Source organism: Rhineura floridana, chromosome 6 (genome assembly GCF_030035675.1).
Source record: "Rhineura floridana isolate rRhiFlo1 chromosome 6, rRhiFlo1.hap2, whole genome shotgun sequence".
NCBI lineage: Eukaryota > Metazoa > Chordata > Lepidosauria > Squamata > Rhineuridae > Rhineura > Rhineura floridana.
Window position 1 is genome coordinate 6,057,021 of NC_084485.1, and position 288,358 is coordinate 6,345,378.

The 288,358-nt window shown below is 45.4% G+C and overlaps 4 protein-coding genes and 2 long non-coding RNA genes across 18 annotated transcripts in view; 4 read left to right on the forward strand and 2 right to left on the reverse strand.

The window, feature by feature from the left end:
- Positions 1-60,651: 60,651 nt before the first annotated feature.
- Positions 60,652-130,331, reverse strand: LOC133386993 (histone-lysine N-methyltransferase EHMT2-like). Of its 6 annotated transcripts, none has more exons than XM_061630870.1 (21): positions 129,987-130,331; positions 127,183-127,328; positions 124,674-124,788; positions 117,493-117,522; positions 116,172-116,317; positions 91,041-91,184; positions 89,130-89,359; positions 86,256-86,338; positions 79,726-79,853; positions 77,584-77,706; positions 76,497-76,598; positions 75,472-75,576; positions 73,534-73,688; positions 73,280-73,420; positions 71,220-71,364; positions 68,940-69,017; positions 67,122-67,237; positions 65,708-65,794; positions 65,421-65,499; positions 63,448-63,623; positions 60,652-62,794 (listed from the first exon to the last, which is right to left on the reverse strand). In XM_061630870.1, the coding sequence occupies exons 2-21, from the start codon at positions 127,258-127,260 to the stop codon at positions 62,623-62,625; spliced, it is 2,433 nt and encodes an 810-aa protein (XP_061486854.1). In that variant the 5' UTR covers positions 127,261-127,328; positions 129,987-130,331; the 3' UTR covers positions 60,652-62,622. The 6 variants fall into 6 exon arrangements, with proteins under 6 accessions (XP_061486854.1, XP_061486853.1, XP_061486855.1 ...); XM_061630869.1 differs by lacking the exon at positions 129,987-130,331 and adding an exon at positions 129,141-129,672; XM_061630873.1 differs by lacking the exon at positions 129,987-130,331 and adding an exon at positions 129,141-129,678 and having other exon boundaries at positions 62,705-62,794; positions 63,423-63,623.
- On the forward strand, positions 129,025-135,126 carry LOC133386994 (uncharacterized). Of its 2 annotated transcripts, none has more exons than XR_009763329.1 (4): positions 129,025-129,173; positions 131,386-131,468; positions 132,873-133,011; positions 133,968-135,126. It is a non-coding gene; the product is annotated as an uncharacterized LOC133386994 (long non-coding RNA). The 2 variants fall into 2 exon arrangements; XR_009763330.1 differs by lacking the exon at positions 129,025-129,173 and adding an exon at positions 130,033-130,386.
- Positions 135,127-138,762: 3,636 nt separating this feature from the next.
- LOC133386996 (uncharacterized) lies at positions 138,763-172,857 on the reverse strand. Of its 5 annotated transcripts, none has more exons than XR_009763331.1 (3): positions 172,073-172,857; positions 160,664-160,808; positions 138,763-139,223 (listed from the first exon to the last, which is right to left on the reverse strand). It is a non-coding gene; the product is annotated as an uncharacterized LOC133386996 (long non-coding RNA). The 5 variants fall into 5 exon arrangements; XR_009763332.1 differs by having other exon boundaries at positions 172,140-172,855; XR_009763335.1 differs by lacking the exon at positions 172,073-172,857 and adding an exon at positions 171,929-172,063.
- Positions 172,269-222,490, forward strand: LOC133386995 (sodium-dependent lysophosphatidylcholine symporter 1-like). Of its 2 annotated transcripts, none has more exons than XM_061630877.1 (14): positions 172,269-172,683; positions 180,938-181,057; positions 181,655-181,779; positions 183,089-183,221; positions 186,109-186,187; positions 187,735-187,889; positions 188,496-188,586; positions 194,930-195,051; positions 195,768-195,851; positions 196,801-196,884; positions 201,454-201,563; positions 216,475-216,618; positions 217,758-217,934; positions 220,712-222,490. In XM_061630877.1, the coding sequence occupies exons 1-14, from the start codon at positions 172,567-172,569 to the stop codon at positions 220,755-220,757; spliced, it is 1,587 nt and encodes a 528-aa protein (XP_061486861.1). In that variant the 5' UTR covers positions 172,269-172,566; the 3' UTR covers positions 220,758-222,490. The 2 variants fall into 2 exon arrangements, with proteins under 2 accessions (XP_061486861.1, XP_061486860.1); XM_061630876.1 differs by having other exon boundaries at positions 172,321-172,683; positions 220,715-222,490.
- Positions 222,491-235,005: 12,515 nt separating this feature from the next.
- FKBP1A (FKBP prolyl isomerase 1A) lies at positions 235,006-257,275 on the forward strand. Of its 2 annotated transcripts, XM_061630200.1 has the most exons (5): positions 235,006-235,129; positions 235,258-235,305; positions 254,382-254,494; positions 255,424-255,588; positions 256,249-257,275. In XM_061630200.1, the coding sequence occupies exons 1-4, from the start codon at positions 235,093-235,095 to the stop codon at positions 255,550-255,552; spliced, it is 327 nt and encodes a 108-aa protein (XP_061486184.1). In that variant the 5' UTR covers positions 235,006-235,092; the 3' UTR covers positions 255,553-255,588; positions 256,249-257,275. The 2 variants fall into 2 exon arrangements, with proteins under 2 accessions (XP_061486184.1, XP_061486186.1); XM_061630202.1 differs by lacking the exon at positions 235,258-235,305.
- Positions 257,276-282,853: 25,578 nt separating this feature from the next.
- The window catches only part of SDCBP2 (syndecan binding protein 2), a 26,248-nt gene continuing 20,743 nt past the window's right edge, over positions 282,854-288,358 (forward strand). The window contains exon 1 of the mRNA XM_061630879.1: positions 282,854-282,954. The gene's annotated coding sequence lies outside the window, so the exon portion shown is untranslated. The remainder of the gene's footprint in view (positions 282,955-288,358) is intronic.

Genomic DNA, 288,358 nt, shown 5'->3' on the forward strand with positions numbered 1-288,358 from the left:
CACGAGGTCTGATGCATCTGTAGCCACGATGAATGGTTGCTCATAGTCTGTTGCTATTAATATGGGTCCTTGGCACAAGGCTTGCTTCAGCAGATCAAAAGCCTTCTGACATTCATCCGTCCATACCACATGCTCAGAACACTTTTCCTTTGTCAATTCATGCAAGGGGGTTGCGATTTTCCCAAAATTTTTTCACAAACTTCCTATAAAAACCAGCCACACCTAGAAATGCCCTAACTTGCTTTTTGGTTAAGGGGATAGGCCACGCTTGTATTGCCTCCACCTTGCTCCATAAGGGGGTGATTTTCCCACTCCCCACCTTATGTCCTAAATAGACCACCTCCTTCAACCCAAACTGGCATTTCTTCGCTTTTATTGTGAGGCCTGCCTTTCTTAATGCCTCTAATACTGTTGTCAGGTGTTGGACATGCTCAGGCACCAACTTGCTAAAAATGGCCACGTCATCGATATAGGCCACTACAGACTTCCCAGAAGGAGTGCTGGCTGGTGATTGTCTCTGAGTGAGCTCTATCTCAGAGGAAGCTTATTTCAGTGAAAAGCCAGTCAAGAGGAATTTTTGACTGGCGTAAATGTTCTCCAAGATAAAAGGGGAACCGAAGAGATTATCCATGGAACTCCGTCGAGCTGTAGATTGCTAGATTTGATCAGGAATCCCCCTGAGATAAGGCATTTCTAGCAGCGGAAGACAGAGTCTGGATTTCCAACAGGCTGTGCTGAAAGTAAGCGAGACGTTTTTTTCTTTCTCTTTTAAAAACGTTTTTAACGAGCTAGCCTCCTTCTGTCTAAATCTTATCAACTAACTTAAATTACTATCGTAAAAGAGACTTGTTTACGAATCGGCAACTCAGAAACTTGGGTGAGTCACAATTTTTTCGTATTATACAAAGCTAACGAAGAAGGGAGCAATTCAAAGAACCTGCTTTATTTTTTATGACAAAAAGCTGGCTTAGAGCTGGAATTACAAAGATTAAACAGATAAGAGGCAACTTATTAGATAAGATGATTTGATTATTTGAAGGAAATATATCTGAGAATATTTTTTTTTATTTTTTTATTTTGGATTAATTTTTTTTTTTGAACGAATCTGCTGTTTGTGTATCTTACTAACTGCTGGATGCTGAGAACTGGATTTGTTTTACATTCCTGAATGTGCTGGAGATAAGAACTGTGTTGGTTAAACAGGCCTGGAATATTAACTTTTTTGTTGCTGGGAGAAAAGAAACTGTTTGCCTCTACATTGGCTAATAATAGAAAAGGTTTTTTTTTTTCAAGAATGACAACTAAGAAAGCAGCCAAAGTTTTGGAGCGAAGAGTTTCAATTGATACACAGGAAGGGATGGACATGTTCCAGAAAATTATGGAGGGATTTAGTGATTTTAAACAAGAGATGAAACAGGACAGACAACAACTTAAAGATGAATTTTGCAATATGAAAAAGGATTTTAAAGATTTACAAGATCATATTAAAACAGAAGTGGGTGAGATTAAAAATAACATTGGGCATTTAACACAGGATGTAAAAAATGTTAAAGATAAGGTGCAAACCTTAGAGATTAGAATAGATATTACAAATATGGAATTGGAAAAAAATTTGGACTATATTGCTGTTATGGAACTTAGAGATAAAGAACATTGCTTGAGATTCCGTGCAATTCCTGAGGAAACAGGTGAAGATATCAGAGAGAAAATTGTTAATGTTTTGGCAAAATCCTTCGACAGGAACGAAGATCAGATGGAATTTGAAATAGACAAAGTTTATAGAATTAATTCCAGATATGCAACAATAAAAAAAATCCCAAGAGATGTGCTTGTTCATTTTTTAAAAAAGAGGACCAGAGATATGGTTTTGCAACATCATTTTAACAATGTCTTCAAAATTGACGGTAAAGAAATACAGGTGATGAAGGAAATTCCTGTTAGGCTTCTACGTAAGAGAAAAGATTACGCTTTCTTCACAGAAAAACTTAAACAATGTAAAATTCAATTTAGATGGGATGTTCCAGAGGGAGTGATTTTTACATTTAGACAACAGAAGTATCAATTAAATACTGTTCAAAAAGCAAGGGATTTCTTGAGAAAAGCTTCAAAAGACATGGAAGAAGATAAACTCAAAGATATGGATATAATTCCTGGGAAACAAAGTCAACAGAAACAGGTAGAGGAAGAAAAGGATGATGATGGATCAAAGGGAGCAACAGGCACAGACTTTTCTAAAATACATGCTTAAAAATGGATTACAAATATCTAACTTGGAATATAAATGAAGCTAATTCGTCGCAGAAGAGAAAGTATTTCATTATTTGAAAAAATTAAAATTGGATATAATTTGTTTACAAGAAACTCATATTAAGAAGAAAGATTCTAAATATTTAATTTGTAAAAATTTGGGTGAAGAATTTATTTCGGCAGGATTAAAAAAAAATGGTGTGGCTCTTTATTGTCTCCTAAATTGATATTATTGGATGATAGTGGCAGATTTGTGGGAGTTGAAATCACCATTCAGGGTACAAAAATTTTGATAGTGGGCATTTATGTTCCTAATGAAGATAAAACAAGGTTTTATACTGGACTTATGGAAAAATTATCAGAGTTTGCATATGATCATTGGTGTGTCATGGGTGATTGGAATGGGGTAATTTCACCAAAAATGGATAGACTTTCTGAGAAAAATATTAAAGAGACACAGGGCAAACTGCCGAAGATCTGTTTCGAATTGATGGAAAATTTAGAATTGGTGGATGCTTGGAGATATATAAATGACAATGCAAAGGAATTTACTTACTTTTCAGAAAGACATAAAACATTTTCGAGGATTGATATGATTTGGATGTCTAAAAATTTAGTGAAAGATATTTCCAAGATGGATGTGTTACCAAAAACCCTTTCGGATCATAATCCAGTGATATTGACTTTTAAAAAAAAAAATCTTGGATTTAGATGGAGACTAAATGAATCTTTATTACAGAATGATAAAATAGTGCAGGAATGTAAGAAGAAATTAAAAGAGTTTTTTGAACACAATTTACATAAAGGAACAGATGAAAATATTGTTTGGGATACAAGTAAAGCATTTATGAGGGGATATTTTATTAAATGTAATTCTGAATTAAAAAAGAAGAAACAACAGAAAATGCAATTGATCTTGGAAGAAATAAACAAAAAGAGGAAGAATTGAAAAAGAATCCAACTAAAGCTTCTACTGTAAATCAAATTAAAATGTTACAGAAACAAGTGTCAATGTTGACAGTTAGAGAAATTGAAAGGAAATTAAATTTTGCTAAACAAAGGACTTTTGAATTTGCAAATAAACCGGGGAAATTGCTAGCATATAAATTAAGAAAAGAACGACCAAAAAAATCTTATTTTAAAGATACAAGAAGGAGATGAGATGTTGACAGACAATTTAAAAATCCAAAGGGTTTTCCATCAATATTATTCAACTTTGTACAAGTGTCAGGAAATTCCCTCAGAAAAAATAGAAGAGTATATATCCAAACAGAATTTGCCTAAAATTACAGATCTTCAGAAACAAGCTATTAATGGTCCTATTACGTCAAGAGAAATATCTGAGGCTATAAGTAAAATTAAATTAGGAAAGGCGCCAGGACCGGATGGACTATCAGCAATGTATTACAAATGCTTGGAGGAGGAACTTTTACCACCTTTACAGTATACAATGAATTCTATTTTACAAGAGGGGAAGATACCGGATAGTTGGAAAAATGCCAATATAACATTAATACCTAAAGAGGAGCAGGATTTAACTAAAACAAAAAATTATCGGCCAATATCTTTACTGAATAATGACTATACAATTTTTACAATGATTTTGGCTGAAAGAATGAAAATAATATTGCAACAATTTATTCAGGAAGATCAAGCGGGGTTTTTACCTAAAAGACAATTACGTGATAACGTCAGGAATGTTTTGAATGTGTTGGAATATCTAGAACAACGAAATGACATACAAGCTGCTTTGATTTTCTTGGATGCTGAGAAAGCATTTGATAATTTGAATTGGAAATTTATGTTTAAGGTTCTAGAGCAAATGGACTTTGGAGATAATTTTATAAAATGGATCAGATCGATTTATACATCACAGAAGGCACAGATAATTGTCAATGGGGATTTAACGGACTCATGTGAAATACAAAAGGGTACAAGACAGGGATGTCCATTGTCCCCCCTTCTATTTATTCTGGTTTTAGAAGTGCTGCTTAGAGACATAAGGCAAGACAAAAGGATTTCGGGAATAAAGATAAAAAAAGAGGAATATAAATTGAGAGCATTTGCTGATGACTTGATAATTGTATTAGAAAATCCCTTGGAAGGAATCAAAGTATTGATGGATAAATTAGAAGAATTTGGACCATTAGCAGGATTTAAGATCAATAATCAAAAAATGAAGTTGTTGGTGAAAAATTTATCTTTAAGAGATCAAAAAGAGTTAATGGAGAAGATAGATTTTAAAATAAAAGAAAAGGTGAAATATTTAGGTATCATTATGACAAATAAAAATTCAAAGTTGTTTCATAATAATTATGAAAAACTATGGACAGAGATTAAGAAAGATTTGTTAAAATGGGATAAATTACAGTTGTCATTAATGGGCAGAATATCTGTAATAAAAATGAATGTATTGCCGGGAATGATGTTTCTATTTCAAACAATACCTGTCATATCCTCTGATCTACCTTTCAAACAATGGCAAAAAGATATTTCTAAATTTGTTTGGCAGGGGAAAAAACCAAGAGTTAAATTTAAATTATTACAAGACGCCAAAGAAAGAGGAGGGCTGGGATTACCAAATTTGAGACTTTATTTTGCTGCTTGTTGCTTAGTCTGGATAAAGGAATGGATTCTATTGAGGAATAAAAGATTATTGGATTTGGAGGGTCACAACCTGAAGTGGGATGGCATGGATATCTATGGTATGATAAAGTGAAAGTTAATGTGGATTTTAATAATCATTTTATAAGACGTCCTTTGTTGAATATATGGAATAAATACAAAACAAGGTTTTTTTCGAAAATACCACTATGTGTTTCAAGTCAAGAAGCATTTTATAGAAGAGAAATGGCTGGAAAAGAGAAATGGTTAACTTACCAAGAACTATTAGAAAATGTGCATGGTGAACATATAATGAAAGAGAGAGAACAACTAATAAAGGAAGGATATAGTTCACAATGGTTTGCCTATTTACAATTGTTAGAAAGATTTAAAATGGACAAGAAAATGTATGGGTTTGAAATAAATAAATCTGATTTTGAAATAGGTTTGTGTACAAATGATGAATGCATAATTGCAAAAATGTATAAATTTTTATTAAAAATGGACATGGAAGAAGAACAAGTAAAAGAGTGTATGGTTAAGTGGGCAAAAAATTTTGGTTATAATATACAAATGGATCAATGGGAAAATATGTGGAAAAAAGGTTTGAAATTTACATTATGCTATAATCTTAAAGAATTTTTTTATAAAATGATGTATCGTTGGTATATGACTCCAGAAAAGTTGTCAAAAATGTATAGTAATGTTTCTAATGTTTGTTGGAAATGTAAACAACAAGAAGGATCTTTTTATCATATGTGGTGGCTGTGTAAAAAGGCAAAATCATTTTGGGCACAGATAGGTAGGAAGATGCAAAAAATTCTAAAGATAAATATTCAGTCAAAACCAGAACTTTTTTTATTGGGTTTTATGGATAAACAAAAGGAAAAGAAATATGGAAGAATAATATTGTATATGATCACGGCAGCAAGATTATTATATGCACAAAAGTGGAAAATGGAATCAACACCAACAACGGAAGAATGGCTATTGAAATTAATGGATTTAGTAGAAATGGACAAATTGACATGTCTACTTAGAGAAAAATCGACAGACACATTTCTTAAGGAATGGAAGCCTCTTTTAGACTTTTTGTTGAAAGATCAAAATAAAATGATGATACTGGGATTTGACGATTAATTAAGATAGACTTTGGAATAAAGTGAATTTCGTATGTTTTAGGAGACAGGTTTGATATATATTATATACTTATAGCTGATCTGTAACAAATCGGAAGTCAAGTTTTTCTTTTTCTTTTATTTTTTTCTGTTGTATTGTTTTTGTTGTATTTGTATTTGTTTTTATAAAAATTTGAATAATAAAAAAATTATTATAAAAAAATAAAATAAAATAAAAGATATAGGCCACTGCAAAATCTGATATGCCTCGCAACACAGTATTGATTAGCCTCTGAAATGAACTTGGTGAGTTCCTTAGTCCCATGGGTAAGGTCACAAACTCATATAACCCATCTGGTGTACTGAAGGCAGTTTTGGCTCTGGATTGCTCGTCTAGTTCCATTTGCCAAAATCCTTTACAGAGATCTAGTGTAGAGATAATGGTTGCTGCCCCCAATAACTCTAACATAGTGTCTACCGTAGGCATAGGATACACATCTGGGACAGTAATTTTATTGATTAGCCGATAATCAATGCAAAACCTTGTCGTTCCATCTTTTTTCGGAACCAGGACAATACTTGAGGCCCAGGGACTGATGGATTCCCTGATCACTCCTAATTCCAGCATATCTTCCACCTCCTTTTTGATCTCACTCAAAACTTTCCCATTCACACGGTATGGCATAGATCTGATTGGGGCATGATCTCCAGTATCAATGGAATGTTTGGCTATACTGGTTCGGCCAGGTTTATTACTAAAGAGATTCCCATAGTTTTTCAACACTCTCAGAATCTCTTCTCTTACTTCCTCCTGCACCTCCTCTGACCATTCCACTTGATCTACCCCTCCTTTGTCTTTGCTTTCCTGTACCAAATCTGGAAGTTCAGGCCCACTTCCCTCAGGGAATAAGGTAATTTGCAACACCTGTGCATCCCTGGTATGGTAAGGCTTTAACATATTTACATGAACCACTTTGCTTTTGTTTAATTGGTCTGTGGTGATTACATATGTCACTGTGTCAAGCCTTTCTCTGATGGTATATGGTCCTTCCCAGCTAGCCTGTAATTTGTCATGTTTCCTGGGTATGAACACCATAACCATATCTCCCACATCATACACACGTTCCCTGGCTGTTCTGTCATACCAGTAACTTTGCTTCTGCTGTGCTTGACTCAAATTCTCTTTCACTACTTCCATCATTGATGTTAATTTATTGCGGAATTCCAATACAAAATCTACTACAGATGTTTTGTACTCTCCCAGGGTTCCTTCCCATGAATTTTTTAACAGTTCCAAAGGTCCCCTCACTTTTCTAGTGAACATCAGTTCAAAGGGTGAGAAGCCTGTTGACTCTTGAGGGACTTCTCTGTATGCAAATAAGAAGCATCCCAAACGTTCATCCCAGTCTTGTGGGTGATAAGAACATAAGAATATAAGAACATAAGAAGAGCCTGCTGGATCAGGCCAGTGGCCCATCTAGTCCAGCATCGCCCGTCGTTTAGATAGTTTGGTAGACAGTGCTGGGAAGGAGTCAGTGGTCATGGTGCACGTTGGCACCAACGACATGGGGAAATGCAGCCGTGAGGTCCTGGAAGCAAAATTTAGGTTGCTAGGTAGGATGCTGAAAGCCAGGACCTCCAAGGTGGCTTTCTCTGAAATGCTACCGGTTCCACGCGCAGGACCAGCCAGACAGGCACAGCTTCGCAGTCTCAATGCGTGGATGAGACGATGGTGTCGGGTGGAAGGGTTTGGATTTGTTAGGCACTGAGGAACATTTTGGGACAAGCCGGGCCTGTACAAAAGGGACGGGCTCCACGTGAACCAGAATGGAACCAGACTGCTGGCAATAAAAATTAAAAAGGTGGCAGAGCAGCTTTTAAACTGACTGAGGGGGGAAACCCGACAGGAGCTGAGGAAGGTCCGGTTCGGAATAAACCTCCCCCCTGGGATAAAAACCAAAGAAATGATGAAATTTTAAAAGGGGTAGGCCTAGAAGTAGGCATTGTGAGAGCAGGGGCACGGGATATAAATTCAGAAGAGCAAAATTACCACAGGCCTAACCACAAGTGCCAAAGACACTTGAAGAGAGACACTGCTTACAAGTGCCTGTACGCTAATGCTAGGAGCCTGCGAACCAAGATGGGAGAACTGGAGTGCTTGGTCTTAGAGGAGAGCATTGATATAGTGAGCATAACGGAGACCTGGTGGAATGGAGAAAACCAGTGGGATACGGTTATCCCTGGATATAAACTATATCGGAAGGACAGGGAAGGACGTATTGGTGGCGGAGTCGCTCTATACGTGAAAGAAGGCATTGAATCCAGCAAGCTCAAAACCCCAAAAGAGGTGGACTCCTCCACAGAATCGTTGTGGGTGGTGATACCATGCCCCAGGAGGGACTTAATTCTGGGAACGATCTATCGTCCCCCTGATCAAAATGCTCAGGGAGACCTTGAGATGAGATATGAAATTGAGGAAGCATCCAAACTAGGAAATGTGGTAGTAATGGGTGACTTCAACTACCCGGACATAGACTGGCTGCATATGTGTTCCAGTCATGACAAAGAAGCAAAGTTTCTAGATATTCTAAATGACTATTCCCTAGACCAGTTGGTCATGGAACCGACCAGAGGGACGGCAACCCTGGACTTAATCTTCAGTGGGGACCGGGACCTGGTGCAAGATGTAAGTGTTGTTGAACCGATTGGGAGCAGTGACCATTGTGCTATTAAATTAAACATACATGTAACTGGCCAATTGCCAAGAAAATCCAACACGGTCACATTTGACTTCAAAAGAGGAAACTTCACAAAAATGAGGGGATTGGTAAAAAGAAAGCTGATAAACAAAGTCCAGAGGGTCACATCACTCGAAAATGCTTGGAAGTTGTTTAAAAACACTATATTAGAAGCTCAACTGGAGTGCATACCGCAGATCAGAAAAGGTACCGCCAGGGCCAAGAAGATGCCAGCATGGTTAACGAGCAAAGTCAAGGAAGCTCTTAGAGGCAAAAAGTCTTCCTTCAAAAAATGGAAGTCTTGTCCGAATGAAGAAAATAAAAAAGAACACAAACTCTGGCAAAAGAAATGCAAGAAGACAATAAGGGATGCTAAAAAAGAATTTGAGGAGCACATTGCAACTCCCTTACGAGGAAAGGTTGCAGCATTTGGGGCTTTTTAGTTTAGAGAAAAGGCGGGTCAGAGGAGACATGATAGAAGTGTATAAAATTATGCATGGCATTGAGAAAGTGGATAGAGAAAAGTTCTTCTCCCTCTCTCATAATACTAGAACTCGTGGACATTCAAAGAAGCTGAATGTTGGAAGATTCAGGACAGACAAAAGGAAGTACTTCTTTACTCAGCGCATCGTTAAACTATGGAATTTGCTCCCACAAGATGCAGTAATGGCCACCAGCTTGGATGGCTTTAAAAGAAGATTAGACAAATTCATGGAGGACAGGGCTATCGATGGCTACTAGCCATGATGGCTGTGCTCTGCCACCCTAGTCAGAGGCAGCATGCTTCTGAAAACCAGTTGCTGGAAGCCTCAGGAGGGGAGAGTGTTCTTGCACTCGGGTCCTGCTTGCAGGCTTCCCCCAGGCACCTGGTTGGCCACTGTGAGAACATAAGAACATAAGAAGAGCCTGCTGGATCAGGCCAGTGGCCCATCTAGTCCAGCATCCTGTTCTTATCCTGTTACCCTTGATCATTCTGGTTGCCCTCTTCTGAACCTTTTCCAACTCTATAATATCCTTTTTGAGATGAGGCGACCAGAACTGTACACAGTATTCCAAATGCGGTCGCACCATAGATTTATACAACGGCATTATGATATCGGCTGTTTTATTTTCAATACCTTTCCTAATTATCGCTAGCATGGAATTTGCCTTTTTCACAGCTGCCGCACACTGGGTCGACATTTTCATCGTGCTGTCCACTACAACCCCGAGGTCTCTCTCCTGGTCGGTCACCGCCAGTTCAGACCCCATGAGCGTATATGTGAAATTAAGATTTTTTGCTCCAATATGCATAATTTTACACTTGTTTATATTGAATTGCATTTGCCATTTTTCTGCCCATTGTCGTCAGCAAACTTGGCCACTTCACTGCTCACTCCTAATTCTAGGTCATTAATGAACAAGTTGAAAAGTACAGGTCCCAATACTGATCCTTGAGGGACTCCACTTTCTACAGCCCTCCATTGGGAGAACTGTCCGTTGATTCCTACTCTCTGCTTTCTGCTTCTTAACCAATTTCTTATCCTCAAGAGGACCTCTCCTCTTATTCCATGACTGCTAAGCTTCCTCAGAAGCCTTTGGTGAGGTACCTTGTCAAACGCTTTTTGAAAGTCTAAGTACACTATGTCCACTGGATCACCTCTATCTGTATGCTTGTTGACACTCTCAAAGAATTCTAATAGGTTACTGAGACAGGACTTTCCCTTGCAGAAGCCATGCTGGCTCTGCTTCAGCAAGGCTTGTTCTTCTATGTGCTTAGTTAATCTAGCTTTAATAATACTTTCTACCAGTTTTCCAGGGACAGAAGTTAAGCTAACTGGCCTGTAATTTCCTGGATCCCCTTTGGATCCCTTTTTGAAGATTGGCGTTACATTGGCCACTTTCCAGTCCTCAGGCACGGAGGAGGACCCAAGGGACAAGTTACATATTTTAGTTAGCAAATCAGCAATTTCACCTTTGAGTTCTTTGAGAACTCTTGGGTGGATGCCATCCAGGCCCGGTGATTTGCCAGTTTTTATATTGTCCATTAAGCCTAGAACTTCCTCTCTCGTTACCACTATTTGTCTCAGTTCTTCACAATCCCTTCCTGCAAATGTTAGTTCAGGTTCAGGGATCTGCCCTATATCTTCCACTGTGAAGACAGATGCAAAAAATTCATTTAGCTTCTCTGCAATCTCCTTATCGTTCTTTAGTACACCTTTGACTCCCTTATCATCCAAGGGTCCAATCACCTCCCTAGATGGTCTCCTGCTTTGAATGTATTTATATAATTTTTTGTTGTTGGTTTTTATGTTCTTAGCAATGTGCTCCTCAAATTCTTTTTTAGCATCCCTTATTGTCTTCTTGCATTTCTTTTGCCAGAGTTTGTGTTCTTTTTTATTTTCTTCATTCGGACAAGACTTCCATTTTCTGAAGGAAGACTTTTTGCCTCTAAGAGCTTCCTTGACTTTGCTCGTTAACCTTGCTGGCATCTTCTTGGCCCTGGCGGTACCTTTTCTGATCTGTGGTATGCACTCCAGTTGAGCTTCTAATATAGTGTTTTTAAACAACTTCCAAGCATTTTCAAGTGATGTGACCCTCTGGACTTTGTTTTTCAGCTTTCTTTTTACCAATCCCCTCATTTTTGTGAAGTTTCCTCTTTTGAAGTCAAATGTGACCGTGTTGGATTTTCTTGGCAATTGGCCATTTACATTTGTCATTAATTTTATTCAAATTTTCCAACAAAACAAACAAACAAACAAAAAACAAATTAAACAATAAAATAAAATATTGACTTCCGATTTGTCGCAGATCAGTTATAGGTCTATGATATATAACAAACCTGTCTCTTAATATATTACAAAATCACTTTCCTCCAGTAGTTATCTTAATTAATCATCAAATCTCATTAACATCACTTTATTCTTTCCGCAAAAAGTCAAAGAGAGGTTTCCACTCCTTGAGAAATATATCCATCGATTTTTCTTCAAATAAACATGTCAATTAATCCATCTCATCAAGTCTACTAGGACCAATAATTTCAATAGCCATTTTTCCATTATCAGTGTTAATTCCATCTTCCAACTTCCATCCTTGCACCCATAATAATCTTGCTGTCATAGTCATATAGTAAGAGTCTGATGGGAATTTCCTTCATCACAAATATTTCCTTGCCATCAATTCTGAATGTGTTGCTGAAATATTGTTGTAAAGTCATATCTCTGTTCCTCTTTTTTATGAAATGCACTAGCACATCTCTTGAGAGTTTTTCCATTGTCACATATCTGGAATTAATTCTATAAATTTTCTCTATTTCAAGTTCCATCAAATCATTCCAGTCCAGAAATTCCATCGAAACATTGATAGCTTTATCTCTGATATCTTCATCAATTTCTCCAGGGACAACGGCGAATTCCAAACAGTAATCTTTATCACCAGGATCCACAAACTCCAAATATTTTTCCAGTTCCACACTTGATAAATCTGTTCCAATCTCCAGGACTTGCATCCTCCCTTCAATTTTTGCCATAAAGTCCAAATCTTTTTCCAATTCCACATTTGATATATCTGATCCAATCTCCAGAATTTGCTCCTTCCCTTTAATTTCTTTTTCATATTCTATTGCTTGTCCATCTGCTTCTTTTCTCATATAATCCTTTATTTCTTTCAACTCCTGTTTCACTTTACCAAATTCAGTTGCCATCTCTTGTCTACTCTGTCCCAGTTCTTGTTTCGTTATCTTAATCTCATCCATTATCTTCTGAAACATATCCAGAGGGGAAAACCCTTCCAGGGGTACATCCAGGGCCTCTGCCACTTCTTTTATTGTCATTCTTAAAGCCAAAAAAACCCCCTTCAAATTTCCAATATAGCCACAATTCCCAAGCAAAGAGTAATTTGCTTCTTTTTCCAGCAATAAGGGAGTTAATATTCCAGGCCTGTTGACATCTGGCCAGCACAGTTCTTATCTCCCGCACGTCCAAGAATGCAAAACAAATTTGGTTCACAGCGCCAAACAATTAGTAACATACACGAACAGCAGATTCGTCTAAAGAAAGTAGTCCAAGAAAAAGTAGTCCCAGACATATATCAATCAAATAATCATCTAAATCAGATTTTCTCTTCGGATAAGTTGCCCCTCATCCGTTTTAATCTTTATAGTTTCCAAATTCAGGCCTGCTTTTTGCCATAAAAAATAAGATAAGCTTTTAAAATTTTCGTTCCTCCTCCTTAATTCCTTGTATAAAAGAGAGAAGTGTAACTCACCCAGGTATCTTAATTGCTGATTCTTAAACAAATCCCTTTTACTGTAGTAATTTAAGCCAAATGATAAGATTAGACAGAAGAAAGCTCGCCCGTTGTGGATCGTTTAAAAGAAAAAACGTCTCGCTTTTTTTCAGCCGAGCTTGCTGGAAGTCCTAACTCCGTCCTCAGCTACTAGGTATGCCTTCCTTTCCCAGGGAATTCCTGATCAATTCCAGCCACCGACAGCCCAACAAAGTTTCTGTGGATAATCTATTCGGTTCACCCTTGCCTGGGAGAACATTTACACCAGTCAAAGTTCCCTTTTGACAGATTTTAAACTGAAAAAAGCTTCCTCTGAGACAGAGCCCTCTCAGAGGCAGCCACAGGCGGAGCAATCTTCTGGGAAGTCCGCAATTGGCCATTTACATGTATGTTTAATTTAATAGCACAATGGTCACTGCTCCCAATCGGTTCAACAACACTTACATCTCGCACCAGGTCCCGGTCCCCACTGAGGATTAAGTCCAGGGTTGCCGTCCCTCTGGTCAGTTCCATGACCAACTGGTCTAGGGGATAGTCATTTAGAATATCTAGAAATGTTGCTTCTTTGTCATGACTGGAACACATATGCGGCCAGTCTATGTCCGGGTAGTTGAAGTCACCCATTACTACCACATTTCCTAGTTTGGATGCTTCCTCAATTTCATATCTCATCTCCAGATCTCCCTGAGCATTTTGATCAGGGGGACGATAGATCGTTCCCAGTATTAAATCCCTCCTGGGGCATGGTCAGAGCTTGGAAGATTACTTTTAAAAAGTAATAAATTACAGTTACAATTACTTGGCCCAAAAAAGTAGTAATTACCATTACAATTACAATTGCTCTGAAAGTAACTGATTACTTTTTCTCAAAAGTAATCACTACAGTTACATTTCAGTTACTTTTTAAAAAAAACTCCTACAAAGTGCTGGCCTTGGCTGCTGCACATCTAAGTAGCCTAAAGCAATATTAAAAATAAACACACACACACACACACAGGGGATAGTAGAATAAAAAAAATTATCCATAAGATTAACAGAATGGCATAACAGAATCTTACATCCCCCCACCCTGACCTCACATTTCAGGGTAGTTGGGTTGATCCAGTGGGCTGTTACCCCAAAGAGGGAGAGAGCAGAGACAAAGGTGTCTCCTCTCTCTCAGACAGTCGAAGAAGAGAAGAGGGGGAAAGGGTGGAAGGAGGAAGGACAGATAAGCTTCCCTAAGCATATCAGTCTGCAAGGGAAGGAAGTCAGGCAGAGCATCACAGGTAAAGGCAGGCAAGCCTAGCCAGGAGTTTTATCTAAGAATTATGGCTTCTAAGAGCTGGTTGTTGGGAGAGCAAGAAAAGTTATCTCTTGGAAGCAAGCTTTGTTGTTGTTATTATGTGCCTTCAGGTCAATTATGACTTATGGCGACCCTATGAATCAGTGACCTCTAAGAGCATCTGTCATGAACCACCCTGTTCAGATCTTGTAAGTTCAGGGCTGTGGCTTCCTTTAGGGAATCAATCCATCTCTTGTTTGGCCTTCCTCTTTTTCTACTCCCTTCTGTTTTCCCCAGCATTATTGTCTTTTTTAGTGAAACATGTCTTCTCATTATGTGTCCAAAGTATGATAACCTCAGTTTCACCATTTTAGCTTCTAGTGACAGTTCTGGTTTAATTTATTCAAACACCCAATTATTTGTCTTTTTTGCAGTCCGTGGTATGCAAAATGTGTGTGTTGTACCAACCTTTCAGTAACAGTTCCACAAAGAATTTTCTGAAGCTTGCTTTCTTTCTTTTGACAGATGCTCATTCACTTGAAGTGATTTTTTTTAGTCAATAGATTCCTACAAGTCTGAACAGAAGTGAGAAATCAATACATCTTATTGTCAAATTAACATTGTCACAAGGTCTTCAGCTGCAGTTTCCCATAATAAAACCTCCATATGAGGAGGGCGTGGAATGAGTTTCTCCTATGAAATACTAATTTTATTTAGCGGAGAATAGACTTAAGCTCAAAGTTCTCTTGCTGAATAGCATCTTAGATCCAGGCAGCAGTGTGTGGGTTTGTCTCTAGCTTCGCAAAAATGCTAGTCATGGTAGTTGGAGGGAAAGAGGTGCAGGTAAGGGTAGAAACAAAGCAGAACTAATCTTAATGATTTTAAGACAGCAAGTGCTAATGACTTACACCTCAGGGTGCTGAAGGCACAGGCAGTGGAAATATCTAAACTGTTAGCAACTATATTTGAACATCTGTGGAAGACAGTATAAATCTCCGATGACTGTGAAAGAATGAACAATATATTTTTTCAAGAACAAGATTTGGTGATTTACAAATCAATGCATATAACTCATTTGGAAAGTAGTTTGAAAAACTGTTTTAAGAAACCTAATCATTAGCTTATAGAGGGAAAACAGACAATCACTAGAAACTCAGGGAGGTTTGAAATAGTTACAACTTGCTTTGGAAACATTGACACATCATGTACACACTGATCTTTCCCTATATTCTTTCCTTATGACTTACATCTTTAAAAATGTATTTCTGACCAGTCTCAGGGCATGGTCTGAGATCACATGATGCAACAACCTGAACTGAAAGTAAGCCTGGGGTCTGGTCACTGCCTGAATGGGAATCGTTTGTGAGATCACTGAAAATATTTTTAAAGCTATTACAGGATAAGCTTGCTGTATATTTTAAAGACCTCTGGAACTGTTATCTAAAGTGGCACCCTTGCTTTTCCCATTTTGGTCCAGCCAAAACTCTCTGGAGATGGAGCCAGGAGCTACGCCCATGAACAAAATTCTAGTTTGGGACTGAAACAACCTATTGGGCATATTGAAGATGACTTTGTTGAGTGGGTGGGAGTTTGTTGATAGCTTGAGTCTTCAGACAGAGATTCTGGCTTCATACACAGACTTGATTTGTCATGCATTACAAAAGTCTTTTTAGCTTGTGGGAGTGACAAGAGTTTTGACAGCACAATCCTGTGCATGCTACTCAGATATAAATCCCACTGAGTCCAATCCTGTATATAAGATTCAGCCTAACTACACAAACCTTGGAAATCAGTCTTGTTTTCTCCAGTGGGTCTTACTTCCTAGAAAGTGTGTTTAGGATTGCAGCCTGAGCGTAACTATTCAAACAGCTAACTGGCCAAGTGCACAAAATTCTTCGCAACATCATCAAGCTGATCTTACTGATGAATGCGGGTGTTGTGTTGGAACCAGAAAATGTGGGGGAACACTCTTGATCTTAGCTTTCAAAGCAGACACATGAAAAGGTAAATGCAGAAAATCCTCATATTACATGTTCCCCAATTTGTCAAGTCATGGAATTTGCCAACAAGAATGGAAGCCACTTGAGTGTCTTTAGAAGGTATTTGCCCAGTTCATGGGTGTGTGTATGGATGATACCCAATGCTGATGACACTCAGGTAGACCTATTGAAATCAGTGGACTTAAGGAACTTACATCTATTCACACACAGACACACACAGACAGACACGTGTTTGTAACATCCAACATACAAACACACATACCCTGATTAAAAGTCTGCCTTCCTTATCAACAAAGGTCAACTTGGGTCAAGTTGTATCACTAAAAGAATATGATTCCGCTTCCACACACACAGAGCCACCCACCCACATCAGTAAAAAAAAAAATCCATCTGTGAACAGGGGTGTACAAGAACTAGGATGGAGCGGACTCCTTGGCACACCCACAGACCGACCACCTGCCTTGTGGCGGAGACTGCGCGGGGTGGTGGCTGTCTGCGTGTGTTCCCTCGCCCGAGAAGAGAGAAAGGCGCACTCTGGCACAGCAGCCGTGAGGCAAGCCGCCGTGGGAAGCTCTGACTGGGCGAGCTGGGGAGTGGAGGGAAAGCATTGCCGTCGGCCGCTGTTTGCTCGGCCAGCAAAAGACTCTGCGGAGGAGCGTTACGCAGCTCTACATGCCTGGGAGCCGCAGCGGGACAAGGCACAGCCGGCTTGGGTTGTTCGAGGCGCGTGTTTCGGCAGCAACAGAAAGTAGTTGACGCGCACCACGAGGGGATACAGCATGAAGGCTGGTGCCCCAGGGCGCCCTCCTCAGCCTTCCTGAGAAAGAAGGGGAACGGCGGCGGCGGCTCCAAGAGGAAGTGCGGCGCGGTGGTGGCGGAGGGGCGCGCGGTGGCAGGGGCGGGAGCAGAACATGCGGTGGGGATGGCAGGAGCTGCGGGGGTATGAGCAGTGGGGGGGCGGCAGGACGCATGGGGCACACGCGCACACGCACACGCACCATCCTCACTCACCTCCACAGCTCTCTTCCCCTCCATTCTGCTGCTGCCTTCTGCGTCCATTTTTTCTCTCTCCGGCACTCCACAACCTCCTCCCTCGTTCCTCCTAACACAGAGCACGAGGGAAGAGTGATGCTGCGGAGACCTCCAGTGTGAGGCACATGTCTTCTGTCCACCAATCACATGAGCAGAAGACTTCCTCTTCCTCTCGCCCCTAGTAACATCCAAATATAACGTCAGAAACGTTACAGTTACTGCTAAAAAGTAGAGAAATTGCTAGTCGTTCTATTACTAGCAAAATGTAGTGAAGTTACGCCCTCGTTACTTAAAAAAGGAATGAATTACAAGTAACTCGTTATTTTTAACGAGTTACTTCCAAGCTCTGGGCCTGATCTATATTTGCAAATCAGAGCCACACATCGGATCAGGGGGGGGATGTCCTTGCGCAGCCCTAGTTTAAACACCATCTATTACCAACAGCACTCAAGGCATTGCACAGTCCTCCTTGCAGTCACCTCTACAACTTCCTGCACCCTCAGACAGAGGTGCCAGGTAGCCATGACTACTAACAGCCTGTCTGCATTTCTTGGCACAGACCACCTACATGGTGGTTTGTTGCAGAGAGCAGAAGAGACCATTGTAAAACTGAGGAGCATGGATTGCTGCCCCAAGTTGCAAACGTCTTTTATTTATAAAAGTATTTAAATGCTACTGCCGTCACAAAACATCAGGGCAGTGTACAGCAACATAAAAACATGATGAAAGATGGCGACCAAGACGGATGTTCAAGTAGGAGCTCCGTACTCTATCCTTTAAAATTACTATCTGTCGCCTACAGTTTACCATCTCCCATCTCCCACTGTACCTGTGCTGCCGATGTTATTGTCTGCTGGTACGAGGCTGGCTGTGTGTGTGGCCGTTGTTGGCTTTTGCCGTGTGGCTGCGTGGGGTTGCCGTGCTTCTTCCTGCAGCCTCCGGCGCCGCGGTCTCGGGTGTTGCCGCTCTGCCGTTGTGGCCGGGCATGGGCGGCGCCGCGCTCCCCTGGATACTTCCTGGATTGTTGCGGCTGGGCTGCGGCTACTGCCTGTTGTCGTGGCGGACGGCCGCACCGTGCCCTTCCTGGACTGCCATCGTCGCCCGGGCACGAGTGCTGCTGTGCTGCTGCTCCGGTGGGACCGCCGCCGTTTTGTTGTTCCTGGGCCGTTGGCTGCTGAGGCCAGACGTGCTGAGCGGGGTTGCGGCACTGCAGCCTTGGATCGCCATTGGATTCGGACGCCCCGCCCTTGCCTGGTGCCTGGTGCGGGGCTGCAGTCCTTGTGCCGTCTCGAGCCGCTGCTGTCCTATGCTACGGCTGTTGTTGCTGTCGTTTGCCATCTGCTGGAATGTGGCCACTATTGCAGTCTGGACTTTAGGCTCTTGCTTATTGACTGGAGTTGATGCCGCTTTTTACTATCAGCTGCTGTATCATTGCGGTCGCCAGCCTTCGTGGCTGTGGGCCTTGACTGTGAATTATTACAACCTTGACTGTACTCCACTTGTAAGCCCTGCCTGTGAGCACCATTTATGAACTGCCCTGCTATTGCATAGGACTGTCTTCTTATTATTGCCACCATTACCAATACCAGGACCACTGTGCTGATTTATGTTGATTGTGTGGATGTATGGATGTGTGGATGTATGGATGTGATGGAAATTGTATTGATTTTAATTTTAATTTTATTTTTAATTAATTTAACAGTCTCAGAGTGTTATAGAGGCGGGTCTCCGGTTATTATTGTTTTAGGGTGGGTGGCCTGTCTGACCGGCGGTCCGGAATAGGGGCATGTGTAAGTCAGGGGTGTGTGTGACAGGGAGGCTGAGGGGCCAAACCATAGAAAGAGTGGGCGGCAGACGCTGGAGTGGTACTGAGGGCAGACCATGCCAGATTAGGGGAACACGGGATAGATGCTTAGTACCCATCCCATGTTCCGGGTCTGTCCAAAACCAGACGATAACTGGGGGATGCAGAATTCCTACCGACCTTCGACTGTTGTTGTGTAATGCCAGGTCTGTAGTACAAAAAACATCACACATCCATGATATAATCTTGGATGGACAGGCAGACCTGGCATGTATTACGGAGACCTGGTTGGATGAGGCCTGAGCTCCCATTCTTGAGGCCATGTGTCCACCGGGTTTCCGTTATGCACAGCAGCCGAGGGTGGGAAGGCGGGGAGGGGGTGTGGCAGTCATCTATTGGGAGTCTTTAGTTTTTACCAGACCTCCTCTACTTAGGACTAAGTTTGTTGATTGCATGTACTGGAGGTTGCGCCCGAAGGGCAGTTTGGGGATCCTGCTGGTGTACCGCCCACCCCGCTGCACAGCAGACTTCCTGGCCGAGGTGCTAGAGGTGGTCTCAGCTGTACGGGCGTTGTCCCCAGAATTATTGGTGCTGGGTGACTTCAACGTGCATGCCAAGACCACTCTCACTGGGGCCCCTCGGGATTTCCTGGAAACCATGGCTTCCTGGGAACTGCACCTTAGTAATATTGGGCCCACCCATGTAGCCGGTCATGCTCTCGACCTTATGTTTGTCCTGAGAGGGGAGGGAAGTGCTCTGAAGTTGGGGGTGGTCTCTTCCACCCCTGTGTCATGGTCAGATCACTACCTGGTAAACATAGACTTCTTGATGCCTCACACCCTCCGCAGGGGTAAAGGACCTATTAGAATGGTCCGCCCCAGACGCCTGATGGATCCAGAAGGATTCCTGACTGCGCTTGGGGAATTGGAACCTGCTGAAGGCCGCTCGGTCGATACCCTGGTGTTGGAGTGGAATGAAGAGATCACCAGGGCTCTGGACCAGGTGGCACTGAAACATCCTCTCCCCCTGAACAGAACTCAGTTAGCACCATGGTACACACCACGATTGCGAAATCTGAGACAGGAGGTGAGATGACTAGAACGCCGGTGGCGGAAATCCCATTCCGAAGATGTCCGGACACAGGTTAGAGCAGCAGTAACTGCCTACCAAGTGGCAATAAAGGCAGAAAAGAAGAAGTTCTTTGCTGCCTCTATTGCGTCAGCAGAGTGCTGTCCCAGGAGGTTGTTCCAAGTGGTCCGAAGCCTGGTCGGTCCAGTTGCTCAGGGACCCTTGGAACAGTCCAAGGCCTCCTGTGACAAATTAGCAAAGCACTTTGCTGACAAAATCGAACATTTACGGAGCTCGATCCCGTACGCCGTGGATGCAGTGAATGAATCAGAGTTGGCCAGTTGCAAGCCAGTCAAGTGGGATCGATTTCGGCCTCTCCCTTCTGAGGATGTGGACAAGGTGCTCTCGACTGTGAAGCCTACCACCTGTCTAAATGATCCTTGTCCATTGTGGCTCCTCGTGAGCTGCAAAGAGAAACTGGGCGAGGGGATCAAGGCGGTGGTCAATGCATCCTTGAAGGAGGGTGTAATGCCATTAGCCCTCAAGGAGGCAATTGTAAAGCCCATCTTAAAGAAGTCCTCCTTGGATCCCCAGGTTTTGAATAACTTTCGCCCAATTTACCATTCTTGGGCAAGGTCATTGAGCGAGTGGTGGCTAATCAGTTGTCGACACACTTGGATGAAACGGATTATTTGGATCCATACCAATCGGGTTTCAGGACTGGACATGGAACTGAAACAGCCTTGGTCGCTCTGGTTGATGATATGAGGAGGGCATTAGATAGGGGAGAATTCACCTTTCTTGTCCTCCTCGATCTCTCAGCGGCTTTTGACACTGTTGACCACAGTATCCTTCTACATCGCCTGGAGGGATTGGGAATAGGAGACACTGTATTACGGTGGTTCCATTCCTTTCTCTCCGATAGGCATCAACAGGTAGCATTGGGGGAGGAGGTTTCAGACCCTTGGCCTCTCGATTGTGGTGTGCCACAGGGCTCTATCCTCTCTCCCATGCTATTTAATATCTATATGAAGCCGCTGGGGGCAATCATTAGGAGATTTGGGCTGCAGTGTCACCAATATGCGGATGACACTCAGCTCTATCTCTCGTTTAAATCTTCGCCAGAGTTGGCTGTGGAGACCATGTCCAAGTGCCTGGAATCCGTGAGTGGATGGATGGGAAGGAACAGGTTGAAGTTGAATCCCGATAAGACTGAGGTGCTGCTTGTGGGAGACAAGGGAAGGTTGGGAGATGTTGACCTGATGTTCAATGGGGTGAGATTGCCCCTAAAGGACCAGGTCCGCAGCCTTGGGGTTGTACTTGATTCCAAGCTGTCCATGGAGGCTCAGATTTCGGCAGTGAGCCAGGCAGCTTGGTATCAATTACACCTCATTCGTAGGCTGCAACCCTACCTCCCTGTTCATCAGCTCCCACTGGTAGTACATGCCCTGGTCACCTCTCGTTTAGACTACTGTAATGCGCTCTACGTGGGGTTACCCTTGAAAACGGTCCGGAAACTACAACTTATACAAAATGCTGCAGCTCGACTACTCACAAATTGTCGCCGCCGGGAACATATCACCCCAGTGTTGTTCGATCTACACTGGCTTCCAGTTATTTTCCGGGCTCAATTCAAGGTGTTGGTATTAACATTTAAATCCCTATACGGTTTCAGCCCAGTTTACCTGATGGAGCGCCTCCAGCGCCACCAATTATGCCGCCCGACAAGATCAGCCACTCAGGGCCTTCTCTCAGTCCCACCAACTAAAACAGCTAGGTTGGTGGGGACTAGGGAGAGGGCATTTTCAGTGGCGGCCCCCACTCTCTGGAACTCCCTCCCGTATGATCTTCGGCATGCCCCTTCCCTGAATGTATTCTGCAAAGCCTTGAAGACCTGGCTCTTCAGACAGGCCTTTGGGACTTCCAGGGAGGGTTAATTTTTTAGGACTAATCACCTATTACTCTGAACTGTTATTGTTCTTTATTCATGGTTTTACTGTTATATGTATTTTATGTGTATTTTATTGTGATGCATTTATTGCAACTAAATTGTACGTCGCCTAGAGTGGCCATAGGCCAGAGAGGCGACATATAAATTAAATTATTGTTATTATTATTTAAAAGCTATACAAAATCATTTTCAGCCCAAAACACCTTTGCATGCTGGGTGCTTTGTGTGCCTTCTAACATGGAATTAATATCTGAGCGAAGAGGACGCACAGAGGATAAGGAGGCATGGGCAAAGGCTGCAGGGATTTTGGAATGGGATATGCAGGGTGATTCCCTGCAGATGAAACCATCGCCTCCAACAAAGCCTTTCACCTAATATTTGGTCCAAGCAGCCTGCAGTCCCTGCTGACCTCTGCAGCTGAAACCGTTGCTGCTCAGCTTATCCAACTTAGAATCATAGAAACCCAGAATAGTAGAGTTGGAAAGGGCCGTTAAGGTAAATTCAGTCCCTTGCTCAATGCATGAATCCAATTTAAAGCCTCCCCAACAGGGGGCTGTCCAGCTTCTGGGATAATTACTCGGTTTGAATGTTTTATGGAAGTTTTCTTATTTTATGCTGCGTTATTGTAGACCACTTTAAGGGCTGACAGTACACCACATCTTGATAGGTCTAAATGAAGAGATGAAAGACTGTCTGTTTTCATGCTCTGTTTAAAAGAAAGCAAGGGCAACATTTCCAGGGCTGGTGCTGGCAGACTGTGAATGGCCTCTCAAGTTGCAAGGAACCCCCCCCCGGGGGGCAGCCCTTACGGGCACCCCTTCCCCAACCCGGCTGCCCTGCCCTACCAGCTGCCGTCCCCCTTGAGTGGACAGTTTGGGCTGTACAGAATTTCTTCTAGGGTCTGGTAACCCCCCACTCCCCGTTGGGCATCTGGGTGAAAGAGAGTCTCAGGGCTGCAGGGGAGGGGGTGGAGGAGGGAGCTGGGAGGCTCCTTAAGGGGGGGAGATGCCCCAGATTGCAGTCCCAGCCAGTGAAGGGAGTGAAAAGGCTGGAGCAATACCAAGGGAGACCGTCACCCCGTCAGGAGGTGGCCCGTATTCAGCTGACCCTGTCAGGATCCCCCATCACAACAGCCACCATCAGGGAACAGAGCTTCCCTTTTCCCTCCTCTTAAAAACCAATCCTACTTTTAGTGAGAAGTGCAAGTAATGGTGGTAGACTGCAGCTGGATGGAGAGGTGGTGTGCTTTTCTCTGGCTGAGGAGTCTGCGTAATAACAGATGGACAAAGTAAATAAAATGAAAGAAAAAAGAGAGAGAAGGACTTGGTACAATGAGTGAAATATTGAGGGCAGGGATCATATGGCGTATGGGTGGTGTAAGGGACAGAGGTAGTTTTGGGTGGGAAGTGGAGCTTCCATATACAGAAGCAGTGTACAAGATTCCTGGACAGGAAGGGATTTCCAGGGCTTGGGAGACACCTGAGTGGGGGGGTATTGCAGATTGCAGCTGCAGTAGCTGAAGGGAGAGAAGAGTCTGGAACAATAGCAAGGGAGACCCTCACTCCATACGGAGGTGGCCCGTGTTCAGCTTGACCCTTCAGGATCCCCCATCACAACATCCACCAAGTTTATGTAATAACCAGTGGACAAAGCAAATGAAACAGAAGAAAAAAGGCCTTGGTACAATGAGTGAAATCTTGTCACTGGGGATCATATTGTAGGTGGGTGCCATCTGTGACAGTAGTACTTCTGGGTGGAAAGTGGAGCTTCCTTATACAGAAGCAGTATACCAGACTTAGTGTGTTAAATGATCTCAATTTGATTCCTAGAAAGAAAGGGAATTCCGGGGGGGGGAGTTGTATCTCTGAGAGTAAAAGCACCTCTGTGCAAAGTCACTTTCATTCTAGTGGATCTAGTGTCAAGCCCTAAGTGCAGGGCTGTTTATTTTATTTATTTTATTTATTTCTTAAACTTATATACTGCCCGACTAGCAATAGCTCTCTGGGCGGTTAACATAAAATACAATAAAATTACAGAATCTGATACAACAAGCATATAAAAACTACACAATCTAAAACCAAGTTACAAACATTTAACTAAGATTAAAATGCCTCAGAGAAGAGAAAGGTTTTAACTTGGCGCCGAAAAGATGATAGTGTTGGCGCCAAGCGTACCTCCTCGGGGAGACTGTTCCACAATTCGGGGGCCGCCACTGAGAAGGCCCTAGATCTCATCACCACCCTCCGGGCCTCCCTATGCGTCGGGACCCGGAGGAGGGCCTTCGTAGTAGACCGTAGTGTACGAGCCGGTTCGTATCGGGAGAGGCATTCCGACAGATATCGTGGTCCCGCGCCGTATAAGGCTTTATAGGTTAACACCAACACTTTGAATCTGGCCCGGAAGCGTATTGGAAGCCAGTGCAGGCGAGCCAGCACAGGTGTTATATGCTCAGACCGCTTAGTTCTTGTTAGCAGTCTGGCCGCCGCATTTTGCACTAGCTGTAGCTTCCGAACCGTCTTCAAAGGTAGCCCTACGTAAAGCGCATTGCAGTAGTCCAAATGCGAGGTTACCAGAGCATGTACTACTGATGTAAGATCCTCCTTACTCAGGTAGGGACGTAGCTGGGCTACCAACCGAAGTTGGTAGAACGCATTCCGTGCCACCGAGGCTACATGAGCCTCAAGTGACAGGGAAGAGTCTAAAATGACTCCCAGACTACGAACCTGTTCCTTTAGGGAGAGTGTAACCCCGTCCAGGACAGGGTATATATCCACCATCTGACCAGAAAAACCATCCACCAACAGCATCTCAGTCTTATCAGGATTGAGTCTCAGCTTGTTAGTTCTCATCCAGTCCATTGTCGCGTCCAGGCAACAGTTCAGCACATTGACCGCCTCACCTGAGGAAGATGAAAAGGAGAAGTAGAGCTGCGTGTCATCAGCGTACTGGTGACAACGCACTCCAAAACTCCTGATGACCGCACCCAACAGCTTCCTATAGATGTTAAAAAGCATGGGAGACAAGACCGAACCTTGCGGGACCCCATATTGGAGAACCCACGGGGTCGAGCAATGTTCCCCAAGCACTACCTTCTGGAGATGGCCCGCCAAGTAGGAGCGGAACCACTGCCACGCATTGCCTCCAACTCCCAACTCCGCAAGCCTCTCCAGAGGATACCATGGTCGATGGTATCAAAAGCCGCTGAGAGATCAAGGAGAATCAACAGAGTTACACTCCCTCTGTCTCCGTCCCGACATAGGTCATCAAACAGGGCGACCAAGGCTGTCTCAGTGCCAAAACCAGGCCTGAAGCCCGATTGAAATGGATCTAGATAATCGGTTTCATCCAAAAGCGTCTGGAGCTGGTCAGCAACCACACGTTCCAGGATCTTGCCGAGATATGGGACATTTGCCACTGGTCTGTAGCTGCTGAAATCCTCTGGGTCCAGGGAAGGCTTTTTCAGGAGTGGTCTCACTGCTGCCTCCTTCAGACAGCCAGGGACCACTCCCTCTCGCAAGGAGGCATTTATCACTTCCCTGGCCCAGCCAACTGTTCCCTCCTTGCCAGTTTTTATTAGCCAAGAGGGGCAAGGATCTAGTACCAAAGTGGTTGCACGTACGTGTCCAAGCACCTTGTCCACGTCCTCGAACTGAACCGACTGAAACTCATCCAACAAAACATGACAAGACTGTGCTCCAGACACCTCGCTAGGCTTAACTGCTATAAAATGGGAGTCTAGGTCCCGGCGAATGCATAAGATCTTATGCTGGAAGTGCTCAGCGAACTCATTACAGCAGGCCACTGATGTATCTACCGTGTCCTGTAGGCCTAGATGGAGTAGCCCTTGGACGACTCTAAAAAGCTCCGCTGGGCGGGAGAGAGATGACTTAATAGTGGCTGTGAAATGTTGTTTTTTCGCCGCCCTCACCGCTCCTACATACAGCTTAATGGAAGCACGAACCAGCGCATAATTGCATTCATTGGGAGTTCATCTCCATCTCCACTCAAGCCGCCTCCTATCTTGTTTCATCGCTTTAGATGCCCAGTATGTAATAATAAAGAGAAATTTCAGAATGAAATGTTGAGAATGGGCATACATATTCCAGAAAAGTAAGTAATTCTCAAAATGTTTGTTGCATTTTTAAGACTATATGGTATACAGATTTACAGTTATGCTGTATACCACTGTACCACTGTACATTTACTAGAAAAGCAGGATATAAATTGTTAATTTTTATGTTCTGAAATGTCTAGTGTTGCCTGGTATCGTTTTACTGTTAAGCTATGATTTTTTTATTGGTTTATATAGGGTATTGGGAATCTCCAGCCTGTGGGACTAATTAAAGCCAGCATAGTCCCAGTTTGGGCCATAAGGCCTTCTTCCCCAAACTACAAAACATATGTGATGTCAGGTGTGGGGCAGGTAGACACACACACACACCCAAAGCAGGAAAATGCCATTCTAGGTGTTTGCAATTTGGGGTCTGACAGCAACCAAGGGGGTCAGCAGGTAGGGGCAAGGGGGTGTCCCCCCTGGAAGTCTGAATGTAATGGTGGGTTGGATGAGTTGCCAATTAATGACCTGTACTAACAACTCATAGGCCCTACACTCCCTAAAATATTTCTGCGGACACTTCTGAGCACCCCTGTCCCCCCATTATTTTCACAGCACTGTAATTTTTGGAAACCAAAACATCTTTCCCTGATGAAAATCTTTACTGTTTCCCTTTTCAGCAAGACGCGAGGGATGACTTTTTCAGGTTCTGCCCCATACGCAGCTGCGAGGAAGCCTGGGCGGGGGGGCCAGGACACCCTCCCCTTTTCCAAGGATGCTGCGGCCTGTCCAATTGGATTGAGTGAATTGCAGGAGAAGCCCTGTGGGGAGGTGGGAGGGAGGAGGGAGCCCTGGGGCTGGGATTTGGGGGAAGTTCTGTGGATCTGGCAAGGAGGAGGACTCTGCAGGTATCTGGAAAGACTAGTGGCCAGGGAAGTCAAGCCCTGCATCTGTGGCTGGAGCAGCCACCCTGAAGTCTCTGGAGAAATGACTTTGTCTCTTCTGCTCTCTTCTCAGGACATCCTTGACAGATTCCAGAAATTCGTGGACCCCCCCAATAGTGAAAATGTCCCTGGAGACTATTTATGAACTCAGGTATATTGCGGGGGGGGGTAGATGGGGGTAGATTGTTATTCAACAGTAACTGGGTTTTGCCATTGTGGGGAAAGGGGTGTTCTGGGGGGCCAGGGAAAATCCAAATCAGCAGGTTGCTCTGGCCAAGTCTCTGAGGGGACCAGGGGGTTTAATGCTTCCAGGCCAGCTGACTCTTCCCAGTCTCTGCCCCTTCCTTGTGGAGGGGGAGCCAGGTAAATAAATAAATAGTTTTCTTCAGTATCACTTCCTTATATCCATTGATAATAATATGCTACCTTTCCCCCTCTTATTTACAAATCTTATCCTGCCCTGAATCTATGGCTGCACCTGACTGAAAATGGTGTTCACCTTCAGGATCTGGAGGACACCTTTAAATTGATGCTGAGGGGCCTGCTATCAGAGGCCCCAACTCTCAAGGCTTTTTCTGTCATGTTGGAAGTAAGGATGCTGCCAGCCACGAGGGAATGTCTCATTTAGGCAGGTGTTGGCAGGGAGAACAAGTGAGGGATCTCCCTCTCCGAGCATACCAACTTGGTATCTACTGCAGTGGTGGGCATCTGGTATCTGGTGGTGACAGTGGTGGTGAGGACATTGACAATAACGTGGTAACCCACTTCATACAAGAATTCAAGCACAAGCGTGATATTACGGACAACAAATTCGCAGTCCAGAGGCTCTGCACATATTATCATATTATAATGCAGGGTACTAGACAATTAACAGAAGGGGAGAAACTAATATTAAGTATGGAGGGAATGGCAAAGGGGGTGATTTCAAAATTGCATAGATTTTTGGTAAATGAGGATATGGGTTCCAACTCAATTTTAAAACCAGTATGGGAATCAGACCTGAAAGGCCAGATTGAAGAAGAGGACTGGAATGATATGTGGACAATATTCCCATATAGATCTCTTTCAACTTCCTATAGAGAAACAGCCCGAAAAGTAATACAAAAATGGTATTTAACCCCCCCCCCGTATTTAGCATGGAGCTCTAAAAATAGCACACAAAATGTCTCATTTCGGCAGGTGCTGGCAGGGGGAACAAGCGAGGGATCTCCCTCTCCGAGCGGAACAGACTCCATGGCGGGGGCTGCCAGTCTGTGTCAGTGGCCCAGATCAGCCGCTTGATTCTGAGTTGCTCTTTCCCTCCAGAGGAGCTGAGTTTTTACATCATGTCGGAGCAAGAGGAGGAAGAGGATCTGGCTGCCAGCAGCATCAAATGGCTGCTGGCGTACGCCATGAGGCTGCCCAACCTGACTGTAAGTATGTCACCTTTTTTCATCTATTTTGACTATTTATATCCTCCTTTATGGCCCTGAGAAGCTCTCAGAGCAGTTTAAAAACATGCTGACCAGAAAAAAGACATTCACGGCTTCTGTCAGGAACAGAATATCCTGGTCTTCCTTTGGGGCCAGGATGACTCAGGCGCCATTTCTTGCCCTCTTCCTTGGGGTTGCCCTTTGCCCTCCGCCTACTAGGCAGCAGAGCCCACAGAGGTCCCTTGAGGCAAGGGAGTGAGCTGAGCAGCCTGACTTTCCTTAGTTCTGAGGCAGCATTCCCTTTCCTCTGCAGGTGGAGTCCATCCAAGATGCCCTCCCTGCTCTTGCTCTGCCCCAAAAAGAGAGAAGGGAAGATCAATCAATCAATCAATAACGTTTATTGCGGTCACAGACCAAACATATCAATTAGTCATTCCAACATAGAAATTGTTAAAAAACAATTATTTTACAGCAATTTAATACAAGTTAAAATATTATCATATACAGGGTATCAATTTTTTATCCCTACTCAGATTTACTTGGGAAAAAAGAGTTTTAACCAAGCAGAGATAGATGGCCATCAAACATGTGTACAGAGTAAGTATGAATCTCCTTGTGCATAAGCTCTAAGGCCTTTGCAATATTAACAAATCGGATATTAAAAGAATAAAATAAGTCATGGCAAATCTCTAAACGGCCTAATTTCCCTAATTAAAACAAAACCATTAGTGTTATAATGAAATCTTAGTCAGCCAGTTAAAATTATCAACAAACATAAATACAGAAGTAGCACATAGGTAAACTGTTAAATACAAGTTAAAACATTATCACCATCAGGATATCAAATTTTTCCTACACTGAATAGCTGAGGCACAGTATTTCGCAATTTTTTCAGTGATTTTAGGAAAGCGATCAGATAATAAAAGTTCCACATAATAACTGTCACTTTTTCCGGGAAACGAATCCAAAATAGGGGTGATTATTTTGATTCTGATAATACTATAAAACGGACAATGTAGCAGAACATGTGCAACTGTTTCTATTTCATCAGTGCCACATGGGCATTTTCTTTCAGCTAAAGGGATTTTTTTATACTTGCCCTCTAAGACTGCAGATGGTAGTATATTGAATCTAGCTAAAGTGAAGGCTCTACGCCATTTAGGTATCGTCAGGTTTGAAAGATAAGACATCGGTATTAGGGGTTTTATATTATATCTGTGATGTCTTATCAGCATCAAGTGATGTTGATAATCTATATCTTTGATCTGTTGGATGATAATTGTTTTGGCCTTTTCATAACCCAAATCTAGAATTATTTGAGTTGAAAAACCTAATGATGATATTTTATTTAATATCATCTGTGTCCAAGTAGATTGGAAATTATCACTTAATGTGTGTGGTGCCAGACCTACTGGATTAAACAGAAGTTTCAGCCAAAAAATAATTCTATAACTCCAGATACGGGATTCTATTGAAGGTAATCCTACTTCTAGTCTTATAATAAAATTTGGAATACACCGGGAAACTGACAAAATCGATCTTAAGAAAGAATTTTGAACTGCCTCAAGTGAAGCAAAGTTTTGACAGGTATTAGCTTGCATACCATATGTCAGCTGTGGAATTACTTTCGCCACAAATATTTTAATGGCAGCAGATATAATTTGACCCCCTTTGCTATAAAAAAAGGATAGCAGAGCCTTCGATGTTCTCATCGCTTTTAGGATAATCATTTTTATATGTAATTTCCAAGATCTGGATGATTGTAAAGTTATACCTAAATATTTAAATGCAGATACTTGTTCTATTAGTCGACCATTTAGCCGCCAAAGGTGTATGGATGGTCTATTATTTTTCGTAAAGATCATGACTTTTGTTTTGTCGTGATTGATTGTAAGATGTTCCTTACCACAAAAATGTGCTACATTAGATAGTAATCGTTTTAAACCAATAGGGGTTTGGGATATTAGAACTAGATCATCTGCATATAATAGAATAAATCTAGGTGCTTCCGCTAATATTGGAGGATGAGAAGGAATTACTGCTAAAGAATTAACTATTGTATTTATATAAATGTTAAACAAAAGTGGGGCCAATATGCATCCTTGCTTTACACCCTTATGGGTACGTATAGGATTCGTTAAATGACCTTTATTATTACACCTAACTCAAAGGTAAGTGTTTTCATAAAGGCCTCTCATCAATGATAGTAAACGCAAATCTAGTTTTTCCCATAATTTGGCTCTAGATATCGAATCAAAAGCCGTCTTAAGATCGATAAATGCGGCATAAAGAGAGCCCTTTGTTCTTTTGGTGTATTTCTCTGTTAGATGTTGTAAAACCAGGACGTGATCTGTAGTTGAACGACACGTCCTGAAACCTGCTTGCTCTTCAGCCAGAATATGTTCATTTTCAGTCCAATCTATTAATTTATTATATAAATGGGCAGCGTACAGTTTGCTAATTACACTTAATAGACTTATTGGTCTAAAATTGGCTGGATCGGATGTGACACCTTTTTTATAGATTGGGACAATTATTGCCATACCCCAAGAGAAGGGAAGATCTCTATCCTGGAGCCGCAGAATGAGGCCACTGACCTCACTTTCCAAATGAAATCCGTGATCTGTAGCCTGGGGATGGGTCACCTCATCGATGTACCACACTTGCCTCAGGCCATTCATCGGCCAATTTGGGGTCTGACAGCAACCAAGGGGGTCAGCAGGTAGGGGCAAGGGGGTGTCCCCCCGGAAGTCTGAATGTAATGGTGGGTTGGATGAGTTGCCAATTAATGACCTGTACTAACAATTCATAGGCCCTACACTCCCTAAAATATTTCTGCAGACACTTCTGAGCACCCCTGTCCCCCCATTATTTTCACAGCACTGTAATTTTTGGAAACCAAAACATCTTTCCCTGATGAAAATCTTTACTGTTTCCCTTTTCAGCAAGACGCAAGGGATGACTTTTTCAGGTTCTGCCCCGTACACAGCTGCGAGGAAGCCTGGGTGGGGGGGCCAGGACACCCTCCCCTTTTCCAAGGATGCTGCGGCCCGTGCGATTGGGTTGAGTGAGTTGCAGGAGAAGCCCTGTGGGGAGGTGGGAGGGAGGAGGGAGCCCTGGGGCTGGGATTTGGGGGAAGTTCTGTGGGTCTGGCAAGGAGGACTCTGCAGGTATCTGGAAAGACCAGTGGCCAGGGAAGTCAAGCCCTGCATCTGTGGCTGGAGCAGCCACTCTGAAGTCTCTGGAGAAATGACTTTGTCCCTTCTGCTCTCTTCTCAGGACATCCTTGACAGATTCCAGAAATTCCTGGAGCCACCCCCCCATAGTGAAAATGTCCCTGGAGACTATTTATGAACTCAGGTATATTGCGGGGGGGTACATGGGGGTAGATTGTTATTCAACAGTAACTGGGTTTTGCCATTGTGGGGAAAGGGGTGTTCTGGGGGGCCAGGGAAAATCCAAGTCAGCAGCTTCCTCTGGCCAAGTCTCTGAGGGGACCAGGGGCTTTAATGTTTCCAGGCCAGCTGACTCCTCCCAGTCTCCGCCCTTTCCTTGTGGAGGGGAAGCCCCTAAAGGGCAGGACTCTGGCTTGGCAGCTACAACTTGATGGGTCCCTGGCTGGCTGGCATGGGGAGGGGGTAGGGTTGCCAGATCTCTGGTTTTCTGCCGGAGTCTCTGGGAAAAGGGGGCCGTCTCCGGCCTCCGGCCATAGTTTCTTTGAAGACGTTGATCTCCGGCTTTTGAGTGTCTCCCTCAGGCACACATGCGTGATTGACACACGCATGCGTGACGGCTGTGGCTGGCCGCCTTCCCGCCCTTTCTCATTGAGGCAGGGACCACTGGAGAGACAGGAGGTGGACTTGAGGCGCTGCTGTAGTCATTTGAGGAAGGTGTAGCTGCCGCCCCTGCAGCCCCCCGCCGAGTAGCAGCCCCTGCCCGCTCCCGCCGCCTACACAAGTACAGGTGAGGGTGATGAGTGGAGGCAAGCGATGGCAGCCTGCTGGCCCACGTCTCCTGGGCCGCGTCCGCTACGACGTGGGCCCCTTCGTGGAGTAGTCTCCCCTGGAGGGACCGCCCCCAGCAGCAGCACCGGGTGTCCAGTTGACTGCTCATGCTGTGGGCCGATTGCCCTCCTCTGCAAACAACGACGTGCCACTCGCACGCAAACCACTCACACACAGCAATACAACACACACACAAAGGCTCACAGCCAAGCATACACATATAAGAGACTCTAGCAGGCCCATGCCCCAAACAGACTGGAGTATCTCCTACTCCTTCTCCCACCTCTCACCTGGGAGGGGCCCGGTTCTATACGAGAGCAAACTCTCATGCATGTCTCTCTCTCTCTCTCTGTGTGTGTTAAGGATGAGCGAGAATGTAGATTGTGTTCACATTGCAAGCAGAATTTATCAAATGCACAATTTCTGAAACATTATGAAAACCAAAACACAGCCATCCTCAGAAATTCGCACATCCTCGGATTTTGTGACACAGTTCGCCAACCAAACAATGTTTACAAAAATGCATCTACTAGGGGGAAGTGCGCATAAAAATGAATATATGAGTGAAAATAACATTAAAAATTATTATGTGATGAGACATTGCTTGCAAAGATTAGTGTACATTAGTCACAACCCCAAATCCTGACAAGTAGCCACTGATAGCACTGGTGGCGAACACAAACGTCAACCTCACACGGGAGGCAAGCTCAGTTGTAGCAGTGAATCAGCGGCTCCGCTCCCCTTCTCCACCTCAGCAGGTTTTGTTTGGCTTGCAAATGGCTCACGGGGTTGTTGTGATGACAACAAGTTTGCCTCCTTGGAGTACTGCAAGCTGGCCTCCAACGTCTCATGTTCCAATAGTCTGCCTCCCCTGATTCAGACGTTATGGAGAAATGAAGTTTTGATGCCCCCAAACTCTTAATGACTTCTCCCAATGGCTACAGATAGATACTGAAGAACTCTCTGGGCAAGACCGTGCCTTGCAGCACACCATAGCAGGAAGATCACGGGGCCAAAATGCCATGCTCGAGATGTAGCCCTGCAGGTAGCAAAGGAATCCCTGTAAAGCAATACCCCCAGAACCCAGTCTAGGAGGATTCTATGGTTAATGGTATCAAAAGCCACTGAGAGATCGAGGAGCAGGACTTCCACTCCCCCTGCCCAGCTCTCGGCACCAGGAGGATGACTAAGACACAGGTCAAGTGCCTCAGAGGATAGTGCAGCCTGCTGGGGTCAGATGGGCACTGGCGAAACACCGTTGCTGTGAATCCAAGCACAGAGCTGGTGTTATGGCCCCCTCAGCTCCACAGCGGAGGCCTTTCTGTGACGCATCAGATTTTTTTTGCAGCAGGGGGAGTAATGCTGAATGCAGTTGACTGGAGCCTGGGGCTAAGCCATGTCTAACAAGCATTTCTTTATTTTCAGTGCATTTCTGGACAGAGACGGGGAGAATGTAAGCTCTGCCATTTTTCTGAATATATTCCGCAGCATATTTGGATTCATTGATGTGGCTCTTCCTCCTCACAATCCCTTGCCAAGAAGGGATGGCGATCCCCCTGGGTCTAGGAGGGGAGCTGCGCCGGAGGGAGTCTGTGGGTTGTATTCCAGGCTAGTCCTACTCAGTGTAGCTCCACTGAAATTGCAGGACGTGACTAACTCTGATGGCCCTTCTCTGAATAGAACTTAGTTGGATGCAACCCTATGTCTTGCCCCAGCAACCAGTGAATTTGTGGTCAAGCAGAGATTTGAACTCAGGATTTCAGGGGCTCTTAGCTCTCTAATACCCTACATCCATTCAGTCTAAGGTTTTGTTCTCATGTAATGTCAGGATAGAGAGCCAATGTGGTGTAGTGGTTAAGGTGCTGGACTACAACCTGGGAGACCAGGGTTCAAATCCACACACAGCCATGAAGCTCCCTGGGTGACCTTGGGCCAGTCACTGCCTCTCAGCCTCAGAGGAAGGCAATGGTAAACCCCCTCTGAATACCGCTTACCATGAAATTCCTAGGGTTGCCACAACTTGCGATCGACTTGAAGGCAGTCCATTTCCTTTCCAGTGTCAGGGTATGCAGCAGTTGCCAGTTACCTTCTGGACCCAGTTCCATGGGTCCTCCTGCCTAGCGCAAAGAGTTGCTCTCCCTAACTATATTTTTATTCATTGATTCAGTTTATATCCTGCTGTTCCTCTTAAGGAACTCAGAGCAGCAAAGAACATGTGTGATAAAACCAGATAGGGCTGGTGCCACTGGATGGCAAGGTCCGGCTTATACCAGGGCCCCACAACTAACGAATGGGAGGGGGTATATGACAAAAGGGTTGCCCACCTCTCTGGAGCAAAGTGTCTTGGGATGGGCCTTCACGCCAACTTACCATACAAGCCACATTGATCACAGTGCTTCAGATATGTTGCTTTCAACGCTGCTCCTTTGCATTGCTGATTGCATCTCTTCTCCTAGAGGCACATTCTGGGATATTAAGCATATGAAGCAGTGGAAACGCTGGAGAAAGTGCTGGATATGAAGAGCCCTTTTCCAATGCTGGGTAAGAGTTCTGGGGTGTTGGGGTCACTCACACTTTGCTATATCTGCAGCCCTGATGGTCCCGTCAGGTTCCCTTCTGAGTCATCCCTTTAGGCTCAAACGGCAAAGCTTGAAACACAGAAGAAATGGTTGAGTAACGTGAACTAGGCCAGCCATCTCCACAAGCCATCTCCACAGGTTACTCACGTGTGGGAATGCAGGAAGGTGCCTTACGTCAGAGCAACGGTCCATCTCTCTCAGTATCGTCTACACCAGTGATTCTCAAACGGTGCGCCCAGGCACACTGGTGCGCCCTAAGAGGTGGCTAGGTGTGCCTCAAATATTATGAAAGTATATTTTAAAAATGAGAAGAAACCCATTTGTATAGGGTAAGTAATAGTTTTCTATAGTTTATTTTTATTCATAGTTTAAAATATATTAATATATTTTTAATTTTGTACACGAAGTGCACCAGAAATTTTTTATATGTTTTACAGTGCACCGCAAACCAAAAAAGTTTGAGAACCACTGGTCTACACTGACTGGCAGCGGCTCTTCTGGGACCTTCTGCATGCCAAGTGGATGTTCTGTCACAGCCCTTCCCCATTTTTTGCACTGACTGTGGAGCTGGGGCGTGTTTTTAGCCCCACCCCTGGCATTGCAACATCTTCCTGGAATAACCACGTGTAGTGCATGATTGTCTGTGCAGAAATCCCAACGTGCAAGCTCCTGTGGTTGTGTAGGGATTTTGCACGATGAGGACACCCGCGTGGGTGGACTTTCTGCAGAAATATCAGTCAGCCTCAGAACGTCTTAATTTCAATAGTACAAAATGCTTCACAACCATTTCCATGATTGCCCTCCCAAAGGTCCTGTGAGGTAGGCTAGGACAGAGCAGGAAAGAGTCACGCACTGAAGGCCTCCAGATCAGCGTTACAATTTAAGGAGACTTTGCATTTCAGCTTCCTGTACAAAATGGTTTTGAAGCTACGTCTGCCACATTCAAAGCAGATATTTTCTCCACTACAGTCCATGGGACTGCCCTGGAATGTGGGTTCATTTGGACACAAGCAGGAGCCAGCTGCAGCCTGAATTGTTTAAGTTCTGTTTAAGCCTAAATGTAAGCCTTTACATTTAGGGCTCCTGCCAGGAGGAAGGGCGAGATATAAATCAAATAATAAATAAATAAATAAGCCTTTAGCTGCCCCCACTCCTGCTTAGTACAGTCAGGCTCTCTGGTAGAGCACCTCCTGGTGGCAATATAGAAGCACCAACGTTAGAGAGCTAGGGAAATGATGGTAGCCCCCCCATCCATTTCTCCTGAAACTGGCCTGGGGGAACATGAGCCAGCCAGAACCAGATGCCTCCTGTTGGCCCAAGTGCATGGTTTCTGTGCTTCCTCGCTTCAGATTATCTGCAGCAGGAGCTCCCGTTGCCACTGGTTGCAGGCATTGGTGAAGAGGTTGACATGGAAAAGGAGTGCTATGAGGTAAGCCCTTGGCGTGGTTCACGACAGTCCAGGATGCAGGTTTTGAGCTTTGTAGCCCTGGGGCCCTAAGGTGGGGCACAGCCCAGGGGCGACAGCAGATGCTTTTCATAGGACTTTCTGGACAAAGTCTCAGAGCACAGGAAGTCCCTGCCCCAATTCAGCTCAGCAGACACACCAGGGATAAAGTGTGTTTGAATTAGGCATGGACAAGAATTTGATTCAGTTCACATTTAAAGCTGAATTTATCAAATCTGTGCTTCCTGAAAGAACATGAGAAGTGAAAACCAGCCATCCTTCAAAATTTGCACTTATCTGAATTTTGCAAGGCAATTCTCCAGCTACACAATGTTTGCAAAAATGAGGGGAAGAGTGCATGAAAATGAATATATGTGAAAAACATATACAAAAATGTATTACATTAAGAGGGATTGCTTGCAAAAATGTGTGCGTTAGTCAAAATTGCACACAAGAATGTGTTTATTAAGAGAAATTTGCACTACAATGCTGGAGAATTTTCATAAGGATTTAAACACACACACACACACACACACATACACACACAAGCAATGGCCTCAGCTGTGGCCAGGCAAGGGGACCCTGGACAGCTCAGGCTGGAGACCCCATAAGAGCAGAGTCCAGATGTTGTTCCAGTGGCAGGCATCCTCAGTCTGACGCTTACATGGAAGCCGCAGGTCTATCGTGGGGTCCAGCTCCACTTTGGCTGAGATGAGTCTCCTCATTCAATGGGGCCAGCACATTTCTGATGTAGCTCTCAGAGGGTAGGGATGATGCACCTTTCCCAGCCCGAGGGCCAAATTCCCTCATGGCTAACATTCACCAGGGGGTGGGGAGGATGATTATACTGGCGGTGGTGGGTGGAACCAGGACCAAAACAAGCCTAGGGATGGATATGACTCTTAACTTCATGCAGTCGGCTGCATTCCAGCCATGCAAAAGTCAGGTTTTTTTCCACCTATCCATCATGCTCACCTCTCCACCCAGGCAAGCCAAAGGCATGATTACAATTCAACGGACCATTCCAGCCAGAGAAAAAGCACTCAAGGAGGGCGTGAAGGCTGCAGAGAAATCGGGGAGGATGAGAATTTAGGACAGCCCTTGGGATCCAGAGGTGGGAGGCAGTGGAGGGAGGTCAGCTTGGCAGGGGCCAAGAAGACGAACTGGAGGAGACAAAGCTTTGGTGGTGGGAAGTGACGTCCCGCTGCAGGGGTTGGGAGGCACATTTTCAACTTCTTCTTTTTCTTCCAATAAAGGAATACCTTTTGCTAGCTTTAATTCCAAAGTAAGATGCCCTCCGGAGCCCTGCGTGAAAACCAAGCGGCCAGAATGGTCTCTTACCTTTTCCTTCACTTTTGGGTTCAGCTCCTCCTATTGCACCAATTACCGGCAAGACAAAAATGGCATGAAAAGTCCCTCCTTCAGCCTTGGAGTGACTAGGATTTCTATAGCAAAGTAACATGCTAAGATTCAAATTGCTTTGAACCTTTGAGTTGTGGCAAGATGCAATGGGCATGATCCACACTTGGACTCCTTGTGCGCAGGCCGCTTTGCAACAGATGGAAGCCATGCACGGACTCCAGCATGCTCCTGGTGCAGCAGCCATTGGTTTAATTGGAGCTTGCTTGGAGGTGCTGTCAAGGGAGCTGTGCCTAAAGGGGAAAAAGTTGCATCTTCTTTTGTATCTGTCTCCGTTGATGGATGAACTGAGCCCAGAGCTCTTCTGATGGGCGTCCTCCAGCCCTACAACCTTCAATCAGCAGATGCCAACCCAGGAAAATAGATTGTGTCTCTCGCTGCCTTGCCTCCATGTCTCTTTCATCTTCTTCGAGATTAGGGTGGGCATAGCAACACTTAGCAATGCTGACATTTTTTGTAACCAATTATTGATATTAGCCCCTCATGAAGGTTTGCTTTAAGAAAGGCCTCTGTGTTAATAAATGTTTGGCTTCCTCTGCACTTGTACAGATATATCTTCCTGTTTCTCCCAAAATTACTTCCAGAGAGGGAGGCCCCAGTGCCTGCCAGGAAAGGTCTTCACTGGCAGGCACCAAGACCTGTTACTGTATGTTCATGTGCCATGTGCATGCAGGTCTTGGCCTGTGTCTTGAGGTCAGGGTCCACACACACTGCAGGACAAGTTCCACTGATGTAGGCGTAGAGAGGGGAATGCAGGCACGATAAAGATGTGTGTTCCTTGCATCTCTTCTCCTAGAGGCACATTCTGGGATATGAAGCATATGAAGTATGTGGGAATGCAGGAAAGTGCTTTATGTCAGGGCAAACCACAACACTTGTTTTAAAGAAAAAACACAGAAGAAATGGTTGAGTAACATGAACTAGGCCAGCCATCTCCACAAGCCATCTCCACAAGTTACTCACATGTGGGAATGCAGGAAGGTGCTTTATGTCAGAACAACGGTCCATCTCAGTATCGTCTACACTGACTGGCAGCGACTCTCCAGGGGACCTTCTGCATGCAAAGTGGATGTTCTATCACAGCCCTTCCCCCATTTTTGGAGGTGGGGCGTGTTTTTAGCCCCACCCCTGTGTCCGCCGTAGCACCAGGGCAATCTCAACATCTGGCAGAAGATTCCTGGTTCTTTTGCCCTTTCCTCATAGCGATTCTCTCTCAGCCATATTATATCAACCTTGCAGCTTCTCTTTCATCTTCTCAACATTTTTGAATGGTGGCGCCCTGTGCATAGCATGTCACTGCATGTTGTATGTTAGCTCCATTATGGCTTATTCACGGGGTGCTCGAATGGGTTTCAGATGTGGTCAATCCATCTCTGTGTGATGCCTTAAAGAGGCAGCGGTGTGTCCACTTCTTAAAAAGCCCACACTGGACCCAATGGAGTGTAAGAACTATTGACTAGTCATCAACAACTCTAGTCTTTCTTGGCAAAGCTGATGGAGAAGGTCGTTGTAGAGCAACTGAAGGTTTGCCTGGATTAGACTGATTATCTAGATCCATTACAATCTGGACTCAAACCCAGTTTTGGAACAGAATCAGCCTTGGTCACCTTAATGGATGACCTTTATTGTGAGAGAGACGGTGGAGTGCGACCCTGCTACTTCTGCTCGATCTCTCAGCGGCATTTGATACCATTGACCGTGGTATCCTCCTGGACCGACTCGGTGGGATGGGTGCTGGAGGCACTGCATTTTGGTGGTTCCGCTCCTACCTTCAGGGTTCGGTCCAGAGAGTAACACTGGGTGAGTGTTCCTCGCCCCTCTGGCCCTTGTGCTATGGGGTTCCGCAGGGTACTATTCTCTCCCTAGTGCTATTCAACATCTATATAAAGCCATTGGGATCAGTCATTAGGAGTTTTGGAGCAAGGTGTCAGCAATATGCTGATGACATGTAGCTCTATTTCTCCATAACATCTGACTCAGGAGAGGCTGTGAATGCTCTAGATCAGTGTCTGAATGCTGTAGTGGACTGGATGAGGGCCAATAAACTGCTTGAATCCTGGGAAGACGGGGGCTCTTTGGGTAGGTGGTTCCCATGTCTGGGAGATAGGCAGGTTGCCTGTTCTGGATGGGGTCGCACTCCCTCTGAAGGACCAAGTCCGTAGCCTAGGGGTACTCCTGGATTCATCTTTGTCACCAGAGGCCCATGTATCCTCTGTGGCTAGGAGTGCCTTTTTCCAACTTTGGTTCGTCAGCTACAGCAATTCCTGGGCAAGGATAGCCTGACCTCTGTAGTCCAAGCATTGGATTACTGCAATGAGCTTTATGTGGAGCTGCCCTTGCCCTGTTTCAGAAGCTCCAGCTGTTGCAAAATGTGACGGCCAGATTGCTGATGGGAGCACATGGCTGGCAACAAAACATCTGCACTGGCTGCCCATTCACTACCAAGCCAGGTTCAAGGTCCTTGTATTAATTTACAAAGCCCTGAACAGCTGTCTTGCCCAAGCCAGTTGAAGTCAGATGCAAACGCAAAGGTGTGCTTTTCATGAATCAGCTTACAAGTTACACAGGATTCATCATCTCTACACTGTATAACTAGGCATGACTACACAGAGCTAACACATTGCAGAAATCAGGTATGTCCCCTTACAACCCTTAAGTAAATGTGTGTGTGGGGGGGCTGATTCTACTTGCATATGAAAGGTGTCACGGGGGGGAGTGTGCGTACATGTGAGCATTCCTCCTCAGTGGGACAGTAGGAATCCTTTGAGCTTGCCGGCACAGTAGCCTACAAGGCAAGATGAGGGCACCAGAGATGTTTCAGCGAGGTGGTCCTCCTCAGGAGGAAGGGTGCACAGCAGTGACAGTGGGCTGAGGTGGGGGGGCTGAAGGGAAGGTGAACAGGCTGCCTCTTGATTGGGTAGCACCTCATCAGTTGCAATTGGAGTTACGGGGGCAGAGCTGTCATGGTCAGTGGCACCAAAACCTTCGGCCTCAACCCCTCTCAATGCAAGCCACTGGGTGTTGGGCTGGTGACCAGTAGGCATTACTGTCTCTAGTTGTTTTCCATGAAGCCTGCAAGTTTGAAGACGTAACTATGGTTAAGGGGGAGTTATGTCTATGCCCTGTCTGGGAATGGACTGCCAGGGCCGTTACTATGGTAGCCATCTGATAGCGACTGGGAAAGTTCTAACAGAGTCTGTGTGTTGTTATCTTCTGAATTATGCCTCTGAGCTGAGAGGCTGTCTTTTGTGTTTATCTATGGAGAGAGATGTACCAGATGGGACGTGACTGAAGAATCTCTACATGTATTTACTCTTAAGCCTCTGGCCTTAATGTCTTTCAATAAAGACTCTTAACATGCTCTGAAGAAGTTTCTTGCTCAACTTAACTCCAACGTAATGTATGCTGTTTCACACAACAACGCACACATGCCAACAGTGGTAGCAGAGGATGGTTGCGCTCCACAGCGCATTACACGGGAGTAAGTTGCTGGTCTGAACGGCAGACGGAGTTCCAGAGAGGGCAGCTTGATTGATTGAACCAGACGGAGGTGAGCAACATGGCTGTAAACCTGTCTGGGGGAGGCTTGCCGATGGAACGGCTTAATGAAAAGAATTATGGCAGCTGGAAGCCGAGGATGCGGGCTTTGCTGATAAAAGAAGATTTATGGGACACAATAGATGGACCCATTCCGGTGGTACTGACTGCGACTTGGACGCGTAGAGATCAGAAGGCGCAGGCTTTTATACTTCTGGCTCTATCTGACTCTCAACTGCTACACGTGAGAGATGTTACAAACGCCAAGGAGATGTGGGACCGGTTGGAAGGCATTCATGTGCAACAGACCGCGGGATCTAGATTGTGTTTGGCACGGAAGCTTTATCAAATGCACTTCACGGGTGAGTGCGACATGAGTGAGCATCTCACGGAATTCAGACGCCTGTTTGCTGAGTTGACAGACCGAGGCGTCGAACACTCTGAACTTCAGAAGACCTATCTGATTCTGGCTTCACTTGATGGGACTTGGAATAATATGGTCATGGCTTTCGAAGCCATGTCTGACGGAGATTTGAACGTTGCGTTTATTGAGGAAAAATTGACCCAAGAATGGCAGCGGAGACAGGAGGCGAAAAGAGCCGAGTCGATGGAGGCTGTCAGGAGGCCAGAGGTGAAACATGCCGTGCTGAAGGATAATAAACAGGAGCAGCAACAGAGGCTGAAGGCTTGTTTTGTTTGTGGAGATTGACGACATCTCCAGCGGGATTGTCCAGTCAAGCGAAACTCCAGGGACGGAGGCTTGAAGCAGGGAAGTGTGAACTTTGTTTGTAAACAGAACTCTCAAGATTTACGACCTGTGAACTGGTTGCTCGACAGCGGAGCAAGCCATATATTAATTAAAGACAGACGTTTGTTTTACGTTTCAGAAGAAGTGAAAGACTTTGTTTTACTTGCTGATGGATCGCGAAAGAACGTTGAAGCTCGTGGTCTGGTGAAATTTGACAAGCTTGGCATAATGTCAGACTGTTTGTTTGTTCCGGAATTGGCTCATAATATTTTATCAGTTAGCAAACTGGTGAGTTGTAATTATTCAATTTTGTTCCACAAAGACCAATGTTTTATAATGAGGGGAGATGAAGTGTGCATGCAGGGAAGTCTTAATGATTCACAGTTTGTAATAAAGAGCAGTCAAGCAGGGTGTGCTGTGTTAAATGCTGAGGCACAGGTACATCAGGGCTGCGTCCATGAATGGCATCAAAGGCTGGGGCATGCAAACCTTGACACGATAAAGAAAACCCCTTTACACAGTGAAGGCATGTGTTTAAGAGACTGTGGACAGATAATGGATTGTGATTCTTGTCATCAAGCTAAAATGACTATTGCACCAATAAACCGGGAGGCTGAGAGAACCACAACAGCTCCCTACCAGCTAGTACATGTTGATTTAGCAGGGCCAATAAATGCTTCACGAGGAGGTGAGAAATTCTACATGGTACTGGTAGATGATTTTTCAAGATTTTGTCATGTTTTTCTGTTAAAGCATAAAAGTGAAGCTGAGCAGAAGCTGAAACTGTTCATTAAGAGAATCGAAACTCAACACTTGGTCACGGTGGGGGCTATACGCTCGGACCAACGTGGGGAATTTACGAGTAAAGCATTGAGTGACTTTCTGGAGAGTAAGGGAATAAACCAGAATTTCACTGCTCCACACAGCCCGTTTTCCAATGGAACTGCTGAGAGAAAAAATAGGGTGCTTGGGGAAGCAATGAGAGCCATGCTGCTGGATTGCAGTTTAGGGAATTCTTTCTGGGCAGAAGCAATTCTTTATGCGAATTACATTCACAACAGGGTGTTACACAGTGCTATTGGAATGTCTCCTTATGAGAAACTTACTGGCAGAAAGCCTAGAATACAACACATTCAAAAATTCGGGGCAAGGTGCTGGATCCACATTCCACAGGGAAAAAGGAGGGGCAAGCTTGCGCCCAGAGCACAGCAAGGTTTTGTTTTGGGATTTCAGAATGCATATTACAGAGTTTGGTGTCCAGAAACACAGCAGTTAATTCTGAGCAGAAGCATTAAAGTCTCAGAAAAGCCTTGGGATCAAAGGGAGACAGTCCTTCTTACAGGAACAAATGACACACAAACACAAACACAATCACAGAAATTTAAGCCAGATGTTGACATTAAAGTGGAAGGCACACAAATACCTCTCAGAGATGCTTTGAATGAGCTCATTTGTGGAAAACGCAGATCAAAGAAACGAAAAGCAGAGGAAATGGATGATCCTGAGCACGCGGTGCCAAGCACAAGCACAAATGGGGGGGCAGAGAGAGCCGAAGCTCTGGTTCCTTTAAGACGCTCCACGAGAGCGAATTTAGGCAAACCGCCTGACAGATTTACTGTGGGATTAATAACAAGTCCTGGAATGAATAAAGTTGTAGACATGGATCCTGAGACATTTTATTTGACATGTGTTGAACCAAAGTTTGAGTGAATAAAGTTTTGAACTGTACTGAGATGTAATTTTGAACTGTACTGAACTGAAATTGTATGATGCAATGTACTGAAATGTATTGCAAGAGGTATTGTAGAAATGTATGACTGTATGATTATGTATTATGGAGATGTATTGCATGTGTATTTTGCCCATGTCCTGTTCTGGCTCCTCCTCTTCTTCCTCATCACTTCAAGACCGTTCCACAGAACTCATGACAACAACTTAGGTCCAGAGTATCAGCTCCATCATTGAGATTTTCTGCAGGAGCGGCTTTGGTCAACCCCCAAGTTGGCAGGCATCGTCTGTTTTAAGTGCCTGCTGAAAACATTTTTATATGCTTATGCAGGGCATTTAAGAAGATGCCTTTTTACAATAGTCAACCTTTGTTTTTATTGTTTTTTAAATTGTTTTCACAGCACGCTTTGATGTTTTTAAAAAATGAAATAAAAATGGAAATGTACTGCCTTCAAGTTGATGGCGACTTATGGCGACCCTCTGAATAGGGTTTTCATGAGGCTGAGAGGCAGTGACTGGCCCAAGGTCACCCAGGGAGCTTCATGGCTGTGTGGGGATTCGAACCGTGGCCTCTCAGGTCATAGTCCAGCACCTTAACCACTACACCACACTGAAATAGCGGTTTACAAATATATTTATAAATAAATAAAAATTATCTATGAAACCCCAAATCTGGTTCCCTCTCCCCCCCTCCAAAGAAAACCCCTCTGTGCCAGGTTCTGTGCTTTCACTGACAGGTATGCACTTACACATCAAATTAGGGCTTATAATTAATGCCTCCCCCCATCAATTTTGTCAGATCCCCAAACCCGTGCCAAGTTTTTTACTAGCTCTGTTCTACGTTGTGTAGAATTCCTGGGTTTGTGCTGCCACCACAAGCATGCAGCAAATGCGCACTCTGGTGACTCCTAGTGACCACCCAAAAAGCCAATGCTCAAATCTGTGCCAAGTTTTGTACTAGTTTTGTGCTGCTTGATGCCACAAACCCCTAGTTTGCAATGTTCCACCTACAAGTGTGCAGCAGGCATACCTGTGGTGACTCCTACAATCCTGCAAGGTTGATTTGGGGGAAATTAACTGCGAACCTCAATTTAGCATAGGTGCAGGGAGAAAATCTGATTTGGATGTTTGTAGTTAATGGTTGTGAACTTGGACAAGGCATGTGAAATTCCCTGACAGAGGGTTGGATGACTGAGGGCTTAAGCTGTAAGGTTAGCGAGAGGCCAGGAGATCTCCCAGCTAAGGCTGTCCAAGCAAGTAGCATTATTAGACTTCAAGGATGCACTCCAATCAACTCCCCCTTTTCCCTAAAGCAAAGCAAAGACTGGGAGGAGAGACTGACAAGATCGTCTCTTCAAACTAGGCAATTCTACATGGATCTGCAGACACAACGATGACAGCAGCGCTTAGAAACTAAGGTTCCTCACTGCTGCCCTTTGCTCCCAAGCCAGGCCCACGCCTTCCCTTTCTAATGCGATGTCCCAGGCTGGTTGCTGCACCTGGGCAGTGCCGCTGCATGTCCTGGGCCACAAGAAGGGAGCTTATTGAGGTGTGGGACTCTCACTTACTGAATCAACCTCACAGTGAGCAGTTAAGTTTAGGGTATGTGCAGGAAACAAGAGGCAGGTAAGCAAGCAGGACTTCTGGTGCCAGCCTGAATAAAAGGAACTAGTAACTTCAGCATAACTCATTTGGTTTTAGTGCAAAGTGTCTTACTCTGCTCACTGTTACTGCCCCCCACTGCCACCCTTATGAGGCAGGTCATCGTGCCCATTTTAGCAATGGGAAAACTGAGGCAGATAGCAAGTAACAGAGCCCAAGGCTCTTCAACCTTGGGTCCCCAGATGTTGTCAGACTACAACTCCCATCAATGCCAGCCAGCCTAGCCAATGGCCAAGGATTATGGGAGCTGTAGTCCAGCAACTTCTGGGGAACCAAAGTTGAAGAACAGTGGCCGAAGGCATTAGTGGTCGAGAAGTGGAGTGACTGAAGACCTGCCTAAGCCCACATCAATCCGTTGGGCTGCTGAGAGGGTCAACTCAGACTGTTCTCCCCGTCCTCATGGCTGACTATCAAGGGAAGGGACTTCTTGGTAGTGGACCAGAACTAGATTCTACATTGATGCAGCCTGTAGAATTTGTCTTGGTGAAGAACTCGGGTCAACTTGGCAAAGAATCTGATGACATTTGCCCACCAGCACTAGGTCTGTGCAGTCCAAAAATATTTTACTGGTCCAGTAATATTACAAAATACTTGTAATATTTTCATACATATTACACTATAATAAAAACATCACACATACTTTTGAAACAATTTATTCACTCCACCTCTTTCCATCCACACACAGGGCACTGCAACATCAAACTGGCCAGACAGACCAGTGCCCAGAGCTTGGAAGATTACTTTTAAAAAGTAATAAATTACAGTTACAATTGCTTGGCCCAAAAAAGTAGTAATTACCGTTACAATTACAATTGCTCTGAAGGTAACTGACTACTTTACTTTTTCTCAAAAGTAATCACTACCATTACATTTCAGTTACTTTTTTTAAAAAACTCCTACAAAGTGCTGGCCTTGGCTGCTGCACATCTAAGAAGCCTAAAACAATATTAAAAATAAACACACACACACAGGGGGTAGTAGAATAAAAAACATTATACATAAGATTAACATAATGGCATAACAGAATCTCACATCCCCCCAAGCAATGAAGATACCCCAACTCTTGAAATCAAATTTTACACTTGAAATGCTTTTATAATATGTTTCTGTTATGTCTCAAAAGAACAAGATGCTCAAAGAGCATGTCAGACAAATGTCTTTTTACAGTCATTACGTTGTCACCAGTACTGAACAGGCGTTCTACTGCGGCGCTTGAAGGCATGCCTGTGTTGTGCTGCAAAAAACACCGCAGCACCCGTGGAAAGCCATGGAGTGATGACACTTCCCTGCTGGGAGACTTCAGGTACCTCACCAGTTCCTCCTCAGCAGTGTCCACTGCTGACTTCTTGCCCTGGGGCAGAAAGTTAAAGAAGTCATCTTCTAAGTCATCTCCTTCCTGGTCTTTATCTGAAGACTGATCACTGTCCTCATTAAGTACACCCATCTTTATTTCAGCTTTCAGCAAGGCTTCCATTGTGTATCTAAGAAAGAGAGAGGATATGTTAACACATATATGTTAGGAAACCATCATCTGCTCTTCATTTCCTGATGCTTGTCATGTCCCCTGGTTCAGGGTCCAGCCTGAGCCTGTGGATGATGACATGGAAGGTAGGAAGGTGACCAAGTCACCACACTCATGGGGCAGCACAGCAGACACTTAAGGATTACCTGCAGCAACCCAAGGTTGTGATGAGGAGCCCCAGGAAGAAAAGGACCAGCCCCTGCCTACCACCTTAAGCCCTCTGATGCCTCCCTTGAGACAACATTTCCCTTGGAGTAATCCACCCAAAGGGCTTCCCTAATGTTCTTACTTGTTGGTATGGGTGGTGGCCTGACACGATTCCAGCCAATCTAGTTTGAAGCGAGGGTGTAGGCAGGCTGCCAGAAGAAGCCTCTTGTCCTCCCAGATAGCTGCAAACCGCTTTCTTAGGGCTTCACGCACACCTCTCAGCAGCTGAAAACAGTATGTGTACCTCTCAGGTTTGTTTTCCAGTCCTTCTAACTTGCGGTCCAGATTGCAGAGCGTTGGTAGCAAATACCCCATGAACATGCCATTCTCCCGTTGCAGGATATCTAGGGACTGGGCTAGTGGCTCCATAATCTCTGTGTATTCCTGTACCACTTCAATCTCAGCAGCTGTGATCCTGGACAAGGAGCAGCGGTCCATTATGGCATGCATTTTTAGTGGCACAGTTGACAGGAGCTCATGTAGTTGCTTCAACGCATCAAAGGTGGAATTCCACCTGGTCTTATTCGGTACCTTCAGATACACACCACATTGCACACGGATATACTCAGCAATCTGGGCTGACTGGTTCTGTTTGGACCACAACTTGCTGCACTTTCCCATCAAGGAACGAAACTGTTTCTTGAAAGGACCAAGAAGACTACTTTTGGAGGAGTCAGAAAGCATGGCCTCCATGTCTTGTGTTGCCACAAGGTTGAGGGTGTGGCTAGCACATCTCTGGTGTGGTGGTAAAACAAAATCCTCTCCTGAGTCTGCAGCTTCTTCCTCTGCCTCAGGTCCTGTGTCCAGGATCTCACAGATAGGCACAAACTCCACCTCAGCCTCCTCCTCCTCCTGGTTATCACCATCATCGTCACTGGTGCCTGCAGCTTCCACTGGTTCTTTGGCCATGAAAACTCTGAACGCTTTCACAAAGTTGGAGCCATTGTCTGTAGTAGTGCACATAACTTTGTTGTGGATCCTGTACTGCACATGTACATCATGCAGTGCTTTTGAAAGGACATTGTATGTATGGCGCCCCTTCAGACGCTTACAAGCCAAGGCCCCGACCTCACGTTTCAGGGTAGTTGGGTTGATCCAGTGGGCTGTTACCCCAAAGTAACTCTTCTTGCCATTGGTCCAACAATCTGCAGTGGTTGCTATATATGCCACAGCACCCATTCGGTTTGCAAGAGTTTCTCTCATGTGGCATGCTCTCTTCTCAATTCTGTCTCTCAGAGTCTTGGCACATATGATGGTGAGTGTGATGTTCCTGTATTAATGTATATATGGTAAGTGCTGTTTGTATAGAAGATACATGGTAAGTGGAATGAAAGAGGAGGGGGGAGTAAATGAGCAGTAGAATGCTGGATGATTGGCTGAGTGTTTGGATGGCTGAGAGTATAAATGGAAGGATGACAGTTGAATCTGGGTGGACGTGAGTGGGTTGTTTTGGTGGAGTTGGGAGGTGGGTGTGAGTTGGTGTATGTCAGGAGAGTGTGGAGAAAGAGGGAGGTGGAGTTCGGATTAGTAATAAGTCAAATATCACAGTAATAGATGAAACCATAAGCTTGTAGATCATTATCAAAGTTATCTTGTTATTAATGTTATTTAATAAATACTATTTTGGTTTACCGAAGGCCTGATCCTTGGCTGGGGTTTCACAGACCAGAAGGGAGGGTAAGGTAATAACCAAGGCTGAAGGTAAACAGTAACAAATGGTGGCAGCAGTGAAGAGGAGAAGATAACATTATAAGTATCCAGAGCAACCCCGAGTTATGAGTTATCTGCATTGATACAAAGGGGTTGGGAACAGCATAGGCACGCAGTCACGAATGTAACCAGATAGAGAGACTCAGGCAAGGTCTCTGGGAACATTGGTTGTAGAACGTGACTGGTGGTGCTGCCTAGCAGGGGGATCTATTGAGATCTGTGCTAGAGCGGAGAGAGAAACCATAAAAAAGGACAGTCCGGACTGGTGGAGTCCCTGGTGGTGCCTAGTGAAAGGCAGTAGCCACGAGCAGGTAGGAACCTGACAGGGAGAGCCAGGGAAGGGCATCACAGTGAGATCTTTGGGGAGTCCAATGCGAACCAGATTAATGAATGATGGTTTGTCCACAGTCTGAAGTGGTAATGTCTCCTCTACAATGAAATCAACGATTCTCCTGTCGAGATTGCTCTGGGTGACAGGCTCCCTGCCAGATCCCCACCTCTCAAGGGTTGTCTGCTGCTGCTTCAGCATTTTGGGAGGAGGGGTGTCATGCATTGGTTCAGGAAGGCCACGTCTCCTTGCCTTTATTGCTTCTTCAATTGCTCTCAGTTTCTCAGGGTGTGCCCTCTGAGGAAGAAGAACAAAGCATGAATCCAAGAAAAAATGGAAGAGGAACTTCACAATTTAAACATAAATAGACAATGGACACTCTTTGAGGACCAGCATGACAAAGGCTTACCTCAAAATGTTTCTTCACATTGGATGAGGAGGAAACAGCTGATCTCAGATTTTTGATCCTTGGAAGGCAGTAATTGCATCGTACAACAACATTTTCCCCACTCTGGCTCAAAAATGTACAAGCTTTCTCAAAGCCAAACCATGGTACTTGCTGTTCTGCAGATGTGGCTGTGGGCAACTGGCACTGCTTCATGCCCTCCTCCTCCTCATGCACAGGGCCTCCTTTCTGAACCTCACTTTCTAGTTTTGCCTCCTCAGGATCAACAAGCTGTGACTCAAGTGGCCGCACTAACTGACTGCTGCTCTCAGCAGCAAACCCTGCAACAGGCGTCTCTGTAATAAACAAGAGATAATGCTCCTATATGGGTGAACTTCAGCTGTGATGTGCCCCCATCTCTTCCCCGTGCTGCGAGATCCCCCAGTCAGAGTGGAAGTAAGCAGGTCGATAGCACAATTAAAAGAGATCCTATTTGCATCATTTTTGCTCACTGAATAACCCTGCCTGGGCCAGTCTAACCTACTATCTCACAGGGTTGTTGTGAGAACAAAATGAGACTAGGGTTCAAATCCCCACATAGCCATGAAGCTCACTGGGTGACCTTGGGCCAGTCACTGCCTCTCAGCCTCATGAAAACCCTATTCATAGGGTCACCATAAGTTGGAATCAACTTGAAGGTGGTACATATATTTTTTATTTTGAATATGATGATTATGATAATAAATATGCAGCATTTCAAATTAATTCTGTATGAGAAGCATTCCATGCCAAGCTTAGAAAACCAAGGATGAGGTATAAAATGTAGACAAAAATACTTTTGACAAAATGCCGTTTATCTTTTATATCTATATCTATAATTAGCAATACAGCTGAATGATGTATGTAAAGTATTTTTTCTTTCCCTTTTCTTTTTTATTAATATTTTAGTACTACTGCTAAAGTTCTGATGAAAGAATAAAGCATTCATTAGCCAAATTCAAATGATTAGAACACATCACATAAATTCCACTGAAGTTGGAGTTTTTGCCATAGAAAATGAAAAAAACATATAACCTATGATAGCCCAATAGACAATCAGAACTAATATAAAACCCTATTGCTTCTCATTTGCAAATCTTGCAAGATCTAAGGTAACTCTAGATCATGTGAGTTCAGGTGATGCATGTTATGTACATTTGTATAGATATTAGCAGAGATTGTCAACAGTCTATCTCTCTGGGACTGGGAATCTCTCTCTTTCTCACAGAACATGAGTTTGAGAGCTGGGGGACTGAGAGGAGGAGCTGCAAGGACCCTACTTCTCACCTCATCTCTGCCAAGAACAAAAAAAATCAGCCTTAAGCCATTTATTATACGCCTAATGATTTTTTATTTTTATTATTATTATTATTATTATTACTGAGACAGTTTTTGTCCCACATACAATTCAGTCTTGTGATTAAACAGGACAAAAATACAAATAAAAAGAAAGATGGAGTTCAAATAAATATACAATAAAAAGCTAGCCGGCATTTTAAAAGGCAGGAGTGCTCTGTTTGGATAAATACAGCACACAGCTATGCATGGGAACAAGGGGGAGAGTTCAAAAAGGGGGGGAAGGAAGAGAAGTAGGCCGAAGTTTCAGAAGTGCCTTGTGATTGATGGAGGGGGCGGCAACGAGGCAAGGAGAGGCAGTGGGGGGGCAGAAGGGGCCGTGGGGGGGCAGAAGGGGCCGCGGGGGGTGGGGGGGAAATGCCACGGGGGTGGTGGAAGGGGCCACGGGGGGCACACACACACACACACAAATGATCGTCACTCACCTCCACAGCTCTTCGCCATTCTGCTGCTGCCTTCTCTTCCGTTGTCCTTGCCCTGGCTTTTTCCTCCGGCGTCCATTTTTTCCTCTCAGACGCTAGCAGGCCCTGCCTATTCACCTCTTCCCTCGTGCCTCCTAACACAGATCACGAGGGAAGAGACAGTCTGCGCAGAGGTCCAATCAGTGTGAGGCACATGTCTTGTGTTAACCAATCACAGCCAGGAGCTGACTTCCCCTTGTTCCCGCCCCCAAGTAACGTCCAACCTAACGTGGAAACGTTAAAGTTGCAGCTGAAAAGTAGGGAAATTACTAGTTGTTCCGTTACTTGCCAAATGTAATGGAATTACCCACTTGTTATTTAAAATTGTAACGAATTACAAGTAACTCATTAAAAATAACGAGTTACTTCCAAGCTCTGGGCATGGTATCACCACCCACAACGATTCTGTGGAGGAGTCCGCCTCTTTTGGGGTTTCCAGCTTGCTGGATTCAATGCCTTCTCTCACATATAGAGCGACTCCACCACCAATACACCCTTCCCTGTCCTTCCGATATAGTTTATATCCAGGGATAACCGTATCCCACTGGTTTTCTCCATTCCACCAGGTCTCCGTTATGCTCACTATATCAATGCTCTCCTCTAAGACCAAGCACTCCAGTTCTCCCATCTTGGTTCGGAGGCTCCTAGCATTAGCGTACAGGCACTTGTAAGCAGTGTCTCTCTTCAAGTGTCTTTGGCACTTGTGGTTTGGCCTGTGGTAATTTTGCTCTTCTGAATTTATATCCTGTGCCCCTGCTCTCACAATGCCTACTTCTAGGCCTACCCCTTTTAAAATTTCATCATTGCTTTGGTTTTTATCCCAGGGGGGAGGTTTATTCCGAACCGGACCTTCCTCAGCTCCTGTCGGGTTTCCCCCCTCACTCAGTTTAAAAGCTGCTCTGCCACCTTTTTAATTTTAAGTGCCAGCAGTCGGGTTCCATTCTGGTTCAAGTGGAGCCTGTCCCTTTTGTACAGGCCCGGCTTGTCCCAAAATGTTCCCCAGTGCCTAGCAAATCCAAACCCTTCCACCCGACACCATCGTCTCATCCATGCATTGAGACTGCAAAGCTGTGCCTGTCTGGCTGGTCCTGCGCGTGGAACCGGTAGCATTTCAGAGAAAGCCACCTTGGAGGTCCTGGCTTTCAGCATCCTACCTAGCAACCTAAATTTTGCTTCCAGGACCTCACGGCTGCATTTCCCCATGTCATTGGTGCCAACGTGCACCACAACCACTGACTCCTCCCCAGCACTGTCTACCAAACTATCTAAACGACGGGCGATATCCGCAACCTTCGCACCAGGCAGACAAAACACCTTGCGGTCTGCACGCCCATCACACACCCCACTGTCTATGTTCCTAATGATCGAATTACCCACTACAAGGATCCCTCCACCCCCTGGAGATATATCCTCGGCACGAGAGGATAGCTGCTCATCCCCCAAGGAATGGGTCCCTTCTAAGGGATCGTTTCCCTCTTCCTCAGCTGGATGCTGTCCTTCCCTGAGACCATCGTTCTCCATGATAGCAGAAGAGCTATCATCCTTGGAGTGGAACACAGCTATAACGTCCCTGAAGGCCACACACCTCTCTGCCTCTCTCAGCTTTTCCAGGTCAGCCACCTTGGCCTCAAGGAAATGAAGTCGTTCCGGGAGAGCCAGGAGCTCATTGCACCAAGAGCACACCCATGACTTCTGTCCAACAGGCAGATAGTCGTACATGCTGCAGGCGGTGCAAAACACTGGAAAGCCCCCCCACCCCTGCTGGCTTCTTACCTGCATAGTTTTGTTTAAGGTTTATTACGTCAATGGGTTGGGGACTGCGGTTTAGTTGAGGTCAGGGAACAGACGGGCAGAGTGGGGGGCCCTGGCCTCGCCCTGCTGCCGAACTCGCTCTGCTGCTTAACTCGCCTTGACGCTTCATCAGCTGGGGCTCCCTCTAGCTCGTGGAGCCTCTGCCCCCCCCCTCAACTTTTGCTTCTGCCCGCCCTCTCAACTGGCATGTGGTCCCTGGAAAGCTTGCCTGTGAGGGGTTGTGGTCTTTGGGCTGACAAAGGGTACCTACCCTGGTGCAAAGGAACAAAAGGCATACAGACCGACTTGGGGACAGTGGGAGAGAGAAAGTGGACCTTGAAACATGGCTGAGAGTTAAGAGCTCCAGACTGCAAGCACCTGGGGATGCAGGCATGCCTCTCCCTGGAAATGTGATGCAGGAGCAGTTGAACTGCTGTCTGTGTGGGGAGAGCTAGGCTTTGCCTCCACCTAGGCCTAACTTCTGCATTTTGTAAATAAACTAGTATTCCTAGAGCTGAGCCAAACATGTTGAACATATCTTTTTCACGTGGGTGTTATTACATGCACGTCCACAAAGGTACCACTCTCAGGACCCTTAATCTGGAGACAGTTGCATACCACGGAGTTTATTGGGCTATGTTACTGGTTAGTTAATATTGTCAGTACGCTCTTGTGTAACTGTTAATTGGCAAGAACCAATGAATGTAGATGATATAACAGACGGTATGTAAAATGCCTTTGCCAGCTGCAATGTTACCAAAATTGTTAGTCACCCACAGAGTTATTATAAGGTCTGTGCAACCACTCTGGCTTAATCGGAATGATTCAGACTGAATCGGGGGTCTTCCAGATCAGATCAAGGCAGCCCCAGATCAGGCCATGTCCACCTGGAATGATCTGGAGATGCCCAGAGGGGAAGGGCAGCATGTAACATGCAGTCAGGCAGCAAGGAAAGGGGGGTGAGGAGAAGATGCAGGTAGAGAGCTTCACTCATCATTCTCTCTTCCTTCCCTTCCCACTTCTCACTGCTCGGCCACACACTGAATCAGGCTCTTAAACCACGCAGGTGCATGGCATCAGTCAGTGGAGGCTAGTCAATGAGGTCAAATAGGGCGCTGCCCCATTAACTTCAATCTGTCCTCAGCCAGGCCCCGCCTGCCTTCTTTCTGAGAACCAGCCCAGGGGAGGTGGCACTATCTGGCCCTACTGCCCAAGCCACACCCCTCACTGGCCCCGCTTCACACCCTGAATTTTTTTTGCCTGGCTGGAAGGTATCCTTGTATGCCAATAATGCCTCTTGCTTGTCTGGAAGGAAGACAGAGAGGGGTGTGCGAAGAAACTAGCCTACTGCTTTAATGTAAAACTTATGTTAATTGCTCCAACCACTTTTGCATCTGACCCCACCCAGCACTGGCATGTGGCCCTTGGAAGGTTTCCCAAAAGGAATGTGGCCCTTCTCCCCCTGCCCTAATGGTTAGGTGAAAGCATTAGTTCCCCTGAAATGCCCACTCACTGCCTCTAGCCCTGCCTTTGGGAGCAACAGATAAAAAGTCTGCCCCATCAGGTGTTTGAAGACAGCTATTTTATGAATGTAAAAACAGCTCTGCTGGATCAGGCCAGTGGCCCATCTAGCCCAGCATCTTGTTCTCAGAGCGGCCAACCAGATGCCCTGATGGGAAGCCCACAAACAGGACCTGAGCTCAACAGTACTCTCCTCTCCTGCAGTTTCCAGCAGCTGGTATTCAGAGACACACTGCCTCCAACCGTGGAGGAAGAACGCAATCGTTGTGGCTTGTAGCTATTGATAGCCTTATGTCTATCCCTATCTGTTAACCAGCTCTTCTCTAGGCTAAACATATCCAGTCCTTTCAGCCACGCTGGAATCGTTGATGTGCAAAGCACAAGGCTGTGCCCCTGAACCTTTTTTAAGACCAGGGCTGGGGAACCTCAGGCCGGTTGGCCTGCTTACCCGCCCTGTTTCCCCCTCCTTCCTATAGAGTGTTATAAGGCAAGGCCCTGGAGCCTGCTAAACTACAGTTCCCACCCCACACCCACACCCTCTCATATGGCTGGTTATGCTTTCCCTAGAGGTTTTGTGCGAAGAGTATCAAGGGCAGAATTAAGATACAAAATTAACTAAAGCTAATGCATAAATGTTATTTTTTCCTTTGGCAGACCTCCCTCCCTCACAGTGAATCCCATTGTTCGCTAGAAGGAGCCTTAGTTTTTCAGGGTCAGTAAGAAATATACATGCAGACACACACACACACAATCACCAGATTCCCAGACCCTTCCTTGGCAGGAGGGGGAGAGAGGAAAAGGTCTTTTAAAACCGAGGCTTGAATCTAGTAAAGGAGAAGGGGGGGGCGAGGGAGGAACACATCGAGGGACTGCAGGGACAGAACCGGAGAGAGACTCTGGGTCTCGGTGCAAAACCTTGAGACCAAGAGATTCCTTTCTGGTTTTGGATCAGAGCTCTTCCACATAGTTTCAGCTGTATTCAGCCGCCCACTCCGGGCATAGGATAGGTAATCTCTCCTACCTGTCACTCTTAATAGTCATAGAGTCCTTGATCTTTTTGGTTTAAAGTTATGACTGGGTTAGGATATTAATGATTAATGCTGCCATGCACCCAAGTAATTCTATAATGCTTTTCTACTCTTTCTCTCAATAAAAGAAAGCTTTGCTTTATTTTGGTTTGGACCTGCATTTCTTGGGGGAAATATAGATACACCATTTAGGCACATTTCAAGGCAAAGCGCTTGTTCTTATCCCTAGCAAAAGATCCCCTCCTCTCAAGGAGGTGTGTTTCATGGGACATGGGGGTGGCAAGTCCACACACTCAGGTTCCCAAGAGCACATGTCGTAACAACAGGTAAACCTACTCTCTTACCCTCCTCACACCTGACCACTCTCTTCTACACAGGTAAACGGGAAAGCCAAAGTTGGTTTCTAGTTTCCCATTTCTTATTCCTAAACCTATACCGGTAATAAAGTACAGGTGTAAAGAGGATGTTCAATATAAGCCTTAATCAGCGTGCAAGCCCCTCTTAACGAGTGACAACAAGGGAGGCATTGGGAATCAACTTCAGATCCAGGTGAACTCTTCCCTTCTGCATCTGGTAGTTAAGCAGCACTTGAGGCCAAATTAGCTGTGACCAATGTTAACGGAGTGAATGCAATTAAGATACACATGGCTTTGGTCATGTAAATAGAAGCCTTGAGGAAGCCTGAGCAGCTTCCTGTCGGAAAGCCTCTCCCGATACGAACCGGCCCGTACACTACGGTCTGCTACGAAGGCCCTCCTCCGGGTTCCGACTCATAGGGAGGCCCGGAAGGGTGGTGACAAGATCTAGGGCCTTCTCAGTGGTGGCCCCCGAACTGTGGAATAGTCTCCCCGAGGAGGTGCGCTTGGCGCCGACATTGTTATCCTTTCGGCACCAAGGTAAAACCTTCCTCTTTTCCGAGGCATTTTAATTTCAAGTTACTTAATTTTAAAATCTGTTGTAATTGATTTTAGATTGTTTTATTTATATGTTTTGTTGTATTATATTGTGTGATTTTATTGTATTTCTGTTGTTCACCGCCCAGAGAGCTATTGCTAGTCGGGCGGTATAAAAGTCTAATAAATAATAATAATAATAATTGGAGAAAGGGGGAAGAAGAGAGACTAGCTCTTTCTCTCCCTGCCACAGAAATGTCTGAAGTTGCTATTTTTATTTATTAAAAAAAAATGTTTTTTTAGGGGAAGGGTTGAAGCTCAGTGGTGGGGCATCTGCTTTACATATGCAGAAGGTCCCGGGTTCAACTCTTGGCATCTCCAGGTAGGGCTGGGAATTTCCCTGTATGAAATCCTGGAGCTGCTGCCAGTCAGTGTAGACAATACTGAGCTAGATGGACACATGGTGTGACTCAATATAAAACAGTTTCCTATGTTCCTATGGGATAGTTCCTCCACAAAGCAGTTTGTAATCTCCAACAAAAACCAGTCCCACCTCCTGCTTGTATTTCAAAAGAAGGTCCTATTGGCACCTAAAATGCAGAGAGGTAGATTGACACGGAAACAAATATTTACTTCAAGCCCACAGCAGCAAAAGATACAAGGCTCTATCCCTGTTAGAACAGCTAGGTTGACTTGGGTGGTAATCTGATACTCACTTATCTGGAAGTAACTGGATGGGACATACCTCTGAGTAGACATGAATAGGATGCTGCTAGAAATGCCCCAGTATCACCTGCTGCAGAGATGCATCAAAACGGCCTGCCAATTGTGGATCAGGAGGCAAGGTTAGAGTAGCAAATCACCCAGAGGTGCAACGACCAGCTTCCTCCAGCTGTTCAGGGAAGGGAGACAGATCAGCGACAAGAGCACACACTTTGCAGTCAAAAGGCCCAGGGTCAAGACATCTCTAGGTAGGATGAGGAATTTAGCCTCTGCCTAAAATCACCCTGGACAGCTGCTACTAGTGTAGACAGTCCTGAGCTGGACACACTACTAGTCTGATGCAGTATGAGGTCGTTCCTGTGTTCCATAAGCGTGCACCAGGGCGCTATGGTGATTTCATTTCTTGGTGCACCCTAGCAAGTCTGTGCACAAAGTGTGGGAGTGGCTGTCCTTTGTTCTCCAACCCAAGACTGCTGGTCTGGGAAAGAATCCCTGGAGAGCACTGCTAGCCAGCGTAGACAGTATTGAATGAGAGGGACCAATTATGTGACTCGGTATAAGGCAACTTTCTGTTTTTATGAAGAGGAAGATACGGAGTCAACATCCCAAGGCTTCTCAGAGATGAAGCCAGTTAGCAGCCATGTGTTCAGTATAGCACACATCAAACAACTGTGTGGGTTCGAGATCATATTGGTTGTACGCACACCTGGATCTCTGTAAATATCCCTTCTTCATTCGACAGGCAGATATTAGGCATGGAACCTAGATTTTCTGCAGCAAAGTATCTACATATTTTACATACTTTCTTAGTCTTTGAACTATTTCATATGGGACTGCCATACAGTGACTGCTGGTTATATTATTGTTGACATGCAATTTGCATTGGCATGTTTAATGATTTAATAGTAGCTTGTTTTAAGATGACGTTTTAGAATGTTATAATGTCCATATTGTGAAATTATTTGTTGGATCGTGTTGTGTTTTGAAATGATTCAGGATGTGATTGTTATTGTAACGGTGCATTGATTTTCATTATTGTTCGATTGGGAACCGGTTTGAGCACATTTATATGAAAAAAGCATCATACAAATTTTAAAAATAAAAACATGTAGCCTTTGTTGTACATTGAGAGCTGGTTTCCGAAATCTAGCCTCCCAAAGGCTATCAATACAATCCCTATCACCACCCTTATTTGCAAAAGCCTTCCCCTACACTATTATGCACCTCAACTACTGTCTCTATAAACGCCAGCAACGGCCTCTTTATTTCCTCCCCCCCCCCAAATCCATAACAAACAGCAATAAAGGCTTTGGGCAAAGGCCTCCCTTTTTATTTTGCATCTCAGATCTTCAATGCCATTTCCCTTTGCCTTGACTGGTGCCTAGGATGAAGCTGCTGTGATGCATCAGAAGAGGGCAGGGCTGTCGTCAAATCCCCTCTCGTTCTTCACACTGTGAGACTGGGATTTAAAAAGCCCTCTAGCTCCCTGAGAATGAGACAGTGGATGGGGCCTATCATTTGCTGCCTTTTCACCTGAAACTATGACCCCTCTGTTAAAATCCAGTTACAGACAAGGCCCCACTGATGGCAGGAAAACAGTATGCTCTTCCCCCTCAACCCTGCTGTCTTAACAACATAAGAGCCATGCTGGCTCAGGCCATGAAGGCCAGCATCCTGTTTTCACAGTGGCCAACCAGCTGCCTATGGAGGACTGTGATGTTCCTGTATTAGTGTATATATGGTAAGTGCTGTTTGTATAGGAGATACATGGTAAGTGGAATGAAAGAGGAGGGGGAGTGAATGGGCAGTAGAATGCTGGATGATTGGCTGAGTGTTTAGAATGGCTGAGAGTATAAATGGAAGGACAGTTAAATCTGGGAGGACGTGAGAGGGTTGTTTTGGTGGGTTTGTGAGAGTTGTTTGAGAGGTGGATGTCAGGAGAGTGTGGAGAAAGAGAGAGTGGGAGTTCTAGTTTATGATAAGTATCATAGTAATAGATGAAACCATATGCTTATGTGCCTTTATAAAGTAATCTTATTATCTTTGCTATTTAATAAATACTGTATTTGGTTTACCAAAGGCCTGATCCTTGGCTGGGGTTTCACAGACCAGAAGGGAGGGTAAGGTAAATACCAAGGCTGAAGAGTGACAAATGGTGGCAGCGGGGAAGGGAAATATAACACCACAAGTATCCAGAGCAAACCAGAATTATCTGCATTGATACAAGGGATTGGGACAGCTTAAGCACGCAGTCACAGAGGTAACCTGATAGACTCAGGCAGAGTCTCTGGGAATACGGGTTATAGGACGTGACTGGTGGTGCTGCCTAGCAGGGGGATCTGGTGAGGTCTATGCTAGAGCAGGGAGAGAAACCATAAAAAAGGACAGTCCGTACTGGTGGAGTCCCTGGTGGTGCCTAGTGACAGGCAGTAACCACGAGCAGGTAGGAACCTGACAGGGAGAGCCAGGGAAGGGCGTCACAAGGACCAGTGAGCAGAACCTCAGTGCAACACAGCGCAACTCTTTCTACTTGCAATTCCTGGCAAGTGGAGGTAGAACATAGCCTGAACCTCCATGAAATTGTCTAATCCCCTTTTAAAGCCATCCACGTTGGTGGCCATCACTGCAGCAAGTTCCATAGTTTAATTATGCACTGTGTGAAGGCCTTTTTTTTTGTCTGTCCTAAACTTTCCAACATTCAGCTTCATTGGATGGTCCCAGTTTCTAGAATCTTCCAAGGAGCTTTGAGGGATGGCAGGTCTTGTCTCTAACTGCATGTTGAGCTTTCGGGGTCCTTGGCAGCTCCACTGCAGAGTTGTGTAACTAGAGACAAGGCCCTGTCCTCACCCCCCACATCCACACTCACCATCATGACTGTGGCAAGTGGATCTATGGGATCCCCTGGTTACCGAATAGGGAGGTGAGGAAGCGTGAGACCTGTTGCCAGGGTAGCGGAGGTGAAAACAGGCAGGACAGGTACGCAAATAAGCATTCAAATAGCTCTTTTAGACAAAGACCCAGTTGGGTTGGATGGAAAATACAAACTAAAGCAAGCCAAGGCAGGTTGTGTATCAAAAATCACCAGATGCCAACGTTTATTGGATTTATGGCGCCAGAAAGTTACAGTTTTAAAAACAAAAAAGTGAAAACCCATAAAAAAGAGAGAGAGAGAGAGAGGAGGCTGGCCCCTCCAAACTGAATGAAGACTTCTTGCTGTTCTTGGGGTTGAAAGGAGAGGCAGCTATGAGACCATAACTGAGCTTCCCTAGAGGGGGCTTGGACAAGCCTCGACTCCAATTCAAAGCTGAATCTGGTGTTACACACGAAAGCTAAACATTAACTTGGCCCCAAACCAAGAAAAAGGCCATGTAAAAAACAGGTTTTTTTCTCGCTGGTGAGGACCAGACAGGAAGTGAGACAAGAACACACACACACATCCTCTCCATCAGAAGATGGCAGCATGGCCTCTGAACATAACCATCAAAACCTTCTGGCTCTAGAGATCCGGTCGGAACAAAACGATGACCTGGCAAACCACATGGGATCTTACTTGCCAGTACATATTGTGGCCTCCCAGGGGCTTGAAAGCCACCTGGTTTCAACAGCAAAAGCTGCAGGTTTACTGGGCCTCTAGTGGGCTGCCATACAGGGCTGGTGGGATGCGTTAGGGCAGGCTTGTAAAGCCTGTGACCCATTAAGCCTAAGGCAGCCACCAGTGCCTTGATGCACCTTTGGCTATTGCTGCCTGGGACTACAGAAACAGAGGCATGGGTCAGAGACTTGGCAAGGCTGGGGAGCTGTGCTGGTGGCTCAGAAAGAGGGAAAGAGGAAAGAACAGAGAGCACAATGGGCCTTGGCTCCAATTCAAAACATTTGTAAACAAAACAGCTGAACTATAGCCCTATGAATTGTATTACTTGTGCATGGTGCATAATCAGGAGACAGAAAGTGAGGAAGCTGTGGCCTTCCAGAAGTTGCTGGACTGGGGCTGATGGGAATTGGGAGTCCAACAACCTCTGGAGACGGGCCACACAGTGTCCTCACCTCTGACTTAGAGGGCAGAGTGATGCTGCGTCCCATTAACCCTATCCTCAACGTTGGGTCTTCTTTCTTCAACATCCATGCCGCACACGGTTTTCTTAAAATAATAATTGAAAAAAGGCGTGTTGCATTCCTGTGCAATCCTTACTTGCAAACAGGAGCCCATGTGCTGGGTCCGTTGGCTTGTTTGTTTCAGACAACTGTTCACAACGCACAACTGTCGAAGGAAGCTGGGGGCGCAGGGCTCCACATGCGGTCCTGCTTCAGGTCTTTACATGATTATGCCCTACATGCAAGTAACACGAGTGCAAGGCAATGAATCTGCCTCAACACATGGAGAAAAAAAGGTACGTACTTCCAGGTTTTCCCAGCCGGCGGCAAGAAACACAAAATTGTGGACGGATCCCACGTTGTATTGGTCTGGCCGTATGGGTGGAGAGAATCTGAGCACCTACACACACACACAAACGCACGCACGTTGCTCTTGTCCTATGCAATGCCAGGGTTGGGGAACCTGCAGCATCCAGACGTTGCAGGACTCCAACTCCCATCAGCCCAAGCCAGCATGGCCAACAATGAGGGCTGATGGGAGTTGTAGTCCAGCAACGTCTGGTTTCCCATCCATGCTCTACACCAGGGAATGGGGGAAACTCGTGTCCTCCAGTTGTTCTTGAAGTACAACCCCCATCATCCCTGGCCACTGGCTTTGCTGCCTGGGGCTGAAGGGAGCTGAGGGTCCAGCAAAGTTGAGAGGGCTGCAGTTTCCTCACCTGTGCTCTGAACGTAGAGAGGCTTCTCCTTTTTCACCCCCCCGGAATAGGACACACTTTCTCTGTTCTCTCTCGCCCCACCCCACCCCAAACGTGATGGCAAACTCTCCCCTCACACAGAAAGAGCTTCTGCTGCAGTCCGTCGCGCTTGCCCTGGAAGTGCAGCACAGAGGGGGGGGAAGGGTCCCGGCGACGTTCAGGACTGGCAGCTGAGCCTGGCTTAGTTAGGCCTGAGCGGCAGGAAGGCTGCTGCTGTCGGGCAAGGCGTCCTGGTGGGCCTCCAGGCGGCTTTGTTCCAGGGCGATCGCCTCAGCAGAGTACTTGCATTTCTCTGAGCCGCACTGGCACGTGAAGTATTTGCTCTTGATGTCCCAGAAGTGGTCGCCGTAGTCAAGGCTGCACCCCAGAGCAGGCAAGGGAAAAAAAAGAAGGAAGGAAGGGTCAAAGGGTTAGCGGAGCAAAGGCTGATGCCACACTGGGGCTGTGGGCACATTTGCAAACCACAGAGCCAGCAACTGGGATGGCGTTAAAAGGGGATTAGACAAATCCTTGGAGTAGAAGGCCACTGATGGCTACTAGCCGCAATGGCTATCTTTTATCTTACACCCGGTGTGGTGTACTGATTAAAGTGCTGGACTGGGACCTGGGAGGCCAGGGTTCAACTCCCAGCTTGGCCACAAAGCTTGCTGAGTGACCTTGAGCCAGTCACTGCCTCTCAGCCTAACCTACCTCACAGGGTTGTTGTGAGGGTAAAATGAAGAGTGAGAGAAACATGTGCACCACCTTGAGCTCCTTGGAGGAAAGGCAGGATATAAATGCAAGAATGAATAAAATGCCTCCACTGTCGGAGGCAAGTGTGTATCTATATGCTCCCCAGGACTCTCCCTTTACAACAGAGCATCTTTCCTGTATTCTGAAACTGCCCAACACCCTACTGCTGTTACCCTTTGCTTTACCACCACCTCCATGTCACCAGCTGCATCTCCTCCCCATCACATACAAACGTATATATACACATACATACGCAAGAGTCTCCCCCATCTACTGACCCTAGCTCTTCGCCAGTCTGAATGTCCCGGCTACTGAAGAGGGCAATGTGGGGGAAACGCAGGTCCTGGTGCAGCATGAACACCCGCACAGGGATGATGTTGGGATCACACAAGTGGTTGATGAAGCGGCTGACGTTGCCATAGTAACGTGCGTCGATGCAGTACACCTCACCGTCCTGCAGAGTGGGTGGAGATCCAACATATACAGAACCCGGGCAGTTTCTAGGCTCTATGCTTCCACCCCCACCCCTTCATCCAAGGGCAGGAAGGAGGATGATTCACAAGTCCCAGATACCCAGCTTTCTTCTATTCTTTTTTTAAAGAGTAAGTAGAACCTGAGATATGAGACAAAATGCACATATGTTCTTTTCATTTTTAGGGATCCTCCCCACAACTTCAGCAATTTTACTTTGCTCACTGGAAAAAAATTCCCAAGGATGCCCATGAAAGACTCTGGGATGTTTTGGAAAAAACAGCACTTCTGTTTCCTGCACTGAGCAGGGGGTTGGACTCAATGGCCTTATAGGCCCCTTCCAACTCTTCTATTTCCTGATTCTATGACTCCTAAACTTTGATCCATTTGATCTGCTCCGACTCATTCTGGTCTGCATTCCTGATCTGCTTCCCCTCACCAATTGCTCTCTCAGAGAACCCAGGACTTCTGGCGCTCAGTTCCCTTGCTCTAATCCAGGAGCGGCTAATCTGTGGTCCTCCTGCTGTTATTGGACACCAACTCCCATCAGCCCCAGCCAGCATTGCTTAAAGTCAGGGAAGATGGGAGATCTGGACGGCAAAGGGTCAGCTAATCCTGCTCAACACCCATGCTCAGTGCGTAATTTGTAAAAGGAGGTGGGTAAGATAAAAACATAATTAAAAACAACAAAGAATTGTAAGCTTTCTGCTCTGTATTGATTTTTCTCACAGAAATTTAAACTGACAAATCAATCGAACTCAAGTGATGTATACATGATACCCACTTTTGAGGGCTTTGTGTCATCTCCCCCACCCAAACAGCTGCCATTCTCAACATTGAGAGAAGAACTAGGAACATAGGAAGAAGCTGCCGTATACTGAGCCGGACCGTTGGGCCATCAACCTCAGCACTGTCAACACTGAGTGGCAACAGCTCTCCAGGGTTTTTAGGGAGATCTTTCCCAGTTCTGCCAGGAGATGCTGAATTTGAACCAGGGACCTTTTGCACGCAAAGCAGGTGCTCTTCCACTGAGCTACACCCTTCCTTAAAGAAGCAGACCCCCCAAGTCTGCTGGACAGCCATCTGTTGGGAATGCTTTGATTTAGATTCCTGCATTGAGCAGGGGGTTGGACTGGATGGCCTTATAGGCCCCTTCCAACTCTACTTGAAAACTGTCAGGAAACTGCAACTGGTACAGAATGCGGCGGCTCACCTGATTAAAGGCAACCGATGACGAGATCACATCACTCCAGTGCTGAAGGAGTTGCACTAGTTACCAGTTGTTTTCCAAGCCCAATTCAAGGTGTTGGTTTTGACCTTTAAAGCCCTGCACGGTTTCGGCCCAGTCTATCTGAAGGAGCGCTTCCAGCATCAACAGCGATGCCGCCCAACTAGATCAGCCTCGAAAGACCTTCTCTCCATCCCACCAGTTAAAACAGCTAGACTGGTGAGGACTAGGGAGACAGCCTTTTCAATTGTGGCCCCCATTCTGTGGAATTCCCTCCCAAATGATCTCCGCCATGCCCCCGCTATGATGAGCTTCTGCCGGGCCTTGAAGACCTGACTCTTCGGGCAGGCTTTTGGGGTGGGTTAGGTTTTATTATTATTGGTTGAGATTTTAATATTTTAATGTAACTATATGTTTTAATTTTGTACTTCGCCCAGAGTGGCTGGATTGCCAGCCAGATGGGCGACTAATAAATTGAATTAAATAAATAAATAAATAAATAAATAAATACTATTCTATGATAAGCAAACCAGGAAGTGTGACTATCCTTACCTTATTATCCAGATCATATAGGTAGGAGTCATCCTCTCTTACATCAGCTTCAGCATCGGAAATCAATTCCCCCACGTACCTTTGTGCAGGGAAACCGAAGGGGAAAGTGGGACTTGTTGGGAAGTTACTCATCCCTTTAAGCGGGTAAAATCCCTGGCCAGTATGGCACCCCCAAAACTGGGAGAGAACGCCTCTGTCTCCATCCCTCCTGCTCGCCACCCTCCTCCAGATATAGCTGGAGCCGCAGGAGGGGAAAAGGCAGCTCTCCTCCAGGGCCACTCACTCACTCGCATATAAAGGTTCCTTGAGGAATCGTCTGCAGTGCTTGGACTCCCCACCCCATTTTGGCAGTGCGGTATAGCTGTAAACGGACCCTGCAGTGAAGGAAGAACACAAAGATGCAGAGAGAGTTTTGAAGATTGTTAAGACGCATTAGATTCCAACATATTCTCAGCTACTGGGTATCAGAAGGGCAAGTGATAAAGCAACAACAGTAAGGACTTAAGAGCCTTGCAGGATCACCAAGTGATCAGCTCATCTAGTTCAGCACTCTGATTCCCATAGTAGCTACTCAGATTCCTCTGGGGATACCACAGGCTGCCCTAGAGCACAACAGCACTCTCTTGTGTACTATGCAATCCGCAGCAACTCGTACTCAGACACATTATGCCTCTGACCCTGGAAGTCATATTTCGCCATCATGACTAGCAGCCTTTGACAGTCTTATATTATCCTCCATAAATTTGTCTAATCCCCTTTTACAGTGGTCCCTAGTTGGTGGCCATCACCATTTACTTACTTAAATACCCTACTATAAATATTTTACATTTGTATCCCACCTTTCCTCCAAGGAGCTCAAGGTGGCGTACATGCCTCTCCCTCTTCCCATTTTATCTTCACAAGAACCCTGTGAGGTAGGCAGTGGCTCCCCAACTTGTTTTCTCCCACAGACCATTTGGAAATTGCTGAGGGTCTTGGTGGAGCACTTAATGATTTTTCAATCAGTTGTAGCAATTGTAATGTTCTGTACTAGAAGCTGTATGATTTTTTATATTTTTATAGAAATGTCATGGACCACCTGAATGTAGCTTGTGGACCACTAGTGGTCCTCCACCCACAGCTTGGGAACCTCTAGGTTAGGCAGAGACAGTGACTGACCACCAGTGAATTCCATGGCTGAGTGGGGATTTGAACCCTGGTCTCTCAGGTCCTAGCCCAACACTAAGCACTACACCACCACTGGCTCTATATCTTGTGGTAGTGAATTCCATAGTTTTAACACTGCACAATGTGAAGAAGTACTTCTCCTTACATTACAGTTTCTCTCTCCCTTGGAGCAGGCAATTGTTAAAGCCATGATCCATATAAAAAACATCAGAGTGAGTGAATGTAAGAAATGGTCTTTCTGAATAAAATCAACCATAGATAAGAACATGAGACAATGGCCACATCTTGTGGCAATGAGTTCCACGAGTTAAACCTGTGAGCACTACACTGTTTCTTGATTCCCGCTCCCTTCCAGGACATCGTAGCTGTTTTTTCCCAACCCAGTACCCACTTCAAGTTCTCCAATGACCTCTGTAATGACCTGGGGCAGGCACGGATTTTCAGCAGATTACACAGAGTTATGGAAGTATGCAGTGGGGCCAACATTAGCTTCCACAGGCTGGAAAGTTGAGAGAGCAGTGAAAATGGACTCACTTGATGCCGCTCTGTACTACACGGTTCTTGCAGTTCCTCCAGCAGGTGCAGGCCTGGTTACATTCAAAGATCAGGGGTGGCTCAATCTTGTTGAATTCTTGCAGCAAGCGTCCGTCCTGCAAGTGGGAAGAGCAAGACAAAGAGAGACAGGAAGTTATGGAGGCAAAGGTGTTGCCATGGCAACACTGCTGTTCCCTTTTCTCCCCAAGTTCCATAGTCAGAGCTTAAACTACGCCTTGAGATGTGGCCCTGCCTGAGACGTCAAGATTTCCCCGTTAGGACCTACAGACAGGACCCCACCTGGAAAAAAAAAAGTGTTATCCATTATAAAATTGAACTTCTGCTCATAGGATGATGGTCTGCAAACTTGTTACCTTAAGGGAACTGTTCCCTGTTGACTTGTCTGCAGAGAAGCTCTGAACAGAAGAAGAGCCTGCTGGATCAGGCCTGTGGTCCATCTAGCACCCAGCAGGACTGAACCCCCCATCAGCTGATGTCACCCAGGTAGGCATGGTTTTCTGGTATTCAGAGGCTTAGTGCCTCTCAGGTAGAACATAGCCATCACGGCTGGCAGCCACTGCTAGCCTTAACCTCCATGAATTTGTCTAATCCTCTCCCCTTTTCAAGCTGTCCAAGTTGGTGGTCATCACTGCATCTACAGAAACGTCTCTGCCAGTTGAGCAATAGGGAGAGGGGGAAGGGCCCGGTTTAGAACAGGAAGCCTCTGACATCAGCCGTGTCAGGTCTGGGTTTTGAGGGGCCAAATGCTCAGCTGCCCATTCGCGTGCCTTGTCCCTCTGGCCCAATCCACGTGGCTCCTCAGGTGGAAGAGGGCGAGGTGAGCAGAGTTTGCTGCTCCTTCTCTATGCTCCCACCACTGCTTGCTTGCTTGCTCACTTAGAGAGAGCAGGTGAGCTGCCAGCAAAAGCAAGACAGGTGAATAGCAGGATCAGGGGTCTATAAGGATTGGCAGTGAGTCTCCTGCCAGGATAGAGGCCTTAGCAGATGACTGAGGATGCCGACTCCAGACACCAGGCATGACTGGCAGTGTGAGGTCTCAGCAGGATGAAGAAAAACCAAGATGGGTACCTGTAACCCAGTCAGCCCACAGCCTACATGTGACCCAGTTGCTTCCCACTAAAAAAAGCCCCGAAGTGATTTAAAACCAAAGTAAAAAACACAATAAAACCCACTAAAAACAGATTTAACAGTGTGATATAGTATCATTGGTGCTGCCCAAGTCCCAGGAAAACAAAAACATCATTGCTTGGGGCTGAAACAGTGAGGTTGGTGCTAGGCGGGCCTCCCTGGAGAGAGCATTCCATAAAAGCATCCTCACTTCTGACTTTCAAATGTTTCTTGAAAACTTTGTCAGGCCTGTGCAGCTGTTTAAAACATCTATTGAGTAGCCAATCATTTTAGTGATTGCTTTGTACTGCTTTTAAATGTTTTTCTGTTGCTGTACACTACCCTGATGTTTTGTGAGACGACGATATATAAATACATGTATCAAAATAAATAAATAAACAACCAAACAATGTTTGGTTGTATGATGATTTATTTTATTGTTTCATTTTATGCATGGTTTTGATGCACACCACTTAGAAATGCAAATAAGTAAGCAGTATATAAAATGTTCAAATAAAATAAAATAAATAAAGCAAGCTAAGCATCAAAAAGTCAGCATTTCCCCCTCTGACAAAAGGGTTGCACCAGTTTAAATGCTCCTCCTAGTGGATTTTTTAAAAAAATTCTAGGCTTTCCTCTTTCCCCCTTTTCTGGTCAGCCAACAAGCCACAGAAACGTACACTTGCTCACCTTGTCATACCAGCCGCGGATGCTGAGCTGCCCACATTGACAATTCCTGGAGGAACAGTCATCCTGGCATGTGCAATGCTGGGAATGCAAAAAAAAAAGGAGGTGTAAGATGGATCCAACCCGGTGGAGGAGGGGAAGTGGTCCCAGCTCCCATCCAGGACAAATTCACTTGCAGCCCACAGGCAGGACAACCCAGGCGCGCTGCCTTGCCAGCTTGGGAAGGACGAGATGGAGGGTGGAACAGATATTATGAAAGAGGCTGCCAATGTGGTACCCTTCAGATCTTCACCTGGCCCTCACAAAGCCTCTGAGCTGCCCCCCCAAACCCTCTCGGTCATGAGGTGATGAAGATGGTTACCCTTTTCTCTCTCGAAAAATACAAGATGAAGGAAGAAGCCAGACGAGTGGGTGGAAGGGGTGCTCAAGGCACTCACTCAAAAACTCCAAATGCGCCCATGAATCTAAAAAGGCTGGCAACTCCTGCACTATAAAAATCCAAGCTGGAATAGATAGGAAATGGAGGGAGGTAAAGAAAGCCTACTTATGAGGAAACAGGTCATATTGTATAAGTAGCAATGTTCCGCATTGGGAAGAAATTGTGCAGCTCTTGTTTAAGATATGTAAATGTACTGCCTTCAAGTCGATTCCGACTTATGGTGACCCTATGAAGAGGGTTTTCATGAGGCTGAGAGGCAGTGACTGGCCCAAGGTCACCCAGTGAGCTTCATGGCTATGTGGGGATTCGAACCCTGCTCTCCCAGGTCGTAGTCCAACACCTTAACCACTACACCACACTGGCTCATATACACTGTTATCAGGCAGACATCACAGAAAAAAAATGAAGCTGCCTTATACTGAGTCAGATCATTGTTATATCTACCGCAGTACTGTCTACACTGACTGGCAGCAGCTCTTCATGGTTTCAGGCAAACATCATTCAAAGCCCCCCTTGGAGATGCCAAGGATTGAACATGGGGCCTTCTGCATGCCAAACAGATGCTCAACCACTGAGCTATGACCCTTCCCTCACAAAGCGATTTCTGTAAATCACTGCAACCATTTGTTGTTATATGCCTTCAAGTTGATTACGACTTATGGTGACCCTATGAATCAGCGACCTCCAAGAGCATCTGTCGTGAACCACCCTGTTCAGATCTTGTAAGTTCAGGTCTGTGGCTTCCTTTATGGAATCAATCCATCTCTCCTTTGGCCTTCCGCTTGTTCTACTCCCTTCTGTTACTGCAACAATAAGCACCAATAAAAACAACTATTTGTTTAGAATAGGGATAAAGAACCTGAGACCCTCCAGATGTTGTTGGACTCCAACTTCCATCAGCCCCAGCCAGCATGGGCCAAATGGTCAGGGATGATGGGACTTGTAGTCCAACAACGTCTGGAGAGCCACAGTTGAACCATCTCTGGTTTAGAAGAAGCTGCATCTGCTTCTCTGCCCCCCTCAAGGAAAGACGGTTCTTCAGAAGTCCCTGCGGTGACAGGTTATTATTATTATTATTAACATTTATATCCTCCAAGGAGCTCAAGGTGGTGTCCAAACATGGTTCTCCTCTTCTGATTTTATTTATTTTATTTATTTATTTATTACACTTGTATACCGCCCCGTAGCCGAAGCTCTCTGGGCGGTTTACAGTAACTAAAAGCAAATACAATTTAAAACACATCTTTTAAAAAACAATTTAAAATTGTAAACAATGTAAAACACATGCTAATATGCTGAGCTAGGCTGAGAGACAGTGACTGGCCCAAGGTCACCCAGTGATTTTCATGGCCGAGTGGGGATTTGAACCCTGATCCCTCAGGTCCCCCAGTAACCCCCACCTTTTCTGTGTGCGTGCACTTTAACTGCTAAGTTAGCAGCGTTTAGGAGGCAGCTGCTTTATACCTGGTCAGACTCTTTGTCCATCCAGCCCTGAGCTGTGTGTTCTGTCTGGCAAATGGCTCTCCTTGGATTCATAGGTAGTGTCTGTGTGTATTGGGGGTGGGGGGAGTTCCCTATATAACAGAAGACTTCAGAGTTACGCCTTGTTCTCATTCAGGACTCCCCAAGTGCCCTCCAGTTAGATCCCGTTAGGCCACCCACCCTCTCCCGTTCCCAGAGTGTAAAGTGTTTTTCAATCCTTCCTCTTCCACTTCCAGATCAGCACAGGGGCAGCCTTTTCTTGCTCCTTGCTAAAACCGTTTTTTAAATGATTACTTCTGACTTGCTCTTTGGAAGGACAGCAGTTGCTGTGAAACCCACATTATCCAAGCTGATCCAAGTACCTGCAGGTGGGTGACGTTGCGGTCAATGTTCATGGTGGAAGTCTCACAGTTTTCCGAGATGTATTTGTAATCATCTGGGCAGGGCTCATCGTCCACGGAGTTGACGCAGGGAATGGGCACATTCTCAAAGCCACGGGCCACGTCCCTGGAAAGAGGAAGAGACACAGAGCACAAAGAATGACGGATGCTAGCAGCAGTTTTTAAAAATTTGCTGTGGAGCCTTTTGACTTCAGTTTACCCACAATCCTACAAAGCTGTCTGCTTTAAATTTATTCAGATGATGACGATTCATTTCATTCATGAATTGCTTCCCATAAAGCATCCCCGCACAATTAACAATACAACACATACACAGAACAGCCATATATAGAAAAAACAGCTAAAGCATTGGTATAAACACAATTAAAAGTGCGCGCGCATGTATAAAGCAATTTAAAAACATCAACACGTATATAAAATCAACTCAAGTACAATACAGATACCTTCTGGGATACAAACCTCCACTTTGAAAACTGGTTGAGAGTTTATTGTTACCAACTGCTGTTTTATTGTTTGTAAACTACCAGAGTGGATAGAGTGTCAGATTGGGGCCTGGGAGACCAGGGTTCAAATATCTGCTCGGCCATAAAACTCACTAGGTCACTTTCGGCCTAAGCTACCTCACAGGGTTGTTATGAGGACAAAATGGAGAGGGAAGAGAACAATGTATGTCACCTTGAGCTCTTTGGAGGAAAAGTGGGATATAAATTTAATACATACATAAAACGATGACATACTTTTTAATACAGAAAGATGGGGGCAGAAGTGTCAGGGGGAATGAAGTAACACCCTTCCCTGACATCTCCACTTTTCAGGTTGCATACCTGAAATCCAAGTTGTCACTAATAGGCATGGAAGGTCTATACCACTTTGTTTGACATACTCTGTACTTCCTCTTCTTGGAGCCAGCATTGTGTAGTGATTAGAGTGTTGGACTAGGACCTGGGAGACCAGGGTTCAAATCCACACTCAGACATGAAGCTCAGTAGCTGACCTTGGACCAGTCACTGCTTCTCAGCCTAACCTACCTCACAGGGTTGTTGTGAAGATAAAATTAGGGAGGGGGAGAACCATGTTTGTATGCCACCTTGAGCTCTTTGGAGGAAAGGTGAGATATAAATGGGGCAAATAAATCAACTGCAATAAAAAATGAAGCATTGTTAAGAAGAAACAAATATCACTATGAGAACCTAGAGGTTCTCAAGAAGTACATGTAAAGACAGTGCGCATGTAAAAAAGTCTAGAATAAAAGCCGTGAAGGGGTATATGAAGAGGTATATTAGAAACGGCTGCAAATCCTCAGGCCTCTGGCCCCACACAGGTCATAAGAACATAAGAAAAGCCTGCTGGATCAGGCCAGTGGCCCATCTAGTCCAGCATCCTGTCCTCTCAGTGGCCAACCAGGTGCCTGGGGGAAGTCCGCAAGCAGGACCCGGGTGCAAGGACACTCTCCCCTCCTGAGGCTTCTGGCAACTGGTTTTCAGAAACATGCCGCCTCTGACTAGGGTGGCAGAGCACAGCCATCATGGCTAGTAGCCATTGATAGCCCTGTCCTCCATGAATTTGTCTAATCTTCTTTTAAAGCCATCCAAGCTGGTGGCCATTACTGCATCTTGTGGGAGCAAATTCCATAGTTTAACGATGCACTGAGTAAAGAAGTACTTCCTTTTGTCTGTCCTGAATCTTCCAACATTCAGCTTCTTTGAATGTCCACGAGTTCTAGTATTATGAGAGAGGGAGAAGAACTTTTCTCTATCCACTTTCTCAATGCCATGCATAATTTTATACACTTCTATCATGTCTCCTCTGACCCGCCTTTTCTCTAAACTAAAAAGCCCCAAATGCTGCAACCTTTCCTCGTAAGGGAGTCGCTCCATCCCCTTGATCATTCTGGTTGCCCTCTTCTGAACCTTTTCCAGTGATCCGGATGCAAACCCATCCCGCAGGGAACAGCAGAGGCAAGCACTTGCCCGTTATCTTCTCTCTCATACAGCATGACCTCAACGCACGATGCCACCCACCTGCTGATGATGCGCTCAGTGTGCACGGAGTGATTCGGCTGCAGGGCAAACCACACCTCGGAGTTCTCCAAGGTCAGGTCCACAGGTGAGTCCCCTTCCTTGTTCTGCACTTCAGTGTCAACCCCCCACGGCAGGACTAGGCTGCATAGGGGTGGGGCAAACAGGGTCAGAGCAAAAGCAGAGTAATTGCATCCAGCCAGCCTTCAACACCCCTGACAATATGAAAGAGACCCCAGGCACCCTGTTTGGCTTACAGGAAACACTTGTGGTAGCTCTCCCAGGCAGCTATGTGCAGAGGTATGTCTCCATGGAAAGTGACAGCGTGGAGGTCACACTGGGCATTCAGGAGGACTTCAGCAATCTCTGCACTCCCTGTGAAGGAGGCCCAGTGCAAACATTTGTTCTCTTCCTATTTGGGAGAAGAGGGAGGAGTTGAAGGAAGACAAGGCTATCAGCGGCTACTAGAGCAAGGAGAGAGGGTCAGCACCACAAGAAGACAGAACGAAGAGAGCTACAGAGCTCACTGATCCAAGCTCTACATGTTCAGCACAGATGCGAAGAGAATAAAATTTTGCTCTACCGCTTTTTCAAGCTAGTTCTTGAGTTGTTCAGGTTTTAAGAAAAAGACGTTTCCGAATTTTCAGAACTTTCAAGCACCTGAAAGAAGAGTGTTCCACTCTGAAATGCAGAGAGCTACCATAAAAAGTCTTGCATCAATGAGCACTGGAGCCTGTTCTCCTCTTTGTTCCGTTCCACTAATGGCTACCAGCCACAATGGCTACATATTTCCCCCCACTGTTGGAGGCAGTATGCCTCCGAATACCAGTTGCCGGTAATTGCAAGTAGGGAAGAGTATTGTTGCGCTCACGTCCTGCTTGCAGGCTTCCGATAGGCATCTGGTTGACCACTGTGAGAACAGGCCTGATCCAGCAGGCCTCTTTAAGAGAGTATAGTGACAATCTAACATGCCAGGAGACCAATAATTCACAGGTCCCTGTATGACTCATCCTGTCCCTACTGAGATTTTCTGGAAAGGCTGTCCTCTGTGTCCTGCCTCCATCTATGGTGCATTTGGCAAGTTTATGTGGGACAGGGCCTTCTTGGTGGTGGTGCTTAGGCTCTTGAACTCCCTCCCTTGGGAGGCTTGTTAGGCCAATTCCCACCCAGCCTTCAGAAAGGCAATTAAAATTTAGGTCAGACTTTAACAACCTGGTACTCCTCCAGGTGCTTTGGACTACAACTCCCATCAGCCCTGGTCAGTGCATGCCTTCTAAATGGTTTTAAAAGTCTCCCTGATTAAACAGGGCACTATTTGAGAAAAGGCATCCCCCTTCTTTTTCTTTCCCATCCCTCCACTGTTCAAAATTGGTGCCTGGAATTTCCCATCTCCACACCCTCCTCCCAGCAACTGGGTGATAGAATACAGGCAAAGAGTAAGACATAGGCACAGCCATTCAGAATGCTCTCTTACAAACTAATGTCACTGCTGGTTCCCTCCTCGCCTCTCAAAGAAGTCAACCCGGCAAGTAAAAAGAATTAGAAGGCCCCAAGCACCAAGCACAATGGGCAGTTTTGAGCTAGCTGTAAGACCATAATTCTGCAGATTTTCTTGGGAATAAACCCCACTTGAAACAGTGGGACTTATCTTCAAGTAGCCTGATCCAGAAAGCATGTTCTTTTTCTGCAGAAATACTGGTTGTTTTTGCACACGCAGATTAATACAAAGTGAATCAATTCATTAAAAAGTCATGGACTTCAGGGTCTGAACCACACGCGCAGCAGGAGGGGGTGACTGAATGTTGAGGTGCTGGATGGACTATACCACAGCAGAACGCAGGAGGAGGAAGTCACATTTTTCTGAATGCTTACCGACATGAAAAGCAGCAGAAAACTAGCCCATTAGAACAAAGAGGTAGGATAGAACATTTCTAGTGCTTTCTTTTTGCAGAGTTTTGTGGGGGTTTTCAAAATGTGAAGGCACATTTTTAAAAATGGCCCCGCTACCCCACCTGCAGTTTTACAGTGGTACAGTCCATTTGGCCATCTCCTTTCTTTGCATGTGCCAGAGACTTCCTTCTTCAGGCAGCAGCTCCAGTTCACCAAGAGCAAGCGCCGCCCACTTCTCTTTTGAACCACCTTTGTAGGCCTGAGCTCGTCCCGCACGGGAACTAGGGGACCAAAAATTCACATACTTCGTCAGTCAACGCAATGTGGGCTCCCCGGGTAAGCAGCATGCGGATCACCTCAATGTGCTTATGCTTGGCAGCCCAGATAATGGGGGTCCAACCTCCGCTATCCTAAAAAAAGAGGGAGACAAAGAGAAGGCTCGTGTGATGCCAGTGGAAGAGCCGTGGCTCAAAAAGGTGGTGCGTGATACTGTAAGCATTGCCCTGGCTGCCAATCAGCTACCAGGACTAGATTCAAGGTGCTGGGATTGCTTTATAAAGCCCTATACAGCTTGGTTTGAGGATAGTTTTATGTATATATGTTTTTCATTTGGTTTGTGTGGATTATTATCTGCATTTTATTTACCCAGTGTGCAGAGCTTTTTGATTATCTCCTAAATAAAAGGGGTTGCATTCAACTAAGTCCTACTCAGAGTAGACCCCTTGAAATATGAACCTAAGTTAGACATGTCCATTAACTTCAACTCTGAGTAGGATTAGCACTGGACACCACCCACAATTCCTTTCTTTCCTTTTTCCCCTAACTGTGGCTGTCTTGCAGTGTTTGTTTTTAATGTGGTGCAGACCTGTTGATTGATTGATTGATTGTATTTGTATACCGCCCCATAGCCAAAGCTCTCTGGGCGGTTTACAGTAACTGGTGCAAGGGAGTCCTTTTCCGTGAACCAGGCAGTGCGCACATTGTTCTTGTTGGGGTGCAAGCGGCTGAGCTTGAAGACGCCCTGGGCGGGGCAGGCATAGAGGCGGACCGTGACCATCTTCACATCTTTCCCTTGTGGCTGTAAGAGTATGACTGGCTTCAGATGGTTGCCATTTACATAAGCAAACTTCACACTCCCAAAGAGTGTCATTCAGTTCTTTTAAAAGTATTTTTGGTTTCTTGTACACCTCTTTAAATGCGTATGTGTTTATGAATGGCCTGAAATGATAAGCGTGCACAAAAGCACACACACAGAGAACCAAATTATAGGCCGGGAAATGCCGGTTTCCCTCCCCCTCCCATTCCCTCTTGGAACAAGCCCTTCACTCACCTGGGCGTTGACGTCCACCTGTCCTGTGGATAGCAGCAAGCTGACCATCTCCACACTGCCATTCTTGGCAGCGTGATGGAGACAGGTAGATCCATCGTCCTCCTTCGGCAGCAGCAGCAGCAGCGGGAAGGTAAAACATCAGTAACAACAGGTGTGAGGCAGGCATCTCATCACCCCACCCCACAGTCCACTCCATCCTCCGTCGCTTCCCTCCTTAACTCCTCTCATGTTCATCTGACCTGACAGGAACGGCCATAGCTCAGTGCCAGAGTATCTGGCTCACACACAGAAGGCCCCAAGTTCAATTCCCAGCATCTCCAGGTAGGGCTGGGAAAAGACTCTCCCCGCCTGAAACCCTGGAGGGCCACTGCCAATCAGAGTAGCCGGTACTGAGCTAGACAGACCAATATAAGGCAGCTTTCTGTGCTCCTAACACTAGGGTCCCTCTGTTTCCATTCTAGGCCAATTTTGCACTGGATGCCACCTAATTATCTTCCTCCAAATCTCTTTAGCCCTCATACAGTGATTCAAACATTGACCCTAGCACAGTTTACATGACCCCTCACTCCACCCACTATTTTGACCAGTCTCACAGCGGAGCATTCATAAAATGGATTGTCCTGCCCTGCCCCCTCCTCAGCCACCAACACTACACACATCACAGAGAAAAAAAGCTACTATCAACAATCCCCTACAAAAGTCTGCTACTGGTTTTTCTAGAAGGGCTCTTGTTCCAACTGGGGAAGGTTTTTATCATTGCCATGACCAGGAATGGCTGCATCTGTGGAATTGAAAGGCATACTACAGCCTCTCCCAACCGCTGGGTCCACAGATGGTGCTGGACTACCACTCCCATCAGTCCCTGTCATCATGGCCAATGGTCAGGAATTATGGGAACTGTAGTCCAGCAACATCTGGTTGGGAAAGAATGGCACAGAGGCCCTGCCAGAAAAAAGGTGGCAACTCTACTCTTATACTGATACACCCTCACAACATTCCAAATATCCCCCTTTAAGAAATATGTCTTCCCCGCTCTTGTCCCTGCACTCATCCTTCCCCAGAGAGCTTTCCCCATTTGTCTCCAGACCTTCGTGTAAACGCAGCCACCCCTTCTGACCAAGTAACGTGCTAACTCCACATGGTTGTTTGCAACAGCTTCCATTAGAGGGGTCCGATGCAACTTGTCCACCGTGTTTATGTTGGCCCCAGCCTGGAGTAGAGAAGATGAACAATTAAACAGACCTCATATATCCCCCACCCCCTGCAAGCCCAAGTCTTTAACTTTAATCATATGACCAGTCTTTAACTTTGAATCACTCTTGCAACAGAGGGAAGGAGCCTTCTTCCCCTGGGCTCCTACTGGGAGGAAGGGCAGGATATAAATCTTATAAAACAAACAAACAAGCAAACTTGAGTTCCCAGCTCCTGACCCAGAGATAGGCCTAGTTTGCAGTCCCACTAAACCATCGTTTAAACTAACTACAGTTTAATGTGAATCAATAGTGAGCTGGTGAATGCTGCTCAAATGTTCCTATGGCACCCTCCCCAACTGCAGATGAAGCAAGTCAGAGTCTAGCTTGTCATGGTACCTGAACACAGGGTCGTGGTTTATTTCCTCCAAACACACCATGACCAGTAAAGCAAGGGTTGTCCTTAGCTTACCGTTTGGGGGAGACTAGTAGGAGAGCCTGGGTTCAGACAACACGACAAGCCAGACTTTGGGTTGTTCTGGTTGCAGTGAACAGCAGCAGGGAAATAATACCAAGGAACTATTTGAGCATACACCAGTATGCTGCTCCTTCACAGTAAACCATGGTTAATTAACCAAGCCTTAACTTTCAGAAGTCCTTTTCAGCCCTTGTGCCTCCTGCATATTCCTTCACTCGCCCTTTCAACCCACCCTCCTCCTCTGCCTGTTGTAGAAATGAGGAATCCATTTTAATCTCACAGCAAACCAAGAGAAGGGAGGCAACAGGATCAGTGAGGGATCAGGCCAGGAACACCATGAACAATTGCAGGCCTGGTTCACACACACATCAGAATGGGGGTGGTAATGAAGCGGAAGAGTCCTGAGGGGGCAGAATAGAGTGCACCATTTCAAATGGTGGGGGTGAATGGCATTTTCTAGTGTTCTGTGTTGAAAATACACACACACTGCAATCAGATTATTAACACAGCTGGAAGAGAATCCTGATGTACTGATTTTTTACATTCAGGAAGCTTGACATGTGGGAAGCAATTTAACCCCCATACACACACGTACACTTGGAAGTGGTACAGTCCACTCAACCATCTCAGGACTCTACCACCTCATTCTGTAGATCATGGTTGAGATGTGCAAATTTGCCCTGGTTACATCTGATGGTGAGGATTAAGGGAGTTAAAACTTAAGGCCTGATGGAAAAAATGGGCCTAGATGAAAGCTAGACACAGTTGTGTGGATGTCTTTGGGAGGGAACTGCAGGGATGGAAGGCAGCAAGGGAGGACAGGCAGAGTTGTTTTAGAAAGAAAGGAGGGAAGAGCTGGTGAAGGGAAGGTCACTGGCAGGAACGCAAGAAGAAATCAAGTTGTAAAGATAAGGTGGGGCAAAACTATAGACAGCTCTAAAGATCAGACTAATGAAATATTCTTCTTGTTGCACCTTTAATATAGTGGTATCTACCTTTTGGATTCCCTCCCCTTTAATATTAGACAGGCACCATCTCTGTTACCTTTTCAGAGCCTACTGAAGACCTTCCTCTTTCAACAAGCCTGAGACCTTATCCCAGTCTGAGTCTGTGTTGGAACTGCTTTTTAAGTTGTTCTTAATTATTTTTTTAAAAAATATGTTTTTAAAGATGTTTTGCTTTAATATGTTTTTAAGGATATTTTGTTGTAATATATTTTAAAGTCTGTTTTTATGACATTGAGAGTGTTTTTAGTGCTTTTGTTTGCCGCCCTGGGCTTCTAATGGGAGGAAGGGCTAATATTATAAATCTAATAAATAATAAACAAACAAACAGATAAATAATATTCAGCTGGTATTGGAGTTTTGTTTAGGGGGTTCTCATTATTTACATTCTTATTATTGTTTGCTTTCCTTTGTCTTTTTCCCCTCTCTTGCAATTGCAGATGAAAAAAAGGGGGGGGGAGGGAAAGAGATCAGGACAAAGAGTTTGGGCTGGATCCAGGACAGAGTGGAAAGGCAGCAGAGAGGCCCAAGTACACACAAACGAACAGGGGTCCCACCTGCAGCAACACATGGCAGATTTCCAGGAAGCCCTTCTGTGCAGTGGCATGCAGTGGGAATCGCTTGCTCCGCTGCTCCCTCTGAAAACTGGGGTCCAAGCAGTCCACGGGAAAAGAAGGCCAGACATCTGGGAGCCGGAAGAGACAAGGCAACCTGCTGAACAGGATGCGCCAGCGCTGTTTCCCAGGCACATGCAGAAGCGGGTGTAAAACAAAGCCACCCACAGAGCATAACTAATCTAGCTCCCCACCATGGCTGACGTGGATTTCAATCCTCCCACGTGAAGAGGCATTGAAAGACTGGGAACAGAAATCCATCTTTTTACTTATCACTTCACAAGAGAATGAGTGACCACCAAGGGCAGCTAGTGGCTCCGTCTCAGTGGGGCAATGGAATCTGCTCCGGGTTTCAGTCCGAACTTAATTTAACTGAAGTACCCTGGACAACTCCTAGAAAGTTCGGACTAAAACCCGCAGAAGATTCCACTGCCCCACTGACTTGGAGCCATAGCAACTATTGGCTGCTGCTACTGCTGCCACTACAACTACTAACCTATTCTTCTTTTTGAGAGCTCACAGAACCCAGAGAGAAGCTGCCTTATACCAAGTCAGACCATTGGTCTATCTAGGTCAAGATAGTCTACAATGAGTGGCAGCAGCTCTCCAGGATTTCAGGCAGGGGACACTGCCAGCCCTACCTGGAGATGCCAGAGACTGACCTTTGGACCTTCTGCATGCAAAACAAGTTGCTCTGTCACTGAGGCCCTGTTCACACGTTACAGTCAACAAGTGTACAGTCTCTGTTATATACACATTTGCTGCCAGGGGAAGAAAATGGCTTCAATGACACTTGTTAAATGTGCCACTGAAGCAATTCCCTTTTACTGGCAACAAGGCAAGGCATGCTGGGTCTGTTATATTTCCTGAAACTGTTTCCTGTTAAGGCCTACATTCAATAGAAGGAGTTTTGGTAGAAAGGGGAATGTAGTTTCACTCTTTTCATTTTTTCTGCAGATTCTTAAGTTTTTAAAAGAAAATACTAACCTGTAACTATCATAATTATAGTTATTAAAATATTTCATATTTCATTGCCTGTTATTAAGAGTATGTATGGTTTTTGATGTAGGCTTTACATGTCTATACAGTCGTATAGAGATCAACAGGACTTACTCATAGATAAATCTGTGAAAGTTCAGACCTAAATATATTGAATATTTATATATGAAAATATTTTGAGGAGGGGGCTGCAACAAAAACAAGCTGCTTAAAAGAGTATGAACTGTAACAATTCTTCCAACATGGTACGCCTGATTCTTTCTTGAGGACATCATGCGTTTTAATACACAAAACTACACTCAAAATATAAATGTGGGGGAAATTATTTATCAGTTGGGCTTTCCAGCCTGCTGCTCCCACTGTAACATACTCTGTCCCCCGGAGAGCCTTTCCTGGTATTTGGGAAACAGGAAAGCTCCGGGATATGGTTTTTATGGTTTTTCAGTAGAAATGTTTGTAGCTCAGTATCAAAAAGTGATCATCAGTATCTTTTTTTAATGATCTATGACAGTGGTTCCCAACCTTTATGAGTACGGGACCCCCTTTATAAGCTCAAAACTTTTTGTGACCCCCTCCCTCGAGGAAGGCAGCTTGGCTGCCAGGAAGGAAGGGGGAAAGCAGCCTTTCCTTGCAGCCTTGCTTCTTTTTGCTTCACAAAAAGCCCTCTCATTCCGAGTAAGGGCATCATCAGCAATGGCAGTGTGAGGAGACGGCAGTCAGTGGTAGTAATTCCCCCTTCTTTCTGGTAGCTCCACCCTCAGCCTCCTTTGGTGTCTGCCATGTATTTTAGAGGCAGATGCCTGCCTTTGGTGCGCCTGAAAGATGCTCTAGCGCTTCAGCAAAAGTCCTCCCCTCTCATTTGGAGCAAGGAGGAGGTGTCATCTGCAGCGGCAACGGGGAGCAGACAGTGTCCAGGAAGTGAAGACTTTTTTCAAAAAATTAATAATTAATTTCTTTAGTCTTTGCAGCCCCTTCCGGATTACTTCACACACCCCAGGTTGGGAACCACTGATCTATGTCATAATATTTAGCTTTTGGATAGCACTTTAAATGCAGGGTGGGCAGAAAGTAGATCAAAATGTATTGGTGTATCTCAAGATGACTCGCAGAAGATCAGTGAGGATTTGAGACTCCTGTTTCACAATGAAAACAAGAAAATGACCACCCCACCATTATACTGCTGAAAAGAAGAAAGTGGGGCCAATCAGGAGTGGATTTTTGTGTGGAAATACTGTGAGCTCAGTTCAATTTTGGAACTCCAAACAAATTCCTGGGCCAAGAATTATTTAACTCTAAGTGCATATATTTTGTGGCTTGCTCTAGTTGGCGGATCTTGGGTTTTTGTAATAATAATAATAAAAAAAATCAATACCAAAAACCGGAAGTCTAGCCATCCTGATTTAGAGTATTAGATCCTGATCTAACCATAAAGTCCAACCATCCTGATCTAGAGTATTTGCCACCCTGGGCTCCTGCTGGGAGGAAGGGCAGGATACAAATCAAATAATAAATACATAAATAAAATATTACAACCCTACAAGGAAGGTTTATGTTACCATCAAACTATGTGATGAAGCTACTACTGACAGCAATTTCTAATGGAGGAAGCCATCATTAAAACAACAACAACAAACCAAACAAATTACTAATTCTCCAGTGGGACTCTCAAGTTTACCCTGAAGTAGGACAGGACAAAGCACAGGCCACTCCAAAACAAGTAGTTAGAAGGAAACAAAAGGTAAAAGAGAGTATGAACGGGAAGGATACTCCAGTGGTTGTGACCTTCAAGGTGTGTGCCATGTTTGTTTTCTTGCCTGAGAACAACATGGCGTACACCTGCAACAAGTGTGAGCTTGTGGCACTGTTGGAAGAAAAGCTGAGAGGCCTGGAACGGCAGGTGGCTACACTGAAGACTGTAAGAGACGAAGAGTTCTTAGACAGAACGCTGGAACAGCAGCAGCAAAGAGAAGTGGAGGTGGAAGAGCAACACCATGTGGTAGCAGGAGAGGAGACTGCTTTGGAGAGGATCAACGAAGTGGAGGAAACTCCGTGGGAAAGGGTGACAGTTAGGAGCAGAAGAGCTAAAAGACACCCTTCACCAGTGGAGCTATGGAACTGCTGTCAACCACTTGAGGAGCAAACTGGAGGACAGCCTGTGGTGGAAGAATTACAGGAGACCCCGTGCAACAACAAGCAAGAGGCTGAAGCTCAATCAAGCAGGGACAATGAAACCACGCCCCACAACAAGATGAGAAGAGTACAAGTAGTGGGAGACTTCCTACGGCGAGGGATGGAAACCCAGATATGCCGAGAAGATCCATGGACTCGCCAGGCATGCTGCCTACCAGGAGGATGGATTATGAGATGCGACGTAAGGGTTGCCATCACTTATCAAGCCCACCGACAGGTATCCCTTTCTCCTCATCCATGTGGGAACAAATGATACCGCCAAACGGAGCTATGAAGAAATCACATCAGACTTTGAAGCTCTGGGAAGGAGACTCAAGGACTTTGGGGCCCAGATAGTCTTTTCATCCACCCTTCCGGTACTTAGAAGAGGAGTAGAAAGGGAAAGAAAAATACTCCAGGTGAATGAATGGCTACGTAGGTGGTGCAGACATGAGAGATTTGGATTCTGGGACCATGGGCTATGGTTCCTGGAAGATGGGCTGCTGGCAAGTGATGGGTTGCATCTCACAAGAACTGGGAAGAATGTGTTTGGCCACAGCATGGAGAAGTTCATCAGGAGGGCTTTAAACTGAATCCTAAAGGGGAGGGAGACGTAAACTTGGTGGTAACGACCGATGAAGGCTTATGCACAGTAGCTGGACCAGAGAGATCAGCTCTAATAGGGCCCAGTAACACTCCTCAGAAAAATGTAGTAAGGAAGCCAAGCCATAAATCACATGGTCTTCGATGTCTGCATACTAATGCGCAGAGCATGGGAAACAAGCAGGATGAACTTGAACTCTTAATACAGGAGAGCAATTACGACCTGATAGGTATAACTTGGTGGGATGACTCCCATGACTGGAATACAGCTGTTGAAGGACAGAACTTGTTCAAGAACAGAAGGAATAAAAAGGGAGGTGGAGTTGTGCTATATGTTAAAAATATATATCCCTGCACAGAAATACAGGAAGATGAGCTTGGTAGCTCCACCGAGAGTATCTGGATTAAAATTAATGGGGCAAGCAACAAAATGAATGTGGTGCTTGGAGTCTACTACCGACCACCCAATCAAGGAAAAGATGAGAATGTAACTTTTGAAAAGCAAATTGCCAATGTTTCGAGGAGGCGTGATGTAGCAGTAATGGGGGACTTCAATCCTGATACCTGTTGGGAAACAAATTCTGCCAAACACGGCCCCTCCAAGAAACTTCTGACTTGTGTTGCAGATAACTTCCTCCTACAGAAAGTGGAGGAAGCAACCAGAGGATCAGCTATCCTGGACTTGATTCTAACCAATAGAGATGATCTGGCAGTTGAAGTGGCAGTTATGGGAACTCTGGGGGAAAGTGACCACAACATACTTGAATTCTTGATTTTAACAGAAGCAAAAGCTGAGAGAAGCCATACGTGCACCCTGGACTTCAGGAAAGACGATTTTAATAAACTCAGAACAATTGTAAGTACGGTTCCATGGCAAGCCACCCTAATGAGAAAAGGAGTCCAAGATGGGTAGGAGTTTCTAAAAAAGGAAATTCTAAAAGTGCAATGGCAAGCAATTTCAACAAGGAAAAAAGGGGGGAAACAGCAGAAGAAGCCAATGTGGCTTCACAAAAAGCTTAGAGATGACCTGAAAACAAAAAAGGACACATACAGGAAGTGGAAACAAGGCCAGGCCACAAAGGAAGAGTACAGGCAGGTATCAATGAATTGCCGGGATGGTGTCAGGAAGGCTAAAGCTGAGAATGAGCTGAGGCTAGCGAGGGATGCTCTCTCCCCTTACGGGGTGAGCAGAGTGGAACCTGAACAGGACTGCTCAGTCGTGGATACAGCTGCCAAAAAACTCAACTGTCTTGGTCCTTGAGCCAGGATGACTGAGTCTGCATCCACCGCCCATGACTAGGGGCTTCCAGATTTCAGTTCTGCCCCCGTTGCCATTCGCCGATCGCCATGGGGCTTGGTTTGGTTTGGTTGGAAGACGCCTGTGCGTGAATTAGTTTTATGTGGGGAGATTGGTGCACGACGATCAACACACAATCTTGACAGAAAAAGGCATGGCATGGATACCATGATGATTGGAAGTCTTTTATCTGCTGCAGCCTTCATCTGCCTTCACAGCCGTTGTAACATACACATTGTTATCCTTCTGCCGTTGAGGACTTTCTTGGATCGTTCTTTGTCTGGTTCCTCTCCCTTGACCTTACCGCCATGGGTGGCCCTGCTGGGAGTACATGACTCCCGACAGCATCGCTCACAGGGTTCACTGGAACACGCAAGCCCACTCACCACTGCAAGGTGACGATCCAGTGAGGGGACCGTGACTTAGCCCAAGGTTGGATACAACCCTGAGCTTCAAAGATGTCAACACCTTGCTGAACTATACACCAACCCTTCAGAATTTTACTAAAGGGCAAAGTTACTGGCTATTGTGGGCACAAGCAGTGCTTAACACTTCAGTATTGGAAGGGATGTTCCTCCCCCCTGAACAGACAATGGATGGAAGACATGACCCAACTGGCTGCTTACAAGAAAGTGATTTTCCATAAGCGGGGGGGGGGGGGAAATCTCAGGTACGTAGGCACCCTACATAGACTTCTTTCCATAAATCATGGATGCTGGGCAAGGTTGGGCCAATAACTGAATCCCTCCTCCCCCTCTATGTAGGTACATGATTATTGTTTTTTTTGTAAATTTCTTTATTTCTGTAATTATTAATGTTTAGTGTATTCCCTTGTCATTTTGTCTTTTTGCTTTCTGTATATAAAACACTCAAAATGTTAACAAAAAACTATAAAGAAACAAAGAATCATATGAGGGGGAGAGGGGGCATACCCATTGCCCCCCCTGCCAGGACCCCCTCCCACCATCATCCACACATTGGGGGAACTTCACAAGTGGGGGGTCTTTTGTACATGCACAGGCTACCCCTCCACTGTGATTTAGGACACAAGAGAAGGCTCTTTAGGAAGCTAGATCCTGACTACTCTCTGCAGGGGTCTCAGGAGAACAGGACCACTTCTAGGAATTTCAGTATATGCTGCAACATTTTGTTGCAGGCCCCATTTGCTGTATTTAAATATAAACTCTCAATGAAGGAGAGAAAAAAATCAGTGCCCAGAGGCAAAAATATGTGGAAACTGTCTAAAGCATGTGGCCCATGGCAGCGTCCAAAACTACCTCTTCACCTTATGCAGATATTCTATAAAACACACACACACACACACGCCTGTTTTTTTTGCCACCAGCCTCCCAATCTAAATGTCTACAACACAGAAGATTAGGGAAGGAGGCTTAGAGCAACTTACGCAACATCAGAACCACTTTCTGGAGCTCCCCTTGCTTAACTGAGAGATGCAGCCGGCGGGAGTGAAATCGCAGCTTCTTGAGCCTGAGAGAGAGAAAGAGAGAGAGAGAGAGATCACAAAAGAGGCAGGTTTCTCTCAGACCAAGCAAATGAGAATTTGCAAAAAGAGCAACTGGCGAGACATTTCTTTGTATATATTTATATTTGTAAATGCCACATTGCAGTTGCGATACAGCTCACAGCGCCACAGAAGGTGGCACTTCAAACTGCAGGGCAACCCAGCTGTGCTGGGTTCAAGACTGGGGGGGGGAGGAAGGTGAGTGGGAGTCGCCAGGCTACAAGCCCAGGGGAGTGGGTTGGAAGACAGGGAACGAAAGCGAGTGAATGTGTGGCAGCCCAGTCATTCCAGGCTCAAGGACAGCGAGGCAGAAAGGAAGAGGAAGGAAGGCATGTGGCATGCTGTGGTCGAGCCATCCTGGACTCAAGCCCAGGGGCCGGGGGGGGGAGAGAAAGGGCAAGGAGGTCAAGGGGTGGATGGTGCCCTGTGTGACCCACAGATCTGCTTCATAGGAGCATCGCTACTGCAAGGCCTCCCTTTTCTCCAGCCTATGTGGGAGGGAGGAAGGATGGCAGATGAGACTGGCTGGAGAGCAGGAAGAGGTGCCTTGGTGACCTGGGGTTAGGGGAGGGGTTGATTTGCAAAGCATGCAGGGGCAGCACACCAAGTTTTTTTATTTAAAAAAATGCAAAAAACAGGGCAGGAGAGAGACATTTCAAAGACTCAGCTTTGCCCCACTCATTACTGTTCTACAGCTCTCAACGTGCTTTGCTGTAAAACCCTAAACCACCGCTTGCAAGTAATGAATATCTGACTGGGCTGTATTCAACTAACTCGTTCTGACAGCGGAAGCCAGCACAAGGATTCCCACTAGCGCAAGGGGACTTCCCCCCACACCCTTCCCAAATCTGTTCTGGAGGGCCAGCAGAACCACCAGAACAGTGCGTGGAGGAAGGAGATTTAAGACTTCTGTCTAGCAAGCACAAATGCTGCCCTGGGCTCCTACTGGAAGGGCAGGATATAAATCCAATAAATACGTAAATACTTGCGCTGATGGAGCAATCTTCTTGGCACTACACTGAACACAGCCCACTGGAACAACAACAGGTAGCCTTGTTTCCACGGAAGGGGGGAGAAGGGGGGGAGGGAGGACAGAGAGTTTCATTCACCGCTCAGATTCCTGCACCACTAGGGCATGCTCCAATTGCTCCTGAGCAGCCCCTGATGGCAGGCCCTGTGCAGAGAGCACAGCCCCGTTTGGCAAGGTCAGCCGTGGCCCCGAACTGTCAATCCCTGGGCCACCGAGGCTTGGCATATCATCCTGTGGGGGTTCTACGCTTGCACCCCCCCCCGCATCTGGGCACTAAGGGGAGGAGATACAGAGCTGTAAACCTCTGTAGTAGAATGCCTCATTTGGCATACCAGGAAGGGGAAAGGCTTGTCAGTTGGTCTTCTGCCTTTGAATGCAAACTCTCTCTGCAGCATTTCTTTGTTTATCTGTTATTTGTTTATTAGATTTATATCCCGCCCTTCCTCCCAGTAGGAGCCCAGGGTGGCATACAGCCCACCCATAACCGAACAGTCCCAGGATGGGTTACAAAAATGCCACAACACAATTTACAAAATGAATGAGAAAGGAACAAAACAACACATAAGAACAAGGAAGAAAGAGCATCTCAAAGGGTAGTGGAAATTTCGTTTGGATTAGGGAAACCTTAGGCTGCGTACACACCCTACATTTAAAGCACATTATTTTCCCCAAAGAATCCTGGGAACTGTAATTTTTTAAAGGGTGCTAGGAACTGAAGCTGTCTGAGGGGTAAATTACAGTTCCCAGAATTCTTTGGAGAAAATAACGTGCTGTAACTCTGCCTCAAATGTGTGGCGCATACGCAGCCTCGCATAGGGGCCAGGGGCAGAAGGAATGGACACTGTTAGCCAATAACATTAGGAGGGGGACACGAGGCAGGGAGAAAAACAGAAGAACTAGGAAAGCAACACAAACATTCTTTGATATGGAAACCAGGAAGACGATGCCTGAAGGAAGGGACAACAAAGCAAGTACTGGGCTGAGAAGCAAGACCTGAGGGAAGGACAGAACAGGAGATGTGTAATGGGGAAGGGTCAGAAAAGAGGGCCTGAAGAACACCCTCACACAGGGCCTAGGGACAGGTGGGGATATTTACAGTATGTGGTAAGAGAGGGAGAGAAGGGAAGGTGAGGCAGGAAGTTAAGGGAAGAGGCAGATAAATATAGTGATTTAAAATAATGGTAAGGGAAATATTTGCCTGCAGGTCGCTCAGAAAGATAATTTTGATGAGATGCTCTCTAGGCTGGTACAGCACAATGGAGAGGAAAGCCTTGCTGGGAGTCCAGAGTCTGCAAGTTCAAATCCCTGCTCGTGTCTCCTGGGTGTCAAGGGCCAGCTAAAGGTCACCCCCACAGCGAGCGGCTCAGGGGTGACGTGCCCTGCCACCTGTGCAGCCGTGGGCAAGCTGCATAGTCCCAAGGAGCCCAGTTGCCCCCAGATGGCAGTTGCGGACAAGGAAGGGGCTGGCTTGTGCACCTGTGGCAAACTGAGCAGGCCCTGGCCAGCTGGGGAGGACTAGCCTCAGAGGGAGGCAACGGGAAACCCCCTCTGAATACCGCTTACCATGAAATCACTATTCATAGGGTTGCCATAAGTCGGGATCAACTTGAAGGCAGTCCTTTTCCATTTTCAAAAAGATACTAAGTATATTATCATTAAAAATTGTACACTTGCCCTTTCAAAGAAATTAGGGGTCCTGGTTTCTGAGCCCGCCACCCTCCACTCACCTGAGTTGGGTAGTGTCAGCACGGCCTGTGGTCTCAGAGGCTCCCTGTCCGTGGGAAGGCGGAGTGGGGACAGGAGTGGAGGTGTCTGCCTTGGCTATCGTGATTTCCTGGGCCTCGGAAGCATCTTCCCCACAGTGTGGGCAGAAAATCATGCCGTTGAGCTGGGACACGCAGGCCTTGTGGAAGCGGTGAGCCACGACAAAGTCAGGGTGGCACTCCAAAAAGGTGCCCTGGGGAACAAAACAGGCTGTCAGGGATTTGAAAGAGGCCAGGAATCTCATGAATTAGATGGCTGAGCTTCCCAGATTGCTCTCAAGCCTCAGAGCCCCCTTCAAGCACAGAAAGGAACAGGGATGGGAAACAATGGCCCTTTGCAATGGTCAGGCAGCAAGAAACCTCTGATTTGACTGGGCCTAGTATAAATACTTGAATCCTGGCTTTGCCTGATCCACAGAACAACACGGCCATTAGGCCCAAGTCTCAACAACAGACCTGAAGGATCTTGGGGTAGCAAATACATCTCCCTGGCCTGGTTTCAAGTATTAAATTTGCTACCACAAAATGTTGCAATTGACACCAACTTGGATGGCTTAAAAGAAGATTAGACAAATGCATGCAAATACGGCTATCAATGGCTACTAGCCACATGGCTGTGTTCTCCCTCCACCGCTGGGAACCCCAAGTGGGGAGAATGTTATCGCATTCATGTTCTGCTTGCGGGCTTCTCCTGGGCATCTGGTTGGCCACTGTGAGAACAGGTTTCTGCACTAGATGAGTCTTTGGCCAGATTCAGCAGGGCTCTTTATGTTCTTATCTACATTCTTATCCCTCAGCCCTATGAAAATCACTCCTGCCAGCATTTATATATCACCTTTCTTGCATCGTGGAACACAAGGCAGCAGACACGTGGGTTCCCAGGCAATCACCCATCTAGGCATTGACCTAACCCAGACCTCTTTAGCTTCAGCAAGGTGGTAGCTTCATGTACCTTCAGACCATACCCTGGGACCACCTGTGTTCTTCTGGCCCATCTATGTCTCCAGCCGGGGCCTGGCACAGAAATGGATGATCTGGAATCACGCTCTTCCTCTCAGATACCTCATGAGTTTTGGTAATGCGCCTCCAATCCTGACTACCAGGACCCCAATTCCTACAAACAATGTTGTCGGGGAATCCTGGTTCCCTCAGCCTCACTTTGTATAAAAGTTATCTGCGTTTCTTTAATTTTCTGGCGCCACCAATTCAGAATGCTTTCAAAAACTCCTAGCATCTGGTATAGTAGACTTAGGTGTGAGATGGACACCGTCACTAAAGACAAGGTGAACTGTTAACTAAAGTTGTTTGTTTATTAAAGGGATACTGCGTACATAAGGGAATACTGATATTTATATTTGGGCCTTTAAGGTGCTTACTGACAGTTTCTAAAGACTCAAAAGATACTGTTGCTGACAACAACCTCTAAGTGGCTTTTATCTCTGTGTTGTTATTTAGGTAGTTTTTCACCGTTTTAATTGTGTTTTTAAATTGTTGTAACGCGCCATGGGACCTCTGGGTGAAGGGTGGGTAATACCTTCTAATAATGAATAAACAAACCAATAATTAAAATAATAATTTCCCTAAAACTCCATCCCAGCCAAATACTCCCACAACCCAGTCCAACTACTGGGGACAATCTGCCTCTGAACCCCAGAGCACTTCTGGTTGAAATTCTGGCTGTTTGGACAGTTTAGCCAACTTTAAAAAACTCTGTCATGCAATCTTCCTCTGGCCAGATGTTTACACGGGGCAGCCTCTCAGACCAACTCAGTCCCTTCTGTTCTTCAGCAGGCAAGCATTAATGACACACTAGGTATTCATATTTAGGCCTCTGCTTTTCTCCTCAGTGTTTCCTCCTTGTTTTCATTTTCTCACCACAGTGCAGAAGTAGCCACAGCCAGGGCAGCAATGGTGCTTCATCATCCTGGCTCGATGGGCCTCGCACAGGACCATGAGGGGAACCCGGCTGGAGGGGCGCATCTTCTCCCGCTTCAAGATGCTGCTGCTGCAGCCATTCAACTAGGAATGAACAGACAAGAAAATGATCGCTCTTTCTGGCCAAGAACTCACTGAGACAATCAACTTATGTCTGGGCAGTACCACTTGAGACTACAGGAGAAAGTTCAAATGCCTGAATACTCCTCCATATAGAAAACATAATCCCTCCCACAGACAATTTATCATCCTTATGCAATTTAACCTCAAGCCCTGAAGGCCAGCCCAGAGGGAAATCTTACAACACTTGAATATTAGCATATCTCATGAATGACTGACCCTGACACATGGATTCTTTCATTATTATTACTACTAGCAATTCCCCCTTTAGGATGCACACCTTAACGTGGCGAGGGGGTTTGAGAGTGTTGAAGAAGCTGAGAGCAATGCTGTCAGGAGTCTAGACCAAGAGGCTAGACTCCTAGCAGGGGCACCCAAGGCGGAATGGTCAAAGCTGAGACACCAGACTAAGATGCATCCAAACTCAGAGGAAGGCAATGGTAAACCACCTCTGAATACCTCTTACCACGAAAACCCTATGAACAGAGTATCCAAAATGCAACACGAGATAGTGCTGGAAGATGAGACCCCCAGGTCAGAAGGCACTCACCGAGCTACTGGGGAAGAACAAAGGACCAGTATGAGTAGTGCTGTGACTAATGATGCAGCTGGGTCAAAGCCGAAAGGAAGCCCAGAGGCTGCTGCGCACAGATGCAAAAGGAGAGTCCGGAGTTGTACGACGTACACAATAGGGACATGGAATGTGAGAAGCATGAACCAGGGAAAGTTAAAAATTGTCAAGCAAGAAATGGAACATATCAATATTACAATACTTGGCGTGAGTGAATTAAAATGGACGGGAATGGGACATTTTTAATCAGGCAACTACAAAATACTTTATGCAGGAAATGAGAAATCAAGAAGAAATGGGGTTGCTTTAATAGTGAGGAGTGATGTAGCAAAAGCAATTGGGAGCTACAACGCAAGGTCTGAGTGAGTGATATCAATGAGATTAATCGGGAAACCTATTCACACAACAATCTTCCAAGTCTATGCTCCAACGTCAAACGCAGAAGAAGAAGAATTGGAGAGATTTTACACAGGGGTACACGAGGAAATTGATCATACACCAAAACAAGATATGATGATAATCATGGGGGACTGGAACGCAAAAGTAGGGAACAGAGAAGAACTAGGAATTGTGGGGAAATGGAGCTTAGGAGACAGAATTGAAGCAGGAGAAAGACTTACTGAATTCTGTGAAGCCAATAATTTGTTTCTTGCCAACGCATTTTTTGAGCAACCAAAAAGACGGCAGTACACGTGGACATCACCAAATGGTCAATATAGGAATCAAATTGATTATATAATTGGCAACAGAAGATGGAGAAGTTCCATACTTTCTGCAAAAACAAGACCAGGAGCAGACTGTGGTACAGATCATGAACTGGTCGTATTGAAAATCAGAGTAAAGCTAAAGAAGAACAACAAAGCAATCATAATGCCAAAATACAATTTAAATAACATCCCAGAAGCATATAAAGATCAAATAAGGAACAGGTTTGAGGCTTTAAACTTAGTTGACAGAGAACCAGAAGAACTATGGACTGAAGTCAGAGACATGATCAGGGAAGAATGCAAAAAGACAATACCTCTAGTTAAAAAGAGAGAAAAACCTCAATGGATGACTGAAGAAACTCTTAAAATGGTTAAAAAGAGAAGGAAAGCAAAAGCAAAAGGAGATAGAAACATGGTCAGAACCCTAAATGCAACAATATAGTGACTAGTACTTAGAGACAAAGAAAACTATTACAATAGTTACTGTATAGAACTAGAAGAGGACAACAAAAAGGGTAGCACAAGAGCCCTATTCCAAAAGATTAGAGAAATGAAAGGGGAATTTAAACCACGAGTAGGAATGTTGAATAATCCACAGGGGAACACACTGACAGACCGAGATGAAATAAAAGGAAGATGGAAGCAATACACTGAAGAACTCTGTAAAAAAGATGCCAGGATGACAGATTCATTCACGGAGGAACCATATGATGAAGAACCAGAAATTTTAGAATGTGAGGTAAAAGCTGCTCTTAAAATACTTGGAAGAAACAAATCACCAGGAATAGATGGCATACCAATAGAGTTGCTACAAGCTACTGAGACTGAATCTGTCCAAATGTTGACAAAAATTGGTCAAGAAAGATGGAAAACCGAACAGTGGCCCACAGACTGGAAGCGTTCTATATACATCCCAATTCCAAAGAAAGGGGATCCGAGGGAATGCAGTAATTATTGAACTATTGCCTTAATATCCCATGCAAGTAAAGTAATGCTCAGGATTCTACAACAAAGGCTCTTACAATATATGGAGCGAGAGATGCCAGACGTCCAAGCTGGATTTAGAAAGGGAAGAGGCACCAGAGATCAAACACACATTGGATAATGGAATGGACCAAGGAATTTCAGAAGAAAATCACCCTGTGCTTCATGGATTACAGAAAAACCTTTGACTGTGTAGATCATGAAAAACTATGGAATGCTTTAAAAGAAATGGGGGTGCCACAGGATCTGATTGTCCTGATGCACAACCTATACTCTGCACAAGAAGCTACTGCAAAGACAGAATATGAAACCGATTGGTTCCCCATTGGAAAGGGTGTGAGACAGGTGACTTCCCGGAAGGAGTGCTGGCTGGTGGTTGTCTCTGAGGGAGCTCTGCCTCAGAGGAAGCTTTTTTCAGGTTAAAAGCCAGCCAAGAGGAATCTTGGACTGGCTTAAATGTTCTCCAAGGTATAGGAGAACCGATCAGATTTTCCACAAGACTTCGTTGAGCTGTCGGCGGCTGGAATTGATCAGGAAATCCCTGAGATAAGAAGGCATGCCGATCGGCTGAAGACGGAGTCAGGATTTCCACGCAAGCTGTACTGGAAAAAAGCGAAGCGTTTTTTTTCTTCTTCTTAAAAAAAACGTTCTTAACCAGCGAGCCTACTTCTGTCTAAATCTTATCATTTGGCTTAAATTACTACAATAAAAGGGATTTGTTTACGAATCAGCAACTGAGAAACCTGGGTGAGTCATACTTTTTCTCTTTTAAATATAATTAAGGAAGAAAGAAAATGTAAACAACTTATATACTTTTTTTACGACAAAAAGCTGGCCTGAATTTGGAGTTTTAAAGTTTAAAAACGGATGAGAGGTAATTATTATATTTTGGACTATTTTTCTCTTTGGACTATTTCTTTTTGGACGAATCTGCTGCTCGTATATGTTACTAATTGTTTGGTGTTGGCAACCAGAATTGTTTTGCATTCTTGGATGTAGATAAGAACTGTGCTGTGCTGGCTGGACTTCAATAACAGGCCTGGAATATTAACTTTTTTGTTGGTGGAGGAAAAAAAAAGAAATAGACTGCCTCTAGGTTTTGGAACAGTGATTAATATCAGAAATTAAAGGCTTTTCTTGAAAATGACAACTAAAAAAGCAACTAAGACCCAGGAGCGAAGAAGAAGTTCTACTGATCCACAGGAAGGGGTTATACCCCCAGATATGTTTCAAAAAATAATGGAAGGGATTAATGATATAAAACAGGAAATGAAAACTGAATTGACAGATATAAAAGACTATATTAAAACACAAGTGGATGAGATTAAAGGGACAATTGGGCAAATAAAGGAGGATGCAAAAAACACTAAAGAAAAGGTACAAATCTTGGAGAATAGAACAGATATATTAAATCTGGAATTAGAAAAAAACTTGGACTATATGGCTGTGACTGAAATGAAAAATAAAGAACATTGTTTGAGATTCCGTGCAATTCCTGAGGAAACAGGTGAAGACATCAGAGATAAAATTGTTAATGCTCTAGTAAAATTTCTGGATTTGAATGAAGATCGGATGGAATTTGAAATAGATAAAGTGTATAGAATTAATTCCAGATATGCAACAATGAATAAAATTCCAAGAGATGTGCTTGTTCATTTTATAAAGAAGACGACCAGAGATATGGTATTACAGCAACACTTTAAAAATACCTTTAAAATTGATGGTAAGGAAATACTGGTGATGAAAGAAATTCCTATTAGACTTTTACGTAAGAGAAAAGAATATGCTTTCCTTACAGAGAAACTTAAGCAACGCAAAATTCAATTTAGATGGGATGTTCCAGAAGGAGTGATCTTTACATTCAGACAACAGAAATATAGATTGAATACTGTTCAAAAAGCAAGGGACTTCTTGAGAAAAGCTTCAAAAGATATGGATGAAGATAAACTCAAAGATATGGATATAATTCCTGGGGAACAAAGTCAACAAAGATATGCAGAGGAAGGAAAGGAAGATGATGGATTAAAAGGAGCATCAGGCACATTTTAAAATACACACTTAAAGATGGATTATGTTAGATCCAAACCCAACACGCAAGCTGTCCTGTTACCCCAGCTTACTTATTACACCCCGGGAGAGTGCGGAGCTGAGTAATAAATGAACCCACTATCAGAGATCAAACAACACAAAACAAAGCCTTTGCAAAGGGGACCCAATACTTACAAGCCAAAGCAGGTGAGCATGGGAACCGCGTTTATTGATAGATGGGGGTTTATATAGGCTTACCCCGAAGTTTACAGTATCATGTTCACGTCATAAAACATAAAGAAACAATTGCTAACTGCCATAGCTTTAGGACATATGTGAGAAACAAAAGGGGTACAGGAGAAGAACAAAGTGGAAACATTGCACTGTCAACTTGTCTACATATTTCACATGTCCTTGAGATAAGCACTATGCAGGAACGGACAAAGGCGTATGGGAAGAGGAGGTTCAGTTGCAACCGGGCGCCCTCTAACTCAAACACAGACATGGTATCATTATGTCTTGCATATCAAAAGGGAGGGATACAACTCGAGAGCTATGAGGGACAATAAAGCAGTCTTTAAACACAGACATTTCTGTGTGAAACATTTTGACAGCAATAAGCAAAGCCATAAGCATATATACGATATGAAATGCATAGTAGGGGAGTCTCCAGCGTAATCCGGCTTTTATTATATGAGCCACTGGAACGTCGGTAAGGGTCAGGTCACAAGGAAATAAATCTACGTTTTATACCGAAAGTCAGATAAATGCCACTTTGGTTCTATTTCTCATGAAGCCTAAGCTGGTTTAGGTAAGACCAGTGAATTATAGTTTTATTAACACTGGGGTTTCAATTTAAACACAACACTGGCACTGGGGGTTTCAATTCAAACACAACAATCCCCCCTTTCAGCCCTGAGAGACTAGCTAGTCTCTCAGGTAGCTGTATCACCTTGCTTGGGTTGCCAAATCGGCCTTAAAGCCATTTCCATGTAAGTTGGTTGCGGTTTTCGGAAAATGACAGTGTGAGCTTGTTTATACAGACTGAGGCCAATTGCATCAAATTTGGAATAGCAGATTGAGGCTTTCGGGAAAATGAAGAAATCAGCCTATGCAGGCAGGCGGAAGCAAGCTGGATTAAATTTGGGATGCATTGTATACAGCAACAAACAGCTATTAATAATACTATAACTATTACAACATAAAACACAATCTTGCGTCAGTCTGCTCAACTTCCTTTTCAGTACATCGACCAAGGAACTGTCAAGTATGACTGGGCCTTTTGATACTACTAGAATGGCCCGTTTGCTTGGTTTTGGTCCCTAAAACTAAACTCAGAGACCTATAGAGATTAACTGAATAACATTAGAAATACATTGCAAGTAACAACATCCAGTAATAATAATAATAATAATAAAAAAAAAACTTATTACTATAATCACATAAAACAATATCTTCTGCCAGCTAGACCAAAATTCACAGAGCCACCAAGGGCCAGCAGGCATTTGGCGACCCGTTAAGCCTCATAGGAAAAGAACAAGTCAGTGACCTGAGGAAAATGAAATGCAACAAATGCTACCATCTCAACAGTAATATTACCTTACCCACTGTTTTATGTCCCATTCTTCAAAGTCCAATTGCCATTTTCAAGTGGGTATATCACATGTATTGGTCATACAGACCTCACCTCTTACTAAACCGCTTATCACCCAGCCCTCCTCTGCCTCCTTTAAGCTGTAGCAGGAAGCAAAGGAGACTGTACTCCTTAAGTGACAAAGGGAACTCCCACTTATCCATGTGGTGAAGTGTGTGTTCCTTGTTTTGGTTGTCCCTGTCTTCTGTAAAATCCAGGCCAGTGGGGGGGTCTCAATATAAGAAGACCCCCTATGTCTGTATATATTTTCTGATATGTGTGTTTCTAGTCAAGAAAAAAGGAAAACTAATGCTATTTCTAACGAGCAATGGGATTCCCTGTGGATGGGGGTGTATCCGCCAAGGATTAAGATAACGTTTATGCGACAGCGTTTAACTCTGCCCTTGTTTTTCTATGCACAAAACCTCTGGAACGCATTACCAGCCGTGGGGGTATGTGTGAGTTGGAGTGGAAGTTATAGCTCTTGGCTTTTGCACCTCCTAGATTCCACTTGAACCAAAACGGGGTTAGCCAAGCCGTACCACTCCCTCCTTTTATGTGAAAGGCAGATGTACACAGATGACCTTTCACATAGGCTCCAATACTGACTTCCAGGGTGTGACTGTGCCATACGAGATGAATACACATTACAAGGGTTAATTAGACAAAGATCAGAATTCAAATCACCACAATGGGGTGCATTATAAGTGTTAAACCTTCTTTGGCATCCTTATCCCAGCCAAACAGGGAATTCCAAATACATCCATGTTACTATATCTGTGAGTGCTTATCTATAATGTAAATGACTGTATGGCAATCATGTGCTATCTAGAGTGTACTTGCTTCTCCATTTGTTTAACTGCTTCTAATTGTTTCTGTACATAGGATGAGAAAGTAGTGTCTGAAGATTAGCTAGGTCATAACCTAATGTGATGGGTTTGAGGTGTTGAAACAAATCTGGATTAACTAATATTCTCTGGATGATCCATACATGGACTTTAAATGGAAAGTCACATCCTACCTTAATACCACAAAGGCATCTATTGAAATGTTAGCATAGGTTGTATATAGTACTTATCAATAACATCATAATCACAAAATATTCTAAGGCTCATACACCCATGTCCAGAATATACAATAGTTGAACTTAATTCATTTCTTAGCATGAAAAAGCCATAAGATACATTAATCATTTTGAGAGAAAAGCAATCTTGATGGAATTCCAAACTATCATCTTCCTAGATTCTTAAGTGTTGACATCCATTCACATTAATTGTTACCTATTCCTAGCCATTGTAATGACAGAGTGAGAAAATAAACAAATGGGTCAAAACTTCACATTGATGAACCTTACATCTGAAGTAGCCAAATTCAGTAAAACCCCTATTACAGAATCACTCAGAAGGATTTGAAAAGTAAAAACATCTAAAGAACAAAACAGCCATAACATATAAATTATGAAGGGAAAACAATAACAACAACACATTCTTAAAGGACAATGCATAAACAGTTACATTCAATATTACAATGGAAATATTACAAAGAAAGCAAGTAAATAAAACAAACACACTGTGGGATGGCTTGCACAAAGTTCATCCTGTTCCTGTTCATGTTCAGTTACAGCTTCCACTGAACATGTGTGTCTTTTGCTGATGTTAGGCAGAGAAACTGAAATAATGAAAGAATCTTCATTTCCCCCCCCCTTTTCCCCCGAGTGACTGTATGAAAAGATTGCAAACTTGCACAAGGTGCCCGTTTCAGGTTGCTGGCCAATATAGGCCCGAAAATAGTTCTGTGGTTAGGTAGAATGAAGCAGGCCTCTATGCTGTTATTGCAGCAATACAGGAAAATAGCATGCCAGTTGCATATCGTGTTATGGTCCTGGAGCACTTCAAAGATCGAGTCCAAAATGTCTCAAAATAAAAAATCTTCTATGATACACACGCAAAAGGAAAATGTTCCTTGGGGAGAAAACACTTCAGTACAGGAAGGAAAATATAAAAATAAAACATCCATGGCCACAGATGAGACTTCTGATTAAAGTGGACAAAACCAAAATATTGTCTTTGCAACAGACAGACAAAACACACAACAGTACAACATATTCTAAACTCCTGAGTTTCCCCATCCTCTGGCTATGTAGAGCCTTGCTCATGAAAAGCAGCCACGGAAAGCAGAGAAAAAGGATTTATACCTCTTGCTATGAATACAAAACAAAGAGATGTTAGTGGCACAAATAGATTAAGTTCTGTTCCAAATCAGCAGGGTGTTCCAATGGTGCTCATCCTGTATGCAGAGCAGTTGCTCTAAGTGCCCGTCAAGGAATAAATGCACTAACATGCGTTATAATTGCGAACATCATTTTAAAAGAAAAAAGTTCATTAGTAATAGTGTGATTTATATGCACAAGGTATGACAATGCATTTTCCTGTTGAAAGTCCTGGTCCATCTTCAGTCAAAGAGCAACTGGGGATGAGTTTCTGTTTTGGAAGCAAAGTAATATTGATTCCCAATGTGAATTCTAATATGAGGTAGACAATTACTGTGGCTGGAAGCTCTGCATTTTGGTCCCCTTTTGCTAATGAATTTACCTAGTCACAAGAGGGCATCTCATTAGGTTTAAACAGCAAGGTGGCCTCAGTTTTGCCTATCTAGGAAATGGGCAAATTATACATTTCACAGACAAATTTAAAACAATTACCTGGGATCGAGTACCTCAAGAAGAGGTTTTATTTTCCTTATGGAAGAAAGACCCTTCAGGAAGTTTTGTTGTTGACTTCCAAATATATATATATTTTACTCAAGTTCAAAAGTTTCAACAGGTATAGGTTCTAATCCACAATCTACCAACAATGATGAATTCTACCCACAAGGCACTACATACAAATTTAGTTGGCACTTACAATTGCCTCCCTTTATATACAGGTAAATGGGTAGAGTAGTTTCAAAAGTAATTTTGTTATTTTTGCCCCTTTGGCCACTGACAGAAAAACTAACTGTGCCAGGCTTTTATCTACAAGCAACAGCCAAAGGTTCAGGTCTAATCTAAACAAAAGGAACTCTAGTATCTTAACAAAGGGGGGGGAAACCAATCTCTTTCCCTTTTCTGTGATTCTGGCTCAACATGCAGTAACAAAACAAACAAACAAACAAAAAAAGAACCACGTCAAAAGAAACGTAACATTTACAAGATAAGAAATAACTGACAAATAATGAAAAGCAAAACTTATTCTAGACAAAAATATCCCCCCCTCTGTGAACATCTGCTATTGGGATTAATGTCAAACGGCAAGGGCTGAAATAAGAAATTATATTTAATAAGTTACAATCACATAACAGACAGCACAATAATTAGGAAAACACAGCCAATCCGTCTTTATATAAAACATAGTAAACCATAGGGATCACGTTAGACTTAAAGCATAAAACTGCTGCAGAGAAAACTATCATCCCACTGTTTAAGCAGACTGGAGAAAACAATTTTAAGAAGCTTGAAAAGGAAGGGAGCTCCAAAGAAATAAAATGTTCCTCAATGGCAAGGACTGAGATAAGGAAGATATAAAACATTACATCAGGAAGGAAGATGCACACAAGTAATCTGTAGCAAGCAAGACAGACAAACACACACACACACACACACAAAAAAACCCTTAATAATCTAAATTCATATCAAATAAGGAGGTAGGGAAGAAGGAGTTAACCCAGTACAGGAACAGAAGAGAAAGAAACCCAGACATTCTAAAAGGAATCGCTTAGTTCAAATCCTATACTTTCTATAAAAAAAAATGCTAAGAACTACTAAGAGAACAGGTGGGCAGCGCAGCTGATCCAAGCAGTTAAAAGAGGAAAAGGTAAAATCAGCATGATTTATGAACAACAGTAATGGAAGGAAAGTTCCCTTGAAAGCAAACCCACAGAAAAACTTTCATACATACACTCAAAAAAAAAGGCTATCCGCATACAACCTCTCACTTGGGTACCCAACTCATACACATTTCTTTTATGCAAATCCTTCCTATTACCATTCTTACGTTCTTACTTCCCGGGAAAACACAAGCCTTACACACCTAGGAGTCTGACCCGTCCCTGGGCGTCCAGGTACGGCTGGTCTCGCACAATCAATGGCGTTTCCTTAGTCAATAACCGTTTCTCTTTTTCTCTTTTTCTCCTTTTCGCAAGCGCGTGACCGTTCCCCCCTGAGGGCCCCTCTCCTGGATCCTTCTCTTCCGTCTCAGCACTTGAATCGGAAGAGACTTGTTTCCGCGCCGGCCGAGGAGCCCCGCCTTCAGGGCTGGAAGGCGGCGCTGGCGCGGAAAGCATAATAGAACGACTTAAAATCATTCTTCTATCTGAGTCATCCTTAGAAAAATAACTTGGAGGGGGGGCCTCACCGGTCAAAGATCTGTCTTTCAGCATTGTAAAAACCCTGCAATCTCTGCACTCCCATCTGCCATAGGAGCCAGAAATCCAATTAATCTGAATGTTTTACCTCAATCCGCTCCCCTACTCCTCTTAAAGGAACGGGTTTAAAGGAGCCGCTCTTTGGCTACCGTTCACCCGGTGCCAATACTGCAGTTACCCGCGGTCTCGCTACCGCACAGAGCTCAATCATCTTTCTCTTTTTCAGGCCTCTCTTACGCACAGGCAAGTCCTCCTCTTGCCACAGCATACACATTATTCCCAAAGGGCTGTCCTTTACCGGCACACTCCCTTTATTTCCCATGACGTCTGATAGCGGGTTTTCCTCAACTGTGCTTTATCCCCAAAATGTCAAAGCCGCCCACTTGTGTTGATAACCGAGGAAATCCTCGTGGCGCCTGTTATCAATTCAAGGGGTGCAATGGCAAAAAGGGGGTCCGCACAAGGGATCCCGGACGAGCCCCCAATTGTTAGATCCAAACCCAACACGCAAGCTGTCCTGTTACCCCAGCTTACTTATTACACCCCGGGAGAGTGCGGAGCTGAGTAATAAATGAACCCACTATCAGAGATCAAACAACACAAAACAAAGCCTTTGCAAAGGGGACCCAATACTTACAAGCCAAAGCAGGTGAGCATGGGAACCGCGTTTATTGATAGATGGGGGTTTATATAGGCTTACCCCGAAGTTTACAGTATCATGTTCACGTCATAAAACATAAAGAAACAATTGCTAACTGCCATAGCTTTAGGACATATGTGAGAAACAAAAGGGGTACAGGAGAAGAACAAAGTGGAAACATTGCACTGTCAACTTGTCTACATATTTCACATGTCCTTGAGATAAGCACTATGCAGGAACGGACAAAGGCGTATGGGAAGAGGAGGTTCAGTTGCAACCGGGCGCCCTCTAACTCAAACACAGACATGGTATCATTATGTCTTGCATATCAAAAGGGAGGGATACAACTCGAGAGCTATGAGGGACAATAAAGCAGTCTTTAAACACAGACATTTCTGTGTGAAACATTTTGACAGCAATAAGCAAAGCCATAAGCATATATACGATATGAAATGCATAGTAGGGGAGTCTCCAGCGTAATCCGGCTTTTATTATATGAGCCACTGGAACGTCGGTAAGGGTCAGGTCACAAGGAAATAAATCTACGTTTTATACCGAAAGTCAGATAAATGCCACTTTGGTTCTATTTCTCATGAAGCCTAAGCTGGTTTAGGTAAGACCAGTGAATTATAGTTTTATTAACACTGGGGTTTCAATTTAAACACAACACTGGCACTGGGGGTTTCAATTCAAACACAACAATTACAAATATCTAACTTGGAATATAAATGGAGCTAATACGGCGCAGAAGAGAAAGAAAGTGTTTCACTATTTGAAAAAATTAAAATTGGATATAATTTGTTTACAAGAAACTCATATTAAGAAGAAAGATTCCAAATATTTGATTTGTAAAAATTTGGGTGAAGAATTTATTTCGGCTGGACCAAAAAAAAAAAAAATGGAGTTGTTCTCTACATGAACCCACAATTGCTTCCTAAATTGGTATTACTGGATGATAGTGGTAGATTTGTGGGGGTTGAAATTACTCTGCAGGGTACAAACATTTTGATAGTGGGTATCTATGCCCCCAATGAAGATAAAACAAGGTTTTACACAGGACTTATGGAAAAATTGTCAGAGTTTTCATATGACCATTGGTGCGTTATGGGTGATTGGAATGGGGTAATCTCACCAAAAATTGATAGGCTTTCTGAAAAAAATATCAAAGAGACACAGGGTAAATTACCGAAGATTTGCTTTGAACTGATGGAACATTTAGAATTGGTGGATACCTGGAGATATATAAATGATAATGCAAAGGAATTTACTTATTTTTCAGAAAGACACAAAACATTCTCGAGGATTGATATGATCTGGATGTCTAAAATTTTAGCGAAGGACACTTTTAAAATGGATATATTACCAAAAACTTTTTCGGATCATAACCCTGTGATATTAACTTTAAAAAAGAAAAATCTTGGATTTAGATGGAGACTAAATGAATCTTTATTACAGAATGACAAAGTAGTACAAGAATGTAAGAAGAAATTAAAAGAGTTTTTTGAACATAATTTACATAAAGGAACAAGTGAAAATATCGTTTGGGATACAAGTAAGGCATTTATGAGGGGATATCTTATTAAATGTAACTCTGAATTAAAAAAAAAGAAACAACAGAAAATGCAATTAATTTTGGAAGAAATAAAACAAAAAGAGGAAGAATTGAAAAAGAATCCAACTAAAGTTTCTATTGTAAATCAAATCAAAATGTTACAGAAGCAAAGTATCAATGCTGACAGTTAGAGAAATTGAAAGAAAACTAAATTTTGCTAAACAAAGGACTTTTGAATTTGCAAATAAACCTGGGAAATGGTTAGCATATAAATTAAGAAAAGAACGTCAAAAAAATATCATTTTAAAGATACAAGAAGGAGATGAGACGTTGACAGATAATGTAAAAATTAAAAAGATTTTTCATCAATATTATTCAACATTGTACAAATGTCAGGAAATTCCATCTGAAAAAATAGAAGAGTATATATCTAAACAGAATTTGCCTAAAATTACAGACTTTCAGAGACAAGCTATTAATGGCCCTATTACGTTAAGAGAGATATCTGAAGCTATAAATAAAATTAAATTAGGAAAGGCACCAGGACCAGATGGGTTATCTGCAATGTATTATAAATGTTTGGAGGAAGAACTCTTACTACCTTTACAGTCTACAATGAATCTTATTCTGCAAGAGGGAAAGATACCGGATAGTTGGAAAAATGCTAATATAACATTAATACCTAAAGAGGAGCAAGATTTAACTAAAACAAAAAATTATCGACCAATATCTCTATTGAATAATGACTATAAAATTTTTACAATGATCTTGGCAGAAAGATTGAAAATAATATTGCAACAATTTATTCAGGAAGATCAATCAGGGTTTTTACCTAAAAGACAATTACGTGACAACGTCAGAAATGTCTTGAATGTCTTGGAATATTTAGAACAACGAAATGATAAACAAGCAGCTTTGATTTTTTTAGATGCTGAAAAAGCATTTGATAATTTGAATTGGAAATTTATGTTTCAGGTTTTGGAGCAAATGGATTTTGGAGACAATTTTATAAAATGGATTAGATCGATTTATACATCTCAGAAGGCTCAGATAATTGTTAACGGAGATTTAACGGATTCATGTGAAATACAAAAGGGTACAAGACAGGGATGTCCTTTATCTCCTCTTTTATTTATTCTGGTCTTAGAAGTGCTGCTTAGAGATATAAGGCAAGATAAAAGAATTTCGGGATTAAAGATAAAAAAAGAAGAATATAAATTGAGAGCATTTGCTGATGATTTGATAATTGTACTAGAAAATCCTTTGGAAGGAATTAATGTATTGATGGACAAATTAAAAGAATTTGGACCGTTAGCAGGATTTAAGATCAACAATCAAAAAACAAAGATGTTGGTGAAAAATTTAACTTTAAGGGAACAGAAAGAGTTAATGGACAAGACAGATTTTACAATAGAGAAAAAGTTGAAATATTTAGGTATCATTATGACAAATAAAAATTCAAAGTTGTTTCATAATAATTATGAAAAATTATGGACAGAGATAAAGAAAGACTTGCTAAGATGGGATAAACTACAACTGTCATTAATGGGTAGAATATCTGTGATAAAAATGAATGTATTACCGAGAATGATGTTTTTGTTTCAAACAATACCTGTAATATCCTCTGATTTACCTTTTAAACAATGGCAAAAAGATATCTCTAAATTTGTATGGCAAGGAAAAAACCAAGAGTCAAATTTAAATTACTACAAGATGCCAAAGAAAGAGGAGGACTGGGATTACCAAATCTGAGACTTTATTTTGCTGCCTGCTCTCTAGTCTGGATAAAGGAATGGATCTTGTTGTGTTCAAATTGAAACCCCTGTGTTAATAAAACTATAGTTCACTGGTCTTATCTAAACCAGCTTAGGCTTCATGAGAAATAGAACCAGAGTGGCATTTATCCGACTTTCGGTATAAAATGTAGATTTATTTCCTTGTGACCTGACCCTTACCGACATTCCAGTGGCTCACATAATAAAAGCCGGATTACGCTGGAGACTCCCCTACTATGCATTTCATACCGTATATATGCTTATGGCTTTGCTTATTACTGTCAAAATGTTTCACACAGAAATGTCAAAGGCTGCTTTATTGTCCCTCATAGCTCTCGAGTTGTATCCCTCCCTTTTGATATGCAAGACGAAATAATACCATGTCTGTGTTTAAGTTAGAGGGCGCCCGGTTGCAATTGAATCTCCTCTTCCCACGCGCCTTTGTCCGTGTTCTGCATAGTGCTTATCTCAAGGACATGTGAAATATGTAGACAAGTTGACAGTGCAATGTTTCCACTTTGTTCTTCTCCTGTACCCCTTTTTGTGTTTCTCACATACGTCCTAAAGCTAGGGCAGTTAGCAATTGTTTCTTTATGTTTTATGACGTGAACATGATACTGTAAACTTCGGGGTAAACCTATATAAACCCCCATCTATCAATAAACGCGGTTCCCATGCTCACCTGCTTTGGCTTGTAAGTATTGGGTCCCCTTTGCAAAGGCTTTGTTTTGTGTTGTTTGATCTCTGATAGTGGGTTCATTTTTACTCAGCTCCGCACTCTCCCGGGGTGTAATAAGTGAGCTGGGGTAACAGGACAGCTTGCGTGTTGGGTTTGGATCTAACAATTGGGGGCTCGTCCGGGATCCCTTGTGCGGACCCCCTTTTTGCCATTGCACCCCTTAATTTGATAACAGGCGCCACGAGAGAATTTTCTCGGTTATCAATAAAAGCGGGCGGCTTTGACATTTTGGGGATAAAGCACAGTTGAGGAAAAACCCGCTATCAGACGTCATGGGAAATACAGAGGGTGTGCCGGTCAAGGACAGCCCTTTGGGAATTATGTGCATGCTGTGGCAAGAGGAAGAGTTGCCAGTGAGGAGGAGAGGTTTTAAAAAAAAAAAGGAACCGCGGATGACTGCAGTATCGGTGCCGGGTGAACGGTGGCCGAGGGATGGGTCCTTTGAAACCGTTCCGTTGTTGGGATTGCGGAGACGGATTGGGGATACCCACCCAGACCAATTGGAATTCTGGCTCCTATGGAAAATAGGGTCACAAAAATGGGACAGTCTTACTTTGATGGCAATAAGGACTCTGTCCATTGAGGAACCCCCTCCTTCTTATTTTAATGACAATACGTCAAGTAAAAGAACGGTCCTGAGCCGATCTATAATACCTTCTGCTCCGGATCCGCTCCCAGCTCCCGGGAGCAGAAATCCCACTCCGGAGAAGAGGTTTCTTTCATGTGTGTCGGATGATGACACAGATGAAAGGGAAGAGGAGAAGGGTGCCTCAGGGGGTATGGACACGCGCCAGCGAACAAAAGAAAAGAAAAGGCAGGAGGCAGAAGCGTTAGAGATGCCATTACTTGTACATGATCAGCCGTACGTAGATGCCCGAGGGGGCATCCAGCGTACCGAAGTAGTTGAGCTAAAAAGCTGGTTGGAATGGGATTTAAAGGAATGGAGTAGAATGGCTGGAACTTTTGGTGAGCAGCCAAGGAGAATTAGAGAGTTGTTGGGCAGGTTGTTCGAAAGCCACAATCCGACATACTCGGATGTGGAACATTTGCTGAGAAGGGTTTTGACAGGTGAAGAACGTAGCAGGTTGTGGACGTTGGAGACTGCATGGGCTGCGGAGGCAGCGGGAAATAGAGCTTGGTCGGACCAAGCACGGGTGGCTGCAGCGTGGGTAGCGGGAGACTGGACGCAGCCTCGCCGCGCCCAGCTGCAGACCGACAGGGATAGGCTGTTGACACACTTGGAGCGGATGTCACAGAAACCCCCCAACCAAGCTAAATTCATGGCAATAAAACAAGAAGCCAGTGAACCTCCCAGAAAATTCTGGTCGCGCTTGTTAGAGGGAGCACGTAGCTATACAAATCTGAACCCAGAAAACGTGTTGGATCACCCAACCCTCATTGCCAATTTCGTTCATCAAGCGCAGCCAGCGGTGAGGGATTATTTTCTGAATTTCAGACCCGGATGGGGGGGGGGAAGCTGTGACAGTGATATTGGAAGTAGCGGATTTTGTGTGGGATAAGGACAAGGAGAAAAGTAGGAAGAAGGAGAAAAAAGAGGACTTTGAAATGCTGGCTCTTGCTATAAGAGGCCAGCCACCAAATAGAGGATTTCGAGGTAGAGGCAGAGGTTTTCCGAGGGGGCCGAGAGCCGGAAATCAGAGAGGAAGAGGACAAATAAGGAGTCCATGGCAAGGAGATAGGGCTTGTTTTCAGTGCTGAAAGTACACACATTTCAAGAAGGACTGTCCGTGGAGGACAGGGAACGTGCAACACATTTCTAACAACCCTTCTTACCCAGATTTCACAGGTGCGCAAGCGGATTACCCACCTCCACCCCCTCCCGTTGTCCAACAGACGCCGGCTTCATGGGATCAGTACGGAGGGCGCCCAGCACACCAACAATGACTAACTGTGGAAAGGGAGGGGGCAGGATCCGGTCTGATGAATCTGATGTCTTTAGTAGGGATGTTTCTTTCTCTCTCTCTCTCTCAACTCAAGAACCCAGACTGTCCCTAAACGTGCAAGGACAAGCGGTGACCTTTCTGGTAGATACGGGAGCTACATACTCCCTGATTAATGTAGTGCCAGGAAACTGGTTGAGTAAAGAAGTAAAAATGACAATGGGGGTAAATGGAAACCCCACGCCCATGTGCACAACACTACCGTTGCAAGTTAAATACAATGATAAAATGTTTAACCACGTTTTTCTCTACTCTGTTTCTTGTCCCATTTCCTTAATGGGACGTGACATGTTGTGTAAACTGGAGGCTACCTTAACCTGCACCCCTGAAGGGGTGGGCTTGCTGATGAGTGTATTAGGGGTGCCTACGGGTAATACACTTAGACACAAACATGCAGGAGACGGTTTACCGGGAGACCTTGCTGACCTGCCATCTGACTTATGGGGCACGGAAGATACAGACGTGGGGCTATTGCGATCAGTAAGCCCCGTTCGAATTCAGGTAAAGCCATCCCTCCCGCCACCAAACGTTGCCCAGTATCCTCTGTCATTAGAAGCAAGAGAAGGCATACGCCCCATAATAGAAGGCTTCATTGCAAAAGGAGTTATCCGGCCGCAGCGGACCCCCTGCAACACGCCAATACTACCAATAAAGAAACCTCCAAAGAAACCCGGAGATCCAGTCCGGTGGAGGTTTTGCCAAGACTTGAGGGCGGTAAACAGGTATGTGATCCCTTTGCACACTGTTGTTCCAGATCCAGTAACGATTATCGGTCAGATTCCATGGGACGCGAAGTGGTTCACCGTGATTGATCTCAAAACGCCTTTTTTAGCATTGAAAGGGTACCACACAGGTGTTTTCAGCACAAAGACAGCAACAGCTGGAAGCAGAGCTGCTAGAGGATCCAAATGTCAGATTTGAACGCTGTGGACCATTAAATCCAGCCACACTCTTACCCGATTTACCCCTGCCCCTCCCGGAGCATGACTGTGTGCAAGTCTTACAATCTACCTTACAGATCAGACCAGACCTGTCTGATGAGCCATTGCCAGAATCGGATATTATACTGTTTACAGATGGCAGCTCCTATTACCAAAATGGGGTAAGATATACAGGATTTGCGATAACAACACAGTGGGAGGTGGTGGAGGCGACAGCCCTCCCAGGACGATGGGGAGCGCAAGCAGCAGAGATTTATGCGCTGGCCAGAGCATGTCAATTGTCAGCAGGTAAGAAAGTGACTATTTTTACCGACAGCAGGTATGCTTTTGGAGTTATACACTGTCACATTCATCTGTGGAAATACAGGGGGTTTACAACTGCAGGGGGCAAGCCTATCCAACACTTGGAGCTTGTGCAAAAACTGTTACAAACTATTCTTGATCCCTTACAGCTAGCAGTGGTGCATTGCAAGGCACATACTAAGGAACAGGACCCAGTGACTTTGGGAAATGCCCTGGCTGACCAGACTGCACGCCACGCAGCATTACTACCTATGAGTATGCCAACTCTGGCACTAGTGACCACTGCTTTTGTCCCGCCTGTATCTGTTTCAATACCCCCACGGGAAGTGAAGCAATGGACTGAACTAGGAGCGATCCTGAAACGTTTCTGGTATGCCCCTGGAATCCAACCCGTATGCGGCACAATAGTGAAAGCATGCCACATTTGCCAAGCCAACGGACCAGCTTTACCAAACAGGGCCCCACAAGGGGGTAGACCCGTGCCGGCTGCACCTTTTACTCAGCTCCAAATCGACTTCGTTGATCTCCCTAAGGCGGAAGGAAAGAAACATCTTCTAGTCATGGTATGCCCTTTAACAGCATGGGTAGAGGCATTCTCAACCACAAACGCTACGGCAACAACGGTGGCCAAAATATTACTGAAAGAAGTAATACCGCGGTTCGGAATTCCAGAGGTAATAGACTCAGACCGAGGAACACACTTTACAGGACAGATTTTGACAAAAATTGAAGAAGGTCTGGGAATTAAACATGTGTTCCATACCGCTTACCATCCACAATCATCCGGAGCGACGGAAAGACAGAACCGGGAAATTAAGACAGCGTTGGCTAAGTATACTCAGGAAACAGGCTTAAGGTGGCCTCAGGTACTCCCTCTCGTTCTTTTCCATTTGCGTACCCGCCCTACCCGGGCGTTAGGGCTTTCACCGTTCGAATTAGTGTATGGCAGGCCTCCCACAAAAGGGGGGTGCTTGCCAAATGTGGAGGTTTCACTATTGGGGGGGGATCACATAACTGTATCCCAGTATCTTTCCTTGCAGACCAGGCTCCGGGAACTGTGGAAAGCTGCCGGATCCACTAAGACGGTACCCCTTGAGGACCAGGTGCATCCATACAACCCCGGGGACTTTGTTTGGGCAAAGAAATTCGTGAGGGGCGATTCCTTGCAGCCAAGATACACGGGACCACATCAAGTCCTGTTGACTACACAAGCTGCTGTTTTCCTAGAAGGACGAAAGTCGTGGATACACCATTCCCACGTAAAGCCAGCTGTAGTAGCGGCACCGCCACCACCCCAGGTCCCCAAGATACGGTTGCAGAGGAACGAAGAAACCGGCCAGTGGCAGGCGGCACAATTCCCTTTCCAGAACGCGGACATTGAATAAGACATCAACACAGAAATGCTCCAACAAACAGAAAGGATGTCTATTTACTTATGGGGGATGACTGTGTTAGCTCGATATGCCTTACCCCTTTGCTGCCCCCCAAACGTGAAGATATGCAATGATAATGATTATTACTACCTGAAAGACTTTGGACGAACAATCCCAAAAACACGGGATTGCCCAGACCCTTTTCTTTACGATGTAAATCAGATAAAGGAAGGGATAGTGAAGGCTGACATAGCGGGACGGTTGTGTCATAAAACAGCCGTTATCTTGCAACATAATTATACTGGCCGCTGGGTAACGCATTGCACCCAGGCTGAAATCGAATGGCCTATTAGACTTGCACTTCGATGCTGGCAATATCGACATATGCCTAATTACGGCTGCCCTCCAGAGGTAGACATAACATCTATAAGTTCAGAATATAACATGCTTACTTTCCAGGTTAAATATGGAACAACCCAGCCCAAGATGGCAGAAAGACCAAAGTTTTGTGTAGGTATTGGAGAACCATCATGTTATGCATGGCTAAAAGATAAACTGGGCGCTCAGAAACCCATACAAGACAAGGTGACACAAGCTACACAAACCAGGAAAACATGGGGCGGGTTCAAACATAGAAACACCAAAAGAGGCGATGGATGGGACGGAAACACTTTTGTTGCCTTAATGGAAGAAACAGCTCCGGAAAAGGGCACCTGTTATGTTTGTGCACACACCCCACCGCACGGACAGGCGGGAGTCCCCTTGACGGGGGCCCCATTGCCGTTAAATGACTATCTCTCCTTCGCCTCACATTCCAGCTCACAGGAACTAGAAGGGGGGTTGGTTCTTAGTGGGCCCATCGCTAGATCAGTATGCGTAGGCAGCGGAAGCCAGCCAGCGGGAGGGATGTTATGCGATGGCTTAATTCACTCTACAAAACCAGGTAATTGGTCTTTTATAAATGAAACACGAAAAGCAGCGGGTTTAACGTGGCTTTCTATTTGGCAGCATTTGCTACACCTGACTTTTGCGGACCACCATTTAGTACCTTTCCTTACAGATCTAGTGGATCATCAAACCCCAGCTGGACTCTGGTGGCTTTGTGGGCACTCAGCGGTAAGGAAATTACCAGTAACGGGCTCCTGGACCTGTACTTTGGGAAGAGTAGTTCCAGGACTCCGGGTTTCCTCCACATTGCCTACTCTGCGTCGCCGTAACAAAAGGAGCACAGGGGAGGCAGTGCTGAGAGGTTTCTTTCCACAGTATGGCGCAGCCAAAACATACCAGGAGCTCATAGAATTGTCTCAAGCTTTTGAGCGTTTTACGAATGATTCGGCCATTGCCTTTTCGGATCTCACCAACGAACAAGGGCAAATTAGAACTGTAGTTCTCCTGAACCGACTCACAATGTCCCCTTTCAAAAAACCACAGCCAACTTACATGGAATTGGCTTTGAGACCGGCTTGGCAATCCAAACAAGGTGATGCAGCTACCTGAGAGACTAACTAGTCTCTCAGGGCTGAAAGGGGGGATTGTTGTGTTCAAATTGAAACCCCTGTGTTAATAAAACTATAGTTCACTGGTCTTATCTAAACCAGCTTAGGCTTCATGAGAAATAGAACCAGAGTGGCATTTATCCGACTTTCGGTATAAAATGTAGATTTATTTCCTTGTGACCTGACCCTTACCGACATTCCAGTGGCTCACATAATAAAAGCCGGATTACGCTGGAGACTCCCCTACTATGCATTTCATACCGTATATATGCTTATGGCTTTGCTTATTACTGTCAAAATGTTTCACACAGAAATGTCAAAGGCTGCTTTATTGTCCCTCATAGCTCTCGAGTTGTATCCCTCCCTTTTGATATGCAAGACGAAATAATACCATGTCTGTGTTTAAGTTAGAGGGCGCCCGGTTGCAATTGAATCTCCTCTTCCCATGCGCCTTTGTCCGTGTTCTGCATAGTGCTTATCTCAAGGACATGTGAAATATGTAGACAAGTTGACAGTGCAATGTTTCCACTTTGTTCTTCTCCTGTACCCCTTTTTGTGTTTCTCACATACGTCCTAAAGCTAGGGCAGTTAGCAATTGTTTCTTTATGTTTTATGACGTGAACATGATACTGTAAACTTCGGGGTAAACCTATATAAACCCCCATCTATCAATAAACGCGGTTCCCATGCTCACCTGCTTTGGCTTGTAAGTATTGGGTCCCCTTTGCAAAGGCTTTGTTTTGTGTTGTTTGATCTCTGATAGTGGGTTCATTTTTACTCAGCTCCGCACTCTCCCGGGGTGTAATAAGTGAGCTGGGGTAACAGGACAGCTTGCGTGTTGGGTTTGGATCTAACAATCTTATTGAGGAATAAAAGACTATTGGATTTGGAGGGCCAATAATTTGAAGTGGGGATGGCATGGATATCTATGGTATGACAAAGTAAAAGTAAATGTAGACTTTAACAATCATTTTATAAGACGTCCTCTGTTGAAAATATGGAATAGATATAAACCAAGGTTTTATTCGAAAATACCGTTATGTGTCTCAAGTCAAGAAGCGTTTTATAGAAGAGAAATGGCTGGAAAAGAGAAATGGTTAACTTATCAAGAACTATTAGAAAATGTACATGGAGAATATACAATGAAAGAGAGAGAACAAGTGACAAAGGAAGGATATAGTTTTCAATGGTTTGCCTATTTACAATTGTTAGAAAGATATAAAATGGACAAGAAAATGTATGGGTTTGAGTAAATCTGATTTTGAAATAGGACTGTGTACAAATGATGAAAATATAATTGCGAAAATGTATAAACTCTTATTGAAAATGGATATGGAGGAAGAACAAGTAAAAGAGTGTATGGTAAAGTGGGCAAAAAATTTTGGTTATAATATACAAATGGATCAATGGGAAAATATGTGGAAAAAAGGTTTGAAATTTACACTATGCTATAATCTTAAAGAAAATTTTTATAAAATGATGTACCGTTGGTACATGACTCCAGAAAAGTTGTCAAAAATGTATAGTAATGTTTCTAATGTTTGTTGGAAATGTAAACAACAAGAAGGATCATTTTATCATATGTGGTGGTTATGTAAAAAGGCAAAATCATTTTGGGCACAGATAGGTAGGAAGATGCAAAAAATTCTAAAGATAAATATTCAGTCAAAACCAGAATTTTTTTTATTGGGTTTTATGGATAAACAAATAGAAAAGAAATATGGAAGAATAATATTATATATGATTACGGCAGCAAGATTATTATATGCACAAAAGTGGAAAATGGAATCAACACCAACAATGGAAGAATGGCTATTGAAATTAATGGACTTAGTAGAAATGGATAAATTGACATGTTTACTTAGAGAAAAGTCGACGGATACATTTCTTAAGGAATGGAAGCCTCTCTTGGACTTTTTGTTGAAAGATCAAAATAAAATGATGATACTGGGATTTGACGATTAATTAAGACAGCCTATGGAGAAAAGGGATTCTGTATGTATATATTAAGGGACAGGTTTGATGTATATTATATACTTATAGCTGATCTGTGACAAATCGGAAGTCAACTATTTTATTTTCATTTTTTGTTATTGTATTGTTATGTTTTTTTGACTTTGTTTTGTTTGTTTTTGGAAAAATTTGAATAAAAATTATAAAAAAAAAAAGGAAAGGGTGTGAGACAGGGGTGTATTATATCATCCTATTTGTTTAATCTGTACGCAGAGCATATCATACGGAAAGCAGGATTGGACCAAGATGAAGGAGGTGTGAAAATTGGAGGGAGAAACATCAATAATTTAAGATATGTAGACGATACCATACTACTAGCAGAAACCAGTAATGATTTGAAAAGAATGCTGACAAAAGTTAAAGAGGAAAGCACAAAAGCAGGACTACAGCTGAACGTCAAGAAGACTAAAGTAATGACAACAGAAGATTTATGCAACTTTACAGTTGACAATGAGGACATTGAACTTGTCAAGGGTTATCAATACCTCAGTACAGTCATTAAGCAAAATGGAGACAACAGTCAAGAAATTAGAAGGAGGCTAGGATTAGGGAGGGCAGCTATGAGAGAACTAGAAAAGGTCGTCAAATGTAAAGATGTATCACTGAACACTAAAGTCAGGATAATTCAGACCATGGTATTCCCGATTTTTATGTATGGATATGAAATTTGGACAGTGAAAAAAGCAGGTAGGAGAAAAAACAACTTGTTTGAAATGTGGGGTTGGAGGAGAGCTTTGCGCATACCATGGACTGTGAAAAAGACCAGTAATTGGGTGTTGGGACAAATTAAACCAGAACTGTCACTAGAAGCTTAAATGATGACACTGAGATCATCATACTTTGGACACATAATGAGAAGCCCTGATTCACTAGAAAAGACAATAATGCTGGGAAAAACAGAAGGGAGCAGAAAAAGAGGAAGGCCAAACAAGAGATAGATTGATTCCATAACGGCAGCCTACAGCCACAGACCTGAACTTACAAGATCTGAACAGGGTGGATCATGACAGATTATCTTGGAGGTCACTGATTCATAGGGTCGCCATAAGTCGTAATTGACTTGAAGGCACCTAGCAACAACACTACTAGCAATTAGGACCTGCAACAAAATATTGCAGTGTATCATCTTCCTTTAAAAAAAAAAGTTTTATACCATATATATGTGAAATACAACTTAAATTGTATTACAAAAATAGAGATCTTAGGTTATAGACTTTTCTTGAGGATTTCTTCAAATATGTCTTTAAATCAAAGGTAAGTTATAGGGGTTCTGGTTCTGGCCACTGTGAAAACAGGATGCTGCACTGCCTTTAGCCTGATCTAGCAGTGTCTCCTATTCAAAGTTCCAGCCAGCCATTTTTATTATCTATTTTATGAAAAGCATTTCTATCCTGTTCTTGTGAACTATTTCTTGCAGTGCAGTAAGGGCTTTTCTCTTACGCACACTCACTCTCTCACGAACATTCAACATTCTGTGACAACTGATCATACTCAATCCTCACTGGGCTGTTTTGGGTTTTGGGAAGGGGGGAGAGGATTGTCACCTTAGGTTTGACTTCCTTAAAAAAAGGTTTTTTGTACTTTTGCAAACTTTCAAGTGGCCTCGAGCACTGATACCTGTCCCTCACATTGTCTCAGTGGCCCCATTTGACTCAATTTCTATTGGCACTCGTTGCTTGAGTTTGCTAATAAACGGAATGACGATTTATGATAAACGGAGGGCCTGCTTGGATCTCTGCGGTTTAAATGGAGCACAAGGAGGAGGTGGTCTCTAAGGTGTCAGGGATGCCTGAACTTGCTTCGTTCCAGATTCCCCCTCCCCCAATTTTCTTACCTCTCCATCGGCACTCTCAGTTGCCATGCATGGCTTTCTCGCCTGCTGGCTAAGGCGCTGAATAGTAGGTGCTTCCATGCGGCAGGAGCAAAGGGGCAACTCCTCAAAGCGCTCCGTCTCCAGTGAACTTGTCTCATTAAACACCCCTGTGATAGGGAAGGAGGAGAAAAAATAGGACCTGGAAATGGTTGCTTTCATGTAGAAAACCCTCCCCTCTCTGCTCTCTCCCACAGTCTAGCCCACAGGCCAGGAGCTCTCTAAACTTGGCAACACCCAGGCTGATCCAGCAACTCTGTGGTTGCCAACATAATTTGTCTCCATGCTGCTCCATCTCCTGGTCTCACAAGTTCCATTCAACACCCTCTTCTACTAGCCATGATCCAAAAACGGTCTAAGATGCTTTGCTGCCTGAGGAGGAAACCACCTTTAACTAGGCATTTATATTAGTTGCAAGGGGTGGTATCCAATGCTAGCCTAACTAAGAGCAGACCTGTTAAATAAACCTAAATTAGGCCCCATCTGCACTATACATTTAAAGTGGTATTATACCACTTTAAGTAGTCATGGCTTTCCGCAAAGAATCCTAGGAGCTGTGGTTTACTAAGGTTGCTGAGAGGAGACCCTATGCCCATCACAGAGCTACAACTAACAACACACAGACAATTGGCAACCAGAAAAATCAGTTTTAAATCTTGGTTATGGATGGGTGTGCATGGGGTGGTCCATATTCCTAAATGAAGTGTGTGAGTGTCCTCAAACTCTTGCTGGGTTGAAGAGCAAGGAGACCTCATTCTGCATTTGTTATCAGATGACACCATGCCACCATTAAAAAAAATACCACTGCCAACATAGAAAGTGTTACTGATTCTCTGGGAAATTTGATCACTGTCCAATAATGGGTGATCAAGCGACAATATCTGATTGATGCAGCTGGCTGGGAGTGATGGTAGTTGCAGTCTAACAACATCTGAGGTCTTGAGGGTGAAGAACTCTGGATCACCCTTCCGCAACCTGGTGCCCTCCAAATCTTTTGGACTACAACTCCTGTCAGTGCTGGCTAGGGATGATGAGGGTTGTAGACTAAAAGATCTGAAGGGGACCAGGCTGGGGGAAGGCTCACTTCGGAGGTGGCAAACAAGCCCTGCTCAAAGCCGTCCACCCACAAATCCGTATCGGAGGTTGAATTTGGACCACACTGGCTGTTCCTGTTGGATTTCAAAGTGACTGGAGAGGGAAGGCAGGCACGCACTGGCATCGTTGGGGGACAGTGCCCCCTCATTGGGCAGCTCCAAACAGCCAAGAGGCACCTCTGTATACTCACTCTGTGTGGTTGAAGGACCACCATTCAGCCCTGGGAAAGGAGAAAGAGAAAGTGAATGCCTGAAGGAAGAAGAAAATGACTGTGCCAGCCAGATGCCTCTCTGCTTATTTTCAAATCAAAGCTCAACTGCCATTTTATCCAGTTTTTTTTGGGGGGGGGGAATTGCAGTGTGTTTTCTATTTGAGATCTGACCCTCCTGAACAGTTTTGGTGCCATCTTCAAACATGGCTTCCTCACAGCTCAGTCCAGAACCTTTGTGAGTAAGTTAAGTTGCACTGGTTGCCTCATAATCCCGGGAGGATGCCACTGTTTAGAACACACGCGTCTTCAACTGTTGTCCATGACCTGGTAACCTCCAGGCTGGATTACTGTAATGCACGCTATGCGGGGCTGCCCTTGAGGTTGGCCTGAAACCTGCAGTTGGTGCAAAATGTGGCGGCACAACTGCTCGCTGAGGCAGGGTATCGCCAACATGTCACCCCACTGCTAAAAGAATTGCACTGCCTGCCCATTAGCTACCAGGCCAAGTTCAAGGTTCTGGTTTTGGTATACAAAGCCCTATACAGCTTGGGACCAGGATACCTCTTGCAGATACCGTCATATCAGGAGGTCCATTCTGCACAACATAGGAAGCGGGCCTTTAGCAAAGTGGCACCTACCCTTTGGAATTCTCTGCCCTTAAATATTCGGCAAGCACCTTCTCTGTTATCTTTTCAGCACCTACTGAAGACCTTCCGCTTTCAACAAGCCTTTTAAGTACAGACCTTATCCCAGTCTGCATAAATGTTGGAACTGCTTTTTAAAATATTTTTGATGTTTTGTTTTAATATGTTTTTTAAAATGTTTTAATATATTTAAAAATGTGTTTTAAAGATGTTTCACAGTGTTTTTAGTGTTTGTTTGCCACACTGGGCTCCTTTTGGGAGGAAGGGCGGAATATAAATGTAATAAATAAATAAATAACAGACTGTTAAGCCCTAACGTAAAAAGAACCCTTCCAGATTAGGCCCAAGAGCCATCTAAGTCCAGCATCTTGGCCAACCATAAGAACATAAGAAGAGCCTGCTGGATCAGGCCAGTGGCCCATCTAGTCCAGCATCCTGTTCTCACAGTGGCCAACCAGGTGCCTGGGGGAAGCCCACAAGCAGGACCCGAGTGCAAGAACACTCTCCCCTCCTGAGGCTTCCGGCAACTGGTTTTCAGGAGCATGCTGCCTCTGACTAGGGTGGCAGAGCACAGCCATCATGGCTAGTAGCCATTGATAGCCCTGTCCTCCATGAATCTGTCTAATCTTCTTTTAAAGCCATCCAAGCTGGTGGCCATTACTGCATCTTGCGGGAGCAAATTCCATAGTTTAACTATGCGCTGAGTAAAGAAGTACTTCCTTTTGTCTGTCCTGAATCTTCCAACATTCAGCTTCTTTGAATGTCCACGAGTTCTAGTATGATGAGAGAGGGAGAAGAACTTTTCTCTATCCACTTTCTCAATGCCATGCATGATTTTATACACTTCTATCATGTCTCCTCTGACCCGTGAGGTGGATTTAGATCAATACTGAACAAGTCTGACTGCCATTCTGCTCTCAACAGGGAGTCACGTAGACAAGAAAGAAAAGTGCTGTTGTAGTGAAAATGTGCCAAGGACACTGATATTGCAGGAATGGAGGGAGGATGGATGGTACAGGGGGGTATAGCATTATTGTAGCAATGTAACTGTTGCCATGCTTGTGACGGAAGAAGAGGTATATAACTGTCTGTAACTAACCACCATTTTGAGGAAGAGAGTAGAGGCCTGTGCTCTACTCTGGCTAAGCGCTTAGCTAAATAAACAACCTTAAAACAGGCTTTGGCTTCATTATTAAATCTCCTCAAAAAGAACTCAGTCGTAAATTCCACGACACCCGCCTTTTCTCTAAACTAAAAAGCCCCAAATGCTGCAACCTTTCCTCGTAAGGGAGTCGCTCCATCCCCTTGATCATTCTGGTTGCCCTCTTCTGAACCTTTTCCAACTCTATAATATCCTTTTTGAGATGAGGCGACCAGAACTGTACACTGTATTCCAAATGCGGCCGCACCATAGATTTATACAACGGCATTATGATATCGGCTGTTTTATTTTCAATACCTTTCCTAATTATCCCTAGCATGGAATTTGCCTTTTTCACAGCTGCCGCACACTGGGTCGACATTTTCATCGTGCTGTCCACTACAACCCCGAGGTCTCTCTCCTGGTCGGTCACCGCCAGTTCAGACCCCATGAGCGTATATGTGAAATTCAGATTTTTTGCTCCAATATGCATAATTTTACACTTGTTTATATTGAATTGCATTTGCCATTTTTCCGCCCATTCACTCAGTTTGGAGAGGTCTTTTTGGAGCTCTTTGCAATCCCTTTTTGTTTTAACAACCCTGAACAATTTAGTGTCGTCAGCAAACTTGGCCACTTCACTGCTCACTCCTAATTCTAGGTCATTAATGAACAAGTTGAAAAGTACAGGTCCCAATACCGATCCTTGAGGGACTCCACTTTCTACAGCCCTCCATTGGGAGAACTGTCCGTTGATTCCTACTCTCTGCTTCTTAACCAATTCCTTATCCACAAGAGGACCTCTCCTCTTATTCCATGACTGCTAAGCTTCCTCAGAAGCCTTTGGTGAGGTACCTTGTCAAACGCTTTTTGAAAGTCTAAGTACACTATGTCCACTGGATCACCTCTATCTATATGCTTGTTGACACTCTCAAAGAATTCTAATAGGTTACTGAGACAGGACTTTCCCTTGCAGAAGCCATGCTGGCTCTGCTTCAGCAAGGCTTGTTCTTCTATGTGCTTAGTTAATCTAGCTTTAATAATACTTTCTACCAGTTTTCCAGGGACAGAAGTTAAGCTAACTGGCCTGTAATTTCCAGGATCCCCTCTGGATCCCTTTTTGAAGATTGGCATTACATTTGCCACTTTCCAGTCCTCAAGGAATGGGTCCCTTCTAAGGGATCGTTTCCCTCTTCCTCAGCTGGATGCTCTCCTTCCCCGAGACCATCGTTGTCCATGATAGCAGGAGAGCTATCATCATTGGAGTGGGACACAGCTATAACGTCCCTGAAGGCCTCCTCCACACACCTCTCTGCCTCTCTCAGCTTTTCCAGGTCCGCCACCTTGGCCTCAAGGAAATGAAGTCGTTCCCGGAGAGCCAGGAGCTCATTGCACCCAGAGCACACCCACGACTTCTGTCCAACAGGCAGATAGTCGTACATGCTGCAGGCGGTGCAAAACACTGGAAAGCCCCCACACCCCTGCTGGCTTCTTACCTGCATAGTTTTGTTTAAGGTTTATTACGTCAATGGGTTGGAGACTGCGGTTTAGTTGAGGTCAGGGAACAGACGGGCAGAGTGGGGGGCCCTGGCCTCCTCGCCCTGCTGCCGAACTCACTCTGCTGCTTAACTCACCTTGACGCTTTGTCAGCTGGGGCTCCCTCTAGCTCGTGGAGCAGGCTCCCTCACTAGGGTGCTCTGACTTTATATGTGTGGCTGGTTCCTCCCAGCTACTGCTGCCAGCCATTGATGTGTTACTTGAGACTGATGGCTATCAGCTGGGGCTTAACTCTTTAGTATTCTCTCAGGCTTCCTTCCTGAGCGAGGGGCGGGGCTGTTTAAGCTTTTGGCTGCTTTTAATCTCAGCAAGGGGCTGCGCCTTCCAGGCAAGTCTTTTGTGTTTGTTGTTTTCCCACCTAGAACAGCCTGACCTTTCTTTAACCTAGGGAAACAGAGCTTGTGGTTGTGTTTCAGGAAGGCTGAAGCTGCCCTTTTTAGCAAGGACTGAGCTGACTCTCTCCCTGTATGTATCGGTGGAGTTTCCTTTTCCCTCTTCTCTCTGACTGGAATTTAGCCTTGTTTACAGTGTCCCCTGAAGCTTTCCTGCTAGGGTGGTGTTGAAAACTAGCTTTCTATACGCTTCTTTCTCCTAGGATCTGTCTCCTAAGATATAGTTTTTTTCAGGATTTGGCTCCTAGCTCAGGGTGACCTTGGGCTGCCCTTATTAGTTATTGCTCTGAGCTGTTTTACTTCAATTAAATAATGGAATAAATGGGAGCTACTTACCCTCTTTTTGCTCTGCTGCTTAACTCGCCTTGATGCTTTGTCAGCTGGGGCCCCCTCTAGCTCGTGGAGCTCACAGAAAGCCCACAAGCAGGATCTGAATGCAACAGCACTCTCTCCACTTGCAATTCTCAGCAACTGGCATCCGGAGGCATACTGCCTCCCAGTAGTAGAAGCAGAACTATCATCACTAGCAGCCACTGATAGCCTTATCACCCATGATTTTGTCTAAACCCTCTTTTAAAGCCACGTAAGTTAATGCTCATCACTGTGTCTCATGGAAATGAATTTTATTTATTTATTCGATTTACATCCTGCCCTTCCTCCCAGTAGGAGCCTAGTTTAACTAGGCAGTGTGTGAAGAAGTCCTTCTTCCTGTATACCAATGCAAAAGGGTACACGTTCTTATTCCATGACCTATGGCAGTTGTCCTAAGAAGTAGTAGTGAGGACATGACCCTCATGTCAAGATGGGGTAGTATTGTCAAGAGCATCAGACTAAGATCAGAGAGACCCTAGGTTCAAATCTCCACTCAGTCACTCTTTCTCCACCTAAGCCTTCCCCACAGGTCTTGTAGCGAAGATAAAATGGATGAAAACCTGGCATACTAACATGAGCTTCTTGAAGAAAGGGTAAGATAAAAATGCTGTAAAATGAGTAGCAGAATAACTTCATGCCTCAGGCCTGGCATTGTAACGGACCCACACCCCTCCATCAATTTCCCTGGGCCTTCTGGACCAGTGGCCTCTAAAACAGCTTTAGATGCACTAGACCTGAACCTAAAAGCAGGTGTGTTCTTTTTATACATCTTCTTCAGATATTCCACTGGTAAAAAGGTTGCAGCCAAAAGAAAGCAGGATCTTGACCATTATTCTAACCTACCTCACTGGGTTGTTGTGAAGGTAATATGGAGAAGGGGAAAGCCATATATGCCACCTTGAGTCCCTTGGAGGAAAGGTGGGATATAAATGTGGAAATAAATAAATCTCGTTTCACACATCGCTTGCAGTCTTTCACCCAAAATTCCAGTGCAGGGTATCGTGTGGCCCGGCAGATATTGATGAAGTACAGCTCCCATCATCCCTAATCATTGACCATACTGGCTGGCTTGGGCGGCTGGGAGATGGGAGTTCGACATCATCTAGAGGGCCACAAGTTTGTTTATTATTTCATTCATTACATTTCTATCCCCCCTTTCCACCAAGGAACCATGGTGCACATACTTCTCCCCCTCCCCATTTTATCCTCACAACAACCCTGTGAGGTATGTTAACCTAAGAAACATTGACTGGGCCAAGCTTATGGTCGAGTGGGGTTTTGAATCTCAGTTTTCCAGGTCATAGTCCAACACTCTAACCATTATACTACACTGGCTCCCCACCCCTGGTCTACAGATTGAGCAGCACAGCCTGACCTGAGAGGGACAGAAGAGCTGCAAGGATACTCGGAATAAAACTAACCAACTTGCATCATGCCTTGTCTTAGGTTTTGTGTTACTTAATGTTATGGGATAAGGAGACGTTTTATTTATTTATTTATTTATTTATTTATTTATTTATTTATTTATTTGTCGCCCATCTGGCTGGTTGTCCAGCCACTCTGGGCGACGTACAAGATAAAAAACAATACATTAAAACGTTAACATTTAAAACCATAACAGTAAAAACCTAACCCACCCCAAAAGCCTGCCTGAAGAGCCAGGTCTTCAAGGCCCGGCGGAAGCTCATCATAGAGGGGGGATGGCGGAGATCATTTGGGAGAGAGTTCCACAGGGTGGGGGCCACTATTGAAAAAGCCCTCTCTCTAGTCCTCACCAGTCTAGCTGTTTTAACCGGTGGGATCGAGAGAAGGTCTTCTGAGGCTGATCTTGTTGAGCGGCATCCCTGACGATGCTGGAGGCGCTCCTTCAGATAGACTGGGCTAAAACCGTATAGGGTTTTAAAGGTCAAAACCAACACCTTGAATTGGGCCAGGTAAACAACCGGTAGCCAGTGCAACTCCTTCAGCACTGGAGTGATGTGATCTTGCCGGCGGCTGCCTTTAATCAGACAACCCGCCGCATTCTGTACCAGTTGCAGCTTCCGGACCGTTTTCAAGGGTAACCCCACGTAGAGCGCATTACAGTAGTCTAGGTGAGAGGTGACCAGGGCATGTACCACCGGTGGGAGCAGATGGTTGGGAAGGTAGGGGCGCAACCTCCGTATCAGATGGAGTTGATACAGCGCCGCCCGGCTCACAGCCGAGACTTGAGCCTCAATGGACAGCTGGGAGTCAAGAATGACCCCCAGGCTGCGGACCTGGTCTTTCAGGGGCAATCGTACCCCATTGAGCACCAGGTCCACATCCCCCATCCTTCCCTTGTCACCCACAAACAGTACCTCGGTTTTGTCAGGGTTCAGCTTCAGCTTATTCCTTCCCATCCAGCCACTCACCGACTCCAGGCACTTGGACAGAGTTTCTACAGCCAACCTCGGTGAAGATTTAAATGAGAGATAGAGCTGCGTGTCATCCGCATACTGATGACATTGCAGCCCAAATCTCCTGATGATTGCCCCCAGCGGCTTTATATAGATGTTGAACAGCATCGGGGAGAGGATGGAACCCTGTGGCACCCCACAAGTGAGAGGCCAAGGATCCGAGACCTCATCCTCCAATGCCACTCTTTGGTACCTACCAGAGAGGAAGGAATGGAACCACTGCAATACAGTGCCCCCCATGTCCTAACCTCTTCAGGCGGTCCAGGATAACGTGGTCAACGGTATCGAAAGCCGCTGAGAGATCAAGGAGGACAAGGAAGGTGCATTTGCCCCTATCCCGCGCCCTCCTCATATCATCTACATGGAGCAGGAGCAGGGAACCTTTGGCCCTCCAGACGTTGCTGGACTACAGCTCCCATCATCCCTGGCCATTGGGCCACGGTGGCTGGGGCTGATGGGAATCGGAGTCCAACAGTGCCTGGAGGGTCATGCATTCCCCACCTCTGTCTTAGCAGCACTCCTCCCCTTTCTGGCTTCATTTTCCCAGGGAGAACAACTCCCACCCCACCCCATTCCATCCCAGCCTTGGTTCTGGAGCTGTCAGATGAATAATCACCTCTGGCATCACTGGGGTGCAGTTCTTTGCGCTTGCGTTTGCGGGACGGCTTGACCCAGGGGTTGTCATTCCACCAGGACTTCTGGGGCTCACGTTTGGAGCTGGAGACAGTGCTCTGGGGCAGGAAAAGGGACACAGTGAGAATGGGAAGCAGTTTGGGGGCAAGGAGTGTAGCTCAGTGAAAAGGGCGTGTGCTTTGCCAGTTCTATTTCTGGAATCTCCACTTTGGAGGGTTAGGAAGCCAGTGACGGGAAGGACCCCCTGCTCCAGTCCCTGGAGAGCTGCTACCAGTTGGAAGAAACAACACTGGCCTAGATCAGGGGTGGGAAACCTCTGGCCCACGAGCCAACCTCAGCCCACCAGGCTGCCCCATTTGATTTGGAAGACCGTTTCTGGGAAGCCACGCCCACCCACCCTATACCTGATGTCAGGTTTGAAAGCCCTTTGCAAAGAGCCCTGTGCTGCTCCTTAAACCTCCGATTTTTCTAAGGTCCAAGGAGCAGTGTGGAGCTGCTTGCAGGGGGCTTTCAGACAGCCCCGCATTGCACTTTGAAGCCTCAACAACTGGGGCTTCAAAGCACAACATCACCTGATGTCACTATGATGTCATGTGGACAGCCTCACCCACGGGCAGGATATAAATCAAATAAATAAATAAGAGTTGGGGAGATTAAGATATGGCCCGCTGACCACAAAAGGCTTCCCCCACTCCTGGCCTAGATGGATAAACAGCCTGACCGGTATAAAAGCAGCCTTGTGTCTTGTAATCTACATTCACAAGGGAGAGCTGGTTTAGCATACTGCAGAGATGGGGAACCAGTGGTCCTCTAGCTTTTGTGGGACTACAACTTCCAGCATCCCTGACTAATGGCAATGATGGCTGGGGCTGAGGGGAGTTGGAGTCCAGCGGCATTTAGAGGGACACAAGCTCCCTGGCATATTGGGTATTCTTTCAAGCTGGGGTGGGAAACTTGGACCAGTTTAATGCAGCCTTTGGTGTAATTTCATATGGCTCACAAAGACTGGATAGCAGAAGGGGGGGCTGCATGCACACCATACATTTAAACTTCCCCCAAAGAATCCAGGGAACTATTGTTTGTTAAGGGTGCTGGGAATTGAAGCTATACAGTTCCCAGGATTCTTTGGGGAGATGCCAAGTGCACAGTGTGTGCACAGCCAGAGAAATGATGTGGTGCAGAGGCAGCACTATATAATCTGGCAATGCCCCAAACTCCACTCACTCATGGCTCTGCCTACCACTGGCTAAGGACCTCAGTTTACCTCTTTCCAAATATCAACAGCACTTCATAGGGAAAAGGTTCCCCACCTCTTCTTTAAGCAGCCTGGGATCAGGGCATGGTGAAGGATGGGGTACTTCCCGTACAATCCTGCCCAACAGCTGAGACAGACAATCTGAGACAGTGATGGGGAACCTGCAGCCCTCCAGATGTTGTTGGACTCCAACTCCCATCAACTCCTTTCAGCATGGCTAGGGATGATGGGAGTTGAGGTCCAGCAACATCTGGAGGGCCACAAGTTCCCCACCCTGGGTTAAGACTCTCCTGCTGCAGAATGCAGGAAGCAGTGGCAGGTGGTGGCTCCATGTCAGTGGGGCAGTGGAATTCGCTCTGGGTTTTAGTCTGAACGTTCAAGGAGCTTTCCAAGGTGCAAAGGAGGTCACTGATTCATAGGGTCACCATAAGTCGTAATCGACTTGAAGGCACATAACAACAACAAACTAGCAATTAGGACCTGCAACAAAATATTGCAGTGTATCATCTTCCTTTAAAAAAAAGTTTTATACAATATGTATGTGAAATACAACTTAAATTGTATTACAAAAATAAACAAAAATACAGATCTTAGGTTATAGACTTTTCTTGAGGATTTCTTTAAATATGTCTTTAAATCAAATGTAAGTTATAGGGGTTCTGGTTCTGGCCACTGTGAAAACAGGATGCTGCACTGCCTTTAGCCTGATCTAGCAATGTCTCCTATTCAAGGTTCCAGCCAGCCATTCTTATTATCTATTTTATGAAAAGCATTTCTATCCTGTTCTTGTGAACTATTTCTTGCAGTGCAGTAAGGGCCTTTCTCTTACGCACTCTCTCTCTCTCTCTCTCTCTCTCTCATGAACACTCAACATTCTGTGACAACTGATCATACTCAATCCTCACTGGGCTGTTTTGGGTTTGGGGAAGGGGGGGAGAGGATTGTCACCTTAGGTTTGACTTCCTTAAAAAAAGGTTTTTTGTACTTTTGCAAACTTCAAGTGGCCTCGAGCACTGATACCTGTCCCTCACATTGTCTCAGTGGCCCCATTTGACTCAATTTCTATTGGCACTCGTTGCTTGAGTTTGCTAATAAACAGAATGACGATTTATGATAACCGGAGGGCCTGCTTGGATCTCTGTGGTTTAAATGGGACACAAGGAGGAGGTCGTCTCTAAGGTGTCAGGGACGCCTGAACTTGCTTCGTTCCAGATTCCCCCTCCCCCAATTTTCTTACCTCTCCATCGGCACTCTCAGTTGCCATGCATTGCTTTCTCGCCTGCTGGCTAAGGCGCTGAATAGTAGGTGCTTCCATGCAGCAGGAGCAAAGGGGCAACTCCTCAAAGCGCTCCGTCTCCAGTGAACTTGTCTCATTAAACACCCCTGTGATAGGGAAGGAGGTGAAAAAATAGGACCTGGAAATGGTTGCTTTCATGTGGAAAACCCTCCCCTCTCTGCTCTCTCCCACAGTCTAGCCCACAGGCCAGGAGCTCTCTAAACTTGGCAACACCCAGGCTGATCCAGCAACTCTGTGGTTGCCAACACCATTTCTCTCCACATGCATGCATCCTCCAAGGATAATCACGCTTTTCAAGGCCACCTTTTAGGGCAAAGCCTCTTAAAATATAAAACTAAAATATATAAATAACAAAGTCAGCCATGTTGGTCCATAAAGGGAGAAAATCCACAGCTGGGCAATACCTATATTAAGACCAATGAAAATATCACAAATTAATGAGCCAGGTTTTGAGTTCTCCAAAAATCCGGCAAGAGGTTACAGAAAGCACGGCAGCGGATGAAGGCAAAACCCCCAAAAGACACAAAATAGTTTGGATGTTGAAGCCATGCATTTGCATTTAGACTCAGTCTTAAAACGGAGATTGCATGCAGACTAAATTAGTCTATGCTAAGTGCTGGAGGTGGCAGCTTATACTTGGATTCTGGGATGAAGAGGTAAGGACTGATCCCCATTTGAAAACACAAAGCCCAGCTACTCCCTGATTATATATGGTAAATATGAAGTAAAATACAATGACACATTTCAGTGAAAAGAACCATTTAAAACAGCTGCTCAAAAAACAAATTTTATCAGAAAGCATACACAGTAAATAAGTATATATTGCATTATAGGGGACAAGCACCTAAAGTATTGAAATGGAGACACCCACTTAAAACACATCTGCTAACCCATGCTTTCCCTGAGAGGGTGATCCAAGCTATGCTGATGTATTGACTGATTTGTGGTGTATTTTGTTTTTGTTTTATCAATGTAATTTTATTGCTGATTAATGTTGGTGGCATGGGTTTTTGTGAAGAAAATAAATAAAAATAAATATTATACAAATACACTAATTATATTGTTCAGAATTAGTGAATGCAGATTTTATATTTTATAAACGCTGTAAACTATTGTATTGCAATTGTTATATTAAAGGGTTTGCAAACTGTGAGCTTCACTCAGATTGTCCACAGCATGCCCACATTGTAAACACTTATATTGATTCTTAATTGTATTTTGATTGCGTCTTTTATTGCTTATATTCTATTTTATTGTATTACAAGTTGAATGCCGTGGAATGAAAATTGCAATGCAATTATATAAAAATACAATGCGTAAGTAAAAGAAGCAATCAAAATGCAGTTGAAGATCATGCATCCAGCACAGCGCATTACAATTGCTGCCAAAAAAAAAAAATTATGGAGAGCTCCACCAAACCCCTGTGCGATTTTCAAGTTGTCCATGGAGGGTAAAGTTTGGGACTCGCTGTTAAGATAGTATTCTCTCCAGAACCTGCCCAGCCCTGTCTGTCTTGCTCCCCAGGGGTTCCCGGCTCTGAAAGGCGGGAGAAAAGCGCGCCCAACTTTTGTATCACTTTATTCGTTCTTTAATAAGGAGAGGGGCATTCCGGGTTTCTCTTCTGGCTTTTGCGTTGTCCCAGTGGACCCAGCCAGTCAGTCCGTCCGTCCCGCTTGCGCGATATTCTTTCAAGGCGCCCCGAGCCTCCTCCAGCCTGCCCAGCTCCGCACGTGCAGTACAGGAGCTGCCGCCGCATCTGATGCGCGCAGCGCGGGCCCGGCGCAATCCGAGCTTGCTGCAGGACCCGCGGGTGCTCCAGCACCTGCTGGCCCGGGAAAGGCGCTCCAGCCCCCCCGTCCACCTATTTCCAGACCCTACAGACAGAGATCCAGCCTTACATGCGGAAGATGCTGGCGTTTTGGACGCTGAAGGTCAGTGCCGTCGCCTTCCTCCGCAATAAAGCCGTTGGGTCACGTGGAGGAACCCCCGCGGTTGGGAGACCCCAGAGACTGCCACGGGCCTTATGTTACATTTTTTGAACTACAACTCCCATCAGTCAAATCAAGTGGCCATGGTGACTCGGGTTGATGGGAGTTGTAGTTTCCCAAGCTCTATCAGGGCAATCCTATACTCAGAAGTAAGCTCCACTGAGGGTAATGGGTGCAGGGTTGCAGTCCCAGTGTAAGGTTTCAGCTTTATTATTACAGGATTGCAGCCTGAATTTAAGATTTCAGCTCTTGTGCATCGGATTATTGTTATCATTATCAGTTTGCGTTACTTCTAAACAACAAAAAACAAATCAGGACCCAAGCCTGGTCTGAAGGCACAGGAAGCCCTCTCCGGCGTCTCCTGAGGCTTTCTGCCCTCCGTCCATCTCGCCCAGTGTCGCCAACCCTGACCTGAAGTGTCTCTCCAGGGGTCTCCTCCAGCCGTACATGGAGATGCTGTGGGAGACAGAACCCTGGGACCTTCTGCATGCAAAGCAGGTGCTCTAACCACTGAGCTGCATTCCTTTCCCAACATGCCTCCTGCTCCCGCCCCCCCCCTCCCGGCAGCATTGCCTGCTTCAGACTGGCCACGTTTTCTTTCTTGATCTCTTCTAACAGACCCTCTTGGAGGGTGCAGGGGTGGGGGAGGCAGACAGGTCCCCCCCCAGAGGTTCCCCTGCACAAACCCCGCCACAGTGACCAGCGAAGATGGCCGTCCTTTTGCAGACTTCCCTTCATTTGAACAGTGACATGAACCTGCCGGAAAGCTGTGCTGGAACCTTCCTCCTGGACTCTGCCCCACGTTAGCGGGCCAAGGAATGGGGCCCTTTGGACCTTCCACTTCAGGCTTGGCCCCCCTCTCGGCCACGTGGCTGCGTGCCTAGGCGGCCTGGGAGCCTGTCCCAAAGGGCCCCCTGTTATTCTCTTGCAGGAGGCATCCAGCAGCCTGCCATGTGGCGCACGGCCGCCAAGGGCGATTTTTCTGCCTTCCAACGGAAATGGTTTGGGGTGGCATTCGTAGCCGAGGAGCTCATTCACTCCGAAATCCCAGGTTTCCTCCTGCCTTGGCTGCCCAGCCGCCCGGGTTCCTACACAAGCAAACACAGCTCCTTCAGCCTCAGTTTTGGAGGGCGAAGCCAGGCAGCTGCGCTGTTAGGTACCCGTGGGGGTGATGGTGGGGGTGAGGGAGAGGGCAGCTGGAGGTGTCTGAGGGGAGGGCTTAGTGCTTGTGGCTGCCAGAAATGGCACAGAGTGCGCGCATGGGCTTAAGAAGAGGAAGGTTTTAAACCAGCTTCTGCTGACCTTGTGCCCCCCAGATGCTGTAGCCCCAAACATCTGGAGGGTGCCAAGTAGGCAAAGTCTGGTTTAAATAGCTGTCCCTAAATAGGTTTATTTTTCATAGGAACATAGGAAGTGGCCTTATACTGAATCAGACCTGCTGCCGAGACCCTTCTGTAATGTTTTCTGGGAAATTACTCCTGTACAGCAAAAGGGGCCCATGCAACTTTAATTAGAAGCTTCTTCCTTGTGGGAAGGGGGACAGCAGTGACGTCTGCAGGGAGCGGCTAGAAATGGGTTCGACAAAGATTTGTGTGCGAGTCTTGCCTTTTCCATGACCTCCTCCTAATGGTCGGTCTGATTCCTGCTCATGTGCAGAATGCGGTGGCTGGAGTTGGCAACCCTTGCCTTAAGCTGCAAGACTCTGAGGGGCCACGTGGACGTCTAAGGCAGTGTTCTCTGTTGCGTGCTCTTTCCGTCGCTTAAGGGCACTGGAAGCCGCCTTATAACGAGTCATTGGTCCATCTAGCTCAGTAGTGTCTACAGTGGCTGGCAGCATCTCTCCAGGGTTTCAGGCAGGGGTCTCTTCTCGCCCTACCTGGAGATGCTGCTGGGGGTCAAACCCGGGACCTTCTGCGTGCAAAGCAGGGGCTGCGACCCCTCCTCTGTCGTTATTCAGAGTCAGGCCACTGGTCCATCCAGTTCAGGGTTGTCTCCACTGACTGCCAGCAGCCCTCTGGGGTTTTCCCGCAGGGTCTTTCCCAACCCTGCCTGGAGATGCCGCTGTGGGGAGGAAGCCAGGGACCTTTTGCATGCAAGGTGGGGCCCCTCCCCTAATTTCTTTCTAATTTCTTCTGCAACGGTTGATTCTCCTCAGGTTTGGGTTTGTACACGACAAATATTCAGCCTCTGCATTCAACTTCCCTTCAGAGAACAAACCCCAGTACATTCATGTCACAGGTGAGCACTCTTTTTTTTCCTGGGTGGTGACTCTTGAGGGCTGTGATGCACCCCCTGAGCAGTTGGCCTTTTATAAGATCAGAGGTAGCAGAAAAGTGGATGTCATTCAATATAACAAGTGGTAGGAGGGAGGTGCCCAGAATGACAAAACAATATGATAAAAAGTCACCGTTTTATTCCATTTTTATGAATAAAAATAATATAAAAAGCCTAATGCATTTCGGCTAATCACATATAGCCTTCATCAGGGGATGCTTGTTTAAATTCTTCCTTCAAAGTGATGGTATTGTTGATGTTATTCAAAAGATTACAAATTGTCAATAACACGTTCATCAGGCTGAATCTGGTAAGCGTGACTTTTTATCATATTGTTTTGTCATTCTGGGCACCTCCCTCCTACCACTTCTTCTTTTATAAGATCACCAGCAAAAGCTGGCAGCGGACAGCGCAGAACGATGAACAGAGCCCGCAGAAGGCGCTGGCAGGCAGAGTTTGGGATCTCCTGGTGGATCTCTGGCTGATTTGTAGTCTATTGGTTAGAGTTACTTTCTTCCAATAACAAACTTTAACGGGAAAATTGAAGCGGTTCTTTCAGGGTACTTGCGGGCTATATTTGGCCTGCCTAGATGTGCCTCTCCAGCTAGCCTCCGTCTTGAAGCGGGAATAAATTCGGTAGAATGCACAGCCTGGTCGCAAGCATTTAAATTTTGGAACAAAATGGCTTATTTTGGGCCCTCCATGGGATACCTGAATCTAATATGAAAAGATCCTTTCAAATGCTCTTGGTCCAAAATTTTTAATGAAAAGTTAAATCGCCTAGGCCTGTCGCACGATCTATTGTCCTCATGGAATTTTATGAAAGCTGATTATATTATTACCCAAAGAATAGCTGATTTAGACCGACAATATTCTTTTTCAAGGGCCAAAACTTCATCTTCCCCTCTTTTCCTGGATTTAACTTTTCGTTTTCCATCCCAAGCCTCATATTTGGAAGAACTAACATTCCCTCACTATAGATTTCTGTTTTCCCGAGCAAGGTTTAATTGCTTACCTTTTTTTTTATTTAACGGGCCGTTTTCAAGGCATTCCTATAGAGTTTCGTCTTTGCATATGTAACTCTAATCTCCCAGAAACTGTAGAACATGTACTCCTTGAACGTGAACTATATAGTGACGCCAGGATTAAACTTATTGTGCCACTTATTATAAACTTTTCTGAAAGATCCTCAAAATGGATAGCTCGGCACCTTTTGTTAGATAAAGATAAATTCATAACAGAGCAAGTTGCAAAATTCCTTTACATAGCTCAATTGGTTAGGAAAAGACAGACTCAAAAACCATAGTTCAATCAAAAATCATAATGTTTTAAAAGTCTTGTTTTATTTTGGTCTTACTTTCTTCCAAGTGTGCAGCAGCAGCAAACTGCTTTTCTGGCCCAGATTAGTCTGCTGGAATTAAGGAAGCTAACCAGGAGTGGACCTCTCTGTAGAAAGGACTGTGTAAGCTCAGTTCAGGTCTTGTTCCGAAAACAAACGCGGGAGTGGGTATGTGATTTTTTTCTTCCTCAAAGACAACTTCAACAAAAGTGCAAATCAGTTTACATTCTGCTACTATGGATAATTTATTTCAGCTGCAAGTGTGTGCATTTGAAAAATGTAGCTGATTATGCAATGGACTGAAGGCACATATGGCCAGCTCCCTGCTGAAGCTAAGCAGGGTCAGGTCTGGTCAGTGTCTGGATGGGAGACCACGTAGGAACCATATGTAAGCCTCCTTGGGTTTCAATCATGAAAAGAAAGGTGGGGTATAAATGTAATAAATAAATAAATAAATAATAAGTGGAAACCAAAGAGGTTCTCAGACTCTCCTGCCGTTTATTTGCACCCATTCTCTATCCGTGGGCTCCCGACCTGAGAGTCACGCAGCTCGCCTCCCATTTCCAAAACATCCCACAGATGTCCAGAACTGGGGGAGGCAGAGAGGCCACATTGAGCTAGTCCAGAGTGCAGGCTGGCAGAGAGGAACTGCTAGTGGCTCTGTGGGATGGTTTTAGCAACCGGTGGAGACGGCTCTGTTCCAGGACCATCCTAATTCTGCTTTTCTGTGCCCTAAAAAGCACACAGCCTATATAAGTTTTGCCAATATGTGTTAATTCTCTAATTTTGTAGAATTCATTTTGGGTTTAATTTCTGAGAAACTGGCATCTAAACTATATGAGATGACAATCATACAATTAGCCATTTTGGTGTGATTGTCCAGACTTTTTGTAAAAAAAAAAAAGCCAACCTGGATTGAGGCTGGGGGGCTTCGGCCTTTCCTTCCTGCTGCTGTTCTTGACCAGATCAGGGCTCTTGTGTCTGCCCTGGGGGAAAAGTCCCAATCAAGCAAAAGGAAGCTTCCCTCCACCAATGCAAGTTGCAGGTGAACCCCTTCCCTCAGAAAGATCTGGGTTGGGACCATATCAGAGGCAAATTTGAAATCTGCATTTTCTCCATGACAGGGTCCCAGTTTTGGTCACCTGCCTTGACTACTGCATCCAGTTTTGGACACTGCACTTGAAGGCAAACTCAAACAAGTTCTGAGGAGGGCAGCGAGGATGATCAAGGGAATGGAAACAAAGCTATACAAGGAGAGACTGAAAGAACTGGGCATGTTTAGCTTCGAGAAGAGCAGACTTGAAATACTTAAAAGGTTGTCACACAGAGAAGGGCCATGATCTGTTCTTGATCTTCTCAGAATGCAGACACAGAATAATGGGCTCAAGTTACAGGAAGCCAGATTTTGGCTGCACATCAGGAAAAGCTTCCTAACTGTTAGAGCCATACAACAATAGAACCAATGACCTAGAGAGGTAGTGGGCTTTCCAACACTGGCCCCTTCCAACTCTTCTATGATTCTAACTATTAAAGCTGCCTCTGGCGCTTCTCTGATGAGATTCTTTTCTTAAACTTTTTATTTATAAGATACACAAAGATTACAGTAAATTAAACTCATCATGTAATCTTGATGCTTATCATTAAAAAAAGGGAACATTACCCATTTATTTGGCTAATTTATACATGTTCTTTTAAAGTAAGTTAGTTTTATCGTTAGAATAGCCCATCTTTTCTCAGTCTAATCTAGTAAGCATGGTGCATTTCTCTTCCATATTTTTAGCTAGTAATTTCGGCAGCAGTTTATTATTAATAATAATAATAATAATAATATTTGTTTGTCACCTATCTGGCAATTAGCCAATCTAGGCGACGTACATTAAAATGAGATAAAATACAAAAATTCAAATGCAATCACATAATAACAGTAAATAAAATAAAATTAAATTAAACTGATCACCACCAAGGGAGGCTCTTCTTACCTATAGCAAATGGGAAGGGACACGGAAGAGTTGCTCCCAGAGCTGTGTACTATGCCTGCCATCAGGAGCCTGCCTTTGCTGTTGTGTATCCTCAGTGACTGCCTGCCTTCTTCCTGTTGTTTTCCTCCTAGTAATGCAATGATGTGGGCCTTATGACTTACCTGGGCACCATCACCAAGACATGCAACACCATGAACCAATTTGTGAACAAGTTTAACATTATATATGACCACCAGGGCATTGGCCGCCGAATGCGGGGGCTCTTCTTCTGAGATGTTGACACTCCTCAATAAAGTGACTGTGATGCCAGATCCTTCCTGTGTGTACGTTTTTGTCTTCTTTGGGGTGGGGGTGCAAATACCCAAATTGTTTGCATTTTGATAAATTTGTAGGGCAGTACAATAGCTCAAGAGAGGCGGTCAGGTCTCCTGCTCCCCTGGTGAATTCATTATAGCTGCCCAACTTCCCTTGCTTTTTAAAGTTTGAAAGAAATATCTGTTGGCTATAGGTATGTTCTTAGACTGCAAGGTTTTGTTGCCTATTACTGAATTTCTCTGCTTTTTAATCCAGGAGATAAGAAATGGGATCCCACACAAATTTGCTGAGAATGGATTGATCATTTGCGTGCTTATTGAATTCAATAGGATTTATTCCTCTGCAATTATGGTTAGCCTAGGTGAAACTGACCACAGGGGAGAAGGGAGGGGAAAGGCCGGTATGATTATTTGCATGCTTATTGAGTTCAATGGGATTTACTCCTGTGAAATCATGCTTAGGATAAGTAAAAACGTTCCTTGGGGGAGGAGAAGGAAAGAGGAAGGGGGGAGGGATTGGAGGGGTAGGGGTGGGAGGGGTGAAGGAACGTGGCAGGAAGGGGCAAGAGGAAGGGGAGGGCAGGTTTGATCATTTGCATGCTTTTTGAGTTCAGTGGGATTTACTCCTGTACAATCACGCTTAGGGTAGGTGAAACTGTCCTGGGGGAGGGGAAGAGAATGGGTGGGTGGGCACTTGGCAGAGAATACCCCTTTCCTTTACAAAAGGAAAACATTGTGAACAATATCAGTTTTTCAGGATTTCCTCCACCTTTTTATTCTGCAGCAGACACATATAGTCTCCCAACCAAATTGAAACCAAAGCTGTCCCTGGCCACATCCACACTAGACCTTTTTTTTCACTTTAGACAGTCATGGCTTCCCCCAAAGAATCCTGGAAAATATAGATTGTGAAGCGGGCTGAGAGTTGTTAGGAGAGTCCCTATTTCCCTCACAGAGCTACAATCCCCAGAAGAGGGGCTGACTGTTAAACCACTCGGGCCACTGGAGCTGTGTCGGGAATAGAAGTCTACTAACAACTCTCAGCACCCTTCACAAACTACACTTCCCAGGATTCTTTGGGGGAAGCCATGACTGCCTAAAGTGAAATAAAGGTCTGGCATGGATGTGGCCACCTTATTAGCCAAGCCAAAGAGCTGCAAGTCTGGCTTTTAGAACACTGACGGTTCTTACTGAGCATGCCCGTGCTTATCATTGACTTTAATTTAAGAAATTTAACATTAATTAAAAATCAGCCAGACATTTTAACTTTTAAACTGCAGAAGATGACGATCCGAGTATGGAGCAAGGTCAGTAATAGCATTATAGCTACTTTGAGAACATGGCTGATTTGTTACTAATTTCAACAAACTGTCCTTGTTGGACTTTTTTTCTGTCAGGGATCTGGATTTTTCTCTCTTGTTTTATACTTTGAAGTCTTGATACTCTGAGTGTTTTGTATATCGCCATGAATACGTAGAGGGTTGTTAAGCAAGTGTCTCTGAGTTCAAGACTAAGTTTTGAGCTTATGGAAAGCAGCAGAATGGCATGGGGGTATTTTCAATTTAACATTGCAGAATGCGGAACATCCATGCTGGTATTAACTTTGGGAATTCACTACCATAAGCAGGTGGGATATACACCACTCTAAAACTGAAATGTTATTTACATGTAGTTGCTGACTAGCAATCTGGAATGAACAATGCCATTTGATTAGTTGGAGTGGGGAAGGGGGTCTGTTCTTGTAAGGGGGGAAGTAGGCAAATCATGACAGGATTGTCAAAGGCTACTGGCTATCACAGCTAAATGGAACCTTTTAGCAACAGTATATCAATGCATGCTGGGGAGGATGTGGGCCACCCCCATCCCCTCAGGTCAGCAGGATCTTGGATGCAGTGGACCTTCTGTGGGCTGAATGAGCTGGTCTGCTCTTGTAGTTAGAGGATGCTCTTTCTTGGGATAGGTTCTGTCCTCTGCTGCCACAGTTAGTTTCCTGAGGAGGAGCTCAGTGGCTGGCAGGGCAAAAGTATTCCAGTGCCAGTTAGCAGTTGCACCTTGTAGGTGGAAGCTTTGCAAAGCAGAAATGACTCTCCTGCCTCCATTGCTTAGTCTTCTCTTGCCAAAGGATCTGTGGCAGGGGAGAGACAGATCTCTCTCGTTACCACTATTTGTCTCAGTTCCTCAGAATCCCTTCCTGCAAATGTTAGTTCAGGTTCAGGGATCTGCCCTATATCTTCCACTGTGAAGACAGATGCAAAAAATTCATTTAGCTTCTCTGCAATCTCCTTATCATTCTTTAGTACATCTTTGACTCCCTTATTATCCAAGGGTCCAATCGCCTCCCTAGATGGTCTCCTGCTTTGAATGTATTTATAGAATTTTTTGTTGTTGGTTTTTATGTTCTTAGCAATGTGCTCCTCAAATTTTTTTCTAGCATCCCTTATTGTCTTCTTGCATTTCTTTTGCCAGAGTTTCTGTTCCTTTTTATTTTCTTCATTTGGACAAGACTTCCATTTTCTGAAGGAAGACTTTTTGCCTCTAAGAGCTTCCTTGACTTTGCTCGTTAACCATGCTGGCATCCTCTTGGCCCTGGTGGTACCTTTTCTGATCTGCGGTATGCACTCCAGTTGAGCTTCTAATATAGTGTTTTTAAACAACTTTCACCTTTCTTTTTACCAATCCCCTCATTTTTGTGAAGTTTCCTCTTTTGAAGTCAAATGTGACCGTGTTGGATTTTCTTGGCAATTGGCCATTTACATGTATGTTTAATTTAATAGCACTATGGTTATTGCTCCCAATCGGTTCGACAACACATCTCGCACCAGGTCCCGGTCCCCATTGAGGATTAAGTCCAGGGTTGCCGTCCCTCTGGTCGGTTCCATGACCAACTGGTCTAGAATATCTAGAAATTTTGCTTCTTTGTCATGACTGGAACACATATGCGGCCAATCTATGTCCGGGTAGTTGAAGTCACCCATTACTACCACATTTCCTACTACCACATTTCCAACATGAAAGGGAAAAATGTTAGCTACTGAGAAGAGTCTTCTCAGCGGCTGACTCACCCCCTCTCACTCTGATTGGCTCCAATCAGCACAAAACCACAAGGAAGCAAGTTAGAAGACACTTCTCAGTTGGTGATGAGTTTTGTTTTATTTGGAAACTACTGGGGCATCTTTTGAATAAATGGCAATCTAACAATAGTGGGGGGGAAACCAAAACAGAACAGTAAATACTTTGTTTTTACTTTTAACTACAGACCGCAGGATTAGATCACAGACTCCAAACCTGCTCCTGAATTCTGCTTTCAGTGGATATAATGCACAATATATAAACACTGTTGCCTCTGTCCTGAGATGCTTCTAGTTGTCAATGGGAGTGAGGGAGAAAAATTGCAGATGCAATTTTATAAAGAATGTCGGTTAAGGGAATCAAATGTATTTTTGATTTTTGAAATGCTTGGCATTTATATGGCACCAAGTAATAATATTCCTAGAAATACCTTTTCCACCACCACCCTCTCCGCGTATATATGTACCTGATGTTATCCTGTGCATCCGCAAATGTTGTTTGTGTACAGTGCAGCTAAAATAGGATTTTGTGAATTGTTCTTATCTAGGCATTATAAATGCATCCAGAGGGAAAACTTTATTTTAACCAGGTACATTATCAGAAAATAACAATCTAGGGCATAAACATCCCAAGTGTGGATCTTCTTTTATGATGTCAAACAGTTCAAACAATGCACATCTTCCCCTGCTCCCCCCCCATTACTTTATGTTTGGCAGATTCTTCTGCTCATTATTATAAGTAGCAGTGTCGCATTTGGCTGCTTGGGAGCCAGATTCATTCATGTTCCATTACACCAAAGCTCAGGTTCACAGCGGCTTCCAGCAAAGTTCCACGTTCTGGTTTACATTAGCGCATCTCAGCAGCTTAAAACAGGGGTGGAGAAGCTCTGGACTATGGTATGGGGAAGGACTATGGGTCATTAGTCCAGCATCTGCTTTGCATGCAAAAGGCAGCAGGTTCATCTCTAGGTACAGCTGGGAAAGACGCCTGCCTGAAACTCTGGAGAGTCGCTGCCAGCCTGTATCAATTGATAAGATTGAGAAAGATGAACAGTCTGATCTAATATACGGCAGCTTCCTGTGATTCCTATGACTATAGGCTGAACGTGGTGCTCCTGCCCTCTCTTCACACCCCTTTCCCTAGACCACACCCCGCCCTGGGCCTTCTTCCCACCCTCCTCACTTGGACTGAGATAATGCCTCTTGCTAGCTGGGATGGAAAATGGAGAGATGTGGGGCAGGGGGTAAAACCTCGGGCTTTCCCATGGTTGGAATGTTGCCCGCTGCGCAAATGAAATGAATCTTTATTGCTCAGAGCCATAGGCTGCCACACTTAAACACATGGAAAAGGAAAATATAAAATACATTTTAAAATACAAGTCATATTTCAACAAAACCTTTAGTGTGGCGGCACTGACCCTTTGGAATTCCCTCCCCTTGAATATTAGCCAGGCGCCATCTCTGTTATCTTTTCAGTGCCTACTGAAGACCTTCCTCTTTCAACAAGCCTTTTAAGCTGAGACCTTATCCCAGTCTGTGTCTGTGTTGGAATTGCTTTTTAATATATTTTTTTAAAAAAATCTTTTCCCCCTAAACAATATGTTTTTAACCCTTTTTATTTAAGATGTTTTTTAAGCTTTTAAAAAAAATGTTTTTAAAGTTGTTTTGTTTTAATGTATTTTAAGGTCTGTTTTGATGATGCTTTAAAGTGTTTTTAGTGCTTTTGTTTGCCACCCTGGGCTCCTGCTGGGAGGAAGGGTGGGATATAAATAATAAATAAATAAATAGATATAACACAGTTCAACAACGTACAGTAAAAGAACAACAATGTACAAGTCAACATCTGATCCTCTGCCCGCTTTTGCTTCTAGCTTCACCGACCCTAGGCATGCATCCCTCCTGCCAAAGGTTGTCCACTGGAGGAATGCAACCATCAAGCTGAAAAAAGTTTCCCTACCCCTGGGAAACCATTAGGGCTATGCACCAGAGTTGGCCAAAGTCCAAATCCCAAACCAAATCAGGCTGATTTGGGAGGATCTGGGCTTCAGCAGAATCAGGTCGCAACAGTTCCAGTTCATCCTGGGTTGCATCAGCCCACCTGGAACCATTTGGGTATGTCAAGAGGGAGGGCGATGGGCAGTAGGGGAGGGCTTTCAAATAGCAAGAAGGCTCTCAGTCACCCATGCACTGCAGTTTGGTAGCATGCCACTCTTCCTAGCAGGGGATTTTGCATGCACAGTCGGGGGAAGAAATTCGATTCAGTACACATTTAATGCTGAATTTATCACGTTCACACTTTCTGAAACAGCTTGAGAACTGAAAAGCAGCCACCCTTTGAAATTCACACTTATCCAAATTTGCAATGAGGTACTTCAACTAAGCACTGTTTGCAAAAATGCATATCGGAGAACGTGTGCACAATCATGAGTATATGAGTGAAAACTACATAAAAAATGCATTGCATTAGGAGAAACTGCAAAAATGTGTAGATTAGACAAAGCTGGTTATGAAAATTTATTTATTTATTTATTATTTGATTGGAAAATTTCCATGAGGATTAAAAAATAATAATGAATTGCTGCAGATATGTGGAGAACCCAATTTAAGTTTGGGAAAATGAGAAACAGACAGAACTGAAATGGACAGACCTTTCCATCCCTAACACAGCCAAGCAGGACTGAGCCTTCTATTCACCAGCTGGTTGCTTGGAAGGCTATTTATGTTATGAACACAAATTTAGATCCTTAGTTTGGATTGATAATGAATTTACTTTATCGCTGTTCAAAGTATGGAAGAAGAGAGTGGCATTATATCCAGGAGTGTTGCTCCTTCTCCCACTGAAGTACCATCCCGAATGTCAAGAAATAGGGGAACAGTACGCTAGAAGTAACTGGAGATTTAAGAAACTGTACAGAATGAGGGGTTTCTATAGAAGAAATAACCCAATGACAATACCAGAGATGGTAACAAGCTTGGGACATGGGATTCTCTGGTTGTTTGGTCATCAGCTGAGATCTCTGATTTCTTGCCAGACCCTTTGTGACATAACAGACCATTACAGATTGTACGGAACTCGAGAAGTTGATACTGGATGAGGAAGTGGACTCTTAAAGATTAATTTCGCTGTTATATCAATGTTTACTAGATGTGGAATATGGAGTTAGTTCCTCGCTGCGGGTCTGGTGGGAGGGGAAATCTATGCTGCAAACCGAAGAAGATGAGTGAAGAAGCATATGGAATAAGCAGGTGCTGAGAGTTGTTAGGAGACCCCTTTTCACCTCACAGAGCTAAAATTCTCAGAGTGAACAATCAATCCTTTTGCCGAGGGAACTCTGAAACTGTAGCTCTGTGAGGGCCTCTTCACACCTCTCAGCAACCTTAAGTTCCCAGGAGTCTTTGGAGGAAACCATGACTCTTTAAAAAAGCATGATTCTGCTTTAAATGTATAGGAAGGAAACTCTGGAACTATTAGCTTCAGATTGCCTTGCGGGGACCTGATTTGATTTGGGCTAAGTGGTTGCACAGCCCTAATTTCAATCACTCTTAGCACAATTCTCATTGTAGGAAGGTGCAGTCAACCCTTTCTTTCCCCGCTAAGGTCCTGACAAATGTCCCATTCCCATGGCATCTCTTAATTATTTAAAAGCAACCCTAGCACTTCAACTAACACATTTCACATTATGCCTAGTTTGGTCCCGATTCAGCCCCCAAATAACAACAGTATGAATGAATGTGGGGGCACAAAATAGGTCACTGGGATCTCTGTGGGACTCTTAACATTCATTTAGTCAGCCTAGGGTAGGTATGGCCAATGTGGTTGTTTGTTTATTTATTATTTGATTTATATCCCGCCCTTCCTCCCAGCAGGAGCCCTGGGCAGCAAACAGAAGTGCTAAAAACACTCTAAAACATCATAAACAGACCTTAAAATACATTAAAACAAAACGTTAAAAACATTTTTAAAAAGCTTTAAAAACATCTTTTTAAAAGGGTTAAAAACATTATTTTAAAAAACCCATATTAACAAGCAATTCTGAAAGAGACACAGACTGGGATAGCTCTTAACTTAAAAGGCTTGTTGAAAAAAATGTCTTCAAAAGGCGCCAAAAAGATAGCAGGGATGGCGCCTGCCTAATATTCAAAGGGAGGGAGTTCCACAGGGTAGGTGCCGCCACACTAAAGGCCAGCTTCCTACATTGTGCAGAACGAACCTCCTGATAAGATGGTATCTGCAGGAGGCCCTCACCTGCAGAGCGCAGTGATCGGCTGGGTATATAAGGGGTAAGAGGGTCTTTCAGGTATCCTGGTCCTGAGCTATATAGGGCTTTGTACACCAGAACTAGAACCTTGAACTTGGCCTGGTAGCAAATGGGCAGCCAGTGCAATTCTTTCAGCAGTGGGGTGACATGTTGGCGATACCCTGCCCCAGTGAGCAGTCTCGCCACCGCATTTTGCACCAGCTGCAGCTTCTGGACCAACCTCAAGGGCAGCCCCACATAGAGTGCATTACAGTAATCCAGCCTGGAGGTTACCAGTGAATGGACAACAGTGGTCAGGCTATACCGGCTGCAACATCCATCATCCCCAGCCAGCAGGGCCAATGGTCAGAAATTATGGGAACTGTAGGCCAACAATATGACACACGCCTCTCTACCTTAGCCTTTGACACCTGAGATATATATATATTTAGGACCCACTCTATTTTTGTGATGTTTGTGATTGCAAGTTGTTTTTAAGGATGCATTTTACACTGTTGTAACCTGCCCTGGGACCTCAGGGTGAAAAGTGGGTCATACATTAAAGTAACCACAGCAGCAGCAACATCTGGAGGGTACCACACTAGCTACCTTGGTCTAGGGTGTTCTTCCTCCTCTTCCCCCAATTAATACACACACACACACATACATACATTATTTATCCATTTATTTTTATATTGCTTTTCAAATAATTATTTTCTACCAAAATGTCTTATTTATTTATTAAATTTATATCTCGCCATTCCTCCCAGAAGGAGCCCAAGGTAGCAAGCAACACATTTTTTAAAATTATTATTATTATTATTAAAACACCATGTCTCTGCTTCTATCATTTTCCCTTTATGCATTATATAAGCAGGGAGAAAGCAGGTTGCTGTTCATCAGCGAGGCGACGTCTTCCTGTGGCCATTGGCAGGTGACGTCCTGGAATACCCTCCTGACTGGCAGTCCCAGCCATCGGCTGAGCTCTGGGATGTGAGTGTTGGGGGTATTGTCTGTAAAATGCACTTAACTTATGTTCCACGTGCTTCATTCTCCAGAAGGCTTTTCACGCTTTTAGCCTTCAGCCTTTTATTGAGTGTGGAAACAGTTTATAAATAGCTTCTCTCTCTCTCTTACTCTCTTGTTACAAACAAAGAAGATGTCATTTACACACAGGTTTACTAGAGTTTATAAACATGGTATATTCTGTTTTTATTACCCAAGTCTGTTTATTGTCTGAGGAAGACAGCTGTCTGTCAGCTACACTACTTTGAATCACGTTATTTCCTGGAAGATTGTGTCCTGCGACCTTCTGTATAGAAATAAACTTGGACTGGGCAACTGAGCAATCTCTTCTGAATCCCGATGCTCTAATCCTATGGCACACATTAAGCCTACCCATCCAGAAGGTTGCTCAGCCACAATTTTATAGGAAATATTTCACCTGTACTGGGTGGTGGTGCCACGGAGCAGCAAAGGGACCGAGTTATGAATCAGGAAATCCATGGTTACACCTCTTCCTTGAGCTTATGAGGTGACCTTTGACAGGTTTTGCTCACCATCATTGACCCGCCCCAATTTTGCAGCTGCAAGAATCATAGGATGAGAGAGTTGGAAGGGACTTTGGAGGCCATCTGATCCTTGCTCAGTGGTTATAACTGGCCTCCCTTATGCGCTTGTCCCAAGGACTGCGACAGGAGTCAGTTGTTTAGGCAAGCATTTCCTGATCCAACTGTTTTAATTGCTCTTTTGTCTGTTTTAAGCGTTATGCTTTTTAAAGGGCTTGTTTTATTGTATTGTATTGTATTGTATTTATTATTACGGTGAAAGACCCAACAGACTTGTTTTATTGTGTATTTTAAATATGGGCATTTTTAATGCTTTGATGGGATTGCTTTATTGTCTATTTTGATTATGTATGGATTTTATAATTGATTTTATGCTTGTAATTCTCGCATATAAGTGGTATGTTTATTCAACAGCAGCAGCAACAACAACGCTAGAACAACTCAGGACTGTCTACACCAACTGGCAGCAGCTCTCCAGGGTTTAGACTGGAGATATTCCCAGCCCCGCCTGGAGATGCTGGGGATTGAACCAGGGACCTTCTGCATGCACATCACATGCTCTCCCACTGAGTTATGGCCCTTCCCTATAATGTCGCTGGATTGCTACTAGCTACAGGGCCGGCTCCAGGCATGCCGGGGCCCTTGGGCACCAGCCTGCCTGGGCCCTGGCACCCACCCACATGCACAACCCACCTACCTACCTGCCAGGTAGGTGGGAGGTCAGGCGCTCAAGCGGGTGCAGGTGGGTAGCTCCCATCCTGCGATGTGTGGCAAAGGGGAGCACTACTCCCCCACCATAACGAGGGCAGGCAAGGGGGGAGGGAGAGTGAGGGGGTGGGAGCAGGCATGCCAGCAAGCGGGTGGGCAGCTCCCTCTCTGCAATCCGCTGCAGGAAGACTGCCGCGGAAGGGGAGCACTACCCCCCCACTATAATGAGGGGCTCTTAAGGGCCCCCTGTGGGCCTTGGGGCCCTCACCCAGGGCCCCACCTGGCCACCCTTTGGAGCCAGCCCTGGCTAGCTATTCCCCATCTCTGCATGGCCATATTCATTCTTACTAGGGTTGCCAGGTTCAGTCCCTGAGACCGATCCTATATCTTTAGGAGAAGAGAAAGTCAGCCAAGTGCAGGTGTTCTTGCAACCCTGTAATGGGAAAAACCACAAGGTGGAATTCTCCCTTCCCTGTGCATAACTTTTAAAGATACAGAAGATCTCTTGGTTGCCAGGCCCGGCCTCTTTAAAAGTTGTGCCGAGGGAAGGGAGAATTCCACCTTGTGATTTTTCCTATTACAGAGTTGCAAGAACACCAGCACTTGGCTGACTTTCTCTTCTCCTAAAGATACAGGATCAGTCTCACGGATTGAACCTGGCAACCCTAATTCTTACTCATTTTCTTCTTTAAAGTATTTGCATCCTTTCCCTAGACTGGAGTGATGAGGCATGAAGACAGGTCTGAGATGAGGATGGGCACCGGTGTAATGGCTGTGGGTGTCAGGAAGGGAAGGATGACAGATGGAAAAAGGTGGTGTTCCCTTCTGCGTGTCACATGGGGAAACTCATAAGGAAGCTGCCTTATGCAAAGTTAGACCATCTGTCCACCTAGCTCAGGATTGTCTACTGAGTGGCCATGGCACTCCAGGCCTTTGCAAGTTCTTATCTGGAAGCACCAGAAAGTGAATCTGGGACCTTATGTGTGTAAAGCATGTGTGTCACCCACAGAGCTACCACACCTTCCTCATTGTGTGTGTGGGGTTCTTATCTCAGGAGAATTAACTTGGGAGGCGGTGGGCTCTCCAACACTGGAGGCCTTCAAAATCCAGCTGGGCAGGCCTACTTTAAGTTGGATTCCTGCATTGAACAGCGGGGTTGGACTTCTAGGCCCCTTCCAGCTCCACGATTCTATGATTGGGTATTCTTTATACAGGCGTAACTATTTTTCCCCCTATTTCTTGCTCTGCTTTCGGATAGTGGAGGCTGGTTCAGTAGGGCAAGTGGGGCTCAGTCTGCCCTCCGCCATCTGCCTACCTTCCTCCTTACAACCAGGCCAGAGGGGTGGTCTTGGCTGTCAGCTTCCTCCTCCTCCTCCTAATCTCAGGTTGCCTTTGCGGAACTCAGCAGGAAGGAGGACAGGGACACAACTTTCACAAGTTGACTGCATCCACACCAGACATTTATTCCACTATGATTCCACTTTAGACAGTCATGGCTTCTCCCAAAGAATGCCATTTGTGAAGGGCACAGAGAGTTGTTAGGAGACACCCTATCCCCCTCAGAGAGCTGCAGTTCCCAGAGTTCTCTGGGAAGAGGGACTGCCTGTTAAACCACTCAGGAAATTGCATCTCTGTGAGGAGGATAGGGGTGTCCTAATGAGAGAAATGTATATAAAATGTTGCTTTTTCAGAATATTCTAAGGATAAATAAAATATGTGATTTTATTGTTAAGAATAAATGGTTAATAGGTTAATAGACTGTTTGCAGTAGATAATTCTATAGAAGCTGGAGTTAACGTAGATAGAGAAAAGGGGCTTTTTCTTAGAATAGGACATCTGTCTGAAGTTCAAACAAAGCAGCCAGAACAGACAGTTTGTGGTCAAGTTCCACTTCAAAATAGAAAGGGGATTTACACTGATGTAAATTTACAGCTGATGTTTTTAGCCCTTCATTGCTTTGCTTGATGTAAAGGGAGTTTTTATGCTTAGTTAATGAGGAGGGGAGGGGAGCAATATACCATATATGGGAAATAATAAATAAGGGTATAAGGTAGCCTAAAACTGAGGAGTGAGAGATGTAAACAGGGGAGGAGTTTCATGTGACAGGGACAGGCGGATCTGATAGGCTGTGAACCCTGGAAGTACCTGACCAATGGGGAAAACAGGGGAGGGCATGAAGCGTCGGGCTAGGGGATAAAAGATTTGTACCAATGTCATTTGGGTGTGTCTGCCTTCTGGTAGGACACCCGTCCTTGCAAGTACGAAATAAAAGCTTTTAAAATTGATTCACACTTGTCTCTGTCGTGGGTCTTCCACAGGAGACCATTTTTGGGGTCTCATAGGGGGTTTTTCCCTTAAGGAAAACCACGTTTCTTACAGATTGGGGGCTCATCCGGGATCCCTTTATTTTTGGAGTGACCGGTGGTCCTGACTGCCCCATAGGAAGGCGCGCCCCGTTGAAACTTTTCAACAGTCCTAGGGGACGAAAGGACTGACCAACTACTCCACTGACAAAGATCCCAGGACATAATTTGATAGACCAGACATTGTGAATCAGGGGGAAATTCTTTGGGTGTGGGTTTCTTGGAAGGAAAAGACCTGGAATGGTAGGTACACCGCCTAGACACGCGTGATATTGACCAGACAACTCTGTGCGCACGGACCAAGGTAAGAAAAACACAAGGGTTTTTTGGGTTAAGTATTATTTTGGTGGTCAGGGAAACCAAGACAGAAGGAACGGGTGTTTCTTCGGAAGACTCTTGGGTTAACGGAGTCCCTTGAGCCCCTTGAGTGGATTCTCTTGGGTTCCTTGAGAGTAATATCTCTTGGAAGAAATGTCACTTGGGAAGTGATATTTTGTCTTGGTAGAGGGATTAAAAACCCCTCTGGAAGTCTCTTGGGTTAACGGAGTCCCTTGAGCCCCTTGAGTGGATTCTCTTGGGTTAAAGGACTGGACCTTACTAGTCTGTGTAAAACAGAATAAAGTGGGGATTAAAGTCCCGGGCTGGACCTTGTCTTCTTGTGTGAAAAACAGGAAGAGGAAGGTACTAGCCTTAAAAGTGTGAGTGTGTGTCAGACTTAAACGTGAGTGAATGAGACGTGTCCTGGACACAAGCGAGTGTGAAATAAAAGATTGAAAGAGGTCTGACTTTAGAAATGGGAAATACAAGTAGTAAGAAGATTAAAGATCACACTAAGATACTTATTACAAAAATACCAGATAAGGAGATTAACATACCTCCTGAAAGTCCTCTGGTGATAAGATTAAGGACTTGGGAGGACTTAGAATGTACCAGGAACAAAGACAAGAAGAAAATGATTCAATATTGTTGTTTTGAATGGCCAAGCCAGCCCTTACAATTTCCAGCCATATTTTGGCCCAAATTTGGAGCTTCTGAGTGTTGACTTTGTATATATATTTAAAATGTCTATGTGAATAGTAAAGAACCATTCTCACAGGAAGAATCAGATTATGCATCATGTTGGGTGGGAAATGTTAGTGAGAACTGTTATTCTTTAAGATTCAGAAAGAACCAGGATAGAACTAATAAACCAACTAAAAATACAAGGGAGACCATTTTTGGGGTCTCATAGGGGTTTTTTCCCTTAAGGAAAACCACGTTTCTTACACTAACACCACGCAGCACCTTTCTTAAACTATACTTCCCAGGATTCTTTGGGGGAATAATAGTAAAATAAATGTCTGGTGTGAATGTGGGCCTAGACTCTGGCTCCCTCTACTGTTGGCCTCCCTGCCTTCCATCTCACCAGTCCCAACCAGCTATCACTGCACCTAAAACTGGTTCAGAAGACGGAGGGCTTGTGGATAAGTGGGACACAAGTACAGAAGATATTTCACTCTATTAGCAATTAGTTCTCAGTCTTTCTTGTCCCCCCCAGTGCCCATCAAGCTGATCCACACACTCCCCCCCCCTTACACACACTATCTCTTCCCCTCTCTTATACACACACACATAACGGGCAGAAGGCAAAAAGCCATTTTCTGCCATAAGATGCACTACAATATTAAAGAAACTGAAAACTACATTTTGAAAATTGCTTCCTTCCCAGCCTCCTCCTGCCTATGGAGAATCAATATCCCAGAAGAGCATTGCCTTAAACATTAATATTACAGAACGAAATTCATTCCTGATGGATTGACGGGCACATTTTCTTAAGGCCAAGCCGTAATGAACACAGCAACTTTCTCTTCCTCCCTTCTGTCTCACTCTTCCCTCCCCTTGCCCCGACAGAGATTGGATACTGCTAGCCTGTACACAGAACCATCTATTACTAGGCAGTGAGAAGCTACTCGGGGCCTGGTGCCCTCAACCCCGTAATGGCAAGGGGAAATCAAGAGAAGAGAAATGCTGCTGTTTTGCTCTAAGGCCCTGGATCCTGAGTCAATCAAGAGAAAGGTTGGCGGATGCGATGCCAGCTAATAATTCCTCCGGGGCCGCAGCTGCCCTGACTGTAAAGACCCCTAACAGGCCAGGCTTAAAAGCAAATCCATGTACCCCCATAAATTTGACACAAAGGTTTATATCATGTCACACTCGCTTTTCCTCTCCAAATCAGCAGCAGCCAGACGGAGCTTTTTGCAGGTATTCCAGCCATATGCGTAGGGCAGTTTAAGAAGGGATAATAATTAAGTGTCCAAGAAGTAATGTCAATTACTTCAAGTAATTAATGTCCAAGAAGTAATGTCAACTATGCTAGTTGCAGAATTATTCTTTTTTTAAAAAAAATCAACTCTCCAGGTCATATATGTCAAGCATACCTCAATTAATTTTTGAGACTAACAAATTTCTCTTTGTGTTCTGTTATTTTATATCTGTGTAATTAAACCCTGATAGTTATTGAAAACTTCCATCCTGATGAACATATTTATTTATTAATTAAAAACTTATATACTGCTGGATTGTAAGAAACCTCTAAGAGTTTTACAAAACACATTAAAATTATCGATAACACAGTCAAAAACACTTTAAAACATTTTTAAACGAATTTTAAAAAGCAACAGACAAAAAACCACAAACAGCATCTATGCATCTGGATAGGCTTGCCTAAACAAAAAAGGTTTAAGCAGGCACCGAAAAGAATATAACGAAGGCACTTGCCTAATGTCAATGATTAAAAAGAAAGGGGATATTTAATTTGTTGTTATCTTGCAATCATTTATTTTCTTTCTTGCTCTCTTTTAGTTTTGAGTGATTCACATCATGGTCAATTTTCTAATGTAATGCTCTGATTTTAGGCTCCTCGTAGGGCTAAAAGACATTGAGGAAGACGGGAGAGTGGTTCTAAGGCAGCCTTTCCCAACAAGTGAGCCACCAGGTGTTGTTGGACCAGAACTCCCATCAGCCTCAGCCAGCATTGCCAATGGTCAGGAAAGATGGGAATTGTGGTCCAACATCTGGTGGCCCACTAGTTGGGAAAGGCTATTCTAAGGCAACCACCTGTCGTGGAATTTACGACTGAGTTCTTTTTGAGGAGATTTAATAATGAAGCCAAAGCCTGTTTTAAGGTTGTTTATTTAGCTAAGCGCTTAGCCAGAGTAGAGCACAGGCCTCTACTCTCTTCCTCAAAATGGTGGTTAGTTACAGACAGTTATATACCTCTTCTTCCGTCACAAGCATGGCAACAGTTACATTGCTACAATAATGCTATACCCCCCTGTACCATCCATCCTCCCTCCATTCCTGCAATATCAGTGTCCTTGGCACATTTTCACTACAACAGCACTTTTCTTTCTTGTCTACGTGACTCCCTGTTGAGAGCAGAATGGCAGTCAGACTTGTTCAGTATTGATCTAAATCCACCTCACACCATTTGGTATGAGAGTTCAGAAATTTGTTGTTGTTATGTGCCTTCAAGTCGATTACGACTTATGGCGGCCCTATGAATCAGCGACCTCCAATAGCATCTGTCATGAACCACCCAGTTCAGATCTTGTAAGTTCAGGTCTGTGATTTCCTTTATAAAATCAATCCAATTCTTGTTTGGTCTTCCTCTTTTCCTACTCCCTTCTGTTTTTCCCAGCATTACTGTCTTTTCTAGTGAATCATGTCTTCTCATGATGTGTCTGTCCAAAGTATGATAACCTCAGTTTCATCATTTTAGCTTCTAGTGACAGTTCTGGTTTAATTTGTTCTAACACCCAATGATTTGTCTTTTTCGCAGTCCATGGTATGCACAAAGCACTCCTCCAACACCACATTTCAAATGAGTTTATTTTTCTCTTATCTTCTTTTTTCACTGTCCAACTTTCACATCCACACATAGAGATTGGGAATACCATGGTCTGAATGATCCAGACTTTAGTGTTCAGTGATACAGCTTTGCATTTGAGGACCATTTGTAGTTTTCTCATAACTGCCCTCCCCAGTCCTAGCCTTCTTCTGATTTCTTGACTATTGTCTCCATTTTGATTAATGACTGTGTCAAGGTATTTATAATCCTTGACAAGTTCAACGTCCTCATTATCAACTTTGAAGTTACATAACTCTTCTGTTATCATTACTTTAGTCTTCTTGACATTCAGCTGTAGTCCTGCTTTTGTGCTTTCCTCTTTAACTTTCATCAGAATTCGTTTCAGATCATTACTGGTTTCTGCTAAGAGTATGATATCATCTACATATCTTAAATTACTGATATTTCTCCCTCAATTTTCACACCTCCTTCAACTTGGGCCAATCCCGCTTTCCATATGATATGTTCTGCATATAGATTAAACAAATAGGATGATAAAATACACCCCTGTCTCACACCCTTTCCGATGGGGAACCAATCGGTTTCTCCATATTCTGTCCTTAGATATTCCGTCTGTCCATATTCTTGTCCAGAGTATAGGTTGTGCATCAGAACAATCAGATACTGTGGTACCCCCATTTCTTTTAAAACCGTTCCATTGTTTTTTGTGATCTACACAATCACTTTGCTGTAATCTATAAAGCACAGGGTGATTTTCTTCTGAAATACCTTGGTCCATTCCATTATCCAGCGTATGCTTGCAATATGATCTCTGGTGCCTCTTCCCTTTCTAAATCCAGCTTGGATGTGTTTTTTTCCAGAGAACCAGTTGTTAAACATTTACCAGCACACCACTGGGTACAGCTGCCTACAAAAATGTGTTTATTAGAAGAAATTTGCACTAAAATGCTGGAGAATTTCCATGAGGATTTTTTTAAATTGCAAATTGCTGCAGAAATGTGGAAAACTGAATTTCAGACTGGAAAAGTGAGAAACTGAGAGAACCGAAACGGACACGTCTCTCCATCCCTGCTTAAGACACAAGAAAGCAAGTTCTTCTTCACACAGCGCTTGGTTAGTTTCTTTATTAATTTGCTGTCCCTCCCTCCCTCCCAAAAGCAGTCCAGGGTGGCAAACGAGGCAAAACACTAAAGACATCTGTCTGAGGCCCAAGTGGGCTGAGTGCCAGCTATGACACCAGCAAAGAAAGTCTGGGTGGGCACAGAAGGAGCAAAGTATTTTTTAGGAGGGCGAAATATACTAGGTGGGGGCAAGCTCCTTGTCGGGGGAGGGGCCTCCCTGCCCCCTCCCTGCTGAGTGCTCTTGTGCTCCGGGGTTTTGCTTGGGGACTTCCCATAACGGTCACCTGGTTGGCCACTTTGAGAACTCTATGTGGGGCTGTGTGATGTTCCTGTAAGTTAGCATCTGTAAATATGGTAAGTGCGGGTCTATTGGGTGATGTATGGTAATTGACTGAGAGAGAAAGGGGGAGTACATGGGTGAGAAGCTGAAGTGTGCTGGATGATGAGTGGCTGAGTGGCTGGCTAGCTGAAGGTATAAATGGAGGTTTGTGAGTGAAGAGAGGAGGGAGAGTCAGAGAGAGTTGAGAGAGGTTGTTGAGTGGGTTGGCAGAGTTCTGAGGGAAGTTTGGATTGGATTTGGCTGATATTTAAAGAGGATATATATATGAAACCATACGCTTATGAAACATTCTAAAAGTAATCTTGTTATTTCCTGTTACTAATAAATAAATACTTCTTTGGTTTACCAAAGGCCTGATCCTTGGCTGGGAATATACAGACCAGAAGGGAGGGCAGGGTAATTACCAAGGCTGAACAGAAGCAGTATCTAATGGTGGCAGCGGTGAAGGGAGGAATTGTAACAAGTCAAGTATCCAGAGCAACCCAGAGTTGTATGCTTTTTATATAAAGATACAAGGGGGTTGGGAACAGCATAAGCACTCAGTCGCAAAAGTAACCAGCTAGAGAGAGACTCAGGCAAAGTCTCTGGGAGTATTGGTTACAGGACGTGACTGGTGGTGTTGCCTAGCAGTGGGATCTAGTGAGATCTGTGCTAGAGCGGAGAAACCATATAAAGGACGGTCTGGACTGGTGGTGTCCCTGGTGGTGCCTAGTGAAAGGCAGTAGCCACAAGCAGGTGGGAACCTGACAGGGAGAGCCAGGGAAGGGCGTCACATGTGGTGGCTGTAGCGGTGGGATATGAACAAAAGAGGATACAAACTAAAGAGAGTCCTTAAACAGTGGTGTGACTGTAAAGGAATAACAAAGATTACTTGTGAGCATGTGGCAAAGAGTGAGTGAGTTTCGAGAAACATGGCTGAGTTCATGAAGATGAAAAGAGAGGAGCTGGTAAAAGAGAGGAGCTGGTGGAAAAATGTATAATGTTCCAGTTACCTCATGAGGGTAAAGGGATGGATGAATTAAGAGTGGCATTAATAACATATACGACAATCCAAACCAAAGAACCTGCAAGAGAAGAGACCCCAGAAGGGTGCTCAAGTAATCCTGCTTATGTGGAGTATTTAAGAGAGAAGTTAAATTTGGAGACTGAGAAATTGAGAATGGAGAGTGAAAAATTGAGAAAGGAAACTGAGGAAAAAGATAAGGACAGAGATATTGCAATGGTGAAAATGAGAATGGAGGTGGAGGAAAAGGAAAAGCAGCGAATGTTAGAGACTGAAAGGATGAGAATGGATGCTGAGATACAAGTGGAAAGATTAAAATTGGATAGAGAGAAATTTCACTCTGAGGAGACAAGGAAAGAGAAAGATGGGGAAAAAATAAAAATTACTCCAAAGGACTTTGCTGTCTATGAGCCTGGTCAAGATCCTCAAATTTACCTCACAACGTTTGAAAAGGCAGCTCAGATGTGGGGGCTACCTGAAGATAAATACATGCAGTATTTATCAAATCTGATTAAAGGGGAATTAGCTGAAGTGTATCAGTACTTCCCCTCAGACAGGCCAGTAACATATGCTGAATTCAAAGAAGCAGTGTTTAAAAGATTCAGACTGGGGCCTGATTATTTTAGAAAGCTTTTCAGAAACTGCCAGATACAGACAGGGAGGTCTTTCGTGGAGCTGGGGGCAAAACTGATGGATATATTTGGGAAATGGCTGACAAGTGCAAAAGCTCAGTCTGGAAGAGGTGAAAAACCTCATGATATTGGATCAGTTGTACCATCAATTGCCGCCTGAAATTAGGTTGTTGGTGAAAGATCGTGTCCCTAGATCTGTAACAGAAGCAGCGGAGCTGGCCGATCATTTTGCCTCAAACAGATCTGGGTGGATGGCAAAACCACTAAGAGATTTTAAAGCTAGACCAAATAACAATGGCAGAAAAGATGTGGCACCACAGAGAGTAAACCCTCAAATAAAATCAGAAGGGCACAAGACACCTCAGTTTGGGTCTGTGTTCCCTCAAACAGAGGAGAAAATCTGTTACCGATGTGGGAAGCCAGGCCATCTGCGTTTTCAATGTGAGAGTGTAAACCCCCTCAGTAATCCTGTTCAAGGAAGGACAGTAAAGAGTGAACTGAGAGAGGGAGAACCGAAAAAGATACAGTTTTGTCAAATAAGCTGGTCAAAGGTCCAAGATTTGGACTCAAGCTTGAGAGAAGTGTGTGTGCAAGGGGCAAATTATTGGGCTTTGTTAGATACTGGGGCTGCTCAGACCTTACTGAGGCCAGATTTAATAAAATCTGAAGACATTTTACCTCAGGAAAAGCTGGTAATCCAAGGGGTAAGAGGCGAACCAGAAAGCATTCCCACGGCCCTAATAAAACTAAAATGGAGGGGAAAGGAGGAGATGTACGAAGTGGGTATCTGCTCAGCAAGAAGAACCTGTGATTCTGGGCAGAGATATTATGGGGGCAGGAGGAAAAATTTATGTGGTGACTAGACAACAACTTGGCAAAGCAACAGAAGCCATTTTGGCAGAGACTAAAGAAAATAGGGTGGAACCTGTGATTGGGCCTGAGGTTGCCATAACAACTGCTAGTATGCCTAGAGCAAAAGAAACTTTGTTACAAATGGGGTCTGACACAGAGACACAGCAGTTCAGAGAGGAGCTGAAAAATGATAGCAGTTTGAATGTAATGAAGGAAAAAGCCCTCCAAAACAGAATTCCCTTTACAGAAACTCTGAGGGATCAAACTGTGTGGGAGAATGGTGTGCTGTACAGGCTGAGGTTGCCTAATGAATGGAAGAACCACTGTGAACATGTGTGGAAAAGTGGGGGGAAATCAAAAGCTCTACTAAGATTTCCTATTCCATTGGTGTGCTATGTTGTGAAAGAAACCTCACCCATTTGGTACTTTTATGGGGGGAAGTACTTTGGAAGTGCACAACCTACATCTTTGGTTAAAAACTACATTAGTCTGCAGAGTTTTCCTTCTCATACATCCACAAGGCATGGGTGTAATACATCCTGTGGGGAAAGAGGAAGGAACCCAGATTTCTTGCTGGAAATACAATTAAGCAGGGTGAGATTCAAGCCTGAAGTATATCCATCTGGCGAATCAGAATGGGAAATCAACTTGTTAAAGCAACCAGTTTCTTGTCAAGTGGTTGTGGTTCAAGATCTTGAGAACAGATATAGTTTGGATACATCTCAGATAAATAAATTTCTATACCTTTACTGTAGTAAAGAAATGTTTAGAAAGGCACATTCTAATATGTTGACAGTCAAAGCATTGCAGGTGTGTCCTGAATCGGGCAGATCACAAGAGTGTTGTTTACGAGTGTCATTAGTGCCACTTCGTTTCAATATTGATCTGGATACCCTGAGGTTCTTGAAGGATTTCTTCACTAGTCTGTCTATAGAAGTAAAAATCCTAATGACTCTAGATCATGGGGTTAAAAAGCTTCATGGTGCAGACATAACATGTACCTTACCCAAGCATCCCAGTAGTTTAAAGGAGTCAAGCCAGATTATTTCTTTCTCATTACACAAACGAGTGAGTCAGAATGAAAGAGTGCTTGAGAAAATCAGGAAACAAGGGAGAGCATTTTTAGGTATGGCTGGTTTTAACAGAAAGTTTATAAAGGGGTTTGGAGAGATAGCAACCCCACTGCATGAGTTAACGCAGAAAAAGTGTGCTGAGTGTGTGAGATGGGATGAACGGTGCCAAAAGGCTTTCGATCAGTTGAAGCAAGCGTTGTGTCAGGGTCCGATATTGATAGCTCCGGACTTTGAACAACTGTTTATAGTGGCAACAGATGCATCTGATTTGGCTCTTGGAGTTGTGCTGATGCAAGAGCTGTGTCTCTGTGTCAGACCCCATTTGTAACAAAGTTTCTTTTGCTCTAGGCATACTAGCAGTGGTTGGTCCGGAAGCTGCATCTGGTGCAAAATACAGCAGCACAACTGCTCACTGGGGCAAGGTAGCGCCTACATGTCACCCCACTGCTGAATGAATTGCACTGGCTATCTATTAGCTATGGGCCAAATTCAAGGTTCTAGTTTTGGTGTACAAAGCCCTATACAGCTTGGGATCAGGATACCTGAAAGACCGTCTTACCCCTTATATACCCAGCCGATCACTGCGCTCTGCAGGTGAGGGCCTCCTGCAGATACCATCTTATCAGGAGGTCCGTTCTGCACAACTTAGGAAATGGACCTTTAGTGTGGTGGCACCTCCCCTTAAATATTAGACAGGCATCATCTCTGTTATCTTTTTGGCGCCTATTGAAGACTTTCCTCTTTCAACAAGCCTTTTAAGTTGAGACCTTATCCCAGTCTACGTCTGTGTTGGAATTGCTTTTTAATACGCTTTTAAACTTTTTTTTAATTTTTTTTTTAGCCTTTTTAAAAGAAAAATGTTATCAAAATGTTTTTAAAGTTGTGTTTTAATGTATTTTAATGTCTGTGTTTATGATGTTTTAAAGTGTTTTTAGTGCTTTTGTTTGCCGCCCTGGGCTCCTGCTGGGAGGAAGGGTGGGATATAAATCAAATAATAAATCATAAATAAACAAACTCCCAGCTCCTACGGGAGGAAGGGCAGGAGATAGATGGATACATGGATAGGACAGGATAGGATGCTGGCGAGATGCCCCCCCCTTTGACCTTATTCAGCTGCAAATGGGCTCTTCTGCAGGTAGCAGGCCTGAAGAAAGTGATATGGCTCCAACATGTGGAGAATCACTAAGCATCTCCACCAGCCATTTATTTAAGAAATTTTATGAAACACATAATAAAAATAAAATCTAAGGGGTGAACATAGAACAGTGATATGAATACAGAAAGATTTAACAATATTTTTTTTAAAAAAACAAGTACACACAAATGAATTGTGTCTAGGGAGGCTTGCTGAAATAAAAATATTTTTAGCTGGTGCCTGCCTAACATTAATAGGCTGGGAGATCCAAAATGCAGGTGCTGTGGAACAAACATTATGTGGCACTTGGTAAAAGTGCAAGTTCTGCAGATCAAAATGGTTGATAAAATAGGTACATATTGTAATGAGGGCTTGCAGTTCCCTGTTTCTGCCAAAGGGTGGTGCTGGCGCATTGAGGCAGAGAAAGGGTTTGGCTTTTAGGGCTTCCAGACTGTCACTGTTCTGGGATGGTGTTTGACTGCATGCTGGCAAATTCAGGTTTATGTATTTATATTATTTATTTAGACATTTCTATACCACTTAATATATAAAAAATCTCCAAGAGTTTTGCAGAAAATTGAAACAAACAACAAATGTTACAGTAATGCAAAGTAGTAAATACAAACCGATTTTGCACAAAAAAGGTTGCACTATTAAAGCTGATTTGGAGCTCTTGAACAGCACAGCTGATTCCCCAAAGACAGAACGATACGGAAAGTGATGGGGTAACACGTGCTTTGATGCAACTTTGTCCCACCACCTCACAAACAAACGCAAGTGAATGATTATTAAATCTCCAACGTTGCCTAATCTCCCTGCAAACAAACCAGGGTGATTGCACAATACACAGCTTGTCTGGAAGTGCCCTGCATTTCAAAAGGGTGGCTTCACCCAGTACTGTGGGATTATATGGGGAGTACATCAAGAGGAGTGAAAACGCTGGTCAATGTGGCATGCACATATTTATAAATTCAAATAAAAGCCTATTTTTTAAAAAATGCAGGAAGGAGAGCAGGAAGAGAATGAAACTAAGGCCCTGCTATTACAGACTGATTTTATACGTATTCTATAAATGGGCCAACACTCGCCCGCTCCACAAAGCACTGAGCACACAACTTTCTTGTGGAAAGTGGAACAGCTTGTTTGTGCAGCCATGGAAACAGACACAGATTTTGGATTCCTAAAAGCTCAGCCTCTTTCTTTAGAGCATGCTTTGAACTATCATGATGCTCCTCCAAATTATTGCATAGGCAAAGCTGTGGGATGCTAGCTCCAGTTGGGTTCTGGTTTGGCCATGGGTATAAAGATCCCCCCCTCAAGTCCATTGGAAAGGCCAAGCAAGCATCAGTGGAGCTTTCCTGCTCTGCTCTTTCACTGTCTTTATGCTGTCTTAATCCGAAATTAATGCAGCCAGCCGCTTTAAAACAAAAGAGAATGTAAGCCTTGGACAGCACTTGAAAAATACTGACCTTTAAAAGTTTGATGTCAGGGACATAATAATTTTGGCATTTGGATGCTTCATGGCTTCCAGCACTCTCCTGTTCTTGTAATTATATTTAAGTGAGAGGTCTTGAAGAACTCAGATGTGAAATTAGTGCTCTCCCAACAAAAATATTTAACTCGTTCCTAAGATCAGCCTGGAAAGCGGCCAATGTAACACCAATTTTTGAAAGGGGGGGATCCTGGAAATTGCAGGCCAGTTAGCTTAATGTCTATCCCGGGAAAACTAGTAGAAAATATTGTTAAATATAAAATAGCCAAGCATATAGAAGAACAAGCACTGCTGAAGTAGAACCAGCATGGCTTCTGCAATGTTAAATTCTGTCTCACTAACCTATTAGAGTTCTTTGAGAGTGTCAGCAAGCATATAAATAGAGGTGATCCAGTGGACATAGTGTACTTACACTTTCGAAAAGCTTTCAAGGTACCTCGCCAACAACTCTTGTCCTGAGTAAGCTTAGCAGTTATGGAATAAGCGGATAGGTCTTTTTGTGGATCAAGCACTGGCTAAGAAACAATAGGAAGAAACGGACAGTTCTCCCAAAGGAGGGATGTAGAACATGGAGTTCTTCAAGGACTGGTGCTTTTTAACTTGTTCATAAACAATCTAGAGTTGGGGTGAGCACTGAGATGGCCAAGTTGGCTGATGATACTAAATTGTTTAGGGTTGTTAAAATGAAAAGGGATTGTGAAGATCTCTCCAAACTGAGTAAAATGGCAAATGCATTTCAGTAAGCAAATGTAAAGTGATGCATGTCAGAACAAAAAATCTTACTTTCACCTATACACTCATGGGGTCTGAATTGGGGGTGACTGACCAGGAACAGGACCTTGGGGTTGTAGTGGATCGTTCGATTAAGATGTCGATCCAGTGGGCAGCAGCTGTGAAAAAGGTGAATTCCATGCTAGGGATCATTAGGAAAGGAATTGAAAATAAAACTACCAATATCACACTGCTGTTATACGAATCTATGGTGCAAGCTCATTTGGAATACTGTGTGCAGGTCTGGTTGCTTCACTGCAAAAAGGATATTGTAGAGTTAGAAAAGGTTCAGAAAAGGGCAGGCAGAATGATCAAGGGGATGGAGCAACTCCCCTATTAGGAAAGGTTGCAGCATTGGGGGCTTTCTAGTTTAGAGAAAAGGCGAGTCAGAGGTGGCATGACAAAGGTGTATAAAATTGGTTTTGGTTTTTGCATCTGGACATGGAGTTGGTGATCTGAATGTGGAGGGCCTTACATCAGTCCCTCTGTCATGGACAGATCACTGCTTGCTGAAGTTTAGACTTACAGCGGCTTCCCCTCTGCAAGGGTGGGGGACCTATTAAGTTGGTCCACCCCCAGAGACTAATGGATCCGGATGGTTTCCAAAGGGCTCTGGGGAGTTTTCCGGCTGATAGGGCTGGCGCTCCTGTCGAAACCCTGGTTGAACTGTGGAATACAGAAATGACTCGGGCGGTTGACATGATTGCTCCTGAGCGCCCTCTCCTATTTAGAGCTCATACAGCTGCATGGTATACCCCAGCGCTGAGAGCGATGAAATATAGGAGACGGCTTGAGTGCAGATGGAAGCGAACTCCTAGTGGATGAAATTATACACTGGTAAGTGCATATGGTAAGCTGTATTTAGGGGCAGTGAGGGCAGCAAAAAAACAATATTTTGCTGCCACTATCAAATCATCAATCTGCCGCCCAGCAAAGCTCTTCAGAATTGTCCGGGGGCTATTATACTCTGGACCCAGGGACAAGGTAGAACCATCTGAGGCCCGCTGTAATGAATTTGCTAGGCACTGCCAGGATAAAATCTTTACCATCCACCAGGACTTAGACTCCAGTGTAGGGTTGCCAGGTCGGAACCATCCAGAACCTGAGAAAATGGGGGCGGGCCCTAGTGACGTCATGGGGCGGGCCCTAGTGATGTCACAGGGTGGGCCCTAGTGATGTCATGGGGCGGGCCCTAGTGACATCATGGGGCGGGCCCTAGTGACATCATTAAACATGATACATTGTATCAACCACAGTTGCTTGGAGCATACCATTCCAAAAAAATTCTCTGGAGATTAAAATAGAAATCTTACCTAAAACAGGGTGTTCCTAGGTCCATCTGAAGTGACAAGGTCATTCTTTCTCACAAGCTTAGGGTGATGCAAAATGGAAATGGACTGCCTTCCAGTTGATCCCAGATAGGGTCTTCATGGTAAGCAGTATTCAGACAGAGGTGGACTGCGAAAAATACAAATAATTGGGTGTTAGAACAAATTAAACCAGAGCTATCACTAGAAGCTAATATGACAAAGCTGAGGTTATCATACTTTGGACACATAATGAGCAGACATGATTCACTAGAAAAGACAATAATGCTGGGAAAAACAGCAGGGAGTAGAAAAAGAGGAAGGCCAAACAAGAGATGGATTGATTCCATCAAGGAAGCCACAGACCTGAACTTACAAGATCTGAACAGGGTGGCTCATGACAGATGCTCTTGGAGGTCACTGATTCATAGGGTTGCCATAAGTCATAGTCGACTTGGAGGCACATAACAACAACAGGCTTCAATCCTAAATACATATAGTAGGTTGTATATGCCCCGCCCTATGGAAACAGTGGGACTTATGAGTAAACATTCATAGGATTGTGCTGTTAAGTATTGAAGTTACAGCTATTTTTGTTAACCTTTTAAACCTCAATCAGCCTTTTTACTTTGAGCTTTTCATTGCATAAATTATTCTAGACATTAACATTTCATAATGAAGCTTTGCTTTGCATATAGCTTACAGATTTCTGGTTAGTCATGCAATCATTCCAGTCTTTTAGATATTTAATAAATCTGTTGCTGTGTCTTAATAAGGCAGTACATACAGAATTAATTCTGCTGCAATCAGCGAGGAGCTGGGTTGCACTCATGGTGCGACCACATTCAGTGAAATCAGTGATAATTTAGGTTGCTGTCCTATGCATATTTAGGACTGGGAATAAATATTGTTAGTGGGTTAGACTTCCGGGTAAACATACATGGAATCGAACTGTTAATTTCATAAAAAAGAAAGCAAAGCTAGTTTAAGGGCAGATGTACTGGCTGTTACAGATGCCATATTAAATACCACAGGGACTTTCAAAATTGCCCAGAAGGGCAAATTCCAGCAGACATAGTTTCTCACAACATTACAACCTTCCAGAAATGGTAAACTACTGTTAATTAAAAGGCATATAGGAAGTTGCTTTGCATTAAGCCAGGCCATTGGTCCAACTAGCTGAGTATTGTTTTGCAGGATTTCAGACTGGGGTCTTTCCCAGCCTGACTTGGAGAACGTTTCCTGTTCAAAGCATGTGGTATACCACTGAGCCCTTCCTTCAGGAATTTGCTTTTTTAAATCTGGCAGTGTTATAATGCAGGGTGGGGAAACCTATGGCACCCAGATGTTGGACTACAACTCCATTCATTCCTGACTATTGGCTATGCTTGCTGGGACTGACAGGAGTTAGAGCAGCCTTTCCCAACCAGTGTGCCTCCAGATGTTGTTGGACCACAACTCCCATCAGCCTCAGACAGCATTGCCAATGGTCAGGAAAGGTGGGGATTGTGGTCCAACAACATCTGGAGGCACACTGGTTGGGAAAGGCTGAGTTAGAGTCTAACAACATCTGGAGGGCCATGGTTTCCCCAGACCTGCTGTAGTGGCTGGTGGATCTTGAACTGTAGTGTATGTGGCAACTGGATATTTGCAGGATCAGAGCCCTCTGATAATCAGTTTATTGACCCAATGGGAGTTTCCACCCACAGCTCCCATCATGTATTAGCTGACAATTTTAATCAGGTGTGTGGAACCTTTGGCCCACCAGATGTTGCTGAACTACAACTCCCATCATCCCCAGCAAGCATTGTTAATAGCTAGGTAGGGATTATGGGAGTTGTAGTTCAACAACAACTAAAGGGCCACAGGTTCCCCACAGCTGCTTTTAACTAACTAGAGTCATTTATTGATTAGCCAGAAGACAACATGATTCAGATTATGTTGCATTGTGACTGAGCTGGGACACAATGGATCATCTGTAACCATTAGAAACAACAAGCTGACATGACAGCCCTTAACATGACTATATCTTCACTAAACTAACATTACAAAGTTCCCAACAGTTTGTAAGCTGCAGTCATAAACTGTAAAATAGCTGAAACGTTCAGCAGGCACTCTGAGATAAAATAATTACAGTTGAACCTTCTATATTGTGCAGTAATTTTCAAGCAGTTTCTTTATTTACAAGCTAAAGGAAACATCAGTTCAATACGATGTCGCTCTACAGGTTTGAGTAATACTATACATACACTTCATCCCTGATAATTTCCAACAACTCTTCAGCTTGTGTTTACACATCCTTAGATTTCTGGCAAGCAATCACTTTGTAACCAGCTAGCTTATTTTATGCACAAGTTTAAAAATGTGGTTTCAAGAAACAAGCAGTCAGACTCAGTTCAGAGTTATTATTTCTTCATGTTCTGTTCTGTGCCTCTTGCAGCCCAGTCTCACATACATTTACTTGGAAGTAAGTGCTGAGTTTAATAGTAATTAAGCTTGTGTGTGCACAGAATTTCAGCCTAAGGACAGAAGGGACTACATATTATTTTAGCAAATGCAGGTTCCCAAACCTGTGGTAGCCAAAATAATGTAAAGTGAAAGCAGGGGAGAACTGGCATGTTATTTTACTTTATCTGGGATATTTCTGTTTCACCCCATCCCAGGCTGGTTAACAATGCAAATGTTGGAAAGGAGAGAGGAATCTTTAAACTTACATCTCACCTGCCAATTCCCCCTCCTCATGGCTCTAGCAGCTCAGTTTACTTTCAGTTATGGAGTCCATAAAGAGTGGGAGCAATGACCCAGGGGGTATTTGTCTGCAATAGCAGAAGGTGTAGTGGGGCTGAATCTGCTCACTCCACAGCTCAGTTGCCTGCCCCCCCCTCTCTCTCTCTCAGGCCTACCAAGTCTGTTTCCCTGGCGCAACGACTCCCAAGCAGAGGCCTAGCTACCAACAAGCTGGGCCGGCCTCCTCCGACGAGGCCTTCTTGCTCCAGGGGCGGCGGCTACACTTTGCTCACTTCCTGTCTCTCTAGTAGTCCCTCCCTCAATGACAAAGGGCGGGAAGGCGGCCAGTCAATCACGCATGCGTGCCTGAGGGAGACACTGAAAAGCCGGAGATCAACAGCTTCAAACAAACTACGGCCAGAGGCCGGAGACGGCCCCCTTTTGCCGGAGACTCCGGCAGAAAACCGGGGACCTGGCAACCCTACTCCAGTGTTATAGCAGCTGAATCAAGCGAGGTATCCAGAGCACAGCCTTGTCCCGATTTCTTGGATGAGTTTCAGTTGGTGCTGCTTGAGGACGTTGGCAAGGTGCTTGGACAGGTTCATGAAACCACTTCTGTGCTGGATCCTTGCCCTTCTTGGCTAATAAAAGCTAGCAGGGATGGAACAGCCAGCTGGGCCAGGGAAGTGATTAATGCCTCTCTGCGAGAGGGGGTGGTCCCTGGCTGCCTGAAAGAGGCAGTAATGAGACCACTCCTGAAGAGGAGCAGCAGAATGGGGGGTGGGGAAGCTGAGTTGTATTAAGAGTAAACAGTTAATTCCCTGTGTGTGATAAGGGGTGGTAACGCAGCCGAAGCTCTGCTCACGGCTGGAGTTCGATTCCAACGGAAGGAGGAAGTCGAATCTCCAGTAAAAGGGGTCGAGGTCCACTCAGCCTTCCATCCACCCGTGGTCGGTAAAATGAGTACCCAGCATATGCTGGGGGGTAAAGAAAGGCCGGGGAAGGAACTGGCAATCCCACCCCATATATACGGTCTGCCTAGTAAATGTTGCAAGACGTCACCCTAAGAGTCGGAAACGACTTGCACTACAAGTGCAGGGACACCTTTACCTTTATGCTGAAAAATGACTAGCCCATGATAGTTTATGCCTCTATTTATTTATTTTAAAAAATTATATACCTCCTGATTGTAAAAAAACCTCTAAGATGTTTACAAATAAGTCTATTATTATTCTTTAAGGCATCACAAGACTCTTTCATTAGTGCTTTCTAGAGATGTTTGCATGTTTTTCCTTTTTTAACCTCCAAATGTAAAAGGACTAGATACTTTCTTTTTAAATTGAAAGCTGAAAAGTCAGGGAGGGGGCTTAGGTGACAGAATGGGGTGATGCCCCAAGGGACCCCTTGTAGCTATGGCCCTCCGTCAAGTGGCCTTCTACACAACACACAAGTTGCACCTTTGTCTGTGTAATGCGTAGAATGACCATCCATGAGGTTTTTTGTTGTCATTGTTTTGGATGAGTGCAGCCCAGCAGGTAGTAACTGGCTCTTTCAAAATTCAGTGCCAAGAAACTACAGCTTGTGGGCATTGGACGTTTCAGTTGGCATCATAGCCTCTGCTAACTGACTGCTTCCTGGCCTCTCAACGGCCTCAGTGAAACTGTTTAATTAATCCCTCACTGGAGCAATTCAACACTGCATTCTTGAGCCATGAGCTACCTTGGAACCTGTTAAAAATCCCTTCTCCCTCAGTGCAAGATATCCTTCTTGGCTCCAGCAATGATAAATATTGAAATTAGGTAGGGGAGGAACCTCTTATTCTTTTGTTTGTAAATCCTGTTAAAACATGAGAGAAATGGTAGTGAATAGTTAAGATCCCATGCACTTACTGGGAAGTAAGCCGCATTCATGGGATTTACTTCCAGGTAAAACTGTATAGGATTGAGTTTCATGAATATGAGCAAAGAAGTCTTGGTTCAGGTCTCACCTCTGTCACAAAATTATTCGGTGATTTTAGGTATACCTGTTTCCCCTGTCCGCACAATAGGGATAATTCCAGCCTATCTGACAAATGTGTTGTAAGGATTACAGAGGTTATTATGTATTTTTTGTTTCTAGTACATAAGTAAAAGCAGTACAATGCAGCATAGATACAACGAGAAAGGACAGTAAAGTCATTCCAACTTTGAGAAATAAATGCATTTTTAGTTGTTGCCTGCCCCACAATAGTGAGGGATATAATCAAATCTTCACAGGGAGGGAGTTCCATAACAGAGGTGCCACCACTAAGAAGGCTCTGCCATCTGTAGCAGCTCCATGGGCCATGCCCATTGAGGGCACCACAAGCAGGACCTTCCTGGCTAGGCTTTTAAAGATACAGAAGACCTCTTGGTTGCCAGGCCCAGCCTCCCAGAGGTCTTCTGTATCTTTAAAAGTTGCGCAGGGGGAAGGAAGAATTCCATCTTGTGGTTTTTCCCATTACAGTCTTGCAAGAACACCTGCACTTGGCTGACTTTCTCTTCTCCTAAAGATACAGGATCATACTCAAGCCCTGAACCTGGCAACCCTATTCCTGGCAGATTTCAAAATGCCAGCTGGTTGGTAGATGTGTGGGGGCTGGAGATAGGGGAGAAAGTTTGCATTTAAATTGATCACAGTTGCACGTTCTGAAACAATATGAGAACTCAAACCCAGCCATCCTTCAAAAATTTGCATTTGTCTGAATTTTGCTAGACAGGTCTCCAGCTAACCAATGTTTACAAAAATTAATATATTAGGGGAAAATGTGTATAACATGAACATATTCATGAAAATAACATACAAAAATGCATTATATTAGGAGAAACTGCTTGCAAACATGCGTACACTAGTCAAAACTGCAGACAAACGTGTTTATCAGGAGAAATTTGCACAGGAGAATTTTCATGAGAAGTTGCTGCAGAAATAGGGAGACCTGAATTTAAGACTGGAAAAAAATGACAAAGGCAACCGAAACTGACAGATCTTTCCATCCATAATAGGAGACTCTCCATTCAGTGTTTGGGTCCTGAGCTATTCAGGGCATTTTACACTAGTACTAACATCTTGCATCGCGCCTGGTAGCTCACTGGCAGCCAGTGAAGGGCTCTCAAGATCAGAGTCACATGCTCCTACCTTGCTGCCCCAAATAAAAACCAGGCAGCCAGCATTCTGCACCAGCTGCAGCTACTGGACTGCCTTCAAGGGAAGACCCACATACAATGCATTGCTGTGCTCCAGTTGGGAGGTTATCAAATGGATAATGCAGCTAGGTTATCCTAGTCCAAGACTGGCCGTAGCTGGCAACTGAAACCAGCTGGGCCTCCATCGACAGCTTGGAATCTAGGAAAATCCCCTAGATCACAGAATCTAGGAGTCTGTGTACCTGTTCTTGGAGTGTCTATTGCCAGCAGGATCAGTTAATTCTGAGAAAATTTATTAAATCTACTGATAGAAATTCTCTTTTGCACTTTTCATCCATCACACTTACACAGGAATTTACCGTATGGACAATGCTGACATCTTAAAAGGAATTCCTCGCAGGAGAAGGAATATGCTACCCCCCCCCAAAAAAATCAGATTTAGACATTAGTTGGCGGATAGAGGTTACCCTATGATTTATGTAACTTTGAAATTGACAATGAGGACATTGAACTTGTCAAGGATTATCAATACCTCAGCACAGTCATTAACCAAAATGGAGACAATAGTCAAGAAATCAGAAGAAGGCTAGGACTGGGGAGGGCAGCTGTGATAGAACTAGAAAAGGTCCTCAAATGCAAAGATGTATCACTGAATACCAAAGTCAGGATCATTCAGACTATGGAATTCCCAATCTCTATGTATGGATGTGAAAGTTGGACAGTGAAAAAGGCAGATAAGAGAAAAATCAACTCTTTTGAAATGTGGTGCTGGAGGAGAGCTTTGCACATACCATGGACTGTGAAAAAGACAAATAATTGGGTGTTAGAACAAATTAAACCAGAACTGTCACTATTGATGAAACAGAGGTTATCATACTTTGGACACATCATGAGAAGACATGATTCACTAGAAAAGACCATAATGCTGGGAAAAACAGAAGGGGGTCGAAAAAGAGGAAGGCCAAACAAGAGATGGATTGATTCCATAAAGGAAGCCACAGACCTGAACTTACAAGATCTGAACAGGGTGGTTCACGACAGATGCTCTTGGAGGTCGCTGATTCATAGGGTCGTCGTAAGTCATAATCGACTTGAAGGCACATAACAACAACATTATCAGAGATGCTGAAAGACGTGCAGAGGCAATTTCTAGATGCAGGCTATTGAGATATTCTGATAGGAGCCCTGGAAATAGGATACCATGTCCCTTAGAATAGTCTCACTTAAACATTGGCGTATTGTGAGCCACTCATCTGGTTGCAGTATTGCACCACGTACTGGATTTAGACGCACAAAAAGCCTTAGGGACTATATAGTCCACTCTGGTATTGACCCTCATATTACTAGTAACTCCCATATCAGGGATCACTTTAAATATGGAGGATGTTTGGTGTGTGCCTTTAAAGGAACTGTATATAAAAAAAACTCTTATGAGTGAAATTAATACACTGCCCGAACAACTCATTGCCACTAGAGTGACTTGAACTGCTGCCAATGATTTGAGGTTTGGATTTACTTTCTTTCCAAATTTGCCTGGGGTAGTATTGTAATTGTATTATTGAAAGTTTTTGGTTTGTTTCTCAGCTATTTCCTCTCTTGGAGAAATAAATATGTTTTGGTCCTAAGAGACATCAAAGTATAATTAAAGAATGCTCTCCGTTCTTACCTTTGCTCCCACAGCGCGTGTTGCTCTAAGACAGTGAGTTTACAAAACTTTTAAATAGTTGTCCATTCAAGTGTTTATATTAGCATTATAAAACGTGTTTGTATTGGAAATGTGTAACCTCATGTGGGGCATATATTAACTCTGTATTATTATTAAGATTGTATTCTAAAGATGGTTCACTTCTGAAGAAGTGTTGCGAAGCAGGATTATACCGGGATCCTGTAAAGACCTACATTCATATTCAGAGTCACATTTATGTCTCTGTATACAATAATGTGTTTCCCTGGGGCTGCCTGAGTCGAATTGGCCCAGCTACTGATTTTCTGGTATGGGCAAATCTTCTAAGGATGTTTGAATGAGTTCCTTTGCACAGGAATAGTGAGGAGCGTTGGAAGTGGGGCAAGAGCAACTCCTGTTTTCTTCAAAAAAGCAAGAGTTGCTCTTGCCCCACTTCCAACACACCTTCTCAGTGAGTGTTTGGTTCAGCATTTAGCACAAACACACAGCAACAAGGAGCAAAGTAGTTGAAGGACTAGGCCTCAAAGGATTTTGTTTCTCTTTGGGCTCTTTGGATAATCTCAGGGCCAGCCTTGTTGGTGGGGCTGCCTTTGGTTGGCGGCAACCCACGGCAGGGCCTCCTCAGTGGCGGTTCCCCATTTGTGGAATGCCCTCCTTGGTGAGGTGTGCCTGGCCCCCTCATTATTAACATTCAGAAGGAAGTTGAAAACGTTGCTGTATGCCCAGGCATTGGATGGCTGAAAGCTACTATTCCTGGCAACCTTGGACTTATTTGTGCTGGGGGGTTGCAACTGTTGTTAAATGTTTTAGATGCTCCTAATGCTTTTAAATGTAAACATTTTTAATTGCATCACTTCTTTGTTGTTTGCCATCCTGGGCTCTTTGGGGATGAAAGGTGGGATTAAAAAAAAAAAAGAAAGATAGGATTGATTTCTCAAGTACATTTCTGCTCCATTGTGCCCCTTTCCCTCCCCCATCAATCTATTGCCTTCCCCAACCTAGTGCCCTCCAGATGCTTTGGACAATGGCTGGAGTTGATGGGAGCTGTCATCCAAACGATCTGGAGGGCACCAGGTTGGGGAAGGCAGAGTAGGCCAGCCTATCTCTGCAAGTGGGTGGATGAGGAGGTGAAACAGTGGGAGTCCTATTAGTCATACAGAACAAAACCTCAAGTTGGAGAGACAAAGTCCTGCTTATTCAGCCTCTCGTCACTGTAATTAATGAGCTTTTGTGACTCACCTTGCAAAACGGTGTGGGCTTTTTTTTGTAAATCAAGTTAACCCATGCCAGAGTGGGATGATATAAAGCAGACAAGAAAATCATTCTTCAGAACTAGCAGCTGAATCTTTTAAGCAGAGATGCCGCCAACCAGGACAGGACTTTGGGCAGATGTCAAGGGACCCACTCAGCCGTGTTTGCAGGAGGGCTCCCAAGAGAGGCCGGGCTGGAGCGAGGTCCTGGACTCGCTGTGGAGACTGGCCCATTAGGGCAAATGGGGTGCTCCTCCTCCAGCCCCCCCTCTGCTCACCTTCTTACTTGCAACCAGGCCAGGGGGTGGTCCTGGCGGTCAGCTTCCTTTTCCGTGATCACCCCAAAAAGAGGAAGGGTGGGAGACTGAGGGCAGACATAGGAGGCAGCCTTATGCTGAGCTAGGCTACTGGTTCATCTAGCTCTGTGGTCCCCAAATTCCACACACACTTGAAAATTATTTGATGGTCTTGGCAGACCACTTCATGGCTTTTCTGCCTGTTGTAGAAATTGTGACGTGCTGTGCCAAATGCTGCATGATTTTTAACAGTATTTTTGTTGCTCCTCTCATTTCTTATATATTGTATTTTATTGCATTATTATTTGCATTCCCCAGAACTCAAATTAAAGTGCGATATAAGAAATAAAAGAAGCAATGAAAACTCAGTTAAAAATCAGTATGACTGTTTAATGCGGACATGCTGCAGATGAAGCTCATGGACCACAGTTTGTGACCCCCTGACCTAGCTCATTGTTGTCCACACCGACTGGCAGCATCTCCCTATGGTTTCAGGCAGGTCTCTCTCATGGGTGTAGTCGTCCAGGGATTCAGGGGAGTCTTAGACCCCTTACTTTTTTGGGAGCAGGGTCCCAATGTCTCCAACATCCTACGAGCCAGTCAGTATGAAAGGAGAGTGGATTAGCCATTGAGAAGAGTCTTCTGGCCTGCTATCTTGTCCTTTCCTGCTGATTTAGAGCCAATCAGAGTGAAAGGAGGTGAGTCAGCCACTGAGAAGACTCATCTCAGCAATTAACACTCCCCTTTCATGCTTTTTAGCTCCTAGTGATGCCTGCATTAACAAGGATCTCATTCTCAGCACACACAAAAAGGGGGAGGGTGTGTCTGTGACTATCATGAAGGGATCCTGCACTTCTGAACTTGCCACTACACTACTGGTCTCTCTCCCAGCAGTACTTGGAGATGCCAGGATTGAACCTGGGACCTTTTGTGTGCAAACAAAGCATGGGTGGTATCACTGAGCTTCAGCCTCCACCGCCCCCCGCAAAAAAAGAGACCTTCACACAGGATTCATACTAACTTAGGTAAGGCTGTAGCTCTGTGGTAGATCACGTGCTTGGCATGCAGAAGGTATCTGGCTCAGTCCCAGGGATGGGGAAGACCTTTCTGCCTGAAACCCTAGAGAGCCGCTGGTGGCCAGTTTACAATACTGAGCTCAATGGCCTGATTGGCTATAAGGCAGTTTCCTGTGTTCCAAAAATTCACTGCCACGAGATGTGGCAAGGCTTACATGGCTTTAAAAGGGGATTAGCAAATGCATGCAAAAGGCAGTGAGATTTAATGGCTGTACGTCAAGATGGCTACATAGAACCTCCATGTTCAGTGGCAGTATACCACTGAATACCAGCTGCTAGTGGGCACACATCAGGAGAAGCATGCTGCTTGCATGGCCTGCTTGCAAGCTTCACATCTGTTCGCCAGAGTTGGAAACTGCGCTGAACTAGACCAGAGGTGGAGAACCTGCAATGCCCCGGCTGTTGCCGGACTCCAACGCCCATCACGCCTTTGGGGAAGGGCCGTAACTCTGTGGCAGTACATCTGCCTTGCATGCAGAACGGTCCCAAGTTCAAGCCCCAATGGCGTCTCCAGGTAAGGCTGGGAGACAGACTCCCTGCCTGCACCTTGAAGAGCCGCTGCCAGTCAGTGCAGACGATGCACTGAGTTAGGTGGGTCTGACTCTCAGTACGCGGCAGCTTCCTACGCCCGGCCACTCGGCTATGCTGGCTGGGGCGGGTGGGGGCTCCAGTCCAGTAGCGTTTGGAGGGCGGCGGCGCAGGATCCGCACCCCTGGACTAGGGGGCCCTTTAGATTTTGCTCCCCTCCCTCTGTTCGAGGGCTTGTTCGGGCCGCCCAAGAAGTTGATCCCATGTCTGCAGTTCCCATCCTCCTTCTCCCTTGGAGAGGCGGGCCGCGGCGCCATCCCGCTGCCCTCTCCGCTGGTCTGCACCGCATTCCGGGGCTCCGGCGGTTCGTCTCTGTTTCCAGACGGAGCTAATCGCCTGCGATGACTTCATTGCGAGCAGGGCAGTGAGCGTGGTCCCGGGTGAAGGCCGCGCTAGGAGGCGGCCCAGTGGCGCTTACTTCCGAGTAAAAAGGCCGCAGCTTTGCGCTCTTGAAGAGAGTGCACGCGGGAGGGGGGGAGAGCAACTTACTCCGCGTCAAAAGCGGCCCTGAAAAGGCGTTATCCGCAGGCTGCAGCCCCCTCCCGCTGCATTTCTTGATCCTGCCTCGATCCCAGCCCCAAAGCCTCCAGGGGCTGCCGACGCTTCCTCTCCGACCTGCTAAAACCAACCTACCCAATCCCAGATCAAGGGGGTTATCACGTTTTATTTCCCCAGGCGAGGCGGGGTGAGGGAGTCACACCTTCTGCCCAGTCGCAGGGGCCAGTGAGACGCTATTCACCAGCGCCCGCTCGGACCGCAAACAGAGCCGGGGTCTGCGCCCTGGCAGGGAGGTCAGGGCTCCCCTTCCGCCATCTCTCTCTCTTTAGTCAATCTCCTCCCGCGGGCTGGTCAATTTCCGCGCGTCACTCGCAGGCAGTTCCTGGCCGCAGCAGCAGGCAGAGTCCGTCTCCCGCCCGCCCCCTCCGCGCGTGTGTCCGGAAAAGCCTCCGGGTCCCACCCCCTTGCTGGCGGGTCATTTTCAAGGCTGCGCGCGGGGTTTCCCCTCGCCTGCTCCCCCGGGCAGCGAGAAGCATGCTTGGACCGGGCGGCTCCAGGAGGGGATCGCGGTCCCGTCCTCTTCTTCCCGCTCGCTTTGCATCTCTGCCGGCGGCGGGTGTGCGTGTGCGATGCTCGTAACGCAATCCATGCTCCAGGGAGAAGGCCAGGGCGACGCCCCGGCACGGGCAGGGTTACCCCAGGAGCCGGCGCCCGGGAAGAGCGCCCAGCAGCCCAGCCGGCGCGAGGTACGGCGAGCAGCCGGCGCGGAGGAGAGGGCAGGGGGAGGGGCGTCGGCGTCAGCCAGGACTAGCAGCTTGCTCGACAAAAAGCGGCGCGGCGGGGTGTTTTTTTCTTCCTCCGAGTCAGCGTGACTCAGGGGAATGGCACGAAGCCGGCAGAGGAGCGCGCACAGGCTGTGCTAAGTCGCTTTCTATATTTGAGCGGAGGTGGCATTTTAAAGGGACGAAAAGGCAGGCAAGCAGGCGGGTGGGGCGGGAGGGAGGGGGCGGCTGGCTCCTGGGCTATTTGCTTGCCAAGTTCTGAGCCAGACAGCCGCTCCTCGGCGAAGGTTGCACTTCCTTGCGCAAGTGACACGGAGAGGAGCCGGGTGCCTAGACACCAGTGGTGCGGTGGCAAATTCAGAAGTGCAGGGGCCCTTTGTGATAGCCACGCCAAGATCCCCTCGCAGCCACTCCCACTTTCCCTCCTCTCCCTTGCTGCCTTCCACTACAAAGAGCCAATCGGCATGAAAGCGGAGGCTGTGTGTTAACTACTGAGAAGAGTCTTCTCGGTGGCTGACATGCCTCCTTTCATTCTTATTGGCTCCAATCTGCAGGAAAGGGAAAGGGCTCTTCTCAGTGGCTAACATGCACCCCTTTCATGTTGATTGGCCCCTGCATAGGCACCTGGCTGGAACCCGCTGCCAAACAAGTATGACCCCTTGTGATCCCGGATAACTACACCCTTGCACACACACCATACATTTAAAACATATGCCTCATCCCTCCAAGAATCAACTGTAGCTTGTTAAGGTGCTGGGAATTGTAGTTCTGTGAGGGATAAACTACAGTTCCTGTAATTTTTTTGCGTGTCTGTCTGCTTTGAATGTATGGTATTTCTGCAGCCTGACTTGTGCGATTGTGTCATTCTCTGCCTTGGCCATAACAAAAATATGACGAATTTACGCCAGTGGCAGGCAAGATAGTTGCAAAGGGAAGAGGAGAAGTAAGAGCAGTGGCAGCTGTACATAGCAGGACCGCCGTAGCTCAGGGGCAGAGCTCCTGACTTGAGTTCCCGTCATCTCTAGTTGCAAGGATATCAGGTAATGGAAAAATGCGCTATTTGGATTTTCTGCCTTAGGCAGAGAGCTGACCTGATGCATCTTGGTGCCAAGACCTTTCCAAACACGTGGAATGACGGGTCAAATGCACATCTTGCACACTGATCTAATGGGCAAGAATTGGCCCAGCACACTTGCCTCCGTACCGCAGCGCTGGCCGTTGGCGCTGGCAGAGGGAGTACTTCAGCGTTTACGAGGCCGCCATCTGAGCTCACTAGCAGGTCTCAGTGCTGACAGTATCCTTAGGGAAGACTGTGCTTTTGAGCATGCGCAGAGTGCTGTTCCTCCTGGGGAAAGCACACATACCTGCCCAGTCTAGGCCCAGGGTCAGGGCCTGCCCAATACATGAGGCAAAGGGCAAGAGGGTGCCCCCTCCCATTTCATGTACATGAGCTGACCCGACGAGAGGTCCAGCCTCACAACAGTGCTGACCGTGGCACAGCCTCTTCTAAGACACGTTAGGGGAGCTTGGGGGGGGCAGGGCAGGCCACGTGACATGCCCAGCTCTACCCTCTAACACAGAGGAATGGGGAGCATCTTTTGAGCCTGAGGGCCGTGTTCCCTTTCGGGCAACCTTTCAGGGGCCACGTGGTCAGAGGTGCTGAGAGCCAGAGGCAGAAGTGCGTGGAGCACTGAATGCAAGTGTTGCCTTGATACACACACTCGCACTCCCCTCTCTGTTCGCCACCCCGGCCAAGAAGAGGCATTCTCACAGTTCACAGACTCATTCGTGTCAGGCAACCACACTCGGGGAGGGGGCAGAGCAGAGCTAGGCAGGGGTACAGCAATGGCAGTTTTCCAAGGCCCAGACAGAAAGGCCTGAGCCCCCCCCCCCCGGACAGATACCTCGCTGCTCTGTGCCTTCCCCCATCTGCTGAAATCGTCTGGAGGGCACCAGGTTAGAGAAGGCTTGTCTATGTATTGTGAGAGAGGGGAACTGCACCTGCGGACCCTGCCTTGCTCACACCTCCAAGAGCTCACACACGGAAGGGTCTGGCTTTGTGTACCCACTGCCAGCTTGATGTTTGAGATCTGCACCTTGCAAAATTTGGGGCAATGGAGACTGGTGGCTCTGATGTCAACACCACCTTGGACAGCTCCTTGAAAGTTCAGACTAAAACCAGGACTGGATTCACTGCCCCACTGACTTTGGAGTCACCAGTCTCCAGTGATTTGAGGTGTGCGTAGGCAGGACCCCATGAAGAATGGAATTCAAACGCATAGATGGCAGGACCAAGGCCAGGGGGCTCCTGCCCTCCGTGAGTTCATCTGTTTGCAGACGACTCATGTCAGTCTATATCAGGCGTGGGGAACCTTTGGCTCTTCAGATGTTGCTGAACTACAGTTCCCATCATCTCTGCCCATTGGCCATGCTTGTTGGGACTGATGGGAGTTGTAGTTCCCACTGTGCAGTTTTCGGTGAATGCTGAAAATGAATCTCTTTACCCTGACTTTTGACACCTGAGATGGATATTTTTGGGACCCACCCTATTTTTTGTGGTGATGTGATTTTAAGTTGTTTTTAATTGGTTTTTAATGATGCATTTTAAACTATTGTAACCCACCCTGGGATCTCAGGGTGAAGGATGGGGAATAAATTAAAATAATATTAATAATAATAATAGTTCAGCAACATCTAGAGGGCCAAAGGTTCCCCACAACTGGTCTACATCACGATCCATTCCCGCCGGCTTTGCAGTTTGGCTTTGTCTCCGCTCTCTGTTGCCTTTTGATGCTTTTCTTTCTGCCTTGCAAAGGCTAACATGTGGATCAGGCATGCTCTTTTCATCTGGATAAGCCCTAATGATGGATGCTACTATGTATTACGCAAGTATTATTTAGCACCATTGATGTATGAATGTACAAAAGAAGCCTGATTCCTGCGCTGATATATTTAGTGCATATATTTTTACAGTGCTGGAGACATCTGAGGCAGGGAAGACAGATATATGGGCAATGGAACGAGTGGGAGCAATTGCAGATGCACATCAACAGAAGGCGAGTCTCGGTGGGTGGTAGACCACATACTTAGCGGACAGGCCATCTTCTCCCTTTTGCACCTGAACCCTAAGATCCTGTTCTGAGACCCTGCTCCAGGTGCCCCTGCCAAATGAAGGAAAATGGGTAACCACCAGGGACAGGGCTTTTCAGTAGTGGCACCCCAGTGATGGAACAGGATTCCCAGGGAGGCTCACCTGGCCCCATCTTTATGGCCTTTTCAGTGCCAGGTGATGACCTTTCTGAACCTGTGGCCCTCCAGATGTTGCTGAACTACAACTCCCATCAGCCCTAGCAAGCATGGCCAATGGCCTGGGATGATAGGAGGTGTAATCCAGCAACGTTTGGCGGGCCAAAGGTTCCTCAGACTTGGCTTAGGTAAACTGGGTCTTTCTGTTTTTAATCCTGAGTGAGTTTTTGTGCTCTGAATTTTTTTTGGTTGAATTTAGTTTTTATTTTTATGCTTTTACATTTATTTTATACTTCCTTTTTAATTGTTATTATTATTGTAAGCCACCCAACAAACGTTTGTGTTACGGAGTGGCAGAGAAAAGGCAGGCTTCGTTCCGTCTGTGGATGAGCTATGCCAGAATTGGGCGCTAATGCTCCAGGACGCTGCATGAAAAAACAGAGCTAGCTGAGTCCTTCCTGTGTGCTGTGGCCTGTGCCCTGCTTGGACCACTGCCTGGGGAATGGCAGGCTGGCCCCAGGAGTGCTGACCAAGTGGGTGAAGTTTGTTAAAGCATTAATAACTGTGCCCACATCCTCCCTGGCTCTGTCATCGCCTTCTCTTGTTGCTGTGCTGAATAACTGTCGTCTATGAAATGTATCTACCGTTCCACGGCAAGGGGGTGTCTGAGGGGTTTAGGGTAAAATGCGGTCGACAAAAATCGACAGTCGGTAACCAAGGCAAGACAAGGGCTGAAAGGCATCATCCAGCCGGAAGTCTGCACCATAGAATCATAGAACAGTACAGCTGGAAGGGGCTGATAAGGCCATCAAGTCCAACCACCTGCTCAATGCAGGAATCCAACTTGGAGCATCCCTGACAGGTGCGGGTCCAGCTGCCTCCTCAATGCCTCCAATGTTGGAGAGCCCACCACTTCCCTAGATAGTTTATTCCATTGTCGTACTACTCTTCCAGTTAGGACGTTTTTCCTGATGTTCAGCTCAAATCTAGCTTCCTGTAGGCATACATTTCAATAAGTATTGTACCACTTTAAACAGTTATGGCTTCCTCCAAAGAATGCTGGGAACTGTAGTTTGTGTAGTTGTGAGAGTTGCTGGTGTTAGCGTTTTTGGTAGAGAGAGAGATATATATTGCTGTAGAGCAAATACTGAGTCTATTAAGACTGGTAGTTTAAAGAATAAAGAAACGTAAATTTTATTACTACAAAGAAGAAAAATCATACATGCTGATGCAGCCATGTGGCCTTTACTCAGGGAGTCATTGCTAACTGAGTGAGAACAAAGGCAGGAAGAGAAGGTAGGAAGGGGAGGAGCAAAGACTGCAAAAACAACAAACACTTTAGAGGAGGAATGAGCAGAATTCTATCACCTCCCACTGGTTCATGTCACTTGCAGCATGTATTGGTGCTTTACTATCAACAGTTAGGAGATCCCCTATTCCCCTCCCAGAGGTACAGTTCTTAGAGTGTTTTAACAGTCAGTTCTTCTTCCCAGGAAACTCTGGGAATTGTAGCTCTGTGAGGGGAATAGGGGGTCTCTCCTAATAACTTTCAGCACCCTAAGCAAGCTACAGTTCCCTAGATTCTTTGGGGGAAGCCATGACTGTTTAAAATGGAATAAGAGTGGAATAAATGTACGATGTGAATGTGGCCCAAATAAGTTCAGAGCTCTTTGAAATCAAAAGGCCACTGGGGAGGGTGCCAAGCAGACTACATTGGCACCCCCTCCCTCTCTCCCTGCCCACAGGGTTCCAGAGCTGGGAAGCCACCACCAAGAGGACCCTTCCCCTGGAGCCCTGCAGGTGTTCTGGACTCCAACTCCCATCAGCCCCAGTATCATTTGGCCGGGGTGATGAGAGTTGTAATCCAAAACAACTGGGGGGCAACAGGATGGGGAGGGCTGCAATACATCTTAGAGCTCCCTCCACATTCTTCAGACAGTGGAGCCACTTTGCAGGGAGTCTTCTCAATGCAAGGCAGTGGGCAGAATACATAAATCACAGGCAAAATAGGGCTGTTTTACTTTGACTCCATCCATGAAGATAAGCTCTCCTAAATTTCCAACCAATGACACCTGATCCATCTCATTCTTAAGCAGCATGTGAAATTTCTCACCATCTATTCCCCCCTCCTGTTTATGGCATCATTATCACTCTCTCCAAGGAGCTGAAGGTAGCACACAACGACCCTATGAGGAAGGTTACCGGCTGAGAGATGGTGAAGGTCACACAGTACAGTTCATGACTGAGTGGTGATTTGAACCAGGATCCCCCCAGTCTTAGTCTGATGCTGTAACCACTACACCAGGTGTGGGTAACCCCTTTTCTGCCAAGAGCCACTGATGGATGGAGACAGAGAGAAAAATATTCTGGGTTAACTAATCCAGAATAAAGAGTGCCCTGTGTCCATTTTCGGTATGGCTACTTGAGATGAAAATTCCCTCAATCCTGGGCAAGACTACTGAAAAGCAGGGGTGTAGTCGTCCAGGGTCACGGGGGTGTCAGTCCCTTACTTTTTGGGGAGCAGGGTCCCAGCAGGGTCCCTATGTATCAGCCAATCAACTTGAAAGGGGTGCATGTTAGCCACTGAGAAGAGTCTTCTTACTTGGCTAACAATGTGTTTCCTTTTCCTTTCTTGATGATTGGAGCCAATCAGACTGAAAGGAGGGGAATCAGTTGCTGAGAGGACTCTTCTCAGTAGCTAGCAAACGCCTCCCCTTTCCTGCTGATTGACTCCTAGGGCAAATGAGAAGTGAATCCTGGGGGCTTGGCTGTGACTAGCACAAAGGGACCCTGCACTTTGGAATTTGCCTCTTTGCTACTGCTGTGAAGTCAGCATTTTGGCAGAGGATACTTCCAGACAACCTGCTTATTCAGCATTCATCCTGATTTCTTTGCAGGGAGATTAGTGGCAGAAACACACTCCCTGTTCTGCCGATTCCAATGCATCTCCACCTCTCTCTTCTGAAAATGGGGGCCCACGACACAAGTCAAATCTCACTCCTTTAGTACTGTAAAACCTGGTGGGTGCAGCTTGAGCACATTTTTAAAAAAAAATCTGCTTCAAAGGGATTTCTCAACTGAGTGGCAGGTCAACCCGTTCCCCCTCCAGGCTTCCTGATCCAGCAGACTTTTCCGGTGTCCTTCCCACGTGCTTTCTACTGATTCTTTACTAGCCACCCTAAAAAACTTCCATTGCCTCTTTTGAACCCCTGCCGGACTCTGGACTTTGGATGCTGTCATGGCTCAAGAGAGGTCATGTCAGTTCGGCACTGTAGAAACTGCACTTTAGTCTCATCAGGAATGTTGAGTCCCCTCTTGGCGTAAAAGGGAGAGGCAAGGTGTGTGTGAGAGAGCCCTTTTTCTGTGTGTTCCAAGATCCTGATCTTGTGTAGGATGCGATGTAGTAATTCCTTGGCTAGCTCACTGAAAAGCTTGTGTTTAGAGAGAAGCGGTGGATAAAGATCTTTCTCCCAATTCCCATGACACAGTTTGAAAGGCACCCACTGGCCCTCCCTGACAGCGGGTTGAAGGCAGACTGAAAAAAGGAAGAGGATTTCACACAGTGGCAATTCGCTGCAGTTTAAATGTAGGGACGGACGCTAGAGAAACTCCAGAAGGTCTATTGGTGGCTAGTAGCTATATGGACCTTCCAAGGCCAGAGGTGGCAGGCAGGGATGACGAACCGGTAGCCCTTCAGCGGGGGCTGACAGGAGTTGTAGTCCGAAGCGCTTGGAGGGCACCAGGTCAGCGACATTGGCAGTAGAGGAATGTAGCAAGCTGCCTTCTACATCAGACCTTCTGTCTGTCTAGCTCAGCATTCTCTACACAGACTGGCAGCGACATTCCAGGGATTTGGGCAAAGGCCTCTCCCAGCCCTGCCCAGGAGATGCCACTGGGTATTGCACCTGGCTCCTTCTGCTTGTAGAGTGGATGCTCTGCTAGTGAGCACCAGCACTGCCGTGTATAGCCAACGGGTCAGGGATGCTGGGTGTTGGAGTTCAGCAATGCCTGGAGTCACAGGTTCCCGGTCCCTAATGCTAGACTTTCCACTGAATCGTCTTATGCAGGGATGCGGAATCTGTGGTGCTCTCATCCTTGGCGATTGGGCTCACTGGCTGGGGCTGCAGGGAGTCAAGAAGCAGCTGGACAGCCATCTGTCGGGAATGCTTTGATTTGGATTCCTGCATTGAGCAGGGGGTTGGACTGGATGGCCTTACAGGCCCCTTCCGACTCTACTATTCTATGAGTCCAGCCACCTTTAGGGGGCTCTTAAAATGGTAGTGTCATAAGAACATACAAAGAGCCTGCTGGATCAGTGGCCCATCTAGTCCAGCATCCTGTTCTCACAGTGGCCAACCAGATCATCATTGTGGTTTATTTGCATGCCGCCTTTCCACAGTAATCTGTGCTCAAAGTGGGTTGCAGCATGAAAAAAAGTTACAGAAAACATTAAGTTACACAACAAAATGTAGATAGTCAAACTGTACGCTAATGAAAACTTCTAATTAAGAAATGCACAATAAAATGAAACTCTTCCCTTATAATTCATAATGTCTAACAATAAAATACAAAACCATAATCCCAGTAACAGCATGCCCATGGGAAGCTGGCAAGCTGTGGAGGTAGAAGGTATTCGACAGGATTAGCAGCCGTTAATAGCCTTATCCTCCATGATGTCTATTGCTTCACTGGCTTCAAAATGTGATAAGTCTCCCCGCTTGGTTCAGGGCCCTCCAGCACATTCTGCTGAGTGGAGCCCTTGACCTCTGCCACAAAGTCCTGCCTTGAGTGCGCCACTGGACTCTGCATTCTGAGCTTCCCAAAGGCATCCGGCCCTCACAGATGGATGCTAGTCTAAGCGGACCTTTTGTGATCTGCTGCCCTTCTGTTCTTGCGCCTCTTGCTCACACAAGGGAAGGCAGAGGTTGGACGGTTCAAGGTGTGTTCTCACCTGCCAGGATTTCATTTTCAGTCGAAACCAACCTTGCCGCTGCGTCGGAAAGTTTGCTACGCCATTGGAGGCGCCCCCTACCAGCTCACGGGGAATGCTCTCGGGTTTTTCCTGCAGATCTTCCTGCTGGATGTGGTACAGGTGAGCTGGGATTTTGGGTGCTTCCACATGTCTTGTTTATTGATTTATTTGCAGGGAGGTTAGACCAAGTTGGCTATTTAATCAGCATTCATTCTGAACAGATCGCAGGGAGGCTGTGTCAAGGAAACGCCATCGCATACTTTCGAGTGCATTTCCCCCCATCACTTTCCTCATCACAAAAAGTCCAGTCTTTGGGGGAAGTGGGTTTGTCGGGCAAGACCGCCTCCCAATTAAAGATCATTGCATAACCTGAATTTGCCTGTCTGTGATTAAATCCCCACTGCCACCAGAAAAATAATGACAGTCTGGAAGAGCCCTTTGTCAGAGGCCAAACGGATTCTTTGCTTGTGTGATGTTGGTTGGGTGGATGGATCTCTGTGCTTTCCAGCACTCAGAATGTCATTAATGTTGATGCTCTGGCCAGTGGTGCCTGATGGCTCCATGTCGGTGAAAAGGCTTTGGACAGCTCCTTGAAAATTCAGACTAAAACCTGGAACAGATTCACTGCCCCACTGACATGGAGCTACCAGCCCCCACTGGCTCCAGCCCTTTCCGTGAAGCAAACCAGATTCAGCCTCCTTGTTTGCCTTGATCCAGATGGAGCCGTTCCATGCCTCGCTGATCCTTTTCCTTGGGAAAGCCTGGGATGCAGTGGCCGATCCCATGGTTGGATTCCTGGTCAGCAGAAGCCCCCGCAGGAGGTGTGGCAAACTGATCCCCTGGTGAGTGAGATGAAAAAGGGGTAACTGGGTGGAGCTGCAGAGGTCACCCCTCCCCCACTGGCTTTTTGCAGGGGAGATCAAAGGAGAGTCTAATTATAAATCTTCGGGTGTGTTTAAGTGGGCAGTTGGTTTCTCACAGCACATAAGCTCAAAGGATCGAGGTTCCTGCTTGCATCATCTGCCTCTGGGGCTAACATGGGAAGCTCTCTTAAACCGAGTCAGACCATTGGCCCATCTACATCATCCCTCTCTACACTGACTGGTAGCAGTTCACTAGGGTTGCAGACAGGGATCTCTCCCAGGGATCTCTCTGCCGGGAGATGCTGGGGAACTGAACCTGGACCTTCTGCATGCAAAGCGTCCTGCCACTGAGCCACAGTCCTTCCCTTAAGACATAGGAAGCTGCCTTATACCAGTCAGATGAATAGTCCATGTAGCTCAGCGTTCCCTATACTGATTGGCAGCATCTCTGGGGCTTCAGATAGGAGACATCCGTAGCCCAACCTGGAGAGGTCGAGGATTGACCTTCAGCACACAAAGCGGATGCTCTGCCGTTGAGCTGTGGCTGTTCCTCAGACGGACCAGCTGATCTCTTGGCCGTTCAGCCCTTAATGCCTTCAAACGATGAGTGGCCAGGCTGTGATCTTCAGATCTGTTCTGTCCCCTTAAAACTATTGATAAAGCAGAAGATGCTGCATCCATGACTTTGCTCAGCCACTTCGTCTCTGCTCCTCCAGTTGGCCTGACGTGAGCCACATCTGGAGGCAGAATTCTGCCTGTCTGTTTTTCTTTCTATCCCCAACAGCAAAAGTTCTAGAAAGCTTTTTTTTATCAAAGTGGAACATTCAGGGAAGGGTGCTGGCATGCTCTTGGTCCTTAAAGTCTCACTCTCTTGTGCCTAGAGTCCTGACTTAGCATTTTGCATCAGCATTCAGACCCTTGGTTCCAAATCTTGTTTCCATACCCTTGCTGGAAGAAGCTACACCTGTTGGATTTCTGGCTTTCTTGTGACTGTTAAAGGCACAAGAGCCCTGCTGATACACAAAGACCACCACTCTGGGCATCAGGGCCACTGTTGTTCAATGTCCCACACTGCCATTAATTATGATGAATTCCTCATTACAGTGGAACCTCCAAATACAGGGGTAGTATATCCCTGGATACCAGATGTCAGAGACAAACAGGGTGGGCAGAATTGCTGTAATGTCCTGCTTCTTGCCTAGTGGTATCAGGCTGGCTGCTGTTAGAAACAATGGAGCTTGCTCCAGCCCTGCACGGCAGTCCTTACGTTCTCTTGTTCTCCCTGCAGGGTCATCTGCTCCACACCCTTTGGGGTTTTCTTCTACATCATGCTCTGGTTCGTCCCCTCAGATTCCCTCTCTGTGTCATTGAAGTTCTTTTGGTATTTGATCATGTACTGCTTCTTCCAGACCTGCATGAGTGTAAGGACTTGTGTGTAGGATGGATGGATGATTATTCAGTTCAGCCTTTCGTGTATTTTATTTATGCTGAGGTTTCTTTATCGCCTGCACATCCTGAAGCCCAAGGTGGGCTCTGGTGAATAACAGGGTCCACACATACCCAAAACCCTGTGCAAAGTTTAAAGTTGAAATCACATTTAAAAAGCTACAAATGCCGGCACTGCTAAGAGCCAAACGACTCATTACATTTGACTGCAGCCACTCATTTAACGTGCCCAATATGTTTTTAGTTTTCTTTTCTAAGATAGCAATTGCTGGGGGAGTGGCTGACCAGGACTGGGGTCACAGCAGAGATACAGGGAGGGTGTGTGTGTTTTCATCTATGCTGTGGTCTTCCCCCCCATCTCACCCCTCCCGAAGCTGCTATTTGCTATTGGACGAAACCCTAACTTAGCACCAGTTTGCACCCTGGAGATTCCCTCTGCACCCTTAAATTCATAGGTGAATTAGGCGATGGGGCAGTGTAGCTTCCCCCGACTGCTCCTTTTTTCCCCTCCTGTGCAAAAGAGTTGCATTCCAGCCCTGCCTGCCTCTCCTCCCAAATCAGCAAAGATACAGGAGGAACCTCTAGGTGGCAAATGGATACTAACCAGAGCTGGCACCTGCTTGCAATGTAACGCATCATCTGCATGTAAGGTCCTTTGCTCACGAGGCTTAGAAAATGGAGAATGGATGAGGTTTGTTCACATTGCCTTCGGGTTCAGTTTAACACACAATATCTCAGGCTGCAAAAGAAAGAGCTGGTATCTTTTTACACCCCTGTCCATGTGTGTGCACGCATAATGAAAACAAAGAGTTTTTGGGCACCTTGAGAGCCAGTGTGGCATAGTGATTAAGGTGTTGGACTATGACCTGAGAGACCAGAGTTGGAATCCCCACCCAGCCATGAAGCTCACTGGGTGACCTTGGGCCAGTCACTGCCTCTCAGCCTCAGAGGGAGGCGATGGTAAACCCCTTCTGAATACTGCTTACCATGAAAACCCTATTCGTAGGGTCGCCATAAGTCGGAATCAACTTGAAGGCATTACATTTACATTTTAATTGCTAATAAATGTATTATGGCTTAAACTTTTGCAGACTCAGGCCCATTTCCTCAGATGCATCTGACAAAGAGGGCTTGAATCCATGGAAGTTTTTGCCATATTTTTGGATCCTCCAAACGTCCTTTTTATTGTGCATTCACGATTATTTGTGCTAGTCACAGCATCTGGGCAGTTATTTATGCGATTCTGCCATCAGTACTCCTTGAGCCTGCAAAAGTTTCAAGGTAGACATACTGGTTCATTTCTAGTCTCTGCACATCCCATAGCTTCCTGCTGAAATCCTGTGACTTTTTATACCACAAATGTTCTGGCATGGGGGTGGAGGGAGAGTTGGTCCCACTTCTCCTGTGCTACAGTCCAAGAGTGTCCATCCAGGCAGCAGTAATATTGGGGAGGCGTCACAGAACAACTAATAAAGTGGAATGGCATGTGGACGCCCCAGTATAAATCCACCACGAATGCACTATGATTGTGTCATGTTGCAGAATACAGTACATCCACAGAAAAACACTGGTCTAGAAGGGTCTTTAGGGTGCCACGAGACTGTTTGATTGATTGTGTGCAAAAGCTACCCTTCTGGAAATGGATTTGTTCATCAGGCCCATTTAAAAAACAAGCTTTTTGTAAACAAAAATGTTGAATTCTAAACAGTATATATTGATGCAAATCACGCTTCTGCACTCATTTGTTTACCTTGGCTAACTCTGCTCCTGCTCAACAGTTGAGGGGTGATGGTAGTGAAGATCTGCAGGTGGCCTTAAAACCCCACTACAAATCTGGTTGTGGCTTCTGCTTGGTTTTTGCTGTGGGAGGGATGCAAAGGATGTGGGGGCAAAGAGGGTGATTGCTCTTAATGTTGTTTAGAGGAAGCAGATCTTAACCTGGTCAGCAACTGGGTGGCGGCCAGAGCCTGCCAGAGGAAGAGCATGGGGTACGCATACAGCAGGGGGGTGGACTCGATGTCCTTAGAGGCCCCTTCCAACTCTACTATTCTATGATTCTGTGATATAATGAGACTTTCCAGAGCCTAAAGGCTGAGAGACCAAACTACAGAGCAGGGGTCTTGCCTCTGCCATTGATTTACCAGGCAGCCTCAGGCAAGCTACAGTCTCTCATCCTCTCTGCGCCCAGTATCTGCTATATGGGGATAATACTAGCCTACTCTGCAGGTTTGTTGTGACAACGAGGGAATGAATGTAAAGTACTTTGAAAACTCCAAAGCGCTGCACAAACACTAAGTGTTATTACAGTTAACTGAAGGTACAACGCAATAGCTTGCAGATCATCATCATCATCACCGTTTATTTGTATGCCGCCTTTCCATAACAATTTATGCACAAGGCGGCTCACAACATGAACGGGAAAAAAGTTACACAACTCACTGTAAGAAATAAATTCAAATGGCCAATAAGTTAACAAAAACATCATTAAAAACATACAATAAATTGATACATCCTTCTAATTCCTAATAAAACCCAACAATAAAATACAGAAGCGTAATCCCAATAACAGCAAAACAAAAAACCGACCGTCAGAAATCAAACTTTTACCCAAACGGAAGCCCCTAAACAACACCCCACAGTCCAGGTGGTCTCTGGCACCTTCAGGTAGTGATACCTTTTGCAGCTGCAGTCAGTCTAGGCCCCACCCGGGCAGGCCAGGTGGAAAGAGACCAGCTAGCAGGGAGAGGGTCTTACAGGTCAAGATGGTCTCGCAGGGATCCAATCGTAGATTCAGTGTGAAGAGGCATTGCTTGGCCATTTCTGTCTGATGGGGTTTATTATGGTCCTCTTCCCTCCCTCTAGTGCTATCATGTATCCTATTCCTCGCTGACCATGTTCCTAGGAGGGAGTCAGGGAGACCGGGACTCTGCTACAGCCTACAGTAAGTCCCTTTGCAGGGCCCCCATGGATCTGCAATGAAGCACTTGCCTTGTGTGCAGAAGACTGTATTTACATGTAGAAGGTTCTCTGTAATCTCTAAAAGAAGCAGACCTCCAGCACTATGCTCTGATGGGAAAAATATCTACAGGGACTTCTATGTAATGGAAAGGGGGGTATTAAATAACCTTTTAACCCCTACCTTCCATGATTGCTAGTTGAGGAGGGCCAGTGGTGGCCAAAGGCTAAGAAGGCTGCACACTTCTCTTAGGAGGCTTCTAGCCCACGGTGGGAGTGATTTCCAAAAATCCAAGCAGTGACTGCTGATGGCTCCATTTCAGCGGGGCAGTGGAATCTGCTCCGGGGTTTAGTCCGAACTTTCAAGGAGCTGTTCAAGGTGCTGAACCTGGAGCAGATTCCATTGCCCCACTGACATGGAGCCACCACTGAACCCAAAGCAAACTCTTAAAGGGGAAGTAGCATTAGCATCCAGTTTACCTGCCTCTCCACAGAGACCAAAGCAGCTTGCTTTTCTCTGTTAGACTCCGTTTGTACACACTTGTAGCATGAACTGAGTGACTAGGCATGTGAGGGGTTGGAACAAACCTGGGAGTTTGGGCTCAAATGTACCCAAGACCCCAACAGCCAAATGTTATGATGCTAAGAATTTTAAGAAGGGAACAAAAGGAAGTGACTTCAAGAAAATAACAAAAAGACACTTTTAGTCAGGGGTGCAGTCGTTCAGGGTCTCGGGGTCTTAGACCCCTTACCTTTCGGGGAGCAGGGTCCCAGCAGGGCCCCTAGGTCTCCAGCACCCTATGAGCCAATCAGCATGAAAGGGGAGTGTATTAGTCACTACAAAGAGCCTTCTAACTCACTCCCTTGTTGTTTCTGTCTGATTGGAGCCCAGAGTGAGAGGAGTTCCTATTAGTTCCTACTTCAAGTTGTGGATAGTGAGAATTCTATAAGTGCAGAAGAAGAGGCAGTGAATCCTGATGACAGCATCCCATCTACATCATCAAGCAATTTGTCAACAGCAGGAGATAAATGTGTAGATACTGAATGCAGTAATTCAAGCAGTATCTCTGACAGAAAGGACCGTCAAATTGTGACAGCGATAGAGAAGCAGAAAGTGGCATTCAAGCATGGACAGATTATTCTATAATCTTAGAAGGTTGTATAATCTTAGGAGACATGGCTGTGAAGAGGAATGGCTGTGACCATCATGAAGGGACCCTGCACTTCTGAATCTGCCACTACAGTACTGCTTTTCGTTCAAGTCCATTTACCCAATTATAACTACAGCAGGCTTCTGGTCTCCCGACAGGTAGCTGCATCTGAACTGGTTAATTCAGGGGACTTTACAGAGAAGCACCTTTTCCAGGGGAAGCTTCCATTTGTATGGCCTTAGAAGAGTCTCGAGGGCCATAGAGAGACGTCTGGAGGGCCACAAAAGGCCCCCAGCCCTGAAGTGGCCTCCTCCTGGTTCAGAGCTACACTGGGAGTCATTTCAACTCATGCCTCTCCTACTTTTTTTCTGACTTTTGGCAGGGATGGGAGTGGAGATGCTAAGCACTCTGGTGGGATCTGGTATCCAGGGACAAATTGTTGGAAGTCACCATGCCAGCATGAGGAAAAGCTGTGATGTGGAGAACGGCACCTTGAGGAACGACACCTCTCCCTCCCCAGATGTGCTGGAGAATACAGTAAGAGCCGGCCAGTGCTGGGCTGGAGGCAGCCCGGAATGCGAGAGCTGCGGTGGGGTTGGGCCCACATAGAACGCATGAGGTCTGCTGCGGCAAAGTGTTGCAGTGTATCCTGACCTAACAGGGCCGCTCCTGTTCAGGGTTCCAGCCAGCCATCCCTGCCTCCAGGATGCTCTGTTCCCTACCCCTCTTTTCCTTGTCCAACTGACAATGCTAAGCAGAACAGACCCATTTAAATGAATGGAGATGACTAGCTTGGGTCCATTCACTTCTGTGGGTTCAAAGGGTAGGGGCCACTACACTAAAGGCCCAATTCCTATATTGCGCCGAACAGACAATCTGATAAGAGGGTATTAGGCCTGCATAGCGCAGGGATTGACTGGGCAAATATTAAGGGATGATCTTCCACCCCACAGGCACCCATCACACCAGTGACCAAGCCAGGAGGCTCCTTCAGATTTTGGCTGATTGTGATTTTGCCCTCCCAGCCCCAATGGGCACCAGCTGCCAGTGCTGCGGAGGAAGAGGAGGAGGGGGGTAGTTTTCCCACCACTTCTTATCTGCCGAGTAAACTTTTTTTCCCCCCTGCTTTGTTTTCCTTTGTAGCGCGGGGCGTACGTCGTGGCCTCCCTGGTGCTGGCCTCCCTTTATTGCTTCTCCTGCTTGGTCCTTTTCTGGGGAGTGAAAGAGCAGCCAGGTAAATGTTTAACTGTTTCGTATATTTGGCCTTCACCCTGACTTTTCTTGAAGGCTTAGCTATGGTCCTGGTTACAAGATCAAGGGTGCTTCCAGTTGGATGTTTATTATGGGATGGCTGCTGCTGCTTGGGCATGCAGGTTTTTTTTTTTTGTAGGATCCACATGGCATCAAAATGCCAGTCCATCTTTTCTATCTGGCAGCATGCACACCAATGACACCATTTAGAGCACATTCATTTCCCCCAAAGAATCCTGGGAACTTTAACATCTATATGAAACCGCTGGGAGAGGTCATCTGGAGATTTGGAGCTCAATGTCATCAATATGCTGATGACACTCAGCTCTATCTCTCCCTACCACCTGACTGCATGGAGGGAGTGCTCATCCTACACCAATGCCTCGAGGCTGTGAAGGGCTGGATGTGCGCTGAAACTTAATCCAGACAAGACAGAAGTCTTGCTGGTCAAGGGGAAAGTTGTGCCAGGGATAGGGTTGTAACATATTCTGGAAGGGGTCGCACTCCCCTGGCAAGAGCAGGTTCCTGCCCTGCTGCTTGAATATCAGGTGGCTGCAGTAGCCAGGAGTGCTTTTGGCCAACTCAGACTGGTCTACCAGCTGCGTCTGTTCCTGGAAACAGTCGACCTGGCTACAGTGACACATGCATTGGTGACATTGAGGCTTGATTACTGAAACGCACTCTACATGGGGCTGCCCTTGAAAATGGCTCAGAAATTGTAGTTGGTTCAAAAGGTGACAGCCAGAATGCTAACTGGATCGTGGTGCAGGGAGCATATCACTCCTGTGCTTCATCGACTCCACTGGCTTCCAATTTGTTCCAGGCCCAATTCAAAGTGCTGGTTCTGACATTTAAAGCCCTAATCGGCCTTGGACCAATGTACATGAGGGACCGCTTACGCCAGCATGTACTTGCTTGTGATTTAACATCATGTGCCTCTGGTCTCCTCTGCATGCCTGGGATGAAAGAAGTCAGACTAACAGACACACGGGAGAGAGCCTTTCCAGCTGTGGCCCCCAAGCTCTAGAATACCCAACCCCAAGAAGCCAGCTCTGCTCTCTCCCTGATGGTGTTCTGGAGACTTCTGAAAACCATCTTGTTCCGGAGAGCCTTTGGGAAGGACTGAAAGTTGAGCCTGTGACTGATTTTCTTTACCCCCTTTTTTAGTTTTTACTCCTTTAGTCCCTTTTAACATCACTCCCCTAAATTTCTCAACTGTATTTTATGTATTCTTATCTGTTTTAATGTTTTTGTGATTTTGTTCTGTATGATTTTATTGAGAGCTGCCCTGAGTGCCCTGCTGTAGGGTAGAAGGGCAGGATAGAAATATTTTAAATAATAATAATGATTGTTTCCCCCTCACAGAGCTACAATTACCAGCACCTTTATCAAACTACAGCTCCCACAATTCTTTTTGGGGAAAATACTGTGCTTTAATGTATGGGGTTTATGCAGCTCCCATTTAATCTGAGGGGGGGGAATCTGAAAACCTAAAAAACCCAACAACTTGTTGCCAGTGACCCATGTATGTCATCTGAATGGCCCATTGGCAATATTAAAATCCCACCTGGAAGCATCTTAAAAAATCAAGAAATGCATTTGGTGGTAGTTGTTATGTGCCTCCAAGTCGACTACGACTTTTATGGCAACCCTATGAATCAGTGACCTCCAAGAGCATCTGTCATGAACCACCCTGTTCAGATCTTGTAAGTTCAGGTCTGAGGCTTCCTTTATGGAATCAATCCATCTCTTGTTTGGCCTTCCTGTTTTTCTACTCCCTGCTGTTTTTCCCAGCATTATTGTCTTTTCTAGTGAATCATGTCTTCTCATTATGTGTCCAAAGTATGATAACCTCAGCTTTGTCATATTAGCTTCTAGTGATAGCTCTGGTTTAACACCCAATTATTTGTATTTTTCGCAGTCCATGCTATCCGCAAAGCTCTCCTCCAACACCACATTTCAAATGAGTTGTTTTTTCTGTTGTCCGCCTTTTTTCACTGTCCAACTTTCACATCCATGCATAGAGATTGGGAATATCATGGTCTGGATGATCCTGACTTTAGTGTTCAGTAAGATTTATGTAACATTAAAGTTGACAGTGTGGACATTGAACTTGTCAAGGATTATCAATACCTTGGCACAATCATTAACCAAAATGGAGACAACAGTCAAGAAATCAGAAGGCGGCTAGGACTGGGGAGGGCAGCTGTGAGAGAACTAGAAAAGGTCCTCAAATGTAAAGATGTATCACTGAACACTAAAGTCAGGATCATTCAGACCATGGTATTCCCGATCTCTATGTATGGATGTGAAAGTTGGACAGTGAAAAAAGCGGATAAGAGAAAAATCAACTCATGTGAAATGTGTTGTTGGAGAAGAGCTTTGCAGATATCATGGACTGCAAAAAAGACCAATAATTGGGTGTTAGAACAAATTAAACCAGAACTATCACTAGAAGCTAAAATGATGAAACTGGGGTTATCATACTTTGGACACATAATGAGAAGACATGATTCACTAGAAAAGACAATAATGCTGGGAAAAACAGAAGGGAGTAGAAAAAGAGGAAGGCCAAACAAGAGATGGATTGATTCCATAAAGGAAGCCACAGACCTGAACTTACAAGATGTGAACAGGGTGGTTCATGACAGATGCTCTTGGAGGTCACTGATTCATAGGGTCGCCAGAAGTCGTAGTTGACTTGGAGGCACATAACAACAACAACAATACATCTGTGCATTTGAGGACGTTTTTTAGTTCTCTCATAGCTGCCCTCCCCAGTCCTAGCCTTCTTCTCATTTCTTGACTATTGTCTCCATTTTGGTTCATGACTGTGCCAAGGTATTGATAATCCTTGACAAGTTCAATGTTCTCGTTGTCAACTTTAAAGCGACATAAATCTTCTGTTGTCATTACTTTAGCCTTTTTGACGTTCAGCTGTAGTCCTGCTTTTGTGCTTTCCTCTTTAACTGTCATCAGCATTCGTTTCAAATCATGACTGGTTTCTGCTAGTAGTATGGTATCGTCTGCATATCTTAAATGATTGATATTTCTCCCTCCAATTTTTTCAAATTTCTTCTAAAAACAGTCTCTGTCACACAGGTAAGCAGAAGGTAAATTGAGATCTATTGGGCGTTCTTTATTCATTTGAGAAATGTTATAAATCTCGATTTACCTTCTGCCCACCTGTGGCACCAATATCGGCTACTTCCTGGCTCCGGGTCAAGACATTATGTTCTCTGAGGCTTTGGAGCACTGGTATTGTTTTGGTTTTGTGGCCTTTTCTGGCATCAGTTGGTGTTCATCCTCATGCTGGGCAGGGAAGGTTTTGTGATTGATCTACGTGGGAGAACTTTTAGCGTGTTGCTTTGACACATCTTTATGTACTGTATTTTTTGCATGTTGTCATTGATGCTAGTCATGTCGGGACTTTGCGTGAGGGAAACGCCGCATAAGTACAGTCATTTCTTAAGCACTGCAGCTCTTGCAAGATCTCAGCGAGAGGCTTGTTTGTCAGCTACTGCTAATCTGAGTTCCCTTTAATGGAAATGCCAGGCATTCAACGTGGGACGGCCTGCATGTAGAGTGCAGGTGTTCTGCCACGTGGAGCTGAGGGTTCCCCCACTGATAAATATGCATCTCCAAAGCGGCCTTTTACTAAGTCAGGCTGCTGATCCATCTGCTTAGTCTTGCCTGCTCTGAGTGGCATTGGCTACCCGGTGGAGGCCTCTCTGAGATTTCCTGCCTCTGGTCCTTCAACCAAAGATAGTAAGGGTGGAGTGGGAGGCCTTCTGCCTGCTGACCATGTGCTCTGCCACTGAGCCACAGCCTCTTCCCTTTCACAGATCCACACTTTTCCTGGGAAACGAGCATGCCAAACATTAGTACTTACCTCAGTTCCTCCACCCTAACCAGTCTCCTTTCGCATGCACGTTTGCGCAGAGAATTTTCACTGGATGTGTACAGGTGTTTCCTCCAAAAGGCCTCCCCTTGAGGATGAAGGCTTGGGAGGATGCTCTTCACCATCAATAGATGTGGCTCTGCAAGGATTTCCATAACATTCCAGGGGTCTGTGTGCTGCAGTTATGGAAATTCCCCCTCTCCAAGGAGGTCTGCCATTGAGTTTTAGGTCTTGATTTGCCTCCACTCTGTTCTACTGGGTTTTAGAAGTGATTGCATTTGGAGTGTGTTTTATAGAATTGTAGAGCTGGAAGGGAGCTTAGGGGTCATCTAGTCCAATCCCTGCTCAGGGCAGGATCTGCAGTGCAGAATCTTACAGCTGGAGAATCCTTATTAGCTGGAGGTCCAGCCTCTGCTTAAATATATCCAGCGAAGGAGAGTCCATTACTCCAGAGGCAGTTCATGGGCCCTTCCAGACATATTTTTTATTGTGCTTTTATGATGATTTGTGCTCAAGATGGTTTTGGGGGAGTTATATACAACCCCACTTTCAATACAGTTTGGCCTGCAAAAGTGTTGGGGTGGACGTACCGTTTCATTTCCAGATAGTGCATGTCTGTAGCTTCCTGCCAAAATCCTGTAACTGTTTATATCCTGTAACTTTATATATGGGTTTGTCCTACTTTTGTTATACTGTAGCACAAGAGTGTCTCTCTAGACAGCAATAATTTGTTAACATTGGAGAAGCATCACGGAACAACTACTAAAGCAGAATGATATGTAGATGGTCCAGGATTAATCCACCACGAATGCTCTAAAATTGCATCAGTGACACGTGGCAGAATCTACCCACAAAAAACCCAACAGTAGCTTGGAAGGGCCTAGTTCCACAGTTAAAGATCTCTTACTATTAGGAAGTTTCTGCTAACATTTAGCCAAAACCTGCTTCCCTGTAATTTCCACAGATTGGTTACACATAAAGCTGGTTTATGCAGAGGCAGACCATGGGTCCATCTAGCTGAATATTGTTTACTCTGATTGGCGGTGGCTCTCTGGGATTTCAGAGAAGGACAATTTCCTGGCCTACCTGGAGACACCAGGGATTGAATCGGAGACCTGCATGCAAAACAGATGCTCTGGTCCTTTCCTCATTCTAGTCCTGTCTTCTGGAGCAACAGGGAATGAGTCTGCTCCGCCTTCTGCATGACTGCCCTTCAGACATTTGGAGACCATTCTCGTGTCTGCCCCTTCATCTTCACCTTTATAGCCTGAGCCTTCTCTTTTAGAAGTTTATATAGTCTTCAGTTCAGTGGGGCAGTGAATCTGCTCCGGGTTTTAGTCCGAACCTTCAGCACTTTGGACAGCTTCTCGGCAGTTCAGGCTAAAACCTGGAGCGGATTCGCTGCCCCACTGGGATCAGAGCCGCCAGTCTCCACTGTTTAGTTCTAAAATGTTAGATTGTGTCTGGGGCCCATGCTGCATATGCCAGAGGCAACGCATGTATTTCAACATAATCTGCCTCAATCATGTCTCAGAGGAAGGTCCTCCCAGGGTATGTTCTGAAGGCACCTGAGACCACCACCACCTTTGATGAAGCTAAGCAGGACTGGGTCTGGTCATTGTCTAGATGGGTGACCTGCCTGGGAACCACATTTGCACCACTTGAGCTCATGATGGAAGCAAAGTGGCATAGAATTGTACCCTCCTCCCAAAAAGGAAATTAAAGTGTGTGGATGATGTGGGGCAGTGTAAAGCTCCAAGGGGCTGTGGGCAAGTAAGGTAAACTGGAATCCTTCCCTCCCCCCACAATACTGGGCGTGATCCTGGATTGGGGGTAGAGAAGTACCTCGAGAGAGGCCAGGGAGGAAAAGAAATTAAGTGTGTAGATAGGAGGGTTCATTACCCCTCCCTTCCTCTCTCATGCACTCCTTTGTTGATTTAAATTGCACCCAGTTGTCATTTTAGAAATGACCGAAGCAGACCCATAAGAAGAGTCGTGCAGGATCAAACCAAGGATCCATCTGGTCCTGCACCCTACAACCAGATGCCTCTGGGAAACGTGCAAGCAGGGCCTGAAGGCAACAACTCCCCCCTCCATTTACCTCACAGCAGCTAGTATTCAGAGATAGACTGCCTTTGAACCTGGAGGCTCCATAGAGCCATCATGGCTGACAGCTATTGATAGACTTGTACTCTGCCCATGTTTGAAGGCACAGTTCTGCTGTTGCACGTACTTTGGCCCTTAGCTGCAGGATGTGTGTGTGTGTGTTTGCAATGAAAGTTTAAAGGAAGTTCATGCTAATTTTTCGTCCCTTATCTTGTATAGTATTGTTCATTCGCCTTAGGCATTTTCTTTTGCAGAAAGGCAATTTAGAAACCATAGGAATAAATCCAGGTTGTTGCCCTTTCCTTTCCTTCCTCACCAGGACCGTACAGCCCTTTGGGGAAGACCAGGCTCCCGTTCTTTGCCAGCCTGCGTGCCGTCCTTGGCCACTGGACCTACTCCCGGCTCCTCTGCGGGTTCTTGTTGGCATCGCTAGCCTTTCAGGTGACGCCTCGACTGGGTAACAACTGGCAGAAGGCTTCCCTGGGCCAAAAGAGGGGCACTGTTGCTCACTGGCAGACTTAATTCACGGGAGGGCCATGGCTCAGTGGCAGAGCATCTAGTTTGCATGCAGAAGGCCCCAGATTCAATCCCTGGCAGCTCCCGTTAACAGGAGTTGATGAGGAAGTCCCCTTCTCTCCTTCAGATCCTGACCAGCGAGTAACAAAATATTGGGTTAGACCACACTTCCCCAACCTGGTGCCCTCCAGATGCTTTGGACTACAACTCCCATCAACCCCAGCCAGTTAGACGGACAAAGAGTCTGTACTGGAATAGGGCAGCTTCCTGCGTACCTTGAAATATTTGCGCAGCTGATCATCGGAGCTTGCAAAGCCAGGTGCCCAGAGCACAAGTGAAAAGGGCATTGCGGGCGCTGCCAGTCAGCTGATTAGCAGTGCCTGTGAGCCCCCTTCTGGGCCGGCTGCATCTTGACCTGCCCCAGGTAGGGTAGGAGATCACGGCTTAGCTGAACCAATGGGGAGGCTTTGTGTACCCAATTAGGCCCACGGGATGGAGGCTCCACACTGCTGTTTTTCCCTTTGGCTGCCAGTGGGGGTGAGAATGGTAACAGCGGAGGGGTGGTTGACCGGAGAGTGGAGTGCCAGGTCTGCCTGTTCAACGCTGAATGTTCACTGAGCTTCTTCCTTTACTCTCCACAGCTTGCCCAGGGAATCTTTGCTTTCTTCTGCACTCATGTAGCCGGCCTGGCCGGGAGCTTCCAGCATCTGGTGCTCATCATGCTGGTAAGGGTTTGCCTTCCTTGCTCAGTGCCAGTCTTCCCCAACCTGATGCCTTCCAACTGATTTGGACTACAGCTCCCATCAGCCTCAGCATCACACGGCAATATGCCCCAAAGGGAAGCTGGCAAGCAGGACCTGAGTGCAGCGGCTCTTCCCCCGCTTGTGGTTCCCAGCAGCTGGTATTCAGACGCACACTGCCTCCGATAGTGGACGTAGCAGAACGTCACCTCGAGGCTAATAGTCACTGATAGCTGTATCCTCCATGGATTTGTCCAGCCTTCTTTGAAACTGTGCGAAGGTTTTAAAACAGCGTACAGGTTTTATTTATATGCAGTATACAAATTCCTTTAAATAAAATAAAATAAAACCGTCCATGTTGGTGGCCATCGCCACCTCTTGCAGGAACGCATTCCACAGCTTAACTGTGCATTGTGGGAGGATAGGCTTCCTTTTCTCTGTCCCAAACCTTCCGATATTCACCTTCATTGGGTGATCCCCAACGGGGTTTTAGTGTTATGAGGGAGCAGGAAAGAACTTCTCCCTGTTCTGATCTCGCACTGCACAGTAGACTCAATGTATGCATGGAATGCACATCTTACTTTTCATAGGATTACTTTTCCATAGGATTCCCCTTTGTAGCAGAGAGTCCTAAAAAGCAAAGCCTCCAAATTCAGAGGCAGCTATCTTTGTCCCAGGGAGATCCCCCTGGCACCATCACTTTTATATTTCAGGAGTTTGGTCAAAACCCTTTTTATTTACTGAGGGGTTTTAGTTGCTTCTAATGTCCGTGTTGCTTTCATGCTTTTTGTTCACTGTTTTGGGAATGCCTTTTAAATAGAAAAGCCAGCTAAAAATATCCAGATGAAATGAATACAACAACTGAGTAGCCTTGTGACAAAGAGCTGGCCTTTGGATCCTGAGTTTCAGCTCATCTTCTCTCTGACCCCTCCAGGTGGTCGCCTGTCTCTCGGTCCCTGGCTGGCAGTGGTTCCTAGTAAAGTTTGGGAAGAAGACAGCTGTCTTTGTCGGTCTGTCGGTGAGTGCCTCCCCAAAGACATGTCCTTGATCAAACAGCAGCAAGTTTTTTATTGTTTGGTTTCCTTTGAAAGTGCAGAGGGTGGCGACAAGGGAGAAGGCCTTTTCAGTGGTGGCTTCCTGCTGGTGGAATGCTGTCCCAGTGAGATCTGCCTGGTGCCTTCATTGACATCTTTTCAGGTCCCAGGCATTTGACAGATGATGTTAAGTGTTCTGTTGTTGTGGATGAAATGTCTTCTGCTGCTGAGGTTTTCTGCTGTTTTATAGGTTCTGTAATGGTTTCATTGTTGTGTATTATTCTCTGTTTTTATGCTATGCCTTTGGGTCTTTTACTGAAAGTAGCTTAGAGATGTTTTTTTTTTTTATTAAGTGACTCAGGCTGCAATCCAATACATGTCTACTCAGAAGTAAGCTCCATTGGGTTCAATGGGATTTACATCCAGGTAAGTGTGTATTGGATTTGCAGCCTAACAAGTTAAACAAATACATTAGTAATTTAATTACGCTAGTGGTGTAACAAAGTGTGACCTGAGCAACATGTGGATGATGTCCTGTTCTCCAATGGCTACAGAAAGCCACCAAGTACAGCAAGCGAGGGGAAACTTTGGCCCTCCAGATGTTGCTGAATTACAACTCCCATTTTTATCCCTGGCCATTGGCCACGCTTGCTGGGGCAAATGCAAGTTGGAGTTCAGCAACATCTTCAGGCCTGCTCCTGGAGTACAGGCTGAAAAAGAGAAGCCAGACTCTAAAGCGGTGACAAATGAGACTTGCCAGTAAAGGCACCTCTCCAGCTCAGGCTGTGGAATGGTTGAGAGCTGAGTGGAGCTGAGCTGGCAAATGGTTCTGCCACGGGCCCACAGGGAAGGGTGGCTGAAGGGGAGAAATCCTCCCATTTTCCCTGATTGTAAAGGCTTGGCAAAGACAATAGGCAGGTTGGCACAGGAATAGGATTTGCAGAACAGGGAGGAGGAAGAACCAGAGGCATCTGCGTGCCGAGATCTCTGCAGCCCACCAGCAGATGGAGGAAGAGCCGGCCAGATTTGTGTGTTCTGTTCCCACTCTGAAGATTTCTTGACAAGCCATCGAGAGAATGGAAATCTGTTGGACCTCCTGCCTTGAATGGGAATCATAGAGTCGTAGCGAGTTGGAAGGGGTCTCTAAGGCCACTGAGTCCAACCCCTTGCTCAATGCAGGAATCCAAATTAAAGCATCCCCGATAGGTGGCTGTACAGCTGCCTCTTGAAGGCCTCCAGGGTTGGAGAGCCCACCACCTCCCTAAGTAACTGGTTCCATTGTTGTACTGCTCTAAGGAAGTTTTTCCTGATGTTAATCCAAAATCTGGCTTCCTCTAACTTGAGCCCATTATTCCGTGTCCTGCACTCTGGGACGATCGAGAAGAGATCCCAGCCCTCCTCTATGTGACAACCTTTCAAGTACTTGAAGAGTGCTATCCTATCTACCCTCAGTCTTCTCTTCTCCAGGCTAAACATGCCCAGTTCTTTCAGTCTCTCCTCACAGGACTTTGTTTCCAGTCCCCTGATCATCCTTGTTGCCTTCCTCTGAACCTGTTCCAGTTTATCTGCATCCTTCTTCAAGTGCAGTGTCCAGAGCTAGGCACAGTACTCAAAATGAGATCTAACCAGTGTCAAATAGAAGGAAACTAGTGCTTTGCATGATTTGGAAACTATACTTCTGTTAATGCAGCCTAAAATAGCATTTGCCTTTTTTGTAGTCACACCACACTGTTGGCTCATATTCAGCTTGTGATCAACAACAATCCCACGATCGTTCTTGCATGTCGTATTGCTGAGCCAAGTATCCCAATCATATAACTGTGCATTTGGTTTCTCTTTCCTAACTGTAGAACTTTGCACTTATCCCTGTTAAATTTCATTCTGTTGTTTTCAGCCCAATGCTCCACACTATCAAGGTCCCTTTGAATTTTGTTTCTGTCTTCCAAGGTATTAGCTATCCCTCCCAATTTTGTGTCATCTGCAGATTTGATAAGCATTCCCTGCACCTCCTTACCCAAGTCATTAATAAAAATGTTGAAGAGCACTGGGCCCAGGACAGAGCCCTGCAGTACCCCCAGAGCTGCCCCTAGGCACCGGGAAGCGGGGCAGTTGTCCCGGGCCCCGTGCTTTGGGGGGCCCTGCGCTTGGCAATGGGAAGCTGGGCTGCGGCAGGGTTTTTTCTCTTCAGCCATGCAGTCTCGCCAGCCGCTTCCCGCTCTTGGGGAATCTCCCGCTCTTCGGCTGCATGCCTGAGCGGTTTCCCCCCTCTCCGCTCATCAGCTGTGAAGCGGGTGTGCGTGCGGCACTTAGCTAGCTAATTTTAGGCGGGAGGTTTGAATCCCCTGCTTGAGTGGCTTCCTTGTGCTGCCTGCCGCCCGCTTATCAGCTGTGCAGCGCATTTACAGGCAGCGCTTGCCGGCTTATTCTGGGCGGGAGATTTGAAAGAGAGAAAGAATGTGGGGGGCCCCCAACTATGCTTTTGCCCTGGGCCCCGCACATGCTCAGGACAGGCCTGAGTACCCCCGCTCGCTACCTCCCCCTAGTTTGAGAAGGAACCATTGATAAGGACTCTTTGGGGAAAGGAGGGGTGTGGGGGGATTTTGCAGCTGAAAAGTGTTGCAGCAGAGGAGGGGGAGGCTGGTGACCTAGAGGTGCACAAAGCCACTGTTGAAGAACATTAGAAGGGCCTGGCTGCTGGATCAGGCCAAAGGGGCCCAACTTGACCAGGATCCTGTTCTCACAGCAGCCAGCCAGATGCCCCAGTGAGCAGCCCACGAGAAGGATCCGAGCGCAGCAGCAGCCCTCGCTCCACTTGTGATCTCGTACTCAAGTCCTGCTTGCAGGCTTCCCATTCACGCATCTAGCTAGCCATTGTGAGAACAGGATGCCGGACTATGTCTATATTCACCCTCTCTGTCTTGCCTTGAGCAAGTTGCTCCCTTTTGATCAGCCATACCTGTTACATGGGAGTAGCCATGATCTCACAGGATTCATATGTGTGACAAAGATGTGAAGACCAAAAAGCACTTTGCTAATTAAGAATTTGCCACCACCGATCCAAACTTCACCAGATGGTGGCCATGCGGTGTCCATTCCACATTTGCAAGGCGTCGTGCCTTTAGTGTGGCAGCACCTGCGCTCTGGAACGCCCTGCCTATTGATCTTGGACAAGCGCCCTCACTGTACTGCAGTTGTGGGGAACCTTTGGCCCTCCAGAGGTCGTGGAACTCCAACTCCCATCAGCCCCAGCAAGTATAGCCAATAGCCAGGGATGATGGGAATTGTAGTTCAGCAATATCTGGAGGGCCAAAGGTCCCCCTCACCTGCTAGATGGCTTTAGACCACTGCTGAAAACCTTTCTGTTTTTAATGATGATGATTTTGTGCATATTTCTGTTTAACTGGTTTATTTATTTATTTTTATTTATTTGTTTCATTTTTAGACCGCCCATAGCTAGTAGCTCTCTGGGCGGTGTACAAAACAGATTAAAAATACAATATTATAATAAAATCAATCACATATATCAACAACAATATTAAAATAAAGCGTAGACATAAACATTAAAAACATTAAAAAGCCTGGGAGTACAGCCAGGTCTTAACCTGGCACCTAAAAGAAAGCACCGTAGGCGCCAGGCGTATCTCTTCAGGTAAGCTGTTCCACAATTCGGGGGCCACTACAGAAAAGGCCCTAGATCTGGTAACAATCCTCCGGGCATCCTGGTGAGATGGTACCCGGAGGAGGGCCTTAGATACTGAACGAAATGAACGGGTAGGTTCATAGCGGGAGAGGCGTTCCACAAGGTACTGTGGTCCCACACCGTGTAAGGCTTTATAGGTCAAAACCAGCACCTTGAATCTGGCTCGGAAACAAATAGGTAGCCAGTGCAAACGGGCCAGGACAGGTGTTATATGCGCAGACCGATTGGTCCTCGTCAATAGCCTGGCTGCCGCGTTTTGCACCAGCTGAAGTTTCCGAACCGTCTTCAAGGGCAGCCCTACGTAGAGTGCATTACAGTAATCCAGTCCAGAAGTTACCAGGGCGTGAACAACTGAAGCGAGATCGTCACTGTCCAGATAGGGGCGTAGTTGGGCTACTAAACGAAGATGGTAAAATGCATTCCGAGCCACCGAGGCCACTTGAGCCTCAAGCGACAAGGAAGGGTCAAAAAGGACCCCCAAACTATGAACCTGTTCTTTCAAGGGGAGTGTAACCCCATCTAGAACAGGATAAACATCCACCATCCGGGCAGGGAAAGAGCTCACCAACAGTGTTTCAGTCTTGTCTGGATTGAGTTTCAGTTTATTAGCTCTCATCCAGCTTTTAGCCACATTTTATTTATAATTTTGTCTGTACACTGCTGGAGAATTATTATTATTAGTTTATAAATTCTCTCAAATAAAATAAAATAAACAAAACAAAAATAAATAAAAAGGTGTTATATAGAGAGGAGGAAGAAGATAGGAGCGAAATCTTTGGTAACCATGGGGAACCTCTGCCATCTAAGGAGGCTTTTTTTCTGTCCCTCACCCTACACCTCTTGTGTGCTGCAGCTGATCATTCCAGCACTCGTTGTTATTGTTGTGACCCACAACTTCCTCGTCTACGTCTTCATGATCGTTGTGGCAGGAAGCAGCCTCGCCGTTCTCTTCTTGTTGCCATGGTGAGTGGAAGGAAAGTCCTGAACAATAGCGGGTTCATTCAGGGAGGGCGTGTGTATCCGGACAGAAGCTTCCTGAAATGCTATTCACAATTTTCACCATCAGCACTGGGGCACCAGGAACTGTCATAAGTTCCCGTTCGGTTCATAAAATGCAGCAAATGCTCATGAATGTGCGGGGAAAAATAATAATACTGCTGAATACAAAGAGAGGATGATAGGATTTGCCACTGCATTCGGTTCAGGGGGTTTCTGTTTCTGATTGGAGCTTTTCTGTTGCAATTCCTGCCTGCTCCTCAGTCTATTTTAAGGGAGTGTCTCTGAATTTAGACTGTTATCACAGCAGGGAGAGGGTCACTTCCGAATGGCCTGTTGATTGAGCATTCATTCTGACTTTGTTTGTGGGGAGGTTATAGAGTGTTGCATCAAGTAACTGTTACCCCAGGCTTTCCAGTGGATTTTTCTGTCACTTTTCTTTCAAAAACAAAACCCTCCCCCCAGGGGGGAGGAGGGGAAATGGGCTTGCTGTGCAAGAGCACCAAATCCACTTTCACTGCGCAACCTAAACCGGCTGGTGTGTTATTGAATCTCATCTGTAGATAGCAAAAGTCTGGAAGCACCGTAACATCAGTGAAAGAGCTTCCACATCACCAGCCCCCCCCCCCCCAGGATAATGTCCTGCCCAGAGTGTGAGGCACGAGTTGGAGACGAGGATGAGAGTAATTCCTGTTTTATTAGGGTAATTGAAACATCAAAGGCAGCACGCTTCATTAACTCGCCTAAACTAACTCACTGCAATCCCTATCTAAGCTCCTAAGCGTACTCTGCAGCATATGAAGGAAGCTGACTCAGCACCCCAGTCAGGGGGGTGCAACCTTAAATAGGAAAGATCTTCACTCGTAATCTCTCACTCCTTCTAGGAACTTCCCTCTGACCGGCACACTTCTTGCGACGTCTGGCGCAGGGTGAGAGAGGGCGCGCCTCTGACGTCTCATCTGACAGTACCAACTGGATAGGTGCAGGCTGGAGGTCAGGAGGAGGGGAAGCATTTGAAGTGTCAAGAGGGGGATCCAGGGGGGTTGGAATTGGTGCGCGCGCCAGATATTCCCCCAACGGTTCTGTTGGTGCGTCTTCTTCAGCAGGAGGCCTGTCCGTGGGAACTGGCACTCCCTCCCCCAGTGTCCTCGAAAGTCTCAGGCTCTGCCCCTTGCTGCTCTAGCTGAGGGGGCTCAAGCTCCTCCAGCCCCCTTCCTTGATTCTGAGGGGGCTGAAGCTCCTTCACCCCCCTCCCTTGATTCCCTTGAAAGACCTGGGGCTCGACAGCTAAACATGGTCAGCTTTTCAGGGTACCCAGAGGGTTTATGGGGCCTGGTGCAGATGTGATGTTGGGGGCCTTGCTGTTGCCCCCTACAAAGGACCCATGCAAGTATGTACAAACCTGGGGGCCACATGTGTGAATTACTGCATGCACAGACTACACATGAGAATTCTCTCCTGCTCCTCTTCCTTGCCCTGGGATCAAGCATATGGTAGCGGTGCTTCATTTTTCCTTACATGTGGGTAAGGGAATAAGGATCAGGTTGACCTTTTCCTGAATACTCCCTCCAAATTCCAAACCCCTTCTGGCAGAGCTTCTTTCTGCTTCGTGGAGCTCAGTTGCACAGGTCTTCTGGTTCTGGCCTGCTCCTGGCCTTCTCCACTACTCACTCAGCAAGGATTCCTCCGTTAGTGCCTGGCCTCACATCACTCCTACATCTTTCCCTGTGGTAGCTGTCACAGAAAATTATTCTTCTTGCTTGGAATCTTAGTGGCGTTCACTCACTCATTGCTTAAACCAGCCTTTCCCAACTAGTGGGCCATCAGATGTTGCTGGACTACAACTCCCATCAGCCCCAGCAAGCATGGCCAATGGTCAGGAATGCTGGGGCTGATGGGAGCTGTAGTCCAGCAACATCTGATGGCCCACTAGTTGGGAAAGGCTGGCTTAAACTCTTTCCCCGGTGTGCCTAACGTTCTTCCTGTAACAAGAACAGGCTGTCTGCTTTGCCACAGAATCCATCTGTAAAGCTTTCCATGTTCCTTCTCTCCTTTCAACAAACTCTGAAACTGGGGCTACATGGTCTGGGCCAATTGTAAGCCTACTTGACCAATATCTTTATTGCTGGTCAGACATAAAGAAGTATTTTACCTTACAGTGATTGATTTAGACTCCCTTACAGTTGGGCTGCAGGCCTGGGTAATAAGCAGGCCCATCCCTTTCAACCTCTCAGGGATACATTTTTCAGCCAGCTTAAGCCTCAAATCCTCCTCTTTGGATGCACACCTTAACGTGGTGAGGGGGTTTGAGGGTGTTGAAGAAACTGAGAGCAAAGCCGTCAGGAGTCTCGACCAAGAGGCTAGACTCCTAGCAGGGGCACCCAAGGAGTAATGGTCAAAGCTGAAACACCAGACTAAGATGCATCCAAACTCAGAGGAAGGCAATGGTAAACCACCTCTGAATATCTCTTACCATGAAAACCCTATGAACAGAGTATCCAAAATGTAACATGAGATAGTGCTGGAAGATGAGACCCCCAGGTCAGAAAGCACTCACCGAGCTACTGGGGAAGAACAAAGGACAAGTACGAGTAGCCTGTGACTAATGACGCAGCTGGGTCAAACCTGAAAGGAAGCCCAGAGGCTGATGTACACAGATGCAAAAGGAGAGTCCGGAGTTGTACGACGCACACAATAGGAACATGGAATGTGAGAAGCATGAACCAGGGAAAGTTAGAAATTGTCAAACAAGAAATGGAGCATATCAACATTACAATACTTGGCGTGAGCGAACTAAAATGGACAGGAATGGGACATTTCCAGTCAGGCAACTACAAAATATTTTATGCAGGAAATGAGAAATTAAGAAGAAATGGGGTTGCTTTAATAGTAAGAAGTGATGTAGCAAGAGCAATTAGGAGCTACAACGCAAGGTCTGAGCAAGTGATATCAATGAGATTAAATGGGAAACCTATCAACATAACCATCATCCAAGTCTATGCTCCGACGGCAAATGCAGAAGAGGAGGAACTGGAGAGATTTTACGAAGAAGCGCAGCAAGAAATTGATCACACACCAAAACAAGATGTGCTGATAATCATGGGGGACTGGAATGCAAAAGTAGGGAACAGAGAAGAATTAGGAATTGTGGGGAAATGGGGCCTAGGAGACAGAAACGAAGCAGGAGAAAGACTTATTGAATTATGTGAAGCCAATAATTTGTTTCTTGCCAACACATTTTTTGACCAACCAATAAGACGGCTGTACACGTGGACATCACCAAATGGTCAATATAGGAATCAAATTGATTATATAATTGGCAACAGAAGATGGAGAAGTTCCATACTTTCTGCAAAAACAAGACCAGGAGCAGACTGCGGTACAGATCATGAACTGGTCATATCAAAAATCAGAGTAAAACTAACGAAGAACAACAAAGCAATCATAATGCCAAAATACAATTTAAATAACATCCCAGAAGCATATAAAGATCAAATAAGGAACAGGTTTGAGGCTTTAAACTTAGTTGACAGAGAACCAGAAGAACTATGGAATGAAGTCAGAGACGTTATCAGAGAAGAATGCAAAAAGACAATACCTCTAGCTAAAAAGAGAGAAAGACCCCAATGGATGACTGAAGAAACTCTTCAAATGGTTAAAGAGAGAAGGAAAGCAAAAGGCGATAGAAACACAGAACCCTAAATGCAACAATACAGTGACTAGTACGTAGGGACAAAGAGAACTATTACAATACTTACTGTATAGAAATAGAAGAGGACAACAAAAAGGGTAGAACAAGAGCCCTATTCCAAAAGATTAGAGAAATGAAAGGGGAATTTAAACCAAGAGTAGGGATGTTGAATAATCCACAGGGGAACACACTGACTGACCGAGATAAAATAAAAGGAAGATGGAAGCAATACACTGAAGAATTCTATAAAAGAGATGCCAAGATGGCAGATTCATTCATGGAGGAACCATATGATGAAGAACCAGAAATTTTAGAATGCGAGGTGAAAGCTGCTCTTAAAATACTTGGAAGAAACAAATCACCAGGAATAGATGGCATACCAATAGAGCTGCTACAAGCTACTGAGACTGAATCTGTCCAAATTTTGAGTAAAATCTGTCAAGAAATATGGAAAACTAAACAGTGGCCCACAGACTGGAAGCGTTCCATATACATCCCAATTCCAAAGAAAGGGGATCCCAGGGAATGCAGTAATTATTGAACTATTGCCTTAATATCCTATGAAAGTAAAGTAATGCTCAAGATTCTACAACAAAGGCTCTTGCCATATATGGAGCAAGAAATGCCAGACGTCCAAGCTGGATTTAGAAAGGGAAGAGGTACCAGAGATCATATTGCATGTTGGGCTGTGACCCATGGGCATTACTGTCTCTAGTTGTTTTCCATAAAGCCTGCAAGTTTGGAGAAGTAACTGTTATCTCTTGGCCTGAGAGTGAGCAGACATTCAAGGCCAGCGGTTGTCATGGTAACATGAGATAGCAACTGGGAAAGTTCTAACAGAGTCTGTAAGTTGTGTCTTCTGAATATTGCCTCTGAACTGTGAGGCTGGTTTTCTGTGTATTGCCTCTGAACTGAGAGGTTCTCTTCTGTGTTTACCCCCAGGGGGGGGTGTGACTGAAGAAACTCTACATGTATTTACTCTTAAGCCTTTGGCCGTAATGTCTTAATAAAGACTCTTAACATGCTCTAATGCTCTGAAGAAGTTTCTTGCTCAACTTAACTCCAACGTAATGTATGCTGTTTCACGCAACAACGCACACACGTCAACATTGCAAACATATGTTGGATAATGGAACGGACCAAGGAATTTCAGAAGAAAATCACCCTATGCTTTATAGATGACAACGAAGCCTTTGATTGTGTAGATCATGAAAAACGATGGAATGCTTTAAAAGAAACGGGGGTGTCACAGCATCTGATTGTCCTGATGCGCAACCTATACTCTGGACAAGAGGCTACTGTAAGGACAGAATATGGAGAAACCGATTGGTTCCCAATTGGAAAGGGTGTGAGACAGGGGTGTATTTTATCACCCTGTTTATTTAATCTGTACGCAGAACATATCATACGGAAAACAGGATTGGACCAAGATGTGAAAATTGGAGGGAGAAATATCAATAATTTAAGATATGCAGACGATACCATACTATTAGAAGAAACCAGTAATGATTTGAAACGAATGATGATAATAATAATAATAATAATATTTAATTTGTTTGTCGCCTATCTGGCAGTTAGCCACTCTAGGCGACGTACATTAAAATGAGATAAAATAAAAAAATTTCAAATGCAATCACATAATAACAATAAATAAAATATTGGACAGTCATTGATACATATAAAAACAGTTATATTAGCAGCATACAATAGATGACAAAATCATGGAGATTTACCCGTCCCAAGGACCTCATAGGCCTGTTGGAATAGCCACGTCTTCAGGGCCTTGCGGAATACGTCTAGGGAAGGGGCATGTCGGAGATCACATGGGAGGGAGTTCCAGAGAGTGGGGGCCACCACAGAAAAGGCTCTCTCCCTAGTACCCACCAACCTAACTGTTTTGGTTGGCGGGATTGAGAGAAGGCCTTGTGTGGCTGATCTAGTTGGGCGGCATAGTTGGTGGCGGTGGAGGCGCTCTTTCAGGTAAGCAGGGCCGAAACCGTTTAGGGTTTTAAAGGTTAATACCAACACCTTGAATCGGGCCCGGAAGACAACCGGCAGCCAGTGTAGATCAAGTAATACTGGTGTGATGTGGTCCCAGCGGCGGCTGTTGGTAAGTAAGCGCGCTGCTGCATTTTGTATAAGTTGTAATTTCCGGGTCGTTTTCAAGGGTAACCCCACGTAAAGCGCATTACAGTAGTCTAATCGAGAGGTGACCGGGGCATGTACCACGAGCGAGAGCTGTTGAACAGGGAGGTAGGGTTGCAGCTTACGTATAAGATGTAATTGATACCAAGCTGCCCGGCTCACAGCCGAAATCTGAGCCTCCATGGACAGCCTGGAATCAAGAACAACTCCGAGGCTGCGGACCTGGTCCTGTAGGGGCAACTTTACCCCATCAAACACCAGGTCAACATCTCCTAACCCTCCCTTGTCTCCCACAAGTAGTACCTCGGTCTTATCAGGGTTCAACTTCAACCTGTTCCTGCCCATCCATCCACTCACGGATTCCAGGCACTTGGACATGGTCTCCACAGCCCTCTCCGGTGAAGATTTAAATGAGAGATAGAGCTGAGTGTCATCCGCATATTGGTGACACTGCAGCCCAAATCTCCTGATGATCTCTCCCAACGGCTTTACATAGATGTTAAATAGCATGGGAGAGAGGATAGAGCCCTGTGGCACACCACAATTGAGAGGCCAAGGGTCTGAAACCTCCTCACCCAATGCTACCTGTTGGCGCCTATCAGAGAGAAAGGAGTGGAACCACTGTAAGACCGTGCCTCCCAATCCCAAACTCTCCAGGCGATCTAAAAGGATACCGTGGTCTACGGTATCAAAAGCCACTGAGAGATCCAGGAGGACAAGGAAGGTGAATTCTCCCCTATCCAATGCCCTCCTCATATCATCAACCAGAGTGACCAAGGCTGTTTCAGTTCCATGTCCAGTCCTGAAACCCGATTGGTATGGATCAAGATAATCCGTTTCATCCAAGTGTGTCTGCAACTGATTTGCCACCACTCTCTCAATGACCTTGCCCAAGAATGGTAAGTTTGAAATTGGGCGGAAGTTGTTTAAGATCTGGGGATCCAAGGAGGACTTCTTTAAGATGGGTTTTATAATAGCTTCCTTGAAGGCTAGTGGCATAACACCCTCTTGCAAGGATGCATTAACCACTGCCTTGATCCCCTCACCCAATTTCTCTTTACAGCTCATAAGGAGCCATGATGGGCAAGGGTCATTTAGACAAGTGGTAGGCTTTACAGATGAGAGCACCTTGTCCACATCCTCAGAAGAAAGAGGCCGAAATCGATCCCATTTGACCGGTTTGCAACTGGTCAACTCTAGTTCACTCACTGTATCCACGGCGTACGGAATCGAGCTCCTCAGGTGCTCGATTTTATCAGCAAAGTGCTTTGCCAATTTGTCACAGGAGGCCTTAGACTGTTCCAAGGGTTCCTGAGCAACTGGACCGACCAGGCTTCGGACCACTTGGAACAACCTCCTGGGACAGCACTCTGCTGACGCAATAGAGGCAGCAAAGAATTCCCTCTTTGCTGCCCTTACCGCCACCTGGTAGGCAGCTATTGCTGCTCTAACCTGTGTTCGGGCATCTTCGGAGCGCGACTTCCGCCACCGGCGCTCTAGTTGTCTCACCTCCTGTCTCAAAGTACGCAACCGTGGTGTGTACCATGGTGCTACTTGAGTTCTGTTCAGGGGGAGAGGACGTTTTGGAGCCACTCGGTCCAAGGCCCCGGCGATCCTCTCGTTCCACTCCATCACCAGGGCTTCGACCGAGCGACCTTCAGCAGGTTCCAATTCCCCAAGCGCCGTTAGGAAACCATCTGGATCCATCATGCGCCTGGGGCGGACCATTCTAATAGGACCTTTACCCCTGCAGAGGGCGTGCATCATCGAGAGATCCATCTTTACCAGATAGTGGTCTGACCATGACACAGGGGTAAAAGAATTAGCCCCCAACTTCAGCACACTACCCTCCCCCCCGGGACAAATACAAGGTCAAGAGTATGACCAGCTACATGGGTGGGCTCAGTATTACTAAGGCGCAGTTCCCAGGAAGTCATGGTTTCCAGGAAATCCCGAGGAGCTCCTATGAGAGTGGTCTCAGCGTGTATGTTAAAGTCACCCAGAACTAACAGCTCTGGGGACAACATTTGCACGTCCGAGATCACCTCGAGCACCTCGGCCAGGGAGTCTGCCGTGCAGCGGGGCGGGCGGTAAACCCGCAGGATCCCTAAACTGCCCTTAGAGCCCAACCTCCAGTACATACAATCAACGAAGCTAGTCCCACGAAGGGGAGATCTGGCAAAGAGCAGCGACTCTCGGTAAATAACTGCCACTCCCCCTCCCCGCCTTCCGACCCTCGGCTGCTGTGCGTAACGGAAACCCGGTGGGCACATAGCCTCAAGAATAGGAGCTGAGGCTTCATCCAACCAGGTCTCCGTAATACATGCCAGGTCTGCACATTCATCCAAGATCAAGTCATGAATGATAGATGTTTTTTGTACTACAGACCTGGCATTACACATCAGCAGTCAAAGGTCAGTAGGAATCCTGCGTCCCCCAGCTTCCTTCTGGTTCTGGACAGACCTGGAACAAGGGATGGATATTATGTATCTATCCCTTGTTTCTCTCCGTTGACATGGTCTGCCCCCAGCACCATTCCAGTGCCTGCCGCCCAATCTTGTTATACTTTGGCCCCCCACCCTTCCCTCTTCTTCCCTCCCTGATTTACACATGCCCCTATCTCCTCCGCAATCAACCAGCCCAGATGATAAAAGGTCAAAGGATGTTGTAAAAGATATTAAGGGATGGGTAATCAAGTCCAGTACACAGCCCTAAGGTTAGACAGGCCTTCCAATCATGAGACTGCATATATATAAACAATCATTCAATACATTCGTACCACAAACCAACCAGTCATACCACATTCACACCACACACTAAACCACGCACACAAGCGCACAACACAACCAACGTTAAAATTAATCCTCTTCCAACATACAACAGCACAACAATAGCAATAGTAGGCAGCACCATGATGAAAGTTAAAGAGGAAAGCACAAAAGCAGGACTACAGCTGAACATCAAAAAGACTAAAGTAATGACAACAGAAGATTTATGTAACTTTACAGTTGACAATGAGGACGTTGAACTTGTCAAGGATTATCAATACCTCCCCACAGTCATTAACCAAAATGGAGACAACAGTCAAGAAATCAGAAGAAGGCTAGGACTGGGGAGCGCAGCTATGAGAGAACTAGAAAAGGTCCTCAAATGTAAAGATGTATCACTGAACACTAAAGTCAGGATCATTCAGACCATGGTATTCCCGATCCCTATGTGTGGATGTGAAAGTTGGACAGTGAAAGAAGTCAATAAGAGAAAAATCAACGCATTTGAAATGCGTATACCATGGACTGCAAAAAAGACAAATAATTGGGTGTTAGAACAAATTAAACCAGAACTATCACTAGAAGCTAAAATGATGAAACTGAGGTTATCATACTTTGGACACATAATGAGAAGACATGATTCATTAGAAAAGATAATAATGCTTGGAAAAACAGAAGGGAGTAGAAAAAGAGGAAGGCCAAACAAGAGATGGATCGATTCCATAAAGGAAGCCACAGACCTGAACTTACAAGATCTGAACAGGGTGGTTCATGACAGATGCTCTTGGAGGTCACTGATTCATAGGGTCGCCATAAAAGTCGTAGTCGACTTGGAGGCACATAACAACAACAAGAAGCCTCAAATTAGCATCTATTGTTTCATGAACAACTATGTAAAATATTTACTTCATCATGGCCAGGGGAGGGTCCCATTATGTCAAAATTACATGTTGAGATTCATTGTCATCCCATATACAATTTCTTCTTTTTATGAAAACTTTAAATAAAATACCAAGAATTCTGGTGAGCCATGTGTCAGGATCTGGGCAGGGGCCGATGGTATGCACTGAGGCAAGGGCGCCCTTGCTTTGTGGGGGCCTGGGGCAAATTACCCCAGTTGCCTCCCTCCCCCAGTCGTGAGCCATGCTAGCAGGGGTAGACCGACGTGCAGGAGGGAAGACTTGGACTGGGACATTCTTGTCAGTGAAGGACCCAGCAAAGGGGAGCTGTTGCAGCAGCCCCCACTTTGGATGCTGACGGGTCACCACCAGCCATCTCAGATGCCCCCCAGGACAGACTGCCCCGGATCGACCACCCACTCCTCCGCCTGACGTGGTGCCTCTCCCTGCGCCTGCACCACCACCAGACAGCTCTCCCCCTGCAGAGGGAGAGAACGGGGATGGAAGCTGAGGCCCCATCTTTGTCCAGGTCCAGGAGGCAGATGCGGTGGGAGACTCAACAAACCCAGCTCACGAGCAGTCAGCACGTTCGTGCATGCCTCCAACCATGGCTTGGGGTACACGCAAGAAGGGGGGGCCTGCCCAGCCCTACTTAAGCTGGGCGAGGGGGGTTGCCGAGTCAACATCTTATTGCTGTCAAGTTGTGCCTAGTTAGCTAGAGAGGGATGCAGCATTCTGAGTAAGCCGTAGGTAGATTCATGAAGCGCTCTGAACTGAAATTTTCTATTACTTCAATAAAAGGAAAAACTGCGGCTATGCCTAGGAAGAGGGTCCAGAGCGAGCACCCTCTTATAATAATAATAATAATAATAATATTTAATTTGTGTGTTGCCTATCTGGCAATTAGCCACTCTAGGCGACGTACATTAAAATGAAATAAAATACAATAATATCAAATGCAGTCACATTAATAACAGTAGATAAAATAAATACTGGACAGTCATCAATACATATATAAAACAATTATTTTAGCAGCATACGATAGATGACAAAATCATGGAGATTTACCCATCCCAAGGACCTCAAAGGCCTGTTGGAATAGCCACGTCTTCAGGGCCTTGCGGAATACATCTAGGGAAGGGGCATGTCGAAGATCACATGGGAGGGAGTTCCAGTATTTGTTGCTCTGTTGTCAGTGCACTCCTGCTCCAGTTCTAGGATCTAGATTCTAGTCTATTGTGTGGTGTGAGTGGCTGTCAAAGGATGACTCTGATGGAGTTGCAGGCCTATGGCCTTTATTAGATTCAGCACACACTCAAAATGGCTTCTGCTGCAAATTCTCCTCCCTGAGCTCCTGCTCAGCGATTGCAGGGTCTACTTTTAATTTTTTTTGTTTCTGTTTTGTAGCAGTTCCTATCTTTTGGAAAGCGTTCTTTAATTTAGAATATCCATTATTTTTATCTTTAAAAATAAGAATGAAAAGTTATAAATAAGAAAGCTATCCAGTTACAGCTTTATTTTAATTATTTATATAGTGCTTATAATGTTTATAGCATTTGAAATGCTAAGAACCTTGTAAAAAAAGGTTACAGACACTTGCTTTCTTCCTACCCTAGTCCACTGCAGACAGTACATTCGCAAAATACAGCCACTGAGCTCAGCTTGGTGCCCTCTTCAGCTAGGTGCCCCAGGTGACTGCCTGGCTCGCAAGACCAGCCCTAGACATCACCTTAAACATAAATGCTTTTCAGTGAAATCTGTTCACACATTCAGCTATGAATGATCAAGTGTACAATAATTAAGCATGGAAAAGTGCTGTTCTGGGTCATCCCTTTATTTAAAATTGAAATTAATCTAACTAGCCAAACTAAACATAGAGAAAAGTAGCCCTGAATTTTTGTTGGACATTGCCCGAGCAGACATTCTCTGACCTTCAAGTGCCTGTATTTAATAAACAACTGTAAAGGATAACTGCAGCAGGAGTCTGTAGACCTGCAAGTAATTCTCAGGATTTAGACAAAGAGATTGCCCTATAGTAGGGTTGCCATATTCCAGTTCCACAAATCCCGGCAGGTTAATTTGCATATTATGCAAATATTTGCATATTAATATTTGGATTGTCCAGTTGTTTTGTTTTTGTGCCTAGGAATTACCACCAAAAACTGGGGAAAGATGTGAGAAATCTTTTTTTTTAAGCAACATTTTCAGCCTTAAATGCCTAGACTCTAGTTTCCAACACTATGGAGTATTTATTGATTGATTAAGAGAATTTATATCCTGCCCTTTTGCTGTTAAAAACAGAGCTCAGCACAGCTTACAAATATAATAAAAACAATAAAAATACACAATCAATATAAAAACATAATAAAAACACAAAATAGCAACAAACATAAAGTAAGTCAGGCCAGCAGCACGGTTAACCATTACATATACAATATATTTCAGAGATGTGGTGAGTGGAGAAAAACAAGCCAAAATGTTAGGAAAAGGAGTCTTTCACGTCACATGCTCAGTTCTAAATACTGTTGCAGCAAGTTTTACAAATTCCTCGAGTATTCCACTGGTGCAGGCACTCAGACATTCAAAGTATCTATATGTTTCTTAGGTTTTATAAAAGCAGAGCTTTGCTTAACTCAAAATTTCTCAACCACATCTACACAGGTTCCACCTCCATACTCAAAATGAAACTGGGCCTGGAAGTGTGCAACAACCCCACACATACCTTGCTAATTAGATTACCAATGCCAGGATGTCTGTCTTATCGACTACTCTCCTGCTCCCTGGGCATCATGAAAGACCCAGTCCTGGGCTCAGAAAGAAAATAAATATCTGGTCCTCTTCAAAGTATTGATAAGCCTCTTGTTTTAATTGAAATAATAATTATAAATTCTTGTTCTTATCACTAATGGGAGTTAATTATCTTGCATATGCTGCTGTTGCTTCTATGGCTGTAATGGAGTGAGGTTAAAGATAAGTGAAATGCAAATAGGAAAAAAAAACACAGAAGGCAGTAACACTTTCCTAAATGTAATACCATACCAACCACAACAAGATTCCTATGAGTAAGGCAAAAAACTAAGCATCTCACAACCAGTCAGGATTCCTAACCAAAAACCAAAAATATGATAAATGAAGAAATATGTATATAAGCATGACTATCAAATATATTTATTATTTACACAAACTGTAAAGATATTTATAGTGCAATCCTAAGTTTATTTATTCAGAAGCAAGTCCCAGCGTATTTAGTGGGGCTTACTCAAACAGAGACAGAACTGCAACCTCAAGTGATAAGCAACTTCATTCACACAACCCAAAATTCCAAATCATGCCACTTTACGCTGTTTTGCAACTGTTTATACTTGTTTTATGGTCATTGGATTTTAAATAGCTTTATTTCTTGTTGGGAGCTGCATTGGTTTCCAACCCTACCTCACAGGGGTGTTGGAAAGACTCCATACACGCACACGCACACAGAGCAGATGTATAAATACATACAGCCCATGTAATAGTTTATTGTCAAACCAGTTGGTCATTGCAGAAAAATCAGTATTAGTTTTAAAAAAATCAGTATTAGTTTCCTACAGAATAAAAACTGTAATACCTAAGTAAGCCCTGCGTACTTGCTTTAAAATTGGACTGGAAACAGAAAGAGTTAGAACACAAACATAATTCTTTTTTACATTCACTCCAAAGCCCCATTGATTTTCAGCACATTCATAACATGTCTACTCAAAGTAAGTCCTATTGAATTAAATGGGATTTACTTTGGGCATATGGGATTAGCATTGCTTTTACAAAAAGCAAGTATTGGGAAGGTTTTCAAAACACTGCCCAAGCTCTGACTCCTGCACACAAGAGGGAAAAAACCTGAAATGTATATACTTACCCAATTTATGAGATTTTCAGATAAACGGGGGGGGGGGGTGAAACCACCATTTTGTTTTCTAGACACTGCCTGAGGTCAATGAAACTGAAACACAATCCCTGATTGGCTGCAATGCTGAACGGGCGGGGTTAAAGCTACAAAGTGCTATACAGTACTGTTTAAAGAAAGATTTAACAGTCGAAGGGGGTGGCTGACGTTTTTATGTATATCTCGAGAACCGGACCACCTGGAAACTTAATTTTTTTTTTAATTAAAGCTGAGAATCCGGGCCACGTAAGGGGCTAGCCGGGCGCCGGGTGGCATGCAAAGAATCCGGGTAAAACCCGGCTATCCGGGTAATATGGCAACCCTACCTATAGAAAGTATTTATTTATTTATTTATTAAATTTATCTACCCCCCTTCTGCCCTGGGCTCCTTTGGGAGGTAAACAACAAGCGATAAAATATCTTAAAGACAATTCCAATGCAGATGCAGACTGGGAAAGGTCTCTACTTAAAAGGCTTGTTGGAAGAGGAAGGCCTTTAGCAGGTGCCGAAAAAACAACAGAGACAACACCTGTCTAATACTCCAAAGGGTAGGTGCCACACTGCCACTGCACTACAGGACTGATTCCTATATTGTGTCAAAGAGACGTCCTGATAGGATGGTATCTGCAGATAGCCCTCACCGGCAAAGCATAGTGAATTACTGGGTATATAAGGGGTGAGATGATCTTTCAGGTACATCATCTCTTGTTTGGACTGCATATAGTGTTAAGGATAAAGGGTACCACTGATCAAAGGCGGGCCTGTGCCTTTTCCAGTGAACACCAGTTTCAGGTTTCAGGCAGAGACCTTTCTCAGCTTCACTGCTCAAGATGCTTTGCCATCAGAGAAACCAAAGACTGATCTTGGGACTTTCTGCGTGCGAAGGTAGCTCTCTTCCCTCGGAAGAGCTGTGAGCAGGAAAGATTCTTGAGAAGGATTATGAAGAAATATAGGGGGGAATCTACAACCGTGGAGCTACAGGCCTACCCTGCCTTATACTCGGATCATTGGTCCATCTAGTGGCTAGATTCTAGCCTAATATCGTCAGGTGTGACCTGCAGCAGCTCTCCAATGCCTGAGGCAGACATAGTTTTAGTCCCCATGCTTTATCCATTCTGCAACTGGGGTGTTTCCAGACAGGCGCTGTTCTGCAGGTGGACTTTCTGCAAAAAAAGAATGTGGCAGAAAAATGCACTGGAAAGTGTGGGGTAACACTGGATTGATGGGACGTTGCATAACCTCCTTGCAAACAAATCGGAACAAACGCTCAATAAATAGCCAGCATTGCCTAACCTCCCTTTGTGCAAACCAAATCAGGATGAACGCTCAATAAGCAGGCTGTCTGGAAGCAACCTTAGATTGGCGATTCGTGCATGTGAGCCATTGCGTGATGCGCTCTACCTCACAGGTCTTGCAGGTGCCAAGCAGCTCTGACTTTACCTCTGCCTGCTCCTTTCAGGTCCATGCTCCCAGATGCAGTGGATGATTTCAAACTGCAGAATCCTACCTGCCTCAACCTGGAACCGTTTTTCTACTCATTCTATGTTTTCTTCAACAAGTTTGCTGGCGGGCTTTCTCTTGGCATTTCCACCATGAGCTTACAGTAAGCCTTTCGTTCCATCCTCTCTCTTGTTAAGTCAAATGATGCAAATGTTTTCCAAAGAAACCCTTGGCTTGCTGGGAAGGGGAAAGGCCTGGACTGAACCTGCTAGAGACAAGGGCTGGTTGGAGAGTGGCCATGTGGGTGGGATAGGTTTGAATCTACATATCTGGAGCCTCCATAATTTCTTACAGCAACATTTGTCAGAAAGACCTCCTTTCCTTTCATTCTTTATCCTTTGGCCCCGCCACTGGTTGTCCATTCATTGGAGGGGAAGATACCAAAGGCCACAGCCTAGGGGGAACTTCTCCTACACAAGCCCCCATTGAAATGGATAAGTACACTACCAAATCATTACAACTCCACTGTGTGGTTGCAGCACAGGCTATTTATTATATTTATATCCTACCTTTCTTCCAACAAAATTCCCAGGGGTCTCCTGGGGGTCTCCCCTCCAGGCACTGAACAGACCCAGACCTGCTTAGCTCCAGCAAAGTGGCGGCTTCATGTGCCTTCTGTACTGTGGCTGAATCAGCTCAAGGGTGTAATTTGGAGGTAGTTGTTTCACTCATTCATTAAGGAAGTTCTGGATCTTAATCCTGTCCGTGATTTAAGCTTGGTTTGGGACACATGCTGAGTTCCATAGAGTTGATCACCTTACTTTAAGAATGCCCTTAGGATTTAGCCCGGTCCATTTAGCTCAGTATTGTCTACACTGACTGGCAGCAGCTCTCTAGGATTCTAGACAGGAGTATCTTCTAACCATACCTGGAGATGCCAGGGGTTAAATTAGGGGCCTGCTGCATGCATAGCATGTGCTCTGCCACTGAGCCACAGCCCTGCCTTATGCCCAGATTGTTGGGCTGTCTAGCCTAGTGTTGCCTGCTGTGGCCGGGAGCATCATTCCAAGTTCTCAGACAAACATTCTTTGAGGCCTATTGGAGGAGGTTGCTTTAACTGGAAGGACTGGACCTGGGCCATCTTTCTGCATGGCAAGAATGTGTCCCTGTGACAGAATGGTGGCTCTCTCCTGCTCCATCTTCCTTGCAGGTGGCAGGTGTTAGCCAAGAGACCTTTGCCTGCCCCCCAAGAAGGCTTTCTGAGAAATCACACTTTTTGGTGTTGACCCTCTTCATTTTCAGTTTTGCAGGTTACAGAGCCGCAGACTGCACACACAACCCCAGGGTCATCCTGACACTGAAAATCCTCATGGCTCCTGTCCCCATTGCCCTGCTGCTCTCTTCCATGGCTGTCTTCTGCTCCTACCCCATCAATGAAGAGCAGAGGAAACAGATCAGAATGGAAATGGAGGCTGCTGGGTAAGGATGGGCTTCCCTGGTGGAGAAGAAGGGCAGAAGAACCTTACAGTGGGGAACGGTCACCTCTGTTTATGTGGATATCCTTTCCTACCCCACAACCTTAGTAATAATACGTTTTAAGAACACATATAAAATCACTTGAAAGTAGAACAAAGAGTCAGACATTACTAGGTTAACTCAGACTCTTCCTGGAGTCTTACAGCTCTTCCCAAAGGTGCTCATGATCCAACTTGGGTTAATTTTCTGCAGCAAGGTGCAACCAAACTGCTGCCTTCCAGGTGTTGTATTGCCAATCTGGTGCCCTCTAGAATGATGTTTTGGATTACAAATCCAAAACATCTGGAGGGTACCAGATTGGCAAAAGCTAAAAACAATCACCAGCAAGTGCTCATCAGGTCTCCTGTTCGAGTTTTCCTCACAAATACATCTAAAGAGTCTTGGAACTCCCCTTCCCCTGCAGGCATACACTATAAACTGCTTGCATTTTTTAAACAAGAGAAGTCTTGAGCAATACTATATTGTATTGCATTGATTGTTATACATCGCATTTCATAACCAAGAAGACTTCGTGTCCAGTTCCTCGTTTCTGAAATTCATCCTAGTTGTAAGATATGATCATCCAATATATAACACTCTTCTGGGGGCTGAGGAAGTTGACTTTGGGCCTGCAAGACTGAAAGATTGGCTTTGTTTAATTTTGACTTCATTGACTTTCTAGTCCCATCTTGGCTGGGCTTGGATTTTCCTGAGTCATTTGACATCATAGTGATGTCAGGTGATTCAGGTAACTGGGGCCCCGTCCTCCTGTCAAAATGGTCCACTGGGGGTGGATCCAGTTCCCCACTCCTGCTTTAATTCAAGGAATTTCCCTTCTTTCCTAACAATATATACATTTCTTAGCCTTGCTCAGTATGAGGGACTATAGCCACCATTCACCTGGGCCTGATCTTCTCAAATAGCCCTCTTTCTATATCAGAGGAGGTTGTTAAGGATGAGGTCTATACACGCAGCAGGCTTAGGCAGTTGGTTCCTGCCCAAATGTGATGGAACTCTTCAGACTGAAGGTGATGAATACCATTGTTGGATTCTCCCTCCTGTGAAACAACAAAAACAGCGTAAGAAGGATAAATGTTTGCTGCTATGCTAGTTTTCTGCGTGCAAGGAAGGTTTTATTTTTTTTGTTTTCCCCATAGAAGAACATTAACATATGTGATTTCCCCACCTGCATTCTAAAGGGACACACTCCTCAACATCAAAAACCCTTGCCACTTCAGGCCCATTTCCTTCAAGTTGCTGCATGTGTAAACTAGGCCTAAATACCCGGGAGTAACAACGAAAAGTGGCTAGCATCCAAACCAGGAAAAAAGAAGGGCAGAAACCAAGATGCTAGAAAAGTAGGAATTTATTGTTTGTAAAAACCCAGCACGTTTCAGCCTGTTGATTTTCACACCTTCGTCGAGGACTATAGGCTGGTGAGAAATTCAAATGAGCCTCCAGGTGTTTATACTGTTAGATTATTGGAAGCGGTCTGCTCATTTCAATTTCTCGCCAGCCTATAATTCCCTGACGAAGGCCTGAAAATCAACAGGCTGAAACGCGTTGGGTTTTTACAAACGATAAATTCCTACTTTCCTAGCATCTTGGTTTCTGCCCTTCTTTTTTCTAAATACCTGGGGCCTGCAACAAAATGCTGCAGATCTGGAGGCCTGCTAGCCAGCTGTGCCCTTTTCAGGATACACCATTACATTCCCTCCCTGTCATCAGTTTTTCATCTCTTCCTGCCCCCACAACAGTCACTCAGCACTCTGTGTGCATTTTCTCAGTCCTCTCTGAGCTTCTGGGAGTGGTTAAGGTGTTGGACTACAACCTGGGAGACCAGAGTTCGAATCCCCACATAGCCATGAAGCTCACTGGGTGACCTTGGGTCAGTCACTGCCTCTCAGCCTCATGAAAACCCTATTCATAGGGTCGACATAAGTCGGAATCGACTTGAAGGCAGTACATTACAAATGGCCCATTTGGAGTCCCCCCCAAAAGACTTTTTACAGTATATACTTATGCATCTATAGCCATCTTATGTGTGGATTGGTGGTGTTTTGGTTACATAAGAATCCACACTCATTCTCTGAATTTGCTGTTAGTACTACGTATAGAGATTAGATTAGACAATTCCTGATCTTAGTACTATATGAAAAAAAATGGAAATGGACTGCCTTCAAGTCGATCCCGCCTTATGGCAACCCTCTGAATAGGGATTTCATGGTAAGCAGTATTCAGCAGGGGGTTCCCATTGCCTCCCTCTCAGGCTAGTCCTCCCCAGCTGGCTAGGGCCTGCTCAGCTTGCCACAGCTGCACAAGCCAGCCCCTTCCTTGTCTGCAACTGCCAGCTGGGGGGCAACCGGGCTCCTTGGGACTATGCAGCTTGCCCACAGCTACACAGGGGGCAGGGCACATAACCCCTGAGCCACTCACTGCAAGGGTGATCTTTAACTGGCCCTTTACACTCAGGGGACACGCGCGGGGATTTGAACTCACAGACTCTGGACTCCCAGCCAGGCTCTCCTCCCCACTGTGCTATACCAGCTTTAGATATTGCCTCTTCTTGAGCTCTCTAATCACTTTACACCCAGTTCCCTCTTACTCTCTCTACAAGCTTGTTTGCCCTTTCAGAGAAGCTCAGTGTGCCCCCACATCCACTTTTTTCCTAATTGCCCCCAGGTTACCTAGAAATGCTGAGACTCTCCTCTGATTTCATATCCATCTTTGCTCTTTTTAAGCAGCCATCAAGGTCAGACTGAATGCCTAGAACCAGAGGCAAGTTAGGCTCTGGAGAGAATCCATTCATTCCTGGCTGCGTGAACAAGAAATCATGACTACTGCAGGAAAGTTGCTGACTTTTCTTGCCTCCCACTGAAGCACCACAAGGACAGATCTCTGCTGTTTTCCTTTGCATCTGGGAACAGCACTGAAGATGTTTCATGCGCTTGCGCAAGATGCCAAAGAAATTAATTCCACAAGACTCAACTTAGCTTCCAATCTTCCCTTGCCTGACTACAAAATAGCCTGATCAGGGGTCAACGTAATATTTCCACTTGTGTGGTTATAGAAATTGCCTTACTCATAAGGAGAGAGAGCATTGGTGGACACCAAAGCCCAGATTGGTTGCCAGCCTCCTAACAGCATGATGCCTGCCTGTTTGTGTGGCTATTGTTGCCAACATTCTTCAAGCCTTTTAGCCACAGAATCTTGTACTCTGGTCTATTTTGGTATGTACTAATGCAGTTGCCATGCATAGTGATAGCTTTTTATCTGTGTTTTAACTCGAATGTGGGCTGTTGGTAGGGATGAGTTAGTGACTTCTCTGCACAGCATCTAGCAGAACATTAGGTGATTTGTGAATAATGCTGAGGAGCCAGGCTGACAGTAATAAGAATTTTTTTTAAATTATTATTATTATTATCTGGATGGGAAGTGCATACAACCAAATCCTAATTTAAAAAGCCAAGTCTTAGCAGACCTCAGCTCCACAAGCTTTGTTTCTAAAGTGCCGATGGCAGCACTCACCCATATGTGACTGGGATTAGGGGCCAGAGGTGGTGGGCCTGAGATTTCTCCCCACCTAAATCCTATCATCAGGCAGACTGCAGCAACTGCCTCAGATGGAAGATGGAGAGTATTAAAATGTTGCAAAGTTTAATGTATTGCCATGTTTTTATTTAGGCAGAATGAAAGAGGAAGCAGCCATTTGGGTTTTCTGCCAGAGGTGTCAAAACCGTGCACAACCTCTGTAGCGCACTGGCCAAGCCATTGCATTGCTGTGAACCAAAGAGACCCTCATTCAGTTTCCCATTTCTGCCATTAGTCAAGCCATTCTCCTCCAGACCCCCACAGGGCTGTTGATGCTAGCTTACCTTACAGAGTTGTTGTAAGAGCGACTGAGACAATAGATGAGAAATGATTTGAAAGAGTTACACAAAGGCATGGTATTTTTATGATGATAATAGCTCTACCCATCTCCTCCCCAAATTCAGTATTACTACGTGTAACACTTACCTGAACTTTCTTGGGGGAACACCTGGGGATGGATGCACCTATGCTGTCGCTTTGCTGAAAAGCAGCTGATTTCCTTTCTGATTCCCAAGGCCAGAAATGCTCTTCAGGAGTGGGTTGCTGTGTACAGCTTGTTCTCTCTTTGTGCCTGCTGCTTCATTCCCATTATATTCTGTGTTGTTTCCCCAACCCCACCCTCCAAAAAGCAACGGCCTTTTGGTGCCAGGAAATGAAAAGCCGCTGTTACTCCATCCTGCTAAAAGCTTTACAATTGGTGTGATTGTGTATCCAGGTATTCTTTTAATTTGCATGTTATACTATGTGGGCTGGAAATGCAATGAGCATCAAGCTGTGCTTTAGACTTTGGAGCCTTGACTGTAAATTTGCATTTTTCTGATGCTGACACCTTTGGGGTTGTTTTATTTCAGCCAGCACAAAAGCTGTGGTTTTTTAAAAATTTTGTACAATTTGAAAACCAATACAGATGTTTCATATCTCTCCCCCCCCTTCTTGTGTGGTGTTCCGTCTTTTACAGCAGGGGGCATGTGTTCCATTCCTTCCTTGCCTTTGTGTGTTTGTAGTGGAGAGGGGGAAGTATAGGGAGGGAGACTGATTTTCTCCCCTCCCCCTTTTGCCTGGTGCTTAAGCTTCCACTCCTCCACCTCCAACTGAGAATTCTGCAGCGTGGACTGAAAATTCATTTTGTTCCTTGGGAAATGGGGAATGGCTAGGAGGGCCCTGGCACCTTTGCAGATGGACTGGCTTATAATAGTGAGACACACGGCTGACTTCATTAGAAGCTGGAAGCAGGCTCAATGCCTGGTGGGCATCTTCCGTAGGCGTGGATTGGTTGAAATGTGTTGGTGGGCAAGGCAAGCTAACAAGGTGGGATCTTTATAACAAGTGGGACCTACAGCAAAAGGTTGCACTGTGGAATGTTCCTGTTGTGAGGACCACATAAGACCATATGAGCCCTGCTGGATCAGTCCATAGGGGACACATCTAGTCCAACATTCAGATGCCCCAAAGGGAAGGAAACCCAGAAGCAGGACCTGAGTGCAACAGGCTGTCCTGCCCAGAGTGAGAATCATGAAACGGAGGCGAGACTGGAATTAATTCCTGTTTTATTAGAGTAACATCGAAGTCAAGGTGTCTCATAGATTTCGCTAACTAGCTCACTGTAATCCCTAACTGAACTACTCAGGCTTACTCTGCAGCATGTAAGGGGAGTTGACTCAGCACCCTCATCAGGCGGGTGCGGGCTTAAGCAGGAAAGGTTTTCGCCCGTAATCTCTGACTCCTGCGCAGGATCTCCCTCTGGCCAAGCCTCTTTTCTCAGCAGTGCACATGAGGTGACAGAGGGCGCGCACATGTCTGCTCATCAGACAGTCTAGACTCCTCAGGTGCTGGCTCCATTGAAGGGGGAGGAGATGTTTCTGGCAGGGTAGCGTTTGAAGGGCCAGAGAAAGAATCCTGGGGGTGGGGGTGGGAGTGGAGTTGGCACGCGCATGAGGTCTTGCTCCAACGGCTCTCCTAGGGCGCTTGGCAAGGGAGGGGTCTCCACGTGAGTGGGCGAATTTCCCATGGGAATCAGAGAGTGGCTGGTAGTGTCTCCTCCCCCCAGATCTTCAGGAGCATCCTTCACATCTGACATCTCTCCCATCTGCAGAGCTGGGGGTGCACCCTCAAACAGCTCCCCTCAGAGTCACTCTGTGCCGGGAAGGGGCCCTGGGGCTCCCACACCTCCTGATCCAGGCTCCCCTGGGTCACCTGGGGCTCGACATAGGCCTGGACACAATAGTCCTCTGACCACTTGTTCTCCCCATCAACTGGTATTCAGAAGCCTACTGCCTGTGACAATGGAAGCAGAATGTACCTTTGGCTGATCCAGTGGGGCCCCTTATTGCTGGCATGTGACCATGCCCTTTACCCACCCTTCCCCAACCTGATGTCCTCACAATGCTTTGGACTACAGTTCCCATCAGCCCCAGCCAGCATGGCCATTTAGCTTGGACTGATGGGAGTTCTGATCCAAAACATCTGGAGGACACCAGGTTGGGGAAGGCTGCCTTAGCCTTAAGCTATTTTAGGAAGTGACATCGCTTAGTGGCAAATCACATGATTTGCATGTAGAACATCATGGGTTTAAACCTTTGCCATTTTCAGTTAAAAGGACCACAGAGAGCAAATCTGGAGAATCACCGACAGTTGGAGTAGGCAGTTCTAAGGGTGGAAAGGTTTTAGCCACAGTATCGCCTTATTTTGAAAATTGCAATGTGAAGAACATAAGAAGAGCCTGCTGGATCAGGCCAGTGGCCCATCTAGTCCAGCATCCTGTTCTCACAGTGGCCAATCAGGTGCCTGGGGGAAGCCCGCAAGCAGGACCCGAGTGCAAGAACACTCTCCCCTCCTGAGGCTTCCGGCAACTGGTTTTCAGAAGCATGCTGCCTCTGACTAGGGTGGCAGAGCACAGCCATCACGGCTAGTAGCCATTGATAGCCCTGTCCTCCATGAATTTGTCTAATCTTCTTTTACAGCCGTCCAAGCTGGTGGCCATTACTGCATCTTGTGGGAGCAAATTCCATAGTTTAACTATGCGCTGAGTAAAGAAGTACTTCCTTTTGTCTGTCCTGAATCTTCCAACATTCAGCTTCTTTGAATGTCCACGAGTTCTAGTATTATGAGAGAGGGAGAAGAACTTTTCTCTATCCACTTTCTCAATGCCATGCATAATTTTATACACTTCTATCATGTCTCCTCTGACCCGCCTTTTCTCTAAACTAAAAAGCCCCAAATGCTGCAACCTTTCCTCGTAAGGGAGTCGCTCCATCCCCTTGATCATTCTGGTTGCCCTCTTCTGAACCTTTTCCAACTCTATAATATCCTTTTTGAGATGAGGCGACCAGAACTGTACACAGTATTCCAAATGCGGCCACACCATAGATTTATACAACGGCATTATGATATCGGCTGTTTTATTTTCAATACCTTTCCTAATTATTGCTAGCATGGAATTTGCCTTTTTCACAGCTGCCGCACACTGGGTCGACATTTTCATCGTGCTGTCCACTACAACCCCGAGGTCTCTCCTGGTCGGTCACCGCCAGTTCAGACCCCATGAGCGTATATGTGAAATTCAGATTTTTTGCTCCAATATGCATAATTTTACACTTGTTTATATTGCATTTGCCATTTTTCCGCCCATTCACTCAGTTTGGAGAGGTCTTTTTGAAGCTCTTCGCAATCCCTTTTTGTTTTAACAACCCTGAACAATTTAGTGTCGTCAGCAAACCTGGCCACTTCACTGCTCACTCCTAATTCTAGGTCATTAATGAAGAAGTTGAAAAGTACAAGTCCCAATACCGATCCTTGAGGGACTCCACTTTCTACAGCCCTCCATTGGGAGAACTGTCCGTTGATTCCTACTCTCTGCTTTCTGCTTCTTAACCAATTCCTTATCCACAAGAGGACCTCTCCTCTTATTCCATGACTGCTAAGCTTCTCAGAAGTCTTTGGTGAGGTACCTTGTCAAACGCTTTTTGAAAGTCTAAGTACACTATGTCCACTGGATCACCTCTATCTATATTTTCAACATGCTATATAAGTATTTCTCCTTGTCTGTTTTAACTCTGTAAGGATACAAGGGAGAAAGATTTCATGACAAGTGCAGCTCTCACAACTTACATTTACTTCAAATCACAATATTTTTTTTTGTTCTAAAATCTGGAAATACTTCTGATTTAAAAAAAACAAAACTTAGCTGTGTATCTCCAGAGGGTTTCTCCTTTTAAAAGAAGGGCTGCTTGTGATTTAAAAATAAAAAACTCTTTGACTATGGAGCACTGTACAAAATCTGGCCTGAGAATCTTCCATTTTTAACTTTAACTATGCTTTATGACCCTGTAAGGATGAATACAAAGAAATAATTTGAGGGATGCTACCTAGGAAAAAGTGGAGTATGCTTCAGGCTTAAGTGCAGTTTGAATGCTTTTATCCTACCTCAGACGTTTATGATTCCTGAAGTTGAGATGGGTGGAATTGCTGAGTCCTGCTGCTTAATTAATTAATAAATTTAATTTCTGCTGTTGAATTAAATAAGAAAAAGTGCCCTGTTGGATCAGGCCAAAATTCCTTCTAGTCCAGCATCTTGTTTTCATGGCTGCTGACCAGATGCCTCTGAGATCAGCAGAAAATTCAACAGAACCAGATTTTTTGTTTGGGTTGTGTTCAGTTAAGTTCTACACAGAGTACATCCATTGGAATGAATGATCCTAAATTAGTTGCTTTAAAGCAGTGGGTCTACTCTGCATAAGACTGGCATTGAATACCACCCATTGTTTGTATTTCTGCTGACCTGCCAGATCCTACTCAGAATTCCAGAATGTACCTTTGGTGCCAGGACTTATTTCGAGTCCAGTATGGTGATATCAGAATGGAAACTCTCTGACCATGTGTGTATGGCGTGGTTTACAGTGTGTTCCAGAGGCCTTTGAACTGGTGACAGCAAAAATAACTGAATTCTTACGTCCCTGGTCTATTCCAGCATAATTCCAACACCAAATATCACCTTGAGAGGAATTTGGTGGTATCCCTAGATTTGAGGCATGATCTCTAGACAGGCTCAAACTCATGAAATCATGCAAAAGGGCAGAATGTCTGTTCTCCCACAGACTCTGACCCATAAGACTGTGACAACAAGGCTGACTTTTTGTCTTAAAGTGGAAATGTCTCAAGGGGAAAAGGGACGTGTCTTTTCCCAAGGATATCTCTTGCAGTCCCAACTGAGTCCTATAATGCTGAACTAAATATTCATGGAGCTATTATGTGGACTTGCCTAGCCTTAGATGGAGAGTGTTAAGAATGTAAAAAGCTACTGGATCAGGCCGATGGACGATCTAATCCAGCATGCTGTCCGTATAGTGGCCAACCAGTTGCCCATGGGAAGTCCACAAGCAGGACCTGAGTGCAAGAGCACTCTCCCCTCCTGCGGATTCCAGCAGCTGGTATTAGGAAGCATATCGCCTCTGACTATGGAGGCAGAGCGTTATTTGTGTTAGCAGAAGAAGGCCACATCAACAAGCTATTTTCTTTGGATTGTATTTGCTGTAGCCTGCCAGCACCTCCAATGCCCACCGTTTTCATGTACTTGGTTCTGCACATTTCAAGATGCAATGCCAGCAAGTGACATTCTGTGTCTAGGCTTGCCAGAGGCATCCAAAGGAGAAAGTGTTGTAGTAACGATTGTTGTAGGACTGGGGGAGAAATTTGTTTAATTCACATTTTAATGTGAACTTCACAAATTTGGACTTCCTAAACCAATATGTGAACCAAAACACAGCTCTCCTTGCCAGAGGTTTTGGTTTATATATATTGCAGTGGAGTGCAGAAATAACTGGTCTGTTAAGACTGATAGTTGAGAGAATAAAGAAACTTGAGTCAGAGGCAGCATGCTTCTGAAAACCAGTTGCCGGAAGCCTCAGGAGGGGAGAGTGTTCTTGCACTCGGGTCCTGCTTGCGGGCTTCCCCCAGGCACCTGGTTGGCCACTGTGAGAACAGGATGCTGGACTAGATGGGCCACTGGCCTGATCCAGCAGGCTCTTCTTATGTTCTTATGTTCTTATTACTACAGAGAAGTAAAGTCAAATATGCTAAAGCAGTCACGAGGCTTTCACTCTGGGAGCCATTGCTAACTGACTGAAAACAAAGACTGGAAGAGAAGGGAGGAAGGGGAGGAGGAAAGCCTGCAAAAACAACAAACACGTTACAGGATGAATCAGCAGCAGGAAGAATAGATTGCCTTTCTGTCTATCACCACCACTACCCATTCAGATCACTTGTAACATGAATTGGTGCTTTACTCCCAACGCTCTTTGAAATTATCACTTTTCTGAATTTTGCAATGCAGTTCTCCAGCCAAATAATGCATACAAAAGTGTGTATATTAGTGAAAATAACATCTAAAATGCATTCTGTTAGGGGGGAATTGCTTGCAAAAATTCTTATATTAGATAAAATTGTGTACAGAAATATGTATATTAGGAGAAATGTGCAGGAAAATCCACATGAATTTTCACGCAGGCTTAACTTTCATCCAGACTGTTTAAAAAATCATACTTGCCTGACCTGGCGGTATATTTAGACCCTAATGAGATTTCCAGTGGAAGGAAGTGGTCACCTTGTACCCTGAGACCTCTTTTTTGTCACTACAAATGTGGTTGACACTACCAAAGCACCCTGAGCCAAAAAATACTTATTCAGAGGAGACAGAATGTTTGTGAGCAGTATAAGTTGGCTCTTTCTCCATGCATATTGAGTAAGGGGGGATTTTTGGACCCCAGTGGGTTTTGTTTGTTTCCAGAAGGAAAACAGTGAGTGGTAACTGGCTGAAATTTGGGGATAGTGGTGATATTGATGGGTGACAGCTTGTGACAATGTCCTAGAAGGGCAACCCTGTAGATCTACTCATGTGTAAATTACACAATGAAAAGTGCACCCGGGGGCGTTCAAATGTACCCCAGAAGTCAGGATGAATTAAACAAAAATCACAGTGTGGAACTGAATTTAAGGTTGGAAAAATGAGAAATCGAGAAAAACTGAAATTGACAGATTTGTCCATCTCCACCCTCACATAGACAAAATAAATATGTCTTCAGGTCATGATAAAGAGGTAAAATTTCTAGACACCCTAAATAACTGTGCTCTGAAGTAGTTGGTCATGGCACTAACTACTGGCCAGTTCCAGTGGCACCCAGCGCTCTTGAATTCTTTAAGAATTCAAATTATCTTCTAACAAGAACATGTAACTAAGAGCATCCTCCATGTGTGGGGACTGAATAGTGGCTAATACAGCATCAAATTTTAAAAAAGGGATCCAGAGGGAATCTGGGAAATTACAAGCCAGGTAAGTTAACATCAGTTCCAGGTAAATTGGTGGTAAGCATTATTAAAGATAAAATTATACAGAAGATAAAATACAAAAGGACAAAGCCTGGTTGAAGAACCAACATAGGTCTGAAAAGGTAAGTTGTCACAGTCTCACTAATCTTTTAGAGTTCTCTGAGTGTGTTAACAAGCACATGGATAGGATGATCCGGTAGACATTGTGTATTTGGACTTTTGAAAAGCTTTTGACAAAACTCCATAACTACAGGCTCCTAAACAAACTCGGTAATCGTGGGATAAGAGGACATGCTCTCTTTTATGGATTGGTAAGCGGTGAAAGAACGGAATTCAGAGAAGTGGGTTCTCCTAAGAACCTGGATTAGAAGTTGGAACTGATGCCTTTAAACTTGTTTGTAAATGATCTGAAGTTAGGAGTGAGCAGAGATGCTCCAGAGATGACACCAAAAGATTCTGGGTGGCAACATCAAAAAGGGATTGTGAGGGCCCCCAAACTAGTCTCTCCGAATAGACATTAAAATTGCAAATGTGGTTCAATGTAAGCAAGTGTAAAGTGACTCACACTGGTGCAAAACATCCTAACTATGCTGGTGGGGTCTGAACTAGCACCTGGGGCAGTGGGGTCCTAAATGATTCCAGTTACAAAGGCTGCTTCTGATGCTAAAGGCATCAAATATGACATCTTTAAGTTACTGAGATCCAGCTGTTCAGCCCCACTCTCTTGCCTCAGAGGACATCAGTAGGAGCTGTTGCCTGGTAACTGCCAACTGCTAGCAAGGGAAATCTTGCCTTCATCATCACAGGCTGAGTGAGTTCCAGCTGCTCAGTTCCATTCTCATGCCTCAGAGGACATTTGTCGGCCTTGCTGCCCAGTAGGCGGAGGCTGATGGGCCAACACCAAGGACGAGGGCAGGAAATGCCTCCTGAATGCACCATGTCTTTCCTGATACTAGTCTTGGACGTGATTTTTATTCTGAGAATCTTTTTGTAAGCCTCTATGAGAGCGTCTTGGGGCTCTAAAGCGGGATATAAATACTGTAAATAAGTGAATGATTGAAGAGCTGGAGAAGGTGCTGAAAATAACGAACAATGATCAGGGAAATTGAGCAACTCGTTTATAAGAAAGGGTACGATTGGGACTATTTCATTTAGAAAGAGGGTGAATAAAGGGGGACATGAGAGAGGTATATAAAATTATTCATAGCACAGAAAAGTATTCTGTCATAATACTAGAACCTAATGAGGTCATCCAGTGAAGCTGAATGTTGGAAGATTCCAGACAGACAAAAGAAAAGACTTCTTCACACAGCCCAAAGTTAAATTATAGAATTTGCTCCAACAAGAGGCAGTGTTGGCCACCAACTTGGATAGCTTTAAAAGATATTTAGACTAACCGATGGAGGATAAGACTATCAGTGGCTACTTAATACAATGCTGTTATGCTACCTGTGCCTCTCAATACCAGTCCTGGTGATCGTAAACAGGAGGGGGCTATTGCGCTCATGTCTTGCTTGGACACTTCCCAGAAGCATCTGGTTGGCCACTGTGGGCTACTGGACTAGATGGGCCTTTGGTCTGATCCAGCAAGGGTTTTCTTATGTTCTTACATACTTGGAATGTAATACAGGGTTCTATCCTTTTCAAAAAGGGCTTTTATGTGCTTGTGAAGGAGAAATGTGTGGGCCAGGGGTTGCTTGCTTTGGGCGATGGTGGGGAACCTGTGGCCTTTCAGATGTTGATGAACTACATCTCCCACCCTCCCTGACCTTTGGCAGTGCTGGTTGGGGCTGATGGGAGATGAAGTCCAATGGCATCTAGAGGTTCCCCCAACTCTGTTGCTGTCCTATACAACTTGATCCTATAAACACACATGCCTGAACCCAGCAGTACTTATTTACAAACAAACTAGCCTAGGATTAAACCTAGATGTGGGGAGCCTTTGGCCCTCCAGGTGTTGCTGAACTACAACTCCCATGAGCCCCAGCAAGCATGGCCCATGCCCAGAGGCATTGGGAGTTGTAGTCCAGCATCTGGAAGGCCACTGGGTTCCCTGTTTGGGATATATTTAGGTGGGGAGTGTTGCTTTTGTGGGGCTTCTGAGTGAGGGTTAAGGCTGCTTGTGGGGTCAAGGAAGAGGGTAGCAGATGAAGCGTTGTGCCTTTGGCTCGGTGTGGGACAATGCCCGGTGGTAACTGTGGGGCCACTGTGAGGAAAAGAAGATGCTTGTGTATGTGGGGAAAAGTGAGTGAAGGGCAGTGTGGGATGGAGGGTCTGTCTGAAGTATAAATGGGTATGGGGTTGCGACGAGATGTGTGCATGCATGCAGAGGCTGCATCTATGGTTCATTGTGAAGGACAGAACAGGGACAAACGGACCAGACTGCTGTTTGGGGCAGAAACAGAGGAAATGTCCCAGAGAGATCGGAGCCATGATAGTCTGTTGCTGCAAAAACAACAAACAGGCTCCTGACATTTCAAGGCAAACCTGCTGGTTGGCCAGCACCCAATTTTAGTTGTTTTTCCCAGGAACATGGCAGTATGTGGGATATCTGTGGAACAATCCAGAAGCGTGTCACGGTTTTTGGAAGACTTTAAAAAAAAGCCACCTTCCTCCTCTGTCACACTTTGCCTCATTTTGGAATTCGGGATTCTGGGAAAAGCCAAAGAAGAATATAGTCAAACTTGGATTTCAGGAAAGCCGATTTTAGTAAGCTCAGGGAAATGATGGGTAGGATCCCATGGCTAGATAGACTAAAGAAAAAAGGAGCCCAAGAAGCGTGGGAGTTCATGAAGAACGTATTACAAAAAGCACAATCGCAAACAATTCCAAAGAGGAAGAAAAATGGAAGACATCGGAAAAAGCCAATGTGGCTACACGGAAGACTGGTGGAGGAGGTAAAAGTAAAAAAGAGCATGTATAAAGAATGGAAGGAAGGACGCATCACCAAGGAAGAGTACCGACAAGCGGCTCCGGCTTGCAGGAATAGCGTAAGGAAAGCTAAAACCCAGAATGAGCTGAGGCTGGCGAGGGAAGCGAAGAACAACAAAAAGGGGTTTTTCAGATATGTTCGAAGCAAGAGAAAGACCTAGGAAATGGTGGGACTGCTGCTCAATGAGGAGGGCAAAATGTTGACAGATAACGAGGAAAAAGCAGAACTGCTCAACACCTATTTTGCCTCCTTTTTCTCCCAAAAAGGGAACAGTGTGCAACCTTGCATCGGTAGCAATCTCAGTAAGGGGTCAGGACTGCAGTTCGAGATTGATAAGGAGATAGTCAGGAAATACCTAGTTAACCTAAATGAGTTCAAATCTCCAGGGCCTGATGAACTGCATCCCAGAGTATTGAAGGAACTTGCAGATGTACTCTCGGAACCTCTTGCCATCATCTTTGAGAAATCCTGGAGAATGGGAGAGGTGGCGGAGGATTGGAGACGGGCAAATGTCATCCCGCTCTTTAAAAAGGGTAAAAAAGAAGATCCGGGGAATTACAGGCCGGTCAGTCTGACTTCAATACCGGGAAAGATATTAGAACGGATAATAAAAGAGTCCATTGGCAACTATCTAGATGACAATGCTGTGATTAGAAGGAGCCAGCATGAGTTTGTCAAGAAAAAATCCTGTCAAACTAATCTCATCTCTTTTTTTGATCGGGCCACTAGCTTAGTAGATGGTGGAAATGCTGTAGATGTCATCTATCTAGATTTCAGCAAGGCGTTTGACAAAGTCCCCCACGACCTTTTGATTAGCAAACTAGTCAAATGCGGACTACATGGAAATACTGTCAGGTGGATTCACAACTGGTTGGAAAACCATACTCAAAGAGTGGTCGTCGGTGGCTCTGCTTCAGACTGGAAGGAGGTCTCGAGTGGAGTGCCACAGGGTTCTGTCCTGGGGCCGATACTCTTCAACATTTTTATCAATGACTTAGATGATGGGGTGGAGGGAAGCCTTATGAAGTTTGCGGATGATACGAAACTGGGAGGGATAGCTAACACAATGGAAGACAGGAATAAAATCCAAAGGGACCTGGATAGACTAGAAAATTGGGCTGAAATTAATAAAATGACATTCAATAAAGACAAATGCAGGATTCTGCATTTAGGCCACAAAAACAAAATGCACGGGTACAGGATGGGAAATACCTGCCTTAGCAGTAGTGCGTGTGAGAAGGACCTTGGAATTGTAGTGGATCGCAAGTTGAACATGACCCAGCAGTGTGATGCTGCGGCAAAAAAGGCAAATGTGGTTTTGGGCTGCATAAACAGAGCTATAGTTTCCAGGTCGAGGGAAGTAATAGTCCCACTATATTCTGCATTGGTCAGGCCTCATCTGGAATACTGCGTTCAGTTCTGGGTGCCTCATTTTAAGAAAGATATAGACAAGTTAGAGTGGGTTCAGAAGAGGGCGACGAGGATGATAGCCGGTATGGAGAACAAGTCTTATGAGGAAAGGTTGAAGGAACTTGGCATGTTCAGTCTGGTGAAGAGAAGGCTGAGGGGTGACATGATTGCACTCTTTAAGTACCTGAAGGGCTGTCACATAGAGGAGGGTACAGATTTGTCATCTGCTGCCCCAGAGGGTAGGACTAGGTCTAATGGTTTTAAGTTGCAGGAGCGTAGATTTAGATTGGATATTAGAAGGAACTTCTTGACAGTAAGGGCGGTTCGGCAATGGAACCGACTGCCTAGGGAGGTGGTGGGATCCCCTTCATTGGATGTCTTCAAGCAGAGGCTGGACAGCTATCTGCGGGAGATGCTCTAGCTGTGGATTTCCTGCTGTGAGCAGGGGGTTGGACTCGATGGCCTACAAGGCCCCTTCCAACTCTCTGATTCTATGACTAAATAATACTAAATCCTTCCTTTGTCACAACTTCCTTACCCCTTCCCTCTTAGATGCATGACATGTGTATTACGGATCCTCCCGGTGAGAGAAAAAGACTGCAAAAAGCGAGGGGAGAGGGATTTTGGGCAACTTCCTCCCTCACTGGGTGGATGTCGGTCTTGGGGGAAGAGTTGAAATGGAAATGGACTGCCTTCAAGTTGATCCTGACTTATGGCAACCCTACGAATCGAGTTTTCATGGTAAGCGGTATTCAGAGGGGGTTTCCCATTGCCTCCCTCTGAGGCTGAGAGGCAGTGACTGACCCAAGGTCACCCAGGGAGCTTCATGGCTGTGTGGGGATTCGAACCCTGGTCTCCCAGGTTGTAGTCCAACACTCTAACCACTAGGCCACACTGGCTCTGGGGGGGATAGGAAGAGTTAAGGGGGTCCAAAAAAGGATACGGAGATGTGTCTTGCTTAACCCTTCTGCCTCCCAGTCAGCAGAGCAGTGATAAAGCTTCAGCTCCTGCATGAAGGGGATGGAGATTCTTCGGGCTCCCTCATAAGGAGCATTCCAAGATGCAAGCTAGGCTGAACCCTTTCCCCCTGAGATGCTAGTTTTCTACATGCAGGCGGTGCTTTTCTTCTAGGTGGGTGACTGTAATTATCCAAATCCCCACCACCTGCAGTTAGGCGCGGCTTATTCTCGCCCAAGACTCGCCCTTTGATTCTGCCTGAACGTGAAGAGACTGACAGTCCCAAGTCAAGGGTGCTGGGGGGGGTGCAGGTGGGCGTAAACGAGTGTCGTGGTGGGTGTACTAGTTTATTGTTTCATACCACACAGAACCTTTTGTTGTTTCGCCCTTTTAAACATGTAATTGCAATTATTAAAAAAAACACACGGAGGGGGCAAGAGAGAGAATGAGGCAGCACCACAAAGCCCTACCCCAAACCCTGCTCTTTGTCCTCCTCCTCCTCCTTCCTGAGGGGGAGCCAAGATGGCGGCGGTTCCCCCCCTCATTCTCTCTCCTTGCCCCCGCCTCCCTTTCCCCCCGCCCACTCCAGCCACGTGCTCGGCATTCTGAGAGTGGAATGGGGGGGAGGAGGAAGAGGAGGGGCGGGGAGCAGCAGCAGGGCGTGGCATTCTGAGGAGGTGGGAAGGGCGAGTCAGGCGAGGCGAGGCGGCTGTTGGGCGGAGCCGCACGGGCCGGCCGGTTCTGCGCACGCGCGGCTCCTCCCCCCCCTCCCCTCCCTTCTCCTCGGCTGCAGGCGTTGGTAGTTCCTTTGCTGCTGCTGCTGCTTTCGGTCTGCCTGCCTGCCTGCTGGGCTTGGTCGCTGCTCTCCTCCCGGTGCGGATTTGGGACTGGCATCGCCGCGGGCCGGGCGAGATGGGCGTGCGCGTGGAGACCATCGCCCCCGGGGACGGTGAGCGAACGGGCGGGCGGCCCACTCCCTTCTACCCGCCCAAGAGGTTGGGGCGCTCGAGCCCCTCTTCTCCCCCCCACCCCACATGCCCATTAACGGCCTTTCTCTCTCTCCCTCCCCCCTTGCAGGGAGGACCTTTCCTAAGCGCGGGCAGACCTGCGTGGTGCACTACACGGGTGAGTCTTCCCAGGCTGGGAATGGCCTCTTTCTCCCACTTCTCCTCCCCCCCCCGCCGGCCCTCCCGCAGCCTCCACGGAATGTGGGTGGGGGTAAGCAGGAAAGGGTGGGTGGGAGGGCTCGTCTGGGAAGGGTGGGGGTGTTTACAGCTTGTGCCTTCATGTTCTGTGATGGAAAGTGCAATGGGAGGGGGGAGCCAAGAGGGGGTGAATATCTCACAGCTGGTAGGGAATGAAATTTGTGGGGGGGGGAGAGAGGAGTGAGTGACAGGAGCAGAAATCTGCTTTCCCCTCTTCTCTCCCCTCTTCCGCAAAAGCAAAGGATTTAGGATGTGGCTGGTCCCCCGCAATGGTGTAAGTTGTAATAGGTAAAGGGCTGTCACATGGACAACCTTATCTGTAGGAAGGGGGGCTGTCTGACAGGCTCCTCAACTGGTTCCTCCGCCCCCCCACCCCAAAAAAGACATGCTTGGGCATAGGGATAGAAACCTGCTTTTGGACCCAGGGTGGCGATGACCAATCTGTGGCATTTCTCCCCTTGACAACAGGGTCCTCTGCTCCGTGTTTGTGGCCCCGCTTCATCGGGCTTTGTGGTCTGGGTTGCCCACCTTCAAGCCCGGTGTGTCATTTTCCCCCTGAGCCACTCGCTGCTCCGTGGGCCTTGCTGGAGCAGCCGCGGATTCCCAGACAGCTGTGCCTGGGCAAGGAAGAAATTATCTTGCTGAGAGGAGAGGATGTTAGTTAGATAAGCAGCATGCCCTTAATACTTTGAGTTCGTCATGAACCTTGTTGCTTCTGGCAAGTGTCTGAGATTGTGGTTAGCATCTTGCAGGGTTGATTTCTCCCTCTTTCCCTCGACCACATGTCTCTCTGTTACGCTGCCTTTTCACTTCAGAAGAGGCTCAAAAAGACCATTGAGGTTTCTGTGTGCCTCAGCCTACTCTGCTTCTCAAGGGATCTACTGCCATGCCAATCCTTGTGGGGGGGAAATTTCACTATGTTCAAATTATTGGTTTCCCCATGACTTGCCTGCTTGTTAATGGTTGGACTATCTAAGGAACTCTCATCAAAGCTAAACAAAAAATGCGCTTCAAGCTCCTTGGCACCATAAAGAGCAAGGTTTTTAGGATTTGGTTCCCCTCCCCCCACATCACAAGGTTAGGAATAAACCTAAAATTCTTGGGCAGCAGAAGCATGAACTGTGGAAGCATCCATAGCTCAGTGATAGAGCACATGCTTTGCATGTGAAAGGTCCAGGGTTCAATCCCTGGTATCTCCATGTGTGGTTGGGAAAGACTTCTGCTTGAAACCTTGGAGAGCTCATGCCAGTGTAGGCAGTACTGAGCTAAATGGTCTGATTTAGAATAAGGCACTTTCTTATGTACTCTAGTTCCCTGTCTTGCAGTTTCTTCATATTTATATAAATGTATGAAGCTGCCTTACTCTGACAATCCATTTTGGCCAAGGGCTTTTTTCTAGTACCTGCTGTGAGAACCTTTTAGGAGTAATTTTATTGTGGTCACAAGGACAGGACTTGTGGCGGTGGTGTGTGCTTTTGGTTACTCTGGATTAGTTAGTGGACTTTCTGGATGTTTGTTTGCAGTCCTGTGGTTTGATGTGTAAAATAGGTGTCAGATATAACTGTTGCAGATCCATATTTTTAAAGCAGGTGTTGCATCTACTGCAAATATTGCAGTAAATATTGCAAATAGTTTAATTCTATTTATTTTAGACTATTGTATGTTCTTAATTATATGTATTTTTATCTGGAAGCTGCCTTGAGTTCCAGTTTGGAAAATAAGGCGGGGTAAAAATAAAGATGATGATGATAATCTCAGTATATTTGGTCTCTGTTCACATGTACCAGAGCTCGGTACGATAGCGTATCGCTGTCCCTGCACCAGGCTGGTTCTTTGGTGCTACACAGGGAAACTAATGTTTTTATATCTAATATTGTAAAGTCCAGTATTAGAAATGTGGGGAGAGTGCAGGTCTTGGAATTACTTTGCCAGAATGTTGTATTTAATCATATGGGTGCAGAACAGTGGTGATTTGTGTTGTATTGTATTGGAAATACTTAATTGTGGCTCATATTAAATCCTTTTAGCAAAGTGTCTGTCCTCTCTCTACACTGGTGAAAAGCACCCACATCTTCGAGACAGGCTATGAAATGGATTTTGTGGGAAAGTTAGCCTCTCTGTTATGCAGAATGGGAAAGTATTCAGACCAGCTAGTTGTTTCTGCCCCAGTCTCTTTTTGCTACAACATCCTCCCTGATTTTGAGGGTGGCTCTGAATCCATTGAAACATGAACTCTCAGTGTTAACCTTCTTTGGTAGGTATTTTCGCTTTGCTGCTTGATGCCTGATTGGCTGCTCTGTGGAACTGACAGCCAGTTTGTCCAGTAAGGTGTTTTCCTTTCTGTACTGGAATTTGTTGCTAGGAAGGGATGGAGGTGACAGCTGAGTCTCTGGAAGAAAGCACATGCACACAATCTCTGCCTACCCTTTATCTCCTAGGGTTGATAGCAACTTTAAAATGTGAATATACATACAGCATACAGCATTCTGAAACTCCTTATACTTTTTGCATCCATTGAATGACAATCCTTAAGTGAATTGCTTATTGAAGGTAACCAGCCTCTGACTATGACAGACTTCTGGATGGCCACTGGATCCTAGCACTGGGCTGCAGCTGCTGAAAACATCTGTGTAGGCTCCTTTGCAGGTTTTATGGAGAACACTCTCACAGCATCAGTGACTGGTCCATATGTGTGGGCAGTAGAAGAGACCATTTTGGGCGAGAAGATCGTAATGACTCTAAAGCTGGGGGTTGATGCAGAATTCCAGGCACCTGATTCTACACAGCTAACAGTATGTGTCGTGCACAGCTATCCTTCTGCAATGAGTGAAGACACTTGCTTTTTCCTTGTAGGGCCTGAAGCTGTTGGGAGCAATACTGTAAAGTAAGGTTAGCCAGAAAACTTTATGGTAGTTGTGCTGTAAGAACAAAGCTGTATATATGGCTAGTTTTGTTTTTTACAGAAGTTGGTTGGGCGGTTTGGTTCTCAGCAACATAGTTGCTGACACTTCTTTGCATTCCTTGTTTCTCTACACAGCTACTTACAAGGGTTCATACTGTGACAGGAATAGGAACAAGGCGCACACTGGCTGCTGCCCTCGTCAAAGATCCTGGTGTAGGGGGGGCAGAAATAAGGGAGGTAAATTGGGGAAACATTAAGATAGAAACTTGCAGTCTAGGGAGCAAAATCGTTTTGGAACCCTTCAGAGAAATTCTGGGAGTGCTATAGGTGGAGCATATCCTGTTTTTTTAGGGGGACAGGCCAGATTGAATAGTCAGTTCTTCCAGCTCTGTGTTGTAGCTGTGGAATCCAAATTGAATTTTGGCTTCTAGGTTGCATGGCCTGTGGTGATTTGGGGTGGCCTCCCTTGCATGCTTGTGGGTGAGAAGTACCCTGTATGAGAAACGTGTGTAATCCTTACTGTGATTAGAACACCAAAGTGTCCTCCCTTCCCCCCCCCAAGATCTGTCCCTTATCTCTGCCCTGTCCTGTATAGATCACGAAGTAGCTCTTTGCCAGGCTGTCATCGTTGCCTTGTGATCACCTTTCCTTCCGTCTTTCTCCTTCCTGTGTATGTGGATCAGCATTTCCTTAGGGCCCTCTTCTTAGATGTCAAGGGGAGGGTTGGTGCATAATCAAAGCACCCCCCTCCCTCTCTCCCCTGCCTCCCCTCTGACTTACCTGCCACTCCATCTGTTTCTCTTCCCTTCCCTGCTGTCATTGGGTGGGGAAAGGAAATGAGGATGGTCTCTGCCTTGGCTGCCTCTTGTGCTGACAGGAAGAACAAAGAGGGCTGGCAGGCAGGAGATCAAGAGGCTGTTGGCTGGGACAGTAGATTTGCCAGCCCTCTGCCTTGACAGGGCAGCCTTCCCTTTGCACGCCCAGGAAGCATTTGTGGGGAGGTGAGCAGTCGGTAATGCCCTTTCAGGCATCGTCACTTCGGTTTTGGGTTTGGACAACATCCTCTTACTTCTAGCAAACACTGTTGTGCTAATATTCAGCCGCTCTTCTTTCACTCGTCGTGTTTTCTGTGCTTGTGTGCTTTCAGCATAAGGATTGCATATACAAAATGCCAGATATGAACAGTTTTTGAAACAAAACAAAGAAGAGGTGAAATGGTTTGTGGCGTGAGGGTTGCAGGCAGCCTTTTCCCATTGCATGTTATTTTATTTGCTTGTGTACACCTAAACTAAGTTGAGGGTCCGTCAGAAGTTACAGCGAAGGGAAGCTACTTGGATTTCTATAGTGGCTTTCAATGTACCTGGGCCGTAGTTCAGTGGCAGAGCATCTTAGATGCAGAGAGTCCCAGGTTCAATCCCAGGCATCTCTGGGTTGGGCTGAGAAAGATTCCTGTCTGGAGACCTGCTGCCGGTCAGTGTAGATAATACCAGTGGTCTGACTCTGTATATGGCAGTTTCCTGTGCTCCTATTTGTGGATGGAGAGCTGTTCAAGCAAGTTTAGGCTTAAGTTTCGTTGTAGGTAAATGTCTGAGAGGTGGCTGCAGTTGTGTTGGCATTTTCCTCCCAGACCTAAATGCTTTGATCAGGTGACAGAAGAATTCCTGCAGTTTTGGATTATGTAAATTCCAACTGAATTATCTCTGGGGTGCCAGTGTGGGAACAGCAGAGAGCAAGGGCATGCCTACAGCATGTGGATCAGAGGCAGATTTGCTCACTTTTGTTCATTCTGGAACTTTTTATGAGCTGCAAAAATTGCCATGCTTATGAGAATTGTAAAATTAGCAGGAGAGGTTTAAGTTGTTCAGTACAAGTAGCTTCCAGCCACGGCAGGCGAGATGTTCCTCTCCCAAGCCTGAAATGCTTTTAAAGCAGCTTTATATGATTGAGTACAGGCCCAATTTTGCAGTAATTGCAGTTTTGGAGTCAACTTGTCTAACTGGTCTAGTGGGGTAAAGAAGCCACTGAATTTCTTCCCCTCCTTTTTCATAACTTAACTGGAGGCAGGGTGTCTTGATAGGGTGGCTACGCCAAATGTTATCCAGTTTCATCCTTCAGGTAGAAACTAGTAATTCTGAGACAATTTGTGGAAGTATTCTTGTCTTTTCAGTCCTCTGATTCCATTCTCTTCCCCCTTCCTCCTCCTGGAGTAGCCACCTGGGTGATCTCAGCCAATCGGGGATTATGAATAAGATGATGTCTGAGCACTATTGGATAGGCTACATGATGTCATCAAGGATCAGGGCAAAATGAATGAAAGTGCAGATATATTTTTCAGTGGGTGCCGAACATGTGGCTACTTTCGGCCCAAGAATTTGTTGAGGAAGACTCGAAAGCTAACAGGCTGCCTTCATTCTCTATCACATAAAGAGTTTGGAAATAATTTTTCCTGGTTGTATTAGCTAGCATCCTTCAGCAGGGTGTGTGTGTGTTGGTATCTTGCATAGCGTTGTTGCAAAACCTGCGATGTTGTACCAAATTGGAGTGTTCACAGCCTGTGTGTGCTGTTGAGGTTCCTATTTGGAGAAAAGGAATACGTACAGCTGCTTCTGGAGCGCATGAAAGCAGACTTTGTGTTGAGTCCATGCTCCTCAAATGAAGAGCTTCTTTCACTTTGTAATACGATGGTTTTACTGGATGCAATTAGCAGAAGGAACCGTCTTCTGCACTGTCACGCTAAAATTAATCTAATTTAAATTTGTGGTGCCACCTCTTTTGCTCATTTATACATCTGATGGCTGCCTCAGTGTGGTCTCTGGGCCGCTTCCATTAGCAGCGCACTCCCTTTTTTTAGTCTTTAAAAGATTTATACACCACCTTTGCAGATCTGTGAGGTGGTTACCTGAATCTCAATTTTAAAACTATAAAAGTACAACAATTTATAAAAATGCCGTAAAAACATTAGGGCGTATCCAGTGTTACTCATACTTGGAGCAGACCTGTTGAAATTAAGAAACTTTCTCTGGACAGAATTTACACACACCTCAGCCCGTCTGGTAGCCAATGCCCATGCCAGTCTTGAGCCATCGGTCAAAAGAGGTGCTTCAGTGGCCAGTAGGAATGAGCTCTTTGCTCTTATGTGACAAGTCAAGTGGAAGGGAAAACCTCCCAGTTGAGGCCACGCCATGGCTGCATGCCATCTGCCCAACCCGCCTAGGCCGCATGGTGCAGATAGGCTGGGGTTTCTTTGGTAGGCATATCCCCATGGACTTGTGCCATGCTCCAAAGTGTGTGGATCCTACTCCAAGGGTCATTTGTGTAGCCGTTAGTTCTTGCAAGAGTCTTGTGTTGCACTATCCCTCTAAATGGCTTGCTGCAGATGTAAACTTCCAGGCAAGAACGGGGCCCGCTAGATATAGTTGGACTGCAACTCCCATCATCCCCAACCATTGACCTTGCTGGCTGGGGCTGATGAGAGTTGTAGGCCAGCGACATTTGGAGGGTCATAGGCTCCCAGCCCTGCTTTCTAGTAACGTTTTGTTGAATTATTGGGCAACTTTTGACTGTACCTATAACCTGCCTTGAATTTTTTTTAGGGCTGAAATGTAGAACATAAATGATTTTATAAACAAATAATACTAGAATATGTCGTTCCGAGTGAAACTCATTGTATGTTCTTATTTATATATTTTTCTGTGCTTCCATCCTCCCTTTCTAGGATAAACTGTACTAAAGGCAGCTTACCCTAGAAATATCACAGTGCATTAAAAACGATAGCATCAGCAAAATGGTGCCAGCAAACATCACTGCAGATTCTGTTAACAGTCAAGAAGTGGAGGCGATGGGCTGGTGCAAATGTAATCTCTTTTGATTTTTAAACCATAGTTTATTGGACCAAGAACAAACCTGCTTATGCTGTTTCTTGCCTCCCCTTGTTTTCTCGTGTTCAGTGTTGAGAGATTCAGGATGGATAAAAGGAGGTACTTCTTCACACAGCACATACTTAACCTCTGTAATCCATTTCCACAAGATATAGCGATGGCCACCAACGTGGGTGGCTCTAAAAGGGAATTAGCCTTATTCTCTGTTAATTTGTCTATCAGTGGCTGTCAGGTATGTTAGCTCTGTGCTGCCTTCAGAGTTGGAGATAGCATGCCTCTGAATACCAGTCAGTAGGAAGCACAAATGGGAGAGGTTATTGCACTTGCATCCTGCTTGTGTGCTTCCCATTAAACTATTTGGTCGGCCACTGTGAGAAGAGAAGGAGGATGATGATGATGATGATGATGATCAAAGGGTTACTTAAAAAAAGCTATCAAAACATCTTCTAAGAATAAAAACATTTAAAAAAAGAAAGTTTAAGAACATATTAAAAAGCAATGCCAACACAGATGCAGACTGGGATAGGTCTCAACTTAAAAGGCTTGATGAAAGGGGAAAGTCTTCAGTAGGCGCTGAAAAGATAACAGAGATTGCACCTGTCTAATATTTAAGGGGAGGGAATTCCAAAGGACAGGAGCCACTAAACTAAAGGTCCGTTTCGTATGTTGTGCAGAATGGACCTCCTGATAAGATGGTATCTGCAGGAGGGCCTCACCTAAAGCACAGTGATCAACTTGGGTATATACGGGGTAAGATGGTCTTTCAGGTATCCTGGTCCCAAGCTGTATAGGGCTTTGTACACCAAAGCTAGAACCTTGAACTTGGCCCAGTAGCAATAGGATGCTGGAGTAGATGGGCCTTTGACTGAAACAGGGATTTCTGTACAATGGTTGTTGCATGCAATAAGTCATAATGGGTTTTGATCCAAACCAATATTGGTGTATTTTGCTGCTTGCAGAAATAAGCATTACTTTAATGTTCCTGTGCTTTGCTTGTACTATCTTAGTCATCCTTATATAATCCATGAAAGTTGGTTAGTAACAGCCAAGGCCGGTTTGTGGGTTTGTAGTAGGCCTGAGGTTTGGAGGCCGCTGGATACACAGCTCAGTCTTGTTTTGAGAAACCCTCTTCTCTGCAGTTTCTGTGTAGAGTTCCTTCTGCTGAGAAATTCTGGATAATGGGAACAGAAGAGGGCTGTTATCCTAGTGATTTGGCCAGTTTAGTTTCCAGGAGGGGTGATTGGAGAGGATCTTGTTGAACCAGGCTTGTGGGTTTGGCTCGGCTTTGGCAATTCATCAGCTGCCTGTTCCTTGTTCCCCAGGCGGGCAGGGAGATGGTGCTTCAGTCATGGAAGTATGGAGGGAAAGCCGCTTCTGGCATGAGTCTAAAAATAACAGTCTTCGGTGACGTGAGAAGTGGCCCAATGGAAAGGAAACGTCAAGAGGGCCTTGAGGGGCAGATTATTATTATTTATTACATTTGTATACCGCCCCATAGCCGAAGCTCTCTGAGCGGTTTGCAACAAAACATTAAAAACAGATATACAAATATAAAAACACATTTTTTTTAAAAAAAAAAACAATTTAAAAACAGATTTCAAAGGTCCAAGCAAAGCAAGTTGCTTTTGGGCGCTCCCCTAAAGGGGTGTGAGCAAATACGCCGGCCTCTTCAGCAGTGTTGGATGCAGAAGGTGATGTGGACCATGTCATGGTTGAGGGAGGCGAGCCTTTCAGAGGAGAAGCTGGCCAGGCGCTAAGAGGTACAGGTGCCTTTGGAAGCCCTTTTTGCGCAGGTATTGATAGTTGCAGTGGGTGAGGGTGCAGGCAGAGCTTTGTAGCTTTCCTCTCCTCAACTGGACAGTGTGAGGAACCAGGGAAGCCACGGCTTGCGTTGTCACTGCCATGTTCTCCCTACCCGGGATTCCCTCCTTTTAAGGGAACCATGGATGCGTTCTGTCCTTCGTTTGCCTGTGTCTTCTAGGCCAAATGTTGCATCTGGTCTTCCTTTTGTCTTTTTGTTAAACTTGATGAGGCTCACCACTGTTTGCAAATAGGCTGTCATCAGACGACTGTGCCTCTTTGTATCCTCCTGACCTAAATCTGGCTCTTTGCCTACCACCATCATTAAGTCCCGTCCTGTTAACAACTGCCAGGCTGCGCAGGCTGCCAAAGCATGGCGTCTCCCTCCTAGTTCAGCAAGATGGCACTCTAGGAAATGTCGCACATTCTGTTCATACCTTCCCAAAGTAAACAGCTCTAGTACAGGAATGCCCTTTATTTTTCCAGCTGCTGGTTTTCATGGGGACACTCTGCCTGTTTGGAAAGCACTTTACCGTGTAAGGTGATGAGTCTTTGTAGCCGAAAGGCCGGCCGGGCGGCCAGGATTTGAAACGGCAGGGAAGGCAGCCTGTGGGACACTCCCTCCTCTCTCCGCAGTAAATTGGAGTGGGTGGGAACTCTTAGTTTGGCTCTTGCCAATTTGCACATTGCCTTCTGAGGCTCTGGAGGGCAGCCTGCCAAGTGTGGCAAAGACCCAGCGAATGCGAGATGTCTGACCTTCTTGAAATGGGGCCATTCTTCATTCAGTTTCAAGCAGCATGTAAATGACTGTTGCCTAGGTTACGAGCTGCAGTTTCTCACTTCCTGCAACTAATGCAGCCTTTTGCTGTTTTCTGATTGAGTAACCTTTTAGGAGAGTGGCAGTGTGCTGTGGCAGAGTTGCGCAGACTTCTGGCGCCTGTAGCAAGTGCTGTGATTTTATGCACACTTACCTGAGAGTAATTCTACTTGAGAGATATATTTACTGAAGGGGAGAGAGATAAAGTAGCCCTGAACTCAGTGGGACTTACACCCAAGCACACATATACAGAATTAGGCTGTAAATTGCTTTGTCTAATACCGTACTAGCCCTTCAGTCAGAGGCTGGTATTCAAGGCACACTTTTCCACTGGTCTGTTAATGCTGCATGCTACTTCACTCCAGTATGTATGTACTACATATCCCGAGGTAAGCTTTAACCCAGAGCAAGGATGAAACAGTCAAACATGACGTGCAAAGATAAGAATTAAATGGCTAAAGACCCCTGGTACATTAACAAAAAGATGAGAAGACACCATTTTTTCTTACTGCCTTCTGCAAGAAACTGCAGGACTCCTTGCCCCAGAAGGGGATAGTGTAAGGCTGCTCCTGCAGATGTGAAAGCTTGGACACAGGTGTTGTCCTCTTAGGAAAAACGGATGTGTACTACTTGGATGCCTTGTTGTCTCGAGCTCTGTCCAAGACTGAGCTTCTCGTCTTGCGTCTCAAGCCCTCCTTATCCATTGACATACATCACCATCCAGCCTGTTGAACAGGCTTGAAGCCATGACTTTATCTCTGGCTGCTTTTCCTCCTTTGTTCCCCATATTCCTAGTGGGGGCTGCATCATGTCCATATTTGGCAGTTCCATGTTCTCCTTGGAATGTTAAAATTGACTTCAGGAATGTGTTTTTGATTCACAAAAATGGGAGGGGTTGGTATTCTTTTGGGCCATTTTTTGAGGTTGACTTAGTCTGCAATCCAATACATACTTGCCTGGGAGTAAGTCCCATTGAACCCGCTGGAGCTTTCTTCTGAGTAGACATGCATTGGATTGCAGCCCTAATTTGATAACAAGGCCAGTAAGCGTCTGTTATCCTAAGTGAGAGCTGTTATGTAAGGCATGAAATGTGTACATGAAAAAATAAATAAATCTTGATTTCTTGATGAAAGGTACCTTCTGAAGAAGATAAATGGGTTTGGCCTTTTTATAAAGCTTTACAATTCCCATTCCTTCAAGGCAGCCCAGAAAGATAACCATGGTCAGTGAGCAGTTGCAGTTAGCACAGAGCTCTCACAATCTTCTGGACCCCTAAGCGTGCAAATGGATTATAACAAATGCCAGAATGGGACTGGTTGAGTGGGCCAGGGAAGTGATTAATGCCTCTTTACAACAAGGCAGAATGCCTCCTAGTTTAAAGGAGGCAGTGATTAGACCATTGTTGAAAAAATCCTCCCTGGACCCCTCATTATTAAGTAATTATCGCCCAGTCTCCAACATTCCTTTCTTGGGCAAGATAATAGAACGAGTGGTAGCCGCCCAGCTCCAGTGCTTTTTGGATGAGACGGACTATCTTGATCCATTTCAATCTGGCTTCAAGCCCGGCCATGGAACTGAGACAGCTTTGGTCGCCTTGGTAGATGACCTCCGCAGGGAACTGGACAGGGGGAGTGTGTCCCTGTTAGTTTTACTGGATCTCTCAGCTGCTTTCGATACCATCGACCATGGTATCCTGCTGGGTCGCCTAACTGGGATGGGACTTGGAGGCACGGTGTTACAATGGCTTCGATCCTTCCTAGAGGGACAGACCCAGAGGGTGGTTATGGGGGATGCCTGCTCGACCTCTTGGCCTTTGACCTATGGGGTCCCCCAGGGTTCAGTTCTGTCCCCCATGTTATTTAATATCTATATGAAACCGCTGGGAGAGGTTATCCGGAGTTTTGGGGTTCGGTGCCACCAATATGCGGATGACACCCAGCTCTATTTCTCCTTTCCACCTAATGATACCAAGGAAGCTGTCGAGGTTCTAAACCGATGCCTGGTATCGGTGATGGACTGGATGGGGAAGAACAAGCTGAAACTAAATCCCGACAAGACAGAGGTGCTCCTTATCAGTTGTAAGACGGATCAGGGAATAGGGATTCAACTTGTGCTGGATGGGGTAACACTCCCCCTGAAATCACAGGTTCGAAGTCTGGGAGTACTCCTGGACTCGGCTTTGAGCCTGGAGGCCCAGGTCTCTTCTTTGGCCGGGAGTGCTTTTGCTCAACTGAGATTAGTTCGCCAGTTGCGCCCGTTCCTTGATGTGCCAGACTTGACTACGGTGACACATGCCTTAGTTACATCCCAATTAGATTACTGTAACACGCTCTACGTGGGGCTGCCCTTGAAGACTGCTCGGAAACTTAAATTGGTACAAAGAGCTGCTGCCAGAATGTTAACTGGAGCTGGGCCCCGAGAACATACAACTGTTATACCAGCTCCACTGGCTGCCAATTTGTTTCCGGGCACAATTCATAGTGCTGGTTTTGACCTATAAAGCCTTATACGGCTTAGGTCCAGGTTATCTGTTAGATCGTGTCTCCCTCTATGAACCTATCCGGACTTTAAGATCATCTGGTGAGACCTTACTCACTATTCCATCTTTTCCGCAAGTTCTTCTTGCGAAAACACAGAATAGGGCCTTTTCGCTGGCTGCCCCCAGATTGTGGAACTCCCTCCCCAGTGAGGTTCGATTGGCCCCTTCGCTTTTGTCTTTTCGTGCCCAGGTGAAGACTGTTTTATTTAGACGAGCTTTTAACTGAAATTGACATATATTTTTATTTTCTCTTGATTTTTAATCATTTTAAACGTCTTAATCTGTATGATTACTGTTTTAATTGTTTATGGTTCTTAATTGTAAGCCACCCTGAGTTCTCCGGAAGTAGGGCGGGGTATAAATATTATATAAATAAATAAATAAAAATAAAATAAATTATTTCTGGTATTATTTCTCACGAAAATTAGCACTAAACTTTCACTACATTCCACTAGATTTCCGGAACTAGCTTTTACATCATGTGAAGGTCAAATATAATGCACCAGTTACCAGGTAAGAAATCGTTGTACTAATGAAATATAAATGCCGTCTGAAAGCAGCACTCAGTGGGCCCTTCACGTGACAGCCCTTTGCAGAGTGACAGGAAGAGAGCATCACAATGGAGTTATATCTGTTCAGAAGCGTCTCCTAGTACGTAACATTTAGAGTAGTCCAGGATGCTGGACTAGACAATCTCCCTGGTATGTTTAAACAGTGCTGCTTCTCCGTTCCTCTGATTCTGTCTTTTGCTCTAACTGGAGGAGACGAGCAGATGTCAGGCCCTCAAATGTCTCTGTCTTGACTTGTCTTCAGGCAAGGCGAGAGGTAGATCTTTCTTCAGGGTCTTGTGCCCTCCCATTGTTTTTCCCAGAGTGTGTGACAGGAGCTTACTGTGTCTGAGAGCTGTCATGTTGGAAGGCAAGCACATGTCTGTCCCACAGGTGTTTATGCACTGAGGTTCTGAAGGCAGTATGTGCATCTGTTTCAGAACTAGCTGCATGCAGGTTAGAAATCATTGTCCGTTGGGACTCTCGTATACGTTTAAATTAAAATATATAGAGGCAGCTGTTAATCTCAGGTAGTATTCAGTGCTAGTCCTACACAGTATGTTATGTTAATGTTTATTTATACCCCGCCTTTTGGCCAAATGGCCCTCAAGGCGGCTTACAGAAAAAGTAAACACAAATATAAAAATATATCAACAAGGCAATACATTGTACAAAAAAATTAAATTAAATAGCAAATAACATTAATTAAGAAAAAATATCCAGGAAAGGCATTCCATCTCGCCTGAACTTACAGCTATTTCAAAGGGCGGTACACCAGTCCGACGGCCTGCGGCTTCAGCCAGGAGTAGTGCAGCTTAACGCTGGGGGTCTGTCTGGGGGTCTGAGTAGGTCTATTTAAATTAATAGACATGACTAACTTAGGGTCATTCATTTGAGTGGGTCTACTCTGAGTAGGACTTAGTTGAATGCAACCCGTTGTGTTCAGCCCTAGCTTTTGAGCTTTATTCCAAGGCTTGGGATGTGCGGTTATCAGATGGCTTGTAGAAGGAAAAGCGCTTTCCCTTATCTGGGAACTCCTTTGATGGAGATGAGAAAAGTCTGCCCTTCAAATTATGGGAACGGACTAATGTGATGCATCCTTGTGAAGACTTAGGCAGGGTAAGAATGTCAAACAAAATAGTGCGTGTAGTTTTGAGAAAACGAGATAACCATTCGTAGGCTGAAAGGGTATGTTTTGGCTGGGTCATGAAGGGTCAGTGCCATTTAAAGCCTGTTAAGTTCTAAAACTGTTCCTTTTAAGGACACGGCAGACTTGACTTTCTGTATGACATTTTGCTGTTTGCCATCCTGAGCTCCTTTGGGAGGAGGGATGGGAGACAAATTGAATGAATAAAATAAATAAAATCTAGCTGCCCTTTCTTTCAAAGCAGGAGTAGCATCCAGCACACTATCCATCGAACCATGAATGTTTCAGGCACGCTTGCTGTGGCCCCTGAGTAAGTGCGCTGAGTACCACCCGTATCTTTTCCTTCCTTCCACAGCGGTGCCCAGCCCTTTCTCTGCTTCCCTTTTAGGCTGCCGCTCAGACTTTCTGGATGCTGTGATAATGCAATCCTGGGCATTATCCAAGGAGGCGTACAAAATTTTTCCTCCTGTATTTAAGGGTTTCCCACCTGCTGCCCCTTCCGTTCCTGTAGACACTCATTTGCTGCCTGCTGGTCACAGTGAAACTATCCTGTCCTCTGTGCCTTTGGGCTTCCCCTACACCACTGACTATTCTCAACTGGATGAACTCTTTTCTCTCTATTTCTTAGTAATCTGGGGCCAATTAGTTTATGCTTAGGGTGCTCTCTTGATTTTCAGCTAGCAGGAGTGTGATGAACATTGCAGATCATCTTCTGATGGATTGTTGGCTACCTGCTCCTGGGGGGGATGGCGGAAAGGGAAGGAGCTTTTTTGTGGGGAGGGGAAGACAGCCTGCACTTTATTTAAATTCACCTGAGATGAAATCAGTGCCAAGAGCTGGAACTAACCCTGAGGCTAAAAAAGTAGAAAAGTAGGTATGATGCCAGGGCTGCTGGGAGTCCCTGTAGGAACAGATCCCAATATAGTGAGTACATGGCCTGCTTAGAAAGAGCTCTTTGGAGAACTCACTTCCCAACAGTGCCTAATTATCCATTGGCCTTGAAGTCTTGGCTTATGTTGCGTTCAGTTTGGTTAGACATTTACTGTTGCTTCAGGTCCTTTTCCTTTTTTAATTTTCTTTTACACAATCATTGGATGTTTATACTGGGTTGTAGTTCTCTTGACGGCAAGTCTTTATGTACTCTTAATTTTTAGGGTGGGTGGGAACACAAGGTAATGGTGTGGTGTTTTGGTTTGGTGAAGACTGCAAGCTCTTCTGCATGTAAGATTGCTTTGTGGTTTTAGTCACAAGCTTGGTGGTTTGGAATCTTTTATCTTTCTGTGACCTCTGTAATTAAATGTAAATTTACTTGGGACACATGGCTGATGTTGAAGAATTCTGGGGTGGGCGACAAAATGTTAGCATTCTGCTCATGTCCTGTTACAGGAAAATGACTTTTCACTCCTTTGGAATCAGCATCGTTCTTCGGTGCATTTATTCTGGTTGGGGTCTTGGGTGCTCTCACTCAGCAAAGGCAAAACGTGGCAGCCATATGGATCTTTTGCCTATCCAGATGAGGCAAGAAGGCTGTCCTGGTCTCTGCATGGCTTGGCGTAATCCAGAGGAGTGGGCTGCAACTGCTGGTAACAAAATTCCTGTCTTATAATCAGGGCTGGCTCCAGGAATGCCAGGGCCCTTGGGCATCAGCTTGCCCTGGCCCCCGGCGTGTGTGTGTGCGCACGCATGCACGTGGCCCCCCATGCCCCCCCACCTACCTGTCTGCTGTCTTTTACCATTGCCCTTAACGAAGATGGCGGCCGCGGTTTCCCTAAGGAGATGACACCTCCACCGCCATCTTTGTTGATGGCACACGTGTGTGCATCTCTGCAGCAGACAGGTAGATGGGGATGCGGATCGTGGAGGGGTGGCTGAGGGGCCCTCTGTAGCTCCAGGGGCCGTCGGGCCAGTGCCCCACCTGGCCGCCCTTTAGAACCGGCCCTGCTTACAATGGCTTTTCCTTCCGCGTTTCTGCTTTAATGAAAAGAGCACTGACCTAGGAGTTCAGGAGGCCAGTGTATAGACATGATGACCATGGTTTGAGGAATCCTGCCTCATGGGAGGATGTTGGCTGGGTTTACCAAGGCAATGCTTGTTCCTTGGTTACTCTTTGCCATAACGCAGGAAAGTTGGAAGGATGTCCCCTTTCAGTTGCCGAAAGAGTAAATAAACTTGGCAATTCAGAATTGCCTGCATTATTCAAGGTGGCTTAACCCCAATGTTTGCTGGATGCCACTTTAGATCTCTCAAGGCTGTGGGATGTTAAAAACTTCAAAAGGAGAATTGTCTTGAACATGCATGTCACCTCTTATTCCAACATAAAGATGTGAAGGTCCAGAAAAGAAACAAATAAAAAAAAAATCAGGTGAAAAACTGTTCCTTCCCAAATTTTTCTGGAAAAGACCTCTCCAAAAAAAAACCCTCACATTTCCCCCCAAAATTTACCCCTCCCCCCCCAGGTCTTCACATCTCTATTCCAAGATGCAAATTTTCAAAATGGATATCACAACTACTATATGCTTGGCATTTCTTTTCTTTTGAAAAGTAATGTGGGCTTATGTTCAGATGCTTAAGGGAAGAATGGGCTTTGAGTTCATGGGGCATAAAGCTATCGGTGGCTGTTCCACAATTGGAGGCAGCATGCTTCTAAATACCAGTGGATGGAAATTGCAGGAGGGGAAAGTGCTCTTGTGTTCCTGCTTGATGGCTTCCTCTTGGGACATCGGGTTGGCCACTGTAAGACTGTGTTGAGCCCCAACTCCCCCAGGAGGAGCAGGGAGAGGAGTCGGTCGAGCCCCAGCCTCCCCAGATAGATCAGGGAGAGGAGCCAGAGGGGGATGAGGTTTTCGTGGGCATTGAGGGAGGGGGTGAAGTTGACAGCTCGCCAATTCCCACGGATAGTCGTCCTGTCAACGCAGAGCTTTCTCCACCTACAAGCCCCCCAACAGAGCCGTGTGGGGGACGACGTCTCTCTCACGCCAACTCCACACACACACCTGGACTCGCCACCTGGCACTTCAAACGCTTCCCCGCCAGCGGGTTCCCCGACACCTGAAATCGAGCCGGCACCTAGCAAGCCTGCCCTGTCAGATGAGCAGGCAGAGGCTCACCCCCCCGCACACACCCTGGGCAAGACGCCACAAGAAGCGGGACGGTCAGAAGGTGGAACTTTGAAGGAGTCAGAGATTACGGGTGAAGACCTTTCCTCTTTAAGGCAGCGCCCCCCTCATTGGGGTGCTGAGTCAACTTACTCCACATGCTGCAGAGCATGCTTAGGTTGTCTAGTTAGGGTCAGTCGTGAGTCAGCATAGAGAGGTCTAGAAAATCAGAACCTTGAACTTGGCCCGGTAGCTAGCGGTCAACCAGTGCAATCCTTTCAGCAGCAGGGTAACATGTTGGCAAAACCCTGCTGTGACATTTTACACCAGCTGCAGTTTCCAGACTAACCTCAAGGGCAGCCCCAGATAGAGCGCATTACAGTAATCCTATCTGGAGGTTACCAGTGCATGGACAACAGTGGTCAGGCTATCCCGGTCCAGAAACGGCTGCAGCTGTCTTACCAGATGAACCTGGTAAAAGGCATTCCTAGCCATGGAGGTCACCTGGGACTCGGCTAGCGACAAAGATGGATCCAGGAGCACCCCCAGACTATGAACCTGCTCTTTCAGAGGGAATACGACCCCATCCAAAGCAGGCAACTGATCTGAACTTGGGAACCACTGACCCACAGCACCTCCGTCTTGCTAGGATTCAGACTCAGTTTATTGGCCCTCATCCAGCCCACCACCGAGTCCAGGCACTGGTCCAGGGCTTGCACAGCCTCTCCTGATTCAGTTGTTACAGAGAAACAGAGCTGGGTATCATCAGTGTACTGTTAACACCTCTCCCCACATGACTCCTGATGACTGCTCCCAAGGGCTTCATATAGATGTTAAACAGCATGGGGGACAAGATGGTACCCTGTGGGACCCCACAGCACAACTGCCATTCTCTGAAAATGACCCTGGGGATAGGATCAGAACCACTGTAAAACAGTGCCTACAATACCCATCTCACCAAGTCTGCCAAGAAGGATCCCATGCTCAATGGTATCAAAAGCCGCTGAGAGACCAAGTAAGAATAACAGGGTCGCACTGCCCCTGTCCTTCTCCTGTTAAAGGTCATCCATCAGGGCAACTAAGGCTGATTCAGCCCCATAACCAGGCCTGAACCCTGATTGGAATGGGTGAAGATAAATGAGAGCACTTTCCTAAGGAGCAAGGACACAGTTTGGGTGTGTGTGTGATGCTGGATTCCCAGGTGGTGGCTGTGGTCCAGAGAGCCCCCCGCCCCAAGTTTATTGGTTTTGGTTAGATTTGCCTATTGTGTCCACTTCTGGAAGAGGGGATTGGCCACCGTCCTCCCTGCCTTGGTGATCTCCCAAGTTTGACAAATGTAATTTCCTTTGAAAACTTAAGTAAACTTCATGGGTTACAAAATGCAGCTACCAGCCTGACAGGCAGGAGTGTTCATCATGAGTATTCTTCACTGGTTCTAGAATGTCCGCATTGATGCTTTCTTTTTACCATTGAAACCGTGCGCTACCTGGGCCCTGATTATCTATGGGAGTAGCTTTAAGATCATTTGCTGTGGCTGTGCTCTGCTGGAGGCGCCGTCTTTTTCTGAGAAGCCAGCCTAGGTCTCTCTCCCCCACCCCGTCCCACAGCATGGTCTCTTCAGTCATGGCTCTGAAGCAGTGGAATAAGAGGTTTGTTTATATTTGTGTGTGTGGTCATCTGTTTCCAAAGACAAGTAAACACTTTTCCCCCTTCTGTCAGGCCTTCAGCAATGACAGCATCCCCTTTTTGCCAGCAGACATGAGTTAGAAGGGAATACACTGTTCTTTACTTTTCGAGTGCCATCAATGTCTGTGGTGTTTTACAGAGGAATAGCAAAACAGAAAGAGTTCTCCCTGTCCCAAACAGCTTGTAATCTAAATTTCCTCAGCAACAGAAGAGACGCAAAAGTATTGGAAATACATGCAGTGACAGTGGGGGTTAAAAGTCTAGGTAGTGAGACTTATGGTATTCACTGAAGGAACACGTTTTGAGGAGGAATCTGAAGAAAGGGAGAAAAGAAAAGAGAGTCTGGCTATGCATCTCTGTATTGTCCGTCTATGTGCCAGGAGTCTCCTTGGTGTCTGGTTACAGATGTTATACTAGTTGAATGTCCTCAACCCAATTCGGTCTTGTTGAGTTCACCTGTTGCCTGAATTAAGAGCTGTACATGTTTGGCGTGCATCCGTTTACTTTGATAGCACAGTCTTCTTGGAAAAAAGGCTCCAGTATGTTTGGCTTCGAGATGATGGGGACTTCCTTTTCTTTCACAGGTATGCTGGAAGATGGGAAGAAGTTTGACTCCTCTCGCGACAGGAACAAGCCATTCAAGTTTGTGATGGGCAAGCAGGAGGTCATCCGCGGCTGGGAAGAAGGGGTTGCTCAGGTATCCTGGTGCACGTTGGAAGAGCGGGGAGGGCAGACGGAGGTGTGACAAGAGTCAAGGTGCAGCAGGGGCTGCTCAATGGGTGTGGGGTTCCCTGCGGGTATCGAGGGCTCCTCCTGCCTTGTGGGATGTGTACATTCAGCAGGACGATTGGTGGCTGAAAGCAGTGGGGTGAAGGGAATGCTTTTGGCTAGCTGGGCTTTTTTTTACACCATTGGGGTCTAGAGAGAATTACTTCTGTGGCATGTCCTGAGAGAACAACCTCTTTGAATTAGTCACACACACCTTGCTCTCGCCATCTTGCATGTGAGTCACAGTGGTGATTATTTATTTATTTATACCTCCCCTTTCGGCCAAAGGCCCTCAAGGCGGCTTACAAAAAACACAAATATAAAAATACAATATAAAATATATCATTAAAACAATACAAGTTACAAAATACAATTTACAAAAGTTAAATGACTGCTTAATAAGTAAAAATAATATTTTTTAGAGAGTGGTATAATAATAATGGTTAGATATGTATATCATGGTAAGACAAGGTGTGTGTGTGTGGGGGGTATGGACTAGAATGCTGGCACCTCCCTCCCCTGGCAGTAGCTGGTTCACAAATAGTTTGCAGTTAAGCTTGGCTTTGAGGACCAAGCCAGACACATCTGTCTTGTTTTCACCTTCACTCTGGACTACACTTGGAATGGAGGGGGAGGAGAGAGAGGTGACAAGGCACATGGCCAGTCAGTGGCTTGCTCCCCAGATACAGCTGGGAGAACGGAGGAAGTTCACTGTGAAGGCTTTCTCTGTTTCCCTACTGCACACCTTGCCTCTTCTGGACTGGATGCTCCAGACACTGGGATTCAGCAACCTTTGGTGGTGGTAAACAGAATTGAGGGCTTGCATCTGTCCTAACTTGTCTGCTGTTCCTTTTGTAGATGAGTGTTGGACAGCGAGCCAAGATGATAATCTCGCCAGACTATGCCTATGGTTCAACTGGCCACCCGGGTATCATCCCACCCAACGCCACTCTAATTTTTGACGTGGAGCTTATAAAATTGGAATGACACAAGGCATGGGTTCTCCCATTTCCCTGCTGTGGGGTAGGTGTTGGTATCAGAAGATTCCTCTTCTATATTGTTAACAGAGTGGGAAGACGGCTCTTCCAGCAGGTTCGGGAAGGCAGGAGGCCTCTATTGCTGCACAGGGTGTGTTGAGGGGGTATCTTCAGGGACTGAAGCTTTTTTAGTTTTACCCCTTTAAATATCACTCCCCTAGATTTCTTAAATGTATTTTCATCTATTTTAATGTTTTTATTATATATTTATTATATGGTTTTATTGTGAGTTGCCCTGAGTGCCCTATTTTAGGGTAGAAGGTTGGGATAGAAATATTTAAAATAAAATCATAATAAATACCTTGCAGCTGCATCGCAGGCCCATTTATCAGCCTTGCACAAAGAATGAATATCTTGACGTAAGAAATGGTGGTAGGAGATTGAGAGCTTCCTGCCAAAGCCGAACTGGGCAGCTGAACATGGTTGCCTTGGCAACTCATGGGTACAATGCCTTGATCAAATAGCGTCTGAAGTGTTGGATCTTCTCCACCTTTTTGGATCTTGGCTCTCGCTCCTGTTCCTCAGTCTGCCCACCCGTCTCCCCTCGCTTTCAGGCTCTACACAGGGCTCCCCCACCCACCTCTCTTCTCCTCCACCTTGTCTCCAGGACAGACTCTCTAAAGCAAGTTCTCTTTTGTCCTAACAGGTTTGGCACATGGAGAAATCCAGAAATCTTCTTTGCTTCAAGATGAATGCACATGAATTTGTATGGAGCTTTCCCAGCTGTCCACTACACACTTGGTGTCACCATCCATCCTGATTTGAATGTTTTGGGTCACTTGGCTCTGCTTCTGACTCTCCTTCCTCGTTTTCTTCTGATATTTGACATTTTTAAGCTATATGCTGTAAACCTCGGCTATCTTATTTTTTTGGTCAAGTTCTTTAATCTTATTTTTTGTTGGGTTTTTTTTGGTGTAGACTTGAGTTGTGTACGATTGAGCATTACTAGTAAGTATACTGATTGGTTCACATTATATAGGAAAAATTGCTTGAACGAGGCAAACCTTTTTTTTTTTTTGAAGTATCTATTGTATTAAAACTAATTTTGCTGCTGCAAAGCCATACAAAACAGTTTGAGGAGCTATCGAGGGCTGAATCATCCAAAAGCCACATAGTCATAGGAGTTGGTATGGTTCTCTGCCTGAAACTTGGGGCTAAAAGGACTCTCCCCCTGCCCCTCCTCACCACCGTCTTGGGGAAGGTCACTTCACAGTGACATAGCACTCACCTTGTTACTCTGAGGCAATTCTTGCCCCCAATTCATTGACCTCTTTTCCCCCCTGCTAATATTGAGGTGTGTGGTATTTTCCACTGGATTTTCAGTATATTTTTAACTTTTAGGAGTCCAAGTTCCACAGCTAGCTAAATTCAAGGACTTTGAAGGTGCTGTTTTTCCCATGGGGTGAGGGGCTGAATCCGTGCCATCTCCCCAGCTGTCAGTGCGGATACACTAGAGAGTTCTTTACTGAGATCTGATGCTGGTCATCGCAGCTTGCAACAGCCTCTTGTACAATGCACCGATTTCCCCTCCTGGTGTCATACCAATTCCTTTCTTCACGTGTAGTGAGTTTTGGTAAGAGAATTGCCGCTGCCACTTCCTCCACCATCACCACGTAAACATACAGAGTTTTATTACTGCAATAAAATCGCTTTACGCTGGCTTTTCTCAATTACTCTACGCTTGTCCTGCTTGTTTCCTCCACTTGCTATTCTGGCAAATGGGTTTGTCTGTCGGTTGGCCTGTGATCCAACCAACATTTATGTCCTGCTCCTTCTTCCATCGGGGAACTTTAGGCAGGCTCCCGTTCAGCCAGGCGCTGACCATACTCGCTTTGCTTCAGCAAGGGGGAGAAGGTGATTTAGGTATAAGGTGCAGCCTGCTCCATGAGCTAGAGGGAGCCCCAGCTGACGAAGCATCAAGGCCCCAGCTGACAAAGCGTCAAGGCGAGTTAAGCAGCAGAGCGAGTTCGGCAGCAGGGCGAGGAGGCCAGGGCCCCCCACTCTGCCCGTCCGTTCCCTAACCTCAACTAAACCGCAGTCTCCAACCCATTGACGTAATAAACCTTAAACAAAACTATGCAGGTAAGAAGCCAGCAGGGGTGTGGGGGCTTTCCAGTGTTTTGCACTGCCTGCAGCATGTACGACTATCTGCCTGTTGGACAGCAGTCGTGGGTGTGCTCTCGGTGCAATGAACTCCTGGCTCTCCGGGAACGACTTCATTTCCTTGAGGCCAAGGTGGCGGACCTGGAAAAGCTGAGAGAGGCAGAGAGGTGTGTGGAGGAGGCCTTCAGGGACGTTATAGCTGTGTCCCACTCCAAGGATGATAGCTCTTCTGCTATCATGGAGAACGATGGTCTCAGGGAAGGAGAGCATCCAGCTGAGGAAGAGGGAAACGATCCCTTAGAAGGGACCCATTCCTTGGGGGATGAGCAGCTATCCTCTCGTGCCGAGGATATATCTCCAGGGGGTGGAGGGATCCTTGTAGTGGGTAATTCGATCATTAGGAACATAGACAGTGGGGTGTGTGATGGGCGTGCAGACCGCAAGGTGTTTTGCCTGCGTGGTGCGAAGGTTGCGGATATCGCCCGTTGTTTAGATAGTTTGGTAGACAGTGCTGGGGAGGAGTCAGTGGTTGTGATGCACGTTGGCACCAACGACATGGAGAAATGCAGCCGTGAGGTCCTGGAAGCAAAATTTAGGTTGCTAGGTAGGATGCTGAAAGCCAGGACCTCCAAGGTGGCTTTCTCTGAAATGCTACCGGTTCCACACGCAGGACCAGCCAGACAGGCCCAGCTTTGTAGTCTCAATGCATGGATGAGACGATGGTGTCGGTTGGAAGGGTTTGGATTTGTTAGGCACTGAGGAACATTTTGGGACAAGCCGGGCCTGTACAAAAGGGACGGGCTGCACTTGAACCAGAATGGAACCAGACTGCTGGCACTTAAAATTAAAAAGGTGGCAGAGCAGCTTTCAAACTGACTGAGGGGGGAAACCCGACAGGAGCTGAGGAAGGTCTGGTTCGGAATAAACCTCCCCCCTGGGATAAAGACCAAAGAAATGATGAAATTGTAAAAGGGGGTAGGCCTAGAAGTAGGCATTGTGAGAGCAGGGGCACAGGATATAAATTCAGAAGAGCAAAATTACCACAGGCCTAACCACAAGTGCCAAAGACACTTGAAGAGAGAGACTGCTTACAAGTGCCTGTACGCTAATGCTAGGAGCCTGCGAACCAAGATGGGAGAACTGGAGTGCTTGGTCTTAGAGGAGAGCATTGATATAGTGAGCATAATGGAGACCTGGTGGAATGGAGAAAACCAGTGGGATACGGTTATCCCTGGATATAAACTATATCGGAAGGACAGGGAAGGACGTATTGGTGGCGGAGTCGCTCTATACGTGAAAGAAGGCATTGAATCCAGCAAGCTCGAAACCCCAAAAGAGGCAGACTGCTCCACAGAATCGTCGTGGGTGGTGATACCATGCCCCAGGAGGGACTTAATACTGGGAACGATCTATCGTCCCCCTGATCAAAATGCTCAGGGAGACCTTGAGATGAGATATGAAATTGAGGAAGCATCCAAACTAGGAAATGTGGTAGTAATGGGTGACTTCAAGTACCCGGACATAGACGGGCCGCATATGTGTTCCAGTCATGACAAAGAAGCAAAGTTTCTAGATATTCTAAATGACTATTCCCTAGACCAGTTGGTCATGGAACCGACCAGAGGGACGGCAACCCTGGACTTAATCCTCAGTGGGGACCGGGACCTGGTGCGAGATGTAAGTGTTGTCAAACCGATTGGGAGCAGTGACCACAGTGCTATTAAATTAAACATACATGTAACTGGCCAATTGCCAAGAAAATCCAACACGGTCACATTTGACTTCAAAAGAGGAAACTTCACAAAAATGAGGGGATTGGTAAAAAGAAAGCTGAAAAACAAAGTCCAGAGGGTCACATCACGCGAAAATGCTTGGAAGTTGTTTAAAAACACTATATTAGAAGCTCAACTGGAGTGCATACAGCAGATCAGAAAAGGTACCGCCAGGGCCAAGAAGATGCCAGCATGGTTAACGAGCAAAGTCAAGGAAGCTCTTAGAGGCAAAAAGTCTTCCTTCAGAAAATGGAAGTCTTGTCCGAATGAAGAAAATAAAAAAGAACACAAACTGTGGCAAAAGAAATGCAAGAAGACAATAAGGGATGCTAAAAAAGAATTTGAGGAGCACATTGCTAAGAACATAAAAACCAACAACAAAAAATTCTATAAATACATTCAAAGCAGGAGACCATCTAGGGAGGCGATTGGACCCTTGGATGATAAGGGAGTCAAAGGTGTACTAAAAAACCATAAGGAGATTGCAGAGAAGCTAAATGAATTCTTTGCATCTGTCTTCACAGTGGAAGATATAGGGCAGATCCCTGAACCTGAACTAACATTGCAGGAAGGGATTCTGAGGAACTGAGACAAATAGTGGTAACGAGAGAGGAAGTTCTAGGCTTAATGGACAATATAAAAACTGACAAATCACCGGGCCCGGATGGCATCCACCCGAGAGTTCTCAAAGAACTCAAATGTGAAATTGCTGATCTGCTAACTAAAATATGTAACTTGTCCCTCGGGTCCTCCTCCGTGCCTGAGGACTGGAAAGTAGCAAATGTAACGCCAATATTCCAAAAGGGATCCAGAGGGGATCCCAGAAATTACAGGCCAGTTAGCTTAACCTCTGTCCCTGGAAAACTGGTAGAAAATATTATTAAAGCTAGATTAACTAAGCACATAGAAGAACAAGCCTTGCTGAAGCAGAGCCAGCATGGCTTCTGCAAGGGAAAGTCCTGTCTCAGTAACCTATTAGAATTCTTTGAGAGTGTCAACAAGCATATAGATAGAGGTGATCCAGTGGACATAGTGTACATAGACTTTCAAAAAGCGTTTGACAAGGTACCTCACCAAAGACTTCTGAGAAGCTTAGCAGTCATGGAATAAGAGGAGAGGTCCTCTTGTGGATAAGGAATTGGTTAAGAAGCAGAAAGCAGAGAGTAGGAATCAACGGACAGTTCTCCCAATGGAGGGCTGTAGAAAGTGGAGTCCCTCAAGGATCGGTATTGGGACCTGTACTTTTCAACTTGTTCATTAATGACCTAGAATTAGGAGTGAGTAAGTGAAGTGGCCAAGTTTGCTGACGACACTAAATTGTTCAGGGTTGTTAAAACAAAGAAGGATTGCGAAGAGCTCCAAAAAGACCTCTCCAAACTGAGTGAATGGGCGGAAAAATGGCAAATGCAATTCAATATAATTAAGTGTAAAATTATGCATATTGGAGCAAAAAATCTGAATTTCACGTATACGCTCATGGGGTCTGAACTGACGGTGACCGACCAGGAGAGAGACCTCGGGGTTGTAGTGGACAGCACGATGAAAATGTCGACCCAGTGTGCGGCAGCTGTGAAAAAGGCAAATTCCATGCTAGGGATAATTAGGAAAGGTATTAAAAATAAAACAGCCGATATCATAATGCCGTTGTATAAATCTATGGTGCGGCCGCATTTGGAATACTGTGTACAGTTCTGGTCGCCTCATCTCAAAAAGGATATTATAGAGTTGGAAAAGGTTCAGAAGAGGGCAACCAGAATGATCAAGGGGATGGAGCGACTCCGTTACGAGGAAAGGTTGCAGCATTTGGGGCTTTTTAGTTTAGAGAAAAGGCGGGTCAGAGGAGACATGATAGAAGTGTATAAAATTATGCATGGCATTGAGAAAGTGGATAGAGAAAAGTTCTTCTCTCTCATAATACTAGAACTCATGGACATTCAAAGAAGCTGAATGTTGGAAGATTCAGGACAGACAAAAAGGAAGTACTTCTTTACTCAGCGCATAGTTAAACTATGGAATTTGCTCCCACAAGATGCAGTAATGGCCACCAGCTTGGATGGCTTTAAAAGAAGATTAGACAAATTCATGGAGGACAGGGCTATCAATGGCTACTAGCCATGATGGCTGTGCTCTGCCACCCTAGTCAGAGGCAGCATGCTTCTGAAAACCAGTTGCCGGAAGCCTCAGGAGGGGAGAGTGTTCTTGCACTCGGGTCCTGCTTGCGGGCTTCCCCCGGGCACCTGGTTGGCCAGTGTGAGAAGAGGATGCTGGACTAGGTGGGCCACTGGCCTGATCCAGCAGGCTCTTCTTATGTTCTTAGAATCTTGGATTCAGAGAGGATTCCCATCCTAGGTAAGCTGCCACAAATCTGGCCTTTGGTTTGCTACCAGCAGGAAGTAGCCAACGAGGTGCCTCCAGAAGTTAGGACTACAACTCCCATCACCACTGGCCATGTTGGCTGGGGTTGATGGAAGGTGTAGTCCAATGTCTGGAGGGCACCATGATGGCTACCCTGGCTTACATCCTAAATTCCTGTTTAAGTTGGGTTTGCACAGGTCCAGAGAATTGCCCAGTGGAATATTCATTATTTGGGGATGCCATTTGGGCGGGCGGGCTGGCCTTGCTTGTCATCCCACAAATGTTTGCTTGTCCCTTTTCCTGTTGATGGCAGTGTTTTTCACCCCACTTCAACGCAGTGGGTATAAACCTGAGCTCCAGCAGGGTTCTTGGAGAGATCAAGAATGGTAGACAAAATTCCATGAAAGGCAGTTTCTCTGTGACTCTGCATGTCCAGCCACTGAAGAGGTCGAGTATTCTCAGTGGGGACATCTTAAGGTGTGCCTCGGGATCCCTTGCAACATACAGGGATTCTTTGGCAGCCAAGCCAACATGGAGAGGGTTTACCTAAGGAAAGTCATATGAAACCCAGAAGAGCTCTCTAGATCAGTCCCCTCTAGCCCAGCTTCCAAAAATAGCAGACCAGCTGCCTTGGAAACCACAAGCAGGGCTGGAAGGCAAGAGCCCTTTTCTCCTCCCTCCCAGCAACTGACATCCAGGGGCTTATTGCCTTTGAGTCTGAAGCCCTCGTGGCTAATAAAGTCTCAGTGCTTTGAGTCCAGATCCTTGGAACTCTTGCCACAGGCTTCTTAAGCATCTTGCCGCTGTGGAGTCCTGGATAAAAGTCTCACCTTTTTCCCAAAAAAATTATAGTTTTTTTGCATTCCTGTGTATATTGATTTCTAAAGCGACGGTAGCATCCTCTTGGCCTGTCTTTAGGGTGGGGGAATGCCTCAAAAGTTGGCTGTGACGCTGCGTGGGCTTCCCTTTCAGGGCCTCATCCATCTTCCTCTCTCCAGGGCATTTCAAGGTTTTCATCTCTGGAAATGAAAACCGAGACTGGACACTTGGAAAGCAAGTACCTAGATAAAGTAACCAGAATTTTGTTTTGAAGCATAACACCCAGTCTCCCTTCACTTCCTGGCGCTTCTCTACAAGGTGGCACTCTCCTGCTTTGTGTTCATGTACAGTAGGGCCCCGCTTATACAGCGGGTTCCGTTCCGTAAAGCGGAAATCGCCGTAAAGTGGAACCCATAGACTATAATGGGGCCGTCGCGCAAAAATGATGCCAAAACGTCGCAAAAGAGCAAAAATCGGCTTTAAAATGGAAAACGAAAGCTGCCGCATTAGCGGAACGCTGGGAAGCGGGGCCTTACTGTAATTGCATTACGGTAAATCTGTAGCAGTCTCTTTCTGGCTTGCCACTTAACGTGAACAGGGAGCGTTATGTGTCTTGGAGCCTTCCCTGCACTTGGTGTGGAGAGTGAACCTCCCATCAGAAACGGCTGGGCTGGCGCTACTGTGGGTGCCGGCAGAGGTCTCTGCACGAAGATCAATCCTGTTGTGGGAAGTTGTAGTTTGAGCTCCTGATGTGGTTGGGTAGAGAGAATGCACAAACACAAAGGGGAGGGTCCACAAACAACACGAAAAAATCACAAGAAAAAGTCAAGGGGACCTGTAAATAGTATAAGAGGAAAGCAGGATTGGACCAAGATGAAGGAGGTGTGAAAATTAAGAGGGAGAAATATCAATAATTTAAGATATGCAGACGATACCATACTCTTAGCAGAAACCAGTAATGATTTGAAACGAATGCTGATGAAAGTTAAAGAGGAAAGTACAAAAGCAGGACTATAGCTGAACATCAAAAAAAACTAAAGTAATGACAACAGAAGATTTACGTAACTTTAAAGTTGACAATGAGGACATTGAACTTTTCAAGGATTATCAATACCTCGGCACAGTCATTAACACAAATGGAGACAACAGTCAAATCAAGAAGGCTAGGACTGGGGAGGGCAGCTGTGAGAAAACTAGAAAAGGTCCTCAAATGTAAAGATGTATCACTGAACACTAAAGTAAGGATCGTTCAGGCCATGGTATTTCCGATCTCTATGTACGGATGTGAAAGTTGGACAGTGAAAAAGGCGGATAAGAGAAAAATCAACTCATTTGAAATGTGGTGTTGGAGGACAGCTTTGCAGACACCATGGACTGCGAAAAAGACAAATAATTGGGTGTCAGAACAAACTAAACCAGAACTATCACTAGAAGCTAAAATGATGAAACTGAGGTTATACTTTGGACACCTAATGAGAAGACATGATTCACTAGAAAAGACAATAATGCTGGGAAAAACAGGAGTAGAAAAAGAGGGAGGCCAAACAAGGGATGGATTGATTCCATAATGGAAGCCGCAGACCTGAACTTACAAGATCTGAACAGGGTGGTTCATGACAGATGCTCTTGGAGGTCTCTGATTCATGCGGTCGCCATAAAAGTTGTAGTCGACTTGAAGGCACAATAACAAATAGGATAGTACGTAAAACAAGTGAAACAGAGTAGACAAGTTGTGAAATGGACTCCCATTATAGCCAAAGCCTCACTAAACTATTTATTCACTGTATATCCAACCCTTCCTCCCAAAGAGAACTCTGGGCAGCAAACACATCAAATGATATCATTAAAAACATTCAAAAAACAGTCGGTCTCTTAGCCAATGACTTCAGGACTGCCAGGAGCAGTATCTTTCAGCCATCGAATGCCTGGCTAAATAGGAATGTTTTTAAACCCCTCCTGAAAGTTGATAATGAGTGACACACATGCACCTCACCAGTGAGGGCATTTCACAAATGGGGACCCCCACTGTGGAAGTCCTGTCATGGTCAATGCCAAACAGACTGTAAATACAATTTTCCTTGTGAAGCTGAATCTAGAATGTGTTGTAGACATCTCTGGATTGTTGCTTCATAAAAACCAGCCTACAAATGAGACATTTCTCAAGTTGGCACCAGAATCTTAACTCTTTGGCCTCTGTCTGTCTTTCAAAAACATACCTTGTGAAAAAATATTGACTTACCTCTTGCACTCTTTGTAGGTCCCATTGACTTTGTGCGGTTTTGGGGTAGGGAGAATGCCCACTCCTGTGAGGTTTCTTGCATTTATTTATGTATTTATTATTTGATTTATATCCCGCCCTTTCTCCCAGCAGGAGCCCTGGGCGGCAAACAGAAACGCTAAAAACACTTTAAAATATCATAAAAAGACCTTAAAATACATTAAAACAAAATGTTAATTTTTTTAAAAAAAAAAGCTTTAAAAACATCTTTTTTTAAAAAAAGGGTTAAAACATATTAAAGAAAACATATTAATGGACTGCCTTCAAGTCGATCCCGACTTATGGCTACCCTATGAATAGGGTTTTCCTGGTAAGCAGTATTCAGAAGGGGTTTACTATTGTCTCCCTCTGAGGCTAGTCCTCCCCAGCTGGCCAGGGCCAGCTCAGCTTGCCACAGCTGCACAAGCCAGCCCCTTCCTTGTCCGCAAGTGCCAGCTGGGGAGCAACTGGGCTCCTTGGGACTATGCAGGCCCACAGCTGCAGCAATTCTAACACGGATGCAGACATTTCCGGTCATCAAACTTCTTCAGAGAGGACTTTTGGGAGTTCTATGATCCTGTGATTGTGGCACAGAAGAGTAGGATGCTGCATTCTGGGAATCTTGTCTTTTAACCTTTCAAACCCTGAAATGACGGCTAAAAATAAGCATTGATTATTATGAAGCATTAAATCATTGCATCTATTCTATTAATCTTTGGATTAACAAGGCAACTTCAAACAAGCATTAATTACTAGAAAAGACTACATCATACAGCATAACAACAACTGATAAGCTGCATGCCTCTAATTGCCTGGCAGGGCATCAACTGCTCCCCAAATCTACACTATCTGCTTAACGAGGGACCTTCCCAGCATCGCACAGACACTTGGCATAGCATCTCACCAACCGCTTGTTAGGAACCCCAGATTAGACTCCAGGTGGCTGTGAGCTAATACCTTGACCGTTCCTTGAGCCACCTTCCTCATGCTTAGATGCTGGATGCTAAACTAGAGAAAACTAAGGCTGGGGGGGATACAACCCCCCGTTGCCTACAGGCAGCTATTCTACTGATATAGCTGCTGAGCTTGCCCCACGGGCCAATACATCATAGAAGCTAGAGGAAACAGAGCAATCCTGGCCAGGGGTGTCTCTTGCTGGTTTGCATTGCCTCACGTCACCCTACCTCACCTAGTACAAGCAGGATAAAATATGCAAAGTATATGCAAATGACTATGGCAAATTGATTTTCAGTATTCACATTATATATAACCCCCCCCCCAAGTCTTGCTTGACAACATCCATACATACGACGATGACAAATGAGGCTGATGTACTAAAGTAGCCTTTCCCAGCCTGGTGCTTCCAGATGTTTTGGACTACAACTCCCATCCCGGCTGGCTGTATGATGCTGTAAGCAGATGGCAGTTGGAGACCAATGTCATCTGGAAGGATCAGGTTGGGGAAGGCTGCCTCAGCACCTTGACTTGCGCTAGCTCCGGTTGCCCAAAGACGTGTTGTAAAATCTTTGAAAGGGCACCGACGAAAGACATTGTTTCCTGCATTGGATCTTTTGCTTGCCTGTACCCCAATTGCACTTGGCAGCTGCTGGTGCAATGGGTGTAAATCTACTCTATTCCAGGTGTTTCATTTGACACCCTGTTTCAAGGTGGGAGTAGGAAGGCTGCAAAAGCTACCTTGCCCTGCAGGGCTGCTTGTGACAGGGGCAAGATCATAGTCATTCCAGATGCAGATGCCTTCGGTTCCTGCAATCATGGGCAGGCCTTCATAAGAAGAACCTGCCTGATGGATCAAGCCAGTGGCCCATCTATTCCAGCATCCTCACAGTGACTGGCGTGAGCCCAAGAGCTCTCCCCTCCTGCACTTTCCAGCGACTGCTGTTCAGAAGTGTACCACCTCCGACCATAGAGACAGAGCACAGCCATATTGATAGCCTTAGCTTCCGTGATTATATCTAACCCTCTCTTGAAGCCGTCTCAGTTGGTGGCCATCACTGCCCCTTGCGGGAGCGAATTCCATAGTTTAAATTACTGTACGCTCTGTGTGAAGACATTCTTCCTTTTGTCCAGCTGCACTATTGTCTTCCGGTTTTCTCTCCTTCAGATTTATTTTCCTTCTGTGGTGGAGGTGGTGGTGATTTTATTGCATTTTGTTAGTTGCCCAGTAAATCTGGGCGATGTACAATTGAACCATGTAGCAATAAAAAACCAGAATCCATAAGATACACTTGGATTGTGTGCAATAAGTAGTGATCTGGGAGTGGGTTGCTCCTCCCACATGCTTCAGAGGCAGGGCTATGCAAATGACTTCATGCTTGGCCCTCTTCTGTGGGAAGGGCCTCCGCCTAGACCCAGTCCTGCAGATCCACACCATACATTTAAAGCACATCCAGCGCATATTTAAATCACATGACTTCCCCCAAAGAATCATGGGAACTGTAGCTAAGGTTGTTGGACATTTGGAGCTCTATGAGGGGAAAACCACAGTTCCCAGGATCCTTTGGGGGAAGATGTGATTTATTGTCCATTGGATGTGCTTTAAATGTATGATGTGGATAGTGTGTGTGTGTGTGTGTTTGTGCATGTGTGCAGCTGGAATCAATATTTGTTTGCTGACAGTTCATTTTACCCAGATGGTGGAAGTTTCTGCTACCCATCAACTGTCTGCCACATGGAGAAGAGAGCCATAATTTGAGCAATGCTGTATCCCCCCTCCAAAGCTCAATTCTGCAAGCTACGTAATGTAAACTGGGCAAGAGGCATGCTTCAAATGGTGCAGAAATAGGCAACCTGGTGTCCTTAGATGACGCCGAACTGCAACTCCCAGCTGTAATCCAATGCCGTCTATCTGGAGGGTGCCAAGTTGCCGATCTCTGCTAAGAGGATATGGGTCTTCAGAGCCAAACCCCACACCCGGGGATGAAGTGAGTCTGAGACGCATTCAGCGTGAGGCTCCTTCCCCAAATGGTTGGGTCCAGTGGTGGCCTGTTGGAACTGGTAGGGTGGAAGGCATGAGGACCAGCAGGAAGTGGAATCAGAGCCAATGGCCAACAGACACTCCTTGGCTGGTTGTAAGTAAGAAAGCAGGCAGGTGAGGGAAGGCTGAGGTCAAACTGAGATTGGTGGGCCAATGCCCCATTTGCCCTTCTGCTGGTTGGGTTGTACGGTGGATGTCTTGCCACTTGATTTCTCACCGCTGGCCTACTCCAGCTGATGACTCCTCATCAATGAGTGTGTCAACAGACATTGAAGCAAAGTGTCATATCAGGTGAACAGTAAAAATTTCTGTCTGTGACGGGTGATCTTTGATGGCTCATTGATACATCCATGTCATCATCTGATGGCCTGGAAATTAAGTGACAAGCATGCATGTGCCAGCAAGCCCAGAGCTCTCTGTCTGCATGTGAAGATGCATCTCTGAAAATGAATACCTGACTGGCTGGCAGGCACTCAATTAGTGCATTTGCCTGCCAAATTCCTCTCTCCTGGACTCTTGCAGCCATTGTGGGCAACTGCAGCTGCTTATGGTATTGTGGCTAAAACAAGTTCATTTGAGGATTTGGGACACCCTCCTTGCCAAGAGCTTAAATTAAACACAAGCCACCCGTTACAAACAGCAATCTGGGTTTTGAGTGGTTCAGTACTAGATTCTTGTGTGTACGCAAAGCTTCAGGTGCCACAATGAGGAACTTCCTATTTCTGCCATTCCTTTGTAGTGCACCTGAAGACATGCTAAATAGTGTTAGAAGATTAGTCTGGCTTCGTCAAGTAAATCATTCACTAATCTAGTTTGAAGCTGCACATAAGTCAAGGCAGCTTGGAGCCAGTCTAGCAGCTGCCTTGCCTGTTGCTCTACATCACAAGCCTCGCCTGGTTTGCGTGGTCCATGACTCCTCCCAAGGAACTCTGGGAAGTGTAGTTTTGTGAGCGTTGAGAATTGTCAGCGCAACCTACCTTATGGATCAATCATTCTTTAAAGGAGAACAACTGAGACAGTGAGGCGAATCTGTTTTAACATATGTGGTGCTTTGTTGTCTATGAACAAAAGAGCCCCATTGCATCTCATTCAGCATCTTTGCTCTCTCAGTAGCCAACCACATGTCTCTGCTATGCAGGATATGAGTGCACCAGCCCTCCCCTCTTGTTGCTGCCAGGAATTGGTACTCTGTGGTATACTGCATCTGAACCTGGAAGTTCCATTCACCTATCATGGCTAATAGCCATTGATGGACCTCTCCTCCTCCATGCATTTGTCTAACCTCCCATAAAGCCAACTAAGGCTAGTTGCCATCAGCATATATTGTGGCAGTGAATTCATAATAATTCATAGAGAGGCAGTATGGTGTAGTGGCTATAGTGTCAAATTAAAACTGGAAGAATAGAGTTCAAATCCCGACTTGGCCATGAAGCTCACTGGAAAACCCTGGGCCAGACGCTATCTCTCAGCTAACCAACCTTACAGGGGTGTTGTGAAGGTAAAAGTGAGGGGGTGGGGGAGAATCATGTATCGTGCCTTGAACTCCTTGGGGAAAAGATGGGAATGTTGGATTGGCAAGCAAGTGTGTATCTATTTAATTTTCCAAACTTGCACAACACGTGCGTAGTTCTGATGCTTGGAACAGGATTCCCCCCCTACCTTTCGGGAATATATGCCAACGATGTAGAGAGAGAGGAGGTGAGGGAGGAAAGTCTGGTGCCAAGAGGTGTAGAGAGAAAGGTAGTTTGAAAGCAAAACTCCCCTTTTTTGTGTTTTCATGGTAGTAGGTGTGGATAGTTGTAACCAGAGAGCCCAAACGTTTGCAAAAGAAGGTGGAGCTTGTAGCAGCATTGATGAGAAATTGAGGCAAAGTCTGCAAAGTTAACTGAACAGAAAAGCAAGAACTGAGCCAGGAAAGATTTGCATGTGGGGCTGCATAATAGTTCCCTAACCTAAGTCTTGCGTCACAAGAATTCCACTTTGGTGCTCTGAACAAATTATTTAAAAGATGCCTCTATGTTTTATATAGTTCTTGTGCAGGAGGAGAGTGAGTGCCTTATGCAGAGTGCTGTAGTGCCTAGTAGGGATGCCAGGTTCATGGCCTGAGACTGATCCTGTATCTTTAGGAGAAGAGGAAGTCAGCCAAGTGCAGGTGTCCTTGCAACCCTGTAATGGGAAAAACCACAAGGTGGAATTCTCCCTTCCCCCTGCACAACTTTTAAAGATACAGAAGACCTCTTGGTTGCCAGGCGCGGCCTCCCAGAGGTCTTCTGTATCTTTAAAAGTTGTGCAGAGGTATAGCTCCATTTAATTTATTTACCTTAATATAGGAAACTGTTATATTATATTACTATGCTTAAAATGTGAAGGTGTGAGAAGTTAACCTTAATGATCACCTATATTATTCATCTTTTCTTTTCTTTTTTCCCCCTTTTCCTTGATGTTTCTTTTTGTTTATCCCATATCCTTTTTTCTAATGCTTTTATGTAATCGAACTGGAACATTATGTATTTCTACTTTAGGTTGAATAAAAAATATTTAAAAAAAAGTTGTGCAGGGGGAAGGGAGAATTCCACCTTGTGGTTTTTCCCATCACAGTGTTGCAACACCTGCACTTGGCTGACTTTCTCTTCTCCTAAACATACAGGATCAGCCTCAGGCCATGAACCTGGCAACCCTAGGACTAGCCCTTTGCTCTTCCACCTTCCCATATTTGTGGAGGATGTCTGGGCACAGATTTTGATTGATTGATTGATTGATTGATTGATTGATTGATTGAGAGAGAGAGAGAGAGTGTTTTGGAATGTTGCAGCAACCACTAAGATCTCCCTGTGCACTTGTGCTACCAAGACCAAGGCAAAGAAGGTACCAAGAGAGTGATCTTTGTCTTAAAAGTGGGGAGAAAGTAGATCTTTACATATATTGGTCTCAAGCTGGGTAGGGCATTCTAGATCAGATTTAGCCTCCTGGATCAGGCCTGGAAGACAATGAGTTGAGTGCATATGCTGGAATGTGATTAGAGGGCATCCCTTCTCTCTGTGCTAAAATGATACCCTCCACTGTTGGAATCACAGAATAGTAGAGTTGGAAGGGGCCTATAAGGCCATCACATCCAACCCCCTGCTCAATGCAGGAATCGAAATTAAAGCATCCCCGACAGGTGGCTGTTCAGCTGCCTCTTGAAGGCCTCCAGGGTTGGAGACCCCACCACCTCCCTAGGTCATTGGCTCCATTGTCATACCGCTCTAACAGTTAGGAAGTTTTTCCTTATGTTCAGCCAAGATCTGACTTCCTGCAACTTGAGCCCATTATTCCGTGTCCTGCACTCTGGGACAATCGAGAAGAGATCCTGGCCCTCCTCTGTCTGGAGGCAGTATGCTTCTAAATACCAGTTGCTGGAAAATGCAGGAGCGGGGAGTGCTCTTATGCTCAGGTGCTGCGTTCGGGCTTGCCATGGGCATCTGGTCTGCCACTGTGAGAAGAGGGTGCTGGACTAGATGGGCCCCTTTTGGCCTGATCCAGCAGCCAGGCACTTTGCACATTCTTACCCTCATGGGCCTGTTGCGGAATTCCCCCTTTGCACAGCACTTTGAAATGATGGCTTTACATTTATATCCCATCTTTCTTCCATGGAGTTGAAGGAAGGCAGCATCTGTAGGGCTGCCACGCTGCCTCCCATCTGGGTCAGACCTACTTGGCTTCGAGAAGGTTGCTACATCAATCTGGTTGCACCCCGCTCCGCTTCCCCCCCTTCCGGCACACAGCTTTAGCCCACAAGGGCTTGGGACGAGGCATGCACTGTCAAACAACTGGGCTGGTGGCAGTCCTTTTGGCTGGTTTATTTTTGAGTTTGCATTTGGTTCTGTCATGGATGTGAGGAGCAAAGGAAGGTCCCTCTATACTGAGGCAGACCGCCAATCCCTTGAGCTCAATACTGACTACACTGACTGGCAGCCGGGCTGCAGCGTTTCAGACAGGGGTCTCTCCTATAGCCTTCCCTGGAGATGCTGGGACTGAGACCCTCTGCATGCAAAAGCTGAACTCTCTCCCTGATCTATGCTGTTCCTCACAAAGTTCAAGAGGTTTTGTGTTCAGGGGGGGTCACTCTGTCTGCTGGGCTATGGCACCTTACCAGATCTATCCCAAGAATACTGAAACAAGAGGGGGGAGAGAGCGCCTTCACAACTAAGGGGCTGGATGGGAAGACTGACAGTTCTGTTTTCTGTATCATTTTTATTGTAAACGTCTTTGTACAAATAGAAAAGTGGTATACAACTCTTTCACTAAAATTCAATTTTTCATCATGTCTTAACAGATGAGCAAAAGGTTTTTTTGGGGGGGGGATCATTCCATGCATGGAGAGCTTTAAACTTGCACCCTCTTCCTAGAGTGGAGTAGGTATGTTTGGACTGGGGCAGGGGACTTCCAGGGCATTCCCCTCTGCTCTGAAACCACAATGTTTCTCTTCTCCCCAGATGGGCCATTTCTCCTCTAGGGTCAAACTCATAAAAGAACAAAAATTATTCTGCAATTTTTCATCTGAAGCTCACTGTGCCTGGGGCTTATTGGCAAAGCCCCACCCCGTGATGTCACCCAGAAACCTCCCCATCTCTCCAAACTAGTTTTTCATTTTAAAAAAACCCCAACAACACTTCCCTTTTTAAAATAAGTTGTAGCTAATAATTCACAGCCATTGTAGTCTCATAGGAATTCTCTGCCAGATGTATTTATTTATTTATTATTCCACATATATATCCCACCTTTCTTCCAAGGAGCTGGTGGAGCTCATGGTGGCCTACATGGTTCTGCCCCTTTCCATTTGATCCTCACAACAACCCTGTGAGGTAGGTTAGGCTGAGAGACAGTGACTGGCCTCAGGTCACTCAATCAGATTCATGGTTGAGGCAGCATTTGAACTCTGCTCCCCAGGTCCTAACCAGGAGTAGGATCCCTATGTCTCCAGCATCCTATGAGCCAATCAGCATAAAAGGGGAGTGTGTTAGCCACTGAGAAGAGTCTTCTAATGTGTTTCCTTATCCTTTCCTCCTGATTGGTGCCAATGAGAGTGAAAGGAGGGGAGGCAGTCACTGAGAAGACTTTTCTCAGTAGCCAACACTCTCCCCTTTTATGCTTATTGGCTTCTAGGGATGTCTGTTGTTGTGGGAGAAGGCATTAACAAGGATCTCCTCAACCCAAGAGCAAAAGGGGGGAGGGGTGTGGCTGTGTCTTATATGAAGGGGGCCTGCACTTCTGAATTTGCCATTACACTACTGGTCCTAACCATTACACCACACAGTCTTCCCATGGCCACAGCAAAACTACAGTTCCCAGAACTTCTCACAGAGAAGGACCTTCCATTAAAGCAGTTAAAATGTGTAGTGCAGGTGGGGTCAGTTTCTGTGGATGTGCCTTGAAAATCTGACTATGTTTTCTCTAGCCTGCCTTATCCCAGGGGCACAGGGATTATTTTAAGTCATCCAGAGAACTTCATGTTATGGGGCATAATGATGAGTAATAATAAGCACACATTTCAAAGAAAAAATCCCCCCAAAACGAAAGCTTCCCCCCTCCCAGCAGCTAAAACATACCCCCTCCCCAGCACAAACATATAACGTTTGACTAAAATATAAATTGTGAGCTACATCCAGCCAGCCAGATGTACTCAGTCAAACGAAAGCGGAAGATTTTATGCAGCTGCTGGGAGGTGTAGAGAGTTAGGCTGCTGTTGCAAACACTCCCAACAAGAGGGCCCCCTGGTGGCAAATCTGAGAACGCTTGACACTGTTTTGTCAGATGATGTTTGCAGACTGTTCCTGACAGCTGCTGCGGATCCCTTGGGTTCCATTACAGAAAGTTTCCGTTTCCTGAGGGGTGACCATGGTAGTCTCTTGCAGCAAAAACAACAAAGTCTTGTGGCACCTTAAAAAACAAACACATTTATTATGGCATAAGCTTTCGTGAATTGCGTCCAATCCATTAGGTACATGAAGCTGTATCCTGAGTTGCAGATGTGCTGGTACGCACACGAAATGGCATGTGCGTCTCCTTGATCTCAGCAGCTTTCAGTGCCATCAACAATGGCATCCTTCTGATGAGGCAGGCTGAGATGACAGCTTTCTATGTTCCTTATATGTCTGAGTCAGATCGATTACTGTTCCATCTAGCTAGGACTGTCTGCACTGATTGACAGTGGCTCTCCAGACTTCAGTGCAGGAAGACTTTCCCCAGTCCCACCTCTTTAGAATTTTTAAAAAATCAATATTAGTTTTGCACCATTACTAAACATAAACATCATCCAAACATATATAAATCATACAACATGAACACACTTAAATACTCAAAAATAATTTAAAATACTCATATTGGTTGGTGCTACATCACGTTTATGGAATTCAACTTTTAAAGCCAGGATATTTTCATTTATAATTTTTAGTACAGTGCTTATCTTACTTTCCCTTTTCTTTTTGGGTATGGGATACCCGAGAAAAGTGAGGGGAAAAGACCCACTTAAAGAACTCACATCCATTTATATGCTGGCAAACAAACTTGATCATGTTCTTCCTGGTTCGTGTATTGTACAAAATCAGACCAAATTAAAATAAAGGTATCTCTTTTCCTTTGATCTGAGTTTTTGTGTTAGAATATTTTTATTTGTAACTGTTTATAGAATGCTTTTGTTGTTGTTATTGTTAAAATGTTTTGTTCGTACGTTTGCTGCCCTGGGCTCCTCTGGGAGGTAGAGCAGGATACAAATTTAATAAATAAGTGAAACCCAGAGATGCTGCTGGAGACTGAACCTGGGACCTTCAGCATGCAAAGCATGTCTGCCACTGTTCTGTGGCCCTTCCCTGCTATGTGGGGTTAGGGGGCCCTGCTTTGCAGTGGTTCTAGGCCTGCATGGCTGACTGGTGGTGCTTGGAGGAATATTGCGTGGCCCCATGGATTCTCGGATATGGGTTCCACTAGAGTCAGTGTTGTTCCCCATGGTAGTCAACAGCTACATGAAACCACTGAGCAAGGCTGTCCAAAGTGCTGTCCCACTTTCTGCCGCATTTCCCCATCACTTTCCTTAGCACAGTGGAGAGGCGGGTTTATTGTGCAACAGCATTAAAACAAAGTCAATTGTGCAACCTGAGTTTGCCGGAGTGTGATTGAATCCCATCCCCAAACAGTAACAATCTGGGAGCGCCCTCTCTCTTACTAGATTGTCATCTAAGGATAGAATCAAAGTATCAGAATGATAGAGTCAGAAGGGGCCTTAAAGCCCTCGAGTCCAACCCCCTGCTGGATGCAGGAATCAACTTAAAGCATACCTGACAGGTGCCTGTCCAGCTGCCTCTTGAATGCCACGAGTGCTGGAGAGCCCACCACCTCCCTAGGTCATGGGTTCCATTGTCATACCACTCTAACAGTTAGGAAGTTTTTCCTGATGTTCAGCTGAAATCTGCCTTCCTGCAACTTGAGCCCATTATTCCGTGTCCTGCCCTCTGGGATGACTGAGAAGAGATCCTGGCCCTCCTCTGTGTGGCAACCTTTCAAGTACTTGAAGAGTGCTATCATATCTCCCCTCAGTCTCCTCTTCTCCAGGCTAAACATCCCCATTTCTTTCAGTCTCTCCTCATTTGGCTTTGTTTCCAGTCCCCTGGTTGTCCTCGTTGCCCTCCAGTCTGAACCCATTTAAGACACCTTAAAGTGTGGAGTCCAGTATTCCAGACGAGGCCTAACCAGTGCCAAATAGAGGGGAATAGTACTTCACACAATTTGGAAACTATACTTCTGTTAATGCAGCCTAAAATCGCATTTGCTAAGATAAGACCAACTTTCCTATGGTTATGTGCGCAACCATGCGTTGAATATGCATTGAAAGCACATGTCTTCCCCTCACAGGGCTACTATCTCCAGCACCCTTAACAAACTACAGTTCCTAGGATTCTTTGGGGGAAATGATGTGCTTTCAATAAGCTTTAAATGTACAGTGTGTGTGCATTGCGAAGCAACCACAACTAATCCCCCAGCACATTTGGCTGGTATGTTAAGGGTGCTGGGAAACGTAGCTCTGTGAGGGATAAACTACATTTCTCAGGATTCTTTGGGGGAAATAATGTGCTTTTAATGTGTTTTAATGAGCTATGCAAGCCACAGTGAATTGTGTGGATGGAAGACTAGCAGGAAATCTTTGAATGAGCTTCTCCAGATGACCTGTTTATTCAGCATTCGTCTTGATTTGCTTGCACAGAGTTGATATGGAGGTTAGACTATGTCTGGTCTTTATTGAGCATTTGTTCTGATTTGTTTGTGGGTAAGTTAGATGGTAGTGAGCATTCATCCTGATTTCCTTGTGCAATGTTTATACATATTCCCATTATTTAACCATTAGTAAATCCTTCATTTTTTGGTTCATTTTCCCATTCACTTTCCTAGTGGTAAAAAATCAATTTCCTTTTCTAGGTGGATTTGTTGTCCCAGGGCAACAGAATGCTTTAATCCACTTGATTGCGCAAACTTAAATTTCTGGTAATTGCTTGAATCTCACCTGCAAAATATTGACAATCTGGAGGCAACCTTAGCTGGTTGAGCTTTTTTTTTTAAGAATAGCAAGGTCTTTGTCATGAGCAAATAAACTCAGAATAAGTTACAGTTCAATGTTTTAAAAGCCAAAGTTGAACAGTTATACTCCCTCTCCGAGCTTCCATTTATTTCCATGGGGTCCATCTGTGCAGCAGAACCTCCTGATGGATTGTGCCACCCTTTTGAGTGACCAAAACTGAGGATGGAGAACTCTGATCTGTTGGGTTCTCTTTTAATCTCTGCTGCTGAATCATTGCTCAGCTATGGGTGACTCAGCATATTACACAATCTCCTTCTGTAAAATGGGCATAACAGTTTCCGAAAGTGGCAGAAGTTAGTGTAATTAATAATCCAGGGACGCCTCCACCTTAGCAACACAGTGAAGTGTGGGAGTGTTGCTGCGAATGAGGTGTCACAAGAGATTGATGTGATATCAGCAGGTTATTTAAAGACTATGGAATCTGACTATGTCATTTGTCTCCAGGGGAAACCTGTCTACCAGGCAGTATTGCATGTAATTCCAGAGCTTGGAAAAGTTACTTTTTGGAACTACAACTCCCATCAGCCCAATCCAGTGGCCATGCTGGCTGGGGCTGATGGGAGTTGTAGTTCAAAAAAGTAACTTTTCCAAGCTCTGAATTATACTTTGGACAACCTTCTTAACATATTGGATCATGAATCTCCTGCTGAAGAATGCTGGGGCTTCTTTCACAAATGTGGGCATGGAAAGTTCTGAACATCACCAGAACTGTGGAACTGGATCAAAGGTGCATTGGGCTCAGTCAGAACATACGGATTGCCTTGCTGGGTTAGGCCAGGCCTAACCTCTGCTATGCAACCAGCAAAATCAGTTTGTACAAGTTTTCTTGGATTGTGCCATTTCAGGCCGCAGGTGACGGATGCATTTGCTTCAGCGCTTCCTTCCCCACAATTCCTTCCCCACACACAAAAGAAAATTAGAAAGTCACAAAGAAGGGTTCAGCCTAGTCGTTCCTCAAGAGATTGCCACACTTTTGTGACATTGAACCTAGACTGGGAAGGTTCACCGGAGAGATACGTTTCCCGGAACAGTATTGACTCCGCTGCTGTTTCCCTCGTCCGCCACTGCTGGGCCGGCTTCCTCTTGCTGTTCCTTCTAGAAAAACTTTTCTTGCTTTTGTATGTGTCTCTGCCAATTTGGAGATGAGCGTTTGCCTCCCATCGTTTCTCCTGGGCCCCTTTTTAGAAGGCCAAGAAGAGAGAGGAGTGAATTTTTGCTTTGTGATTTGTTAATGTATTTTTATTGGATGTTGTAACTGCTACTTTTTGTAAATTATATTGTTTTTATTGATGTATTTTTATATTTGTGTTTATTTTTTGTAAGCCGCCTTTTGGCCTTTTGGCCTTTTGGCCAAAAGGCGGGGTAGAAATAAACAATAACAATAACAACATTGTGGCTGGTCCCCGAAAAGATATTGCATGGCTCTGCATTTTTTTGTTTTAAAAAGTAGAGCTCATTGTATTTCTATCTTCCTCACTGTTTCTAAAATTGAGAAGGGGAAGCCTGCTGTTTGTCTCCCTAAGGAATGTTACACCTGCCTGCAGCCCCTAGCTGACGGGCTGCAGCTCAGTAGTAGAACACCTGCTTGATGCGATGAAGGTCTCAGGTCCAGTTCCTGGCATCTCTGGCAGGTGGTGGGAAACACCTTTCTCTGCCTGAGACACAAAGGAGGGCCGGGATCTCTTCTTGATCATCCCAGAGTGCAGGACACGGAATAATGGGCTCAACTTGCAGGAAGCCAGATTTCGACTGGACATCAGGAAAAACTTCCTAACTGTTAGAGCCATACAACAATGGAACCAATTACCTAGAGAGGTAGTGGGCTCTCCGACACTGGAGGCATTCAAGAGGCAGCTGGACAGCTATCTGTTGGGAATGCTTTGATCTGGATTCCTGCATTGCACAGCGGGTTGGACTTGATGGCTTTACAGGCTCCTTCCAACTCTACTATTCTATGATTCCATGAGAGCCTAGAGAGCTGCTGCCAGTCAGGGTAGTCTACCTGTGGATCTTTCTGTAGCCCAAATATAGCCCACAATCCACATACTGTAATAATGTACCCTTAAAACAGCATTGTTTGTAAGCTTTCTCCTTGTGATGAGGTTCACACAGAATGCTGTCTTGTGAATTAATCTGCCAGGCATTCGAATTGTAGTCCACCATGCAAATGGCATCCAGCACAAATTAAGTTTGCTTGAATTGGGTCCGTTTTTCTTTTTCTCTAAAATAAAAACAAATTAACTTTGCTTTTTGTAAGGCGGTCTTTGATCCAGATGCACATTGAATATACTTTGTTTTTATTGTATTTTTAATGTTTTTTTATTCCATGTTTGTTGTTGTGTTCAACATGTTGTAAACCGCTTTGATGTTCTTAACAAAATAGTGGTATACAAATATCTTTATAAATAAATAAATAAGAGGGTGGTATTGGTGGGCTCAGAGAAACTCTGGGTTTGCAAAGTACAAAACTTTGATTTCACTTGAGCCAGTCATGGCTTTCCCCAGAGAATCCTGGGAGGTGTGGTTTGTGAAGGGTGCTGAGAGGAGACTCCTATACCACTGACAGAGCTCCAGTGGCCAAACTGGTTTAACAGTCAGCCACTCTGATTGAAGGTCTGTGGGGGCTACAGGGCGTCTCCTAGCAACTCTCAGCGCCCTTCACTGGCTGCACTTCCCAGGGTTCTTTGAGAGAAGCCATGACTGTCCAAAGTGAAATAGAGGCCTGGTGTGGATGTGTCCAGGGACAACTTTGGTTTAAATTTGGGTGGGAGGCTACATGTGCCTGCTGTAGAATAAAAAGGTGGGGGAAACACTGAAAAGCAATGATACTGTTCACAATGTTTTCCTTTTGGAAAGGAAAGGGGCTTGCCCACTGCCCGCCCACACAATCTCCTCCCATCCCCATCCCCCTCCTCCTCCTCTCCCTGCCCCTCCCCCAGGTCATTGTTGGACTATGACCTGGGAGATCAGGGTCCGAATCCCCACACAGCCATGAAGGTCACTGGGTGACATTGGGCCAGTCACTGCCTCTCAGCCTCAGAAGAAGGCAATGGTAAAACCACCTCTGAATACCATTTAACATGAAAACCCTATTCACAGGGTCTCCATAAGTCAGGATTGACTTGAAGGCAGTCCATTTCCATTTTCAAACATGATTGCATAGAAATAAATCCCACTGACTCAAAAAGTATGCAACTGGTCAAACCCACCCTCCCTTCTCCTACCTCCTGCCCCTTCCCTCCCCTTTCCTTTGCCCCTCCCTCCCCATCCCCTTCCAATCTACTCCTTCCTCTTCCCCCTCTTCTTCCTCCTCCCCTTCCTCCTCCCCATGGTCAGTTGTACCTATCTTAAGCATGATTGCACGGGAGTAAATACCATTGAACTCTATAAGCATGGATATGATCGAACCTGCCCTCCCTTCCCCCTTCCTTTGCCCCCCTCCAATACCCTCCTTCCCTTTCCCCCTCCTCCTCCCTCATAGTCAGTTTTACCTATCCTAAGCATGATTGCATGGGAGTAAATCCCACTGAACTCAATAAACCTGCCCTTCTCTTCCCCTCCACTCCCCCTCCTGCCTGCTCCCATCCCCCTTCTCCCCTCTGCCCTTCCTCCCTTCCCTCCTCCCACTCCTCCTCCCCCCCATCCCTTGTGGTCAGTTTCACCTATCCTAAGCATGATTGCAGGAGAGTAAATCCCACTGAACACAATAAGCATGCAAATGATCAATCCATTCTCAGCAAACTTGCACAGGATCCTATTTCTTACCTCCAGAATTAAAAAAAAAGAAATTCACTAATAGGCAAAAAGCCTTGTGGTTCAAGAACGTACCTATAGCCAACAGATATTTCTATCAAACTTTAAAAAGTAGGGAAATTGGGCAGCTATAGTGAATGCACCAGGGGCACAGGAGACCTGACCACCTCTCCGAGATATTGTCCTGCCCTACACATTTGTCAAAATGCAAACACAATTTGGTTGGACTTTCACTGTCCAATCCACTTTCTGTGTAGCTTGGAAGAATTTGGTAACATGTGCCTCTGAGCATATGGTGAGTGGTGGCAACACCTGCAATCAGCCCAAATAATAGAATGAAGATAATAGAATGAAGGGATTCTGAGGAACTGAGACAAATAGTGGTAACGAGAGAGGAAGTTCTAAGCTTAATGGACAATATAAAAACTGACAAATCACCGGGCCCGGATGGCATCCACCCGAGAGTTCTCAAAGAACTCAAAGGTGAAATTGCTGATCTGCTAACTAAAATATGTAACTTGTCCCTCGGGTCCTCCTCCGTGCCTGAGGACTGGAAAGTAGCAAATGTAACGCCAATCTTCAAAAAGGGATCCAGAGGGGATCCCGGAAATTACAGGCCAGTTAGCTTAACTTCTGTCCCTGGAAAACTGGTAGAAAGTATTATTAAAGCTAGATTAACTAAGCACATAGAAGAACAAGCCTTGCTGAAGCAGAGCCAGCATGGCTTCTGCAAGGGAAAGTCCTGTCTCAGTAACCTATTAGAATTCTTTGAGAGTGTCAACAGGCATATAGATAGAGGTGATCCAGTGGACATAGTGTACTTAGACTTTCAAAAAGCGTTTGACAAGGTACCTCACCAAAGGCTTCTGAGGAAGCTTAGCAGTCATGGAATAAGAGGAGAGGTCCTCTTGTGGATAAGGAATTGGTTAAGAAGCAGAAAGCAGAGAGTAGGAATAAACGGACAGTTCTCCCAATGGAGGGCTGTAGAAAGTGGAGTCCCTCAAGGATCGGTATTGGGACCTGTACTTTTCAACTTGTTCATTAATGACCTAGAATTAGGAGTGAGCAGTGAAGTGGCCAAGTTTGCTGACGACACTAAATTGTTCAGGGTTGTTACAACAAAAAGGGATTGCGAAGAGCTCCAAAAAGACCTCTCCAAACTGAGTGAATGGGCAGAAAAATGGCAAATGCAATTCAATATAAACAAGTGTAAAATTATGCATATTGGAGCAAAAAATCTGAATTTCACATATACGCTCATGGGGTCTGAACTGGCGGTGAACGACCAGGAGAGAGACCTCGGGGTTGTAGTGGACAGCACGATGAAAATGTCGACCCAGTGTGCGGCAGCTGTGAAAAAGGCAAATTCCATGCTAGCGATAATTAGGAAAGGTATTGAAAATATAACAGCCGATATCATAATGCCGTTGTATAAATCTATGGTGCGGCCGCATTTGGAATACTGTGTACAGTTCTGGTCGCCTCATCTCAAAAAGGATATTATAGAGTTGGAAAAGGTTCAGAAGAGGGCAACCAGAATGATCAAGGGGATGGAGCGACTCCCTTACGAGGAAAGGTTGCAGCATTTGGGGCTTTTTAGTTTAGAGAAAAGGCGGGTCAGAGGAGACATGATAGAAGTGTATAAAATTATGCATGGCATTGAGAAAGTGGATAGAGAAAAGTTCTTCTCCCTCTCTCATAATACTAGAACTCATGGACATTCAAAGAAGCTGAATGTTGGAAGATTCAGGACAGACAAAAGGAAGTACTTCTTTACTCAGCGCATAGTTAAACTATGGAATTTGCTCCCACAAGATGCAGTAATGGCCACCAGCTTGGACGGCTTTAAAAGAAGATTAGACAAATTCATGGAGGACAGGGCTATCAATGGCTACTAGCCATGATGGCTGTGCTGTGCCACCCTAGTCAGAGGCAGCATGCTTCTGAAAACCAGTTGCCGGAAGCCTCAGGAGGGGAGAGTGTTCTTGCACTCGGGTCCTGCTTGCGGGCTTCCCCCAGGCACCTGGTTGGCCACTGTGAGAACAGGATGCTGGACTAGATGGGCCACTGGCCTGATCCAGCAGGCTCTTCTTATGTTCTTATGTTCTTAAAAGCTTTTTCAAAATATAAACATCTGTGTGTGTGTGTGTGTGTGTGTGTGTGTGTGTGTGTGTGTGTGTGTGTGTGTGTGTACTCAGCACAGCTCAGTGGGGACTAAATGTGCTTACTGGCATGGAATGCAGGAGGAAAAAATGTCAAACTGTTTGTGTGTGTGTCTGTGTGTGTGTGACAGAACAGAGTATCCTTGCAGAGGGTATGGTTAACTGCTCCTGTTCAGGGTTCCACTCCATACTGCCACATTTTGCTGGAAATGTCACTAGCTCAGAGATGCATGGACAAACAGTCTGTTCTGGAATAAGGTAACCCCAGATGTTTTTCTGGTGTGCGGCACACGGCAGAATCAGCTCCTGCAAGGAAGGCACCTCTCTAATCTGAGCCACCTCCAGGCCCTGACGTCACCCAGGTGCCCTGGCCTGGTTCGCTCATCTGTCACTGGAGTTTCACTTCCTAGTCAGCTGATGCCTCCGCCCAGCTAGGCAGCCTTTCAGCTTCTGCCACTGTTATAAAACTGAAGGCAGTCTTGGCGCAGGCAAGCAAAGAGCAGATTTCTTGCCAGAGGCATTGGACAGGTAAGGGCACTGATCGGTTAGGGGGGAAAGCAGCGGGGAGAGTACAGGCATCCGTTTGGATAAAATCTATGCCCTGTTCCACATGCTCACGTCTTCGATTGTGAAATCCAGATGCTGCTTGAAAACACTTGGGGGGGGCATCTGTCTTCTTAAGTTCTCTCTGTGTGTGTGTGTTTGTGTGTGTGGTGGTGGTGGTTCTGATGGGAGGCTTAGAGGGTGGTTTTTACTAGGGACCTAGAGAACAGGGCTCTCCTCACTTAAGCTTATGACTTCTATGGGGAAAGCCAGATGTGGGGAGGGGGATGTGCCAAGCTGGATGCCCCAAGTTTGGCACTATAGAGTATTAGTTATTATTATGTGTTAGATTTCCATCCTGCACTTCCCTCCCAAGGAGCCCAGGGTGGCAAACCTGTCAATACTTTGTTGTTATGTGCCTCCAAGTCGACTACGACTACATAAATTTTCTGTTGTCATTGCTTTAGTCTTCTTGACGTTCAGCTGTAGTCCTGCTTTTGTGCTTTCCTCTTTAACTTTCATCAGCATTCAAATCATTACTGGTTTCTGCTAAGAGTATGGTATCGTCTGCATATCTTGTTATTGATCTTTCTCCCTCCAGTTTTCACACCTCCTTTATCTTGGTCCAATCCCGCTTTCCATATGATACGATCTGCATAAAGATTAAACAAATAGGGTGATAAAATACACCCCTGTCTCACACCCTTTCTGATGGGGAACCAATTTCTCCATATTCTGTCCTTACAGTAGCCTCTTGTCCAGAGTATAGGTTGCACATCAGGACAATCAGATGCTGTGGCACCCCCGTTTCTTTTAAAGCATTCCATAGTTTTTCATGATCTACACAGTCAAAGGCTTTGCTGTAGTCTATAAAGCACAAGGTGATTTTCTTCTGAAATTCCTTGCTCCGTTCCATTATCCAACGCATGTTTGCGATATGATCTCTGGTGCCTCTTCCCTTTCTAAATCCAGCTTGGACATGAGAGTGTCATTTTAAAAAAATGTATATCACTTTTTGATACTTTCTATAATTTTGTAAATTTGCATGTCAGAAGTATTAATAAATCATACATTTAAAAATAGAGCTAGCTGAGTTTAAGGATTCCTTCAACATAGCATTTCTTATGATTAAGAAAATTGCAAACTTTATTGAAAAGTAAAAGAAAACGGCTGTGTGGCTGCAGTTTAGGAAGTTCCTTCTTTCTGGGTTTTCTGTTTTCTGATTATTTCTGCAACCTCCTATATAAATTGGCGTCAGGTCAGAGTATTGCCATTGATGAGACAAAGGTTGTCTGTGCCATTATGACTAGGACAGTAACGTTTACAGTTTTAATTTGTTTATATTTTCAGACAGAAAGCTAGCAGGGTTCTTCAGGGGTGGTTAGGGTCTCACCCTACACTCCTTAGATTCATGCCTCCCCCCCCCCCCAGTTTCATGGAGCTGTTGGGGTGGGAGATATTGGAGAAGTTGCTTTATTTATCTTATTTATTTAAAAGCATTTATAAACTGTTTAATATTTCAAAAAAAAATCTCTGATTGGTGTAGAATCTAAAAAACAAAAGTAATTAAATCATTAAAATAAAAAACTAAAACCAATCAAACAGCAGTATAAGAACACATTAAAAGCAAATAAAAAAGAAATTCAGAGGACTCAAAGTTGCTCCTGGGAAATTGCGTTGACACATCAGTTTCCTTGCACATCAGTTCCCTGATGTTTCTAGTCAATAGGAACCCTTTTGAAGTGGGATTGTTACAGACACACTTGGAGGAAGCAGATTATTTAGATCCATTCCAATCGGGCTTCAGGACTGGACATGGCACTGAAACAGCCTTGGTCGCTCTGGTGGATGATTTGAGGAGGGCGTTGGATAGGGGAGAACATTCATTCCTCGTCCTCCTGGATCTCTCAGCAGCCTTCGATACCGTTGACCATTGTATCCTCTTGGATCGCCTGGAGGGAATAGGAATAGGGGGCACGGTTTTACGGTGGTTCCGTTCCTATCTCTCAGACAGGCACCAACGAGTGGCATTGGGAGAGGAGGTTTCAGACCCTTGGCCTCTCAATTGTGGTGTGCCACAGGGTTCTATCCTCTCTCCCATGCTATTTAACATCTATGTAAAGCCGCTGGGGGCCATCATCAGGAGATTTGGGCTGCAGTGTCACCAATATGCGGATGACACTCAGCTCTATCTCTCAGTTAAGTCCTCACCAGAGGTGGCTATGGATACTATTTCCAAGTGCCTGAAGTCCGTAAGTGAATGGATGGGAGGTAATAGGCTGAAACTGAACCCCGACAAGACCGAGGTACTGCTTGTGGGAGACAAGAGAAGGTTAGGAGATATTGACCTGGTGTTGAATGGGGTAAAATTGCCCCTGAAGGACCAGGTCCGCAGCCTCGGGGTCATTCTTGACTCCCAGCTGTCCATGGAGGCTCAGGTTTTGGCAGTGAGCCAGGCAGCTTGGTATCAATTACATCTGATACAGAGGCTGCGACCCTACCTTCCTGTCCATCTGCTCCCACGGGTGGTACATGCCCTGGTCTCCTCTCGCTTAGACTACTGTAATGCGCTCTACGTTGGGCTACCCTTGAAGACAGTCCGGAAATTATAGCTGGCACAGAATGCGGCAGCACGGTTGATTAAGAACAGCCGCTGCCATGATCATATCACTCCAGTATTAGAAGATCTACACTGGCTACCAGTTGTTTACCGGGCCCAATTCAAGGTGTTGGTGTTAACCTTTAAAGCCCTACACGGTTTCGGTCCAGTTTATCTAAAGAAGCGCCTCCAGCATCACCAAATATGCCGCCTGACGAGATCAGCCTCTCAAGACCTTCTCTCAGTCCCACCAGTTAAAACAGCTAGGCTGGTGCGGACCAGAGAGAGGGCATTCTCGATTGTGGCTCCCACCCTCTGGAATTCTCTGCTATATGACCTTCTCCATGCCCCCTCCTTGGTAGGTTTCCACCGAGGATTGAAAACTTGGCTGTTCAGGCGGGCCTACAGGACTCCTGGGTAATCTGGTTTTAGTTTGTAAAGATGTGGGGGGGGTGGATTAATTAGAGACTGATATTATATTTGTATTTATTTGTTGTATTTTAAACTTTTATGTACGCCGCCTAGAGTGGCCGTTAATTTGGCCAGATAGGCGGCTTAGAAATAAAATTTTACTTACTTTTTTACTTACTTACTTTGCTGCTGAAAGGGGTGAAAGAATTGCTGGGTTCTTCTGAGTGTGTGCAGTAGTGCCACAGGATATGTATCTTTTGAGCCTGAGGCTCCTCCAAAGACCATTTTGGTGGCAAAGGGATGGGTACCGAAGCCTACTTTTGCCACCACAAGGATCCCCAGGAGACGACCTTGAGCTTGGAGGCTGTCCATCACAATGAGGCATATGCCTTTGAAGGCCTCTTTCCATATGGGTAGGCATTGCCACTGAGGGATTATTTGGGTGGGCCCTAAATATGAAAATGCTGTACTATGAATCTGATTAATGGTCCATACAGCTCAGGATGGTCTACCTAGACAGGTAGCAGCTCTTGGGGAGGGGCTCTTCTTGAAGACCCCATGAAAAGTAGCAATGCTGGAGACTGAACCTGCGGAAGGGAAGTTGTTGGCCACCATGTCAATTTATATCTCCCAGTTCTGAGTCCCAACACAGTTTTGCATATATTGCATCAATTATTAATATTATTATTATTATTGAATTTATTAGTCGCCCATCTGGCTGGTTCACCAGCCACTCTGGGCGACGTACAGAATAAAAACAATACATTAAACATTAAAATTTAAAAACAACAGTAAAAGCCTAGGCCATCCCAAAAGCCTTCCTGAAGAGCCATGTCTTCAGGGTCTGGCGGAAGCTCATCAAAGAAGGGGCATGACGGAGATCATTTGGGAGAGAATTCCAAAGGGTGGGGGCCACTATTGAAAAAGCCCTCTCTCTGGTCCTCACCAGTCTGGCCATTTTAACCGGTGGGACCGAGAGAAGGTCTTCTGAGGCTGATCTTGTTGAGTGGCATCCCTGACGATGCTGGAGGCGCTCCTTCAGATAGATTGGTCCAAAACCGTATAGGGTTTCAAAGGTCAGAGCCAACACCTTGAATTGTGTTCGGTAAGCAACCGGTAGCCAGTGCAACTCCTTCAATACAGGAGTGATGTGATCTTGTCGGCGGCTACCTTTAATCAGACGAGCCGCCGCATTCTGTACCAGCTGCAACTTCCGGACCGTTTTCAAGGGTAACCCCACGTACAGCGCATTACAGTAGTCTAGGTGAGAGGTGACCAGGGCATGTACTACTGGTGGGAGCAGATGATTGGGGAGGTAGGGGCGCAGCCGCTGTATCAGATGGAGTTGATACAGCGCCGTCCGGCTCACAGCCGAGACTTGAGGCTCCATGGACAGCTGGGAGTCAAGAATGACCCCCAGGCTGCGGACCTGGTCTTTCAGGGGCAATCGTACCCCATTAAGCACAAGGTCCACATCCCCCAACCTTCCCTTGTCACCCACAAACAGTACCTCGGTCTTGTCCGGGTTCAGCTTCAGCCTATTCCTTCCCATCCAGTCACTCACCACCTCCAGACATTTGGACATGGTTTCAACAGCCAACCTTGGTGAAGATTTAAATGAGAGATAGAGCTGCGTGTCATCCGCATACTGATGACATTGCAGCCCAAATCTCCTGATGATTGCCCCAAGCGGCTTTATATAGATGTTAAACAGCATCGGGGAGAGGATGGAACCCTGTGGCACCCCACAAGTGAGAGGCCAGGGATCCGAAACCTCATCCTCCAATGCTATTCTTTGGTACCTACCGGAGAGGAAGGAACGGAACCACTGCCATACAGTGCCCCCCATACCCAACCTCTTCAGGCGGTCCAAGAGGATAGCGTGGTCAACGGTATCAAAAGCCGCTGAGAGGCCGAGGAGGACAAGGAAGGTGCATTCGCCCCTATCCCATGCCCTCCTCATATCATCTACCAAGGCGACCAAGGCTGTTTCAGTCCCATGTCCAGGCCTGAAGCCCGATTGAAATGGATCCATTTTTGAGACCTGAATCCTTTCTATGGGCATCTTCAGAAAAAAGCTGAGAGCCACTTTCTCACCCACAAATCCGCTTGATCAGGAACACAGGAAGTTGCCTTATCCCGAGTCAGAACATTAGTCTATTTAGCTTAGTATTGTCTACACTGACTGGCAGCAGATCAGCAGAGTTTCAGATGGGGAATGTTTCCAGTCCCACCTGGAGATGCTGCCAGGGATTGAACCTTGGACTTTATGCATGCAAACAGGTGCTCTACCACCGAAGTACTGCCTTTCCCCACATGAAGTTATTTATAAACATTTCCTGCTGTGAAGGTTATCAAGCTTCCTTCCAGCTCTTGTGG

Excerpts from the sequence above, each read along its gene's own strand:
- FKBP1A (XM_061630200.1), top strand. The coding sequence starts at position 235,093 with ATGGGCGTGCGCGTGGAGACCATCGCCCCCGGGGACG. Across the intron at positions 235,130-235,257 it reads GACCATCGCCCCCGGGGACG|GGAGGACCTTTCCTAAGCGC; the intron begins GTGAGCGAACGG and ends CCCCCCTTGCAG. Across the intron at positions 254,495-255,423 it reads GGGAAGAAGGGGTTGCTCAG|ATGAGTGTTGGACAGCGAGC; the intron begins GTATCCTGGTGC and ends TTCCTTTTGTAG.
- LOC133386995 (XM_061630877.1), top strand. The coding sequence starts at position 172,567 with ATGCTCGTAACGCAATCCATGCTCCAGGGAGAAGGCCAGGGCGACGCC. Across the intron at positions 172,684-180,937 it reads AGCAGCCCAGCCGGCGCGAG|TCGAAACCAACCTTGCCGCT; the intron begins GTACGGCGAGCA and ends TTTCATTTTCAG. Across the intron at positions 201,564-216,474 it reads GTTCTCTTCTTGTTGCCATG|GTCCATGCTCCCAGATGCAG; the intron begins GTGAGTGGAAGG and ends TGCTCCTTTCAG.
- LOC133386993 (XM_061630870.1), bottom strand. The coding sequence starts at position 127,260 with ATGGAAGCACCTACTATTCAGCGCCTTAGCCAGCAGGCGAGAAAGCAA. Across the intron at positions 76,599-77,583 it reads GTGGCTGCGTTTACACGAAG|GAGGACGATGGATCTACCTG; the intron begins GTCTGGAGACAA and ends CTGCTGCCGAAG. Across the intron at positions 73,689-75,471 it reads ACATTGCGTTGACTGACGAA|GAAGAGAACAAATGTTTGCA; the intron begins GTATGTGAATTT and ends TCTCCCAAATAG.